We start from the raw sequence: 234,189 nt of genomic DNA, 5'->3' as shown, positions 1-234,189 counted from the left end.
TGGTTTCAAACTCCTGGCCTCAAGTGACCCACTTGCCTCAGCCTCCAAAAGTACCACAATTACAGGGGTGAGCCACCACATCTGGCTTTGGTCTACTCTTGAGAATGATCCACGTGCTGAGGAGAGTAATGTGTATTATGCAGCCATTGGATGAAATGTTTTGTGAATCTCTATCATGTCCACTTGGTCTATAATGCAGATTGAGTCCTATATTTCTTGGTTGATTTCTGGAAGATCTGTCCAATTATGAAATTGGGATGTTGATGTCTCCAGCTATTATTGTCTATCTCTGTCTTTGGCTCTAATAGTCTTTGCCTTATATATCTGGTGCTTCAGTGTTGGGTGCATATATATTTACAATTGTTATATCCTCTTGCTGAACTGACCTGTTTATCATTATGTAATAAGTTTCTTTGTCCCTTCTTATAGTTTTTGTCTTGAAATCTATTTTGTCTGATATCAGCATAGCTGCTCCCACTCTTTTTTTGTTTCCATTGGCATGGAATATCTTTTCCCATCCTTTTATTTTCAGCCTGTGTGTGTATTCATAGGTGAAGTGTGTTTCTTGCAGGCAACAGATTATTGGGTCTTGTTTTTTTTATCCATTGAGCCACTCTATGTCTTTTGATTGGAGAGTTTAGTCCATTTACATGCAATGTTATTCTTGATAAGTAAGGACTTACTTCTGCCATTTTGTTATTTGTTTTCTGGTTGTTTTGTGATCTTCTCATCCTCTTTCCTTTCTTCCTGTCTTTTTTTGTAGTGAAGGTGATTTTCTCTGGTGATATGATTTAATATCTTGCTTTTTTTATTTTTTGTGTATCTGTTGTGTTTCTCAATTTGAGGTTACCATGAGGCTTGCAAATACTATCTTATAACCCATTATTTTAAGCTGATAACAACTTAATTCTGCTTGCACAAACTAACAAGCAAAAAGAAAACTAGTAAAAATTCTGCATTTTAACTTTGTCTCCCCAGTTTTTCATAGAAACAACAAAGCTTCATGGAGCCACCACACCCAGCCCAATTGGCAGAGTTTTTAAATGACCAGTCTCAGTGCTGGCCGTGTTTCAGCCCACTGAGTCCTCTCACATGTTGCTGATGAGAATGGGAAACATGCTTGACCTTTCTGGCAAGCAGCTCAATCATGCGTAGGACTTGAGGAGGGTTCAGCTCTTCGATCTGCTAATCCCATTTCTAGGAATCTCTTCTCTGACATAATTTAAAAAGAGGTCAGAGGTTTATATGAAATTCATTCCACCATTATAGTAATAATAATAATAACAACAATAATAAAAGAAAAAATATAAATGCCCAACAAGAGACAATTGGTAAAACATATTGAGTGAAGGATAGGTCAGGCATGGTGGCTCACACCTCTGATCCCAGCACTTTGCGAGGCTGAGATGGGTGGATCACATGAGGCCAGGAGTTAGAGAGCAGTATGGGGCCAACATGACGAAATCTCCTCTCTACTAAAAATACAAAAACTAGCTGGGTGCCCTGGTGTGTGCCTGTAAACCCAGCTACTCAGGAGGCTGAGGCAGGAGGATTACCTGAACCCAGGAGGCAGAGGCTGCAGTAAGCTGAGACTGCACCACTGCATTCCAGCCTGGGCAACAGAGAGAAACTCTGTCAAGAAAGAAAGGGAGAGAGAGAGAGAAGGAGAAAATAAAGAAAGAAAGAAAAAGAAAGGAAGGAAGGAAGGAAGGAAGGAAGGAAGGAAGGAAGCAAGCAAGCAAGCAAGCAAGAAAGAAAGAAAGAAAGAGAAAGAAAGAAAGAAAGAAAGAAAGAAAGAAAGAAAGAAAGAAAGAAAGAAAGAAAGAAAGGGAAAGAAAGAGAAAGAAAAAGAAGAGAGAGAGGGAGGGAGAGGGGGAGGGAGGAAGGAAGGAAGAATGTTTACTGCCTATGTCTTGAAACGTTGTTGTAGTTGTTATTTTTGATTGGTTCATCTGTTAGTCTTTCTACTTGAGTGTTTACACATCACAGTTACAGTGTTATAATCTGTGTTTTTCAGTGTACTTACTATTGCCAGTGAGTTTTGTACTTTCAGATGATGTCTTATTGCTCATTAACGTTATTTTGTTTCAGATTGAGGAACTCTCTTTTGCATTTCTTTTGGACTTTGATGAAATCCCTTAGCTTTTGTTTGTCTGGGAGAGTATTTCTCCCTCATGTTTGAAGGGTATTTTCACCAGATATACTATTCTACGGTAACAGTTTCTTTCCTTCAGCACTTTAAATGTGTCCTGCCACTCTCTCCTGGCCTGTAAATTTCCCACTGAGAAATCTGCTGCCAGGTGTGCTGGAGCTCCATTGTATTTTGTTTGTTTCTTTTCTCTGGCTGCTTTTAGCATCCTTTCTTTATCTTTGACCTTTTGGAGTTTGATTATTAAATGTTTTGAGGTAGTCTTCTTTCGGTTAAATCTGCTTGCTGTTCTAGAACCTTCTTGTACTTGGGTATTGATATATTTCTCTAGGTTTGGGAAGCTCTCTGTTATTATCCCTTTGAATAAACTTTCTACCCCTGTCTCTTTCTCCACCTCTTCTTTAAGGCCAATAACTCTTAGATTTGTCCTTTTGAAGCTATTTTCTAAATCCTGTAGGTGTGCTTTATTATTTTTTATTCGTTTTCCTATTGTCTCCTCTGACTGTGTATTTTCAAATAGCCTGTCTTCAAGCTCACTAATTCTTGCTTCTGTTTGATCAATTATTTTTTTGTTTTGCTTTGTTTTTGAGGCCAAGTCTTGCTCTGTCGCCCGGGCTGGAGTACAGTGGCACGATCTCGGCTCACTGCAACCTCTGCCTCTCGGGTTCAAGAGATTCTCCTGCCTCAGCCTCCCAAGTAGCTGGGAATACAGGCACATGCCATCACACCTGGCTGAGTTTTGTATTTTTAGTAGAGATGAGTTTTCACCATGTTGGCCAGGCTGATCTTGAACTCCTGACCTCAGGTGATCCACCCACCTCGGCCTGCCAAAGTGTTGGGATTACAGGCATGAGCCGTCACGCCCAGCCGTGCTTGATCAGTTCTGCTATTAAGAGACTCTTGGCCGGGTGCGATGGCTCAGCCTGTAATCCAAGCACTTTGGGAGGCTGAGGCAGGCGGATCACCTGAGGTCAGGAGTTCCAGACTAGCCTGGCCAACATGGAGAAACCCCGTGTCTATTAACAATACAAAATTATCTGGGCGTGGTGGCACATGCCTGTAATCCCAGCTACCTGGGAGGTTGAGGCAGAAGAATCGCTTGAACCCAGGAGGCGGAGGTTGCAGTGAGCAGAGATCGTGCCATTGCACTCCAGCCTGGGCAACAAGAGTGAAACTCCGTCTCAAAAAAAAAAAAAGAGAGAGAGAGAGGAAGAGAGACTCATGCATTCTTCAGTATGTGAATTGCATTTTTTAACTTCAGAATTTCTGCTTGATTTTTTAAAGTTATTTTGATCCCTTTGTTAAATGCATCTGATAGAATTCTGAATTCCTTCTCTGGGTTCTCTTGAATTTCTTTGAGTTTCCTCAAAACAGCTATTTTGAATTTACTGTCTGAAAGGTCACGTATTTGTTTCTTCAGGGGTGGTCTCTGGTGCCTTGTTTAGTTCGGTTGTCAAGGTCATGTTTTCCTGGATGGTTTTGATGCTCACTGATGTTTGTTGGTGTCTGGACATTGAAGAGTTAGGTATTTATTGTAGTCTTTGCAGTCTGGGCTTGTTTGTACCCGTCCTTCTTAGAAAGGCTTTCCCAGTATTCAAAAGGATTTGGGTGTTGTGATCCAAGCTGTGTGTGTAATAAGGAGCAGCCCAAACCCAGTTATGCTGTAGTTCTCGCAGACTCATAGAGGTACTGCTTTGGTGGCTTGGGATAAGGTCAGAAGAATTCTCTGGATCGGCAGGCAAAGACCCTTATTCTCTTCCCTTACTTTCTCCCAAATAAATAGTGTCTCAGTGTCTCTCTCTCTCTCTCCCTCCCTCCCTCCCTATCTCTCCTGAGCTACCTGGTCCTGGTCCCGGTCATGGGGGAGGGGTGATACAAGCACTCCTGTGGCTGGGACTGGACTGGGTCAGACTTAAAGCCAGCACAGCTCTGGGCCTTGCCCAAGGCCTGCTGTAACTGCTGCCTGGCTACCACCTATGTTCACTCAAGTCCCTGCGGCTCTACGATTAGCAGGTGGTGAAGCCAGCCAGGCTGTGTCCTTCCCTTCGAGTTCTCCTGGGCCCCAAATGTGTCCAGAGGTGCCATCTGGGAGCTAGGGACAGGAGTCAAAAACCTTAGAAGTTTACCTGGTTTTCTCTGTGGCTGAGGCAGCCCTCAAACCACAAGACACAGTCCTTCCCACTCTTCCCTCCCCTTTCCGCAGGTAGAGGAGCCTCACCCCATGGCCACCACCACAGGTCCATGGGGAGCGCTGCCAGGCTACTGCTGATATTCACTGAATTTCCCATTTGCCCCAAGAATACTTGCTGGAGTGCTTGCAGCTGCAGTGTTTACTCTGAGATAACTTTGTCACAGAATATCTCCCTTTTATTATTATTTTCATATTGTTCTAGTATATTGACTTTGAAAACAAAAGACATTATTCTATTTAGAGCATTCTGGTTTTAGTAGTGATATTTCCATTTACAAAATATAGTAATTCTTGATCGCTGAAAATGTCAAATCCTAGAAAACATAGCATTCCTACGCTTGATGTTAACATCATTCTCGAACAGTTTGTGGCCAAAGATTCATTTAATGAATCCGATTTTCCTGAAATAGATGATTCTAATGATTCAGATGATTCTGATGATGTTAGTTCTGTTTAGAAATAACTCCAAGAACAGTTTTTATATTTTATTTTCACGTTGAAAATCAGTCAGATTTGCTTCAGCCTCAAAGAGCGTGTTTATGTAAAATTAAATGAGTGCTGGCAGTGAGCTGCACTTTTTTTTTTCCTAAACAAGAAAAGGGTTAAGGCCCAAGAGCTCTTCAGTCAGCTCGTGGTGGATGCTGTCAGGCCCAAGTCTCTCCTCCCAGGGCAGCAGGCTCCCCTCTGGCTCAGAGCAGGCCCAGAAATGCCATCCAAGAGCCAAGGTCTGGAATCGAGGACCCCAAGGGCCTGCTTGGTGTTCTATCCCACTGCGGATAGGCTAGTGCCTAACGTGCAAGAAAAAAATCCCCCTTACTTTTCCCTCTGCTTTTTTCAAGAAGGAGTCTCTCACCATAGCCATGACAGCTGGGATTATGTTGGGTCACACTGAAGCCACATCTCAGTGTCTCACCCAAGGCCCACAGTGTACTACCTGGGTATTGCCCCTGGTTATTCAGGGCCCAAGGGCTCTTACAGTCAGCAAGTGATGGATCCCGCCAGGCCTGGGTCCTTCCCTTCAAGGCAGCAGGTTCCCTTCTAGCCCAGAGTGCGCCTAGAAATGTCATCCGGAATCTACAGCCTGGAATGGGAGACTTAGACTCATGACTCTGCCTGATGCCCTATCCTACTGTGGCTAGGCTGGTATCCAAGATGCAAGACAAAGTCCTCTTTACTCTTCCCTCTCCTCTCCTCTCCTCTCCTCTCCTCAAGCAGAAGGAATGGATCTCTTTTGCAGCCACGAGCCGTGCAGCATGGGGCTGGGAGACAGGTGGTGCAAGCACTTCCTTAGCCACGCTCAATAGATTGTGTGCCCCCCAGGTCCACTGGCTCCAACCCCAGCTCAACACTAGGACTCACCTAGGAGTCGCAGTCCTTGCGGCCTAAACAGCATTTCAAGTTTATTTCAGACCCTGGAGCACTTTAGCCTGTGGTGGCAAGGCTTGCCAGAACTCAATTTCTGACCACTGGGAGGGGTGATTCTCCTCTGGCTAGAGCTGATCTGAATGCTCCCCTTATGGGTGGGCATCAGCTGAGCTCAGCCTGCTTTTGCTTTCCACTGTGGCAGGGCAGCACCGAGCTCAGTCTGAAGTCTCAGAATCACTGCACTGTCCCTTTCCCAATCACAGACTTCTCTGCACCATGCAGCTGCTGCAGGGGGATGGGAAGGGGTCATGTTGGCAATTCAAGACTGCCTTTCTTACCCTCTTCAGTGCCACTCTTAGTGATGTGAAGTTAAAACCAGGTACTGTGAATGCTCACCTCATTTTTGTTTCTTATTAAGGTGCTTTTTATGTAGATAGTTGTGGAATCTGGTGTTTCTGTGGGGGAGATGATCAATGGGGCCTTCTATTCTGCCATCTTGCTTCACCTCTTCCTTGTAACCTTTTCCTTCTTAATACAGGTACCAGGAAACATGGGAAGGTATGTGGGTATAGAAGGAGGAGGCAGAATAACAACCTGCCATTTACTGAGCACCTATTGTGTCCCAGGCACTGTGCCAGACCCTTTACACTATTTCACTTACCCCTCACGTCAGCCCTTTCAGGTAAATATTGCTCCTCCCCATTCATGTGTGAGGAAATTTGGGCTTAGAAGGGTTGTCTTTGGGGCTTGGCGCAGTGGCTCACGCCTGTAATCCCAGCACTTCGGGAGGCCAAGGTGGGTGGATCACCTAAGGTCAGGAGTTCAAGACCAGACTGACCAATATGGTGAAACCCCGTCTCTACTAAAAATACAAAAATTAGCCGGGCGTGGTGGTGGGCACCTGTAATCTCAGCTACTCAGGAGGCTGAAACAGGAGAATTGCTTGAACCAGGGAGGCGGAGGTTGCAGCGAGCCAAGATCACATCACTGCACTCCAGCCTGGGTGACAGAGCAGCAAGACTCTGTCTCAAAAAAAAAAAAAAAAGGTTTTCTTTGGAAACTTTTTCCATCAAGTGTACACAGCTCCTGGAAAAAGGTCTACGTTCATTCACTCAGCAAACAAGGTTTAAATTAAAAGGCCTTACAAAAGCAATGATAAGAAAAACACCAACAAAAGAGAGCCGTCGGAGGCAGCAAACAGCAGGCAGGCCAGGTAGTGTCCCCCGCAGGTCCCAGCCCAAAACAGATGCCTCGCTTTGGCGGGAACCCTTTGGGATCCTGGTTCCCTGCCTGGTTTCCTCAGCTGGTCTCTGGATGGGTTTGTCCTAGGCCCACCCATCTTGCCCTCTCTGGGACCCTGTGGCCTGAAGCAGCCCACACTGCTGCCCTCTGACCCTGTGCCCTCAGCCAGGCCTGGGCTCAGGCCACCAGGGGGAGCCACTATCTTGTTTCTCTGCCCTGGCAGAGCCCCCTGCTTCTGCTCTTAAGTCACAGGTGTTACTCCTCTGGGTCTCCAAGGACCTTTTGCTGTCACCTGACCCTGGTCTGAGCTTGATCCCTACAGAGGAAGGATGGGAGGGAGGGTTGCTATCAGGCCCCATGCCCCACTGATGCAGTTTTGGGGACTTACCCTCCTACTCGGCCTCCATTGCCCTAAACTGTGGGTTGGACAGGGGTGTCACACTAGGAGAGCTCCCTCCTCAACCCCAAGGCTGCCCACATCATGCCTGGCAAGGGCAGGGGGCTTAGCCTCACTTCAGGAGTCACTCACCCACAGTTCCTTGTGTTGAGCTGGACACCCGTGGCACAGCACCAGGGTGAGCAGAGGCCACCACCCTGCCTCAGGGACGCTGCACCAGTGACTGGTTCCAAGGACCTTCTCAGCTCAGCAGCACTTTAACACAAAACATTTGTCTCCCCTCACATCCAGCCTTTAACATCTTCCCATCCCTTAGCACCATCTCCAGCACACCCCATTGCTTTCTGGTGACTTTCAGATATAAAAAAAGCCCTGCCCCATCTGGTGCCAACTTGAACTCCACCTGAGGTCTGGTCAAGTGCTCCCTTCCTCCCTCCCTGGCCCACAGCCATGCTCAGGGGCCTGTGAACAGGAGGGACCTGGGCCTTCCCCTCTCTGGGAAGGAGGGAGGGGTGAAGTGAGGGACCCTGTGCTTCACGGCATCACCTCCCTGTGGGTGTCGGTGGCTCCCTGCTGTGTGGCAGCCACACAGCCAGCCTCTCGTAGAGTGATGGTGGGCTGGCAGGGTCCCGGCTGGGTCCCTGCCAATTCAGTGCCTTGACAGGGGACCCCTGTGCTGGCCCCAGCCCTTCCACCACCTCTCAGCTCCCACCTGGGGTCCAGCTCCCTCTCCTACTGCTGAGGGCCCCTTGCCCAGCAGCCAGCCCTCCCTGGGGAGACAAGCAAAATGCCTCTAACGCTCCCGGAGCCCACTTGGCCACAGCAGACTCACTCATCCTGGCCTCACCAAGCAGGGGCCATGTAAGAGACCCCTGCTGTCCTCATCCCACCTGTCACTGCTCAAGTGGGCCTAGGGGAAGATCAGCCTGACCACTGAGGAGGCAAACATCCAGCCAGAGAATGCAATGTGGGCTCCCCTTTCTACAGGCACTCCCCCCACCCCCCTACCGCCAGGAGAGGAAGCCCTAGTATCTCCCCCGCCCCCTACCCATAGCTGGCTAGAGGAGTGGGAGAGGAAAGCCACCACCCTCTCTCCTAAGATTTCTCTAGATTTCCTAAATTCTGGCTTATGTAGACCCAGATGGGAGTTGGGGGTAGATAAGGAATTGGGGTAATAATACTAATATCAGAGCCAGGCACTGTGGCTCACACCTATAAATCCCAGCACTTTGAAAGGCCGAGGCAGGTGAATCACTTGAGCTCAGGAGTTCAAAACCAGCCTAGCCAACATGGTGAAACCCAGTCTCTACTAGAAATATAAAAAATTAGCCAGGCATAGTGGTTCATGCCTGTAATCCCAGGAACTCAGGAAGCTAAGGTAGGAGAATCACTTGCAGTGAGCCGAGATTGTACCACTGCACTCTAGCTTGGGCAACAGAGTGAGACTCCATCTCGAAACAAAAACAAAAGCAATGCTAATAAAAGATACATTGCTTCTGAGGTCCTGGTCACTGTTCTTGCATTGATTTGTTACAGGATCCTCAGGGTATCACTTCACCAGCTGGAAACCTCTGCGGCTGGAGGCGCCTTTTCACAAGTTTTGCTCAGGCCCACTGGCTTGTTCTACCCACTTGGCCTGGCAGGCTGCATTCAGCTTTTGCTACCAGCCTGGATCCCATGCCTGCCAAGGGCAAGCCAGGTGCGGAGTGGCAAGGGGTGCGTGAGCGAGCAAGCACAGGGTCCGGCCACTGCGTACAGCCAGGCACACCAGCTGCAGCGAGGCAGTCCGCTCCAGGCGCCAGCACAGGCACTGGCTCCCTGCTGCAGCTGGTCTAGACGTACCACAAGCAGCTTCCACTGTGGGCACCAGGGAACATGGTGGCGCCCGGAAGCTTGGAGATGCCAGGAACTGCAGAGCCCCAAAAAGCATGTCACAGCCCTGGTTTGAGGAGCTCCCAAGCCTGGGTTCACCAAAGGGCTGAAGCTCTTCTTTCTTTCTCTCTTCAATCCGTCTTGTTGCTCGCAACATGGCAAGCAGGGGACGTGTTTCAGCCCTGTTTGTGCGAACAAGGTGAAGAGGTGCTTTATTGAGCGACAGTACAGTTCTCAGGAGACCTGGAGTGGGTAGCTCCTATATGCGGGCAGGTCATCCATTGTCTGCCTGAGTCTGACTGAGTCTGGGGTTTTTAATGGGCTTCAGAAGGGAGGAAGTGTGTGCTGATTGGTCCATGGGTGGCCATGGGAGGCCTGGTAAAAGCACTATAAGTTCTTACTCTGGTCAGCAGAACTGGCAGCCTGGCCCCCTGACTTCAGGCTGTCCCTGGCTTGAAGATGGGGTTGCACCAGGGATCCACCCCTTTCCACCCAGAAACCTGTCTGCCTCCTGCCACCATTCATGGTGCCCAGGCTGTTCATGTCGAGGGGCACCTGCAGGCCTGAGCCGAGGCACCCTCAGCCCCACTTTGGACACCCTCCCATGCTTGTCAGCACTCAAAGTCTGGAGGGGGCCAAAGTGGCAGGGGACTGGTGTGTCAGCACTGCACCAAGTGCACACACACCCAGCTGGGTCATGACAGCACCCAGGCTCTCGGTGTGACAGCACCTGGACTTGGCCACAACTTTGCTGTGATATCAGAGCAGGCAGTGGAAGTGGGGAGAGGGCAGGCAGTGGGAGCAGGCACTTCCGAACCTGCAGGGGTAGAGGGGTTTCCCAGGCCCCTGAGAGCACAGGGATGCTGGGGTCCACAGTTGTGGCTGGGCGGCTGCAGCTGTTCCAACCCCAGCAACACAGAAGGGGAAGCAGCTCCCGCCTGTTTCTGGTTCCTGCTGGCTCCGTGGAGCTAGCAGCCCCATTCATGCCTCCCCCACTGCAGCCGGAGTCTTTTCAGCGGCCACTCCAGACGGACTACTACCACCATCAGACCCACTTAATCCTCACAGCAACCCTAAAAGGTGGGTACTAGGCAGGGTACGGTCACTCACACCTGTAATCCCAGCACTTTGGGAGTCTGAGGCAGGCAGATCACCTGAGGTCAGGAGTTCAAGACCAGCCTGGCCAACACGGTGAAACCCCATCACTACTAAAAATACAAAAATTAGCCGGGCGCCGTGGCAGGCACCTGTAATCCCAGCTACTCAGGAGGCTGAGGCAGGAGAATCACTTGAACCTGGGAGGCAGAGATTGAGCGACAGAGCAAGACTCTGTCTCAGAAAAAAAGGTGGATACTATTATTATCCCCATTTTACAGGTGAGGTGCCTGAGGCACAGGGAAATTAGGCAACTTCACCAGTTACTTAGTTTAGGAACACGCCATCCTTGCTGGTAACTGGCAGAATGTTCAGGAGAAGCAGAACTGGTTCATCCACCTTTTAACAGGCCCTGGAGGAGTCTGCCACACGGTAATGTCCATGTTCTCTAGACTATCAGTCTTAATGCTTCTTTGTCCCAACTGTGATTCTAAGTGACAACAAGACAAGCCTCATTCAATATCCTTTTACACGATTTGGGACTGTCAACACCTACCACTTAATCTTTCCTTCTCCCCCGACATCATAGTTGGTTTATTGAGCCAATGCCTGCACTCTATACGTTGTGTCCAATCCTTACAACAACGCTGCAGAAGGTTATCTATTGTTACACCCACTTTACAGAAGAGGAAACTGAGACTCAGAGAAGCCAAGTATCTCAAAGCATCCTGTATCTTTTTTTTATTCATTCTGATTGCACTAAGCTGTGTGGAGACCTCAAAATCTGAGTCTGGGCTGGGTGTACTGGCTCACACCTGTAATCCTAGCACTTTGGGAGGCCAAGGCAGGATTGCTTGAGCCCAGGAGTTCAAGACTAGCCTAGGCATCTCAGCAAGACCTCGTTTCCATGAAAAATAAAATTAAAAAATTAAGGCCAGGTGCAGTGGCTCACACCTGCAATCCCAGCACTTTGGGAGGCCAAAGTGGGCAAATCACCTGACGTCAGGAGTTCAAGACCAGCCTGGCCACCATGGTGAAACCCTGTCTCTACTAAAAATACAAAAATTAGCCAGGTATGGTGATGCATATCTGTAGTCCCAGCTACTTGGGTGGCTGAGGCGTAAGAATTGCTTGAACCTGGGAGGTGAAGGTTATAGTGAACCGAGATAGTGCCACTGCACTCCAGCCTGAGTGACAGAGCAAGACTCTGTCTCAAAAAAAAAAAAAATAAATAAATAAATAAATAAAAAATAATAATAATAAATTAGCCCAGCAGCTGGGCGCAGTGGGTCATGCCCATAATCCCAGCACTTTGGGAGGCCGAGGCAGGCAGATCACCTGAAGTCAGGAGTTTGAGACCAGCCTGGCCAACATGGTGAAACCCCGTCTCTACTAAAAATACAAAAATTACCCAGGCATGGTGGCGCACACCTGTAATCCCAGCTACTCTGGAGGCTGAGGCAGGAGAATCACTTGAACCCGGGTGATGGAGGTTGTAGTGAGCCAAGATTGTGCCACTGCACTCCAGCCTGGGTGACAGAGCAAGACTCTATCTCAAAAATAAATAAATAAATAATTTAATTAATAATAATAATAATTTTTTAAAAATTAGCCCAGCTACTTGGGAGGCTGAGGTGGGAGGATCGCTTGGGCCCAGGAGCTCAAGGCTGCAATGAGCCTTGATTGTGCTGCTGCACTGCAGCTTGGGTGACAGAGTGAGACCCTGTCTCAAAAATAAAATAAAAATTTGAGGTCCGCCGGGCACGGTGGCTCACACCTGTAATCCCAGCACTTTGGGAGGCCGAGGAGGGCGGATCACGAGGTCAGGAGATCGAGACCATCCTATCCTGGCTAATATGGTGAAACCCTGTCTCTACTAAAAATACGAAAAATTAGCCAGGCATGGTGGCTGGCGCCTGTATTCCCAGCTACTCGGGAGGCTGAGTCAAAACAATGGCGTGAACCCAGGAGGCAGAGCTTGCAGTGAGCCAAGATCGCGCCACTGCACTCCAGCCTGGGCGACAGGGTGAGACTCCGTTTCAAAAAAAAAATTTGAGGTCCAGGCCAGGTGCAGTGGCTCACACCCATAATCCCAGCACTTTGGGAGGCCAGGGTGGACAGATCACCTGAGCCCAGGAGTCTGAGATCAGCCTGGCCAACAAGATGAAACCCCGTCTCTACTAAAAATACAAAGAGTAGCTAGGCATGGTGGTGAAAGCGTGTAATTCCACTCAGGAGGCTGAGGCACGAGAATCACTTGAACCTGGGAAGCAGAGATGGCAGTGAGCTGAGATCGCGCCACTGCACTCCAGCTTGAGCAACAGAGTGAGACTCTGTCTCAAAGAAAAAAAAATGAGGTCTAGCATAAGTCATCAAAAACATTTCTTGGCAGTTCGGTGCTGGGTGCCAGGGACACCAGGGTGATTGAGCAGCCCCTCAAACAGTACAGCCCTGTGAGGGGGAGTCAGAGGCAGAGGCTGGCACAGGGCAGGGAGCTCCAAAGCCACTGTTCCACCATCAGGGACAACACAGACACTTGGCACAACCAAGCCCAGGCTGTCTTTCATGCGGATGGCATGCTGCTCCCTCACCATCAACAGGAGGGACATACAACTCAGTCCTCAACCACTTCACAGGTGCCTGCTTTAGCCAAATCCAATGTGTGATCTCACTTTACAGAAATCAACTGGGGTTAGGATATTTTCTCCACCAAAGAAATGAAAGCAGGTTTTTAGATAACACTTTTTAAATTAATAATACTTTCTTATTTTTAAAAATATACAGATGGCCAGGCACACTGACTCACGCCTGTAATCCCAACACTTTAGGAGGCGAAGGCAGGAGGATTGCTTGAGGCCAGAAGTTCGAGACCAGCCTCTGTAACATGGTGAGACCCTGTCTCTACAAAAATTTAAAAATTAGCTGGATGTGGTGGCACACACCTGTAGTCCCATCTACTCGGGAGGCTGAGACATGAGAATCATTTGAGTCTGGGAGGTCAAGGCTATAGTGAGCCATGATTGCACCGCTGCACTCCAGCCTGGGCAACAGAGTGAGACCCTCTCTCAAAAAAATATAGATAGATAGATAGATAGATAGATAGATAGATAGATAGATCATTTTAAAATACAGAAAAGCAGAAAACAAAATAATAACCATCCATCATCTCACCATGTAAAAACCAAGACTGCAAAAGACAGAAAACCCAAGCAGCAAGGGCCGAATATTCTGGCTCACGTGATCAAACCACAGATAATACAGGAAATGCTGCAGCCTCCCCTCTCTCCCACCTTCTCTCATCTCTCAGCGTGCGGTTCCATTCTCGGCAGGCTTTCTCCCCATGTGTGGGAAGCATGACTGCCACCCTCACTGAGCTCACATCCTTAAGATGCTGCCCCAAAGAGGAAGAAGCTTCTCTTACCACTCTAATTCAGAAAATCCCAGGGAAGGACTCCAGTTGGCCATCTTGGGTCATGTGACCCATGGTCAGTCAGCAAAGTAGAAAAGGAAAGTATTAGAGGTTCTCAGCCATTGTGGCATCATGACTGAGAACTGTTAAACCCTGAACAGCATAATTTTTTAGATGTAGCTGATCTGACAAGAGATAGGGTATGTTTCCAAAAATACTACCTCCCAGACAAGGAAATGGGGCCTGGCTAGGGCTGAAGTGGCAGGCAGTTATGTAAATTGCTGTGTTGTGGAGAAACTGAGCTTTGAGCCAGCTCAAAATTGAGAAAGGGAGTCCGGGACTTGTTCTTTCAAGGGGATATGAAGTAATCTCAGATCACTTCCTGATACCAACAGAAATAGAAATGCAAATGCTGTCTGCAAAACTCTTCCCCAAACCCCAACTGAGACTTCTACAAATTTTAAACAATGAACTCACAAAGATCACCAGCACACAAGGAGGTGAGTACTCTGTCTGTGAGCTGGCAGAAACAATGAACTGCAGATCCCTAAGGACTAAAGATTTGAGGATTTTCAGATACAAAATGTCAAGTAGATATTTATGACATACTTAAAGAAATAAAAGATGCATTTAAAAAAAATACACTCAACAAAAGACCATTAGGAATGAACAGATAGATTTTTACATGGAACTTTGAGAAATAAAAAATATAAAGGTTGAAATATAAAATCTTATTAAAAGTATATTAGTTATAGCTGAAGAGACAATTAGTGAGCTGAAAATACTTCCAAAGAATTTGCCTAGAAAACAGCACAATGAGGCAAGAAAATGAGTTTGAAAAAGATTTTGAGAGCCATAGAGGATAGAAGAAGATTTAATATATACTTGATCAGCATCTGAAAAAGAGAGAATAGAGAAAAAGAAGGAGATGAAATATTTAAAGAGATAATGATGGCTGGGTGCAGTGGCTCACGCCTGTAATCTCAGCCCTTTGGGAGGCCAAGGCGGGTGGATCACCTGAAGTCAGGAGTTTGAGACCAGCCTGGCCAACATAGTGAAACCCTGTCTCTATTAAAAATAGAAAAAATTAGGCCAGGCGCGGTGGCTGATGCCTGTAATCCCAGCACTTTGGGAGGCCAAGGCAGGCGGATCACTTGAGGTGAGGAGTTCAAGACCAGCCTGGCCAACATGGTGAAACCCCATCTCTACTAAAAATACAAAAAATTAGCCAGGCATGGTGCCAGGTGCCTGTAATCGCAGCTACTCAGGAGGCTGAGGCAGGAGAATCGCTTGAACCCAGGAGGTGGAGGTTGCAGTGAGCCGAGATCGTGCCACTACACTCCAGCCTGGTGACAAAGCAAGACTCCATCTCTAAAAATAAAAATAAAATATAAAATAAAATAAAATAAATTAGCCAGGCGTGGTGGCAGGTGCCTGTAATCCCAGCTACTCAGGGGGCTGAGGCAGGAGAATCGCTTGAACCTAGGAGGCAGAGGTTTCAGTGAGCTGAGATCATGCCACTGCACTCCAACCTGGGTGATAGAGCAAGACTCCATCTCAAAAACAAACAAACAAACAAAAAAAAAAAACAACAGAGATAATGACTGTGAAACCTGGAGAAGTGATAAGCAACATAAATCCACAAAAAGAGCACATATGCCAAGCAGCTAAATAAAGAAAAGCCCATGCCTTGATACCTTGTAGTAAAAACACAGAGGGAGTTGTGTCCACCCTCCCCATCACCACTGCAAGACCCCATTGCTGTTGTCCCTTTACCTAAAAAACAAAAACAGGCCGGGCACGTTGGCTCATGCCTGTAATCCTAGCACTTTGGGAGGCTGAGGTGGGTGGATCAGAGGCCAGGAGTTCAAGACCAGCCTGACCAACATGGCAAAACCCTGCCTCTACTAAAAATACAAAAATCTGCTGGGCATGGTGGCGCACACCTGTAGTCCCAGCTACTTGGGAGGCCGACGTGGGAGAATCGCTTGAACCTGGGAGGCAGAGGTTGCAGTAAGCCGAGATAGTGCCACTACACTCGGGCCTGGCCGCCTGAGAGACACAGTGACACTCTGCCTCAAAAAGAAAAAAAATTTAATTTAATTTAATTTTTTTTTTTAAAGTGAGGCTAGATTCTGTGCCTGGCAAAACTACCTTTCAAGGACTAGGATGAAATAAAATTGTTTTCATATAAATAAAAACAGAGAGAAATTTATAATCTGACAAGAGCACGTGTTGTCAAGGATGTGGTAGGAGTGTAAATGGGTGCATAGGTGTAAATCTGGGCATTATCTGATGAAACTGAAAATATGCCTAACCTATAACCCAGCAAGTCCAGTCCTGAGTCTATACACTGGACTGGAGAAACACACCTGCCCACACACACACACATGCACAAGGGACATGCTGAAAGTGCTCACAGCAGCCTTGTTCATGACAGCCCCACTGTAAACAATCCATAGGCCCATCAGCAGAGGCCTAGATAAATTATGGCATAGTAATATGATAAGATACAATATGGTAATAAAAAAAGTGAATTTCAACTACATGAAACAGTCTCAATGAGCCTTACTAGCAATGCTGAGAGAAAGAGCCAGAGGCAAAAAGATACATGCAGAAAGATTCCACCTGTAGAAGGTTCAAAACAGCCAAAACTAATCTCTAGTATATCATCAGATGCATAAGTAGATGGAACTATGACCGGAGGTGGTGGCTCATGGCTGTAATCCCAACATTTTGCGAGGCTGAGGCGGGTGGATCACCTGAGGTCAGGAGTTCAAGGCCAGCCTGGCCAACATGGCAAAACCTTGTCTCTACTAAAAACACAGAAATTGAGGCCGGGTGTGGTGGCTCATGCCTGTAATCCCAGCACTTTGGGAGGCCGAGGCAGGCTGATCACAAGGTCAGGAGATCGAGACCATCCTGGCTAACATGGTGAAACCCCGTCTCTACTAAAAATACAAAAAATTAGCTGGACATGAACCCAGGAGGGGAGCTTTCAGTGAGCCAAAATTGCGCCACTGCACTCCAGCGTGGATGACAGAGCAAGACTCCATCTCAAAATATAAATACATACATACATACATACATACATACATACATACATACAAAAATTGGCCAGGTGTGGTGTGGTGCATAAGCCCAGCTACTCAGGAGGCTGAGGCAGGAGAATCGCTTGAACCTGGGAGGCGGAGGTTGCAGTGATCCCAGGTTGCACCACTGCACTCCAGCCTGGGCTACAGAGAAAGACTCCATCTCAAAAATAAATAAACAGACCGGGCGCGGTGGCTCACGCCTGTAATCCCAGCACTTTGGGAGGCCGAGGCGGGCAGATCACAAGGTCAGGAGATCGAGACCATCCTGGCTAACATGGTGAAACCCCGTCTCTACTAAAAATACAATAAATTAGCTGGGCGTGGTGGCGGGCGCTTGTAGTCCCAGCTACTCAGGAGGCTGAGGCAGGAGAATGGTGTGAACCCAGGAGGTGGAGCTTGCAGTGAGCCGAGATCGTGCCACTGCACTCCAGCCTGGGCAACAGCATGAGACTCCGTCTCAAAATAAATAAATAAATAAAAATAAGTAGATGGAACTATAAAGAAATGCAAGGATATGATTAACAAAAAAGGATAGAGACCGAGACATGATCCTAAAGGGACACGGGGCCAGGTGCAGTGGCTCATGCTTGTAATCTGAACACTTTGGGAAGCCGAGACAGGAGGATTGCTTAGCCCAGGAGTTTGAGACCAGCATGGGCAACATAGGAAGACTCCATCTCTACAAAAAATTCAAAAATTAGCCAGGCGTCGTGGCACATGCCTATAGTCCCAGCTACTCAGGAGGCTGGGATGGGAGGATCACTTGAGCGTGGGAAGTCAAGGCTGCAGTGAACCGTGATCAGACCACTGCACTCCAGCCTGGGTTGACAAAGCCAGACCTCGTCTCAAAAAAAAAAAAAAAAGTAGGGGAGCGGGACACCAGTGGTGCTTCTAGTGTTCATTTTATAATTATTCTGTCCATTTTTGTCTTATGCATTTTTCTTTTTTCTTTTTTTTTTTTTTGAGACAGAGTCTCCCTCTGTCACCCAGGCTGGAGTGCAGTGGCGCCATCTCAGCTCACTGCAAGCTCCGCCTCCCGGGTTCAAGCCATTCTCCTGCCTCAGCCTCCAGAGTAGCTGGGACTATAGGCGCCCGCCACCACGTCCAGCTAATTTATTGTATTCTTAGCAGAGACGGGGTTTCACCGTGTTAGCCAGGATGGTCTCGATCTCCTAACCTTGTGATCCGCCTGCCTCGGCCTCCCAAAGTGCTGGGATTACAGGCGTGAGCCACCGCGCCTGGCCTGTCTTATGCATTTTTCTATGTGTGTTATATTTTATAATTATTTAAAAGTCCCGGGGGCGGTGACTCACGCCTGTAATCCCAACACTTTGGGAGGCTGAGGCGGGTGGATCACAACGTCAGGAGATCGAGACCATCCTGGCTAACACAGTGAAACCCCGTCTCTACTAAAAATGAAAAAAATTAGCTGGGCATGGTGGTACGCTCCTGTAGTCCCAGCTACTCAGGAGGCTGAGGCGGGAGAATCGCTTGAACCCGGGAAGTGGAGGTTGCAGTGAGCCGAGATCGCGCCACTGCACTCCAGCCTGGGTGACAGAGCATGACTGCATCTCAAAAAAAATAAAAAACAAAGTAAGGATATATTCCTATTGGGTAAAAGTTTTAAAACATGTTTGAGAATAAAAAATACAGACTGGGCACAGTGGCTCACGCCTGTAATCCTAACACTTGGGGAGGCCAAGGGGGTGTGGATCACGAGGTCAGGAGATCGAGACCAGCCTGGCCAACATGGTGAAACCCTGTCTCTACTAAAAATATAAAAATTAGCCAGTCGTGGTGGTCCGTGCCTATAATCCCAGCTACTCAGGAGGCTGTGGCAGGAGAATCGCTTGAACCCGGGAGGCAGGGGTTGCAGAGAGCTGAGATCATGTAACTGCACTCCAGCCTAGGCGACAGAGCAAGACTCCATCTCAAAAAAAAAAAACAACACAACTTCAGGAAAGGGAGAGGGGAGAGGCCACAAGGGTGGGCTTTAGTTATTTCTGTGACATTTTATATTTTAAAAAAAAGAGGTCGAGTGTGGTGGCTCACACCTGTAATCCCAATACTTTGGGAGGCCTAGACGGGAAGATTGAACCCAGGAGTTCGAGACCAGTCTGAGCAACATGGAGAAATCCCGTCTCTACAAAAAATACAAAAATTAGGCCTGCCGCACGCCTATAATCCCAGCACTTTGGGAGGCTGAGGCGGGCGGATCACCTGAGGTCAGGAGTTCGAGAGCAGCCTGACCAACATGGAGAAACCCCGTCTCTACTAAAAAATAGAAAATTATCCGGGCATGGTGGTGCATGCCTGTAATCCAGCTACTTGGGAGGCTGAGGCAGGAGAATCGCTTAAACCCGGGAGGCGGAGGTTGCAGTGAGCCGAGATTGCGTCTGGGCAACAAAAACAAAACTCAGCCTCAAAAAAAAAAAAAAAAAAAATTAGTTAGGCATAGTGGCACACCCATGGTGCCACCTACTCTGGAGGCTGAGGTGGGAGGATCACCTGAGCTGGGGTGAGGTGGAGGCTGCAGTGAACTGTAATCACGCCATTGCAGTCCAGCCTGGGCAACAGAGTGAGACCCAATCTCGAAAACAAAGAAAAAAGAAGCCTGGGCGTCATGGCTCACTCCTGTAATCCCAACACTTTAGGAGGCTGAGGAAGCCAGATTGCTTGAGCCCAGGAGTTCGAGACCAGCCTGGGTAACAGAAGGAGACCTTGTCTCTATAAAAAATACAGAAGTTAGCAGGGTGTGGTGGCATGCACCTATAGTCTCAGCTACTCAGAAGGGTGAGATGGGAGGATTGCACTTGAGCCTGGGAGGTCAAGGTTACGGTGAACTGTGATTGCACTACTGTACTCAAACCTGGGCGACACAGTGAGATTCTGTCTCAAAAAAAAAAAAAAAAAAAAAGATCTGAAGCAAATAGCCAAAATATTAAAGTGTATGGGTGTTTTTATATCATTTTTTGTATTTTTTATGCATCATATTTTTAAATGAGTAGTTAAGAGCAAAACAAACAGAAAGAGTGCTGGGATACCCTAGTGATGCTGCCTGGTGCCGGCAAGGCAGGGGAGCAACAATGAGAGGGCACTGTTTTCCATCCCTGCCTGGAATCCCAGGGTCTCTGATCTCCTCCACCTCCTGCCCTGTGTCCCCAGGACTCAGTGCCCCTACCTGACAACAGAGCTGGCTAGCACCACCCCAGATTCCTAGAGGTCACCTGCCCTCCAGCCAGAGGACACTGAGAAGCAGAAATCCAGAGACACTTGCTCATACACAGATGCCCGCCAGGCCCCCAGACACAGACGTCGCTCTAGACCTGTAGGGAGCCCCCAGTTTTCAAGACTCATTATCGACCTCACCCACTGACTTTTCCAGAAGGGGCTTTTGTCCCCTCTCAGGGTAGCTGAAGGCTGACTGGGACCAGAGGCTCTGTCCAGCGGAGCCTTCATCTGACAGCACTAGCAGTACCCGTCTCATCCGCAGACAGACCTGTGCTTCTACCCAGTTTTTATATTGACCTCTTTTTCATTCATTTATGTGCAAAACCTTCCTGATTAAAATGTTTGGGTTTATATGTTGGCTGAAGAAGAAAAGAGTGGAGAAGAGAGCATGACCCACCGGCATAAGGGACACGGGTGTGCAGAGCAAGACAGGCAAGGGCTACGGAGATGGAAAGTTTGAGGTGGAAGCTGCAGGAGTTCAAGCCAGGGAGGTGGCCCTAGGGCTCACCCTCTACCGTGGGGACCTATGAGACAGATGACAGCTGTGACTTTAAACTGCAGACCAACAGATGCCCACAGCTTCTCCTGAGGGTCGCTCCTGGACTACCCCTTCTCTCCAACAGGGACCAGAGCAGCCCCTGGCACTGCGGTGAGGGTGCTGGAGCATCCTGGGGAATCTGGGGGACCCAGAGTCCCCCACAGTGCTGCCCAGCCACCCTTGGCTGCCTTAATCATGATGCCAGCTTGGAGGTGTCTCAAGGCAAGAGATAGACGCTGGCTGCTGGCACTAAGCCACCAAAGCCATGGGAGCCCCACTGCTGAGGAGGGCTGGCCCGGGAGCTCGTCTCAGTTCCACAGTCACACTCTGGGTCCCTGGTCCTGGACAGGAGTTAGGGCCAAGCCCCAGCTTCCGCCATCTGTCTGCAGTGGTCAGGAGACAGTAGACCATGCTTCAAGCCCATCTCCACGCCTGGGTATCCAGCCTGGGCCGCAGATTTACAACTGAAAGGCTGCGGGACTGAACGGTGGAACCTGAGCCATGGTGTGGACGCTGGGCAGCCTCCTGAGCTCCAGGAGGGTCCTTGGTCCCAACCTGCCTCACTCGGTGTTTCCTTCCCAGCCTTCCTGGCTCGCCGCAGGCCTCAGAGGACCCTCAAAGCCTTGGTTTTCCCTCTCTCGGAAGACAGGAAACGGGGTTGGGAGTTTGTGGCAGTATCGCAGCCCAAGAGCCCGAATTGTCCCAAGCCCAGTCCACCCGCATCCTCCAGCAGCTCCGCAGAGTAGGCGCGGCGACGCGGGCCACGACCGCGAGGGGGCGCCAGGCAGCCACGCGAGACTCCCAGAGTCAGGCCCACGCGGGCCACCAGCCTTACTACTCTTCCGCTTCCCAAGTCGGCACCCACGGCGCCCGTGCCTCCAAGCTGCTGACTGCTGCAAGTCGAATCCCTCTCAACTCCTGCCTGCACGGGGATCCCAGTTTACAGGGGAGCCGGCTGCCTGGCATCCCGGTGCGGCCACAGCGGCGTCCTTGTGGAAGGAGCCTGGGGACCGCTGCGGCCCATCAAGTGTGCCGCACGCCCTCCTTGCGCGGCCCGCGGGAGTGCACCTTGCTCCTCCTGCATTGTGAAAGGGAGGGGGGAGAACGGAACATGGACCCAAAGACACTGGCACTGGCAGAGCTCCGCCTGGGCCCGATGCCTTAGGCAGTACAGTATTGGTCATCCTGATTGGGGTGCACCTGTGGCCTGCCATTCTATATGGGGAGAAACCAAAACCTGGAGGGATTTTCTGCCCTGCCCAGGCTGCACAGCTCACCAGTGGTGGGGCTGGCATTGGAGCTCCCGGTCCACACCTGGGCTCCTCCACCCCATGGAAAGGCAGAGGTGCTGACCAGGAATCAGCCCAGGTACCTGGCACGTGCCTGACCGGAAGCCCAGGCTCCTCCTGCCTGAGCAAGCTGGGTCCCCAGGACAGGCCCGCCCCAGTACTGGAGTCCTCCCCATCAACCCCACCCCCCTACCCACCTCGGCCCCCCTCCCCTCAGCCCCCCCCCCCACCTCCCCGACACTCCCTGTCCTGGGAAGAGGAATCATAGAAAGAACAGCGGCTTTGGAGCCCCAGGGATCTGGAGATCTGGACTAAAGCGGGTTCTGCCACTACTGGCTGTGTGATCTTGGACACGTCATTTAACTTTCCTCATGCTCACCCTGGAGAAGTGGAACCATATGCATGACATAAAATACCTGTTGCGTGTGGACGCTCAATAAACTATGATTATTCCAGGAGTATTGATTTTTTTTTTTTCTTTTTCGAGACAGTTTTGATCTGTTGCCCAGGCTGGAGTGCAGTGAGGGGATCTCTGCTCACTGCAAGCTCCGCCTCCCGGGTTCACGCCATTCTCCTGCCTCAGCCTCCCGAGTAGCTGGGACTACAGGCGCCCACCACCACACCCGGCTAATTTTTTTTATTTTTAGTAGAGACGAGGTTTCACCATGTTAGCAAGGATGGTCTCAATCTCCTGACCTCGTGATCCGCCCGCCTCGGCCTCCCAAAGTGCTGGGATTACAGCCTTGAGCCACCGCGCCCAGCCTCCAGGAGTATTGATTAATTCCTATTTTGTGCCAGGCCCTCTGCTGGGGTTCAGGGAACCCCAGAGATGAAAGAGATGTGACTGCTGCCCTCCAGGAAGGACTGTTGGCCAAGATAAGGTTTTTTTCCAGAGATAAAGCGATCCAGGGGAGGAAGACATGGGTTTGCCTGAAGGGAACCAAGAAGGGGTGTTGACTTTGAATGTGCTGCAGGTGACGGTCACTGTCACTGGCTTTATGGAATGCATACTCTGTGCCAGGTTCTTCACCTACATTCATTCAACAAATAGGTATTGAGGCCCTTTTGAGTGCCAGGTACTCTGCTGGGAGCTGGGCATAGCCATACACAACAGTGACCACCCACTTGGAGTTGAGCAGACAGCCTAGTGGGGAACAGATCTCAAGGAAAAATGACATCCTCCCTAAAAATAAAGAACAGAGGGGAAAAAATGAAGAAAAAAAAAGAAGTTATGACACAATCACAGTCTGAACTCATAATTGAGGCAAGTGCCTCTAAGGGAAATGTCGGGAGTCAGAACCTCAGAGAACGCACCAGGGGTAAGTGGCTGCGCATCTGCACTGATGCCAGCAATAAGAGGAGGTGTCGGTAACACATTTTCAAACAATAAGAACCAGCTAAAAGCCAGTCTGCTTTTAGGATCACTATACACAAGCGACTCTAAACAGCGTTCTCCCCTGCAAATTATTTTGGTGGTTTAAAACCTCAACAATTGCTTCCCGTACTGTTGACTTCTAATAACCTATATGTAAGTCTCAAATTAACACAATTTTATTACTTATTCTTTAATAAGCATTGATTTTGCCTGGAAGTTAATTGAGAGAATTCCCTGTTATTTTAGCCAATCCCCAGCACAGGAGGACCCAGCTGCCCCTGTCCATATGGATTCAGATTTACACTCACTGCAGAGAAAAGTTGTGTCTAGAATCCCTGTTGTACTGTATTGTTCTGCGTTTAAACATTGGGTTTGAAATAAACATTGGTAGCATAATTTTATGTGGTCACTTGGGAGTTTTTATTTGTTTGAAGTTTTTCCACTGGGAAGATACTCGAAAGCTTTTACAATCAATCTCAAAGAAACACAGATATTGACAGTACTGTAATTTCTGGAATTTATTGTAAAATGAATTTTTTTTCTGAATTTCTGCTGAACTTATCCTTATGTTTAAGGCTTTCCCTAACTATTTGTGTATCCATTGCCTCACGTGAAAAGAAACATTTCCAAATAATTTTTTTTTTTGAGGTGGAGTCTCACTCTGGCACCCAGACTGGAGTGCAGTGGCGTGACCTCGGCTCACTGCAACCTCCACCTGCTGGGTTCAAGCAATTCTCCTGCCTCAGCCTCCCGAGTAGCTGGGACTACAGGCACGCGTCACTATGCCTGGGTAATTTTTTGTATTTTTAGCAGAGATGGGGTTTCACCATGCTGGCCAGGCACATCTCGAACTCCTGACCTCAGGTGATCCACCCGCCTCAATCTACCAAAGTGCTGGGATTATAGGCGTGAGCCACTGCGCCCGGCCCCAAATAAAAATTAGTAAGAAGCGTTTTTTGGTCAACTATGATAGAAGATAAACAAATCTATGACAAATTTGCCTACACTAGAACACAAATGTGCAAAGATCAGTTTTGACAAGGTCTTTGACAAATTTGCAGAAGGCTGGAAAACAAAATGTAATGTTATTCATTGCTGCAATAGATCTAGATATTCATTTTTCTCTTTTGTCAAAAAGCGCATTAATATAATTCAAAAATATTAACCTAATTTTTTTTTTTTTTTTGAGACGAAGTCTCACTCTGTCACCAGGTTGGGGTGCAGTGGTGCGATCTTGGCTCACTGCAACCTCCATCTCCCAGGTTCAATCGATTCTCCTGCCTCAGCCTCCCAAGTAGCTGGGACTACAGGCACACGCCACCACACCCAGTTAATTTTTGTATTTTTAGTAGCGATTCCTTCCTTCCTTCCTTCCTTCCTTCCTTCCTTCCTTCCTTCCTTCCTTCCTTCCTTCCTTCCTTCCTTCCTCCCTCCCTCCCTCCCTCCCTCCCTCCCTCCCTCCCTCCCTCCTTCTTCTTTCTTTCCTCTGTGGCCCAGGCTGGAGTTAACTCGGCTCGCTGCGGACTCCCTGCGTCCTGCTCCCGTGGTTCTCCTGCCCTGGCCTGCGGGCTGCTTGGGATTGCTGCCGCGCGCCACCGCCCCTCCCTGGTTTTTCTCCTTTGGCTGGAGGCGCGGTTTCGCCATGTCGGCCAGGCTGGTCTCCAGCTCCTGACCTCCAGTGCTCTGCCCGCCTCGGCCTCCGGAGGTGCTGGGACTGCAGACGGAGGCTCACTCATTCGGTGCTCGGTGTTGCCCGGGCTGGAGTGCGGTGGCGTGGTCTTGGCTGGCTGCGGCCTCCGCCTCCCAGCCGCCTGCCTTGGCCTCCCAGGGTGCTAGGATTGCAGCCTCTGCCCGGCCGCTGCCCCGTCTGGGAGGTGGGGAGCGTCTCTGCCTGGCCGCCCATTGTCTGGGTTATGAGGAGCTCCTCTGCCCGGCCGCCCCGTCTGGGAGGTGAGGGGCGTCTCTGCCCAGCCGCCACCCCGTCTAGGAAGCGAGGAACGTCTCTGCCCGGCCGCCCATCGTCTGGGATTTGAGGAGCGACTCTGCCCGGCCGCCCCTTCTGGGAAGTGAGGAGCGCCTCTGCGCGGCCGCCCCGTCTGGGAAGTGAGGAGCGCCTCTGTCCGGCCACCCATCGTCTAGGATGTGAGGAGTGCCTCTGCCCAGCCGCCCCGTCTGGGAAGTGAGGAGCGCCTCTGCCCGGCCGCCACCCCGTCTAGGAAGTGAGGAGCGTCTCTGCCCGGCCGCCCCGTCTGGGAAGTGAGGAGCACCTCTGCCTGGCCGCCCCGTCTGGGATGTGAGGAGCGCCTCTGCCCGGCCGCCCCGTCTGGGAGGTCTACCACAGAGGCTGGAAGCAATGTGGGGGCTGGATGTGGTGGCTCACGCCTGTAGTCCCAGTACTCTGGGAGGCTGAGGCAGGTTGATCACTTGAGGCTAGGAGCTCGAGACCAGCCTGGCCAACATGGCGAAACATATGAAAAATACAACTGTCAAACCAACCAACGAACCAAGCGACAGCAAAACAGGTCTACCCTGGAGTCATACTCTAATTTTTTCTATTTTCCTCCCTTTCTGATCCTTTATCCCATTTTCTTTTTCTTCCTCTTCCTTCTCCTTCTTCTTTGTCAAATAGAGGATTGAGTTATTATCATTGATCCATACAAAGTCCCTCTCTCATTTATTTTCTTTAATTCCCACCCCCCATTTCTATTCCCCGTCTTCCCATGTGCAACCTTCCTAATATGTTTGATATGCATCTTTTTGTTCGTATGTACTTTTAGAAAATGTTTATTGTTTTGTGTGCAAAAAATAAAAAAATAAAAAAACAAAAAAAAGTAGTACTAAGTTTCCTTGGAGATGTTAATATTCAATTAGATCCTTTTTTTTAGAAAAAAAAAAAAAAAAGTAGAGACGAGGTTTCACCACGTTGGCCAGGATGGTCTCTATCTCTTGACCTGGTGATCCGCCCACCTCAGCCTCCCAAAGCGCTGGGATTACAGGCGTGAGCCACCGTGCCCAGCCTCTTTCTTTTTTTTTGGTTCTATTATATTTGTTTTCTTTCTTTTTTAACTAGGATAATTGTATATGTATGAAATCCAATAAAAGAAAATTTTTGGCCAGGTGTGGTGGCTCACACCTGTAATCCCAACACTCCAGGAACCTAAGGCAAGAGGATGGCTTGAGCTCAGGAGTTCAAGACCAGCCCAGGCAACATAATGCAACCCAGTCTCTAGTAAAAAATACAAAAAAGTGCGTCTGTAGCTCCAGCTATTCAGGAGGCTCAGGTGGGAGGATCACTTGAGCCCCGGGTGGTTGAGGCTGCAGTGAGCTAGGATTGTGCCACTGCAGTCCAACCTGGGTGACAGAGTGAGACCCTGTCTCAAAAAAAAAAAAAAACAACAACGACAAAAAGGAAAGAAAGAACTTTTTTTTATTGCATTTTTATTGGTCGTTATTATTCAAGTCATGATTATATTGAAGGTAATGTTGAATAAAGGAGAGGTGTGAAAAAATATATACCTGCTCTATGCTGTCCAAAAAAACCTTAAGAAAATTACACTCTAGGTATGAAATACTGTAGGTATGACCTTGCAGTCAAGGAAGGCTTCCTGGAGTAAGCAACATCCCACCTGAAAGGGTGGGTTGGAGATTACCAGGAAAGTGTGATGAGGAGGGTGTTGCAGGCAGAGCGAAGAGTATGTGCAAAGGCCCTGAGTCAAGAAGGTAGGTATGCAGAAGAAACTCAACACTACCACTGTGGCTAGAGCAGAGTAAGCAAGGGGAAGGGCCCAGCAGGGCCATGTGACTCAGGCAGGATTTGTTTGGGCTGTGAGAAAATGCAAAATAGTGACTCAAACAAGCTCAGCGCTTAACTGTTTTCCATAACCAAAGCCCGAAGGTAGGTAGGCGATCTAAGGCTAGTGTGTGTTCTAAGGTAGCGCTCCACCAGCCTCAGCAATCGCTTCCTCCTGCTGGTCCAAGATGGCTGCTTCTCATGCTTATCAGCAGGCAAGAGGAAAGGTCAAAAGAAGTCCTGCCCCCTCCCTACCTAAGAACATTACATTTCTGTCTGCATCCAATTGGCCAGGATTTAGTCATGTGGTCCCACCCAGTCACAAGGGAGGCTGGGAAGTGGAATATTTATTTAAACGGCTTTGTGCCCCGCTACAAATTGAAAAGAATGGACAAGGGAGGGGCAACTGTTCTGCCACATCATTTAAAGAATGTTGGTCTTTATCCTAAAAGCAATGGCAAGCCACTGAAGATTTTTAAGATTAGTGTGATCACACTTGCACTTTAAGATAGTAAAGAGCCGGGTGCTGTGGCTCATGCCTGTAATCTCAGCATTTTGGGAGGCCAAGATGGGTGGATCACAAGGTCGGGAGTTCAAGACCAGCCTGGCCAACATGGTGAAACCCCATCTCCACTAAAAACACAAAAATTAGCCTAGCGAAGTGGTGCGCACCTGTAGTCCCAGCTACTTGGGAGGCTGAACGGGGAGGTGAAGGTTGCAGTGAGCCGAGATTGCACCACTGCACTCCAGCCTGGGCAACAGAGAGAGACTCCTTCTCGAAAAAAAGAAAAAAAAAAAGATAGTAAGGAATGGATGGGCAAGCCAGGGTAGCTTTAGGGAGGCAGAGTAGGAGGCTATGGCAATAATCTGGTATGCAGGGGGATGGATGTGGAGGGAGAGGTAAAGGAAGGCATCAAAGGTGCCAACATTGCTAGCTGGAGGGTGGAAGCAGTTACTGAGATTGCCAAGAGTGGAAAAGCAAGTTTGTGGGTGATGCCATGAGTTTTGTTTTGTTTTGTTTTTTACACAGGGTCTCACTCTGTGGTGAACTGGAGTGCACTGATGAGATCACGGCTTACTACAGTCTTGATGTCCTTGGCTCAAAGGATCCTCCTGCCCCAACCTCCTGAATACCTGGGACTACAGACGCATGCTACCATGCCTGGCAAATTTTTAATTTTTTTTGTAGAGACAGGGGTCTCACTATTTTACCCAGGCTGGTCTCAAACTCCTAGCTGGGCGCTAGGATCCTGCTGCCTCAGCTTCCCATAATGCTAGGATTACAGGTGCGAGTCACCATGCCCAGCTATGAGTTCACTTTTAAACATGACATCAGGGTGCCTGTATGACACCCAAATGGGGTGTGAGATGGGCAGCTGGATACACAAGCCCAGAGCACACAGAGAGGTCTAGGCAGATAGGAGTGTTACAGGGTCTTTGGGGTGTCAGTTTCAGGCTGGAAACCTCTGTGGCCCTGGCACCTTTGCCTGAGTTCTTGTCCTGTGTCCAGGTGCGTCCAGGAAGAATGAGGTATGCAGACAAGTGAAGCGTGAAGATGAAGATGAGCGTTATTGAGTGTTAGAACAGCTCAGACCAACAATGGGTAGCTCCTGTCTGTAGGCAGGTCATCCCTCGAGTTTTCAGCTCTCAGAGAGAGGCCCTGGAGAGGGTGGCTCTTCTCTGCTGGCAGGTTGTCTCTGCAGCTCTCAGCAGAGAGGGTAGCTCTTCTCTGCAATTGGTCATTCTGTCATCTCCAGCTATTAGCAGAGAGAGCAGCTCCTCTCTGCAGCTGGTCATCCTGCCATCACTCTGCCCTCTTCATCCTCTGGCCATCCTCTGCCCTGTTCTGGCTGAGCCCGGGGCTTTTATGGACCTCAGAGGAGAGGAAGTGCATGCTGATTGGTCCATGGGTGGCCATGGGCAGCCCAGAGAGGCACCACAAGTTCTCACTCCAGTCCTTGGGGCTGGCAGCCCCGCCCCCAGACTTCAGGCCCTCCTTGGCCTGAAGGTGGGGCCTTACTGGGGACCCCCCCACTTCCACTCAGGAATCAGCCTCCCACTGCCATTCATGGACCCTGGGGCTCTGCCCCAACCCCTGCTCCAAGATCTGAGCAGGCCCCGGGAGTGGAGAGCAGCTAGGCAGCAGGAGCAGACACCCCCAAGCCTGCAGGGACAGAGAGGGGGTGGATTCTTCCTGGGGCCCGAAGGGTGCAGGCTGCAGAGATGCCCGGGTCCTGTGCCAGGGAAGGTGGCTGCAGTTGCACCTGGGAGCTCCCACCCCACCAGCTCAGAAGGGGCTCAGTTCCTGCTTGTCCCCGGCTCCTGCCTGCTCCATATAGCAAGAGGTCCAGGTCTGCAGCCACCAGTCAGGTGGTTGCAGCTGCACCCAGGAGGGCAGCTCCTGCCTGCTCCTGGCCCCCTCCAAGAGCACAGGGAGGGTCCGATCCACAGCCACAGTTTGGGTGGCTGTAGCCCTGCCCAAGAGGGCGGGGCTTCTGTTGGCTCCATGGAGCCGGAGGCCCGGGTCTGCCTCCGGTTTGGGTGGCTGCAATGGCACCCCAGGGCGCTCCTGCCCCAACTCAGAAGGGGCGGGGCTCCCACTGGCTCCATGGAGTGTGCAGCCCCAGCTGTACCTCCCTGCTGCAGCTGGCGTGATGGCAGCAGCCACTGCCAGGAGTGTAGTGACATGGCAAGAGATGATATTTAATTTGAACCAGCAAACACAGGTGCAAGTGAGCACCTGAGGAACTCTGGAAGTGACAGGCTGGAAAGAAAAGAAAGCAGAGAAGGAGCCTGAGGAAGACAGGCCAAAGACCTGAAGAACAGCAGGAGAGAGAGGACTCAGGAAGCCAAGGGGACTGAGTGTCTTGAGAAGAGGATGTGGCCCCGCATGCCAAGGCCAGTGGGAGGCTTCCCCTGCCCACAGCCTAACCTGATCTGTGTTGATGCAGAAGCAGGAAAAGAATGGAAGAAAACTAAAGTCAGGAGTCACCGACCTGGGTTCCGGACCTGGCAGCAGTACTGCCCACTCTGGAACCCAGTCCCTATCTATAAAATGGGGACACAGCACCAACCCTACCATGGCAGATACTGCTGTTGCCTCTCCAATCCCATTCCTCCTGACTCCCTAGTAGAACCCTAGATTTATTGGGGTAACTGTGGCACAGACCACCAATAGCCCCAGTATACATTCTCCATTCTTGGTAGAAATGAAAATTTTAGGCCAGGTGCAGTGGCTCATGTCTATAATCCCAACAGTTTGAGAGGCTGAGGAGAGAGGACTGCTTGAGCCTAGGAGTTTAGACAAGCCTGGGCAACATAGTGAGACCTCATCTCTACAACAACAACAAAAAATAATTAATTTTAAAAATAAATTTAAGTAGCCGGGCACGGTAGCTCACGCCTGTAATCCCAGCACTTTGGGAGGCTGAGGCAGGCAGATCACCTGAGGTTGGGAGTTCGAGACCATCCTGACCAACATAGAGAAACCCCATCTCTACTAAAAATACAAAATTAGCCAGGTGTGGTGGTGCATGCCTGTAATCCCATCTACTCGGGAGGCTGAGGCAGGATAATTGCTTGAACCTGGGAGGCAGAGGTTGTGGTGAGCCGAGATCGCGCCATTGCACTCCAGTGCAACAACAGTGAAACTCCGACACACAAAAAATAAATAAAATAAGTAAATAAATAAATAAATTTTAAAAGACAGGCATGGTGGGCCAGGCACGGTGGTTCACACCTGTAATCCCAGCACTTTGGGAGGCCAAGGCTGGCAGAACACGAGGTCAGGAGATCGAGACCATCCTGGCTAACACGGTGAAACCCCATCTCTACTAAAAAATAGAAAAAATTAGCCGGGCGTGGTGGCGGGCGCCTGTAGTCCCAGCTACTCTGGAGGCTGAGGCAGGAGAATGGCGTGAACCCAGGAGGCGGAGCTTGAGTTTGCAGGAGCCGAGATCGCACCACTGCACTCTAGCATGGGCGACAGAGCGAGACTCCGTCTCAAAAAAAAAAAAGCCAGGCATGGTGGTGTGTACCTGTGTGGTCCCAGCTACTTTGGAGGCTGAGGTGGGAAGTTTGCTTGAGCCCAGGAGGTTGAGGCTGCAGTGAGATGTGATGGCACCATTGCACTCCAGCCTGGGCAATGGGGCAAGACTCTGTTGCAAAAATACATACATACATACACACATACATACAAGAAATGGAAATTTTAGCTAAGCACATGACTGTCTAGCTAAAGATTACATTTCCCAGCATCCCTTGTGGTGAGGTGTGGTCATGTGACTGAAGTGGGCTATTACAGGGGAGGAACTTTTTTTTGAGACAGAGTCTCGCTCTGTCACCCAGGCTGGAATGCAGTGGCACATCTCAGCACACTGCAATCTCTGCCTCCTGGGTTCAAATAATTCTCCTGCCTCAGCCTCCTGAGTAGCTGGGATACAGGAGTGCGCCACAACGCCCAGCTAACTTTTGTATTTTTAGTAGAGACGGGGTTTCACCACGTTGGCCAGGCTGGTCTTGAACTCCTGACCTCAAATGATCTGCCCACTTCGGCCTCCCAAAGTGCTGGGATTACAGGCATGAACCACTGCGCCCAGCCGTGAACCTGAATATTTTATAATGGGACCTAAGCAAACCTGCCCTTTGGTCGGAGGAAAACATTATCTTCCAAAGCTGTTCACTATATAAACCTCCTTGAAAAGATAGAAAAAAGACAATCAGAATATGTACAGCTATTACTTATCCAAAGAAAACACAAAAAAGACAGAAAAAGACACTCTCTGCTCACTTGATATGCAGAAACATGACAGAATCATGGAGAAGTAATTGTCTCCCAACATTGCACTAATATCAGATTATGAGAACAAAGGTATAATTGTGGCCACTGAAACAGGAGGACATATTGTTGGCAGCTCCTGGGAAGGCTGCTCTCTTTTCACTGCATGTTGTCATGTCTAGACATAGTGCCTGGTGACAGGCAGCCATCTTGTGACTATGAGAAAAAACATGGCCTACCCTTTGGCAATGGCAGAAATGAAAGCTAAAAACAACCTCAGTCCTTAATGATGCTGTTGAGTCACTCAGTTAACCAGCACAGGAAACACCCCACTCCGGCCACCTTGTTACCAGAGAGTATAAATGTCCTCATCATTGGAGCCATTTGAGTCAAGGTGTCCAGGGATAGGCAGCCTAAATCTTGCTCACCGGTACAGCACTCCTACCTCCCTCCTGGGCGTGTTGTGAGACCATCCAATGTAAACGCCCCAGGTGAGAAGCACTTCCCTGTGAGAGAGATTGCTGGTATTATCCAGGGAGGTGGATAATACCACCAATGAAATAGCTCATTCAAAACCATGGACAGTCAGCAGTCCCTTGCCTGCCTAACAGCAGGGGACTGGACCAACTGACTTCTTGGAGTCCCTTGCAACTCTGAGCCCTGTGGCTGTATGACCCCACCTTACTCCACCCCAGCACAGCTGCACCTGCATTCCATGGGCGAAGGCTCAGGACAGGGCCCTACATTCCTGCCGGGGTAGTGTGTGGGGAGAGAGTGGAGGTGGGGGCAATTTCCTCTTAACACTCTGAATAGGAGCTTATCCTGCCTCAGGTTGTTCCTCACCAGGAAGACCCAGGAGGGCCCTGAGGACAGCCCTTGGCCCTCAGAGGGGGAGACTCAGGAGGGGAGATGACCATGGGGATGGAGTCACTCAGGGGAGAATCTGGACCATGAGGGGGTGACTTGGGGGCCTGAGGGGAGGACCCTGATGAAGATAAAAAGCTGGTGCCACCCTAGGCAGTTTCACAGTGTGGCTTAGGGCTGTGGATGACAGATGGTTTGTCAGATCAGTTAATTGGGACTCATGGGCCCTTTGTTACCCTCCCACGGAACACACTGGGTGCAGGTTGGAACAGGAGCTTTCTGGAGATGCCAATTTTTAAGCTGAACACGATTCTAATAGGAGGATTTCAGGCACCTTGAGCAAGCTGGTATGGAGTTTATTTGGGGGAAAAGCAGGGATTTTATTACTCCTCAAATGCCTAAATTACATTTCTCCCAACTAAATTCAAATTTTAATTTAACTATTAAGCACCTAAAGTGTGCAGATGAAAAAGACTCAATTTCCACGCTTTGCTGGCTGGACATCCTGAAGGGGCAGGAGGGAGGGACACTACTCATCACCTCCGGGCAGCCTTCTTGGGGCAGTTCTCCCCTTCTTCCTCCTCTCGCTCCTCCCCATCTCAGTGGGTTACCCTCCTGCTCCCCAGTCAGCCCAATTAGCCCCCGGTGATCCTCATCTCAGCTGAGTCGTTGACACAGTCGCTGTGTGGATTTCCGCCACCCCAGTCTGTGCCCAGCATGTCTCCAGGCACAGGGAACAAGGCAGGGACACGCCTGAGAGACATAAAGTGCTCTGGGATAAAAAGCAGGTGAGGCCCTATCTGGGAGACCCTGGGGGAAAGGCTTGGGGAAGAGATGAATAGAAGGAAGAGGCTGGGCAGGGGGATGGCCTGTGGGGTGGCGGGAACAGGGTCGCACAGTCGTGGAGATGAAATTCAGTTGGCAAAGCTAGATCAGGGAAGGCTTTGAATGCCCTTAGTGATGCAGGCTAGGGGAAGCCACTGAGAATTCTGAGCAGAGAAATTAACCATCAGAAAGCTTTATTTGAGTAATTTTGATATGCCAGGCACTGTGTCGGCATTTTACATGCATTTCCTCTCTCAATCCTCACAACGCCCTGTAAGACGGATATTGGCATCCCCATTTGATGGCTAAGGCACTGCAACTACCAAGCGACAAAGTGGGGACTTGACCCTCAGTCTTTCTGACCCTGTCCTCACCAGGAGCTGACTTTGTTGTTGTTGTTTCAAACAGGGTGTCACTCTGTCACCAGGGCTGGAGCGCAGTGGCAGTGGCACGATCTCAGCTTACTACAGCCTCAACCTCCTCAGCTCAATCCTCCCACCTTAGCCTCCTGAGTAGCTTGGACTACAGGCACATACCCAGCTAATTTCTGTATGTTCTGTAGATACGAGGTTTCACCATGTTGCCCAGGCTGCTCTTGAACTTCCAGACCTGAGCGATCTGCCTGCCTCACTCTCCCAAAGTGTTGGGATTATAGGTGTGAGCCACTGCACCTGGCCTCAGGAGCTGACATTTACTGAGCACTTCCTGTGGGCCCTGTGCCTTTTACACATTATTTCTCTTAATCATCAAAACTGCCTTTGCTGGAACTTCTCAGAGGCCACATAGCCTTCAAAGGCCCCGCCTGCACGTCTAACCACCATGTGACACATGCCCAGGAAGTGGCATCAATCTTTGCTCCCATGAAATGTTCAGCACAGGGCAGGTCACCAGAACAGGTCAGCTCCTGCCTCCTCCAGCCCTTACTGATCCTCCCTATGTGATAGCCAGCCTCATGATGAGGCCCAAGGGTCCCCACCTCCTGGCACTGACAGCTTTGTGTGGTGCTTCTCACATTGTATAAGGTGACCTGCATAACCAACAAGATATGGCAGAACTGACAATGTGTGGCTTCCAAGGAAGTCATAAAAGGCATCATAGTAACTGCCTTGCTCGCACTCTGGATAACTCACTCTGGGGAGACCCAGCCACCAGATCATGAGGATGCCCACGCAGCCCTAGGGAGAGGCACATGTGGTGAGAAACTAGGGCCTCTGCCTACAGCCATGTGAATCGGCCACCATGTAAGTGGCTCCTCTAGCCCCCATCAAGCCTTCAGATGACTGCAGTCCTGGCCAAGATCTTAACTGCAATCTCAGGAGAGACCCCCCAAGCCAGAACCACCTAGCTAAGCAGATCCCAGATTTCTGACCCCCCACTCATTAAGGTTTTGTAGTAACGTGATACTCTTTAATAGATAACTAATACGCACTCCATTCAGAGTCCAGCTCTCCTGGCCATGTTACCAGGGGCATCTTTACCTCTCTGAACGTATCTTTTTTCTCCAGTTCAGACCTTTCTACTGAACTTCAGATCAACTCAATCAGCAGCCCTCGTGAAGGCCCTCAGGCCCTGGGAGCTTGGCATGTCCCAGACAAATGTCTCTTCAATCCATTCTCTGCCACTGTTCAGGCCCCTGGTCTCTTCCCTCAATTATTGAAACAGCCTCCTCACCAATTTTCCTGCCTTGTATACAGCTGCAAAGAACAAAATCCCCAAATATCTGTAGATTCTGCTAGACAGAGGTGTATTTCTCTCTCCTGTCTGAGAAGGCCCAAGGCAGGCAGTCCAGAGCTGGCATGATGTGCTGCAGTGCCAGGAACCCAGGCTAGTACCTTCCATCTGGTTGCTCTGCAGTGGGCAGCTTTCATCCCCAAGGCTACCTCATGATCTAAAATAGCTGCACGTACGCCAGCCATCATGTCCACATTCTAGCCATTAGAAAGGAGTAACTGAAGAAAAACAACACATCCCTTCCCTTTAAAAACATTTTGTTTGTTTTCCACTAACCATATCTAGCAAAGGAGGCAAGGAAAAGCAGTCTATTTTGAGGGTCAAAACGTGTCATGTGCTCAGCTAAAAATACACAGGTTTAGTACTCAGGAAGAAAAGGAGATCAGGCATGAGGGACAGTCTGTAGTGCTCTCCACACTGCTGCCCAGTAACAGGGTTTTATTATTACTTTCATTTGCTTATTCTTCATTATAAAATATTACAGTTTAGGAAGCTGAGGCCCAGAGAGGAGTCACAGAGTTGCTGGCTGTGCCACAGGTACACCCTGCCCCCTGCAGTCCCTCCCTACTCTGGCCTTAGTTTCCTCAGCTAGTATTACTTTATAATCAGGGAGCTGAAACACACAAACATACAACAAAAGAGGTCTGACCCATTTTACAAAAGAAATTGAAAACGAGTATTTATAGTTATATCTTTTAAAATAACAAAAAAGGGCCAGGTGCGGTGACTCACGCCTATAATCCCAGCACTTTGTGAGGCCAAGGCTGAGGCAAGTGGATCACCTGAGGTCAGGAGTTCGAGACCAGCCTGGCCAACATGACGAAACCCCGTCTCTACTAAAAATACAAAAAATTAGCCTGGCATGGTGGCAGACGCCTATAATCCCAGCTACTCGGGAAGCTGAGGAAGGAGAATCCCTTGAACCCGGGAGATTGAAGCTGCAGTGAACCGAGATCATGCCACTGCACTCCAGCCTGGGTGACAGAGCAAGACTCTGTCTCAAAAAATATATACATATAATTAAATTAAAATAAAATAAAATACAAAAAAGGGTGACTCCATGTTTCAAGGAGGCAAATTTTCCTGGTCCAATTCTCAGAACCAGAAGTTACTGCACTTTACATTCACTTCACTTCAGGATCTGTGCCTTGAACTTATAGAATAGAAGCCATTTTCTGGCTGGGCACAGTGGCTCACGCCTGTAATCCCAGCACTTTGGGAGGCCGAGGCAGGAAGATCACGAGGTCAGGAGATCGATACCATCTTGGCTAACACGGTGAAACCCCGTCTCTACTAAAAATACAAAAAATTAGCCGGGCGAGGTGGCGGGTGCCTGTAGTCCCAGCTACTCAGGAGGCTGAGGCAGGAGAATCACATGACCCAGGAGGGGGAGGTTGAAGTGAGCTGAGATCGCACCACTGCACTCCTGCCTGAGCAACAGAGCAAGACTCCGTCTAAAAAAAAATACCAAATACTGCCTGCCTGCCTGCCCGCCCGCCCGCCCGCCTGCCTTTCTTTCCCTCTCTGGCGCAGGCTACAATCTACTCGGCTTGCTGCTGCCCGCGCCGCCGACTGCCTGGGACTGCCGGCGCGCGCCACCGCTGCCTGCCTTTTCTCCTTTGGATGCACGCACGCGTTCGCCATCTTGGCCACGCTGGTCGCCAGCTCCTGACGCCGAGTGCTCTGCCCGCCTCAGCCTCCCGAGGTACTGGGACTACAGACGGAGTCTCGCTCACCCAGTGCTCGGTGTTGCCCGGGCTGGAGTGCGGTGGCGTGGTCTGGCCTCGCGGCAGCCTCTACCCACCGGCCGCCTGCCTTGGCCTGCCAGGGTGCTGGGATTGCAGCCCCTGCCCGGCCGCCGCCCCATCTGGAAGGTGGGGAGCGCCTCTGCCCGGCCGCCCCGTCTGGGAGGTGAGGAGCACCTCTGCCCGGCCGCCCCGTCTGGGAGGTGAGGAGCGCCTCTGCCCGGCCACCCACCGTCTGGGAAGTGAGGAGCGCCTCTGCCCGGCCGCCCCGTCTGGGAAGTGAGGAGCGCCTCTGCCCGGCCACCCACCGTCTGGGAAGTGAGGAGCGCCTCTGCCCGGCCACCCACCGTCTGGGAAGTGAGGAGCGCCTCTGCCCGGCCACCCACCGTCTGGGAAGTGAGGAGCGCCTCTGCCCGGCCACCCACCGTCTGGGAAGTGAGGAGCGCCTCTGCCCGGCCGCCCCGTCTGGGAAGTGAGGAGCGCCTCTGCCCGGCCGTCTGGGAAGTGAGGAGCGCCTCTGCCCGGCCACCCACCGTCTGGGAAGTGAGGAGCGCCTCTGCCCGGCCGCCCCGTCTGGGAAGTGAGGAGCGCCTCTGCCTGGCCGCCCCGTCTGGGAAGTGAGGAGCGCCTCTGCCCGGCCACCCATCGTCTGGGAAGTGAGGAGCACCTCTGCCCGGCCACCCATCGTCTGGGAAGTGAGCAGCGCCTCTGCCCGGCCACCCCGTCCGGGAAGAAGTGAGGAGCGCCTCTGCCCGGCCGCCCCGTCCGGGAAGAAGTGAGGAGCGCCTCTGCCCGGGCGCCCCGTCCGGGAAGAAGTGAGGAGCGCCTCTGCCCGGCCACCCCGTCCGGGAAGAAGTGAGGAGCGCCTCTGCCCGGCCGCCCCGTCTGGGAAGTGAGGAGCGCCTCTGCCCGGCCGCCCCGTCCGGGAAGAAATGAGGAGCGCCTCTGCCCGGGCGCCCCGTCCGGGAAGAAGTGAGGAGCGCCTCTGCCCGGCCGCCCCGTCTGGGAAGTGAGGAGCGCCTCTGCCTGGCCACCCCGTCCGGGAAGAAGTGAGGAGCGCCTCTGGCCGGCCGCCCCGTCCGGGAAGAAGTGAGGAGCGCCTCTGCCCGGCCGCCCCGTCCGGGAAGAAGTGAGGAGCGCCTCTGCCCGGGCGCCCCGTCCAGGAAGAAGTGAGGAGCGCCTCTGCCCGGCCGCCCCGTCTGGGAAGTGAGGAGCGCCTCTGCCTGGCCACCCCGTCCGGGAAGAAATGAGGAGCGCCTCTGCCCGGGCGCCCCATCCGGGAAGAAATGAGGAGCGCCTCTGCCCGGCCGCCCCGTCTGGGAAGTGAGGAGCGCCTCTGCCTGGCCGCCCCGTCCGGGAAGAAGTGAGGAGCGCCTCTGCCCGGGCGCCCCGTCCGGGAAGAAATGAGGAGCGCCTCTGCCCGGGCGCCCCATCCGGGAAGAAGTGAGGAGTGCCTCTGCCCGGCCGCCCCATCCGGGAAGAAGTGAGGAGCGCCTCTGCCCGGCCACCCATCGTCTGGGAAGTGAGGAGCGCCTCTGCCCGGCCACCCACCGTCTGGGAACTGAGGAGCGCCTCTGCCCGGCCGCCCCGTCTGGGAAGTGAGGAGCGCCTCTGCCCGGCCACCCACCGTCTGGGAAGTGAGGAGCGCCTCTGCCCGGCCACCCACCGTCTGGGAAGTGAGGAGCGCCTCTGCCCGGCCACCCACCGTCTGGGAAGTGAGGAGCGCCTCTGCCCGGCCACCCACCGTCTGGGAAGTGAGGAGCGCCTCTGCCCGGCCACCCACCGTCTGGGAAGTGAGGAGCGCCTCTGCCCGGCCACCCACCGTCTGGGAAGTGAGGAGCGCCTCTGCCCGGCCGCCCCGTCCGGGAAGAAGCGAGGAGCGCCTCTGCCCGGCCGCCCCGTCCGGGAAGAAGTGAGGAGCGCCTCTGCCCGGCCACCCACCGTCTGGGAGGTGAGGAGCGCCTCTGCCCGGCCACCCATCGTCTGGGAGGTGAGGAGAGCCTCTGCCCGGCCACCCATCGTCTGGGAGGTGAGGAGCGCCTCTGCCTGGCCACCCATCGTCTGGAAAGTGAGGAGCGCCTCTGCCCGGCTGCCCCATCTGGGAAGTGAGGAGTGCCTCTGCCCGGCCACCCATCGTCTGGGAGGTGAGGAGCGCCTCTGCCCGGCCACCTATCGTCTGGGAAGAAGTGAGGAGCGTCTCTGCCTGGCCGCCTCGTCTGGGAAGTGAGGAGCCCCTCTGCCCGGCCGCCCCGTGTCTGGGTAGAAGTGAGGAGCTCCTCTGCCTGGCCGCTCCGTCTGGGAGGTCTACCACGGAGGCCAGAAGCAATGTGGGGGCTGGACGTGGTGGCTCACGCCTGTGGTCCCGGCACTCTGGGGGGCGAGGCGGGTTGATCACTTCGGGCTAGGAGTTCGAGACCAGTCTGGCCAACTTGGCGAAACATGAAGAATACAACAGACAAACCAACCAACCAACTCAATGACAACAAAACAGGTCTACCCTGGAGGCATACTCTATTTTTTTCTATTTTCCTCCCTTTCTGATCCTTTATCCCACTTTCTTTTTCTTCCTCTTCCTTCTCCCTCTTCTTTGTCAAATAGAGGATTGAGTTATTATCACTGATCCATATAAAGTCCCTCTCTCATTTATTTTAACTCCCACCCCCATTTCTATTCCCCAACTTCCCATGTGCAACCTTCCTAATATGTTTGATACGCATCTTTTTGTTTGTATGTATTTTTAGAAAATGTTTATTGTTTTTGTATGCAAAAAAATTAATAAAAAAATAAATTAAAAAAAAAATACCAAATACAAAAATTAGCCAAGTTTGGTGCTGGGCACCTGTAATCCCAGCTACTCGGGAGGCTGAGGCAGGAGAATTGCTTGAACCCAGAAGGTGGAGTTTGCAGTGAGCTGAGATCACGCCACTGCACTCCAGCCTGGGTGACAGAGCAAGACTCTGTCTTGAAAAAAAAAAAAAAAATTAGCCAGGCTTGGTGGCTCACACCTACATACAGTCCTAGCTACTCAGGAGGCTGAAATGGGAGGATTACCTGAGCCTGGGAGGTCAAGGCTGCAGTGAGCAGTGATGGCACCACAGCACTCCAGTCCGGCAACAGAGCAAGACCCTGTCTCAAAAAAAAAAAAAAAAAAAAATATATATATATATATATATATATAATAGCCCTTAGAATGTACACAGATTATTAACAGTCTCGGGAGTGAGCACGAGGGATTTGCCCTTGGGAGATTACAGATTTCTGTATCATTTGAACTTTACAACAAGTATGCATTGCACATGTAAATTTTTTTAAAAAGCATTTAAAAAATATAGCTTATAATCTCCCTAAATAATATATGCCGGTTATAGAAAACACATGAATATAGGCCGGGCGCGGTGGCTCACGCCTGTAATCCCAACACTTTGGGAGGCTGAGGCAGGCGGCTCACCTGAGGTCAGGAGTTTGAGACCAGCCTGGCCAACATGGTGAAACCCTCTCTCTACTAAAAAAAAATACAAAAATTACCTGGGTATGGTGGCAGGTGCCTGTACTCCCAGCTACTCTGGAGGCTGAGGCAGGAGAATCGCTTGAACTCAGGAGGCAGAGGTTGCAGTGAGCCGAGATCACGCCATTGCACTCCAGCCTGGGTGACAAGAGTGAAACTCCGTCTCAAAAAAAAAAAAAAAAAAAAGGAAAACAAAATAAAACACATGAATATACAATATACAAAAAGAAATTTGTAATCACTCGCATTTTCACTCTTCAGCAAGATCACCACTGATAATATATTGGCATAATGCCTTCACTCTTTTCCCTACACATATAGGTGTAGATAAGTAGAGAGAGAAGAGAGATTTTTTTTTTTCTTTTTGAGACGAAATCTTGATCTCTGTCACCCAGGCTGAAGTGCAGTGGCGCAATCTCAACTCACTGCAACCTCCTCTTCCTGGGTTCAAGTGATTCTCCTGCCTCAGCCTCCCAAGGAGCTGGGACTACAGGCGCCCACCACTGCGCCCAGCTAATTTTTTTTGTATTTTTAGTAGAGACGAGGTTTCACCATATTGGCCAGGCTGGTCTCGAATTCCTGACCTTGCGAACTGCCCGCCTGAGCCTCCCAAAGTGCTGGGATTACAGACGTGAGCCACCACGCCAGGTCAAAAGAGAGATTTTTAAAACAAACTCAGCGCCATTGTGGATATAGATTTTTTTTCAACATTTTATTATGAATATTTTCAAACAGCAAAGCTAAAAGAAATGTTTGTTGAACACTCATCCCCACCACCTGGATTCTCCCATTAACACTGTACTAAACTTGCTTTATCACACAGTTATCCAACTGGATATGGTTTTTTTTTTGTTTTTTGTGTGTTTTTTTTGAGACAGAGTCACGCTCTGTCATCAGGCCAGAGTGCAGTGGCACCATCTTGACTCACTGCAACCTCCTCCTCCCAGGTTCAAGTGATTCTCCTGCCTCAGCCTCCCGAGTAGCTAGGACTATGGAAGCCCACCACCACACCCAGCTAATTGTTTTATTTTTAGTAGAGACAGGGTTTCACCATGTTGGCCAGGATGGTCTCGATCTATTGACCTCGTGATCCGCCCACCTTGGCCTCCCAAAGTGCTGGGATTACAGATGTGAGCCACCTCACCAGGCCGGGTTTCCTTTGAATTATCATACAGTCATGCTGACCTCTTTTGATGTATAGTTCTATGAATTTTACTTGTACAGATATTTGTAACCACCTTGACAATTAAGATTCTGAACAGTTCCATCACTCCCAAAAAACTCCCTAGTTGCTATTCCCTGTGGCCACACCTTCCTCCATCCCTAAACCCTGAGAAGCACTAATCTGCTCTCATCACCATTGTTTTGTCTTTTCTAGAATGTTATGAAAATGGAATCATGCAGCATGTAAACTTGTCAGTCTGACTTCTTCCATCTATAATGTTATGTGTATCAAAACAGTTCATTCCTTTTGATGACTGAGCAGTATTCCATGAATGGATGGACAGTTTATTTATCCATTTGCCCAATTTCTATTGCTTACAGTTTTTGGTGATTATGAATAAAGCCGCTTAAACATTCTCATATAAGGCCAGGCATGATGACTAACACCTGTAATCCTAGCACTTGGGGAGGCCGAGGTGGGAGGGTCACTTGAGGCCAGGAGTTTGAGACCAGCCTGGGCAACACAGCAAGACACCCCCTTCCCCCATCTCTACAAAAAATTTAAAAATTAGCTGAGTGTGTTGGTGTGGATCTGTAGTCCCAGCTACTCAGGAGGCTGAGGTGGGAGGATTGCTTGAGCTCAGGAGGTCAAGGTTGCAGTGAGCCGTGATCACACCACTGCACTCCAGCCTGGGTGACTGAGCAAGACCCTGACTCAAAAAAAAAACAAAAAAATTCTTGTACAGGTTTTTGTGTGAACATAAGTTTTTTTCTTTATTTCTCTAGGGTAAATAACTAGAAGGGTGAATGCTGGGTCATTGTGATTTGAATTTTTGAATTTGCACTCATCCAATGGCTAATGATGTTGAGCATCTTTCTTTCTTCTTTTTCTTTTTTTTTTTTTTTTTTGGAAACTGTGTCTCACTCTGTTGCCCAGGCTGAAGTGCAATGGTGTGATCTCGGCTCACTGCAACCTCCACCTCCCGGGCTCAAGCAATGCTCTTGCCTCAGCCTCCTGGGTGGCTGGGATTACAGGTGCCACCACATCTAGCTACTTTTTGTATTTTTTGTAGAGACTGAGTATAGCCATTTTGCCCAGACTGGTCTGGAACTCCTGGGTTCAAGCGATCAGCTCGCTCGCCTCGGCCTCCCAAAGTTCTGGGGTTACAGGCATGAGCCACCAAGCCTGTCCAATGTCTCTCACGTGCTTTATATTCTGCACACTTGTATATTCTTTTTGGTGAAGTGTCTGCTCAGGTTAAAATTAGTTGGTTGAAAGAGGGGTTGTGGAGGTTAATCCCCTCCCAAACAAAATTATTTGTTTGTTTTCTTACTGTTGAGTTTTTAGAGTTTTTTTCTTTTTCTTTTCATTTTTAGAGAAGATCTCACTCTGTCGCTCAGGCTGGAGTGAAGCGGTGTGACCACAGCTCACTGCAGCCTCACCCTCCTGAGTTCAAGGGATCCTCCCATTTCAGTGTCCTAAGTAGTTAGAAGAGGTCTTGTTTTTGTTTGTTTTTGTTTTTTGAGACAGAGGCTCTGTCATCCAGGCTGGAGAGCAGTGTCATGATCTTGGTTCACTGCAACCTCAGCCTCTGGAGTAGCTGGGATTACAGGTGTGCGCCACCACCCCTGGCTAATCTCTGTTTTGTTTTGTTTCAGTAGAGACGGGGTTTCATCATGTTGGCCAGGCTGGTCTTGAACCCCTGGCCTCCAGTAGTGATCCACGCATCTTGGACTCCCAAAGTGCTAGGATTACAGGCGTGAGCCACCGTGCCACGCCTGGGAGAGTTTTTAAAATATATTCTGGATACAAGTCTTTTGTCAAATATGTGATTTGTAAATATTGTCTCTCAGCCTGTAACTTGTCTTTTCATTCTCTTAATGGTGTCTTTTGCAGAGCAAAAGGCTTTAATATTGATGAAGTCCAATTGATCAATTTTTGTTCTTTTGTGGATCCTGCTTTTAGTGGTTTTTTTGTTTGTTTGTTTTGTTGTTGTTGTTGATGTTGTTTTTGAGACGGAGGCTCACTCTGTCACCCAGGCTGGAGTGCAGTGGTGCGATCTCAGTTCAACCTCCACCTCCCGGGGGTTCAAGCAATTCTCCTGCTTCAGCCTCCTGAGTAGCTGGGATTAGAGGCTCCCACCATCACTCCCAGCTAATTTTTGTATTTTTAGGAGATACAGGGTTTTACCATGTTGGCCAGGCTGGTCTTGAACTCCTGACCTCAGGTGAACCGCCCACCTCGGCCTCCCAAAGTACTGGGATTACAGGTGTGAGCCACTGTACCCTGAATTTTTTTTTTTTTTTCTTGAGACAGAGTCTCGCTCTGTTGCCCAGGCTGGAGTACAGTGGCGTGATCTCAGCTCACTGCAACCTCCGCCTCTCGGGTTCAAGTGATTCTCCTGCCTCAGCCTCCTGAGTAGCTAGGATTCCAGGCACCCGCCACCACACCTGGCTAATTTTTGTATTTTTAGTAGAGACAGGGTTTCACCATGTTGACCAGGCTGGTCTTGAACTCCTGACCTCAGGAGATCCACCTGCCCTGGCCTCCCAAAGTGCTAGGATTAGAGGCATGAGCCACAGCGCCCGGCCTAGTGTCATGTTTAAGGACTCTTTAACCCCAGATCATAAAGATTTTCTCCTATGTATTCCTCCAGATGTTGTATAGTTTTAGGCTTTACATTTAGATCTCCTTCCTTCCTTCCTTTCCTTCCTTTCCTCCCTTCCTTCCTTCCTTCTTTCCTTCCTTTTTTTTTTGGACAGGGTCTCACAGTTTTGCCCAGGCTGGTCTCAGACACTTGGTTCTAGCAGTCCTCCAGCCTTGGCCTCCCAAAATGCTGGGATTACAGATGTGAGTCACGCATATTTTGCATATGGATGTCTGCTTGTTGACGCATGATTTGTTGCAAAGACTATCCTTTCACCATTGAATTGCTTTTGCACCTTTGTCAAAAATCAATTGGCCGGCCAGGCACGGTGGCTCACGCCTGTAATCTGAGCACTTTGGGAGGCCAAGGCAGGTGGATCACAAGGTCAGGAGATCGATACCATCCTGGCTAACACGGTGAAACCTCGTCTCTACTAAAAATACAAAAAATTAGCCAGGCGTGGTGGCAGGCGCCTGTAGTCCCAGCAACTTGGGAGGCTGAGGCAGGAGAATGGCGTGAACCTGGGAGGCAGAGTTTGCAGTGAGCCGAGATTGTGCCACTGCACTCCAGCCTGGGCGACAGAGTGAGACTCCGTCTCAAAAAAAAAAAAAAATCAATTGTCCATACTTATGTGGGTCTATTTCTGGACTCACTATTCTGTTTCATCCATCTATGTGTCCATTCCTCTGACAATACCATACTGTTGCTATATAGCAAATCCTAAAACCAGGTAGCATAATTCCTCCAACTTTATTCTTTTTCAAAATTGTTGTAGCTATTCTTTGCCTTTCCATATAAGTTTTACAATTAATTTGTTTTTATATATACAAATTCCTGCTGGCATTTTTATTGGAATTGTGTTAAATCTACAGATCGGCGTTATGGTTTGAATTGTGTCTCCCAAAAAGATATGTTGGGCCTGGCACAGTGGCCCATCCCTATAATCCCAGCACTTTGGGAGGCCAAGGTGGGAGGATCACTTTGAGTCCAGAAGTTTGAGATCAGTCTAGGAAATATAGTGAGGCCCCATATCTACGAAAAACTTAGAAGATTAGTGGCCAGGCGTGGTGGCTCATGCCTGTAATCCCAGCACTTTGGAAGGCCGAGGCAGGTGGATCATCTGAGGTCAGGAGTTTGAAACCATCCTGGCCAACATGATGAAACCCCGTCTCTACTAAAAATACAAAAAATTAGCCAGGCGTGGTGGCACATGCCTGTAATCCCATGTGCCACCACATAGGCTGAGGCAGGAGAGTCACTTGAACCTGGGAGGCGGAGCTTCCAATGAGCTGAGATCATGCCACTGCACTCCAGCCTGGGTGACAACAGTGAAACTCCATTTAAAAAAAAAAAAAATTGGCCGGGCACGGTGGTTCACGCCTGTAATCCCAGCACTTTGGGAGGCCGAGGCAGGCGGATCACGAGGTCAAGAGATCGAGACCATCCTGGCCAACCAACATGGTGAAACCCTGTCTCTACTAAAAATATAAAAATTAGCTGGGTATGGTGGCGCACCCCTGTAGTCCCAGCTACTCAGGAGGCTGAGGAAGGAGAATTGCTTAAACCCGGGAGGTGGAGGTTGCAGTGAGCCCAGATCACGCCACTGCACTCTAGCCCGGGCGACAGAGCGAGACTCCATCTCAAAAAAATAAATAAAATAAATAAATAAATAAATAAATAAATAAATAAATAAATAAATTGGCCGGGCTTGGTGGCCCATGCCTGTAATCCCAGCACTTTGGGAGACCAAGGCAGATGGATCATGAGGTCAGGAGATTGATACCATCCTGGCTAATATGGCAAAACCCCGTCTCTACTAAAAATACAAAAAAAAAAGAAAAAAATTAGCTGGGTGTGGTGGCAGGAGCCTGTAGTCCCATCTACTCAGGAGGCTGAGGCAGGAGAATGGCATGAACCAGGGGGGCGGAGCTTGTAGTGAGCCCAGATCAAGCCACTGCACTCCAGCCTGGGGGACAGAGCAAGACTCCATCTCAAAAATAAATTAATTAACTAATTAATTAATTTAAAAAAAAAGATTAACCAGGCGTGGTGGCCCACACCTGTGGTCCCAGCTGCTCAGGAGGCTGAGACAGGGAATTGTTTAAGCCCGGGAGGTCAAGGCTGCAGTGAACGGAACTGTATTTTCGCCACTGTACTCCAGCCTGGGTGACAGATGGAGATCTTGTCTCAAAAAAAGAAAGAAAAAAAAAAGATATGTTGAAGCCCTAACCCTCAACACCTTGAAATATGACCTCAGTTGGAAATAGGCACATTGTAGATGTAGTTAAGATGAGGTCAGCCCTTAATCCAATATGTTTGATATTCTTATAGGAGGAGAAGAGACACAGAGACACAGAGAGAATGCCAGGTGACAGTTGAGGCAGAAGTTAGAGTGCTTCCATCACAAGCCAAGGAACACCAGTGACTGCAGGCAAGCCACCAGAAGCTGGGAAGATGCTGAAAAGAATCCTCTCCTGGAGGCTTAAGAGAAAGCATGGCCCTGCCCACGTCTTAATTTCAGACTTCTGGCCTCCAGAACTGTGAGACAATAAATTTCTGTTGTTTTCAGCCATCTAGTTTGTGGCACTTTGTTATGACAGCCCTAGGAAACTAAATTCAATTAGTCTGGGGAGAAATAACATCTTTACTATGTTGAGTCTTCCAGTCCATGAATACAGTATGTTTCTCCGTTTGTGTAGATCTTTGATTTCTTTCATCAGCATTTTTTGTAGTTTTCAGCATAGACATCCTGCGTATGTTATGTTAGAACATCCTGTGTATGTTGTGTAGGTTTAGTTATACCCAAATATTTCCTTTTTTGTTTCTTTCTTTTTAGAGCTATTATAAATAGTATTGTGTTCTCAATTTCAGCTTCCAATTACTCAATGCTAACATATAGGAACACAATTGAATTTCATGTGTTGATCTTGTATTCTGTGGCCACGAGAAACTCAGTTATTACTTCTAGGAGTTCTATAATAGGTGTCCAGCATAACTAATGGCATTTACTCTGAAAAAATTATATTCATTGTTATAAAATATTCCATCATCTGGCCGGGCACAGTAGCTCATGCCTATAATCGCAGCACTTTGGGAGGCCGAGGCAGGTAGATCACATGAGGTCAGGAGTTGGAGACCAGCATGGCCAACATGACGAAAACCTATCTTCACTAAAAATATAAAAACTAGAGAGAGTGGGGACGTCCGGCTTCAGAGTGGGAGTCTTCGTTGCGCCAGCGACTAAAAAGAGAATTAAATATGGGTGATGTTGAGAAAGGCAAGAAGATTTTTATTATGAAGTGTTCCCAGTGCCACACTGTTGAAAAGGGAGGCAAGCACAAGACTGGGCCAAACCTCCATGGTCTCTTCGGGTGGAAGACAGGTCAGGCCCCTGGATACTCTTACACAGCCGCCAATAAGAACAAAGGCATCATCTGGGGAGAGGATACACTGATGGAGTATTTGGAGAATCCCAAGAAGTACATCCCTGGAACAAAAATGATCTTTGTCGGCATTAAGAAGAAGGAAGAGGCTGGGCGTGGTGGCTCACGCCTGTAATCCCAGCACTTTGGGAGGCTGAGGCGGGTGGATCACGAGGTCAGGAGATCGAGACCATCCTGGCTAACACGGTGAAACCCTGTCTCTACTAAAAATATAAAAAATTAGCCAGGCGTGGTGGCAGGTGCCTGCAGTCCCAGCTACTCGGGAGGCTGAGGCAGAAGAATGGCATGAACCCGGGAGGTGGAGCTTGCAGTGAGCCGAGATCGCGCTACTGCACTCCAGCCTGGGCAACAGAGCGAGACTACATCTCAAAAAAAAAAAAAAAAAAAAAAAAAAAAAGAAGAAGGAAGAAAGGGCAGACTTGATACCTTATCTCAAAAAAGCTACTAATGAGTAATAATTGGCCACTGCTTTATTTATTACAAAACAGAAATGTCTCACGACTTTTTTATGTGTACCATCCTTTAATAGATCTCATACACCAGAATTCAGATCATGAGTGACTGACAGAATATTTTGTTGGGCAGTCCTGATTTAAAACTAAGACTGGCCGGGTGCGGTGGCTCACGCTTGTAATCCCAGCACTTTGGGAGGCCGAGGCGGGCGGATCACGAGGTCAGGAGATCAAGACCACGGTGAAACCCCGTCTCTACTAAAAATACAAAAAATTAGCCGGGCGTGGTGGCGGGCGCCTGTAGTCCCAGCTACTCAGAGAGGCTGAGGCAGGAGAATGGCGTGAACCCGGGAAGCAGAGCTTGCAGTGAGCCGAGATTGCGCCACTGCACTCCAGCCTGGGCGACAGAGCGAGACTCCGTCTCAAAAAAAAACAAAAAAACAAACAAACAAACAAACAAAAAAACTAAGACTGGCTTGTGGTTAAATGACTATGTTCAGTTTTTGAATTTTAATAGTAACTCCAATTCAGTAAATGCTATCACTGTTTACCCCTTTTAAAGATACGATTAGACTTCGTTAGTAATGTTCAACTTTTCACAAAGATAGTGAGTGCCATCTTAAAACTTACTGGAGATTGGTTTTATATTTAGATTTATATAACTGGTTATGTGAATATATTTAAATACTGGGGAAATTCCTACACTGTCTTAGAACCAAGCAAGATTCACCTGTGTTTTGTGTTCATTTGCCTCTTAAAGGAAAGGGTTGAAGATAAATAAGGTAGCAATGTCTATAGTTTTGGCCTTAACTATGCCAACCTAATTATAATTCCCTGTATTTAAAATGGTTTCTTTTACTTATTGAAAGGCATTTTCGTGTGGTTTATGTGTAATATTAAAGATTATTCAACACCTCTCACATCTTATAGATCTATAAGGTCACATGCTTTTAAAATAGTAGCAAGTTAAACTTCACTCTTGAATTCTTTACAATCTAAGTCAAACTAGGTTATAATTTAGGATTGTCTTTAAACAGCCATTCAGAAACATAAAACTGTAGAACTGTGTATTTGTGATTGGGAATGGTGCTTTTGCCAACTTAAAAGGATTAAAGTAATGGAGATGTACACAAATTTTAAAATTATGTGTGATCACAAGACTAAAGTTAATTAAAAAGAAAACCACACACACACACAAAAAACTAGCCAGGTGCAGTGGTGCGCACCTGTAATCCCAGTTACTCGGGAGGCTGAGACAGGAGAATGGCTTGAATGTGGGAGGCAGAGGTTGCAGTGAACTGAGATCGAACCACTGCACGCCAGTCAGGGCGACTGAGCAAGATTCTGTCTCAAAAAAAAAAAAAAAAAATCCATCATCTTTCACTCTTTTTCTTTTCTTTTCTTTTCTTTTTTTTTTTTTTCCTGAGACGGAGTCTCGCTCTGTCGCCCAGGCTGGAGTGCAGTGGTGCAATCTCAGCTCACTGCAACCTCTGCCTCCCGGGTTCAAGTGATTCTCCTGCCTCAGTCTCCCGAGGAGCTGGGATTACAGGTGCACACCACTGCACCTGGCTAATTTTTGTATTTTTAGTAGAGACAGGGTTTCACCATATTGGCCAGGCTGGTCTTGAACTCCTGACCTTGTGATCCACCTGCCTCAGTCTCCCAAAGTGCTGGGATTACATGCGTGAGCCACCGCACCCAATCTCTTTTTTTTTTTTTTTTTTTTTTTGAGACAGAGTCTGGCTCTGTCGTCCAGGCTGGAGGGCAGTAGTTCCATCTCAGCTCACTGCAACCTCCGCCTCCCGGGTTCAAGCGATTCTCCTGCCTCAGCCTCCCGAATAACTGGGACTACAGGCGCACACCACCATGCCCAGCTAATTCTTGTATTTTTAGTAGAGACGTGGTTTCACTATGTTGGCCAGGCTGGTCCCCAGCTCCTAACCTTGTGATCCGTCCGCTTTGGCCTCCCAAGGTGTTGGGATTACAGGCGTGAGCCACCATGCCTGGCTGTTCACTCTTAATATGTTTTACCAATTGCCTCCTGTTGGGCATTTATGTTGTTTTCTTTTATTGCTGTTATTATTATTACTATAATGACGGAATACATTTCAGATGCTGGGACATAAACCTCTGACCCCTTTTTAAATTATGTCAGAGGAGAGATTCCTAGAAATGGGATTAGGAGGCCAAAGAGCTGAACCCTTCTCAAGTCCTACACATGATCGAGCTGCTTGCCAGAAAGATCAAGCATGTTTCCCATTCTCATCAGCAACATGTGAGAGGACTCAGTGGGCTGAAACACGGCCAGCACTGAGACTGGTCATTTAAAAACTCTGCCAGTTGGGCCGGGTGTGGTGGCTTACACCTGTGACCCCAACACTTTGGGAGGCCCAGGCGATTGGATTACTTGAGGTCAGGAATTCGAGACCAGCCTGGTCAACATGGTGAAACACCGTCTCTACTTAAAAAATACAAAAATTAGACCGGTGTGGTGGCACTTGCCTGTAATTCCAGCTACTCAGGAGGCTGAGGCAGGAGAATCACTTGAACCTGGAAGGCAGAGGTTGTGCGTCTAAATGACTAATAACCCGTACCTGCTTCACAGACTCACTGTGATGATTTAAAGATTTATGGGGGCTACAAACAGTGGCTCACAGAAGTAATCCCAGTACTTTGGGAGGCTAAAGTGAGAGGATCACTTGAGGCCAGGAGTTTGGCAGGATACCCAGGTCAACCCATAATAGACAGCATTACAGGCCGGGCGCGGTGGCTCACGCTTGTAATCCCAGCACTTTGGGAGGCCGAGGCGGGCAGATCACGAGGTCAGGAGATCGAGACCGCGGTGAAACCTCGTCTCTACTAAAAAATACAAAAAAATTAGCCGGGCGTGGTGGTGGGCGCCTGTAGTCCCAGCTACTCGGAGAGGCTGAGGCAGGAGAATGGCGTGAACCCGGGAGGCGGAGCTTGCAGTGAGCCGAGATTGTGCCACTGCACTCCAGCCTGGGCGACAGAGTGAGACTCCGTCTCAAGAAAAAAAAAAAAATAGCATTACAAACAATGAAGGATGGCTTGAGGTCAGGAGTTCGAGACCAGCCTGAGCAGCATAGTGAGACCCGCGTCTCTACAAAAAATTTAAAAACAAGCGGGCGGATCACTTGAGGTCGGGAGTTCGAGACCAGCCTGACCAACATGGAGAAACCCCGTTTTCTACTAAAAAATATAAAATTAGCCAGGCGTGGTGGCACATGCTTCTAATCCCAGCTACTCAGGAGGCTGAGGCAGGAGAATCACTTGAACCTGGGAGGCGGAGGTTGCGGTGACCCGAGATCACGCCATTGCACTCCAGCCTGGGCAACAAGAGTGAAACTCCGTGTCAAAAAAAAAAAAAAAAAAAAATTTAAAAATTAGCTGGGCCTGGTGGTGTGCACCTGTAGTCCCATCTACCTGGGAGGCTGAGGTGGGAGGATGCTTTGAGCCTAGGAGTTCGAGGTTCCAGTGAGGTTCCATCATGCCACTGTGCTCCAGCCTGGGCAACAGAGCAAACCCTTGCCTCAAAAAAAAAAAAAAGAGCTTTTTTAGGCTGTGCATCATTCCCCTCATGATTATCATTTTTGCCCACACTCCTATTCTTGAAGAAGCAGGACGATGATGGTAAGAGCTGTGGTTTATTGAGCACTTGAAGGATGCTAAGTCCTATGCTACCTCACTTAGTGCTCACCCTGCTATATAGCAAACGGCCCAGGAAGGAAATGGAATCCAACCAAAGGGTACAAGAGGCTTTAATGGAAGGACGACAGGGGTGGGGGCAGGGTGAAGGGGATCAACCTGGGTATTGGGACCAGCAATGATGACAAGCCACTGCAACTTCTGGGCTGAAAGGGCAATGGGAAAATGCAGTGTTCCCGAGCTGACATCATGGGGGTATAGCCACAGTCAGACCAAGGACCAAAACAGGTCCAGGAGTACCCTGACTTCTCTCTCGCCTCCCCTCAGGTGGGCTGCATGGGTGCTGCTCAACAGAAAGCCAGCTGGTAAGGGAGCCCGGGCCAAGAAGTTGGCATGGGAGGGGAAGGGGCGGGGCGAAGGAAGAATAACTAGCATAGGGAAGCAGCATTATCCTGCTCCATGCCATTTCGTAGATGAGAAGGCTGAGGCCCAGAAACATGAAGTAACCTGCCGGCTGCCACAGAGCTGGGAAGGTGGAGCTAGAGGAGAGCCAGGCTCTGAGGCCCTCCGCCCAGCCTCCTAATACAATCCCAGCCCCAAGGCGCGAGCAGAGAGCGGAGCAGGCCAGCACCCCATGCTCCCGGTCTCCCTCCTTTCTCCTCCCTCCCCTCACTGTTCAGCTCTCCCACCCTCCCACCTTCTGTCTGCCTTAGCTGGGCCTCCCCTGGCCTCCTCTCAGGAAGGCTATGGCCCCTTTCCTCTGTGTGCTTCCCCACTTTGTCTCTCCCTTTTTTCTCAGTCTTCTTGTCTCCCTCATTCAGTCGCTGTCTTCATTTCCCTCAGTCTTTCCCTATAGCAGGCTCACAAGGGTGCATCCTCCTAACGCTCAGTTTCTTGGCCACTCCCGAGCTCCGCCCCCTCTGCCCGCCGTGGCTCCGCCCCTGCCGGGCCGCCCTCCCCAGCGCTGGGCGGCGGGCCGGGTGGCAGGCGGGGGCGGGGCCGGGGCTGGCGCGGCGCCGGCCTGAGTCACACGCATGAGGCAGCGTGAGTCAGGCGCGGAGGGAAGTCCCTGCGGAAGGGGCTTTCGGAGCCGCAGTCGAATCGCAGGGAAAGAGAAAGTGTTCGAAACGCTGCCTTGACACAGTGACCTTGTGTGAGCCCTAGCTGCACACACACCCCCGACCCACGCCCTCCCCGCAGACAGCAGCACTCACACCCCCGGCCGGCTCCCGGTACGCGGCCGCTGCCCGCACTCCCGGGCCGGGCCTGCGCGTCCCTGTGGGGATGGGCGAGGGGGGTATCGAGGGTCCAGCAGCCTGGACCCGGCCCCTCCACAGGGCAGTCCCTTTTCCAGCTTCCAAAAGCTAGCGTTGCTCACCTATGGCCAGACCCCAGACCCATTTCTCCCACGAGGTGTCAAGAAGGACCCCTGAGGGTCTTCCACGTCACCTTGTGGAGCCTCGTGGGGTATGGCAGAAGGAGGAGGGCAATTTGAGGTCCTGCAGCGCCCCGGGGAATCAGGGATGAACTCCCTCCTGCCCCCAGGCTCTCCTCCTCATCCTCTAAGGTTGCCCTAGAATCAATCGATGGGATTCAATTACAGAAATATTTATTAAACACCGACTATATGCCAAGTTATAAAAACCTGGGACAAGACAGTAAACAAAGCAGGACAGTAAACAAAATATATTAACCCCTGCCTTCCAGGAACTGGCATTCTGGTTAGGTGAGGGAGATGATAAACAAAAAATAAGCAAATGATCTAGGCTAGTGCTGCCCGATAGAAATAGAAGGGGAGCCACGAATGTAATGTTTAATTTTGTAGTAACCATGTTAAGATGGTAAAAGAAACACACGAAATTAACTTTAAATTTTTTTTTTTTTTGAGACCGAGTTTCGCTCTTGTTGCCCAGGTTGAATGAAGTGCAATGATGTCGACTCACCACAACCTCTGCCTCCCGAGTTCAAGCGATTCTCCTGCCTCAGCCTCCCAAGTAGCTGGGATTACAGGTATTCACCACCACTCCCGGCTAATTTTGTATTTTTAGTAGAGATGGGGTTTCTCCATGTTGATCAGGCTGGTCTCAAACTCCCGACCTCAGGTGATCCGCCCGCCTTGACCTCCCAAAGTGCTGGGATTACAGGCGTGAGCCACTGCGCCCGGCCAATTTTAATTTTTTTTTTAAGGAACCGGGTCTTCTTAAAGGGTTCCTTAAGGAACCGGGTCTCTACTTTGTGGTCCAGGCTGGAGTGCAGTGGTGCGATCATACCTCACTGCAGCCTCCAACTCCTGATGCTCCTGCCTCGGCCTTCCAAAGCCCTGAGATTACAGGTGTGAGCCACTGGGCTTGGCCAAAATTAACTTTAATAATATATTCTATTTAATCCAATATATCCAAATGTTACCATTTCAACATGTAATCAATATACAAAAAACTATTGAGTTTTTCTTTTTTTTTTTTTTTTGTACTAAGCCTTGTAAATCTTGTAAATCCAGTGAGTACTTATACTTCCAGCACATTTCAGCTCAGCCTGAACACATTCCCAGCACTCAGTGGCCACATGTGCCTAATGGCTATAGCAATGGGCAGCAGAGTCTTGATGTTAGATGTGGGCTGTGGAATATAAGGAAAGTAGAGGCGGGCAAAGGGGCTGGGATAGGAAGCACTAAGTAGGGGTGGTCTGCCCTGGGCAGCCCTGACCGGGGTGGTGAGGACAGGAGTCACGGGCCACAGGTAAGACCTGCAGATTACCTGCAATCTGAATCCAGGCTTGGCCACTGGCCTTTGCAAGTCACCTGACCTTGCTGAACAAGGGCATTTTTCTCCGGTGTGGATTGGAGTTATGCATCTGAGGCTATGAGGCACTCATTAAATGTTATCCTTATCTCACCTGTCTGCAGCAGCAGGCAGGGCACAGGCCTCCAATCTCAGAGTCACATCCTCTCCACCCCCAACTCTTATGGCCACCAAAGGCGGCCTATGCCCCACCCCACCCCCAGGCCCTCCGTCTTTCATCCATTTCTACTCCTTGCTACAGCAAGATACTTAACCTTCTCAGGCTTCTGTTTCACTACTTAGTAGGTGCTTTAAGCTCTTCAAAGAAAAGCATTGTAGACTTCCAGAAGACCAAGCCACCCTCTTAAGATGGACCCAGGCCAATGCTGAGGTGGGTGGGGCCACCAGGTTCCAGGTGCCGACCCCACCACACCTCTTTGGGAACTGGGAGAAAAACTGGCCCTCTTTTCCGGAGGCTGCACTGAGCCAAGATCACGCCATTGCACTCCAGCCTGGGCAACGAGAGCAAAAATCCACCTCAAAAAAAAAAAAACGACTGACCCTCTTTTCTGCCCACAACAGCCATCCTACCCTCAAAGCCCCTTCCAGCCAAGGCAAAAATGATATGAAAGGATGCATCTAAAATGCGGACAGATCCCAGGGACCAGGGGTAGAGGAGAGGGCCCCAAGTCAAGAAGCTGCTTCGAGAGGAGCTGTTGATCACTGTTATACACTCCACCTCCACCTGGGCTGGTAGGCAACAGGCCCACAAACACAAGAGAAGTATTGGGATCAACAACCAGCCCTTCCTGGGGGACCTGTGGGTCCAGGATTGAGACTGCAGCAAGGCTGGAGGTGGGAGATGAGAGCAGGCCCAGAAGTGCCCAGACAAGCGGCAGCAGGACTGGCCTTGGGATGCAGACCTGCCCTTGCCCCTCACCAAAAGCCGAGGAACTCAACAGGCCCCCTGTATGATGACACAGAAACCGGAATGTCAGCAGCTCCTGCCTGACACTGCCCATGGCGAGCTCCACTGCTCTTCCAGGGAGTCCCGGGCAGCTGCCAGCAGGGAAGGCCCTGGAGTTTCTCTGCTCCCTAGCTTACCAGTCTCCCTTATAGATCCCACCCCAGACTGCAAGGCATGCCCAGTTCCCAGTAGCTGTATTTCCCACCATCCAGCAGACCTCAGAGAGAAGGCAGGGGTTGGGAGGCGTCCCAGCCTGGGCTGGCCACCAGATTCACACTGCTCACCCCCTAGGCCACTCAGGTATTCTAGAGACCCCCTAGTGGCTGGGTTCCTAGAAAGTAAGAAAATAAAGAGGCTCCAACCCAATTTACAGCGAGGACTAACTAGGTCTTAGAGGGCATATCGACCCCCAGGATTTATGGGTGGGGGAAAGACCTGAGGACTGGATGAGCAGGGAGCAGGAGAGGAGGTTGGTGTGGAAGAGGGAGCCGGCTGGCCCGCTCCCCACCACCATCTCCTAGCCAGATTCCAGACCAGCAGGCTTGCCCAGCTTGGCCTGCCTCCCTCCTCCGCTCTCCCGCCAGTGGCTACCTCCCCTCCCCCAGCTACCCACTTCCTCTACCCCTCCCCTAGCCCCTTTCACTCTCATTCAACCATCCATTCACCAAACTTTTGCTGAGCGCCAAGGTCCCCTTAGGCCCTGGTGCGAAGCTTGTGGGTGTGGAGAACAACAAAACAAAGCCTTGGAGGCTTCCCACAAATCTCCAGCTTGGTGTTGGCCCCTTTCCCCTAGCCCACCTCCACCCCAGCCCAGACCCCCGCCCCTCGACTTCCACCCTGCTCTCAGTTCCATCTCCTGACTTTGGCCCACAGCTTGTGGGGCTGTATGTCCCACCCCAGGCACCCCTGTGCTTCTGGTTTCAGGCAGGCATTGTACCCTCCTGCACCTTCTAGGATGGAGACCCCAGTACCATACTCAGCCCTGAGAAAGGTTCGGGGTGAGGATGCAGGGTGGTCTGGAGTCCTGGTCTCACATGACTCCCTAATCAGGGCAGTGTCCCCTAGCCATGACACACCTTCAGTAAATGGTGCAGCCTGTAGAGGCAGAAGGAAATGACCCAAAACTCATGCAAACCCAGACTGCAGTGGGAGGGAGCCTGCCCACAGCTAATGATGGAGAACAGTCAGGCTTGGAGGCTCAGGGCAGCCAGACCTGGGGTCACTGTTCCCCCTCCACAGCCCACGACACATTCCCACCTGGCTTAGAAAGCAGGAAAGAGGCCAGGTGTGGTGACTCACGCCTGTAATCCTAGCACTTTGGGAGGCTGAGGTGGGTGGATCACTTGAGGTCAGGAGTTCATGACCAGTCTGGCCAACATGGTGAAACTGTCTCTGCTAAAAATACAGAAAAATTAGCCAGGCGTGGTGGCGCAAACTTGTAATCCCAGCTACTCAGGAGGCGGAGACATAAGAATTGCTTGAACCCCAGCCAGGCGCCGTGGCTCACGCCTGTAATCCCAGCACTTTGGGAGGCCGAGGTGGGTGGATCACGAGGTCGGGAGTTCCAGACCAGCCTGGCCAATATAGTGAAACCCTGTCTCTACTAAAAATACAAAATTAGCTGGGCGTGGTGGCACGTGCCTGTAATCCTAGCTGCTTGGGAGGCTAAGGCAGAAGAATCGGTCAAACCCAGGAGGTGGAGGTTTCAGTGAGCCGAGATCACACCACTGCACTCCAGCCTGGGTGACAGAGCAAGACTCAGTCTCAAAAAAAAAAAAAATTGCTTGAACCCAGGTGGCAGAGGTTGCCCTGAGCCAAGATCACGCCACTGCACTCCAGCCTGGAGCCTGGGTGACAGAGTGAGACTCTGTCTCAAAAAAAAAAAAAGAGGCTGGGCGCGGTGACTCACACCTGTAATCCTAGCACTTTGGGAGGCCAACGTGGGCAGATCACGAGGTCAGGAGTTCAAGATCAGCCTGACCAACATGGTGAAACCGCGTCTCTACTAAAAATACAAAAATTAGCCAGGTGTGGCGCCACAAGCCTGTAACACCAGCTACTCGGGAGGCTGAGGCAGGAGAATCGCTTGAACCTGGGAGGTGGAGGTTGCAGTGAGCCAGGATCGTGCCACTGCACTCCAGCCTGGGTGACAGAGTGAGACTCCATTTCAAAAAAAAAAAAAATGGCAGGCAAGAAATAGAAACAAGAGAAATAAGTTAAAGACCATATGAGAATCCCCTAAAACTTCAGTCAGTGCCTGTTCCCCAGTGGGTGTGACATGGGTAGCAGCAGTGGCTAAAGTTACAGGACTTGACCCCCCACATCCTAATGCTGGCTAGTGAGCTGACATGGACTTCCAATCCTGGTGTGTGGCCTGGGAGGCAAACCCAGCCCAGGCCTCAAGCTGGATTCCAGAAAACACATCCAGCACCTGGGTAATGGGGTCACATGTGTGTGCAGTACCCATCCTAACAGGCTTCCTTCTACCGGCTCACACGAATGGGGCTTTCACAGGCTACGCAGCTTAGCAGTGCATGTGTTTTCAGCCGGTCCTGGGTGGAAAGGGGCATCATGTTTGGGGGCATTTTACCTGCAGACCCTGTAACATTGGACTGTGGACTGCACGTTACTCAGACCAAAGGGAAACGATTTTGTTCCACAAAAAGCCAAAATCTTGCACTCATCCAGCCCAACTCACAGTCTGGTGAGCTGCCACCACTGCCTGGTCACCAACAAGCAAACCAGCCAGTCTGCCCCAACCAAAGGGACAAAGTGGTTGTTGTCAGATGGCTGCCAGCTCCTGTGACTAAACCTGAGATCAAGTGAAAAAAACAATTTCCTGGGCCGGGCACCGTGGCTCATGCCTGTAATCCCAGCACTTTGGGAGGCCAAGGCGGGCGGATCACCTGAGATTAGGAGTTCAAGACTGGCCTGACCAACATGGGGAAACCTTGTCTCTACTAAAAATATAAAATTAGCCAGGCGTGGTGGCACATGCCTGTAATCCCAGCTACTTGGGAGGCTGAGGCAGGAGAATCACTTGAACCTGGGAGGCGGAGGTTGGGGTGAGCCAAGATCGCGCCATTGCACTCCAGCCTGGGCAACAAGAGTGAAACTCCACCTCAAAAAAAAAAAAAAAAAAAAAAAAAAAGCGCCTATCTCTGGAAGGTGCAAAAGACCTCACACCTGTCTCAGGCTTGGCCACCCTGCCATTTCCATGATGATTGCTGGGTTCCCTGACCTCTTCTTTGCCTTGAGGTTTGGGCACAGATGCCCTGTGGCTTGGCCTTTGCGGATAACAGAAACCACTCTGGCTAATCATTCTTCATTCAACGCATTTTTTTTTTTTTTTTTAGTTTGAACACTACGCTAGTGGGGTTCCTAGGGATACCCCAAGGAACACAAAAGAAAAAATTCCGTAACCTAATGGAGCTGGCTTTCCAGTGGAGGGAACTGCACAGAAAATACCACACATACTTATACTTGATAGCAGTTAAATAGATGAGTTTATTTATGTTAGAAATTGATAAGTGTTACAAGAAAAAAATAAAGCATGGTCAAGTGGATGGGGGACTGTAAGGGGAGATGTACAGGTTGTTTGTTTGTTTGAGACAGAGTCTAGATCTGTCCCCCAGGCTAGAGTGCAGTGCCCTGATCTCGGCTCACTGCAACCTCCGCCTCTTGGGTTCAAATGATTCTCGTACCTCAGCCTCCTAAATAGCTGGGATTACATGCACGTGCCACAATTTTTTGGCTGGCTAATTTTTTTGTATTTTTAGTAGAGACAGGGTTTCATCACGTTGGCAAGGCTCGTCTCAAACTCCTGGTCTCAAGTGATCTGCCCACCTTGACCTCCCAAAGTGCTGGGCCTGGCTAGAGATGTACAGTTGTAAATAGTGTAGATGAGTAATACTGAACAGAGACCTGAAGGCAGTGAGAGGGCAAGCCCTGAGGACATCAGGGGAAAAGCATGCCAGGCAGAGGGCACAACAAGTGCAAAGGCCCTGTGGTGGGCTCATGCCTGGCAGGCCTGGGGAACATCAAGCAGCCCATGTGGCGGAAGCAGAGAGAGCAACAGGTAGGAGATGAGCTCAGAGGGCAGACTGCAGGGCCTTGGAGGCCTCTCTTTTTACTGTATGAGATGAGAGACCCTAGAGGAATCTGAGCGAAGGAGAAACATGCCTTAGGTTTCATGTAGAGAGATTGAATGCCAGGAATTAGGTGCTTACAAAACCATTGGAAGAACTGGAGGAGCCGGCTCCATGCTGGGCCCATTGGAACAACATGATTGAACTGCCGGTCTGACCTCTGCCCTGATGAGGAGGGTAGAGAATCAGGAGGCCCCACGGGCATGGTTGAGATCTGATCTAGGGTCAGGAGGCCTTGTGCCACTGCACCTGCCTCTTGAACACCACGAAGCTAGCGACTAGCTGCTGGATGTCTTGTAGAAAACCTGTATCTCCACAGCCCACACAGCAATATTTCCCTCTGTACTTCCTCCCACCAAATTTCACTTTATTATTTTTATTTTTTTTGAGACGGAGTTTTGCTCTTGTTGCCCAGGCTGGATAGCAATGGCACGATGTTGGCTCACCACAACCTTCGCCTCCCGGGTTCAAGCGATTCTCCTGCCTCTCAGCCTCCCGAGTAGCTGGGATTACAGGCATGCACCACCACGCCCAGCTAATTTTGTATTTTTAGTAGAGACGAGGTTTCTCCATGTTGGTCAGGCTGGTCTCGAACTCCCGACCTCAGGTGATCCACCCGTCTCGGCCTCCCAAAGTGCTGGGATTACAGGCGTGAGCCACTGTGCCCAGCCACTTTATTTATTATTTTATCTGTTTATGTTTTTCAGACGGAGTCTTACTCTGTCGCCCAGGCTGGAGTGCGGTAGCATGATCTCAGCTCACTGTAACCTCTGCCTCCGGGGTTTAGGCAGTCCTCCTGCCTCAGCCTCTCGAGTAGCTGAGATCACAGGCATGCGCCACCATGCCCGGCTAAGTATTTTATAATTTTAGTAGAAATGGGTTTCACCATGTGGTCAGGCTGGTCTCAAACTTCTGACTTCAAATGATCCTCCCGCCTCTGCCTCCCAAAATGCTGGGATTACAGCATGAGCCACTGCGCCTGGCCCCAAATTTCTTTCTTTGATGGAACCCAATTCATATCCAAAACTTGCTTCAAAGGAATGTAGGGCATGGTGCATACCAAATACCTGCCCACCACATCTCTCACAGGCCCAAGTCCAGCCCCATGCCAAACACCCTACTGCTCCCACCTGCCTGCTTCCTAGGCCTCCTGGGATGCTCCACCCATGCCCTGGACCCCTGCCCTGTGCTTCCTCAGGCTCGCATTACAGCAGGTACTACACTGGTGGAATTGCCTGTGTACTTGTCTATCCCCTTGTGCACCCCATTCAATGCAAGCCCCTTGAGGACACGAATGTAGCTACCCATTTCAAGGCCACACCCTTGGTGGTGGTACCTGGAGGGATCCATCTGGCCAGCCTGGGAGGAGGCAGCAAGCCCATCCAGCCTGGGAATAGAAGCAGTAGAGGGGAAAGAGGCAAAATCCTTAGCTATTTAACTGCCCCAAGACTTGTTTGGTTATTTTTTTGAGAGGGAGTCTCACTCTGTTGCCCAGGCTGGAGTGCAGTGGCACCATCTTGGCTCACGGCAACCTCTGCCTCCCAGGTTCAAATGATTTTCCTGCCTCAGCCTCCCAGGTAGCTGGGATTACACGCACGCTTCACCAAGCTCGGCTTATTTTTGAATTTTTAGTAGAGATGGGGTTTCCCCACGTTGGCCAGGCTGGTCTGGAACTCCTGACCTAAGGTGATCCACCCACCTCGGTCTCCCAAAGTGCTGGGATTACAGGCTTGAGCCACTGCACCCGGCCAAGACTTGTTTTAATACCTGTGAAATGGGGCAACAGTATCACTCACCCGTAGGTATGTGGAGGGATCTGAGAGAACATATGCATTCAGTATATGCTTATCAACTCCACTCTCTCTCCTTAGATTTCTTCAGGGGTTGGAGAGGAGCTGGGCTTCCTTGGGCATTCAGCCCTGAAGAAGTAAGCTGAAAAGTCCATGGCATCTTGGGGCCATGCAAGGTGGGTCATTAGCTCACAGTAGGAAGGCGGAGAGGGCCCTGATTCCTGGGCCCTCCTTTTCACTTCAGAGTTTTTCCCTCGAAAGTTGGAAGCAGCAGAGGCCCTCCTCCCCTTCTAGGCCTGCCAGCCTTGCTGGCAGCAGAACTTGTGGTCAGCAGAGCCTGGAAGCCTGATCCTGCCAGATGACCAGATGCACTAGTAGCTGGGTGACTCTTGAGGAGAGTGGTCAAACATTGTGTACCAGGGTAGCCCCACCTCCTACTGGCCTGGGTCAGTCCTGGTTGATAGGGGCCAGGTCAGGTTTATGCCTGTTGTCTGGTCATAAGTATTAATAGTGCCACTTTCACTCTGAAGTGCCCTGCTCGTCTGAAGCTGAGCATACACATCCTGTGATCCAATAATTCCTCTCCTAGGCACGTACCCAACAGAAATTTGCACATCTACTCACCAAGATATATTCTAGAACATTCATGACAGCACTATTCATAATAGCCCCCCGCCAGAAACCATCCAAATGTCCTTCAACAGAATGGATATAAAATTGCGGTACATTCATACCACATCACTAAGCAGCCCTGAGAATGAACATTCTGCAGCCACACACAATAGCATGTACGAACCTCACAGACATAAGGGTATGCAAAGGAAACTAACCCAGGAGAATACATAAAGTAAGACTCCATATCTCTACGTGTGCATGAACAAGTGAAACGAAACGCTGCTTAAGTTGGGATGGTGGTTACACGGGTACTGGAGATGTTATATTTCTTGGTCTGCATGCTGGTGACACAAAGGTGTTCACTTTGTGAAAATGCATCAAGCTGAATACTTAATAGAACTAAATGGAACCATCCACACTAGTTTTTTCACCTACTCATCTAGAAAATGAGTTTAAGAGTCAGAGTCCCAAAATATCAAGTTAACTCAAACTCCCCTTTCCCTGGACATTCCCGTTGGGTTCACTGAAGCTCACTGGGTCGTCCTTGAGGAAACTGTATAGGCTGACTCCAATAACAGAAAATGCTTCCTGTGGGGAAGACGTGTTCTGGTATCGACCAACTCAATCCCCCCGGGCCTTGACCATGTCCTTGGCCTGGAATAGCTCCCTCTTCCTGCTTGCCCTGTCCCCAGTTCTTCAGCCACCCACCTATCCAAGTCTCATGAAGGCCTGCTCAAGCCCGTCTCCTCCAGAACTTCCCTGACCACCCTGGGCTCCCATCCTCTCCTCCTGTAGTTCCTCCTGTCTTTAAAAGACGCGCCTGACCTGACCCCTTGGTCCAAGTTTCAAGAGTGCAGGGGACTTTGTTCATTAATTGTACCCCAAGAATTTGGCCCAGTTCCTGCTGCAGAGTAGGTTCTCAGTAACTACTGAATGAAATGTTTTCTAACATGGCATCTCCTGTACTGCTATTCAGTTTTCTCTAGTGCAGGCCTGATTCTGATTTCCCTAGACGTGAAATTCGCTGGGACAGGGACTAGATCCTACCCATCTTTTTATCCCTACCACTACCTCTTCTGCTTAATACTTAAAGGGGAAAGAAAAGAAAGGCAGTGAATTCAGGGCATTTACAATCCAGAAAGCGTGGAGGTGGGGGGTCAGTGAGTAGAGAGTTATTTGGATTTCAAGGGTGTGGGTAATCCTGGAGGGGAACAAGCTACTATATTTATTTGCCTACGAATTTATTTATACCTGCCTCCTACCAGAAAGGGTTTGAGGTGGCTTACAAAAATACACACAATACAAGGTAAAAAACAAGTCGCTGAGGAAATCAGGCCGAGGGGAAAATAAGAATAGGAAAAATAAGATCGAGTCGGCTTTGCTAGAAGTGGGCCAAAAAAGTTGGCCAAGTTTTCCCACAGCCCACTCGAGGCGGAAGTCCCTCTCCTCTCCTCAGGGGCGGCCGCGCGTCCCACACGGACGGGGAGAGATGTACCCGAGACAGGGGACCGACAGGACCCTCTCCGCACCTCCCCAGTCGCCAGGCCGCCAGCCCGGGGCCCAGGCCTAGCAGCCTCCGCGGCCTTGAAGAGCGCGAAGTGGAGGGGCGCGCGGCTCTGGGGGGCAACCCGAGCCCAGACCTAGGTCCCAGGGTGCTGGCGGGGAGCCTGTGACCTGGGACGGAGTGCTGGAGGCTGAGGGATCGCGCCTCCACGCCACGCCGCAGAGGTTCCCGCGCTCGAAACCGAACGCCCTCCAGCCACCACCACTCACGGCCTACTAAGCGCGCGCTCGGGGCCCAGCGCACAAAGATGGAGGGAGCGGCGCGATCCACCCGCCCCACCCCCACCCACCCGCCAGACAAAGGGGCAGGCCGCCCCTCCCCCAGCCGCCTTCGCGGGCCCCGCCGCCCTCTCCACCCCTCCCCTCGGGCCGCCCTTTGGTGACTTCCTCTCCCCTCCAGGGGCGGCCCCGGGACTTCTCGGGAACTCCGTTTCACCTGGACGCGGGGCGGGGAACCGGCGCGCAGAGGGCGGCCTCCGGGCCCACCCCTAGGCCGGGCCGGCCTCAGGCCCGCGCCCTCCCCTTTGAACCCGCGCTCCCGGCCCCTGGCGCCTTCCCGCCCAGGCGCCCCCGCCCCCACCCAGCCGAGCACGTGCTACCCGGGCCCCGAGCGCTTCCCGCCGCACGGGTGGGGGCTGGGCCCGCCCCCCCGCCCGCTCCCCACCCCCACCGGAAACATTCCTGCCACATTCCTGCAACTGCGAGGCCCAGCCCGCCGCTCCCCACCCCGCCTCCGCGCCGGGCCCAGGGCTTTCCTGCGTCCCCTCCACCGCCGGCTCGCCCCCTGAGGAGGGGGCTGGGCCAGGGCCTCGGCTGACCGGGGAGGAAGAAGGGGAGCAGAGAAAAACATGAGTCACAGCCGTGTGTCACTGGAGCGCATTTCAATTCCCTGCATCACAGGAGGTGTGGAAGGCCGCCTCGGGGACCATGCGCGGGAGGTGCGCCCGAGAAGGCCCCGGGCCGGCCTGCAGGGCGCGCCTCTCCGCCTGCGCCCTTTCCTCCCCCACCGCCCTCCCCGCCATCTTCCCCTTTGGCTTCCTTCTCGCTCGGTGCAACAAGTCTTTGTTAAGCCGGGCGCCGGGCGGGCCAGGCGTGGCGGAGATGGCCTGCATGCTCGGCCCCTGCCCTCAAAGCGCTTCCAGGCGACTTCTGGCCCACCTTTTATTTTTATTTACAGTCCCAGCGGAAGGGCCCAGGTCCCCAAGTGGGCCTGCGTATCTCCAGAACACCATCTAAGTCACCTCAAGGCATGAAGCCTCCCTTGGGTGTACCTGCCAACGAACCAATCGTTGGTTTCGCTGGAAGGCTCCACCTTGATCATGGCTCGCTGGTGGCCATTAATAAAACACTTTGGATTTCACAAGTTTCACGTTTGAATTTCACAAGACTTGTATCTCACCAATCAGCCACACGCGGGTTGACACCGAAAGGCACATGCTGACACCTGTCCGCCCAGGGTAAATCTACTAGCTCCCTATTTTAGTGAGGGGGTGGCGTGTAGGCCGCGGAATTCTCTAGCGAACGCGTTTCTCTTCACCCCCTGGGCCCGCGTGGACCCCCGTCCACCCCCACAAGCCCTGGGTGGGGGGCTGGGCCCACAAGCCCTGGAAGCCCCTAGAGGTGACTCTCCCTGGGACCGCGTACCAGGGAGGAAGGATACCGCCACCCGTCACCATCCCCCCCGCGAGAAGCTCCTTCGTGACTCCTCTGTGCGTGCCTTCCCACACCTCCTCCGTCCGGGACTGCGAGGAGTGGGCGCTTGACTCGAGTTCACAGCCCAGGCCTCCCACACACCCCTCCCTGCCGTCAGCACCCACCCGCGCCGCAGCGGCGGCTGGCGGGCGGCCGCCCTTTTAAATCCCCGGGCTCATTTGCATGGCCCCGCCCCTGAGTGACACGGCTGGCGCGGGCGGGCCCGTCCCCCCTGCCCCTGGGTCGCTCTTTTTAAGCTCCCCTGAGCCGGTGCTGCGCTCCTCTAATTGGGACTCCGAGCCGGGGCTATTTCTGGCGCTGGCGCGGCTCCAAGAAGGCGTGAGTTCGCGGCCGCTCCGGTGGCTTCTTTTTTTTATATCTATAATTTAATTAAATTATTTATTTATTGAGGCCGCGCACGGGCCGTGCCCAGCTTCCTGCCCCTCGCCATCCTCCGGGGGAGGGGGAATATTTTTGTCCCCCCGCCTGGCTGTGACACATAAATACCCCGCGGGGGCCTGGGCGGCGAGCACGCGGCGGCGGCGGTCTCTGAGCGCCTCTGCTCTCTCTCCCGGTTTCAGATCCGCATTTGCTACCAGCGGCGGCCGCGGCGGAGCCAGGCCGGTCCTCAGCGCCCAGCACCGCCGCTCCCGGCAACCCGGAGCGCGCACCGCAGGCCGGCGGCCGAGCTCGCGGTGAGTCGTCCCCGGGGCCCGCGGCGGCGGCGGCGGAGGGGGGCGCCCGCGCCCCCGCCCGCACGTCGCCCCTCCTGCGAGCCGCCCGGGGCTGCAGCGCGCGCCGCCGGCTTTATTCCCAGGCCGGGGCGGCGCGAGCCGGCGGCGGGGGAGGGCCGCGCGGGGCGGGGGCGGGCGGCGGGGCCCGGCGGCGCGGGGAGGACGCCCGCACCCCTTCCCCCGCGCCGCGGGCGCCCTGCGGGGGGCGGGGACCCGGGTAAGGCGCGCAGTGGGGGAGGGGGCGCGCAGCTGCGGCGAGCGCGAGTTGTGCACCCGGCGGAGCCCGGAGGAGCCCGGCGCACCTCGCGCTGCGGCCGCTCCTGCTGGAACCAGAGCCCGAGCCCGGGCCCGGGTGAGGGGCGGGGAGAGACACGGGCTGCGGCGCGGCAGGAGAGTGGGGGGTCGGGCGCCCCCCGCAGCTCAGGGAAGTTCTGGAAGTGAGGGGGATGGGGAGGAACCCCGAAATTCGGCCCTACGCCCTCTCGGCCTTTCTCTCGCGCCCCCTCCGCAGATGAGGCCGGAGCGCGGGCCTGGGTTTGGGGCTTCACCCCGACCCCACCTCTGGCCTGGCCCGCGCCTCTTCAGCCCCAGGGGCCGGGCCTGCCCTCCGCCCCCACAAACTGGTTTCGCTGCTTTGCTGGGCTGTGTTGGAACTAGTCCCTTTGACTCCCCGTTTCTATTTTATTTTCTTCTGGGGCTTTATTTTGTGGGGAGGGGACGGAGGGAGGGGGCTTTCTTCCTCTACCCCGCGCCCGCGCGCGCCAGGTTTCCTGCCCCAAAGCGGGCTTGGGTGCCCCCTCTGGCAGGAAGTGGGGCCGGGTGCACCCGCGTGGCGGTGCATGCGGTCGGGGTGCGCTGCTTTCCCGCGCCTGCAGGAGCGGCCTGCGCCCCTCCCCCCCGCGCGCCCTGGCCCCGGGTCCCGCCGGCCGGCCTGCAACGGCCGGGCGCAGACACTTGCAGAGTCACCCTCGGGCCAGGTCTGGAGCCTGATGCCTCGGGGGCTTAGCCCTAGCTGCTGGGCGGGTAGGCAAAGTGTCGGGTTGAAAGGGTCTTCGGGAACCTACTTTTTCCTGTTCGGCAACTTGCTGTGTGACCTTAGGCAACTCATAAAGCTTCTCTGGGCTATCTTTTTACAGGGGACGGGGAAGAAAATAAGGGAACCCGCAAGTAATTTCCTAGGGCTTTTCCTGCAGAGTCCTTAAGTATTTGAGGAGCACACTTTGCATGTAGTGTATGGAGGAGACAGGCTTGAGGCCCAAGCGGGCATATTACAAAGTGAGGGATTGGGGTTAGGCCCTAAATGTAGTTCCTCCAAGACAGACTTCTGATGTTCAGAAACAGGTGGAAAAGACGAGCGTTTCTTGGCCTCACTGGAAAGGGCCTCGGGCCTTCATTTAGTTCGTGGGGGGTTGGCTGAGGGGGATTAAAGGGTCCCCAGCAGCGAGAGGTGAGGGGAGGCACCAGATGGTATGAGAGCTTCCAGGGAGACCGGCCAAGATCTCCAGGCAGGCCGGGCCAGGCTCTCCGGGATTCCGGACTGGCTTCGCCCAACTGGAACCCCCTCGATGAGGGGGCCCCAGGCAGACCTTATATGAGGTCAGCACTCGTTTAGTTGATTAATTTTGATGTTTAGTTTGAAGGGGGACCTGTGGTGTAATATAAGATTCTAATCACTGCCTGTAATTGCAGAGCAGGCCAAGCCACTAATGACGGAGCAGGATAAATCACCAACCACCTTGTTTAAAAGGGTCTCCAAGTCTGAAACATTGTAAGATAGAATAATTACCAAAGTCCCGCTGTCTGGAGGGTCTCTTGATGCTTGAAAATGGAGGTCCTGGGCCCTCCAGAAATCACAAGTTTGCAAAAATGTTTTTTTCCTCTCATTGGGGTAAAAACTTTTTTTTTTGTCTTTTAAATTAGACATGGCGTTCCCACCGTATTGTCCAGGCTGGTCTCGAACTCCTGACCTCAAGCAGTCCTCCTGCCTTGGCATCCCAAAGTGCTGGGATTACAGGCATGAGTCAACTCACCTGGCCCATAAATCATTTTCAAATGGTCTAGTTCTTATTTTGGTTAGAGTGAAGATTTCTTTCCATTATTTTAAGTTTTTCTAAACTATTACCTAGTTTGATCCTTGAAGCAGTCAGGAGGTAATTCAGGCAGGTACCTTATAATTACCTTGATCTTACAGATTGAGAGGGTTTCAGAAGTGGAGCCGCTTGGGCCCACCCCTTACCATGGCAGGCAGGGATTGGTTACTGGAAAAATGTGTAGCCTAGGCCTCCGGCAGGCAGGAATTGGTTACTGGAAAAATGTGTAGCCTAGGCCTCCGGCATCTCATCCATCTGTAGCCTGGGGACGATAAGGACTAGGATGAAGATGTGGAGGACTGTCCTTTCTAAGCCTGTAGTACAGGGTATTCCCAAATACAGGTTGCAGGCCCACCTTCCAATGAGAAGTTTTAGGAAAACTCAAAATTGATGGGGTTAATTAAACCCCAACAGGCCTCTGAGAAGAAGGAAGATGCTAGAAAATGACCAAGAAGGTTTTTGGATGAGCCCTGCCAGGGGGCCAGCCAGGGTCTGTTAGGCGGTGCATTTCAGTTGAATTCCCTACCCATCTGACAAAGTCCCATCTGACTCCAGTTGGGCAGAGGAGGGTGGCCTTTGGCTTTGGGCTCACTTTCCTCCTCCACCTCACCCACTAGCTTCAACCATCTCCTCCGTCCCTCAATTATACCAATCTTTGAATCCTCCAGGGATTTACCCTAGGTGAGAACAGAGAAGAGAGCTAGTGGGTGGGCACCACCCCTGGCTATGTGATTGGCTTTTTTTGGTCCTGAGTCTTGCACCTTGCCAGATAGGCAATATTGTCAATGAGGTGGGCAGGGGATCAATGTCCATAGCTGCCAGATCGCAAGGTCTCATTCTTTCCCTTTTCCCACTGAACTGCGTAGGCTGGATTTTCTCTTAAAGAGAAAGGGCAGCAGTTGGCTACAGAAGGAGGGGCTGCTGGCAATATGTCAGACCCCACCTCCCCACACCTTTGCCCCAGGGCGGCCTCACCCGTGTAGCTAGGTCTGGGCTGGCTATACCTCCTGGGACCCCCCCACCACTCTCCGTTGGGGCGGTGTTAAGGCAGGACAACAAAGAGCCCTTCTAAACAGGAGATAGATAAGGAGCTGATTAGGGCCAACGGCCCTTCCCCGCCCTTGGCAGCATCTGGGGGTGGGCAGACCCCTCCATCCTGGGCAGAGTAGGAGGCCTGGGGCCCCCTGGGAGCACAATTTTCTGCAGTGTGCCTTGAAGGTGTGGATGATGAGGGGGTAGAAAGTGGCTGAAGTGAGATGTTTGTTTAAAAGCACTTTTCTGTCTCCCAGCATCCCAGCCATCACTCTTCCACCTGCTCCTTAGAGAAGGGAAGATGAGCGAGTCGAGCTCGAAGTCCAGCCAGCCCTTGGCCTCCAAGCAGGAAAAGGACGGCACTGAGAAGCGGGGCCGGGGCAGGCCGCGCAAGCAGCCTCCGGTGAGTCCCGGGACAGCACTGGTAGGGAGTCAGGTGGGTGTCCAAACCTTTGCTTCACTCGGTTTACCCTTTGGGGCTAGGGAGGTGCCTGGAGTTTCAGCAGGCGAGAGCATGCATGGAGGGTGCAGAATGATTCTGCGCAGTAAGCGTGTGGGTGTGTCCTCCCACCTGTGTGTACTCCTGCCCCCACTTGCAACTCTGGTCAGATCTCTAGAAACCCCAGGAGAGAACGGGGGGCCGAGGAATTCAAGATGAATTCTGAAGCCGATGGCAGAAAGTCCAAACGTAAAGCACCCCAGAGGTCACATAGCCAGTGCTTACTTAAAACACGCGCCTTTTTCTTAATTTCCAATCCACTGTGGACCAATGAGTTTAAAATGCAGTAAAGATGAATGAACAAAAATGAACACAGAAGCCCAGGGTTTTTAATCGTTAGATTCAGTGCGTGTAAAATGATTTTTGTCAATTTGCTGTAAAGTTTCTGAATACTTATGGTCGATTGTTGTACTTCCTCATCCCAGGTGAGAAACGGGTGCCTTCATGGGCCAGCACCTGTTTATGCACAGGCCATGTTATGAGTAGTTCTGGAATGGGCATTGCCCCTGGCTCTTTAGGTGGGAATTGAAGCCCAAGAAGTCAAAAATGTTGGGGGGTTGGTGGCAGTGACCCTCAGAACCCTGGTGCTGCTCTCCCCACAAGTTCCTCATAGAAGGATGAGGCTGTCAGCCTGGCGATGTGGGGCACCCTAGGGAGCATGGCCACTTGGGCTTGGGGGGACCCCATATTGGCCTCTTACAGAGGCAGCTGTCACCCAAGTGAGGGGTGGCTGTTGGTGAAGCCCAGTTACTTCCCTTCCGTGGGAAAGAGGTAAGAGGAGTTGAAGTTGACCTCTGCCCCTTAAACATGATACAGGTTTTTCACCTGCAGGATTTCCCTGTCCGTAAGGTGGAGAGTGGTCTGTGCTGACCTGGGCCTAGGGAGACACGAGCTGTGAGGAGTCTGCTGTGTTGGAATTTGGCAGCCACCTTCAGAGCCTGGGGTGGGGTCATTTGTCCTCTTAGCCTAGCTCCCTCAGCCCCTCCTACCCCACCTGTTAGCCATGGTCAGTGGGAGGTGTCAGGAGGGGTGCAGGGTTACTGGACCCTGGTTATAGACAGCCCATAGGCAGCCCCCCAGGAAACAGTAGCTGGCGCGCCTTCACCACACACCTTCTATGCATTATGCAGCAGCTTTTTATTCTATCTACGGCTTATTAAAATTTCAGTGGGAATGATGGCAGGGATCTCTGGAGTCCGGCTATAATTCCACTTCTCTGGGGGCAGCCAGGATGGGCTCTAGGTTTGCAAGTGCAGGCAGGGAGTGTGTGTCCAGCATAGATCATCTGAGAGGGTGGGCAGTGATCATGGCCCAGTGCTAGATAACCATACATTACCCATTTAATCTCCATGACACCCTGCGAGGGAAGTCTTCACCATTTATAGATGAGGAAACTGAGGCTCCAGCATTAAGTGTCCTGCCCAAGATCAGTGTCAGAACTGAGACTTGGGCAGAGCCACGTAACAGTGTCTTTCTGTCCCCAGAATGCCTTTCCTAGGGGTCTTCTGGGCTCTTGACATTTTGCGTCTTAGAAACCTGCAGGGAAGCAAGGGGAGAGGTGGGAGGCACTTTGCAAAGATGCTCAAACTGGAACTTTGGATCCTGAAGGGATTCCTAGGTCAGGGATGGTTTGTGGTTCTTGGTTCTTGCTGACTTAACCTTGTTGAGGAGGCAGAGGGCCGTGTCTTCCGAGGGGGTGGAAACAGGTGGTGACTGTCCCTGACTACCCCCTCTGTCTTTTAAAGAAGGAGCCCAGCGAAGTGCCAACACCTAAGAGACCTCGGGGCCGACCAAAGGGAAGCAAAAACAAGGGTGCTGCCAAGACCCGGGTGAGACTTGAGATGGGGCCACCCCCGGGTGGATGACTAGAGAGGATCCTCTTGTTGGTTCCATGGCCACAGCTCTGGGGAGGTCTGGGAAGGGGCTCGGTCATCCCAGTTGTGTACCCCCTTCCCTGGTACAGGGATGGCAATGAGTCTTTGGTAACTGGGGAGAGTGGGGCAATGACTAAGGTCTTACTTCTGGGGGGTTGGTCCTGCCCAGGACACTGCGGAGATCAGGTCAGAAGTCCCACAGCTTTCCTGATCTAGAGAAAGGCAGAGTGGGGAGAATGGAGGGTCCCTGCCAGCCCCTGGGCTGAGAATGTTACCTTCTCCTCTTGGGGTCCCCTGGAGCCTGAAGGGGTGGGGACAAGCAGCAAAGGCCAGATTCACAGTGGCATTAGCCTTTCAGAAAAGTTGTTTTGTTTTTTATTTTATTTTTTTAAAGACACGACTCATATCCTCTGAGTCATGGGCAGAGGTGGGAGTAGGGGGCGTGTGTGTATGTTGAGGGGGCAAATGTGGCTGGCCAGTCATCGCCAGCTAGACTTGGGTGGGCCTGTTGGGTGAGAGTGTTGGGTCGCCCTGAACAGGCAGGTAGGTCTGCCCCCCATCACCATCGGGCATCGGGTGAGCACTGTTGAGCATTTTGGACTTAGGAGATATTTTCTCTAACCCTCTAGAAAACCACCACAACTCCAGGAAGGAAACCAAGGGGCAGACCCAAAAAACTGGTAGGTGAAGAAGCAGACCGCTGCTTGCCTCCTGGGCTCTTTTGAGTGAGGGCGTTAAGAGTACACAGTACCCGATGCTATGCACCCCCTATGGAATGGCTCTCCCTGACCTGCTGGGACATCAGATTTTACAGAAGTTCAGAGAGGGGAAGGTACCTGGCCTGGGCTGTGCCCATGAGAAGTGAGGGGTCCTAGGTACAAATCAGACCACATCCCCCTGCCCTGCCCTAGATGTGTGTGGGGGTTCCTCCCTCTCCTACTCCTAGAATACTCAGAACTTCTAGGGGAGATCTTGGAAGTCATCTAGCCTGTGTCCCCCTCAATTAGAGATGAGGAAAGGAAGTCATAGGGGGAAGGTTTGTCCTTCCTATGATCCTCTGGAGAAGAGAAACAGCGAAGGAGCTGGGCCCTGGGAGGGGTTGGTGCTGGAGCTCTGATGTGACCCACCACACTGCACTGGAGGGCACCATCCAATTCTGGGTCCCCAAACAGCTGGTGGAAAGGCTGGTGGGCTGAGTCAAGAGGCTGCCTCTAGGGGCCACTGCAGTTAGGGTCACCCCAGCCTTCCAGCTCCTGGCACCCTCCTACCCCCAGCCTGCCCCCTCAGATCCCTGAAGCTGTCATTCCTCAAGCTGAGCCACTGCTGGGTTGGGGGGGTTAGGGGGTGCTGCTGGCCAGGCCCCAAGAGTGAGTAACAGGAAACAAGTTGTTTTGGAGTTTGTGCCTGGCACGGGGGCTGTAGCCCCGTGTGGTGTCCCGACATTCCCGCCCAGTGAGTGAGCCCCGGCGGCACACACTTCCCCTTCCTCCCCACCCCGGCCTAGGGTCAGCCCTCGGCCACCCCGGAGGGCCAGGGCACCACAGCCCAGCATCTGCCCCTGTGGGCCAAGGACCTGGTTCCCCTGCACCCACCAGAGGGCTCTTGCACCTTCCAGCCACCCCTTCCCATTTCCTCCTCCCCCACCTCCTCTTCTCCCCTAAGGAGTCAGTCACATCCTGAAGCTCAGTGCGGCCCTGAGCTCTGCCCTCCGTGGGCCTGGGGGCCAAGGGGGCTTGGCTCCTGGCTCTGGGTGAGAGCAGCATGTGTGTGGGGTTTTTTCCTCCTTTTAAATTCTTTTTATGAATGAAGCCCGGCCGTGGAGGTTGCTGAGTCACCCACACACTCAGCCCTGACTCATCCCTCTTCAGGAGAGCCAGGGAGTGCAGGGAGCGGGTGGGGGCCGGCCTCTGGGGGTGGAAGAGGGGGATTGGGCCAGAGCTCACACCAACAACTGCCCACCCCACAGGAGAAGGAGGAAGAGGAGGGCATCTCGCAGGAGTCCTCGGAGGAGGAGCAGTGACCCGTGCGTGCCGCCTGCTCCTCACTGGAGGAGCAGCTTCCTTCTGGGACTGGACAGCTTTGCTCCGCTCCCACCGCCCCCACCCCTTCCCCAGGCCCACCATCACCACCGCCTCTGGCCGCCACCCCCATCTTCCACCTGTGCCCTCACCACCACACTACACAGCACACCAGCCGCTGCAGGGCTCCCATGGGCTGAGTGGGGAGCAGTTTTCCCCTGGCCTCAGTTCCCAGCTCCCCCCGCCCACCCACGCACACACACACGCCCTCCTGGACAAGGCTAACATCCCACTTAGCCGCACCCTGCACCTGCTGCGTCCCCACTCCCTTGGTGGTGGGGACATTGCTCTCTGGGCTTTTGGTTTGGGGGTGCCCTCTCTGCTCCTTCATTGTTCCCTCTGGCTTCCCATAGTGGGGCCTGGGAGGGTTCCCCTGGCCTTAAAAGGGGCCCAAGCCCCATCTCATCCTGGCACGCCCTACTCCTCTGCCCCGGCAGCAGCAGGTGTGGCCAATGGAGGGGGGTGCTGGCCCCCAGGATTCCCCCAGCCAAACTGTCTTTGTCACCACGTGGGACTCACTTTTCATCCTTCTCCACCTTCCCTAGTCCCTGCACTAGGCTGGACAGCCCCCTTCGGCTACAGGAAGGCAGGAGGGGTGAGTCCCCTACTCCCTCTTCACTGTGGCCACAGCCCCCTTGCCCTACGCCTGGGATCTGAGTACATATTGTGATGGAGATGCAGTCACTTATTGTCCAGGTGAGGCCCAAGAGCCCTGTGGCCACCACCTGAGGTGGGCTGGGGCTGCTCCCCTAACCCCACTTTGCTTCCGCCACTCAGCCATTTCCTCCTCCTGAGATGGGGCACCAATAACAAGGAGCTCACCCTGCCCGCTCCCAACCCCCCTCCTGCTCCTCCCTGCCCCCCAAGGTTCTGGTTCCATTTTTCCTCTGTTCACAAACTACCTCTGGACAGTTGTGTTGTTTTTTGTTCAATGTTCCATTCTTCGACATCCGTCATTGCTGCTGCTACCAGCGCCAAATGTTCATCCTCATTGCCTCCTGTTCTGCCCACGATCCCCTCCCCCAAGATACTCTGTGGGGAAGAGGGGCTGGGGCATGGCAGGCTGGGTGACCGACTACCCCAGTCCCAGGGAAGGTGGGGCCCTGCCCCTAGGATGCTGCAGCAGAGTGAGCAAGGGGGCCCGAATCGACCATAAAGGGTGTAGGGGCCACCTCCTCCCCCTGTTCTGTTGGGGAGAGGTAGCCATGATTTGTCCCAGCCTGGGGCTCCCTCTCTGGTTTCCTATTTGCAGTTACTTGAATAAAAAAAATATCCTTTTCTGGACTGGAGTCTCCTGTGGTGTGTAAAGCCTGGGGCAGGTAGGGTGGGTGACACTTGTGTTCTGGCCCCTATCCTTCAGGCTGCAGGAAGGGAGGGGAAATAATAGCACTGGAATCACCTCCAGGGAAGGTGATTTTAAGCCTCTTGATGAAATCAAAACCCCTAGCCACAAAACGTTTTATTTACAAAATATATACTGAATAATATACATCTGGCCCCATCACCATGGAAACAACTTCAAAGCCCGCCTGGGGATTTAAGCCCAAGCCAAGCCCAGGAGGGCTAGAGAAAGCAAAGGTGTCTACCAGCCGCCCCCATCCCAGGAGGAAAACCTTCCCATGAGTGCCTGGTGGGTGGGCGGTGAACTCAACACCCACAAAGGGCAGAAGGCCTGGGGGCAGTGAGGTGATGGTGAGGGCATGGGAAGCAGATGCTGCTGAGGGTGGGTGGAGGGAGAAATGGAGACCCAGCACCCAGCAGGGGGAGCCAGGTGACGGCAGGGGAAGCAGGCCCATGGCAGGGCCCCAGGCAGTCCAGGACCCCAGGCTCTGAAGGGTGGGGCAAGGCGGTCAGGTCACGTCTTGACATCCAGCAGCGGCATCCGCTTGTGCTGGTAGCCACTCTGCCAGCCATGTACCACCTGTCGAGGAGACCACACCACAAGGCTGGGCTGTGTTCCCTGGGAGTCTGCAGCACCCAGTTACAGCCCAAGTAAGCAGAACCAGGTTCCGGTTTCAATGTGGACGAGTATGGCTGGGAAGAGGGCTGACCCCCACCTTGCCTCATTCTCCCCCTGGCCCCCAAGTGCTCACCTTGGGGTCTCCCATGTCAGAGAGCAGCTCCTGCTCAGCCTCATGCAGTTCCTCAGCTGGGTCATAGCTGTACATGGGGAGTAGGTGATGGCGCAGCCGGTCCACCCTGGGGAGCAGGGAAGGGGACTCAGCTAGGAGGCCCCCCAACCCTCATCAAACACCTGGCTGCCCCGTCTCTCCTCCCTCTCCCAGGCAGGGGCAATTCCAGTGGGTGCCTTTTGGGACACACTATACCTCCAAGAATACAACCCTGATTCTACAAAGGGGCTGTCCCCAGTGAGTAACCTGAGGCTGGGGCAGGGAAAACAAATTTCAGGCTTGTATCAGGATGGCTGAGGGACATCTTACAGAAAACTCAGCCTATGAGCAGGAATTTCAAAACGGGTGTGGGGTTAGGGTGGGCAGGGGACAGGGACACTCACCGCTTTTTCTTCTGTACATACATTACCTGCAACAGAGATACAGCACTGTGGGGGCTGCTGAGCCCAGGAAGGCCCACAAGCAGAGAGAGGCCCCCCCTCCCCACCCTTCACTCCCTTAACAGGACAGTGGGGACTCTGTGCAGACTGGACCAGGCCCACCCAGCCCCTGCCTTAGCAAAGCTGTGGGTGTCTGTGTGTGTATATGAGGGCTCCTTACCACAGCCACCACCACCCCGACCAGGGTGATGAGGAAGAAGGGCCCCAACACATAGCCCACCATGGAGTCGCTGTTGGCCTGGGGGGCATTGGGCACAGTGGTGTTACTCATGACATCAGCAGCCAGAGGGCTGGGTGGTCAGCATGGGCAGTGGCGCTTCGGGAGGGCGCCTCCACTGGGCTCCCTGGGGAGGAGGAAGGGAGGTTATCAGTTGCACCCAGGTGACATCCAGACTCTGGATCCCTCCCCCAGAACTGGAGATCTATGAAAACTGGTCCCAGGTCAAATCCTGGGAGGAGGGATCCTCCAGGTAGATGTACTGGGTGTAACCCTCCAGTGAGTCTTGGCAAATCCTGGCAGGAAAGGGGATCAAGGGAAGGCCTGGATCCAGGGCTGAGTCCTGCCCAACTCCTATCCCTAAATCAGGGTGGGGCCCAGCTTAGATGCTGGCCAAATATTTCCAAGTCTCAACTTCTGGGGAAAGATTAAGTGCAGGTTTCAGGTGCCTGCCCCAGCCCTTTTGGGGCATTGGGCTGCCAGCACCTGTCCAGTGGAGCAAAATGGATAAATGAGGTCTAAAAGAGGGACCTGCACTGCAGCCAGGGGTGAGATGGGAGCATCTGAAGGAGTCCGCTTCCATCCTGGTCCAATCCCACTTCAAGCGATGGGCTCCATGCCTGGGTTCTATGCCCTTGTCCCTGGTGTCACCTCAGACATACAGCCCAAACACCCTCTCCCCCATCGGTCTCGTGTGCCAGGGTGGACACGAGTGGGTAAAGCTGGATTGTATCTTCAAGATGATGTCACCTTCCTCTTGTCTCCACCCGGGGCTCCGCCCAGGTCCCTCCCCTCTTGGCCTGAGCTAACAGGCAGAGGTGGAGAGGGTCAGTCCCCATCGACAGAAGCAAAGAGATCGTCCTGGGGCGGTTTGCTTGCTGATGGCCCAAGGTCCGCGACCCAGGTTCATTTGAGTCTCTATCAGAGGGCAAGGTATGAGCGACCTACCCCCGTGTCCGTAGGGCACGGGGCATCGAGCTTGCCCTTACCCAGTCGTATGCTCATCGTCCCAGGTCAAGGGGGCATGCCAGGGTAGGGAGGGCGTCAGGCCGCTGCTAGGATGCGGGCCAGCAACAGCGGACCGGAGGTGGTTCCCACGGCGCTGGGAGGCTCAGGCCGGAGGTGGGGGTGTTAGGGGATGCGGATGGGCCGCCCCGCGCCCCAACATCCTGGAAGCCCGGCACCCCGAGGCGTGGACCGGTGCCAGCGCTCTGCAGCCCAGCCGGCCTGGCCATGCCTTACCTCCCGCCGCTGCAGCCCCGACAGGAACGCCCTCGGTTGGCTCCCGGGCCCCGGAAAAGCCGTCAGGCGCGTGATCAAAGGACCCGGGGAAATGGGCCGGGCCTCAGCACTCGGGTGCAGCCAATCCGGTAGCTGAAAGCCGGTGGCCTGGAGATTTCTGGAGCCGCCAATCCGGAGGCGGGCGTGGGCGGTGCGAAGGCGGGGACAGCGGGGCTTGCAGGGTCCGCCCGGCGGCGGCAGGGGGCAGCCGAGGGCTGCGTAGTGGGGGAGGAGAGCGCGGCGCGGGGCCGGACGGGGCAGGGCAGGGCGCGCGCAGTTTTCCGGCGGCCTTTGGCCCGCCGGCGTCTGGAGCTCCGATTCTGGGAGGTCTCCGGCGCCCACCTTATTCACCTCTCTCTTTGCAGCCAGAGTAGGGTCGCGCCGTGCTCTAACGTTGAGCCCAGGCCCTTCGCGGTAGGACCCTGCCCCGGGCCCACTCGGCCTCCGTCTGTTTGTTCCCTGGCCTTCGGGCTGTGCTCGGCCGGTAGAGTACGCCAGGTCTGGGCTACCGGGGGCCCTGGCACGCCCACCCTCTCTGCGCCTGTCTTAACGTCTGTAAAACAAGCTGTGTGAGGATTATTATTATTACTTTTTTTTTTGAGAGGGAGTCTGTCTCTGTCGCCCAGGCTGGAGTGCAGTGGCGCGATCTTGGTGCACTGCACCCTCCGCTTCCTGGGCTCAAGCGATTTTCCTGCCTCAGCTCCCCAGTGGCTGGGATTGCAGGCGCGCACCACCACGCCCGGCTAATTTTTTTGTATTTTTAGTACAGACAGGGTTTTACCGTGTTGGCCAGGCTCCTCTCGAACTTGTGACCTCAAGTGATCTGCCTGCCTCAACCTCCCCAAGTGCTGGGATTAGAGACGTGAGCCTCCGCGCCTGGCCCATTGTGAGGATTAAATGATGACATGAGCAGGGAGCTTACCACATAATATTCCCTGAAATATTAAGTTCCTCCTGTTCATCTGTTTTCGGTTTTACGGAACACACGAAGCAGCGGGGTGAGGTCCACCTGGCTCACAGGCAACTTGCTAAGTCGGTAAACTTGGGTCAAAGCTTTTCTGGTCTTATCATTAAAATGGCACACATTTACTAGGAAAATCTGACTAAGGCCAGTGGAATTTACAGTGTCAATATTCTGGTTGCGATTATTACAGTTTTGTAAAACGTTATCATTGGGGGATTTTTTTTTTTTTTTTTTTTTTTTTTGAGACAGAGTCTCCCTCTGTTGCCCAGGCTGGAGTGCAGTGGCCCGATCTCTGCTCACTGCAAGCTCCACCTTCCGGGTTCACGCCATTCTCCCGCCTCAGTCTCCCTAGTAGCTGGGACTACAGGCGCCTGCCACTATACCTGGCTAATTTTTTTGTATTTTTAGTAGAGACGGTGTTTCACCGTGTTAGCCAGGATGGTCTCTTTCTCCTGACCTCGTGATCAGCCCGCCTTGGCCTCCCAAAGTGCTGGGATTACAGGCATTGGGGGAATTTAAGCAAAGCGTACACAATCTCTCTGTGTTGTTGTTATTATTATTTGAGACAGAGTCTCCCTCTGTCGCCTAGGTTGGAGTGCAGTGGCACAATCTTGGCTCACTTCAAGCTCCGCCTCCCAGGTTCACGCCATTCTCCTGCCTCAGCCTCCTGAGTAGCTGGGAGTACAGGCACCCGCCACCATGCCTGATTAATTTTTTTGTATTTTTTTTAGTAGAGACGGGTTTCACCGTGTTAGCCAGGATGATCTCGATCTCCTCACTTCATGATCTGTCCGCCTCGGCCTCCCAAAGTGCTGGGATTACAGGCGTGAGCCACCACGCTCGGCCCTCTCTCTGATTATTATTATTTTATTATTATGTTTTGAGACAGTTGCTCTGTCGCCCAGGCTGGAGTTCAGTGGCACGATCCTGGCTCACTGCAACCTCTGCCTCCTGGGTTCAAGTGATACTCCTGCGTCAGCCCGAGTAGCTGGGACTACAGGCGCCTGCCACCACACCCAGCTCATTTTTGTATTTTTAGTAGAGACGGGGTTTTACCATGTTGGCCAGGCTAGTCTCGAACTCCTGACCTCAGGTGATCCACCCACCTCGGTCCCCCAAAGTGCTGCAATTACAGGTGTGAGCCACCGCACCTGGCCTCTCTGTATGATTTTTTTTTTTTTTCTTTTTTGAGATGCAGTCTGGCACTGTCACCCAGGCTGGAGTGCAGTGGCGCGACCTCAGCTCACCAAGCAAGCTCCACCTCCCACGTTCACTGCATTCTGCCTCAGCCTCCCAAGTAGCTGGGACTACAGGCACCTGCCGCCACTCCCAGCTAATTTTTTGTATTTTTAGTAGAGATGGGATTTCACTGTGTTAGCCGGGATGATCTCAATCGCCTGACCTCGTCATCTGCCTGCCTTGGCCCCCCAAAGTGCTGGGATTACAGGTGTGAGCCACCACGTCCAGACCTCTCTGTATGATTTCTTATAACTATATATGAATCTACAGTTACCTCAAACGTGTATGTGTGTATATACATATGCATATATTTATCTATAACTTTGTAGCAGACCCTCCTCTACCCCCCAAAAATCACACACGATTGGGAAAACTGACTGGCAGATTATGGAAACCACCCAAGAACATGAGGGTATGGCAGCTGAACCAGGCTACAGCCCTCCTGTATCACCAGGTGGTAATGGGCAAAAGATATGACCTAGGTCACCCTGTTCTTGCCAGAGAAACCCTTAGGGGCAGATGTATGGTTCTGGTGTGTCCAGAATCAGTGGGTTCTTGGTCTTGCTGACTTAAAGAATGAAACCATGGACCTTCACGGTGAGTGTTACAGTTCTTAAAGATGGTGTGTCCAGAATGTTCCTTCAGATGTGTCTGGACTTTCTTCCTTCTGGTGGGTTTGTGGTCTTGCTGACCTCAACAGTGAAGCTGCAGACCTTCACGGTGAGTGTTATAGCTCATAAAAGCAGCACTTTCAGAGTCGTTTGTTCCTCCTGGTGGGTTCGTGGTCTCGCTGGTTTCAGGAGTGAAGCTGCAGACCTTCGCGATGAATGTTACAGCTCTTAAAGGCAATACACACCCAAAGAGCAAAAGAACAAAGCTTCCACAGTGTGCAAGGGAACCTGAGCCGGTTGCGACAGCTGCTTCAGGCAGCCTGCTTTTATTCCTTTATCTAGCTCCACCCACATCCTGCTGATTGGTCCATTTTACAGAGAGCTGATTGGTCTGTTTTAGAGAGCTGATTGGTGCATTTACAATCCCTGAGCTAGACACAGAGTGCTGATTGGTGCATTTACAATCTTCCAGCTAAACATAAAAGTTCTCCAAGTCCCCACCAGATTAGCTAGACACAGAGTGGTAATTAGTGCATATACAATCCTCCAGCTAGGCATAAAAGTTCTCCAAGTCTCCACCAGATTAGCTAGATATAGAGTGCTGATTGGTGCACATACAATCCTCCAGCTAGACATAAAAGTTCTCCAAGTCCCCACCCACTCAGGAGCCCAGCTGGCTTCCCTTAGTGGATCCTGCGTCAGGCCGTGGCTGGAGCTGCCCGCCAGTTCCATGTCGCATTCCCGCACTCCTCAGCCCTTGGGCGGTCAATGGGACCAGGCACTGCGAGCAGGGGGCTGCGTCCGTCGGGGAGGCTTGGGCCATCTGGGAGCCCACGGGATTCCCGGGCGGGTGCTCTGGCATGGCGGGCTGCAGGTTCCAAGCCCTGTCCCAGGGAGGGGTTGAGGCCGGCAAGAATTCGAGCTTGGCACGGGCGGGCCGGCAGTGTTGGGGGACCCGGCGCACCCTCCGCAGCTGCTGGCCCAGGTGCTAAGACCCTCACTGCCCGGGGCCGGTGGTGCCGGCTGGCCCCTCCAAGCACGGGGTCCACCAAGCCCTCGCCCACCCGGAACTCGCGCTGGCGCGCGAGCGCCACGCACAGCCCCGGTTCCTGCCCACGCCTCTCCTTCCACATCTCCCGGCAAGCAGAAGGAGCCGGCTCCGGCCCCGGCCAGCCCAGAGAGGGGCTCCCACACAGTGCAGCGGCAGGCTGAAGGGCTCCTCAAGCCTGGCCAGAGCAGATGCCAAGGTCAAGGAGTCACCCAGAGTGAGCCAGGGCTGTTAGCACGTTGTCACCTCTCACTAGGATCCCAGGCCCTGTCAGCTAGAGGCAGCCAGTGGTGCGAATATGGGTGAGTTGCTTGGTCTGGTCCAGCCACAGGTTTCCTCAGGCCCTTCCAGGGAAGGCTGGATGAGGGCAGGTCTGGTGCAGAGGTCAGAGGGCAGATGGGAACTTTGATCCCTTGTCTCCAGACATCACCATCTGACTGTAGTGGGGAATCAAGGATGGAGGGAAAGGAATGAAAGAAATGCATGAGTCTGGAGGCTCCAGCTGGATCTAGTGCTCTCAGGCTTTTGAGTCTGGAGAGTAGGGAGACCCCTCACCATAGGCTTCTGTCAGAGCTGGGCCTGCCATGCCTTGCAAGGAAGTGGGGGGTAAGTGATGGGGTTTGAGAACTTAAGGCCCTTGTGGCTGCCCACATAGTCAACTTTTGTCCAGTTCCTCAGGCCTTCTAACCACAAATCTTGAGGGCCCTCTATAAGCAGGTCTAGTGGTCACATTGGTTAGAGAGGTATGTGGAGAAAGCCAGTCTCAGGGCCAGAGACCCAGTAAAAATTTTACTTTTTTTTTTTTTCTCCTGAGACGGAGTCTCACTCTGTCGTCCAGGCTGGAGTGCAGTGGCACGATCTCAGTTCACTGCAATCTCTGCCTCCCTGGTTCAAGCTATTCTCTTGCCTCAGCCTCCTGAGTAGCTGGGACTACAGGTGTGCACCACCATGCCTGGCTAATTTTTGTATTTTTAGTAGAGAGGGGGTTTCAACATGTTGGCCAGGTTGGTCTCTTAACCCCTGACCTCAGGTGATCCACCTGCCTCAGCCTCCCAAAGTGCTGGGATTACAGGCATGAGCCACTGTGCCTGGCCGGATTTTACTTTCTTTTCTCCTAAGAGAGAACACCCTTGTGAGCTAGGCAGGGCAGGTGGAGCAGTCGCAATTTGCAGATGAGTTAATTGATGCTCAAGCAATGAGATGACTTATCAGGGCCCTTGGCCTGATCATTAAGGGCAGGGTGGGATGAGATGACAGGTGGGCCTCTCTTCTTGGACAGCTCTCTGCTGACAGCTGCCCCAGAGCTACATTTGAGGCCTGGTGTCTTCCTGTGTTCAGGCTTCATATCTGATGAGAGTACCTCCAAGTATAGCCGAGAAAACTGCAGCTCTGCCTTCCCTCTTCATGTAGCTGCCGTTTCAGGAAGCGGGAGGCTAGGGTGGGGTTGAGGCTACATTGTGCTACCCTGCTCGAGTTTTGACTGCCTCCTTATATCCATGCTGCTTTGGTTAGTGCCTGGACTTGTCTGCCCACTTCAGCTAATGCCTCACTCATCCTTGTGTCCTCCAGCTCTGGATCCACTGAACAAACCATAAAAGCAAGACCTGAAAGGATTGAACTATTTTCAGTTAATTTTTAGAATGAAGCTCAAGAAAATTTATAGGAAGGCAAAAATATCCACCTGGTGGCCAGGTGTGGTGGCTCATGCCTGTAATCCTAGCACTTTGGGAGGCCGAGGTAGTGGATCACCTGATGTCAGGAGTTCGAGACCAGCCTGGCCAAGGAGGTGAAACCCCGTCTCTACTAAAAATACAAAAATTAGCTGGGCATGGTGGCGGGAGCCTGTAATTCCAGCTACTCAGGAGACTGAGGCAGGAGAATCACTTGAATCCAGGAGGCAGAGGTTGCAGTGAACCGAGATCACACCATTGCACTCCAGCCTGGTGACAAGAGTGAAACTCTGTCTCAAAAATAAAAAAAAAAAAAGGACCCTGGCTGGGTGCTGTGGCTCACACTTGTAATCCTGGCACTTAAGACAAGGAATGTATGAAAAATATCCCAGTGATCTTCTAGAGATGAAAACTACAATATCAGATTAAAAAATCATACTGGACAGGATTAATCACACTGGACAGGATTAATGGCAAGTTAGATATTACAGAAGAAAAGACAAGTGAACTTGAGGGCATAGCAATAGAAACTACCCAAAATGAAACCCAAAGATAAAAAAATCCAAAATAAAAAAAAAAAAACAAAGAAAAATGAAAAAAGGATCAGTGAGTTGTGGGATAACCGTTAAGTGGCCTAATATATGGATAATTAGAGGTCCAAAAGGAGAAGAAAGAAAGGACAGAAAAATATTTGAAGAAACCACGACCAAAAGCTTTCCAAACTTGGGCCAGGCGCAGTGGCTCACTCCTGTAATCCCAGCACTTTGGGAGGCCAAGGCAGGTGGATCACCTGAGGTCAGGAGTTGGAGACCAGCCTGGCCAACATGAAGAAACCCCATCTCTACTAAAAATACAAAAATTTGCCAGGTGTGGTGGCACCTGCCTGTAATCCCAGCTACTTGGGAGGCTGAGGTAGGAGGATCGCTTGAACCCGGGAGGCAGAGGTTGCAGTGAGCTGAGACCGTGCCATTGTACTCCAGCCTGGGCAGCAAGAGCAAAACTCCATCTCAAAAAAACAAAACAACAACAACAAAAAACTTTCCAAACTTAAAGATGACCATAAACCTACAGACCCAGGAAGCACAATAAGCCCAAGCACAAGCAACATGAAGAAACTGTGCCAAAGCACATCGTAATCAAATTGCTCAAAGCCAGTGGTAAAGATGTTATACACAGAGGAACAAAGTTAAGAATGGCATAAGATTTCACTTGAAACAATCCAGTTGAAAAGATGGTGGAGCAACATCTTTTATTTATTTATTTATTTTTTTATTTTATTTTTTTGAGACGGAGTCTCGCTCTGTTGCCCAGGCTGGAGTGCAGTGGCACAATCTCAGCTCACTGAAAGCTCCACCTCCAGGGTTCCCGCCATTCTCCTGCCTCAGACTCCTGAGTAGCTGGGACTACAGGCACCCGCTACCACGCCCTGCTAATTTTTTGTATTTTTAGTACAGACGGGGTTTCACCGTGTTAGCCAGGATGGTCTTGATCCCCTGACCTCGTGATCCGCCCGCCTCGGCCTCGAAAAGTGCTGGGATTACAGGCGTGAGCCACTGCGCCTGGCTAACATCTGTTAACTACTTAAAGAAAAAACTCTCGATCTAGAATATTGGAGAAAAAAATCTGTCAAAAACAAGAAATAAAGATGTTTTCAGGCCAGGCATGGTGACTCACGCCTGTAATTCCAGCACTTTGGGAGGCCGGGGCGGGTGGATCACTTGAGCCCAAGAGTTTGAGACCAGCCTGGGCAGCATGGTCAAAGCCTGTCTCTACCAAAAATACAAACATTAGCCAGTCTCATAACCCGGTCTCAAAATAAATAAATAGATAAAAATTAAAACATAAAATTAAAAAGTTTTTGAAAATGATGTTTTCAGACATACAAAACTGAAAGGAATCATCACCAGTAGACCTGCACTACAAGAACTGTTAAAGGAAATTCTTCAGGCAGAAAGGTAATTGTACCAAATAAAAATATGATCCGTCCAAGAGAAAGACAGAGCATCCAAATCGGTAAAGAGGAAGTCATACTGTCACTGTTTGCCGATGATACGATCTTTGAGAAAGCAAACAAAAACATAAAGTGGGGAAAGGACACCCTGTTCAACAAATGGTGCTGGGATAATTGGCAAGCCACGTGTAGGAGAATGAAACTGGATCCTCATCTTTCACCTTATACAAAAATCAATTCAAGATGGATCAAAGATGTAAATCTAAGACCTAAAGCCATAAAAATTCTAGAACATCAGAAAACCCCTTCTAGACATTGGCTTAGGCAAAGACTTCATGACCAAGAACCCAAAAGCAGATGCAACAAAAGCAAAGATAAATAGATGGGATTAATTAAACTAAATAGCTTCTGCATAGCAAAAGAAATAATCAGCAAACAGACAACCCACAGAATGGGATAAAAGCTTCACAATCTATACATCTAACAAAAGGCTAATATCCAGATTCTACAAGGAACTGAAACAAATCAGCGAAAAAAAAACTCATCAAAAAGTGGGCTAAGGACATGAATAGACAATTCTCAAGAAAAAGATATGCAAGTGGCCAACAAACATGAAAAAATGCTCAACATCACTAATGATCAGGGAAATGCAAATCAAAACCACAATGTGATACCACCTTACTCCTGCAAGATGGCCATAATTTTAAAAATCAAAAAGCAGGCTGGGCATGGTGGCTCATGTCTGTAATCCCAGCACTTTGGGAGGCCAAGGTGGGTGAATCATGAGGTCAGGAGATTGAGACCACCCTGGCTAACACAATGAAACCCTGTCTCTACTAAAAATACAAAAAATTAGCCGGGTGTGGTGGCATGCCCCTGTAATCCCAGCTACTTGGGAGGCTGGGGCAGGAGAATCACTTGAACCTGGGAGGTAGAGGTTGCAGTGAACTGAGATCACGCCACTGCACTCCAGCCTGGGTGACAGAGCAAGAATGATTCTGCCTCAAAAACAAAAAACAAAAAACAAAAAACAATAGATATTGGCATGGATGTGGTGAAAAGGGAACACTTTTACACTGCTGGTGGGAATGTAAACTAGTACAACCACTGTGGAAAACAGTGTGGATATTCCTTAAATAACTAAAAGTAGATCTACCATTTGATCCAGCAATCCCACTACTGGGTAGCTACCCAGAGTAAAAGAAGACATTATATGAAAAAAGACACTTGCAGCTGGGCTCAGTGGCTCAGCACTTTGTAGTGCCAGCACTTTGGGAGGCCGAGGTGGACGGATCACCTAAGGTCGGGAGTTTGAGACCAGCCTGGCCAACATGGTGAAACCCTGTCTCTACTAAAACTACAAAAATTAGCTGGGCATGGTGGCACACACCTGTAGTCCCAGCTACTTTGGAGGCTGAGGCACGAGAATCGCTTGAACCCAAGAGGTGGAGGGTTGCAATGAGCTGAGATCACGCCACTGCACTCCACTCCAGCCTGGGCAAAAGAACAAGACAGAGCGAGACCTTGTCTCAAAAAAAAAAAAAAAAAGAGAAAGAAGGAGACACTTGCACACACATGTTTATAGCAGCACAATTCAGAATTGCCAAAATATGGAACCAGCCCAAATGCCCATCAATGAATGAGTGAATAAAGAAAAGGTGAGATATATATATATATATCATGGAATACTACTCAGCCATAAAAAAGGAATGAAATAATAGGATTTGCAGCAACCTGGATGGAGTTGGAGACCATTATTCTAAGTGAAGTAACTCAGAAATGGAAAACCAAACACCATATGTTCTCACTTGTAAGTAGGAGCTAAGCCATGAGGATGCAAAGGCATAAGAATGATACAGTGGAGTTTGAGGAAAGGGTGGGAGGGGGGTGAGGGATAAAAGACTACACATCGGGTACAGTGTATATGACTCAGGTGATGGGTGCACAAAATCTCAGAAATCACCACTAAAGAACTTACCAGGGCCGGGCGCGGTGGCTCACGCCTGTAATCCCAGCACTTTGGGAGGCCGAGGCGGGTGGATCACAAGGTCAGGAGATTGAGACCATCCTGGCTAACACCGTGAAACCCTGTCTCTACTAAAAATACAAAAAATTAGCAGGGCATGGTGGCGGGCACCTGTAGTCCCAGCTACTCGGGAGGCTGAGGCAGAAGAATGTCATGAACCTGGGAGGTGGAGCTTGCAGTGAGCCGAGATCGCGCTACTGCACTCCAGCCTGGGTGACAGAGCGAGACTCCACCTCAAAAAAAAAAAAAAAAAAGAACTTACCAAACACCACCTGTTCCCCAAAAACCTACTGAAAAAAAAAAAAACTCAAAAAAAATGGACCTGCCCAAAGGAATGAAGAGTACTGAAAATGGTAGTTATGTGAGTATGTATATATGTAAATATATATATATGTGTCAGTGTGTATATATGTACAAACATATATGCACATATATTCCACACACATATACACATATATTCCCCCCACCACCACCATTTTTGTTTGTTTGCTTTTATTTATTTTTTTGAGATAGAGTTTCACTCTTGTTGCCCAGGCTGGAGTGCAATGGTGCGATCTCGGCTCACTGCAACCTCCGCCTCCCAGGTTCAAGCGATTCTTCTGCCTCAGCCTCCTGAGTAACTAGGATTACAGGCACCCACCACCATGCCCAGCTAATTTTTGTATTTTTCGTGGAGACGGGGTTTCACCTTGGCCAGGCTAGTCTCAAACTCCTGACCTCAGGTGACCCGCCCGCCTCAGCCATGCAAAGTGCTGGGATTACAGGCATGAGCCACCACGCCCAGCCTGTTTGTTTTTAGAGACCAGTTCTCCCTATGTTGCCTAGGCTGGTCTAGAACTCCTTGGTTCAAGCAATCCTCATGCCTCAGCCTCCCAAGTAGCTGGGATTACAGATGCATGTCACCATGCCTGGCTTGCTCCATCTTGTTAGTTAAATCTTTTTAAAGAGGTAATTGAGGCCAGGCACGGTGGCTCACACCTGTAATCTCAACACTTTGGGAGGCCAAGGCAGGCCAATCACCTGAGGTAAGGAGTTTGAGACCAGCCTGGCTAACATGGCGAAACCCCATCTTTACTAAAAATAGCCGGGTGTGGTGGCATGCACCTGTAGTCCCAGCTACTTGGGGAGACTGAGGCAGAAGAATCGCTTGAACCCAGGAGGAGAAGGTTAAAGTGAGCTGAGATCGTACCACTGCATTCCACCCTGGGAGACAGAGCAAGACTCCATCTCAAAAAAAGAAGAAAAAAAGTAATCGATTGTAAAAAACAAAACAAAAAGCCCAATATTATATTGTGGGACTTTTGCACATGGAACATTTATCCAGACAGACCATATTCTGAGCCATAAAACAAGTCTCAGCTGGGCGTGGTGGCTCACGCCTGTAATCCCAGCACTTTGGGAGGCCAGGGTGGGTGGATCACCTGAGGTCAAGAGTTTGAGACCAGCCTGGCCAACAGGGAGGTGCATTTATCTTTTAAATCATACAGGAAACAAAAAGAGGAATTATATACCAAATATACAATAATACTAGCTTTTATATTTACCTATGTAGTTACCTTTACCAATGATCTTTATTTCTTTGTATGGATTTGAGTTATTGTCTAGTGCCCTTTTGTTTCAGTCTGAAGGACTTCCTTTAGCATTTCTTTACCAGAAGCAAATTCCCCTAGTTTTTGGCTTTCCAGGAATGTCTTAATTTCTACTTCATGTTAAAGGATGGTGTTTCTGGATATAGAATTCTATTTTTTTAGAGACAAGGTCTCACTCTGTCACCCAGGTTGGAGCTCAGTGGTGCAATCATAGCTCACTATAACCTTGAACTCCTGGGGTCATGCAATATTCTCACCGCGGCCTCCAGAGTAGCTGGGACTACAGGCGCACACCTCCACACTTAGCTAATTTTATTTTTTTGTAGAGATAGGCCTTCCCACCGCAGCCTCCAGAGTAGCTGGGACTACAGGCGCACATGAGCACACTTAGCTAATTTTATTTTTTTGTAGAGATGTGGTCTGACTGTGTTGCCTAGGCTGGTTTTGAACTCCTGGGCTCAAGCATTCCTCCTGCCTCAGCCTCCCAAAGTGCTAGGATTATAGGCATGAGCTACCATGCCTGGCCTAGAATTCCTGGTTGAAGTTTTTTTTTTTCTGTTAGTACTTTAAAATATCAGCCCATTGGTTTCTGGCCTTCATAGTTGTTTATGATAAATAGGCTATTTATATTGGGAAGTTAGCTTTAATCCCCATAGTAACCAGTAAGAAAACAACTAAGAAATAGGCCCAGGCCAGGCACGGTGGCTCATGCCTGTAATCCCAGCACTTTGGGAGGCCGAGGAGGGTGGATCACGAGGTCAGGAGATCGAGACCATCCTGGCTAGCACGGTGAAATCCCATCTCTACTAAAAATACAAAAAGTTAGCCAGGCGCGGTGGCGGGCGCCTGTAGTCCCAGCTACTCGGGAGGCTGAGGCAGGAGAATGGCGTGAACCCGGGAGGCGGAGCTTGCAGTGAGCCGAGATGGTGCCACTGCACTCCAGCCTGGGTGACAGAGCGAGATTCCGTCTCAAAAAAAAAAAAAAGAAAAAGAAATAGGCCCAGGCGTGGTGGCTCATGCCTGTAATCCCAGTACTTTGGGAGGCTGAGGCGGGTGGATCACTTGAGCCCAGGAGTTCAAGACTAGCCTGGGCAACATGGTGAAACCCTATCTCTACAAAAATAAATTTAAAAGAAAAAAAAGAAAACAACTAAGAAATATATAGAAAAGGAAATATAAATGGTATAGTAGAAAAAGACACCGAACAAACACAAAAGAAGGCAGTATTGAAGAAATTGAGGAACAAAAAAGATAGGACAGGATGGGTGCAGTGACTCATGCCTATAATTCCAATGCTTTGGAAGGCCAAGGTGGGAGATGATTGAGGCTAGGAGTTCAAGACTAGCCTGGCTAATACAGTGAGACCCTGTCTCTAAAAAAAAAAAAAAAAAAAAAAATTAGCCAGGTGTGGTGGTATGAATCTGTAGTCCCAGCTACCCAAGAGGCTAAGGCAGGAGGATCACTTGAGCCCAGGAGTTCAAGGCTGCAGTGAGCCATGATCTCACCACTGCACTCCAGCCTGGGTGACACAGTGAGACCCTGTCTGTTTTCTTGAGGCAGGGTCTTGCTTTATGCCCAGGCTGGTCTTGAACTCCTGGCCTCAAGTGATCTTCTCACCTTGGCCTCTCAAAGTGCTGGGATTACAGGTGTGCTCCACCATGTCTGGCCAAGACCATGCCTCTCAAAAAAAAAAAAAAAAAGCGAGGGAGGTAAGACAATAGAAAACAACACTATGGCAGAAGTAAGTCCTTCAAGATCAGTGATCACTTTAAATGTAAATGGATTAAATTCACCAATTAAAAGACAGTGTTTGGCGATGGCTGTACAACATTGTGAATGTACTTAATGACACTGAATTCTACACTTAAAAATGGTTAAAATGAGCCGGGTGCAGTGGCTGATGCCTGTAATCCCAGCACTTTGGAAGGCTGAGGCGGGTGGATCACCTGAGGTCAGGAGTTTGAGACCAGCCTAGCCAACATGGTGAAACCCTGTCTCTACTAAAAACACAAAAAATTAGCCAGGTGTGGTGGCAGGTGCCTGTAGTCCCAGCTACTTGGGAGGCTGAGGCAGGAGAATCGCTGGAACCCAGTGGGTGGAGGTTGCAGTGAGCTGGATCACGCTACTTCACTCCAGCCTGAGCAAAAGAGCAAAACTCCATCTCAAAAAAAAAAAAAAAAAAGGTAAAAATGGTAAATTTTATATTACATATATATCTATACATATATATACACACAGACATATATACATGTATACGTACATTATATATGTGTGTGTATGTGTGTGTGTGTGTATATATATATATATATATTTTTTTTTTTTTTTTTTTTTGAAACAGAGTCTTATTCTGTCACCCAGGCTGGAGAGCAGTGGCATGATCTCAGCTCACTGCAACCTCTGCCTCCTGGGTTCAAGCAATTCTCGTGCCTCAGCCTCTTGAGTAGCTGGGATTACAGGCACGCACCACCACGCCTGGCTAATTTTTGTATTTTTAGTAGAGATGGGGTTTCTCCATGTTGGCCAGCCTGGTCTCAAACTCCTGACCTTGAGTGATCCACCCACCTCGGCCTTCCAAAGTGCTGTGATTACAGGCATAAGCCACCATGTTCGGCCTATTATTTATATTTTACCACTCAGAATACAAGAGAGAGATTGGCAGAATGGATTTTAAAATGATCCAACTACTCTTGCACAGACATTTATCCAAAGAAGAAAGACAAATGGCAAATAAGCAAATAAAAACATGTTCAACATCACTAATAATTAGGGAAATGCATATCAGAACCACAATGGGTCAGGCATGTTAGCTCATGCCTGTAATTCCAGTATTTTGGGAAGCTGAGATGGGAGGATTGCTTGAGCCCAGGAGTTCAAGATCAGCCTGGGCAAGGTTGTGAGACCTCCATCTCTACCAGAAAAAAAAAAAATCAGAACCACAATGAGATACCACTTCATACCCGTTAGGATGGATATTTTCTAAATAATACATTTTAAAAATAATATATTTTTAAAAAAAACAGAAAAAGTGTTCATGAGCATGTGAAGAAATTAGAACCCTTGTACCCTGCTGGTGGGAATGTAAAGAGATGCAGCCACTAAGGAAAACAGTATGGAAGTTCCTCAAAAAATTAAAAATAAGCCAGGCATTATGGTGTGTGCCTGCAGTCCCAGCTACTTGGGAGGCTGAGGTAGGAGAATTGCTTGAGCTCAGGAGTTTGAAACCAGCCTGGACAACATGGGAAGACCCCGTCTTAAAAAAAAAAAAAAAAAATAGAATTACCATATGACTCAGCAATTCTACTTTTTTGGATATTGCATTAGTTCATTTTCATGCTGCTGATAAAGCCATACCCGAGACTGGGAAGAAAAAGAGGTTTAATTGGACTTAGCAGTTCCACATGCCTGGGGAGGCCTCAGCATCATGGCAGGAAGCAAAAGGCACTTCTTACATGGTGGCGGCAAGAGAAAAATGAGGAAGAAGCAAAAGGGGAAACCCCTGATAAACCCATCAGATCATGTGAGACTTATTCACTATCACGAGAATAGCACGGCAGAGACCAGCCCCCATGATTCAATTATCTCCCCTGGGATCCTCCCACAACACATGGGAATTCTGGGAGGTACAATTTAAGTTGAGATTTGGGTGGGGACACAGCCACACCATATCATTCTGCCCCAGCCCCTCCAAATCTCATGTCCTCACATTTCAAAACCAATCATGGCTTCCCAACAGTCCCTGAACCCTGAAAGTCTTTTTTTGTTTTTTTGGTGTTTTTTTTGAGACGGAGTCTCGCTCTGTTGCATAGGCTGGAGTGCAGTGGCACGAACTCAGCTCACTGCAAGCTCCGCCTCCCAGGTTCACACCATTCTCCTGCCTCAGCCTCCAGGGTAGCTGGGACTACGGGCGTCCGCCACCACGCCCGGCTAATTTTTTGTATTTTTTGTTTTTATTAGAGACGGGGTTTTACCGTGTAAGCCAGGATGGTCTTGATCTCCTGACCTCGTGATCTGCCTGCCTCGGCCTCCCAAAGTGCTGGGATTACAGGTGTGAGCCACCATGTCAGGCCTCAAAGTCTTAACTCTTTTCAGCATTAACCCAAAAGTCCACAGTTCAAAGTCTCATCTGAGACAAGGCAAGTCCCTTCCACCTATGAGCCTGTAAAATCAAAAGCAAGCCAGCTACTTCCTAGATACAATGGGGTGTACAGGTATTGGGTAAATACAGCCGTTCCAAATAGGAGAAATTGGCCAAAACAAAGGGGTTACAGGGCCCATGCAAGTCTGAAACCCAGCGGGAAAGTCAATTTTTTTTTTTTTTTTGAGATGGAGTCTCGCTCTGTCGCCCAGGCTGGAGTGCAGTGGCGCAATCTCGGCTCACTGCAACCTCCGCCTCCCGGGTTCACGCCATTCTCCTGCCTCAGCCTCTCCGAGTAGCTGGGACTACAGGCGCCCGCCACCACACCCGGCTAATTTTTTTGTATTTTTAGTAGAGACGGGGTTTCACCATGGTCTCCATCTCCTGACCTCGTGATCCGCCCGCCTCGGCCTCCCGAAAGTCAATTTTTAAAACTCCAAAATGATGTCCTTTGACTTCAGGTCTCATATCCAGGTCACGCTGATGCAAGATGGGGGTGCCCACGGTCTTAGGCAGCTCTGCCTCTGTGGCTTTGCAGGGTACAGCCTCCTTCCGCTGCTTTCACAGGCTGTCGTTGAGTGTGTCTTCTCCAGGTCCACGGTGCAAGCTGTAGGTGGATCTACCATTCTGGGGTCTGAAGGATGGTGGCCTTCTTCTCACAGCTCCACTAGGCAGTGCCCCAGGAAGGACTCTGTGTGGGGGTTCTGACCCCACATTTCCCTTCCACACTGCCTTAGCAGAAGTTCTCCATGAGGGCCCCGCCCCTGCAGCAAACGAATCAGATCTTGTGAGACTTATTCACTATCGCGAGAATAGCATGGGAAAGACCGGCCCCCATGATTCAATTTCCTCTCTCTGGGTCCCTCCCACATCACGTGGGAATTCTGGGAGATACAATTCAAGTTGAGATTTGGGTGGGAACACAGCCAAACCATATCTGATATATATCCAAAAGAACTGAAAGCAGGGATTTGAACAGATATTTGTACACCCATGTTCACAGCATTCACAACAGCCAAAAGGTGGAAGCAACCCAAGTGCTCATCAACAATTGAATGAATAAACAAACTATGGTATATTCATATAGTGGAATATTTTATTCAGTCTTCAAAAAGAATGAAATTCTCACATGTGCTACAACAGAGATGAAGTTGGAAGACAGTATGCTAAGTGAAATAAGCCAATCAAAAAAAGAACAAAAACTGTATGATTCCACTCATATGAGGTACCTAGAATAACCAAATTCATAGAAAGAATAGGACTTTCCAGGGACTAGGAGGAGAGGAGAATGAGAGTTATTGTTAAATGTGTACAGAGTTTCAGTTTGGGAAGAGGAAAAAAGTTCCGGAAATGGATGATGGCAATAGTTGTATAATGTGAATGTACTTAATGCCACTGAACTGTAGATTGAAAAATGGTTGAAATGTTTATTTTATTTATCTATTTATAGATGGAGTCTCGCTCTGTTACCCAGGCTGGAGTGCAGTGGCGTGATCTTGGCTCACTGCAACCTCTGCCTCCTGGGTTCAAGTGATTCTCCTGCCTCAGCCTCCTGAGTAGCTGGGATTACAGGCATGCGCCACCATGCCCGCATAATTTTTGTATTTTTTTAGTAGAGACAGGCTTTCACCATGTTGGTCAGGCTGGTCTCGAACTCCTGACCTCATGATCTGTCTACCTCGGCCTCCCAAAGTGCTGGGATTACAGGCGTGAGCAGTGGCTGTAACATCTGCGCCCAGCCAGAAATGTTTTTTTTTTTAATTTTTATTTTTTTATTTAGTTTAGTTTAGTTTTTGAGATGGAGTCTCGCTCTGTTTAAAAAAGACAGAAAAAGTGTTTTTTCTGAGCCACCATGCCCAGTGTTGAAACGGTTTTTAAAATCCAAGTGGCTGGGCGTGGTGGCTCAGGCCTGTAATCCCAGCACTTTGGGAGGCCGAGGTGGGTGGATCACCTGATGTCAGGAGTTCAAGACCAGCCTTATCAACATGGTGAAACCCTGTCTCTACTAAAAATACAAAAATGAGCCAGGCATGGTGGCACGTGCCTGTAATCCCAGCTACTCAGGAGGCTGAGGCAGGAGACTCGCTTGAACCAGGGTGTCGGAGGTTGCAGTGAGCCGAGATCATGCCACTGCACTCCAGCCTGGCGACAGAGCAAGACTCTGTCTCAAAAAAAAAAAAAATTTCCAAGTACATTAAGTATATGCTGTTTATAAGAAACTTTAGGCCGGGTGCGGTGGCTCACGCCTGTAATCCCAGCACTTTGGGAGGCTGAGGCAGGCGGATCACGAGGTCAGGAGACTGAGATCATCCTGGCTAACACAGTGAAACCCCGTCTCTACCAAAAATACAAAAATGAGCCAGGCATGGTGGCACGTGCCTGTAATCCCAGCTACTCGGGAGGCTGAGGCAGGAGAACGGCGTGAACCCAGGAGGCGGAGCTTGCAGTGAGCCGAGATTGCGCCGCTGCACTCCCGCCTGGGTGACAGAGCGAGACTCCGTCTCAAAAAAAAGAAAAAAGAAAAGAAAAGAAAAGAAATTTACTTTAGACCCAAAGACACAAATAAATTGAAAGTGAAAGCATGGAAAAGGTATCCCATGAAGAGCGTAAAGAGAGCAAAAATGGCTATACTAATATTAGACAAAATCGATTTTAAGTAAAAAAGTGTCACACACGATAAAGGAAGACATTTTATAATGATAAAGGAGTCAATTCATCAAGAAGATACAGCAAGTATAATAATATACATGTTGAACAACAGAGTCCCATAATATATGAAGCAAATATTGGCAGAGTTGAGGGGAGAAATAGTTTTCAAAAAAGAATTAAAGATATTTAATTTTTAAGAGAATATGGCACAACTGAAATTCTCATGCATCACTGGTAGTAGTGTGGCACGGTACAACCACTTTGGAAAACTGTTTCGAATTTTCTTATAGATTTTTTTTTTTTCTCAGCCAGCTGTGCTTTATTGACAATGCGCCCCTCAGGCCTTGACGGCCTACTTCCGCAGCGGGTACAGCCGCTCCTTCCGCTGCTGCTTCTTGGTCTTCAGGTTCTCCTCGTGCTTGTTGAGCCGGCGGCGCATGGCGCGTGTCTTCTTAGGCCACAGGTCCAGGGGCTTGTACTTCTTGCCCTTGTAGAATTTCCTGAGGTTTTCTTTCTGAGTCTGGTTAATAACTGTGAGAACATGCGCAATGGATTTGCGGACGACTCGGATCTTAGAGAGCTTGGAGGCCTCACCGCCTGTCACTTTGGCGACGCGCAGCTGGGACAGCTCCACCTTCAGGTCGTCCAGCTGTTTCAGCAGCTCCTCCTTCTTCCCGCGAAGATCTCGAGCCTTGATCTTGGCCATTGCTGCACAGGCCACCGACGCTGCCACGCCGCTCGCTCCGAAGGAAAGAGCATAGATTTAGATATAAACTTACCTAATGATACAGCAAGTGCACTCCCAGAAAAAAATGAAAATATATGTCTTCAACAAATGTGTACAAAAATATTTATAGCAGATTATTATTTTTTGAGACAGGGTCTCTGTCACTCAGGCTGGAATGCAGTGGCGCTATCTTGGCTCACTGCAGCCTTCGCAACCTGGGCTCATGTGATCCTCCCATCTTCGCTTCCTTGAGTAGCTGGCATTACAGGTGTGTGCCACCATGCTTGGCTAATTAAAAAAAAAAAAATTGTAGAGGTGAAGTCTCACTATATTGCCTAAGCCAGTCTAGAACTCTTGGATTCAAGTGATCCTCCCACCTCGGACTCCCAAAGTGCTGGGATTACAGGCGTGCACCACGGCGCCTGGCCTGTAGCAGCATTATTTTATTTAGTTACTATTTAAAATTTTTAATTTTTTGACAAATTATAATTTTACATCTTTAAGGGGTACAAAGTGATATTATTACATATGTTTATAGTTTGGAATTATTGAATCAAGCTAATTACATATCCATCTCCTTAAATACTTATCATTTATTCCTCCTGTCTAACTGCAACTTTATAAACTTTATACCATTTGACAAACATCTCTCCATTCCCCCTACCTGTGGCCTCTGGTAACCACCAATATACTCTTTGCTTCTTTGTTTTTTGAGACGGAGTCTCGCTCTGTCGCCGAGGCTGGAGTGCAGTGGCGCGATCTTGTCTCAGCCTGCCGAGTAGCTGGGATTACAGGCGCCCACCACCGCACCCGGCTAATTTTTTGTATTTTTTAGTAGAGACGGGGTTTCACCATGCTAACCAGGATGGTCTCGATCTCCTGACCTCGTGATCCACCCGCCTCGGCCTCCCAAAGTGCTGGGATTACAGGCGTGAGCCACCGCGCCTGGCCAATATACTCTTCACTTCTATGAGTTTGATTGTTTTATTTTCCACATACATAGGAACATGAGGTATTTGTTTAGAAATAGTTCAATAGTAGTTGGAGACTTCAATCCTCTACTCTCAATAATGGTGGAATACATTCCTACAGAGATGATCAATAAGGAAACATAGGACTTGAAAACCAGTATAAACCAGGCCGGGCATGGTGGCTCATGCCTCTAATCCCAGCACTTTGGGAGGCAGAGGCAGGTGATCACCTGAGGTCAGGAGTTCGAGACCAGCTGGACCAACATGGAGAAACGTCGTCTCTAAATATAAAATTAGCCGGGCGTGGTGGTGCATGCCTGTAATCCCAGCTACTCGGGAGGCTGAGGCAGGAGAATCGCTTGAACCTGGGAGGCGGAGGTTGCAGTGAGCTGAGATCGCTCCAGCCTGGGCAACAAGAGCGAAACTGTCTCAAAAAAAAAAAAAAAGAAAGAAAGAAAAGAAAACCAGTATAAACCAACTAGACCTAACAGACATATACAGAACCCTCCACTCAGCAAGAGCAGACTATACAGTATCCTCAAGTGCACATGGAACACGCTCCCAGATAGACAATATGTTAGGCCACAAAACAGATCTTAATAAACTTAAAAACCTTCCAACAAAGAAAAGCCCAGAATTAGATGGCTTCACTGGTCAATCTTTTTTTTTTTTTGTAGCCAAACATCTAAAGGAGAATTAATACCAATCTTTCCTAAACTCTTCCAAAAAATTGAGAGGAGAGAATATTTTCTAACTCATTCTGACTCAGTTTTTCCCTGATATCAAAAGCAGACAAAGGTGCAAAAGAAAACTACAGGCCAATATCCCTTACTAACATAGGTGTTAGCCCATGGAAGAATTCTCAATTAATTTCAAAGGACTAAACTCACACAAAGTACTTTCTCTGACCACAGTGGAATGAAGCTAGAAATCAAATATGGAAAGAAAACTGGAAAATTTGCAAATATGTGGAAAGTAAACCACACACTCTTAAACCAGCAAGTCAAAGAAGAAACCACTAGGGAAATATAAGATACTTTTAGACCAATGAAAACATACCAAAACTGATGAGATGTAGTAAAGGCAGTACTCAGAGGAAAATTTATAGCTGTAAATGCCTAAAGATCTCAAATCAACAACCTAGCTTTACACCTTAAGGAACTAGAAAAAGAAGAGCAAACAAAACCTAAACCCAGCAGAAGGATGGAAACAATAAAGATTAGATAACAGATAAATGATGTAGAGAATTTTAAAAAGTAGAACTGGCCGAGCTCAGTGGCTCACGACTGTAATCCCAGCACTTTGGGAGGCTGAGGCGGGTAGATCACCTGAGGTCAGCAGTTCAAGACCAGCCTGACCAATATGGTGAAACCCTGTCTCTACTAAAAATACAAAGAAGTTAGCTGGGCATGGTGGTATGCGCCTGTAGTCCCAGCTACTCTGGAGGCTGAGACAGGAGAATTGCTTGAACCTGGGAGGCGGAGGCTGCAGTGAGCCGAGATCGTACCACTGCACTCCACCCTGGGCGACAGAGTGAGACTCCATCAAAAAAAAAAAAGAGTAGAATCAGTAAAACCAAAGTTGGTTCTTTGAAAAGACCAAAGAAAAAACTTTAGACTAAGAAAAAGAGAGAGAAGATGCAAATACCTAAAATCAGAAATAAACGCAGAAATATTGCTACTGACCTTACGGAAATTAAGAGGATTATAAGCAAATACTGTGAACAATTGTATGCCAACAAATAAGATAATCTGGATGAAATGAAAAAATTCCTAGAAACACACAAATTATCTAAACTGACTCAAGAAGAAATAAAAAATCTCAACAGACCTATAATAAAAGATAGAATCAGTACTCAAAATTACCTCCCAACAGCTGGGCACGATGGCTTATGCCTGTAATCCCAGCACTTTGGAAGACCAAGGCAGCTGGATGACCTGAGGTCAGGAGTTCAAGACCAGCCTGGCCAACATGGTGAAACCTCATCTTTACTAAAAATACAAAATTAGCCGGGTGTGGTGGTGCATGCCTGTAATCCCAGCTACTCAGGAGGCTGAGGCAGAAGAATCGCTTGAACCCCAGAGGTGGAGGTTGCAGTGAGCTAAGATGGCGCCACTGCACTCACTCCAGCCTGGGCAACAAGAACTAAACTCTGTCTCAAAAAAAAAAATCTCCCAACAAAGAAAAGTCCAGGATCAGGTTGGCTTCATTGGTCAGTTCTATCAAACATTTAAAGAAAAATTAAGGGCTGGGCGCAGTGGCTCACGCCTGTAATCCTAGCACTTTGGGAGGCTGAGGTGGGTGGATCACGAGGTCAAGAGATCAAGACTATCCTGACCAACATGGTGAAACCCCATCTCTACTAAAAATACCAAAAAAATTCAGCTGGGTGTGGTGGCGCATGCCTGTAGTTTCAGCCACTTGGGAGGCTGAGGCAGGAGAATCACTTGAACCTGGGAGGCAGAGGTTGCAGTGAGCCGAGATTGTGCCACTGCACTCCAGCCTGGCGACAGAGTGAGACTCCATCTCAAAAAAAAAAAAAGAGAAAAAGAAAAATTAAGGCTAGGTGCAGTAGCATATGCTTGTAATATTGACACTTTGGGAAGCCAAGGTAGGAGGATTGCTTGAACCTAGGAATTTAAGGTTACAGTGAGCTATGATCACACCACTGTACTCAAGTCTAGTTGACAGAGACAGACTTTGTCTCCAAAAAAAAAAAAAAAAAAAAGTAGGGGTCCAGTGGCTCATGCCTGTAATCCCAGCACTTTGGGAGGCCAAGGCGGGTGGATCACCTGTGGTCAGGAGTTCGAGACCAGCCTGGCTAACCAACATGGTGAAACCCTGACTCTACTAAAAGTACAAAAATTAGCTGGGCGTGGTGGCTCACGCCTGTAATCCCAGCTACTTGAGAGGCTGAGGTGGGAGAATTGCTTGAACCTGGGAGGCAGAGATTGTGCCACTGCACTCCAGTCTGGGCGACAGAGCAAGACTCAAGAAAAAAAAAAAAAAAAAAGAAAAGAAAAGAAAAGAAAAAGAATGAATACCAACCCTACACAACCTCTTGCAAAAATTGAAGAGGATCCACTTCCTAACACATTCTATTAGGCCAGCGTTACCTTGATACCAAAGCCAGAGAAAGAGTCCACAAGAAAATGATAGACCAATATTCCTTATGAATATAGATACAAAAATCCTCAACAAGCACCTATAGTCCTAGCTACTCATGAGGCCGAGGCAGCAGAATCCCTTGAGCCCAGAAGTTCGAGCCTGCAGTGAGTTATGATTGTGCCACTGTACTCCAGCCTGGGCGACAGAGTGAGACACTGTCTGCAATCAATCAATCAATCAATAACATAAAAAGTTTTTTAGCCAGGTGTGGTGGCCCATGCCTGTAGTCGTAGCCACTTGGGACACTGAGCCAAGACAGTTGTTCGAGGCTAGGATTACAGCCTCATGCTTGTAATCCCAGTACTTTGCCAGGCCGAGAGGGGAGAATCACTTGAGCTCAGGAGTTTAAGACCAGCCTAGGCAACATGATGAGATCCCGTCTCTACAGAAAATACAAAAAATTAGCTGGGCATGGTGGCATGCGCCTGTAGTCCCAGCTACTCCGGAGACTGAGGTGGAAGGATCACCTGAGCCCGGGGAGGTTGAGGCTGCAGTGAGCTGTGATAGCACCACTGCGCTCCAGCTTGGACAAAAGAGTGAGAACCTGTCTCAAAAAAACAAAAACAAACAAACAAAAAAAAACCCTCAACCAACTACTAGCAAACTAGTATAAAAAATCCAGTAGCACATCAGAAAGGATTATATACCATGACCAAAGATTTATTCTAAGAATGTAAGGGAGGCCGGGCGCTGTGGCTCACGCTTGTAATCCCAGCACTTTGGGAGGCCGAGGCGGGCGGATCACGAAGTCAGGAGATCGAGACCATGGTGAAACCCCGTCTCTACTAAAAATACAAAAAAGTAGCCGGGCGTGGTGGCGGGCGCCTGTAGTCCCAGCTACTCGGAGAGGCTGAGGCAGGAGAATGGCGTGAACCCGGGAGGCGGAGCTTGCAGTGAGCCGAGATCGCGCCACTGCACTCCAGCCTGGGCGACAGAGCGAGACTCTGTCTCAAAAAAAAAAAAAAAAAAAGAATGTAAGGGTCATTCAAAAGAAACTCAATGTCATACACCACATTAATAGGACAGTGAGACAATAACATACCTGGTGTATGTTGTTTCTGTCAATCTAATAATAATCTTTATGAGGTAGATGTCATTAGATCCATTTTGAAGCTAGGGACTCTGAGATTAAGGTACTAAATGAGCCGGGCGCGGTGGCTCAAGCCTGTAATCCCAGCACTTTGGGAGGCCGAGGCGGGCGGATCACGAGGTCAGGAGATCGAGACCATCCTGGCTAACACGGTGAAACCCCGTCTCTACTAAAAATACAAAAAAAAATTAGCTGGGCGTGTTGGCGGGCGCCTGTAGTCCCAGCTACTCGGGAGGCTGAGGCAGGAGAATGGCGTGAACCCGGGAGGTGGAGCTTGCAGTGAGCCGAGATCGCGCCACCGCACTCCAGCCTGGGCGACAGAGCAAGACTCCGTCTCAGAAAAAAAAAAAAAAAAAAGGTACTAAATGACTGGAGGCTCCAAGGGTAGTGAGTAGTGGGGTCAGGGTACTCCATGCCAACCTGGCAAGGGTGAGCACAGGCAGTGTGACGGTGGGAAACAAGACTGCCCACATGATCATCTCTCTCTTTTTTAATAAAAATATTTTATTATATATGTTTGAGACAAAATCTTGCTCTGTCGCCCAGGCTGGAGTGCAGTGGGATTATGTAGTATGATCATAGCTCACTGCAGCGTGAACTTCCTGGGCTCCAGTGATCCTCCCGCCTCAGCCTCCTAAGCAGTAGCTGAGACTACAAGTGCACGCCACCATGCCCAGCTAACCTTTTTTAAAAATGTTTTGTAGAGATGGGGGAGGGTCTCACTATGTCCTTGAACTCGGGCTCAAGCAATCCTACAGCCTTGGCCTCCCGAAGTGCTGGGATTACATGCGTGGGTCACTGTGCCAGCCATGATCATCTCAATGGATGCAAAAAAATGCATTTGACAATTCAACACCCTTTTATGACTGAAAAATCAGCGAACTAGGAATAAGGATTTCAGCAAATGGTGTTGGAATAATTGGATATCTACATGGAAAAAAATCAATTTGGCTCTATACCTCACAACATATACAACATCTGTGATGTATGACTTCATTTATAGAAAACTCTAGAACATGCAAACTCATGCAATGTGACAGAAAGCAGATTAGTGTCTGCCTGAGGATAGGGTGCCAAGGGCCAGGAGAGAGGACACAAAGGGGCACAAAAAACTTTTGGCAGTGATGGATATGTATATTATCTTGGTTGTAGTGATAGTTTCATAGGCAAACATGTCATGACTTTTCAAGTTATGCATTTTAAATATGTGCAGCTTATTGTATGTTAATTATAGCTCAATACTGTTGTTTTTTGTTTTTGTTTTTTTTGAGACGGAGTCTCACTCTGTCGCCCAGGCTGGAGTGCAGTGGTGCAATCTTGGCTCAATGCAACCTCCGCTTCCTGGGTTCAAGCGATTCTCCTGCCTCAGCCTCCTGAGTAGCTGGGATTACAGGCTTTAGCCACCATGCCTGGCTAATTTTTGTGTTTTTTAGTAGAGACAGGGTTTCACCATGTTGGCCAGGCTGGTCTCAAACTCCTGACCTTGTGATCCACCCGCCTTGGCCTCCCAAAGTGCTGGGATTACAGGCGTGAGCCACCACGCCCGCCGGGAGGGTGTTTTATAAGTTGAAAAACACTAGAAAAATAATATTAGCTATTATAATTGGTCCACTCAACTTCCTCAGATGGAGTTTGCCCCAAGCAAAACAAATTTCCCTCAACTCCACCCCATAAACTGCAAGCCCCCACAACTGCCCCTCCTCTTCTCCTCCTTTCCAGGCTCACCCAAACTTGGCTTCCTCTGCCTGTCCCGGGCACAGGCCTGGCAGGAAGTGACCAGCCTCCCGTTAGCTCTTGCCCCAGGTTTGGGAGAGTTCACAGGCTGCTGAGCTAAGAGGACCGGCAGGAACTGAAGGTTTCCTCACCCTAGAAAAGCACCTACTCCTACTACTCCCTTGCCCTCCAGACTCAAGGCAGGAAGAGAAACCTGGGGAAGGGGCCTCAGAGGAGAGGCCTCCATCACGTGTTCGTTCTGACTGGTCAGTGGGTGCCACACTGTTTGAATGTCACCCTTGCCCCAAAGAGCCTCTTTACATGGCTTTCCCCACCTCCTCCACCTGCTCCAAACGTCTCCCACACCAGGTACCAGGGGACCTTGCATTTGCTTCCAGGGTTTGGGGGAAGTGAAGGGGTATTTGGAGGGAGGGGTTTGAGGGGACCAGGTGACACTGGCACACATTTCTTGTGTGGTGGACATCCCCAAAATGTCATTTGGCTCTTTGCTTGTTCCAACCCATATTTCATTTCCGGGTACCTGCTCTGTACCACTTAGCTGGATACCACAATGGAGAAATATCTTCCCTTCGTTCAGAAGGCACCTTCAGAACAGGGACATGTCCAAGCGGACACACAGTCCAGTGCAGGGAGAAGTATCTCAGAGATCTTTCCCAAAGGAAGGCACAGAATGTGTGAATTGTGAAACAGTGTGATGGTGTAGGATGCATTTGGAGAACTGCAAGAAATTTTTTTTTTTTTTTTTTTTTTTTGAGACGGAGTCTCGCTCTGTCGCCCAGGCTGGAGTGCAGTGGCGCAATCTCGGCTCACTGCAAGCTCCGCCTCTGGGGTTCACGCCATTCTCCTGCCTCAGCCTCTCCGAGTAGCTGGGACTACAGGTGCCCACCACCACGCCCGGCTAATTTTTTGTATTTTTAGTAGAGACGGGGTTTCACTGTGGTCTCGATCTCCTGACCTCGTGATCCGCTCGCCTCGGCCTCCCAAAGTGCTGGGATTACAAGCGTGAGCCACCGCGCCCGGCTGGTATTGGGTACTAATCTAAGGAGGTGGAACCTTACCCTGAAAGCTATGGGTAGGAGGAGAACAAGAAATGTTGCCAAGGACACCACAGGATTTGGGGGCCAGTGGTCAGTGGTCAGATGAGAACTGACAAATGACCTTTTGGACTTGTCAATGTGGTAGTCACTGGCCATTGACAGGAAGCATTGGAGGCTGAGTGGAGGGGAGGCATGAACCCATAGTGACCCCATGGTATATATGGTTTTCTCTGGGCAGGTTCAGCTCTCACATAGGAGGGGATAAAAATGGATGGATTATCCCAGCACTTTGGAAGGCCGAGGTGGGTGGATCACAAGGTCAAGAGATCGAGACCATCCTGGCCAACATGGTGAAAGCCCATCTCTACTAAAAATATGAAAATTAGCTGGGTGTGGTGGCATGTGCCTGTAATCCCAGCTACTTGGGAGGCTGAGGTAGGAGAACTGCTTGAAGCCAGGAGGCGGAGGTTGCAGTGAGCCAAAATCATGCCACTGCCCTCCAGCCTGGTGACAGAGTGCAGAGTGAGACTTTGTCTCAAAAAAAAAAAAAAAAAAAAAAAGGATGGATTAATTCAGGTCTGGGATTCTAAGGGAGACGACACTGGAAGGACATGGGGACAAGAAAGATGAAGTAATTAATGGTGAATGAGTGATGAAGTCATGGGCACGAGTCTTGATGTGGCACTGGCTGATAGAGTTTGGCAGCCAGAGTGGGATAACCCTTTTTTTTGGAGACAGAGTCTCACTCTGGCTTCCAGGCTGGAGTGCAGTGGTGCAATCTTCGCTCACTGGCTCACTGCAACCTCCGCCTTCTGGGTTCAAGCAATTCTCGTGTCTCAGCCTCCCGAGTAGCTGAGATTATAGGCATGCACCACCACGCCCTGCTAATTTTTTTGTATTTTTAGTAGAGATGGGATTTTGCCATGTTGGCCAAGCTGGTCTCAAACTCCTAAGCTCAAGTGATCCACCTGCCTTGGCCTCCCAAAGTGCTGGGATTACAGGTGTGAGCCACCACACCCAGCCAGGATAACCATTTTTAAAAAGATTTTCATGTCAATAGAAACAGAGCAGCTAGCTATTTACAGCATGGCCAGTGATCTGTATTTTCCACTTAGAGTTCCAAATTAGAATACTGGTGCAATCCCTTCTCATTGTGTCTATTTCTAAATCTGTGAAACAGAGGATTGGACTAGATCCCTAAAATCCTTCCTGCTCTATCATGCAAGGATTCACTGCTATTGTTTTATCTGCATCCTCTTCACACCTACCTAAGCATAATGACCACCCATCTGCCCTCAATAGATGTTTGTGTGGAGTACCTGATGGTCTCACTCACAAAAGACACCTGTCAGCATCTAGGCCCATCACCACTGCCTGTTTATTGAGTGATGGTGATGTCACGAGGAAGTCCCTCCCTCTGCCTCCATTGCAACCCTTCCTGTGAGGTGTGTAGGGACCAGGTGCAAATCCAGCCCTCATTCGCCCCTCCCCACCTTCAGTTTCTCCTTGCCCTGGTCCAGCTTACAGTCTGAAGGGACCAAGAGAGAACTGCCAAGTGGGCAGGTTCTGGCGCACCAGACCCCCATGCTGAACTGCAGTTCTTCTATTACCTTGGATATGTTACTTCCACATTTTCTTCTAAACGTTATGACTTTTTTTTTTTTTTTTTGAAAAACCTTCCTTTTATTTGAGAACAAAATGTAAGTGAAAGAAGAATCAGGCTTAAAAAGTCCACATTTATAGTTCCTTTAGCTTAGATATTTCACAAATGACTTTTTTCATATTTGTGAATTTATTTTCATAAATGGTGTGTGAGGTAGGGATTTTTATTTTTAGACGGAGTCTTTCTCTGTTGCCCAGGCTGGATGGAGTGCAGTGGCATGATCTCGGCTCACTGCAACCTCTGCCTTCCAGGTTCAAGTGATTCTCCTGCCTCAGTCTCCCGAGTAGCTGAAATTACAGGCACCCGCCACCACGCCGGGCTAATGTTTGTATTTTTCGTAGAGATGGAGTTTAACCATGTTGGCTGGGCTGGTCTTGAACTCCTGACCTCAGGTGATCTGGCCTCCCAAAGTGCTAGGATTACAGGCATGAGCCACTGTGACTTTTTTTGAGCCAGGTCTCCCTCTGTGTCCTAGGCTGGAGTGCACTAGCGCAATCATAGCTCACTGTTGCCTCCTGCTTCTGGGCTCAAGCAATTCTCCTGCCTCTGCCTCCCAAAGCACTGGGATTACAGGTGTGAGCCACTATGCCTGGCCGCTATATCATTTTTTCCTGTTTGGTTACTTGATTGTCCCAACCCCACTTGCTAAAGATCCCTTCCTTTCCCTACTCAGGTGCATGGTTCCTCTGGCTCCTACCATATTCCCATGTATGCACAGGTCTGTTTTTTGGTCCCCTGGTCACTTTTATTGTCTAATTGATTTCTATTTCTATCCAGCTATTCCATTTATCACATTTAGTTACTGTACCTTTATATTAAGTCTTGATACTGATTGAACATAGGACTTCCATTGTAGTCCTGTGTTTTCCCTGGCAGTTTCTCCAAATTGTCTTGGACATCCTTGGTGCTTTACCCTGTAGTTTTTAGACGAGTTTGTCTAGGTCCTTTAGAAAACAGTTGGCTTCCCTAAGCCTCCATTTCCTTTACCATGACCTATGCCTCACAGGACTGCAAAGACTTAAGTGTCAAACAGTGAACACCTGGCCAGGAACACAAGAAACACTCAGTAGATAGTATCATCTTCCCCAAATGCCCAACCTGATGCAGTCACTGTTCTGTTAAAAACATTGTTGGCTTCCCAGGCATGCAAAGTTCAAACACAGCTTGCTAAGCCACCTGACCCCAGCTAACCTTTCCCATGGCATCTCCTGCCTCTCCCTCCTCCTTGCCCACTATCCCTGTCATTTTCCCTGAACACAGTGCTCTGCCCTCAAACATGCTGTCCCTTCACGCTGGGATCCCACGCATCCCTCATGGATCCTCTCAGACGATGCCTCCTTTGAGGAGTTAGGCACTCCCTCGGGCTTCTTGTATTGCATGTATCGCTTTGCACTGTGATTACTTGTGTCTGTTGTGACTTTGTGTCTTATTTAGTGAACTCAGTACAGGCCTTGGCATTTCCAAAGAGGTGCCACCATTTGATAATCACACCCTGACTTTGGTGTCACACACACTCCTTCACTTATTTAACACAATAATCCTGCAAAGTAGACTTCTGCCCCACTGAACAAGAGGGAGCAGGGATGTTAATTTGTTCAAGATCAGAGCTTGTCAGCAGCGGAGCAGAGACCTGGGCTAATTCCCAACATTCATATCTTCTGTTACACCAGGCAGCCTTCGGATGAATGACTGTCCTTCTTCCCTTTTCTGAATTTCTTATCTCTGTCTCATCGTTCCATGGTCCTCCCACCCGAGCTCTCTCTGATGTTGCTCCTTCCTACTTCACCCCGCCACATGGCTTACTTTTCCCAGGCTGTCACCTCTCCCATTTCATGCCATCTGTCACCCAAGCAAGTGCCTCTGTGAGGACTGTGTGTCCTAGGTTTAGCACATTGCTGGTATTCAGAACATAGAACATGGAACCTCATGGCTACATCCTCAGATGCTGAGATGTTAGCTGGGTGTCACAAGATCACGGACATAAATAAACCCTTCACAGCCTAAATCTGTTGGAAACCAGAAAGCAAGCAAGGCCATGGCTTGTAACACCAGGCTTTCTTGGAACAGTTATCAGGTGTTCAGAGATGGAAGCCACCCTGACTGGGGATGAGCAGTTATTCTACCAACTCAAATTGGCATGTCAACAAAGGATGGAGGAAGTGCAATGCTGGTCCCCATGATATGAGCTGCAATGGTGTCCTTTGGGCTGATTTCCTCTCTCCACCCACGTCCGAAGTTTTGAGGCGTCTCTTTAGAGTTCTTTTCTCTCTAGCCACAAGTCCTGCAGGCCACTGGGAGACTAGGCTGCAGAAAGGTGATCTGAACTTTGCCATTTACCCTCTGCAAATGAAACAGAATCATGTAGTAAATGTGATGATGGATCAGCTTTAGAATGGTCCATAATGATCTGACATGGGCGAGTGGGAAGTTTCCAGAACACTCAAATCCCAATTAGAGGTTGCCAGTTGGTGGTTTCCTGAGTACATCACCTGTATCAGCATGTATGAGCTCATAGCCTCATCATATACACTATATCTGGCAAAAGGAAGAATCCTTTGATGGAGGAATTAAGGGTGATCATCATGGAATGGACAAGCCTGCAGAATCAGAATTTTAGGGGGGAGCGTTCTCTGACCAACTGATAGGGAATTTGTCCTGTGGTGGAATGAAGTCAATAGGCCATTATTATTGCTCAGTAACCAACTTTCTGCCTATTTTTGGCTTCCCATACAGCCAGCCAGTACACAAACCAGGTAACTTTGATGTTTACCATCATATAAATAAACCGATTAGCATGTGGGCACATACATTAGTCTCCTATGAATTAGATTTGTGTGAGTCTTGTTCCTGGAAGTGACTCTCTCCCACTGATCCCATCAGGTTTCTTGGCTTAAAATACTTGACCAGTGGTGATGCCAACAGTCCCATCCTAGAGAAGCCAGCTTGTCTTGGAGGATGGGTGTTTCTCTGTGATATGCTGTTCATTCTTGTTTCTATATCCCCCTCTGTGTTTCCACTGCATTCCTTGAGTCTGCAGAGCCTCCAGCATGGTATCACAACAGCTTCCAGACTGCTCCACTCCAAACTCTCCTGCTGGCTCCTGCTCAGACGTGGTTGATACCACATGATTGCTCTGTTCAGGACCATGCCCATGCATAAACCAAACTCTCTGGACTGGTTTTTGTTGCTTTCCATAATTTGATCTCATCAGTCTTTATTTTCCATTACAGCTCAAGCTGTTCCATTTTGGGACCAGGGCACAGAGCTCACTTAATGCTGCGCTCCCACTGATGACGCCCACCCATTCTCTGCCTGCAAGCCCTACCACTCACAACTTCAAAAATGGCTCCGCCCTTCCTGATTCCACCCCACACAGAGGAAAGCAACTTCTTGCAATGCTTCCTTATTCTGGATGTGGCTCACCTCTTACCCCTTCCAGCTCCTTTGGGTCCCCTAGAAAGCCTCCCTGGCTAAGGGGGACAGGCCCTCTCAGCACTGGGCACTGACCGTCTAACCAGGGCTCTCTCTCGGCACCTGGTAGCAAGGATGGCAAGATACAACAACATGCTGATTTTAATAGCCTCTGGCTTCTCCACTTCGTTTCTCACCTGAATGCCCCGCACAACAAATCTTCCATGGGGTCACCTTTGACCTCTAGGGCAATTCCCAAGAATCTAGCAGAGGAGTGGGGTAAATCAAAAGACTGACATGAAGGACTCAAGGGAAACCTCTGGAAAGAAGAGACCAGACACTAAAAGGGATGTGTGTGAAATACTGGTTTTTATTGGTTGGCACAAGATTACAGCCTACAATTTCAATGCCCTTCCCTCCCACACAGCTCAAATGGAAGGAAACTGATTAACACACAGAAAGGAACGGCAGGCTCACAGGTTTAAGCATTTGTTTTTACAAAAAGGAGTGGGATATGGGAGTGGTCAAGTTTTATGGGTAGTAACAACATTCTCTCTAGATGGCAGGGGGTAAGTCTGCCTGTCCTCCATTGCTGGTACCACATAAGGGACACATTAGTAAAGTAGGGAAAGGGTTGTATGTGTGGCTGGCCTGTTCTTAAGAAAGGAAGGTGGGATGGTATCTGCGGTGTACCTGTCTCAGACCAAACCTGGGGCTGGACCAGTGCCCCTTTCCTCTCAGCCCTCCTCCACAACCTGACTGTACTGCCAGCCGCATCCATGGGAAGGAGGTGTGAAGGAAGCCTGAGGACATCCGCCTCAAGAAAAGGAAACAGGAAAACTATTTCCTCCCGCCTTCTCTGGACCAAATTTCACTCCCCTCAGCTCCAGAAAGCGCTGCAAAAATCTTCCTTAGGGACGCTGTGAAGACACGGGGAAGAGGCCAGCCCAGAAAGGTAGTCCTGAGCAGGCAAGAAGAAATGCTTGAACTTTCCATGCAGTACCAAGCAAGGCTGTTTTGGAAACAAGCAAACAAACAAAAAATGGAAACCAACACCATATACCCACAGGTTGGGTAGCTCCTAAATCCTGGACAGCATTTGGATTGGGGGTAAGGGCAATTTTACTCCAGCTCCTTGTTTTATAACCCACGCAAGGTGCCAAGAGGTTTAAGGACCACAACTGACCTCTCTTTCCCTACAAGCACCATTCCTTGGATTCCCAGTTTTGTTGAGCTCATTTGAGGTCGTCCTTGCCATCCTCTTAAAAAATGACACAGCCTCTTGGTTGTTCCATTTTCTATCCCTTTTATGAACACACTCTCTAAACAGGAGATCTATATATGCTCTCATCTTGCAGCCCAAGAGATTAGGTGACCTAATGATGAGACAGCTAACTTATTTGCTTTCCTGGGTGGTCCTGATGGAAATGAACAGCAGCAGAGTTCTGGTGGGATACAGCAGTCTAGTCTGAGCCACTGTGTGATTCCCCAGGGGACTGGTCCCTGGGTACATGGGTCCCTGGCTCTCTGTCTCAGTTCCAGAAACATTACTCAACTTGGCCATTTAAGCCTCAGCTAAAACATATGAGCATGAGGGAAAAGGGACAAGAAATACTTTTGTCCTCTAGAAAAACCTAACTCAATACATCTTGGCTACTTTGCCTCAACCCACAGGGTTCCCTGGAAACATTTGTTGAACTTGGCCAAGAGGAGATTGTATATGGATGGCACACCTGGAAAAGGGGAGAAAGCACACTAGTTCATCTCTTTTATAAGTAGAATGGTCCCAGGGATGTTAACCTTTCTGATGCTGATGGTAGATGAGTGGAGTGGAGGTAATCATGTGAGAAAACTCCTTAAAAATCCTTAAGCTGTTTGGAGACTACACACCACAGTGGAGCAAACCAAGGTGGGGCCTCGCTGCCTCCTCAGAGCCCATCCCTGACCATGTCATTGGATAGGATGGAAGACAAAGTCTTCAAAATGGAGGCTGGGCTGGCAAACATAAGTATGAAGACGCTACTACTGGCCTTCCACTTCCTCTCTCTGATACACCTAAGAAGGCGAGAGACACTTGCTTCAATTCCATTTTACAACAGTTCTCAACATCCTGAAATACTCTTGACTTCCTTAAGCACATAGAAGACTGGTAAGCTATATCTTTCTAACTGAAATTTTACTTATTCTAACCACCAACCTTTTCTTTATCAACCAGTTTGACAGTCTTCAGATCACAAAACAATAGAACAGACCTGACATTTACAAAACTGTACTACATACTTATTTCTTTTACAGTAGAGTTGACCAATTACTTTTCTAACTACTAATGCAACACCATACCACTTGTCCCTGGACTCTGATGTTTCTGATCCCTGAGCAACACATCTACGTCCATTCACAGATGGAAGTTAAAGAGTGAGATTCTCAGAGGCTAAACAACATTCTGGTAGCAAATTGGATTTTTGAAGGGAGAGTCTCCTTAGAAAACTCTGAGCAAAAATGTTCTCAGTCACGAGGGACGGGGTGGGCGGGCAGGTTTCTGTCTGTGAGCTATAGCTCCCTTCTGAACTCCTTCATGTTCTTGGGAGGACACAAGCCTCTTGCTCATTAAGCAAAGGCCCTCCAAGTCTCCTTTTTACTTCAGCACTTTGGAAACTCTCCAAGACTTAACTTCAGATCTGGGGAGGTTCTACGTGGAGCAGACCTATCCCTTCTTATTCCTGTTCCTGGGTGTCCCCATAATCAGCCTCTACCTTCCCTGGCATAAGTCGTATCTGTTATGCTGCAGGAACGGAGTAGCCAAAGCTAGGTATCCCTTGGACCACTGATTAGTGACACATTTTCTCCACAACAAAGGGAGGTTAAAGACCAAGGTTTAACCTGAGAAACTTTTTTTTTGGCAAGACAAGAGGTTAAAGGGGCTACGTGGATCTGTCACTGCTTTAGCTTACCATTTTCAATTCAGCACCAAAGTGCTCAGGAAGACAGGCTCAGATCAGAACGACTTCTTAAAGGGATTCACAGGCAATCTCACCGGCAAAATGGTTTTCCAAAGCTGAGCCACTTGCCCCACCCTACAGGGAGGGGAGTAGAATCTTAAGGCCCAGCATTGGCACTGAGGCATCTTGCTTTTTTTCCTCAGAATTCCACAAAGGCTTAAGAGTGATCTAAATGCCTGGCTGGAAGCTCAAGTCTAGGAGAGCTATTTTACTGCACTGTTGAGATGTTCTCTGCAAGGTAGTCACAGATAATAAGCAATTTAGTAGATAATTATTCTATACAAGAATTAATGTTCTCTGAAACAGTGATTAATAGAATCTTCACATCTGGCCTGGCTGGGAGGCTTGGGGGCAGGAAAGGGAGGGTGGAAGGATGGGTAGCACATCAAAATGGTGATGAACCTGGCAAAACGACAATGCTGCTGTTTTTGTATCCTTTAAAGCCTATATCTAGGGTTTTAAATGGCGTTTTTTTTGTGTGCTTCCTGATAGGAAATCAAATAAGTTTTAGTATTAAGAACTGGGGATATAAACCAAAGGAAACCTAGAGTCAACTGACTGCTGGAGGAACAGAAGCAATGACTTCTTTCCACCTTCTAGATAGTAATCTTACTTTTGTTGGCTAAAAGCACTTTCTTCAGCATTCAGAGTTAACACGGGTTCCCTATAAGCTCCCCTCCCCAGGTGGACAGTTTTATTTTCTAAGACAAGCTCAAAGCTCAAACTCACCAAATTACCACTGTAAACAAAGCTTCAGGGAAGAGACATAACTCTTACTTCAAAAGCTTCAGGTCAGAGACAGCCAAAATCATGTGACTGCTAGCCTCAGCTCAAGTAGTGTGCCCAAATCATCACAAAATGGGATTCTCTTCCTTTTTTTTTTTTTTTTGAGACGGAGTCTTGCTCTGTCACCTAGGCTGGAGTGCAGTGGCGGGATCTTGGCCCACTGCAACATCCACCTCCTGGGTTCAAGCAATTCTCCTGCCTCAGCCTCCTGAGTAACTGGGACTACAGGAGTGTGCCACCACACCTGGCTAATTTTTGTATTTTTAGTAGAGACGGAGTTTCACCATATTGGTCAGGCTGGTCTTGAACTCCTGACCTTGTGATCCACCCGCCTCGGCCTCCCAAAGTGCTGGGATTACAGGCGTGAGCCACCGTGCCTGGCCCTCCATTTATTAATTTATAAGGGGACTAGAAGGACAAACTATTTGATTAATTTGAACGTGAGAGGTATCATCTTCTCAGATGCTCCAACTAGGCTTCTCACATCCCTCAAAGATTATCAGCTAAAGACAAGAATTCCTGAGGCTAATGCAAAAACATGGTCAAATGTGAAACCGCCCTTTTAGAGGCAGGGTTTGTGAAAGGCTGCTGGCCTCCAAAGGAGAGTATGCCTAAACTCTCTGGGCTCCCAGGACCTGTGGTGACCTCAAGCCAACCTGATGGACGGACAACAGTATCTTTTAGGGATTGCAGCCAATGTTCCCCAATTTACTTTTTTTTTTATATATACCTTAAAATATCAAATGTTTCATTTTTAGGTGATATCCCAAGTGACACAGAAACACAGCTCCCCTGGATGGTGAAGTCTCCGCTGCAAAACTCACCAAAGAGCACAGAGGATGACTCTGGGGTGCTCTCCCACTTGCTCCAAGTTAGGTAGGTGCCCTGATGGAGGCAAGGCTGAGCCATTAACACGGACAGCTCCATATCCTGGAAGCCTCTGTAGCCTCGAGGAGATAGGCTCTATCCAACAAGACTCAGAATAAATGACTGCCACCTCAACTGGGCAGTTATGAACTGCCCACCTCAACTGGGCAGTCTGACCTCTTCCATAGTCTCTAAGAAACAGAAGGGCCATTTGCATTATTTAATCACCATTCAATAATCTCCTCCCTCCCCATAGCTGCTTGAGTTAACGGTCCCACAAGTGTCCTGTGTTTTATAGAGATGAGGGTTATTTTCTGAAATACAGATGGGACTAGGATGAAGCTATATTATCAATTAGAGCCAACTCTCATTTCTCTTAAAGCAAAAATTCATTCCACTGTGATTTCTCCAGGTATTTCCTGCAATTCTAAATCCACCCTCGATATCAGAGAATATTAAAATCACACAGTTGTGGCAAAAATCACATTGTGGCTATTAAATCCTTTTTGTGAACTAAAAAAAGTGAATGTGGCTTAGGCTAAGCTGTTTTTTTTGTTTTTTGTTTTTTTTTTAAAGATGAGGATGAGGACTCCAACAAAGGCATTAAGAAAGTACTAGATGAAAATGAGGAATATGTGAAGGATAACATGTGAAATGTACACTCAGGTCTAACAAATACCTATTACTTCTCTGGTTAAGAAGGTTTAGCAGGAGCCTCCAATGAGCACTGTATGTAGAGAAAAGGGAAGGAGCAGGAGGAGGAACAGATCTGCACAGAATTTTTTTCTTAAAAACCACAAAGGGTGACTTTTTTCTTCTAAGCAAGCAAGCCTAAGAGGCATTACATGGGCTGGCTCCTAATATCAAAACAAAATATTTCTTTGCCACAAAGGAACTTGACTATGTAGCAACACATTTACAAAACTACTGCAAAACACTCCCAGAGGGCAGTGACCTACTCTGCTCCCCAGAGGCTGCAAGAAGCAAGGCCTCAAGTGCCTCACGTTCCATGGGGCTGTGCAGTGCAATGCAGAAGGCGGAAATCCTGCTGTGACGCCACCCTCGAGACCTTCTGCAGCCTGAGAGGGGGTGATACTCCCACACCCTTTGATCCTTCCAGATGGCTCAGCCTAGACCTAGCAGTGAGAGAGCTCTCTCCATGCAGGGCAGATGGCGGGGTGGACACTTGTAAAAACAAAACACTAACTGTTCCATCCTGTTATATATGCTATGAGGAAAATTAAGATTCCTGTTTTATGGGCTGCACTGTTTCTGGAAGGCTACAGAAAATCTAACATGGTTGACACCTCCTGGTAGCCCTTCTGTCTACACACACACACACACACACACACACACACACACACACACACACAGAGAGAGAGAGAGAGAGAGAGAGAGAGAGAGAGGACAGAGAAAATCCTGGTCCAAAAGATCACACGACCTTACTAGTGTTTCCCCAATGACTGTAATTTATAAACTAAAAAATTTTTAAAATCCACTGCTATCTTCTACTGTCCTGAGTTTGGCAGACTTTAATGGATGCTCTAGCAATAACCAGAATCTAGGACATGCAAATTCACTGTGAGCAAGAGGCTAGGGATCTGCCCTAAACATAGGAACCTCTTTCTATCAAGCCTGAATGAGGTCAGCATTGGTAGAATTAATGACAAATCAATGTCAGTGAAATATTCTGCAAACAGGGTAGTTTTTGTGCTTTCTTTTGATTCTCTTCTTTGGGGAGATAAAGGTATTGCAACCATGGGTCTAACTAATCTATCACTAAAGGACTGTGACGACATTCTCAGTAAAGACAGCCATGGTGTTTACTGTGCCAAGGAGGGAAAATCCCAGATCATCAGAATCCCAGTGCAACAGAAAACGGCACCAGTTTCAACAATTCTGATGTTGGACAAAGCCTCTTTTTGTCAGTTAAGAAAGCATAAGCACAATCTCTCAGTCAATTGCATTAACAGGAATCCATTCATGTCACTGAAAAATACTTCTTGGCACAGTTCACTTTCCTGACCCAAAGACACCAACAACAATCAAAACTGCACTTTCAGGGTAGTATACTGTTACACTAGCCCAGTCAAAACATACTCAGAACATTTAAAAATGTATAAATTACTGTTAGCACTGCAGTTGCATTTTATTTTCTTATGTATTTACTGAGACAGAGTCTTACTCTGTTGCCCAGGCTGGAGTGCAGTGGCATGATCTTGGCTTACTGCAACCTCCGCCTCCCAGGTTTAAGCGATTCTCATGCCTCAGCCTACCAAGTAGCTGGGATTACAGGCGTGCACCATCACACCCAGCTAATTTTTGTATTTTAGTAGAGATGGGGTTTTGCCATGTTGGCTAGGCTGGTCTCAAACTCCTGGCCTCAAGTGACCCACCTGCCTTGGCCTCCCAAAGTGCTGGGATTACAGGTGTGAGCCACTACGCCCGGCCCTGCAGTCCCTTTTTAAAGAGTACTGTTTTCCTGCAAAGTACTTTCAAATCCATACCATAAAGGTAGAATTCATCTGGAAGAATGTGTTTCTTGAATTCCACTTAGCACTTGGTTAAATCTACTTTATTTTGCCCTTTATTTATTTGAACAGAACTTTAGAATGCTCTAGGTCAGGATAAGAAACAGTGTGTTCATTTTTAAGAAGGATGTGTGAACAGTAAGTTGGCATTCAGCCTCAAGTCCCATGGTATTGTTCTTATCCAATGGGACCTCTCCTTGGGGATATAATTCCTTTCCCAGAGGTATCATGGTATCCCAAGAATACAACTGCTCTTTGGCTCTGTGTTTCAAGATTGGGAGAGAGGACGTAAACTAAGAGTATATGTCAAAAAAAAAAATTTTTTTTTTTTTTTTTTTTTTTTTGAGATGGAGTTTCACTCGTCACCCAGGCTGGACGACAGTGGTGCAATCTCGGCTCACTGCAGCCTCTGCCTCCCGGGTTCAAGTGATTATCTCGCCTCAGCCTCCCAAGTAGCTGGGATTAGAGGCGCCTGCCACCACCTACTTTTTGCATTTTTAGTAGAGACGGGGTTTCACCATGTTGGCCAGGCTGGTCTCAAACTCCTGACCTCAGGTGATCCACCTGCCTCGGCCTCCCAAAGTGCTGGGATTACAGGCGTGAGCCACCGTGCCCGGTGAGTAGACAGCAAAATTTAAAGTTCACCAACTGATGTTACCAAAAGTGCTGAACACTAAATAATACAGGGCTATGAGGTACATACATTTCTTTTAGTAGGAGGGAAAACTAAAAGCTTTTCAAAGTTTGAGTGCTTTATTAGAATTTTTACATAAGGCAAACTACGATTTTAATTTCACATCTTGGCTAAGGAGATGCCACTGGAGTACAGAGATAATCTCCTGTCCTAAGCCAGGGATCAGTCAGTGTATCCCTCCCTACCCCTCAATCTCAAGACCCTCTTGCTTCCGAACTAAACAACACAATTGGCAAATGAAGCCAGCATGAAACCTGTATCAAAAAACAACAACAGAGTCTGCAGTGAGCCAGTGTATTATGTAACCACTGCAATAAGTGATTACGTGGCTTCCCATATGGACCTTTCATATCCTGGTGGGAGATGGGAGACCAATTTAATAGCTCTGAGCATGCTCACAAGTGCCATGCCATTACAAAGACAAGCAAGCAGGTGAATTTCCCCAGTGTACTTTTCAGGAACACGGTTACCCAGTTCGGGGACAGGACTACATTGATGCATCTGCAAAGTAAAGTTGGATGCTTCAGAGCACATGGATGATACCCAGGTCAGCACGCTGTAAGGCATATATGAACACAAAGAGAGGCCATTGTTGGCAATAAATAGCATTACGGAAAAGATTCCAAACCAGCGGGACAGAAACGGTACCTGATGCTCCAGTTTTTTAGGTAAGTAATCCCAAGAATCCAGTTCAAACTCTACTGTCAACATGTAGGGCAGAATTCAATTTCTATCATTGTTTTTACAGATCTGGGCTGAGGCCATTTGCTCCTTGCTTGGTTAAAAAAAAAATAAAAAAATTAAAAAAGGTTTCTTCCTGTTTCTTTCTTGGCAGGGAAATACAGCTTAAAGAAGGAAAGGCCATGAGTCCTGGGAGCACTATGAAGGCAGCTAAACTCTTCCCATATCTACAGCCAATGACTGGGAAATAGCGAGAGGCCAGGGCAACCTGCCCAGCCACTAGCATCAAAAGCAAAAAGGTATATTAATTGTGAGGCTCTCAATTCTAAAAATCCAGATTAAAAGAGAAAAAAACCTTGGAAAATTAAACAAATTCCTCTTTCTAGAAGTCATTTATTTACATATTATATGTCCGATATATAATGTGTAGATAAATGTATCCTGCAGTGAAAGTGACCACTCTAGTCAACTGTACAGCACATTATAGGACAAATTCTTGAAAGGTTTCATCTCATACTGGTATCTTTTAATAAAAAAAAAAGTTAAAAATCAAAGAAAACGTCTGGCCAGGGCCAGGATAAGACAAACAGGAACACTTCAGAATCCAAGGCAGGGGAAGGCTGTTGGCCTCTCTTCAGAGGACTGCAGGGGTGGGAAGAGGGAGGGACAGATCATGCACAAAAGTACTTACAAATTACACACCCAACCCCCACCCCTCAATAAAAAGAGAAGAAAAAGCCCCATCACTTAACACCAAACAGCAACATTATCAGTACACCCTTTCTTTGCTGCCCACCATGCCTTATTTGAAAGAGGAGGCCTGTGAGGAGAAGTGGAAAGAGCCAGGGTGAGAGGGAAGATTTGCACTTCAGTCTAGTTTCCAATTTCCATTTCTCTTACAGGAAGTCTTCAGTCATCTGATGCCTGACATCGAGCTCTGAGCAGAAACCGAGTATGTGGTGGCCACAACTGGGGTGCCATTGTTGGCTGAGTAGCCTTGCCTCAATGTTTCAAAATATGACGCCTGCACGGGTTTGTGATACTGCAGCACTTTTATGGCGTCTTCTATTTTAAACCATTCCCTCTTCCTTCCTGTGGAGGCAGAGAGAAAAGAAACTAGTACAAGAGCAATAAGGTTTCTGAGCCCAGAACTTTTGAGAAAATGTAGAAAACATTAAAGCAATGTTTCTTAACACTTTTCTTCCTTACAAAAGTAACTCAAGCACACTTCATATGCTTCAAATATTATATCAATGTCTAATGTAGAAAGGTGAGAAACCTGAAAACTGAAGAGCTAAGAGTAATTGTGTAAAACCTGCCCTCCAGAGAGAACTATGGCTAGTGTTTTCCTCCTGCCCTCCTGGGTCTCTGAGCTTTCCTTGCTTGCACATACATAGGGATCAAAGCCCAGCAGCATCCCCATCTCCTATAAAAATTGACATGAGGGCCGGATGAGGTGGCTCACACCTATAATCCCAGCACTTTGGGAGGCTAAGGTGGGCAGATCACTTGAGCCCAGGAGTTTCAGACCGGCCTGAGCAACATGGCAAAACTCTGTCTCTACAAAAAATACAAAAATTAGCTGGGCATGGTGGCACGTGCCTGTAGTCCCAGCTACCCAGGAGGCTGAGGTGGGAGGATCACCTGAGCCCAGAAGGTTGAGGCTGCAGTGAGCTGTGATAGCGCCACTGTACTCCAGCAGGATGACAGAGTGAGATCCTGTCCAAAGGGGGGAAAAAAACCAACATGAGCATCAGCTTCCAGAATTACTAGGATGGCTGGTTTGTAATCACTAATTCATTTAAAAGTTTTCTTATAAGAGTGAATTTATCTACATAATAGAAAATATTTTTTAAAAGAAGTAAAAATAATCTCAATACAATCACACTTTTATTTTTCAGTCTATTTTCTTACTCTTTTCTAGTCCATGCTTTAAAATCCTTATATTTTTTCTCTTATAAAAGTAATAACTACCTTATAAACCAGAAAAGACCACTCTCAATACCCTAGCACAACTGCCCTTTTTTCATATACTTGAAAAAGAAACAATCTTGAGACAACCAAAATTGGATCATGCTTTCAGGTGCTCTGAATCCTGATCAGCTCTGCTAGAGTGTTATGGTCAGGAACAAGGACTCTGAAGCCAAAGTGCTGGGCTCCAATCACATAAATGGCTCCAATGAGCTGTGCAGCCTCGGGTAGCTGTGCTCCTGCTCCATTTTCCTCATCTATAAAACAGACAATAAATAGGGCCTATCTCACAAGTCTGTTGTGACTATTAGTATGCAAAGCACCTGAAGAGTACCTGGCTGCTAAAAGAATGTGCTGCTGAATTTGCTTTTTAATTTTTGTTACTGGTTCTTTTTTACTTCACATTACTTTTTCTTTTCTTTTTCTTTTTTTTTTTTCCCAGAGATAGGATCTCACAGGCTGGATTGCAGTGGTATGATCATAGTTCACTGCAAACTCAAGCTCCCGGACACGAGGGATCTTCCTGCCCCAGCCTTCCAAGTAGCTAGGACTACAGGCACGTACCATACCTGCTTCTTCTTTTTCTTGGTATAAATGAGGTCTCAAATTCCTGGCCTCAAGTGATCCTCCTGCCTTAGCCTCCCAAAGTACTTGAATTACAGGCATAAGCCACCACACCTGTCCTACGTCACACTATTTCTTAAGCAATCTATGTTATGAAAAAAATATGACATTGCCATTGCTAGGAAGGCTAAGGCAGGAGGACTGCTTGAGCCCAGGAGGTTGAGGCTGCAGTGAGCTGTGATCATGCCACTGTACTCCAGTATGGACAACAGAGTGAGACCGTCTTTTTTTAAAGACATTTATGGCTGCATTATGTCATAATATCTAGTATGGATGTACTATCATTCACTTAACCATTTCCATATCACTGGACATCAATTGTCTGTGATTTTTATTATTATTATTATTTTTGAGACTGAGTCTTAGTCTGTCACCCAGGCTGGAGTGCAGCAATGTGATCTTGGCTCACTGCAACCTCTGCCTCCCAGGCTCAAGCGACTCTCGTGGCTCAGCCTCCCAAGTAGCTGGGATTACAGGCACTCACAACCACGCCCAGCTAATTTTTGTTTATTTATTGAGACGGAGTCTCACTCCGTCATGCAGGCTGGAGTGCAGTGGCATTATCTTAGCTCACTGCAATCTCTGCCTCCCGGGCTCAAGCAATTCTCCTGCCTCAGCCCCCAAGTAGCTGGGACTACAGGTGTGCACCACCACGCCCAGCTAATTTTTGTATTTTTAGTAGAGATGGGGTTTCAGCATGTTGGCCAGGCTGGTCTCGAACTCCTGACCTCAAGTGATTCGCCCACCTTGGCCTCCCAAAGTGGTGGGATTACAGGCGTGATCCACCATGCCCAGTGATTTTAATTATTATAAATAATGCTATTTTTTTGAAATGTTCGTTTTTTCTTTCTTTTTAACCTTCTAGGGAAAGATATCTAGCACAAGAACTACAAAAATAGAGCTTTTGAACTTTCAAGGGCTTCTGATTTATACTGCAAAAGTGCTTTACAGAAGGGCGACACTGATCCCCAGTCCTGCTTGTATGTGTCAGGATGTCAGTCTCACCACATCCCTGCCAATATTAGCTTTTCTTTAACATTGACAAAATTTTTTTTTTTTTTTTTGAAACAGAGTCTTATCTGTTGCCCAGGCTGGAGTGCATTGGTGTATTCTCGGCTCACTGCAACCTCCACCTCCTAGGTTCAAGTTATTCTCCTGCCTCAGCTTCCTGAGTAGCTGAAATTACAGGTGTGCACCACCATGCCTGGCTAATTTTTGTATTTTTAGTAGAGACGGGGTTTCACCATGTTGGCCACGCTGGTCTCGAACTCCTGACCTCAAGTGATTCGCCTGCCTCAGCCTCCCAAAGCGCTGGGATTACAGGCGTGAGCCACTGCACTGGGTGGTGTTAAACTATGCTGTTTAACAGCTGTATAACATTCCATCAGACACATGTCATTCATTGATTTGTCATTGAGTTATACATTTAAGATGCAAATTTTAATCAGTAAGAATAATGATAGTAAGATCATCTGAAGGAAGCCTCCATAGCTTGTCATATTTTAGATTATTTCATTAGGGTCAATTCTCAGAAGTGGGAGTACAAGGTGAAAGGCTTGTTTGAATATTAACAGAGCAATGGTACCTAAAAAAATTAATATCACAAGTGTATGACTCCTGCCTAACAGAGAGTGCTCTGAGGATAGGGCCACACCACACATCCACTGTGGTCTCCTTTTCAAGCGCTAGCACAGCTGTCAGGGAGTCTGTTTTCAGTATATCCACACTGAATTTACTTCCTTGAGCACCCTGCATTATTAGCAGACACAAAGCCATCAAGAGCCAAAGGGCTATGAACTGCCCAGAGTAACAATGTGAGGGGCATGGCGGCAAGGCAAACACTAACATTAAAGGCAGAATGTTGTCAAGTAAATTTTATCTGTCTGCCAATTTGTAACGGAAATTAGTGTTCTCCTTTCTAGAATATACTTTCCTTCAGAGGTAAATAATCAAACTGTGAACCAACCTTTGTACCACCACAGTTTATAGTTCCAAAGATGTAAACGTAATAGCCATCTGAGATCAAAGAAAATGGCTCCTTTGGGAGAAAGCTGGGTGTGCCTAAAGGGTGCACCCAGCACCCTTTTATAAAAGTTCATAAATTTTATCATTTTTATATTCATATAACATATGAAAAAATATAAAAATATATATTATAGATACATTCATATTTTATAAGAATAAAACTAGAAACCACTTGCACTATTCTGCATCTACTAAATGATTTCTGGAAGGACTCACACCACCAAACCAACACAGTTTTCTCAACAATATGAATGTCATGAGGAACAAGACCAGGGTCCTGCTCTCACTTACGGTCCCCATGGCCAGCAGTGAGCCTGGCATGGCGGAGGCCCTCAATCAGTATCTGCTCAGGAGGTGCAGAAGTATATAGCCTTTTTGGGAAGGACTCAGTTTGATTTTAGAAGCAACATTTCTTATTTTTAGGGGTCATGCTTCTATTCGTGGACTATGTACTCACTTCAGATTCCATTTAAACCTTTCAAAATCCTATCAGGTTCAAAATGTACATGCTTGTTTTATTATACACATCCTTCAATTATTTCTATTCTTTATCCAGTTCTTGTTGTTCTGTTTGTTTGTTTTTGAGACACAGTCTCACTCTGCTGCCTAGGCTGGAGTGCAGTGGCATGATTATGGCTCAACGTGACCTCAAACTCCCAAGCACAAATGATCTTCCTGCCTCAGCCTCCTGAGAAGCTGGGACCACAGGCATGTGCCACCACGCCAAGCTAATTCTTCTGATTTTTGTAGAGATGAGGTCTTACTAGGTTGCCCAGACTGGTCTCGAACTCTGGGCTCAGGTGATCCTCCTGTGTTGGCCTTCCAAAGTACTGGGGTTATAGGTGTGAGCCACTGAGCCTGGCATGCTCTTGTTTCTGGTTCTGGTAATGACCTGTGGCATGGCAAGGGCTGGTTGTGAGGAGCCCTTTCCAGGCTGTCTGGAGATGGCTTACCAATGTTAACTGAATCTTCCCAGTCTTCCAGCACTTCAGTGACAATGAGCACATAGACATACGTCCTGTGCTTCCTCTCCTGGTTCTGAAGGGCAAAGAGAGAAGGATAGAGAGAGGTTTTCCTTAGAAAGCTGGAATTACTTAAATGAAACACACTCTTATGCATATGTCCAGAGAGCTTGGACACAAAGATTCTAAACTTTTACTTTTTATGGTCCTACAGTTATAGCTACATGATTTAAAACAGGCCACACTTGAATTTGAGGGTGTGCTCTTTGGCTGGACTTCTAAAACCAAGTATTTATATTGGTTTTTCCTCCCCTTCCCCTAAATACAACTTCACAGGAATACTGTGACTCAAGAAAAAGGCATCATGTAAATTTAACTAGCTAGACCACCAGGGAGAGGACTGGGGATGGGTGGGCTACCACAGAGGTCTCAAACTTCAGTGACCCCAGCAAGGCAAACAAGCTGAGTGTGATACACACACACACACACACCCCTTTTCCCACTAACCCCACTCACCTTTTTTTTTTTTTTGAGAGAGGGCCTTACTTTGTCACCCAGGGTGGAGTGCAGTGGCATGATCATGGCTCACCACAGCCTCGACCTTCCTGAGCTTAGGTGATCTTCTCACCTCAGCTTCTTGAGTAGCTGGTACAGGTGCACATCATCATGCCCTGCTAATTTTTGTATTTTTAATAGAGACAGGGTTTCACCATGTTGGCCAGGCTGGTCTCAAACTCCTGACCTCAAGTGATCCACATGCCTAGGCCTGGGAAAGTGCTGGGATTACATATGTGAGCCACCACTCCCAGCCAATTTTTGTATTTTTTTGTAGAGACAGGATTTCACCATGTTGCCCAGGCTGGTCTTAAACTCCTAGGCTCAAGTGATCCTCCGACTTTGGCCTCCCAAAATGCTGGGATTACAGGCATGAGCCACAGTGCCCAGCCACTTTTTAAAAAAATTTATTTATTGCTAGGGGCAGTGGCTCATGCTTGTAATTCCAGCACTATGGGAGGCCAAGGTGGGTGGATCACCTGAGGTCAGGAGTTCCAGACCAGCCTGGCCAACATGGTGAAACCCTGTCTCTACTAAAAATACAAAAACTGGCCAGATGTGGTAGCGGGCACTTGTAATCTCAGCTACTTGGGAGACTGAGGCAGGAGAATCGCTTGAACCTGGGAGGCGGAGGTTGTGGTGAGCCGACACTGCGCCATTGCACTCTAGCCTGGGTGACAGAGCAAGACTCTGTCTCAAAAAAAAAAAAAAAAAGATTTATTTACATATCTATTTTTTCATCAGAGACCTTTCTTCTGATATTTTTATTTTTTAAACTTTTTGTAGAGATAGAGTTTCACTCTGTTGCTCAGGTTGGTCTGTTTTTTTTGTTTTGTTTTTTTTTTGAGACAGAGTCTCGCTGTCGCCCAGGCTGGAGTGCAGTGGCGTGATCTCGGCTCACTGCAGGCTCCGCCCCCCGGGATTCACGCCATTCTCCTGCCTCAGCCTCCCGAGTAGCTGGGACTACAGGCACCTGCCAACTCGCCCGGCTAATTTTTTTGTATTTTTAGAAGAGATGGGGTTTCACTGTGTTAGCCAGGATGGTCTCGATCTCTTGACCTCATGATCCACCCGCCTCGGCCTCCCAAAGTGCTGGGATTACAGGCGTGAGCCACCGCGCCCGGCCCTCAGGTTGGTCTTGAACTTCTACCCTCAAGAGATCTTCCTGCGTCAGCTTCCCAAAACGCTGGGATTATAGGTGTGAGCCACCATGCCCAGCATCTCCTCATCTTTATTTCTCCTGATTTCTCACTTTTCCCTGCCTTCTTTCGAATTTGTATCACAGCTTACTTCCTTGTTTTTCCTCTCTTTGTTATAGTTACTTATCTTCTATTTTTCTTCTGTCTCTCTACACTTAGCTACCCTTCCTCCTACCTTGGTAGGAGACAAAGAAAGGTAGGAATGGGGTAAAACAATACTTACAAATAATTCTAGTAGTTTAGGGGACGAGACTATGGGATCTCCTTCTTTTTTTTTTTTTTTAGAAACTGATGTTTATTTATTTTCCATCGACCATTTTTCCATGTTGCTTAAGAGCCTGTGCAAGAACAGCTTAAGACCAGTCAGTGGTTGCTTCTACCCATTCAGTGGCCTGAGCAGTGGGAGCTGCAGACCAGTCTTCCGTGGCAGGCTGAGCACTCCAGTCTTCAGTAGGGAACTGCTGAATAGGCACAGAGGGCACCTGTACACCTTCAGACCAGTCTGCAACCTCAGGCTGAGTAGCAGTGAACTCAGGAGCTGGAGCAGTCCATTCACCCTGAAATTCCTCCTTGGTCACTGCCTTTTCAGCAGCAGCCTGCTCTTCTTTTTCAATCTCTTCAGGATCTCTGTAGAAGTAGAGATCAGGCATGACCTTCCATGGGTGTTCACGGGAAATGGTGCCATGCATGCACAGAACTTCCCGAGCCAGCATCCACCACATCAAACCCACTGAGTGAGCTCCCTTGTTGTTGCATGGGATGGCAATGTCCACATAGCGCAGAGGAGAATCTGTGTTACACAGCGCGATGGTAGGTAGGTTAACATAAGATGCCTCCGTGAGAGGCTGGTGGTCAGCCCTGGGGTCAGTAACCACAAGAAGCCGTGGCTCCCGGAAGGCTGCCTGGATCTGGTTAGTGAAGGTTCCAGGAGTGAAGTGGCCAGCAATTGGAGTGGCTCCAGTGGCAGCAGCAAACTTCAGCACAGCCCTCTGGCCAGATTTCCTGGAGGATATAACACTGACATCAGCAGGGTTTTCAATGGCAACAATAGCATGATCTGCCAGCAGAAGCTTCTCCCAGGTCCTCTTCAGATTTATGATATAGATGCCATCACTTTTCCTTTTCTAGATGTACTGTTCCATCTGGAAGTCAAGATTGGTGCCATCTAAGTGGGTTCCTGCTGCAAGGAACTTAAGGACATCCTCCTCCTTCAGGACATCAAGGGCTCCGGACATTGTGAAAGTTTCCCTTCAAGTTACGACAGGAATCCAAAACAACGCCATATGGACCCCTCTATAGGTAGCGCGGAAAGGCTGGTGTTGCTTTCTTTAAAAAACTCACCAAGGTTGGGCATAGTGGCTCACGCCTGTAATCTCGGCATTTTGGGAGGCTGAGGCAGGAGGACCGCTTAAACGCAGGAGTTTGAGACCAGCCTGGGCAACATGGCAAGACCTTGTCTCTACAAAAAATTTTAAAATTTAGAAGGATGGTGGTGTATCCATGTAGTCTCACCTACCCGGGAGGCTGATGCAGGAGACTGCTTGAGCCCAGGAGTTCAAGGCTGCAGTGAGCTATGATTGTGCCACTGCACTCCAGCCTGGGCGACAGAGTGAGACCTGGCCTCAAAAAGTTAAAAATAACTAAAAAAAAAAAAAAACCCGCTGAAACAGAAATGGCATTTTTCCTATGTTAATATCTGTGTGGTTATTAATACATATCATTTGTACCAAAGATTTTAACAGACTTACCTCAAAAATTCCAACTAATCTTCCCAATGTCCCTTTTACTCCAGCCTAGAAAGTGAAAAGAACAATTAATGCCCTGATAGTATTATATTGCTGGTCTCATTCTGAGTCTTCTTAAGCAGTTTATAAAATAGAAACAAAAAACAAGAGGACACAGCTTGGGCAGACTCCATATCTGTGAGGTGATACCAGTGTTTCCTGTGTGTCACCGACTGCTAACAGCAGTGTATGCTCTGGGAAGTTAGAATGCCTTTCATTTCTTCTGGTCTCTCTCCCTACTGCAAAGCTAGCCAAGCAGAGCAAGATCATCAGACCATGAAGCCACCACACCAAAAATATTCTGAGGTATTGACTACTTCAGGCCAGGCATTGCCACTCTGGGAAGCTGAACTGGGAGGATCGCTTGAGGATAAGAGTTCAAGATCAGCTTGGGGAACATAGCGAGACCCTGCCTCTAAAAATTTGTTTTTAAATTAGCCAGTCATGGCAGCATGTGGCTATAGTCCCAGCTACTGGGGAGGCTGAGGTGAGAGGATCACCTGAGCCCAGGAGTTCAAGGTTGCAATGAGCTATGATTACACCACTGCACTCCAGCCTGGGTGACAAAGTGAGACCATGTCTCAAAAATTAATTAATTAATTGGTCGGGTACTATGGCTCATGCCTGCAATCCCAGCACTTTGGGAAGCTGAGGCAGGTGGATCACTTGAGCTCAGGAGTTCGAGACCAGGCTGGGCAACATGGTGAAACCCTGTCTCTACAAAAAATACAAAAATTAGTTGGGTGTGATGGTGCACGCCTGTAGTCCCAGCTACTCGGGAGGCTGAGGTGGGAGGGTTGTTTGGGTCCAGGAGGTGGAGGCTGTAGTGAGCCAAGATCACACCACTGCACTCCAGCCTGGGTGACAGAGCCAGACCGTCTGTAAATACATACATACATACATACATACATACATACATACATACATACATTACTTCATTAACTTATTCATTCAACAAATATATACTAAATGCCTAATTTGAACCAGAAAACAGTATATGTGCCAGAGGTGTAACAATGAATAGGCTAGAACGCAAGACCCCATGGGATTAAGACCCTTGTCTGACTTGACTGTCTGTATACAATATGCTGGAAGAGAGTGCGGCACCCTGCAAGAACTCAAGAAAGCCTAGATCAACAAGAACATAAACATGGTAATTCTGCTACGGGTAAGTATCATGACAGAAATACACAGAGTGATGTGATGACAAGGAGTGGCAGGAAGAGGGACAACTTCAGTGGTTAGACCTTTTTTTTTTTTTTTTTTTTTTTTTTTGAGACGGAGTCTCGCTCTGTCACCCAGGCTGGAGTGCAGGGGTGCGATCTTGGCTCACTGCAACCTCCACCTCCCAGGTTCAAGCGATTCTCCTGCCTCGGCCTCCCAAGTAGCTGGGACTAGAGGCACCCACCACCATGGCCGGCTAATTTTTTGTATTTTTTAGTAGAGACGGGGTTTCACCATGTTAGCCATGATGGTCTCGATCTCCTGACCTCGTGATCCACCCGTCTCAGCCTCCCAAAGTGCTGGGATTACAGGCATGAGTCACCGCGCCTGGCCTGCCTTTTCTTAAATAAGAAAATAGTAAGTTGCTTCTCTACATTTTTATAAATAACTGCCCTCCACAGCCAGCTAAAACTAGCTAGCTTATACTTCATGAATTAACCAGTGAAGCTGCCTGACAAGTGGGACAAGCTGCCAGGCCAGCCTGGGTTGGAAAGCCAGTTCTGTACTCTGATCCCAGGCAGCCTGAACACACTCCGCTCATCTCTTGAGACATGTCACCTGTGCTCCTGCCACAAGCCTCCACTGAGGGTCTGGAAGGAGAGCTGTTGGGGCAGATGAAGGCCTTGGGGGACAGAGGTAAGAAAAGTCTTTGTTTTTTTTTTTTTTTTTTTAAACTCTTGTCGCCTAGGCTGGAGTGCAGTGGCGTGATCTCGGCTCACTACAACCTCCGTCTCCCAGGTTCAAGCGATTCTCTTGCCTCAGCCTCCCGAGTAGCTAGGACCACAGGCGCATTACAGGTGCGTATCACCACACCCGGCTAATGTAAAAACATACATTTTTTTTTAGTAGAGACGGGGTTTCATCATATTGGCCAGGCTGGTCTTGAATTCCTGACCTCATGATCTGCCTGCCTCAGCCTCCCAAAGTGCTGGGATTACAGGTGTGAGCCACTGCACCCGGCCCAAGAAAAGATTTAAGAGGCCATCATTCACCTTTCTCCTCCACAAAGGAGAGAGAAAGAATTCTCTTTAGCAGCTACTATCCAATTATTTTTTTCTTAAAGAAACTAGAAGTTTATAAAACAATCTCCAAACTTTTAGGGCACAAATCAACTTAACATTATGACAACTCAATATAATTAATTTAAAACTTTTGTTTGGCTGGGCACGGTGGCTCAAGCCTGTAATCCCAGCACTTTGGGAGGCCGAGGTAGGTGAACTGCTTGAGCCCAAGAGTTCGAGACCAGCCTGGGCAATAAGGTGAAACCCCGTCTCTATAAAATACAAAAAATTAGCTGGGGATGGTGGCACATGCCTATAGTCCCAGCTACTCAGGAGGCTGAAGTAGGAGGATCACCCCAGCCCAGGAAGTCAAGGCTGCAATGAGCCATGACTGCACCACTGCACTCCAGCCTGGGCAACAGAGACACCTTGTCTCAAAAAAACAAAACAAAATAACTTCAAAACACAAAATTTCGTTTAATAATAGTAACCTCTGCTTTCGACATCAACATATATCTATGATTCACTCTGTGTCAGATGCAGTTAAGAAAAATGTAAAAGTACCTATTTGAGATAGACACAAATGTGTAAAATCTAGTGTAAATCAAATTATGCTGCCATTTGTACACCCACATTTCAACGGTATTTTTCACTTCTAATTAGTCTTTCACCTTGTAGAATGTAGAAACTAATGATGTTTGTTTGTTTAAAGAGATGGTGTCTATGTTGCCCAGGCTGGCCTCAAACTCCTGGGATCAAACAATTCTCCTGCCTCAGCCTCCCGAGTAGCTGGGATTACAGGTGCATGCCACCACACACGGCTAATGATACTTTTTATTTGTTCCTTAGCCTTTCTTTCATAATATTTATGGGATCTAATTAGCAGAATTCTATTTAATGTGATCTTACCAATAATTCTATAGTATAAAGCAAATAAATATTTCCCTATTTACCAATTTTAAAAATTGGAATTCAGCACTTTTCTCAGGAAGAGGTCCCCCCTTTAGTAAAAGGATTTCAGTTCTTTAAAGTCATAGTGCTGACAAAAAAGAAAAATTTCTCACAGGCAAAGGTTCTCCCAGACAGCCTACCTTAACTATCTTACTTTTTCACAATTTTCCCAGACTCAGAGTCCAACTTTCATCTCCTAGTTTTTTCTCAAATGCTGCCACAAGCAATCTGAGAGTGGGTTATTTTTATCTGTCACATGATTCCTGCATGCAGGTCGGGATATGTGTCAGGGCCACATCTGACAGATATTTGGCTCACACATTTGGGGATAAGATTGAATTCAAGGGTATATTAAATTTGGTCCCATCAGGATGCTGGTATGGATCTGTCTTTTGCAAAATCATATGAAAGCAGTTACAATTTCAATCTATATGTCAAAAGCCACTAATCTAGAGAGGGAGTCTTTATTTAAAAATCCATCTTAGTAGAGATAGTTCTTTCACCCTTTTCTAGTACTTTAGGCCTGGTTAACAAAAATAATCTGAACAATTGCTTACCCTTTTTCTTTTTTTTAAGAGACAGGGTCTCACTCTGTCGCCTAGGCTAGGGCGCATGGTCATAGCTCACTGCAGCCTTAACTCCTGGGCTCAAGTGATCCTCCTGTCTTAGCCTCCCACGTAGCTGGGGCTACAGGCATGTGCCACCAAGACCAGGTACTTTCTTAAAAAAATTTTTTTTTTTTTTAAGTCCAGGTGTGGTGACTCACGCCTATAATCCTAGCACTTTGGGAGACTGAGGCGGGTGGATCACCTGAGGTCAGGAGTTCAAGACCAGCCTGGCCAACATGGCAAAACCCCATCTCTACTAAAAACACACAAATTTTTTTTTTTTTTTTTTTTTTTTGAGAGACAGGGTTTCACTCTGTCACCCAGGCTGGTCTTGAAATTCTGGTCTTAAGCAATCCTCCCACCTTGGTCTCCCAAACTGCTGGGATTACAGGTGTGAGCCACCTGCCCGGCCCTGCTTTAATAAGAGAAAAAAACACAAGTGTCTCTTTTTCCTATGAGGTGTTCTACTGGGATTGAGGTATTTCTCTGGAAAGGGCTGGATCCCATCTTTCTCTGTGGCAGTCTCCCTGTGTATGTACAAAAGCTTAGGCAGAGGCACTAATGTGGGTGACAGCCCTTCGAATCTGTGCCTAAAATGATCTACCACAAGGAATCCTGACTTTGTTGGCACAAAGTGGACCGTCATCTTCTGAAACCAGCTTTTCACTCTACAGTGGACATTTTGACCGACAATGATTTCTGCTCAGCCCACAGGCATTTCCCTTCCCTTGCTGCTGCTACCAGGGAGACCCAGATTCTGTCCAGGTGGGGGCTGTGGCATACTTTGAGACGGCATGCCTAAGCAAGGCATAGGAAATTCTGCTCCCCTCTGCAGGGACTGGTTCAGAGGTGCTGTATGTTCAACAGCTCCTTAAAGGCTGTCTCTCAGGGACTTCTGGAAAAGATTTCCAACCACGATAAAAAGACTGCACAAAAAGAAACCCTGTACTTCCTTGTCAAGTGGGGATGTGAAAGCTGGAGCTGCTACCATCATCTGATCATAACGGGAAGGCCAAAGAAATCTAGTGAGAAGCTGACCCAGCGCCCTGATGCTGTGGAGCTGTGAAGCAATGAGGTAATAATGGCCAGCGTCTGGGCCTTTCATATTTCTCACATAACTGATGATGCTGAAGCCACTTTTAGTCAGGTGTTCTGTTATTATTCGTAGCTGAAAGGTTCCTGCTACTTCTTCCTTTGATTTAAAAGGCAGCTCTCTGAGAAGACCAAGAACTGTATTCCCCACTCCCTGCAAGAGACAACTACTCACCTGAAAATGGTGTTTATCATTCTCTTGCATGTTTTTATACTTTCACTACTTGGGTATGTATCCACTATTAACAGTATTTGCTGCAAGTTTCTCTACTGAATTAAAAAAAGGTATTTTACCTTCTATAACTTTTTCCCTCAGTATTATGTTTCAGAGTTTTAGCTATATTGATACATGTAGTTCTAGGTAATTCATCTTAATTGTTGAACAGTTATCTATTTTAGGAATTTACCATAATTTATTGATCTACTCATCAGTCTACTTCTGCTATTAAAAATGCTGCAAAAAACTCTCTTGTAGATCTAATCTATCTCCTTGGTACCAAGTAAAAGAGTTTCTCTAAGATTTATACTAAAAGTCAAATTTCTCAGTCACAGAGGATAAGTACCTCCAGATATTTTCAAGTTGGTCTCTTTTGGTAGATCAACTGCAGATATAGTAACCATTCTCCACCTCTCCCTACATCCATATCCTTTGACATTACTTCTGCAGCTCTTCCATCAAGGGATAGAATCTACTTACCCATCCCTATATCTAGACTTGCCTTGTGTCTTCCTTCGGCCAACAGAATGTAGAAGAATGGTTTACCAGGTCCAAGCCTAGGCCTCAAGAGGCCTTGTAGTTTCCACTTTTCCTCCTGGAACTCTGCCATCGGCATATGAATAAGCCTGAGCTTAGGCTCCTAAAGGATGAAAGACCACAGCTGTCTAGGCTGAGTGGCCTACAGCCAGCTAACCTCCAAACTGTGTGAGAGCATAGCCAAGATCAGCAGAGTTGCCTACTCAACTCAGAGCTGGCTGCAGACATCTGAAGAGTCCAGCTGACACCAGAAGTTGACCTTGGCTTATAAGTAGCAATAAGTACTATTTTAAGCCACTGCATTTTGGAATAGTTTGTTATACAGCAAACTGATATACTCTCCAAAGTACACAGGCAGTGCATGAGTTGCCATCACTCTTGTTCCTCTTCAATACTTAGTATTTGTTGTTAGCCATTTTCCCTCCCCACTTTTGGGTCAATATGAGTGTGAAACTGTATTATATTATTTTTAAACTGAAATTGTGCACTTTTTCCTACTTCAGTGAACATTCAGATTTCCTCTTTGGGGAATTATATATTCATATTCTTATTTGACAAGTGACCATCATAATGAATCTGCAGTTCTTTGTATGTTTGTTTGTTTGTTTTTTATTTATTTATTTATTTAGAGACCAGTCTCTGTAGCCCAGGCTGGAGTGCAGTGGTACAATCATGGCTCACTGCAGCCTCGACCTCCCAGGCTCAAGCAATCCTACTGCCTCAGCCTCCTGAGTAGCTGGGACTACAGGCACGTGCCATCACAACTGGCTTTTTTTTTTTTTTTGGTAGAGATGAGGTTTTGCCATGTTGCCCAGGCTGGTCTCAAACTCCTGGGCTCAGGCAATTCTCCCATTTCAGCTTCCTTCTTGATACTTATGCTCTGTGGTAAATATTTTCTCCCAATCTGGCACTTGTCTTTTACTCTTGTTTTCAATGTTCTTTGCTGAGCATGTTTTATTAGACACAGTTTATTTTACTTATCTTTACCTTTTGTGTAAACACATCCCAGGGAAGAAACACATCCCTGGCCGGGCGCGGTGGCTCATGCCTGTAATCCCAGCACTTTGGGAGGCCGAGGTGGGCGCACTGCCTCAGCTCAGGGGTTTCAGACCAGCCTGGGCAATATGGTGAAACCCGTCTCTACTAAAATACAAAAAATTAGCCAGGTGTGGTGGCGTGTTACTGTAGTCCCAGCTACTCGGGAGGCTGAGGCAGGAGAATTGCTTGAACCTGGGAGGCGGAGATTGCAGTTAGCCGAGACTGTGCCACTGCACTCCAGCCTGGGTGACAGGGCAAGACTCCGTCTAAAAAAAAAAAAAAAAAAAAAAAAAAAAAAAAAAAAAAAAAAAAAAAAAAAAAAACAAAAAAACAAAAAAACACATCCCTATTCCTATGGCATAAAATTACAGTCACATATCTTTTCTAATTATCTGAGAGTTTTATCATATGATCCATCTGTAATTTATTTCCAAATAGCCAATGGTCTAGAGACTCCAGAATAGAGCCATAGATATTACTGTTTTACTAATCTAGTTGTTAATTTATGTACTAATAGCATATGCATATGACTTTAACTAATACAACTTTATCTTAATACTTGGAATACCCTTCTCTGCTCTTCTTTAACAAAAACTTCTAAGCCATTTTGTACCTTTATCCATCCATATAAATGCCAAAAATCAGTTTTTTCAGATATTTTGGCAGTGGTGCAAACAGCTTACTGCAGCCTTGACCTGCTGGGCTCAAGTGATCCTCCCTCCTTAGCCTCCTGATTAGCAGGGATCACAGATGCGTGTCACCATACCTGGCATTTTTTTTTTTTTTGGTAGAATTGGGGTTCTCATTATGTTGCCCAGGCTAGTCAGAACCAGAAATATTCAGCTGGTTTTCTTAGATATCAATCTTATCTCTTGCAATCCTTCTAAATGTGTTCACTAATTCTATTACTAATAGTTCCTGTTGTTTTTCTTTCGTTTTTCTAAGTTAATAATCACATCTTCTGTAAATAACGACAATTTTGTCTCTGGAATCTTTACAATTTGTATTTATTTTTCATGTCTTAATTGCAGTGGCTAGGATCGCAGTTCAATATTAAATGTTAGCATAATAGCACGCATAACTATCTTATTCTTATCTGTCATGGGAATGCTTTGAACATTTCAAAAATACGATGTTTGCTATTGGTTTTATTAGATACTCTATCAAGTTAAGGAAGTTCCTTTTATTTTTAGCTTGCTAATAGTTTTTATAATGAATAGGTGTTGAATTTTAATAAATTTTTACTTAGAATTTGTGCAAATTCTCATTCATAAATGACAATTTACTGTTCTTTTCTAGTTTAATTATTGAGATCGGGGTCAGCAAACTACAGCTTATAGGCCAAATCCATCCTGCCATCAGTTTTTGTAAATAAAGTTTTACTGGAACATAGCTATGTCATTTGTTTAAGTATTGTCTATGGCTGCTTTCACATCACAACAGGAGAGCTGAGTGGCTAAAACAGATACCATATGAATTCTAAAGCCTAAAACATTTACTATCTGGCCCTTTATAGAAAGCCTGCTAAGAGGCCAGGCACGGTGGCTCATGCCTGTGATCCCAGCACTTTGGGAAGCCAAGGCAGGTGGATCACCAGAGGTCAGGAGTTCGAGACTAGCCTGGCCAACATGGTGAAAAGTACAAAATCAGCTGGGTGTGGTGGCGCATGTCTGTAATCCCAGCTACTCGGGAGGCTGAGGGAGGAGAACCACTTGAACCTGGGAGGCGGGGGTTGCAGTGAGTTGAGATTACGCCACTATACCCCAGCCTGGGTGATGACAGCAAAAACTCTGTCTCAAAAAAAAAAAAAAAAAAAAAAAAGAAAGTTTGCTATCGGTGGGCATGGTGGCTCAGACCTGTAATCCTAGCATTTTGGGAGGCTAAGGTGGAAAGACTGTGAGCCCAGGAGTTCAAGACCAGCCTGGGCAACATAGTTGAGACCCCATATCGAAAGAAGGACAGGACAGGACAGGAAGAAAGAGTTTGCTAATCATTAATCAAGATCTTATCAGTCTTACAAAAGGTACGTAACTATCCTCCTCTAAATAGTCTTCAAGAATATACATATTTAAAAATTTTTAGTAAAATTAATCTAGTCTGATCTTGGTATTTTTTGGCAGGAAGGAAGGTGATTACTACTTAATTTAAGGACTAATGATCTATGTGTAGGTTTTCAAATTTTTCTTTTTCCTTTTTTTTTGTTTTTTGAGAAAGGCTCTTACTCTATCTCCCAGTCTGAAGTGCAGTGGCGCAGATCATGGCTCACTGCAGCCTTGACCACCCAGGCTGAAGCAATCCTCCCACCTCAGCCTCCTGAGTAGGTGGGACAACAGGGTGCGCCATCATGCCCAGCTAATTAAAAACTTTTTTTTTTTTTTTTTTGGTAGAGATGAGGTCTCACTATATTGCCCAAGCTGGTCTTGAACTCCTGGGCTCAAGTGATCCTCCTGCCTTCGCCTCCCAAAGTGCTGGGATTACAGGCATGAGCCACTGTGCCCGGTCTGGATTTTTTTTTTTTTTTTTTTTTTGAGATAGAGTCTTGCTCTGTCGCCCAGGCAGGAGTGCAATGGTGTGATATTGGCTCACTGCAACCTCCATCTTCCGGGTTCAATCAGTTCTCCTGCCTCAGCCTCCCTAGTAGCTGGGACTACAGGCACGTGCCACCATGCCCGGTTAATTTTTAAATTTTTGGTAGAGATGGGGTTTTACCATGTTGGCAGGCTAGTCTGGAACTCCTGACTTCAAGTGATCCACTCGCCCTGGCCTCCCAAAGTGCTGGGATTATAGGCGTGTGAGCCACCATGCCCAGCCTGAATTATTTTAAAAGAAAATTTGGGTAGGATTTTCTGGAAATTTTCTATGAAAGTTTTCAAATCTGTTTGTAGCTCTTTGTAACATTCTTATAATTTAAAAACCTCTATTATAAATCTGTTATTTCCCTTTTTTGTTCTTCATTTATTTCTGTCGTCTTATTTATCAGTCTTGCCAGAAATTTATCTATTTTATTAGACAAATAAAAATAACCCACTTTTGGTTTTGTCGGTAATTTCTATTTTTCTATTAATTTCTACCCCTTTCCTTGTTATTTCTGTCCCTTTACTTCCTCTGGGCTTGCTCTTGTTTTTTCCAGCTTCTCGAGTTGATTGCTCAATTTATTTAATGTCCATTTAACTTTCTAATATAAGCATCTAAGCATCAAAGAACTGACTGAGCTGTATCCCATAAGTCATGATGTGAAGTGCTTTCACAGCTCTTCAGCTCTATTTGCTTATTTCTATGATGATTTGTGCTTTAACTCATGGATTATTTAGAACATTTTTTTGTTTCCAAACCTATGTTTCTCTCTCTTTCAAGCTGGCTCTGTTGTTGATTTCTAATTTTACTGCATTCTATCAGAGTATATACAGTCTATAATACTGATGCTCTGGAATTTTTAACCATTCCTGTACAACTTAACATGTGGTTATGTTCTTTTTTTTTTTTTTTTTTTTTTGAGACGGAGTCTTGCTCTTTCGCCCAGGCTGGAGTGCAGTGGCGCAATCTCGGCTCACTGCAAGCTCCGCCTCCCGGGTTCACGCCATTTTCCTGCCTCAGCCTCTCCGAGTAGCTGGGACTACAGGCGCCCGCCACCACGGCCGGCTAATTTTTTGTATTTTTTTAGTAGAGACGGGGTTTCACCGTGGTCTCGATCTCCTGACCTCGTGATCCGCCCGCCTCGGCCTCCCAAAGTGCTGGGATTACAAGCGTGAGCCACCGCGCCCGGCCCGTGGTTATGTTCTTATCCTTCCATGCACGCTTGAAAAAATTACGTATTCTTTGTTGGGTGGAAGCTTATCTCTCAACACAGCTATGTGCTCAATCTTGTTAATGGTGTTATTTAACATCTATTTTTCTGTTTGCCACTTTTTCAATCACTTTCTAAATGAGATTTTATTGTTCTTCATAGGGACCATCAAGCACAAAATGAGATGTTTTGAAGTCTTCAATATGGCTATTGAGTTGTCGACTTTCCCCATAACTCTGATAATTTTTACTTTATATTGATGGAGGTTTACTAGGTGTACATAAGTTCATGACTACCATACTGTCTTGGCAGTCCTTAAATTTACTTCCTGTGTAGCAAGCTTTGTGATAAGCAGCTTGTATTCTTAAGTCCATGGAATTAAGAGAAAGCTGTTAAGTGGCAACAAGGCCAGATAAGTTAGATTTTTCTAAATCCAGCAGCTGTTGGTAGTTTAACGATTGTGGAATCTCCAGAGGCAAGGGTTGCATTTAGTGTTTGCTGAAACCACTGTTAATTATATTGAAGTCAATGGAAAGTAAGCTGTGGATATATTTCCTAATGACTAAAAATCCTTTCCTGGAATGTGGAGCTGGATGGGAAAGCAAACACAACTGTTTTGGAAGACTCTTCTGGACTCAGTTCATTTCACAGAAGGCGACTGGCTCCTGTCCCAGTAATTCCACCTCTATTCAGGGTTCCAACACAAACCAGCTCAAATACAGTACTATATTCTCTCTAACAGGGCACATTCTAATCTGTACACTTAGCCACTAAACTTACTATTTGTCAATGGGTACCATTCAGTGTATTATAACACAGACCACTAAACTGAGTAAAAAGATATCTTTAATTCCAGTTGTTAAAAAGTGGTTAAAAAATAATTTAGGGTAGTTATTTGTACTAAAAGTGTGCTAACAGCAAAATATCTTTAAATTAGTCAATTTAAAATATCAGTTCCTTGACTAAGGAGCAATTCTTTTTTAAACGCTACTAGCTTTTGAGATAAATTATACACAGAAATGAGTGAATTTACAACAATGTGGCCTATGCGCAATTTGTGAAGAGGGGTCTATTAAAAGCAAGATAGTCCTGTGTAGTATCTTAGAGAAGCAAAAACATTTATATCATTATTTTCAAGTCAAAGGAGAAAAAAGAGATATAATTCTGAAACACTGGGTGTGATGGTACACAACTGTAATCCCAGCTACTTGGGAGGCTGGGTAGCAGGACTGCATGAGCCCAGGAGTTCAAGACCAGCATGGGCAACATATCAAAACCCTGTCTCTAAAAATAATAACAATAATAAAAGATTCTAAAACTTAAAAGTTGAGGCCAGGTATGGTGGCTCATGCCTGCAATGCCAGCACTTTTGGAGGTCGAGGCAAGAGGATGGCTTGAGGCCAGGAGTTCAAGACCAGCCTGGGAAACAAAGCGAGACCCCATCTCTACAAAAATAAAAAAAATTAGCCAGGCATGGTGGCACGCCTGTAGTCTTAGCTACTCAGGAGGGCGAGGTGGGAGGACTGCTTGAGCCCAGGAGGTTGAGCCTGCAGTGAGCTATGACTGCACCACTGCTCTCCAGTCTGGGCAACAGTGGGAGAACCTGTCTCTAAAAATTTTAACAAAAAATGTAGTGGTAGACTACGTATATTATCTCTTCTTCCAAGGAACCCATTAAAATGAAGGATAAGAACAAAAGAGAAAAATGAAATAACATAAGATGCTCAATTAAAACAATAAAAGGCAGAGAAAGAATGGAAGAACAGGAACAGAGAACAAGCGGCAATGGACAAAAAGCTATCAAACGTGGAGATATTAATCCAACTACATCAATAATCACTTTAAACATCAATGGTCTAAATACATCAATTAAAAGACAGGGTTGGGTGCAGGGGCTCACACCTGTAATCTCAGCACTTTGGGAGGCTGAGGCAGATGGATCACTTGAGGTCAGGAGTTTGAGACCAGCCTAGCCAATATGATGAAACCCCATCTCTCCTAAAAATACAAAAAAAAATTAGCTGGGCATGATGGCACATGCCTGTAATCCCAGCTACTCAGAAGGCTGAGGCAGGAGTATGGCTTGAACCTAGGAGGCAGAGGTTGTGGTGAACCGAGATCGTGCCACTGCACTCCAGCCTGGGAGACACAGAGAAACTCTGTCTCAAAAAAAAAAAAAAAAAAAAAAAAAGATAGGTCAGGTGCCAGGTGGCTCACACCAGTAATCCCAGCACTTAGGGAGGCAGAGGTGGGAGGATCACTTGAGCCTAGAAATTCAAGATCAGCCTGGTCAACATAGGAACACCCTCTCTCTACAAGAAATAAATAATTAGCTAGGCATAGTGGTGTGTGCCTACATGTAATCACAGCTACTCAAGAAACTGAGATGGGTGGACAGCTTGAGCCTGGGAGGTCGAGACTGCAGTGAGCACTGATTGCACCACTGTACTCCAGCCTGGGAGACAGCGTGAGATCTTCTTTCAAAAAAAAAAAAAAAAAAAAACAGACTGTCAGAGTGCATCACAAAACAAGAGTCATCCAATATGTTTAATATGTTGTCTACAAGAAACCCACTTTAAGTATAAAAACACATACCTTCAAAGTAAAGGGATGGAGGGTGATACACACCATGCTAACACTAATCAAATGCAAGCAGGAGTAACTAACTACACTAATCTCAGAAAAAGCAGACTTCAGAGCATAGAAGTTATCAGGAATAGAAAAACATTACACAATGATAAAGGGGTCAGTTCTACAAGATGACATAATAATCCTTAATGTGTATATGCCTAACAACAGAACATCAAAATACATGAAGCAAAGACTGACAGAACTGCAAGGAGAAGTAGATGAATCCATTATTACCGTTGGAGACTTCAATACCCCTCTATCAGAAACAGGCAGATCTAGGTGGCAGAAAATCAAATTGACATAAGTGACCTCTATAGACCACTTCATCCAACAACAGCAGAATACACATTACTCTCAAGCTCACATGGAACATTCAACAAGACAGACCACATTCTGAACTACAAGACACACCTTAACAAATCTGAAAGAACAGTAATCATAAAAATGTATGCTCTCAGACCAGAATGGAGTTAAGAAATCAATTAACTTGGCTGGGGACAGTGGCTCACACCTGTAATCCCAGCATTTTGGGAGGCCAAGATGGGAGGATCGCTTGAGCTCAGGAGTTCGGGACCAGCCTGGGCAACATAATGAAACCCTATCTCAAAAAAAAAAAGAAAAAAAAGAAAGAAATCAATAACTGAAAGATTGCTGGAAAATCCCCTAATATTTGGAGGTGAAACAACACACTTCTAAATAACATATGAATCAAAGCAGAATCTCAAGAAAATTTTTGAATAAAAATAAAAATATAACATCAAAATTTGTGGGATGCAGTGAGAATGGTGCTTAGAGGAAAACTTTAGCACTAAATGCATATATTAGAAAAGAAAGATCTAAAATTAATAATCTAAGCTTTTACCTTAGGAAACTAGAAAAAGAGCAAATTAAATCCAAGTAAGCATAAGAAAATAGTTAAAAATTAGAACAGAAGTCAATGAAATTGAGACAGAAAATCAATTGAGAGGATGAACATAATCCAAAACTGGTTATTTAAAAGGTCAGTAAAATTAAAAAGCCTAAAAGTATACATTTAAAATATATAATAAAATATATATATAATAATATAAAATATATATATATAATAAAAATAAAATCATATAAAATTGGTAAGTCTTCAGCCAGGCTAAGAAAAAAAGAAGACACAAATTACTAATATTAGTCATGAAAGAGGGGACATCATTAAAGATGTCATGAACAAAAAAGAGGAAAATAAAAGAAAACTATGAACAACCCTGTGCCCATGGATTTCACAACCTACATGAAATGACCAATTCCTAGAAAGGTAGAATCTGTCAAAACTCACATAAGAAAAAACAATCTCAATAAGCCTATACCTATTAGAGAAATTAAATCAATAATTAATAACTGGCTGGGTGCGGTGGTGCATGCCTGTAATCCTAGCACTTTGGGAGGCTGAGGTGGGAAGATTGCTTGAGGCCAGAAGTTTGAGACAAGGAGGAGCAAAACCAGTGAGACCCATCTCTGCAAAAAATAAAAAAATTAGCTGAGCATAGTGGCCTGTTCATGTAGGCTGAGGCTGGAAGACTGCTTGGGCCCAGGAGTTTGAGGCTTCAGTGAGCTATGTTTGTGCCACTGCACGCCAGCCTGGGTGACAGAGCAAGACCCTGTCTCAAAAGTAATAACAAAAGCAGGGTATGGTAGCTCATGCCTGTAATCCCAGCACTTTGGGAGGCCGAGGCAGGAGGCTCACTTGAGGTTATGAGTTCAAGACCAGGCTGGCCAACATAGTGAAACCCTGTGTCTATTAAAAATACAAAAATTAGCCGGGCGCAGTGGGACATGCCTGTAATCCCAGTTACTCTGGAGGCTGAGGCGGAAGAATCACTTGAACTGGGAAGCGGAGGTTGCAGTGAGCTGAGATCATGCCACTGCACTCCAGCCTGGGCGACAGAGTGAGACTCTGTCTCAAATAATAATAACAACAACAACAACAACAACCATAATAATAACCTTCCAAAACAGAAAGCACCAGGCCCAGATGGGCCACTGGTGAATTCTACAAATTAAAGAAAAAATTATACCAATTCTCTACAATTTCTTTTAGAAGAAAGAATACTTCCTAACTTAGTCTGTGAGGCCAGCATTACCCTAATAACAAAACAGGACAAATACATCACAAGAAAACTACAGACCAATATCTTGTAGTAAATCAAATCCAACAATGTGTAAAAATAATTACACTTACAACCAAGTGGGATTTATCTCTCCCAAGGCTGGTTCAATGTTCAATAATCAATTAATGTATTCCATCACATCAACAAGCTAAAAGTCACATGATCAGGTACAGATGCAGAAAAAGCATGTAACAAAATCATACCTACTCATGATAAAAAAAACTCTCAACCTCCAATCACAGTTGGACATAGAAAAAAAAATCTCTCAGCAAACTAGGAACAGAGGGAGACTTCTTCAATTTGATACAGAATTAAGTACAAAAAACTAGCGCTAACATCATGCTTAATGGTGAGAAACCAGAAGCTTAATGGTGAGAAACCAGAAGCTTAATGGTGAGAAACTAGAATAAAACAAAACTGTATTCATTTGCAGATGACATGATCTTAATTTTTTAAAAATCCAAAAGGATTGACAAAAAAAATGTGAAATTAAAACAATTAGCTTATTTTTAGGCTGCAAGATACAAGGATAATATACAAAAGTCAATTGCTTTTCTACATCCCAAGAATAAACAAGTAGAATCTGAAATTAAAAACATATCATTTACATTAGCACCTCCTAAAGTGAAATAATTAGGTATAAATTTAAAACATACATGTACAAGATCTATATAAGAAAAAACACAAAACTTTCAGATATCAAAGAAAAACTAAATAAATGGCAACAATCCATGTTAATGAATAGGGCGACTCAACATTATTAATTTGTCAGTTCTTCCCAACTTGATTTACAGATTCAACACAATCCCAATTAAAATCCCAGAAAGTTATTTTGTGAATATTGAAAAAGGGATCCTAAAGTTTATAAGGAGATGCAAAAGCCCAGACAGCCAACTCAGTAAGAAAGGAGAACAAAGTTGGAGAACGGATATTCAACTTCAAGACTTACTATAATGCTACAGTAATCAAGATAGTATGGTTTTAGCAAGAGACAAATAAATAGATGGAACAATAGCGAGCCCAGAAATAGACCCACATCAATACAATATACAAATCTTTGACAAAGGAATAAGAACAATACAATGGAGAAAAAAATTGTCTTTTCTACATATGATGCTGGCGTTTTTGCCTGGCCATCCACAGCAGAAAAATCAATCTGGACACAAACTTTATACCCTTCAAAAAATTAACTCAAGATGGATCACAGACCTAAATGTAAAACACAAAACTATAATACTCCCAGAAGATAACACAGGGGAAAATACAGATGACCGTTGGTTTGGCAATGAATTTTTAGATGCAAAACCAAGGGCAGAATACCTGAAAGAAAAAATTGACAAGATGAACTTCATTAAAATAGAAAACACCTATTAGGATAGCTAAAATTGGCAGGGTGTGGGTGGCTCATGCCTGTAATCCCAGCACTTTGGGAGGCTGAGGCGGGTGGATCACTTGAGGTGATCAAGACCAGCCTGGCCAACATGGCAAAACCCCATCTCTACTAAAAATACAAAAATTTAGCTGAGTGTGGTGGTGCGCGCCTATAATTCCAGCTACTTGAGAGACTGAGGCAGGAAAATCGCTTGAACCTGGGGGGTGGAGGTTGCAGTGAGCTGTGATCTTGCCACTGCACTCCAGCCTGGGCAACAGAGTGAGACTCGTTACCAAAATAAAATAAAATAAAATAAAATAAAATAAAATAAAATAAAATAAAATAAAATTTAAAAAAGGATAGCTAAAATCTAAAACACTGACAACACCAGATGCTGGTGAGGATGTGGAACAACAGGAACTCTTACTTGCTCTCTGGAAAGAATGCAAAATGATACAGCCACATTGGCAGTTTCTTACCAAACTATACATACTATTACCATATAAAGCAATTGCACTCCTTGGTGTTTACCTAAATTAGGAGGTGAAAGCTTATGTCCATGTAAAAACTTGCATATCAATGTGGGTCTATTTCTGGGCTCACTATTGTTCCATTTATTTATGTGTCTCTTACTAAAACCACATTGTCTTGATTACTATATAGCAGCTTTATTAATAACTGCCAAAACTCGGAAGCAATGTCCGAGTCCACGATGTCCTTCAGTAGGTGAATGGATAAATAAGGTGTGGTACATCTACACAAAGGATTATTATTCAGTGCTCAAAGAAATGAACTATCAAGTTATGTATGTAAGGACATGGAGGGGGCCGGGCATGGTGGCTCACGTCTATAATCCCACCACTTTGGGAGGCTGAGGTGGGTGGATCACCCTGAGGTCAGGAGTTCGAGACCAGCCTGGCCAACATGGTGAAACCTCTTCTCTACTAAAACTACAAAAATTAGCTGGGCATGGTGGCGCACGACTACAGGCCTGTAGTCCCAGATACTAGGGAGGCTGAGGTAAGAGAACTGCTTGAGCCTGGGAGGCGGAGCTTGCAGTGAGCTGAGATTGCACCACTGCACTCCAGCCTGGGTGACAGAGCGAGAGCTTGTCTCAGAAAAAAACAGAAAAATAAAATAAAGACATGGAGGAATCTTAAATGCGTATTACTAAGCGGAAGAAGTCAATCTGAAAAGGCTACATACTGTATATTCCAACTATAAGACATTCTAGGAGAAGCAAAAGTATGAAAACAGTAAAAGATCAGTGGTTGTCAAGGGTTTAGGGGAGGGAGGAATGAATACACAGAGCACAGAGGATTTTTATAGGGCAGTGAAACTATTCTGTATGATACTATAATTCTGGATACATGTCATTATGCCTTTCCACAAATATAAAGAAAGTACAACACCAAGAGGGAACCTTATGAAAACTAGGGATTCGGGGTGATTATGATGTGTCAGTGTTGGTACATTGACCGTAGCAAATGTACTGCTGTGGTGTGAGATGTTGATAATAGGGGCTATGCACATGTAGGGTCGGTGGGTATATGGGAACTCTGTGTGGTTTGCACTCAATTTTGCTGTGAACCTAAAACGGCTTAAAAAAAAAAAAAGTTAAGGCCGGGCGCAGTGGCTCACGCCTGTAATTCCAATACTTTGGGAGGCCAAGGTGGGCAGATCACAAGGTCAGGAGATCGAGACCATCCTGGCTAACACGGTGAAACCCCATCTCTACTAAAAATACAAAAAATTATGCCAAGCGCAGTGGCTCACGCTTGTAATCCCAGCACTTTGGGAGGCCCAGGCAGGTGGATCGTCTGAGGTCGGGAGTTCGAGACCAGCCTGACTAACATGGAGAAACCCTGTCTCTACTAAAAATACAAAATTAGCCAAGCATGGTGGCACACACCTGTAATCCCAGCTACTCGGGAGGCTGAGGCAAGAGAATCACCTGAACCCAGGAGGCGGAGGATGTGGTGAGCCGAGATTGCACCATTGCACTCCAGCCTGGGCAACAAGGGTGAAACTCTGTCTCAAAAAAAAAAAAAAAAAAAAAGTGTGAGCATAAAAAAATTAAACCCTGGCTGGGGGCGGTGGCTCATGACTATAATCTCAGCACTTTGGGAGGCCAAGGCAGGTGGATCACTTGAGGCCAGGAGTTTGAGACCAACCTGGCCAATATGGTGAAACCCCATCTCTACTGAAAATATAAGGCCGGGCACAGTGGCTCACACCTGTAATCCCAGCACTTTGGAAGGCTGAGGTGGGTGGACGACCTGAGGTCAGGAGTTTGAAACTAGCCTCGTCAACATGGAGTAACCCTGTCTCTACTAAAAAAAAAAAAAAACAACAAAAATTACCCAGGCATGGTGGTGCGCGCCTGCAGTCCCAGCTACTCGGGAGGCTGAGGCAGAAGAATCACTTGAACCTGGAAGGTGGGTGCTGCAGTGAACCAAGATCCCACCACTGCATTCCAGCCTGGGCAACAGAGTGAGACTCTGTCAAAAAAAAAAAAAAATTAAACCCTAATGCCAAAAGTAGTTTCTTTCCTAACTACATAAAGGAACCTAAAATTATTTATATAGTTCATTATACAGTTCATTATATAGTTCATTAACTATATACCTTATATGTAACTATATAACTTAACTATGTAACTTAACATCAGTACCATGGCATTTCTTCACCAATAAAAGGCACTTAAAAAGCAACAGGATGAAGTCTCTCTCCTGACAACGGTAATAGGGTGATGGGAGGAGAAAAGAGAAGATGAAAGCCCAGGGCTTTGGGAGACACCCCTGAGGGTTCAGGTCACAAGTCACTGTGTGATTCAGGGCAAATTAGTCTGTTTTTCTAGTAATAATAATACCTAGCATTTGAGTTCTTACTAAATGTCTACCTGTGAAGCAGGTATTATATCATGATATCTATGCTCCAGACAAGAAAATTGATATCTAGAGATGATAAATAATTTGCCAATACTATGCAGTTAAACATCAGCACCAGGATTAGAACCTAGGTGTCTTTGATTTTAAAGCATATACAGGTACCAACCTCCTGATCTCCGCTGCTGGGAAAATAAATCAGGACACCTTCTGCAGGGGAGATAAGTTTATTTAAATGGAACATTAAATTATTTTTTGAATTTGCAGTTACTACACGGGTATTACATAAATCTTTTCCTTCTAGACTACCTGAAAAATCCGTATTAAGGACCAGCTTTAAAAAGGGAGTGGGGGGAACAAACACTTAAGAAAAACTGGTTTTGCAAGTCTTAAGTGATTCTGGTTCTCTTATTACCTGAAAGCCTCCTCAATTTTCTAGCTTTCATTTTAAAGGCAGAACTGGCAGTTTCAGTTTGAAATGACAAAAAAATTCAACTTTGCCAAATACCACTACAAAGGTGGTCTTGTTCTTTCTGAAACATTTAATATCACATCTATTCTATTCACTCACCAGAGATGAACGGTTTATTTGAAAGCAGCAACAAGCTGCATCTACCTTTCTTATTCTCAATCTGCTAAATGACATCATTTTTTATTTTAGACATTCTAATAGGTATGTAGTGGCATCTCACTATTCAATGGCATTAAAGGTAATTTATTTCATTAAAAATTTTTTTAAGACAGAGCACAACCCTGTCTCAAAAAAAGTTTACTCATTTAGATCATGTACAGACATATCTGTTATAAGTATGTATTCAAAAGAAAAACTGAAGGCATGCAGTTATAGGTTTCTGCTTGACCAAAAGTATAGATTTAAACTAGATAACCTCTTGACATCCTTTCAACAATGTGATTCTATGACCCCATAAATATAAATTCCACTTAATATCACAGTCTCTATATACAACAGGCATACTACCTTAGGCTTCTCAAGTTTAAGGATTTTCTCAGTGATGTCCTCATTCAGTTTTACGCCCAGAGCTTTGCTAGTTACACGGCCATAAATAGCTGATTGTCTTTCTTCCTGATTTCATAAATCTCCGATAAAGCATGTCATGAAGGAGCTCTCATCATCCTGGTTAAAAACAATCTCTTCTCCTCTTTGACTGCCTTACTATCCACTCTAGAAACCCACTTCAAAAGCCTGGCTCTTTTCACTTTGTTTCGTAGAGACAGGTCTATCTGTTGCCCCGGCTGGTCTTGAACTCCTGATCTCAAGCAATCCTCCCACCTCAGTCTCCCAAAGCACTGGGATTACAGGTGTGAGTCACCACACCTGGCCCAAAAACTTGGCTCTTTTGAGAGTGTTTTTATGGCTGATTTTGAAACCAAAACCTTATCTATTTTAGGGCCTGATGTGGACCCCTACCAAGTCTCTTAACTGACAGAATCAGTTATTCAGATGGCATCCCAGACTGCCCTCTAATTCCCCCTCAATCACAAAAGGTAGTAAAGAGGAACAAAAATGGAGCCAAATGAAATGAACACTTTAGTGGCATTAGAGAGTCTCCTAGAAATTTCCACCTCGTCTAAAGGACAGGACTGCTTCATATGGAAGAGATATAAATGAGCAAGAATGGCAGGTAGATGGATGAAAAACAGTATTTCATCTGGCATAGGTGTGAATGCTTGGACTTGCTACTTCTAGTATATAAACACATTCTGTTATTTGAAACTTAATTTCCCATCCTCAGTACCACGGCATTTCTTCACCAATAAAAGGCACTTAAAAAGCAACAAGATGAAGCCTCTATCCTCCAGGTTTAATGTAAGACTGTATTTCCAACCATGGTAATTTAGGCAGAGGGAACAGCAATCACAAGGGCACTAAGAGGGAAAAGGCCTGGTATTACAGAAGCAGCAAGGAGGCTACCAGTATTGCTGGAGCACAGTGAGAAAGAGAGGGGAGTGAGAGCTGAGGTCCCAGAGGGAGACAGATCATAGGCCAATCTGAGGGCTTCAGCTTAGAAAACCTTTGAGTGACATGATCTGACCTGGTTTCTTTTTACAGGATCATTTTGCCTACTGTGTTGAAAGTAGTAGACTGAAGAAGGCAAGGGTGCAGTGGGTGTATGTAGCTAAGGAATCGAGGTGAGTGGTGATGGTGGCTTGGACCAGGGGGATAGTGAAAAAGATGGTGAGAAGTGGCTGAAATCTAGACACACGTACTCTGAAGGTAGAGCCAACAAGATTTGCTGATGAACTAGATATTAGGTGTAAGAAAATAACAAAAATCAAGGATGACTTCTAGGTTTTTGGGTTAAGTAACTTAAAGGATGGATTGCCACTACGGAGATGGGGAAGACTGCTGGCGAAGCAGGTTTGGGGGAAGGCAGTAGAATCAAGGCTTATACATAGTGAGAGTTTCAGATGGCTATTGAACATTCAAATAGAAATACCAAGTAGGCAAGTTAAGAACAGCAGTGGTTAGGGATAGATTACTCAACCATCCACTCAACTACCTACCTACCCACTAATCCAACCACCTACCTACTGTATTTAAAGCCTCCAGATTGGGAGAGATCACCAAGGAATAAACGAGAAGCAGACAAAGAAAAAAAAAGACCAAGGACTGAATCCCAAGGCATCTAATGTTAAGAGGTGGAGAGAGAGGGAAAAATGAGCAAAGACAACGCAGATGTAGGAGAAAAACCTACTGGAAGCCTGCTGGAAAAAGGTATTCAAGCTTTTCTCCCCCCACAGTATTTTGCTCTCAGCCTTTGATTCTTTTAGCTGACGCCCTAGACAACATGGTACATGGCTGTACCTTGTCTGAATTCATGTCTGACAGAAAGTATGAGATAACAAATGATTATCCTTATTTTAAGTTTTATTAGGTAGCAACAGATAACTCATCATGTCTCAATACATAAAAATCAGCATCACCAACAGAAGTCACATAAATATATACAAGAGCAATATTCTCTAGTTCTCAGGCTGATTAACATATCTGATAGTTCTTCATGGGTTACTTCTAGTCAAAGTGTCTTTTACCCCTTTAAAGATTAACCCAGTCCTTTGGAAACATAGTCAGCTATCTCAATGATCTCCATGTGAACCATCTCTTTCCCAACTCATCTTATCCTCACAAACAAAACATTTTAATTTAAATTAAAACTCTAAGAATAGCAAGGTCAGGTTTAAAAGCTGAAAATAAACTTGCATCAAAAGCAAAAACCTAACTGAAGCTCTGCCATCTGCCCCCAGAGACATCTTTGCTTTCATTTCCTTGTACCCAAGGAGAAGACAATATAGAACGGAATTTCAGCAATTCTAATTTTAACTTTTCTAAGCTCAAATATATCCCTTTAGAATTCTTGGGGGAAAGGGTGGCTGTATCCTTAAGCACTTTAAATACTAACTTTTACAACTGCTCGATTGCTTCACATTTCTGCCCAGACTCTGGAAAAGATGATGGGGTTGTAAAAAAATTTTTTAAACTTTAGATAAGTAAAAGTTTCCATGGCTTCCTTCCAGTCCCAATTCCTTCCCCAGAGGTAATCGCTCTAATCAGTTTAATATTTTCCCTGCCAGATTCCACTCTATATATTTACATATATATGAACACACACAAATATGTTTTCGTACATTTTATTTTACCCAGATGGGATCACGCTTGCCAACTAACCTTATTTTCAACAAACATTTAACTATATGTCTTACAGGACGCTCTATGTTGGGATATAAAGATTTCCTATATTATTTTTAAACTGCTGGATGGTAATAAAAAACATGAATGTGTCATATTTGACACAACCATTCTCCTATCGGTGGACACTTACACTGTTTCTAATTTTTTGCTATTACAAATAAAGTTGTGATGAACCTCTTGTACATGCTTCTTTAAAAAAAAAAATTTTTTTTTAAATGGAGATGAAGTCTCACTATGTTGCCTACGCTGGTCTCAAACTCCTGGACTCAAATGATCCTCCCACCGTGGCCTCCCAAAGTGGTAGGATTATAGGTGTGAGCCACCATGCCCAGCCTGTACATGCTTCTTTGTGCTCATAAATAAGCACTTCTCAGCATATACTTAGAAGTGAAAATGCTGGGGTGAGATATAACCAAAACACAAGATATAACCAAAAGACACAGAAAGTCAGAAGATTTGGTCAATGTGTCCAAGCCTGTGGCAAGAGAGGAGAGATAGGGCTCTTCTAGGAAAACAGAGCTGGGACAGTAAAAAAAAAAAAAAGGTGCTGGGATGGTAGAAAATGACAGCTGTGAGGCAAGGAAAACTCAAACCATGTTTTTTCTGTGCTCTCACACCAAACAATCAACACCGAAGGCTTCTGTAACAAAATGTGTGGGGGTTTTCCTCTCCCACACCAAGCAGGGATCAGTTCTGCAGTGGATGCCAGCAGGGTGTCATCCAACTCAATTCTGAAGCTATCTACCGGAAGATAGCCCCAGAAACCAAGGTTGAGGGCTCAGTCCCACAACTCCCGCCTTCCTACCAGTCACAAGTCCGGGCCTCTGGAACTTCTGACCGACTAGTTTCAAGTTGGAATTTCCATGACCCCCTATTTGGGCTCAATTGCTAAAGCAGCCCATATAACTCAGGGAAACTCACATTTACCAGTATATTACAATGAATATAAGCCATACAGATTAAGAGATGCACAGGACGAGGTTGGGGGAAGCTGCACAGAGCTTCCATGCCCTCCCTGGGTGTGCTGCTCTCTAGGAACCTCCACGTGTTCAGTTACCCAGAAGCTCCCTGAACTCTGTCCTCTTAGGCCTTTTATGGAGACTTCATTGGATAGGCATGATTGGACAACCATGTTGAAATGTGATTGAACACAAAGGGTATGAGTTAATACTAATCGACTGAGTAGGAAAACCTAGCCAAGGCCTGTTTGTTCAGATTCTTCTCGGCCTTTCTGTGCAGGATTTTTTCCTCTAACATATGGGGCATGACCTTCTCTGGAATGAGGATCTTGTGACTCACAATCAGAAAGGCGGGGAAAGATCAGAGTCCTGCCTTGGGCAGGTAAAAGGAGGGCAGGAGAAAGTCAGAGACAGAGATTCTGTTTTCTGAGGCCTGCTCCTGAGGCCTAAAGTGCTCCAACATTATAACAAAAGACTGTTAACTCCAAAAGGCTATGACAGTTAGGAGCCGGGAACCTGAGACAAAAACATATATATATATGTGTCAACATCACAACAGTAAAGAGAAACTTCTGTCTCCTTTTTAATAATTTACATGAACCTCCTAGTTCACTTCTGTATCCAATATTTGAAAATACTCTTGAAAAGCCCACAGTCAACAAGGAAGGGCTGTTCATAGGCGAAAACTCACACAGAAGGAAATACATCAAAATGTTACCAGTGGCGAGCATGAAAATTTTAAATTTTGTTCTTTTTACTTTTCTGCTCTTTTTTTTTTGGAGATGGTGTCTTGTATGGTTGCCTGGGCTGGAGTGCAGTGGTGTGATCTCGGCTCACTGCAACCTCCACCTCTCAGGTTTAAAGCGATTCTCCTGCTTCAGCCTCCCAAGTAGCTGGGATTACAGGCGCCTGTCACCACGCCCAGCTGATTTTTGTATTTTTAGAGCTAGGGTTTCACCATGTTGGTCAGGATAGTCTCTAACTCCTAACCTCGTGATCTGCCCACCTTGACCTCCCAAAGTGCTGGGATTACAGGAATGAGCCACTGCACCCAGCCTACTTTTCTGCTTTTAAAATGTCCACACTAGGCTGGGCACAGTGACTTATGCCTGTAATCTCAGCACTCTGGGAGGCCAAAGTGGGTGGATTTCTTGAGCCCAGGAGTTCGAGACCAGCCTGGCCAACATGGTGAAACCCCATTTCTACAAAAAATACAAGAAAATTAGCCAGGCGTGGTGGCATGCACTTGTGGTCCCAGCTACTCAGGAGGCTGAGGTGGGAGGATCACCTGAGAGGATCACCTGAGCTCAGGAGGTCGAGGCTGCAGTGAGATATGATCACACCACTCTATTCCAGCCTGGACAAAGTGAGACCCTGTCTCAAAATAAATAAATAAATAGTCCACATTAAATATACAGGAAAAACACACTTGAAATTTACATTACAATGAGATGGTGAAAAAAGCACTTCTATATCAGCATGGAAAGTCATAAAAGCTTTGATAGAATGTAGTGACTAAGCTGAAAACCCAAAGAGGTGTCTCTAGGTGGCAAAAGGATAGGGCATGGTTTCTAGCAGGAGGGATAGGAGGGAACCGCATGCATTATGTCAGATGTTTGGGGTCCTGGAAAGCAGTTAGAATGACTGGCACATAGGGTCTGAGATAGCACAGACATCCTTAAGGTTATAATACGTGCTGTCTCAGGCCAGGCACGGTGGCTCATGCATGTAAACCTAGTACTTTGGGAGGCCGAGGCAGGTGGATTGCCTGAGCTCAGGAGTTCGAGACCAGCCTGGGCAACATGGTGAAACCCCATCTCTACTAAAATACAAAACACTAGCTGGGCGTGGTGGTGCGCACCTGTAATCCCAGCTACTCAAGAGGCTGAGACAGGAGAATCGCTTGAACCTGGGAGGCAGAGATTGCACTGAGCCGAGATCGTACCACTGCACTCCAGCCTGGGCAACAGAGCGAGACTCCATCTCAAAAAATAATAATAATAATAAAATAATAATAATGTGTTGTCTCCTTCATCATTAATAGAATTAGTTTTAAAATCTTGGCTAATCTAGTAAGAGCAAGATACCAGCTTGCGGCCGGACGCGGTGGCTCATGCCTGTAATCCCAGCACTTTGGGAGGCCGAGGCGGGTAGATCACGAGGTCAGATCGAGACCATCCTGGCCAACACCATGAAACCCCGTCTCTACTAAAAATACAAAAATTAGCCGGGCGTGGTGGCGGGCTCCTGTAGTCCCCGCTACTTGGGAGGCTGAGGCAGGAGAATGACCTGAACCGGGTAGGCGGAGCGTGCAGTGAGCCGAGATCGCGCCACTGCACTCCAGCCTGGGTGACAGAGTGAGACTCCGCCTCAAAAAAAAAAAAAAAAAAGATACCAGCTTGCTTTAATTTGCATTCATCTGATAATCAGTGAGGTATAATATATATATTTTTCACTTATTATTTCTTCTCTGCTTAGAAGTGGCAAATCTCAGGGAAGATCAACCACCACTATCTTTCCCAATCCATTCCATGGGTAAGTACTACACTCTCACCAAGGCGCCCAGGTACTAGAACCTCCTCAAGTGACATGAGCATCAGGAAGCACACAGCATACCTATGTGTAACTCACCAAAAATATTTATCCTAAATCTAATCAAGCCTCCAAACCTGGGCTGTTCAAAATGGTGACCATGATATACATGTAGCTACTGAGCACTTGAAATGTGGCTAGTGTAACTAAGAAACTGAATTTTGTATTTATTTAATTTTAATTAGTTTGTTTTTGTTGTTGTTTTACTGCTTCTTGTGAAGCAGAACTATCCCATAGGCAGTGTGCCCAGAAAGCCTTAATTAGTTTAACTAGCCACATAAGGCAGCTAGTGGCTGCCATACGGAACAACGAAGATACAGAACTTTTCCTTCACTTCAGAAAGTTCTATTGGATGGCACTGTTTTAGACTAAGTTGCTGGAAATACAGAGGATGGGGAAACAAGTTAAAGGAAACCAGGAAGAAACAATCAAACAAAACCAGGATGTGAGGCATTTTATAAGACAACTACCCTGGACTTTTTTTTTTTTTTTTTTTTTTGAGACGGAGTCTCGCTCTCTCGCCCAGGCTGGAGTGCAGTGGCGCAATCTCAGCTCACTGCAAGCTCCACCTCCCGGGTTCACGCCATTCTCCTGCCTCAGCCTCTCCAAGTAGCGGGGACTACAGGCACCCGCCACCACGCACAGCTAATTCTTTGTATTTTTAGTAGAGGTGGGGTTTCACTGTGTTAGCCAGGATGGTCTTGATCTCCTGACCTTGTGATCCGCCCGCCTTGGCCTCCCAAAGTACTGGGACTACAGGCATGAGCCACTGCGCCCGGCCCCTGGACTCTTATAAAATAGTCAGTATCTTTGGGGATAGGCATATGGAAAGAATGGAAATATAGTTCTATGATAAAACAGCTTAAAAAGACATACAAGCAACAGTAATGTGTGAACCTAGGTTAAGGCCTAGTGAGGAAACAAACATAACAAACATTTCATGATAACTGGGGACATTTGAATATAGAGTCAATACTGGATAATATAATGGAATTATTACAAATTTCCTTAGATGTGATAATGGTATCTGGTTATGTAGGAGACTGGCCTTATTCCAAAGAGATGCATGCTACTATTCACAATAGCAAAGAGGTGGAATCAACCCAGGTGCCCATCAATAGTGGACTGGATAAAGAAAGTGTACAAGTACAAAATGGAATACTATGCAGCCATAACAAAGAACAAAATAATGTCTTTTGCAGTAACGTGGTTACAGCTGGAGCCCATTATCCTAAGCAAATTAACACAGAAACAGAAAACCAAATACTGCATGTTCTCACTTATAAGTGGGAGTTAAACACTGGGTACACATGTACACAAAGATGGGAACAATAAACACTGGGGATTCTAAAAGTGGGGTGGGGGGAGGTTGAAAAACAACCCATCAGGTATTATGTTTGCTATTTGGGTGACAGGGTCATTAGAAGCCAAAACCTCAGCAACATGCAATATACCCATGTGCACATATATCCCTCAAATCTAAATTTTAAAATGGAAAGAAGGAAAGAGAGGGAGGAAGGGTGGGCGGGCACAAAGAAAGACAGGCTGGGCACAGTGGCCCATAATCCCAGCACTTTGGGAGGCCAAGGCATGTGGATCTCTTGAACCCAGAATTTCAAGACCAGCCTGGGCAACATGGTGAAACTCCGTCTCTACAAAAAATACAAAAATTAGCTGGGTGTGGTGGCTTGTGCCTGTAGTCCCAGCTACTCAGGAGGCTAACGTGGGAGTACTGCTTGAGCCTGGGAGGTAGAGGTGACAGTAAGCAGAGATTGTGCCACTGTACTCCAGCCTGGGTAACACAGGGAGATCCTGTCTCAAAAAAAAAAAAAAAAAAAAAAAAAAAAGAACAAGAAACAGAGAAGAGAAGAGAGGAGAAAAAAGTGAAAAGGAAAAGAAATACATGCTAAAGAACAGAATTTAAGAGTGATGTGTCACACTATCTACAACTCTACATTCAAATGGAATAGCCAAAAAAGTAACAATATAGAAAAGCGAGTATGCAAAACGTCAAAAGATATTATATTTAGAAGAAGGTATAGTGTTTATTGTATTATTTTTGAATCTTTCTTGTATGCTTGAAAATTTTCATGATTGAAAAGTTCGGAAAAAATAATTAGCCATGGAATTAGGGTAATATATAATCTTCTTTGCACTTTCTGTCTTTTCATTCTACTAGGAACACGTATTATTTTTATGAACAGAAAAAAATGGTAAGCTATAGTGGGCACTAGCTTACTCAAGTGATCAAACTTGGCTACACTAATACACTAATAGCATCACTAAGTGCTTACAAGGAGCACTTAAAAGCCTTCAGAGTGGGCTGGGCGTGGTGGTTCACACCTGTAATCCCAGTATTTTGGGAGGTCGAGGTGCACAGATCACCTGAGGTCAGGAGTTTGAGACCAGCCTGGCCAACATGGGAAACCCCGTCTCTACTAAAAATACAAAATTAGCCTGGCATGGTGGCACACACCTTTAATCCCAGCTACTCAGGAGACTGTGAGGCAGAAGAATGGCTTCAACTCAGGAGGCAGAGGTTGCAGTGAGCTGAGATTACACCACTGCACTCCAGCATGGGCGACAGAGCGACACTACGCTTCCAAAAAAAAAAAAAAAGCCTTCAGAATAAGAGCCTTGTTTATATAGTTTGTTATTGTTGTTGTTTCTGAGATAGGGTCTCACTTGGTTGCCCAGGACAGAGTGCAGTGGCATGATCACAGCTCACTGTAATCTTGACTTCCTGGCCTCAAGTGATCCTCCTGCCTTGGCCTCCCAAAGTATTGGGATTACAGGCATAAGCCACTGCACCCAGCATGTCTCCATTTTTAGGGTTAAAACGTTACAAATCACTCTAATGGTCTTGTCAAAAGCACCTATATATTTAAAACTAAAATGGTCACTAACACAAATATGTAATAACATTATGAATACCACTTTTCATATAGTCAATAGTATCTACTATGAATTTTTGCAAACACCAGAATGACAGTCACTAAAAAGTCAATCATATTAAGGATGACTCTAGAAGTAATCATAGTGGGCAGCCATTTACCATTTAGTAACAGCCTCAGAGCAGAGACGTTTCTCTGAAAAGAGAGAGAGGCAGTTCTACTAGGAATATGGCTCTGGGGCCAGTGTTGAATTACACTCGGCCACGTGAGCACAGAGCAAAAGCTGAGCACAGGAATCATCACAATTGCATCTCAGCCAGGCCCTTCACTGGAAGCTATGTCTATGTCAAGGTTTGCCTTCATCCCCGAACTGTAACTGAGAGGGAAGGCCCTTTCTGAGTTTTCAGCTGCTAGAAACAGGAGATTCAATACCGATTTACTTAAGGGCTTGAAAGGTAATGCCAGAGATCTATGGGATTCATTCTGTCTTCTAATGTAAAACTGCCTCATACCACCTTCTACATTAAAACATGATATGCTTTCTCTGATCACTTTATATAATCAATTTTTTTTCTTTTTTCTTTTTCTAAAGAGACAGGGTCTTGATCTGTTGCCCATAGCTTGCTGCAGCCTCAAACTGCTTAAGTAATCCTCCCTCCTCAGCCTCCTGAGATGGAACTATAGGTGCAAGCCACCATGTCCGGTTCATTTTTAAAAACTTCTTGTAGAGACAAGGTCTCCCTTTGTTGCCTAGGCTGGTCTCAAACTCCTGGGCTCAAGTGACCCTCCCACCTGGGCTTCTCAAAGTGCTGGGATTATAGGCGTGAGCCACTGCACCCAGACAAAATTATTTTTCTAAGGATAAGCTTTTAACTTCTTTTGCTGTATTTTTGTGTATGAGTTTTCCTAGAAGGGCGGAATAAAGATGCTTCCTCACACAAAAATATATGTTCATGTTAGGTGAACAAAGGCTTTCCTGAAATTTTTACTACGGAGCCACATTTCCCACTAAATCCTTTAAAAAGAATAAATTATCAGAATAAGATCCTCACATATAATGTACTAGGACACAATGATTCTTATATATTGTAGTGCTGTGACCAAAGGAGCTAAAAATATCTGTCTTCTTACCAAGTAAAAATAAAGACACGGTAGTGCTGACAGACATGGCAATGTTGACAAACACATAATCTGTCTTAGGGAAAGTGGCATCTATCACATCACCGTCCCTTGTAGCTTCCAACTCAGGAACTTGAATATAGCTGGTATATAATAAGTATTTATGCTTATTTTCTCCCCAACTCTATAATGTCAAACATACAGAAAAATTATTTGCCTATTTTAGTTCTGATTTTAAAGATAAAGCCATAGGCCATAGGCCATACATGTACATTGTTATTAGGAATTCATATTCATGTGATTTAAAATCCTTTAAAAATTAAATAATGGAAGTTCGAGAATGCCATCTAAATAAAGCCTGCTTTTAAACAAACGGGAGCAACTCAGGTCTCTCCTGACTTACAGCAATTTACATCTAGATACACTTTCTAATTTTAACATTTTTATTTAACAGTAAAATATTCCCAAGGTTAAAAACCTTTATTTGCTTTCAGAGACAAAAAAACAAAAACTATCTTCTAAGAGGTTGGAGTTTATCAATTTACAGTTTAAAATAAAGTTAAAATTCGGAACACAGCTCATTCATTTAATTAACACATACTTTGGTTGTTTTTCACTATGAGCCTTTCAGTCCTACTACTGTTGTTGTCTTTTTAATCCATATGTAGATATTACTGTAACATTTTTAAAAACCGATTTTTTAAACTGGTTGCCCACATTGAAAAATCAGAAGATCTTACATGATAATCCAGCTTTTTTTTTTTTGGACACAAAGTCTTGCTCTGCCGCCCAGGCTGGAGTGCAGCGGCGTGATCTCAGCTCACTGCAACCTCTGCCTCCTAGGTTCAAGCAATTCTCCTGCCTCAGCCTCCTGACTAACTGGGATTATAGGCACCCGCCACCACGCCCAGCTAATTTTCATATTTTTAGTAGAGACAGGGTTTCACCATGTTGGTCAGGCTGGTTTTGAACTCCTAACCTCAGGTGATCCACCTGCCGTGGCCTCCCAAAGTGCTGGGATTACAGGCGTGAAATGTAGGGTCCAGCCCTACAGGGCTTGACGGGTGTTCTCCCTGTGTGTGGAGACGAGAGAGCGTAAGAAATAAAGACACACGACAAAGAGATAAAGAGAAAACAGCTGGGCCCAGGGGACTACTACCACCAAGACGCGGAGACCGGTAGTGGCCCTGAATGGCTGGGTGCACTGATATTTATTGTATACAAGACAAGGGGGCAGGGTAAGGAGAGTGAGTCATCCAAGTGATTGATAAGGTCAAGCAAGTCACATGATCATAGGACAGGGGGCCCTTCCCTTACAGGTAGCCGAAGCAGAGAGGGAAGACAGCATACGTCAGCGTTTTCTTCTATGCACTTATCAGAAAAATCAAAGACAGGCCGGCACGGTGGCTCACCTGTAATCTCAGCACTTTGGGAGGCCGAGGCAGGTGGATCACGAGGTCAAGAGATCAAGACCATCCTGGCCAACATGGTGAAACCTTGTCTCTACTAAAAATACAAAAAATTATTTGTTTTTTGTATGGTGGCCCACGCCTGTATTCCCAGCTACTTGGGAGGCTGAGGCAGGAAAATCGCTCGAACCTGGGAGGTGGAGGTTGCAGTAAGCCGAAATCGCGCCACTGCACTCCAGCCTAGCAATAAGGTCGAGACTCCGTCTCAAAAAAAAAAGAGAGAAAGATCAAAGACTTTAAGACTTTAACTATTTCTTTTACCGCTATCTTCTAAGAACTTCAAAGAGGAACCAGGAGTATGGGAGGAACATGAAAGTAGACGAGGAGCATGACCACTGAAGCACAGCACCACAGGGAGGGGTTTAAGCCTCCAGATGACTGCAGGCAGGCCTGGATAATATCCAACCTCCCACAAGAAGCTGGTGAAGCAGAGTGTTCCCTGACTCCTCCAAGGAAAGGGAGACTCCCTTTTGCGGTCTGCTAAGTAACGGGTGTCTTCCCAGGCACTGGCGTTACTGCTTGACCAAGGAGCCCTCAAGCAGTCCTTATGCGGGCGTGACAGAGGGCCCACCTCTTGCCTTCTTGGTCACTTCTCACAATGTCCCTTCAGCGCCTGACCCTATATCCGCCAGTTATTCCTTGGTTACATTAGTAATACAACAAACAGTAATATTAAAAGCTAATGATTAATAATGCTTATGCTGATTGATAATGTCCACGATCATCTCTATATCTAATTTGTATGATAACAATTCTTATTCTAACTATTTTCTTTATTATACTGAAACAGTTTGTGCCTTCAGTCTCTTGCCTCGGCACCTGGGTAATCTTCCGCCCACAGTGAGCCACCAAGCCCGGCCAAGAATCCAGCTTTCAAGTTTCTCTTGAAACATCAGAGGATCTAATCACACTGGGTCTTCCCCTCATCCCCATCTTTATTTAGGTCTAACTGACAAATAAAAATTGTATACATTTATGGCGTACAGCATGATGTTTTGATGTATGGATACACATTGGGACTTAACTACCATTAGTGTATTAGTGTAGCCAAGTTAGTTTGATCACTTGATTAAGCTAGTGCCCACTATAGCTTACCATTTTTATCCGATTATAAAAATAATACATGTTCCTAGTAGAATGAAAAAACGGAAAGTACAAAAAAGATTGTATATTATCCTAATTCAAGCATCTGTGTATACTTTTTTTTGTTAACAGACAGGGTCTTGATCTGTAACCCAGGCTGGAATGCACTGGTGCAATCATGGCTCACTGCAGCCTTGATGCTGGGCTCAAGCAATCCTCCCTCCTCAGCCTCCCAAGTAGCTGGGACTACAGCTGTACCCAACTTGTCAGAGGTGTACTTACTGTCAACCGCCCGTCCCCTTCCTGACAAGTTTATGAGCTGCAGACCCCTGACCATATTACTTCCTCATAATTCCCCAAACTGCTTTACTTATGTTGAAATGATCAAAAGTATCCTTAATATATTATTCATAAAGTTTTGCTACTAAATGATATATATTTTGTGATTAAAGTTCTGGGTTTTAAAAATGCATGTTATTTCTCTGATAAATCCTAGGATAGCCTACACTCCACTTTCTATTCACAACTGCTCAGGCTGAGTAAAAGGTAAAGATGAAAATACAAAACAGTCATACTGTGCCTTCACTTTTTTTCCCCACTCCAGAGCCAAACATTTACGAACTAAAAAACGGGTAACAATGATTATCTTAAATTACTCCCAAGTAGTCACAGATTTTTTAAGTGTTCTACTCTTGTATAACATGAAACATGAAATTTTGCTTTCCTGTTAGATACTGTTCTGAGATACCATATGGAGCCTTCTGGTTGCTATATGTGTGTGTATATATATAGAGAGATATATATAAAAATACATATATACATAGATATACACACATATATACAAATATATATATATATAAAAAAAGAGAACCTTTTTTTTTTTTTTTTTTTTTTTGAGATGAAGTCTCGCTCTTATCCCCCAGGCTGGGGTACAATGGCGCGATCTCAGCTCACTCCAACTTCCACCTCCTGGGTTCAAGCGATTTTCCTGCCTCAGCCTCCCAAGTAGCTGGGATTACAGGCGCCTGCCACCACGCCTGGCTAATTTTTGTATTTTTAGTAGAGACAGGGTTTCACCATGTTGGCCAGGATGGTCTCGAACTCCTGACCTCAGGTGATCCGCCTGCCTTGGCCTCCCAAAGTGCTGAGATTACAGGCGTGAACCACCGTGCCCAGCCAAGAACAACCACTCTTTTGCAGGGACAGGGAATACATGGTACAGGAATTAGGATAAGAAGATACATTTAAAAAAAAATTTTTTTTATTATACTTTAAGTTCTAGAGTACATGTGCACAACTTGCAGGTTTGTTACATATGCATACATGTGCCATGTTGGTGTGCTGCACCCATTAACTCGTCATTTACATTACGTGTATCTCCTAATGCTATCCCTCCCCCTACCCCATCCCATGACAGGCCCTGGTGTGTGATGTTCCCCACCCTGTGTCCAAGTGTTCTCATTGTTCAATTCCCATCTATGAGTGAGAACATGCGGTGTTTGGTTTTCTGTCCTTGTGACAGTTTGCTCAGAATGATGGTTTCCAGCTTCATCCATGTCCCTACAAAGGACATGAACTCATCCTTTTTTATGGCTGTATAGTATTCCATGGTGTATATGTGCCACATTTTCTTAATCCAGTCTATCATTGATGGACATTTGGGTTGGTTCCAAGTCTTTGCTATTGTGAATAGTGCTGCAATAAACATACATGTGCGTGTGTCTTTATAGCAGCATGATTTATAATCCTTTGGGTACATACCCAGTAATGGGATGGCTGGATCAAATGGTATTTCTAGTTCTAGATCCTTGAGGAATTGCCATGCTGTCTTCCACAATGGTTGAACTAGTTTACAGTCCCACCAACAGCATAAAAGTGTTCCTATTTCTCCACATCCTCTCCAGCACCTGTTGTTTCCTGACTTTTTAATGATCACCATTCTAACTGGTGTGAGATGGTATCTCATTGTGGTTTTGATTTGCATTTCTCTGATGGCCAGTGATGATGAGCATTTTTTCATGTGTCTGTTGGCTGCATAAATGTAGAAGATACATATTTTTAAAATAAAGTTCACTATGGCATTTTCCACATTCTTATTAGAAAATACAAATGGTGCTGGGCATGGTGGCTCATGCCTATAATCCTAGCACTTTTGGAGGCCAAGGTGGGCAGATCGCTTGAATTCAGGAGTTCGAGACCAGCCTGGGCAACATGGTGGAACCCCGGCTCTACAAAAAATACAAAAATTAGCTGGGTGTGGTGGTGCATGCTTACCTGTAGTCCCAGCTACTCAGGAGGCCAAGGTGGGAGGATCACTTGAGCCAGGGAGGTGGAGGTGGCAGTGAGCTGAGATCACACCACTGCACTCCAGCCTAAGCAACAGAGCAAGACCCTGTCTCCAAAAAGAAAAAAAAAAAAAAAAAAAAGAAAAAGAAAAGAAAATACAAATGGAATCAAGAAGAGTTAAAATAACTTTTTTTGGTTGTTTTTTTTTTTTTTTTTTTTTTTTTTTTTTTTTTTTTTTTTTTGAGATGGAGTCTCGCTGTGACGCCCAGGCTGGGGTACAATGACACGATCTTGGCTCACTGCAACCTCTGCTTCCCAGGTTCAAGCAATTCTCCTGCCTCAGCCTCCTGAGTAGCTGGGACTACAGGCACATGCCACCACACCCAGCTAACTTTTGTATTTTTGGTAGAGACGGGGTTTCACCATATTGGCCAGGCTAGTCTCAAACTCCCGACTTCAAGTGATCCACCCACCTTGGGCTCCCAAAGTGCTGGGATAATAAGGGTGAGCCACCGCGGCTGGCCTAAAATAACTTCTTGATAGACTGCAGATAGATTAACAAGGCTAGAGATAATTGAGCAGCTCTGAACTCTTGCGGTGCCATTAGGAAGGCAATCTCAATTATTCTACATTAAGGTATTTAGACTTTCAAACTTCCTTTTTTTTTTTTTCCACTTTCTTTTTAAGTTGTCCATGACCTGCTGGATTTTTCTTTTTTTCTTTTACAACTTTCTTTAATGAAGGTTAATTAAGTAAAACATGCTGTGGAATTTTTATTTTATGTATAACACTGTACATACGTAACTTGTACAAAAACTTGAGGGAGGGCAGCAAAGATACAGGGAAATCTACGCAGACATCACCAACCTGAAGATGGGCTGTTTCTATGGCAAAGCAACAGGTGGCATGAGCCAGAGGAGTAGCACAGAAGTACTATCAGGATAGAAGTGAGGAAGTCACAGAGAATAACCACACTTTTTAAAAATGCAATGGCTGTGTCACAAACTATCAGGCTGACTACAAATACAGTCGGCCCTCCGTATTTGTGCACTACACATCTGTGGATTCAACCAACTGCAGATCGAGAATTTTTTAAAAAAATTTTATCTGTACTGAACACGTACCGACTTTGTTCCCTTGTATTTCCTAAACAATATAGTATAACTACAGTTGATCCTTGAATAATGTTGATCCTTGAACAAGTTGGTAGGGTGCCAACTCCCACGCAGTCAAACATCTGTGTATACTTTTTTTTTGTTAACAGAAAGGGTCTTGATCTGTCACCCAGGCTGGAATGCACTGGCACAATCATGGCTCACTGCAGCCTTGATGCTGGGTTCAAGCAATCCTCCCTCCTCAGCCTCCCAAGTAGCTGGGACTACAGGTATGTGTCAACACGCCCAACTAATTTTTTTTTTTAATTTTTTGTGTTTTGTAGTGATAGGGTCTCACTATGTTGCCCAGGCTGTTCTCAAACTCCTAGCCTCTAGCCACCATGTCCGGTGGGTATGTAATTTTTGACTCCCCCAAAACTTAACTACTAATAATCTACTACTGACCAGAAGCCTTACCAATAGTAGTTGATTAACATATATTCTGTATGTTGTGTGTATTATTTACTATATTCTTATATTAAAGCTAGAAAAAGAAAATGTTATTAAGAAAACCATAAGGAAGAAAATATATATTTACTATTCATTAGGTGGAAGTGGAGCCTGGTAAAGGTTTTTTCCTGTCATCTTCACATTGAGTAGGCTAAGGAAGAGGAGGAGGAAGAGGAGGGGCTGGTCTTGCTGTCTCAGGGGCTACCTCAGAGGCAGAAGTGAAGGAGGTAAAAGAGGAAGCAGGAAAGGCAGGTACACTCAGTATAATGGTGTAACTTTTACTGGAAAAAAATCCACATATAAATGAACCCATGCAGTTCAATCCCCTGTTGTTTAAGGGTCAACTGTATTTACATAGTGTTTACATTGCATGAGGTAGCATAAGTAATCCACAAATGATCTAAAGTATATGTGAGGATATGTGTAGGTCATATGCAAATACTCTGCCACTTTATATAAGGGGCTTGAGCATGTGCAGATTTTTATATCCACCAAGGGTCCTGAAACCAATACCAAGGAATGGATACCAAGGAATGGCTATACTTTACGCACATAATTTTCTCCTCCTGTTTCTGTTTTTGGATGTTCTCTATTCTTGTGATAATACTCTTGGGATGGCTGAGGTGAGAAAAGGTAAAGGAAATGGGAATGTAAGACGAAGAGAAGACAGAACAGTTTCAGACACAGCTTCCCTTTTTTCCCCTGTCACACAAGAGTTTTACCTTTCCCACTGAATTAGCAAGAAAGAATAGCTCTGAGATCATACAAAGAGGTGCTTTTCTTTTTTATTACAGAAAGACTATCACATGGCTGGCTCACACAGCTTCTGCTGCCCTAGTCTAAAGAGGCACTGTTACTAAAGCCCATGGCAGGCCATGGGAGCAAGCCTGTTCCCCTAACCCTGTAAGGGGTCACTCTAATAGGATTTTGACCACAAGCAGCTAAAAAAGGAAGCTAATTTGCAAAAGGGAATATTTTAACCCTCTCCTTAAATGTGATTGCTAATGTGTCAAATGCTTCAGATTTATCTGTTTCTGAAATTCAGCCAATATGCTAAAATTTTTAAGCTGGGCTGAACAAAGCTTTAGAACAGGTGGAATTTAATGAGACCTAGGACTGACAATGCCATGATAAACTACTGAATAATCTCAATCCTTTCATGTTTATATAAAAACTTTTTCTAGTAACAAAAGAAACATATGCTCAATGCAGAGAACTTGATAACCTATGAACTAACATAAAGATAACCACTGAAAACATTTTGGTGGACATCTTTCAAGGAGCCATAACATTAGGAGTGTCAGGGACGAAAGATGTCCTGGATTCAAATCTTATCTTGAGCATATTAGGCTGGACACAACTTGTTGGGGCAAATCACTCAACCTCAGCCTTTTCTCTCCTGTAAAATGTAGATAGTAACAGTTCCTACTACATACACAGGACCTTTGGAAAAGGTGCTGCAGATGGTACTTAACCATGGATTGCCATGCTTTTATAGCACGTGACTTCACTACTCTGAGCACAGCTAAGAGAATTAAAAATCAGCAACTGATGCAAAGGTAAGGTAGACATTTTCAAAATAGCCAGAAGCTAATGATGTGACCTGGCAGCTCTGCTCAAAGGGGTATACTACATGAAGTTGTCACTAGGCAAAACCAATCAGGTCCTCTCTTAGGAAGGCTGAATACAGAGTCAACAGACAGGTAAGTTTTGCATAAGACACGAAAAACACAAAATAAAAGCAGTAAGCTAGGAGGCTGAGAAGAGATGAGATACGCAGGTCCTCCGCAGTGGAAGAGGGTGGGGGGCTGAGCCATTGGCGTGTGACCAGGCTCCTTGAGCCACTCTGCTTTCCACTGTTGTTCCACCTGCCACGAGTGATGCCTGCCTGTGCACTGTGACCCAAGTTTCCAGCTTTGTACAGCCTTGGCTGGGCAATTGCTGTGACAATGTCATGTTTTCCTCACTTAACTGAGGCATTTGGAGAGTATGTCTATTTCTGACAACCTAAAAGGGCACATTGCGGTTGCATTTCTGTAGCTGTTCTAATAGTTAGGTCAATAATTGTAGCACTCTACTAAGCACTTGAGATATATGTTGAACACTGGAGATTCGACAATGAGCAAGAAAAAACGGGACCAGGGGCGGTGGCTCGCACCTGTAATCTCAGCACTTTGCGAGGCCAAGGCAGGTGGATCACCTGAGGTGAGGAGTTAGAGACCAGCCTGGCCAACATGGCGAAACCCCGTCTCTACTAAAAATACAAAATCAGCCGGGCGTGGTGGTGCATGACTATAATCCCAGCTACCCGGGAGGCTGAGGCAGGAGAATCATTTGAACCCGGGAGGCAGAGGTTGCAGTGAGCCAAGATCGTGCACTCCAGCATGGGCGACAACAGTGAAACTCCATCTCAAAAAAAGAAAAAAGAAAAAATGGGGAACAGGTACAACGGCCTGCACCTGTAATCCTAGCACTTTGGGAAGCTGAGGCAGGAGGGGCTGGAAGCTAGGAGACCCTTGGCAACATAGCAAGACCCTGTCTCTAACAAATAATAATAAATTAGCCAGGCATGTTGGCATGCACCGGTAGTTCCAGCTACTCAGGGTGCTGACGAAGGAAGATTGCTTGAGCCCAGGAGTTTGAGGTTACAGTGAGCTATGACCACACCACTGCACTCTAGCCTGGGAAGAAAAGAAAGAAAAAGAAAAAGGAAAAAAGGAGAGAGAAAGAGAGAAAAAAGAAAGAGAGAGAGAGAGAAAGAAAAAGAAACGAGAGAGAGGAAGGAAGGAAGGAAGGAAGGAAGGAAGGAAGGAAGGAAGGCAGGCAGGCAGGCAGGCAGGCAGGCAGGCAGGCTACACCGAGTATGAAGTCTAGCACAAAAGACAGATAATTAAACAAGCAACATCAATAAAGCATGAACAATACTACAGTGCTAGAAATACAGACTGCAATGGAAACATACAGCATGAGTGAACCTACTAGAAGGAATCACAAAGATTTCATGAATGAAGTAACCTTCATGTTGATGCACTAAATTTGCTATGTTGATTCATGCTGTGTGAACTCCATGACCCCCAGCCTTGTGATGTTAAGGAGTTTTGATGAAGCAAAGGTGAACAGGGTCAGCGTGCCCTATCAGGTCACCTAAGAGTCGTGGCCTCATTTAATAGGAAGGCTCAGTTTCTTCAGCAGGTAAGCATCTTTCAATCCTAGAAACATTTAGAATTAAATATAAAAATGTTTAAGGGAATCAATAAGTATTTTATAATTTATAATATTTTAGTCTTAAATATTATAATGTTTATTACCACATAAGTATTTTTGTGTTAAGGAGACCAGACATAATCTAAGATTTTGTAATGCTTACAAGAATGTTACCTATTATGGCTGGCAGTCCTGTGGCCTCAAATTTTAAAAATATAGTTGAATAATTTATTTCCGACTCTTAAGTTAAAAATCTTAAGAAGCTTATAGATAGCATGGGAATATTTAAAGACTCTAAAACATCTTATATCTAAGTGTAATATATGAGATTTACAGGAGTTTGTTAAAAAAGAGTGTTTTTTTCTTTGAAAATGCCATGTTTTGTTTTTTTGTTTTTTTTGTTTTTTTTTTGAGACGGAGTCTCGCTCTGTCGCCCAGGCTGGAGTGCAGTGGCGCCATCTCGGCTCACTGCAAGCTCTGCCTCTCGGGTTCACGCCATTCTCCTGCCTGAGCCTCTCTGAGTAGCTGGGACTACAGGCGCCCGCCACCACGCCCGGCTAATTTTTTTTTTGTATTTTTAGTAGAGACGGGGTTTCACCATGGTCTCGATCTCCTGACCTCGTGATCCGCCCTCCTCGGCCTCCCAAAGTGCTGGGATTACAAGCGTGAGCCACCGTGCCCGGCCTGTTTTTTTGTTTTTTAAGATGAGGTCTTGCTATGTTGCCCTGGCTGGTCTTAAACTCCTGGGCTCACGTGATCCTCCTGCCTCAGCCTCCCCAGTAGCTGGGACTACAGGCCCATACCACCAGGCCTGGCTATAAATGTTATTATTATTAATTTTAATTGACACATAATAATTTTAAGTATTTATGAAGTACAGTGACATTTTGCTACATGTATACAATATATGATAAATCTGGTTGGGCATAATATGGCTGTAATCCCAGCACTTTGGGAGGCCAAGGCAGGTGGACTGCCTAAGGTCAGGAGTTTTAGACCAGCCTGGCCAACATGGTGAAACCCCATCTCTACTAAAAATACAAAAATTAGCTGGGCATGGTGGCGGGCATCTGTAATCCCAGCTACTTGGGAGGCTGAGGCAGGAGAATCGCTTGAAACCCAGAGGCGGAGGTTGCAGTGAGCACTCCAGTCTGGATGACAGAGCGAGACTCTGCCTCAAAACAAACAAACAAAAGGTTATATATACATGTGAGTGGGGTGGGGGAGTTTGGGAGGGGTGTTGCTGCTCCTAATCCCTGCCTTGTTCAATGTATTTTTTGGCCATCTGTCTTCTTTTGAGAAACATTTATTCACAACATTTGCACATTTTAATACTGGATTCTTTTTGCTGTTGAGTTCTTTGTATATACTGAATAGTAATCCCTTGTTGAATGAATATTTTGCATATATTTTCTCTCATTCTGTAGACTGTCTCTTCACTGTTGTTTCCTTTGCTGTGCGTAAGGTTTTTAGTTTGATACAATCCAATCTGTCTGTATTTGCTTTTGTTACCTGTGCTTTTGAGGTTTTACCTATAAAATCTCTGTCCAGACCAATGTCCTAAAGTGCTTCCCCCTGTGTTTACTTGTAGTAGTTTTTCACAAGACTTTTTTTCATCGAAGAGCTTTATAAAGTTTTTTTTTTAAGTAGGACAACTGAAGTTCTTAAAAAAATCAAATATATTAAATGTATAAATGCAATCTGAAACATCTGAAGGTTTTCAACCAATTGGTATAGAGGTATTATCCACAAAGCCCCTCAAAAAGTGGCTATTAAAATCTCCTACATTTGGCCGGGCGAGGTGGCTCACGCCTGTAATCCCAGCACTATGGGAGGCCGACGCGGGTGGATCACGGGGTCAGGAGATCGAGACCACGGTGAAACCCCGTCTCTACTAAAAATACAAAAAAAATTAGCTGGGCGCGGTGGTGGGCGCCTGTAGTCCCAGCTAATGGGGAGGCTGAGGCAGGAGAATGGCGTGAACCCGGGAGGCGGAGCTTGCGGTGAGCCGAGATCGCGCCACTGCACTCCAGCCTGGGCAACAGAGCAAGACTCTGTCTTAAAAAAAAAAAAAAAAAGCTCCTACATTTACAAATAAAAAATCAGATCTGAAAGCATAAACATCTTGAAAACTAAGCAAATCTCTAAATAGTGCTTTGTTTACAAAAGCTTCCCTTCAAGGACAATAAAAGACATCTATCAACATTTCAAGTCTCTGATTTCAAGTCTAATTCTCTGTTGATAAAACTGGAAAATCCACTTCTTTCATTCTGTTTTGATGGAAGCCACTGAACTGTTTGTTTTTGTAATGACATGTTCCCTTATTTTTATTGTTTGTACATTTTATTTGGATACTTATTCTAAAGTTCAAAGCAGTTCACAGACATTTCTTTATCCTCTCAATAATGCTGGAATAAAATATGGGATATGATGATATGATTCTTCTCTGACTGCAGAAAAAAAATTAGCTCAAAGTCAGGAAGGATTCTTTAAGGCTGAGAATGGCAGGCAGAGCTTGCCTGCAGTCAGAGAAGAATCACATCATCGTATCCCATACTTTATTCCAGTATTATTGAGAGAATAAAGTTTCAAGATCAGGATTCCTTCAAGAGAGGAGCTAGGTAAGATACTAAACATGAGGAGTGTAGTTTAATTATCTGTGCTGCATCTTTCTTTCCTTGCTTCACGATCATTTTATTCCCATTTCACACTATTCTCCCCCTTTGACCTACAGGATAGTATGCAATTTCCAGGAAACAAAAGTACAGTACCCTATATCCTTCCTACTCCCTCAATACATTTCCTGTTGCAAACATCTGGTTTTCTATATCTTAGCTGCACTTGTATAACCCAGGGACAACTCTCAACAGTAACACCCAAAAACAGAACAGCAACAGTGACAACAAATAAGGTCAGCTTTCCTGAAGCAGACACAAATTCCAAATGTGCTCTACAAAAGTAGAACTGCCAGAGATATTCCAACCACAACTCCCAAAACCAAGTATCAAGTCTCTGCACAAGGTCTTTGAACTTTTTCCTTTTTCCTCTCTCTCTACTGCAGAACCATCACTCCATTTCAGGTCTTGTAACAATCTGTCTGAATACACAACTGCATGGTCACTCTCAAACACCATTTTTGCCTTAAGCACCTTAGCACCTACAGAAGCCAACTGGATTTAAATCAAAATTATTCAGTTTCGGCCCACCAACTGGCCCTACCACACTTATTTGAACAGTCAAACTCTGAGTTCCTACAGAAAGAGTCAGGCAAAGGTTCTGGTGCCCTCAGGTCTAGGGATGCAAAGTACAGAATCATACCTGCTCTTCAGGGCGTGTCTACACCCTTCTAATTCCACATTATCCCAGGTCTGACAGGAAAGTGGGAACCCAATTCTGCTTCAGAGTAAAGAAAAGCTCACCAGCTACTTCACCCCTCCTCTATCTAATCTCCCTTATGTGGGGATATCATATATAAGACCATCATCACACTACCTACTGCATCCCCAAAGTCCCTCCAAAATGGGAAAATCTTAAATGAGCAGGTCTATAACCATCCAGACATTCTCCTAGGAGCCAGTCTTTTGTGCCAGAGTTGGCTACTCTGCCAACAAGTACCCCGGCATGCTGTACAAACTGTTCCCTCAAAGTTTAATTTTCAAATTATAGTTTCCTATTAACTCTGTATTCTTGGTGAGATGTTAAGTCTATGTGATGATGGCAAAACCCAAATTTCTATATCCCCAATTTGTGGCCCAGTGTTTTGTGCAAGATGGATGGGCACTCAATATTTGTTGAACAGACAAATAACATTTAATCAGTAAACAGCTATGAGGAAGGCAGATTCTGAACTGGATTCTGTCACAGCTTCACTTTCCCACAGAAACAGGTCTGCCTGATTAAACTACTGACACACTGTAGGTCAGACAGCTCTCTCACAGGCCACTGGATACTCTTCTATAGAGGGGGATGCTTTGCAAAGACATCTCAATTCCTTGATGGGTTAGCAAGGCCAAGCAGAGGAGAATGTCTGATATAACTAAAGCAGCTGTTATCATTCACAGGGAATCTGGTTGGGTCAAGATTCTTAATTGCAGACAACAGAATCCAACTTGATTAGTTTAAGATAATGATTTATTAAGGGATAAAAATAGTTTACAGAATCACTGGGAGAGCTCAAGAAACACAGGCCAAGGTTCCAAGAACAATTCTTAAAACCACATTGCAGAACTGGACTGCCAAGGGAGTTGCTATCTATGGGGTGGATCAGGAAGCTGCCAAATAAAAGCCACCAGCCAAATTAGGAAGTTAACACTATAGCTGCCAATTCCAAAACCATTATCTCCTTTGTCTAAATGCGTGCCACTAAAACAGATGGGCCTGCTGCTCTCAGAACATGCCCTCCTTGTGACTAAAGCAATCTTGTACAAGTGCTTTGTATTGGGGATATCTAAATATCATCAAGGAGACTTAGTTGCATTCCTTACCTGAGTTTAGGAAAAGTGCTTTTTAGCTTTCTAGTCTCTCCATGTCAGAAGAGTATTGGAATGGGTGTGGAGACCACCAAACCACAGTTCGTCCCTCAAAGAGCATTTCTCTCCACAGATCCATCAGGAGGAATTCTCAGAACACTCGTTGGTAAGAATTCAATACTCTACTGCAGCAGAATCTCAAAATCACCAGAGGTCCTATTAAAATCAGATTCTGATACCGTAGATCTGTGTTGGGGTCTGAGATTTTCCATTTCTAACAAGCTCCTGGCTGATGCTGATGTTGCTGGTCCATCAATCACACTCTGAGTAGCAAGAGCTTAAACCAGGGATTATCTATGGTTCACCACAGTTTTTATAAATAAGGCTTCACTGGAACATAGCCAGGCCCATTTGTTTATGTATTGTACTGTCTATGGCTACTTCTGCCCTATAATGGCAGAGTTAAATAGCTGTGACAGAGATTGTATGGCCTGTATAATAAATTTTTTCTCACTCTAAAATTATATATTATCTATCCATTCTTTTTTAGAGTAAACATATATTAGCACATTCCAATATAAGTTAAATATCTAACAAAATAAACATTTTATCTTCTCTTATTGGCCATGCTTTTAAATTGCTTTAAAGTCTAAGAGGTTTCTCAAAGTCAAATCCTAGACAGTGAGGGCTCTAGTAGTTTAAACATGGAACTGACTTTCCCTTTGCCAGGAAGTTTAAGCACAAGCATGTGAAGCAACTCTGGGGGACGCTGGGGGACCTTCTGGGGAAAATTTCTTTTCTCTCAAATAAAGAGACCCATGAGGTGAAACTCTGTGTCCTGCATTTGAAAAGAATGTGTAAGGATAGAGCTGTGATAGCCATCTTGTCACTACAAGGAGACAAGCCCACGAACAAAAGCCAAAGTACCAAGGATGGCAGAACAGAAAGACAGGAAGCACTTGGGCTCTTAATACTGCTGAGTCAGCCAACCTGGGACTTATTATGTGATATAATACGCCTGTTACAGAACAGTAAGGGGTATAGTATTATTTTCAGCTGCATACATCCTAAGTGGTAGAGTGATACATAATTCACAAAGGACATTCATACTCATGTTCTCGTTTGAACCTCACATTCCCCGCCCCTCCCTCCATGATGGAGTAAAAACGAAGATATTCAAATGAAGGACAAAAGTCCAGGGTGTTTAAAGTTATTTTCTCATAGGTCACACAGCTATTAACTGACAGTAACAGAAACCAGGATTCCCATGTCAATGTTCTTTTCATTACACCCTCTCTTGATTCCATTTGGTTCTACCCAGCTTAGCCTCCTTATCATCCACTGTAAGAATGCCTTCTCACATCCTCTCTGTCAATGTTTATCACTTTCTATACTCTGACAATTTCCATTTAGGGTATTTTTCAGCATCTGCATTGTTTCAACCATTGTTCCATCTATCAAAGAAGCATGTATTAATTACTTTCTGTTCACCTAGCTGTGTACTAGGCACGGAAAGTAAGGATTTTTGATGGGAAATGTGATTTTTGCCCTCAGAAAGAACAATCTAGTTACGGGTGTAAAACAGATGCTACGATGAGAGTGACATAAGCAAATGTAAGTGTAGGAATTCAGAGTGAGGAAAGAATTCCTTGGATATTCCAAGTGTAAGATTATTCTAAGAGCACTTCACCAAAGGCTGGAGCCAAAAGAAACATAAGAATTAGACTTGTTGTAAGTGCTTTTTTATATGTTCTTAGAATCAATCTTATATTCCCTCTGGAACAAGGAAATGGATTTCAAAAGCACTACCTATGTGGCCAGGGCGAATAAACTGGGGCAATAAAGCTTACACAACTGAGTTATAAGTCCTAAATGAGATAACAAGAAGAGCAAAGCATGGTGTCACCACAAAAGGCTACGGAAAAACAATAGTCTGTTTCTCTGGGTTTTGAATTGCAATCTGTTTCTCAGTTTCTCCCAGACTGTAAATTCTTGAAATAAGAGAACTAAGGGTCCATGACTTTACTTCTTCTATTTATTCTGGAGTATCTGGTAGGATATCATGGCCCAGGAACTCAACACATGTATGTGGAACATCATGTGACTAAATAAAAAAGAAGATACTATTCTCTCTCAAGTTGTAGCATTAACAGTATCTGGCTAACAGAATCACTGCTTTAGCCACAGTTCCATGGCTAGGATGCAGTAAGCACAGGAAAACAAGGGCCTCCTCCAAAGCTTAATGACAATGAGTCATTTATACTAATGCTGCCTGTTCCTCTTACTCCTTAGAGGTCAGGAACTATTTGCTTCTTGATTTTGTGCCACAGGAAACAGGCAGTGTTGGAAGAAATCCATGGGAAGTAACAAAAGTCTGGCATAAAAAGTCATGGGAAGTCTGGCATAGAGTGCCGGTTAACATTACCATGTCACAACACCATCACCCGGTAATAAAGGAGGGACCGGATAACCATTCATTGCCCTTTTTCTGTGACTGTATATTTCTTCAGTGAGTGCTGATATATTAAAGAACTACACAGATGGGACAAGTTCATGATGACGAGGCACAGCTGTGCCCTCTCTTCTCCATGCATACCTCCTCACAGACTTCACGAACTGCTGCCACACTTGGCTCCTCCTCAGGCTCCATGCCTCCTCCAGGGACAATCCATCTGTCTGGATGGCGACTACTGCTCACGAGTAGCACCTGTTAAGTCACAAAGGTTGCATGGGGGGATTAAAAATTCAAAAAGACACATCCACACAAATTCAGAGTTTAAACATCACAAACATCAAAGTAACCAAGACCCATTCTTTGTTTATGCCTTCCCAAATCACTTCTTGCAAAGTAGCTTTCGTTTCTATTTGAAAAAGTAGGCAATCAGCCAGTAAAAGCAGAAGGGCATCTGAAGACCATTATCTCTACACTCCCCTCAGACACTCAATCACCTGCTCTATTTCTCTATTTATCCCCTCCTTGTTCCTTTTGCTAGAGCCCTTTGAACACAGACATGACAAGGTGAATAAAACACTTTAAAAAAAAAAAAAAAAAAAAGATTGTCACTGATGAGCCTGTCAGCACTGAAAAAGCTGGCTAGAAGACAAAAGGCCCTTGGCCATGATTGCCATCGTGGTCCAACACTTTCCCTCCAAGTTTCTCACCCATGAACTGGGAGCTGTATCCCAGTTCCTGCTCCATCAGATGGCCACAGGCCAATACAGTACAGCACCCTAGACTCTAAGGGACCCTAATTCTCTTGGCCACATGAGAAGTAGAAAAATTCCTTTCATCACATTTTCAGCTAAAATAAAACTGGACTTTTTTAAAAGACTTAGCCAGCATTCTGGTCAGAGTCGAAATAAAAATCTAGAATTTGCCTAGTTCCTTTTCCTTACTTACCCCTCTCTGTAGGAAAGATGCTAAACAAAGTCAGTTGGACTCCCTGTTTGGAGGCTGAGTTGAGTTGGCATTATTTCCAAAACTAAAGGAATCTTCAACTGCTCCCTAAAAACCATTACTTTCTGATGATGACCTGTGAGCCCTACAAACCAAACTCTGCAACCATCCTTGTTGCCTCAAATGAAATGCTACTTCCTCTCTGGCCCTTATAGATTCCACCACTGCCTTCTAGTTACTGACATTCCAGTCATCGCCAGCCTCTTCCTTGAGGTCTCTGCAGCTATGGACCCTTGGAAACTCTACCTTCATCCTCAGTCCCTCTTGTTCCTGTCATAAGAGATTCTTCTGATGCTCATCTACAAAATATGTCATCTGTAGATTCAGAGACGATCATGGTGTTATGGGAAGGAAATCCATGAATCCATACTCAGTCACTAATATATACACCATGGACTGAAAAATTGTCTTAAACTTACAGGTACTATTTTGCAAACATATTTATAAGCTCTGCTTTGATTAATACAATGCAAAATAATTTAAAATACTATGAAATCCACAGTAGTTTTTGGTTTATATGTATATATACTCAGCTAAAAGATACTACAAGAGCTAGGTGTGATGGCTCACGACTGTAATCCCAGCACTTCGGGAGGCCAAGGCAGGAGGACTGCCTGAGCCCAGGAGGTCAAGACCAGCCTGGGCAACATGATACTTTGTCTCTACAAAAAAAAAAAAAAAAAAAATTAGCCAGGCTTAGTGGTGCACCCTGTGGTCTCAGTACTTGGGAGGACTGCTTGAGCCCAGGAGCTTGAGACTGCAGTGAGCTATGATCAAGCCACTGCATTCTAGCCTAGGCCACAGAGTGAGACCCCCGTCTCAAAAAACAAAAAAAAAATCCTCTCATTGGACTATCTCAGACCTTATACAAAATCAAAATGGACCAACAACCTAAATGTAAGAGCTAAAACTATAACACATTTAGAAGAAAACACAGGGGTAAAATGTCATGATCTTGAATTTGGCAAGATACGCTAAATTCTTAGATATGAAGTATGAGCAACAAAAGGGCAAACAAGATAAATTGGACTTTTTTGAAATTAAAAACTTCTGTGTAACAAAGGACACAATCAGGAATGTGAAAAGACAACCTACACAATGGGAGGAAATATCTGCAAATTATATATTTAATACAGGTCCAGTATCTAAAACAATAAAAAGGTAAACAGTATTTCTACAGAGAAGATATACAAATGGCTAATAAGCACATGAAAAGATGCTAAACATAATTAGTCATTAGGAAAATGCAAAGCAAAACCAAAATGAGATACTACTTCATACCCACTAGGATAGCTATAATTCAGTCAACCAAACAGAGCATAAGAAGTGCTGGCAAGGATAGAGAGAAACTGGAACCCTCATACATTGCTCACAGGAATGTACAATGGTTCATTCAGCCACTGTGGAAAACAATTTGGTTGTTCCTCAGTAAGTTAAACATAAAATTACCATTAGATCTAGTAACTCCACTGCTAGGTATATAACCAAAAGAACTAAAAACAGGTACTCAAACAGATACTTCCATACAAATGTTTGTAGCAGCATTATTTACGATAGCCAAAAGGTAAAAACAACTCAAATATCCAATAAGAGTGAATGAATAAACAAAATGTGGCCATTAAAAAATTACTGATAGATGCTTCAACATGGATGAATCTTGAAAACATGCTAAGTGAAGGAAGCCAGGCACAGAAGGCCACATATTGTATGATTCCATGTATATGAAATATGCAGAATAAGCAAATCCAGAGAAACAGAAACCAGATTGGTGGTTACCAGGAACCGGGGGAAGCGGAAAATGAGCAGCAACTGCATAACAGGTACAGGGTTTTATTTGGGGAAAATGAAAGTATTCAGAAAGCAGATATGAAATGGTGATTGCCAAATGCCAATGAATTGCTCCTTTTTTTTTTTTTTTTTTTAGATGGAGTCTCGCTCTGTTGCCCAGGCTGAAGTGCAGTGGTGCAATCTCGGCTCACTGCAAGCTATGCCTCCTGGGTTCACGCCATTCTCCTGCCTCAGACTCCCGAGTAGCTGGGACCACAGGCACCTGTCACCATGCCTGGTTCATTTTTTGTATTTTTAGTAGAGATGAGGTTTCATCGTGTTAGCCAGGATGGTCTCGATCTCCTCATGATCCGCCCGCCTCGGCCTGCCAAAGTGCTGGGATTACAGGTGTGAGCCACTGTGCCCAGCTGAATTGTTCATTTTAAAATGGCTAATGTTATGTTAATTTCATTTCAATTAAAAAAAAGAAAATTAGTTTTGCAATCACAGTATTTTTTTTTTTTTTTTTTTTTTTGAGATGGAGTTTTGCTCTTGTTGCCCAGGCTGGAGTACAGTGGCGCAACTTTGGCTCACTGCAACCTCTGCCTCCTGGGTTCAAGTGATTCTCCTGCCTCAGCCTCCCGAGTAGCTGGGATTACAGGTGCCCACCACCACGTCCGGCTAATTTTTTGTATTTTTAGTAGAGACGGGGTTTCACCATGTTGGCCAGGCTGGTCTTGAACTCCTGACCTCAGGTGATCCACCCGCCTCGGCCTCTCAAAGTGATGGGATTATAGGTGTGCGACCACGCCCAGCTGATCACAGTCATTTTTTAAAAGCTCAAGGGAGTTGGCTAGGCGTGGTGGCTCACGCCTGTAATCCCAGCACTTTGGGAGGCTGGGGGGGTGGGCAGATCACGAGGTCAGGAGATCGAGACCGTCCTGGCTAACACGGTGAAACCCTGTCTCTACTAAAAATACAAAAAATGAACCGGGCGTGGTGGCAGGTGCCTGTAGTCCCAGCTACTCGGGAGGCTGAGGCAGGAGAATGGCGTGAACCTGGGAGGTGGAGCTGGCAGTGAGCCGAGATTGTGCCACTGCACTCTAGCATGGGTGACAGAGCGAGACTCTGTCTCAAAAAAAAAAAAAAAAGCTGAAGGGAGTCAGTGCTACTACTTTTTTCCCCCAGAGTCTACACCTCAATGGAGTAATCTTCCAGAAGGTTATCCTTACTTTTGTTTTGTTTTGAGACGGAGTTTTGTTCTTGTTGCTCAGGCTGGAGTGCAATGGCGTGATCTTGGCTCACCACAACCGCCACCTCCCAGGTTCAAGCAATTCTCCTGCCTCAGCCTCCCGAGTAGCTGGGATTACAGGAATGCACCACCATGCCCGGCCAATTTTTGTATTTTTAGTAGAGATAGGGTTTCTCCATGTTGGTCAGGCTGGTCTCAAACTCCCAAACTCAGGTCATCCACCCGCCTTGGCCTCCCAAAGTGTTGGGATTACAGGTGTGAGCCACCGCGCCTGGCCAAGTTTTATATTACTAAATCATAAAACTACTGCCACACTCATTCTCTTCAGTAACTGTGACCAATTTTACATTTTAAAACATTCCTTATCAAAAGAAAATAAACCCAAATATAAGCATGTAAGTTAATTCGAATTACAAGGTTAAAAAAAAAAAGCCCTCCAAAGACTCTAGACAAAGGCATTTAAGTCATATTTGTCCAACTACAAAAAGATTCAAGAAGAAAAGTTAGTAAAATGGGTTAATCCTCCAGTGACTTGTTGTATAAGTAACAACACATAGTCTTTCTTCCCTTACTTCCCGGTAAAGTGTTTGCCAGCCATTATAAACCTAAGCATTGCTTCAAAGGCTGACTAAGGCCATCCAATGAAGTTACAGTCCAAAAGAAAAACCTTTGCACGAATATTTCAAAGATAAAGCAAAGAAAAGGAAACCTCTGACAAAGTATAAGCATTCAATTTCTAAATTTCAATCAATGTGAAATACTAATTAGTAAATCTAGCAAGTGTTACTGCTTTGCACATTCAACCATGACTATATAAACTAAGACTACAATAATGAGGCTGAAGGAAGCAAGCCTCATTAGTTTGTAGCCACACTTCAAAGCAAACACTGTTACTGGTAAATAGCTCTCCTCCGTAAGTTTCCTTGACAACCTTTTGAAAATTTACTACAAAAAAAAAAAAAAGTTTCTGTTTCCGGTTTTTTTGTAGAGACAGGGTCTCATTCTGTTGCCCAGGCTGAAGCGCAGTGGCAGGATCAAAGTTCACTGCAGCCTCAAACTCCTGGGCTGTAGAGATCCTCCAGCTTCAGCCTCCCGAGTAGCTGGGACTATAGGCACACACCACCATGCTCGGCTAATTTTTAAATTTTTTAAACTTCATTTTTTAGAGATGAGGGTCTCACTATGTGGGTCAGGTTGGTCTTGAACTCCTGGCCTCAAGCAATCCTCCTGTCTCGGCCTCCCAATGTGCTAGGATCATAGGCATGAGCCACTGTGCCCACCCACAAAAATTTTTTACTTTAGCCAATGGGGTTTTACTCCTTCCTATCATATAAAGTACTAAATGGTGTTCTGATCAGTAAATTCTTATTCTGAAATTTGATTTTGACATATACAATTATCTGAAAAAGAAATGAAGTGCAAAAGCTCCAAAAAGATTTCAAAAATAACACACTAAGGGGAAAAATTACCTACTCAACAAATGTTCATTAAGTATCATCATGAGCCAGGAACTGGAGATGAAGAGATTAAATACACTGCAGTTGGCAGGCAGATCAAAATGGGAAACCAGCTGACCAGGTATCAGACCTTTTTGAAGCTTTAGTCATTGAGACAGGTTATATCTATGCAGAGGTGGATAAACAGACCCATAGAACACACCCACCCATAGATAGACTCTTGGATTCATGATATAGATGGCTCTGTAGAGCAGGCAGAAATCAACAGGTGGTGCAGTGACAACTTGTTTTCCACATGGGCACAGAAGAAAAAACATTGTATCGATTAGCAACATGTGTGCAGTGAAATGATAAAGAAATCTGTGGGAATGATAAACCTAATGAAGGGAGGGAGAAATACAGCAGGAACACCATTGTTTTATTTCTTAGAAATTGTTGTGGGGTTTTTTGCTAAATAGTGCTTAATACAAATTTTTTAAATATAAAAGAAACCCATAGTCCCTGCCCTACAGGAACTGAGTATCTAGTGAAAGACCAAAAAAGAGTAATTACACAGAGTGAGAAATACTTAGCTTGAGGATACCACAATGATAATGAAAAGAGATACCTGCCCGGACGTACTGGCTCATACCTGTAAACCCAGTAGTCCCAGTTACTTGGGAGGCTTGAGGTAGGAGGTGCACTTGAGCCCAGGAGTTCAAGACCAGCCTGGGCAACATAGTAAAACCCCCATGTCTACCAAAAATAAATAAATAAATAAAAATAAAAAATTAGGCCAGGTGCAGTGGCTCATGCCTCTAATCCTAGCACTTTGGGAGGCTGAGGTGAGCAGATCACTTGAACTCAGGAGTTCAAGACCCCGTCTCTACAAACAACAGCAAAAAAAAAAAAAAAAAAAAAATAGCCGGGCACGATGGTGTGAGCCTGTAGTCCCAGCTATTCAGGAGGGTGAGGCAGGAGAATTGCTAGAGCCCAGGAGGAGGTTACAGTGAGCCAAGATTACATCACTGCACTCCAGCCTGGGCAATGGGAATGAAACCCTGTCTCAAAAAACAAGAGCAACAACAACAGAAACCCTAAAAAAAAAAACAAAAAACAAAAAACCCAGGCGTGGTGGTGCACGTTTACAGTTCCAGCTACTGGGGAGGCTGAGTTGGGAGGATTGCTTGAGCCCAGGAGGTCGAGGCTGCAGTGAGCTATGATCCCACTACTGCACTCCAGCTTGAGTGACAGAGCAAGACCCTGTCTCAAAAAAAATAGAAACAGGCCAGGAGTGGTGGCTCACGCCTGTAATCCCAGCACTTTGGGAGGCCGAGGTGGGTGGATCATGAGGTCAGGAGATTGAGACCATCCTGGCTAACACAGTGAAACCCCGTCTCTACTAAAAATACAAAAATTAGCCAGGCGTGGTGGCGGGCGCCTGTAGTCCCAGCTACTCGGGAGGCTGAGGCAGGAGAATGCCGTGAACCCAGGAGGCGGAGCTTGCAGTGAGCCGAGATCACGCCACTGCACTCTAGCCTGGGCGACAGCGCAAGACTCCGTCTCAAAAAAAAAAAAAAAAAAAAAAAAAAAAAAAAAAAGAAACAAAAGAACAAGTCAGACTTGGGGAGTAGGGGATGGATCATAACGGAGAAATGATATGGGAAAGTTTCTTTTTTTTCTTTAGACAAGATCTCGCTCTTTTGCCCAGGCTGGAGTGCAGTGGTGCAATCGTAGCTTACTGCAGCCTTGGACTCCTGAGCTCAAGTGATCCTCCTGCCTCAGCCTCCCAAGTAACCGGGACAACAGGCATGTGCCACCAAGCCTGGCTAATATTTTTTATTTTTACTTTGTAGAGATGGTGTTTTGCCATGTTGTCTAGGCTGGTCTTGAACTCCTGGGCTCAAGGGATCCTCCTGAGTTGGCCTCTAAAACCCAATTTGAGTTTTAGAAAGGTTACTTTGACATATGTTGGAGATGGGAAAGCATGCTAATGGAGCAGGTTCCTGCAGTAATTCAGGTTGAGAAATGATTAAGATAGTAGGAGGTGGAAGCGGAAGAAGTGATAGGTTTCCAGATACATAGAAAGAAGAGTCTATAAGACCAAGTGACTGACAGGACGTGGGAATATGACTCTTTGGATATGGGCTGGGTCAATGGTGTAGCAGCCTTCCAAGGAGAATATGGAGGTGTCAGTGGAGGAGGGAACCACAAGGAGGAGTTGTGAAATCATCCTCTGAACATATGAATTTGAGGGTTCAATGAGACATCTAATGAGTATTTCTAGTGAGAAATTATATGAATGTGGGACTGGAGTTAAGAGGGAAACCGACGGTGATTTTGGAAACAATGGTATCAGAATCTTCCAGCCAGAATGAGACGAACACAAGGTGAACATGGGCATTTGCAAAGCTCTGGCCAGAGGATCTGAGCCCTTTCTCCCTATCCACCCACCATCCACCTTGGTATCAGACAAGTCTCCATTCCTACTGCCAAGGGTATAGTGGGCACAGATATACTCCAGAGATCCTAGGTTAAAGTTCTGGAAATACTCTCCTTAAATAAATAAGATTATCTAGGCTGGGCACGGTGGCTCACGCCTGTAATCCCAGCACTTTGGGAGGCTGAGGCGGGTGGATAACGAGGTCAGGAGATCGAGACCATCCTGGCTAACACTGTGAAACCCCGTCTCTACTAAAAATACAAAAAATGAGCCGGGCATGGTAGCGGGTGCCTGTAGTCCCAGCTACTCGGGAGGCTGAGGCAGGAGAATGGCGTGAACTCTGGTGGTGGAGCTTGCAGTGAGCCGAGATCACGCCACTGCACTCCAGCCTGGGTGACAGAGCGAGACTCCGTCTCAAAAAAAAGAAAAAAAAAAGAAATTAGATTATCTACGGTGATAATCTATGCCACAGGAAATTTTGATTAACAAACTACATGACTGGACATATTACTGATTTCTGGAGAATCAATTGCATGCAATAAAGCACTCAACATGATCTTGTTTCCAACAATGCAATTCCCTTGACATCTGACAAGCCCTTCAGCACTGCCAATACTACCAGAGTGCTCTGCTGGTACCCCAGATGGCACCAGGACCAGATCCTATCAAATCTGTGATATGCTCTGCAAATTGCATCTTCAGATGAGCTCTTTAAATAATTTATGTGTCCCTTCGTAAAAATAAGGCCAAGATGAAAGTGAGTAATTATCTGTACTTGTTTGGATTCCAGATAAATGGATGTTTACTATATTTTACACAATGTTTTAAAGAACAGCTGTCACAAGTTCTTGTGCATGATGATCCCATAAAATGTTTAAAAGATGAGTAAAGCTGAGTATGAGGTTAAATAACTTGCTGAAAGTAAAGCAATAAATTATCACAGGGCCAAGCACAGAAGTTTCAGTTTCTAGAGCTTTAAAGCCATTTTATTATTTTTAATAGTTATTTTAAAAATTTAAAACTATTTTTTTTTTAGCTACAGAGGAACTAAAAAAAAAAAATTCTAAAAGAAAGAACCCCTAGACATAAGCAGTCAATTTACAAAATGCCTTATAAACATTGCTTCACCTTAGTTAGCTTATTAGGCTGCTTATTTAACCAAAGAGGAAATTCCCTGCCTAGTACAAAGAAACACCATACTGTGCTATGAACAGATATTCTGACAGTTTTTATCTTGGGAGCAACAAGATTATTTTAAGAACAATATGAAAAGGTTTCCACAGATACAAACTATTACACAGATATCGGGGCCAGGCGCAGTGGCTCACATCTGCAGTCTCAACACTTTGGGATGCACACTGACAGAAATTTTAAAAAGAAAAAAAAACACTTTCGTGGCCAGGCACAGTGGCTCACCCCTGTAATCCCAGCACTCTAGGAGGCTGAGGTGGGGGTATCACTTGAGACTCGGAGTTTGAGACCAGCCTGGGCAACACATTGAGACCCCGTCTCTACACCCCCCTGCCTCAAAAAACAAAAAAAAAAAAACACACTTTGAGAGGCCAAGATGGGAGGATCTTTTGAGGCCAGGAGTTCAAGACCAGTCTGGGCAATATGGAGAGACCCTGTCTCTACAAAAAAAATTAGCCAGACCTAGTGGCGTATGCCTGTAGTTCCAGCTATTTGGGAGGCTGAGGCAGGAGGATCATCTGAGCTCAGGAGATTGACGTTACAGTGAGCTATGACTGTGCACTGCACTCTATTCTAGGCAATAAGGCAAGACTCTTTAAAAAAAAAAAATTAGAGGGCCGGGCGCGGTGGCTCATGCCTGTAATCCTAGCACTTTGGGAGGCCGAGGCGGGCATGTCACCTGAGGTCAGGAGTTCGAGACCAGCCTGGCCAATATGGTGAAACCCTGACTCTACTAAAAATACAAAAATTAGCTGGGCGTGGTGGTGGGCGCTTATAATCCCATAATCCCAGCTATCAGGAGACTGAAGGAGGAGAATTGCTTGGACCCAGGAGGTGGAGGTTGCAGTGAGCCGAGATCGCGCCATTGCATTCTAGCCTGGGTGACAAGAGTCAAACCCTGTCTCAAAAAAAAAAAAAAAAAAAAAAAATATATATATATATATATATATATACACACACAGATGTATCATTCTTAAGTGAGTCCCCAGGGTGTACAGAGATTGCCTCTGTACAGTACAATTGGCAATGTTAAGGATGAGGTGTTTTACTTTAAAATCTTGAGTATGGCTTGAATATTTTAGAACAAACACTTAAGATGTATAAATGGAGGTGGGCATGGTGGCTCACACCTGTAATCCCAGCACTGTGGGAGCCCAGGAGTTCAAGACCCACGTGGGCAACATGGCAAGGTCCCGTCTCTACAAAAAAAAAAAAAAAAAAAAAAAGACTTATAATTGGCCAAGAAGAATGCCAAACATTATTTCCTAGGAAAATTCTGAAAGCCAAATAAAGTGAATGAAACATTTAAAATGCTCCAGTTTCTTGAGGTTATTTTATTATATCATTATTTTTTGAGACAGGGTCTCACTCTGTCGCCCACGCTGGACTGCACTGGTGCCATCTTGGCTCACTGCAGCCTCAACTGCCTGGGCTCAGGCAATCCTCTCAACACCCCCCACTCACTCCAGCAACTGGGACTACAGGTGTGCATCACCACACCTGGGTAATTTTTGCATTATTTGTAGAGACAGGGTTTCACCGCATTGCACAGGCTGGTCTCAAACTCCTGGGCTCAAGCAATCCATCTGTTTCAGCCTCTCAAAGTGCTGGAATTACAGGCATGAGCCACCATCCCTGGCCTTGAGCTTATTTTAATAAACAAAGCCACAGCAACAACATTTCCTGACATCCATGAATTGCATAATTTTCCCACAGTCTTAGAACTATAGGAATACACTGTAAAATCCCTGCTCATCAATATGCTGATTTTGCCAAGCCATGTACCAAATGATAGCCTCCATAATACATGCTCAAACAGAAGACATTCACTGTAAACTCAAGGGCAGGTATTGTGTTCCCAAGGTAGCATCAACTTATTAACCACAATTCAGTCTAATTTAAGATGCCAAAGTTTAAACCACAAATGTACACTGTCATCTTTGTAGAGGAGGACAGTCAGGAGACTTTGGGTTACAGGTCAGGAGACTTTGTAACTCAGGGTTACAGGTCTGCCTCTGACACCAATCAGTCACATAAATGCAATGAAAAAATTACATCTCTCTAGACTTCAGCTTTTTTAGTTTTAAAATGAGATGGTTCAAATCTCTAAAATTCTTTCAGTGTTAATATTCTATCATTCTAAATTTATACAGGTACATGTGTCTAGAATTCGTCTTCCTAATTCTACTATTTTCAAACATCTATTTTTTTAATAGTACATAATGTGTATATTCAAAGGGTATAAAAAAAAAACATAGTGAAAAGCAAGCCTTTTCTCTTAACTCTGTCCCAAGAGGTACTTCTTTTGAAGACTTCTAGAGATTTTCTAACATATGAGTATAAATAAATACATATTTATTCTTTTCCTTCCCCTTTGTCAACCCCAATAGTAACCCATTATACACATTGTTCTACTTTGCCTTTTCACTTAAATCCTGGAGATCATTTTATCAGTACATTCTGAGAGCCCCTTCCTTTTTTTAAATAACCACAGGGTATGTTTTTAAAACTTATTATTTGTTATACACAAATTTCAAACATGCATAAAAGCAGACAGAAAATATAATGAATTCCTAAGTAGTCACTGTCCTGCTTCAGTAACTATCAATGTTTGCCAATCTTGTTTTACTTAACTATACACAACTCCAGTGTTTTGTTTTGTTTTGTTTTTGAGACAAGAGTCTTGTTCACTACAACCTCCAACTCCGGGGCTCAAACGATTCTCTTACCTCAGCCTCCTGAGTAGCTGGGATTAAAGGTGCGTGACACCACATCCAGCTAATTTTTGTATTTTTTTGGTAGAGACAGGGTTTCACCATGTTGGCCAGGCTGGTCTCAAACTCCTGACCTCAAGTGATCCGCCTGCCTTGGCCTCCCAAAGCGCTAGGATTACAGGCATGAGCCACACCCGGCCTTGCTTTTTTAAGACAGGATCTCGTTCTGTCACCCAGGCTGGAGTGCAGTGGCGCATCATAGCTCACTGCAGCCTTGACCTCCCGGGTTCAAGCAATCCTCCCACCTCAGCCTCCTGAGTAGCCGAGACTACAGGCGCCTGCCACCATACCTGGCTAATACTTGTTTGAAGAGACAAGTTTCGCTATGTTGCCCAGGCTAGTCTTTTTCTTTTTTCTTTTTTTTTTGAGACGGAGTTGCCCAAGCTGGAGTGCAATGGCGTGGTCTCGGCTCACTGCAACCTCTGCCTCCCAGGTTCAAGCGATTCTCCTGCCTCAGATTCTCCTGCCTCAGTCTCCCAAGTAGCTGCGAATACAGGCACCTGCCACCAAGCCCAGCTAATTTTTCTATTTTTAGTAGAGACAGGGTTTCACCATGTTGGCCAGGCTGGTCTCAAACTCCCCACCTCAGGTGACCCGCCCGCCTTGGCCTCCCAAAGTGCTGAGATTACAGGCGTGAGCCACTGCACCTGGTCCCAGGCTAGTCTTGAACTCCTGGACTCACGGGATCCACCCACCTTAACCTGCCAAAGTGCTGGGATTACAGGCATGAGCCACTGGGCCTGGCCAGGAGTTTGAGGCTGCAGTGCTCTATGATCATGCCTATGAACAGCCATTGCACTCCAGCTGGGCAGTATAGTGAGATTTCATTTCAAATACACACACACACACACACACACACACGGCTGGGCGCAGTGGCTCACGCTTGTAATCTCAACACTTTGGGAGGCCAAGGCAGATGGGTTTCTTGAGGTCAGGAGCCCGAGACCAGCCTGGCCAACATGGTGAAACCCCATCTCTACTAAAAACACAAAAATTAGCCAGGCATGGTGGCAGGCACCTGTAGTTCCAGCTACTTGGGAGGTTGAGGCAGGAGAATTGCTTGAACCCAGGAGGCAGAGGTTGCAGTGAGCTCAGATGGCGCCACTGCACTCCAGCCTGGGCAACAGAGCAAGACTCTATCTCGGGGGGACAAAGTATATATATATATACATATATATTTTATATTTTATATTGACTTTATATTCTATGCCATACTAAATTCACTTATTTGTTCATTTGTTCTAGTAGCTTTTTGGTGGATTCCTTAGGATTTTCTATATAGATGATCATGTTATCAGCAAATATAGTTTTGCTTCTTCCCCTCTAATTTATGTCTTTTATTTCTCATTCATGCCTTACTGTACTGGCTAGGGCTTCCAGAATAAAGCTGAATAGAAGTGGTAAGAGCAGACGACCTTATCTATTCCCAGTATTAGAGGGAATGTATTCATTATTTCAATATTAAGTATAATGAGGCCGGGCGCGGTGGCTCAAGCCTGTAATCCCAGCACTTTGGGAGGCCGAGGTGGGTGGATCACGAGGTCAGGAGATCGAGACCATCCTGGCTAACACGGTGAAACCCCGTCTCTACTAAAAAAAAAAATACAAAAAAAAAATTAGCCGGGCGTGTTGGCGGGCGCCTGTGGTCCCAGCTACTCGGGAGGCTGAGGCAGGAGAATGGCGTGAACCCAGGAGGTGGAGGTTGCGGTGAGCCGAGATCGCGCCACCGCACTCCAGCCTGGGGGACAGAGAAAGACTCCGTCTCAAAAAAAAAAAAAAAAAAAATTAAGTATAATGTTAGCTGTTTGGGGTAGATGCCCTTTATTAGGTTAAGGAAGTTCCATTCCTAGTGCTGAGATTTTTTAAAAATTATTATTATAAATGGACATTGGATTTTGTCAAATGCTTTTTCCGAATCTATTGATACAATGATATGGTGGTTCTTTTTTTTAGTCTGTCAGTGTGGTAAATTACACTGACCAGTTTTTAAATGTTAAACCAGCCTTGTATTTCTGGAATAAATCACAGTCAGTCACGATGTATTATTCTGTTTGTATATTGCTGGATGCAAGTTGCTAATGTCTACTTTAGGGTTGGGGTCTCTGTTCACGAAGGATATGGTATCTGATGTTCTCTTTTCTTGTAATGTACCATCTTGGTATCAAGGTAATACTGGCTTTATAAAATAGGCAAATGTTCCCTCTTCTTTTCTAAAAAATAAAGAAATTATACTTCTTTTATTTTCTAAAAAGTAAAGAAATTGTGTAGAATGATACTATTTCTTTCTTAAATATCTGTTAGAATTCACCAGCGAAGCCACCTGGCCCTACAGCTTTTTTTTTTGGGCGGGGGGGCGGTTAACTACAAATTCAATTTCTTTAGTAGACATAGGCTTATTTATTTCTTCTTAAGGACGCTTTAGTAGTTTGTACCTTTCAAGAAATTTGGATTAAAAACTCAAGAGGAAAGGGTTTGGGGAACTTCCAGACAGCTGAACATGTGAAGGTCCCTACAGGGTGGTGTGCCCAGGGAAGGCATGGAAGCTCGGTCCCCTTCCCCCATACCTCCCCTATGCATCTCTTCATCTGTATCCTTTGCAATATCCTTTATAATAAACCAGCAAACATAAAACCCTGTTTAGGAGTAGAATGGGACAATCTCAAGAGAGAAAAGCATGATAGGAGCCAATGAAGGGACTGTGTATTTTAAATGCAGGACACACTGTTCCTGGCTGTGTCTGTGATACTGGACATCTTAGGAACCAGATACTTAACAATGTAAGAAAGCCCTGCAAAGAAAGGATAAATGCCTGAGGTAATAGATACCCCATTTACCCTGATGTTATTGTTACTCATAGTATGCCTGTATCAAAATATCTTACGTACCCACAAAAATTAAAATTACATTTAAAAAAGAAATTTGACCATTTCATTGAAAATACTGATTTGACTGCCTTATAGTTGTTCACAATATTCCCTTACTATCCTTTCGATATCTGTAAAACCAATACTGATTCTTTCTACAGAATACTTTCATTCCTGATATGGCTGATTCCATGACCAACAGGAAATATACAATATAAGTCTAAAACATCTTGTCAAATCAGATACTGAAGAAGCTATCAAAACCCACCAGGACTGTATCAAAAGGATTCAGGAGTTAATGTGAAAAGGCTCATGCTGGTCAAAACTGGGCCAGTAAAAATAACTGCAACTGACTAGAATATCAAATATATTTAAATCCATGAGTTTATACTGATAATTTTTAAGAAATAAAAACAGAACTGGTAACCACTGAAGGATGCCAACGAATCAACTCACTAATTTGGGGAATAATGACAAATTGAGGGGGAAAAAAAAAATCAATCATTTACTTTGTATTCTCTATATAATTATTTGTAGGTATAATTATGGAATTGTGGGGTTTTCTTTTCTTTTTTTTTTTTTTTTTTTTGACAGAGTCTCGCTCTGTCGCCCAGGCTGGAGGGCAGTGGCGTGATCTTGGCTCACTGCAAGCTCCGCCTCCCAGGTTCATGCCATTCTCCTACCTCAGCCTCCCAAGTAGCTGGTACTACAGGCGCCCACCACCATGCCCAGCTAATTTTTTGTATTTTTAGTAGAAACAGGGTTTCACTGTGTTAGCCAGGATGGTCTCGATCTCCTGACCTCGTGATCCGCCTGCCTCGGCCTCCCAAAGTGCTGGGATTACAGGCATGAGCCACCACGCCCGGCCAAATTGTGGTTATTTTTTAAAGACAGTATTCTGTTTTAGAAGCACTTACTGAAAAATTACAGATAAAATCATATGGTGTTTACGATTTGACCCAAAATAATAGTGGAGGGGGAGGAGTGATTACAAATATACATCCTACAAAATTGGCCATGAGCTGGTAACAGTTGAAGCTGACTGAGGAGTACATGGGGGTTCACTATACTACTGAGTCCACTTCGGAAGAAGTTTTAAGTTTTCCATAATAAAAGGTTTTTTTTAGGCCAGGCATGGTGCCTCATGCCTGTAATCCTAGCACTTTGGGAGGCCAGGTGGACTGCTTGAGCCCAGGAGTTCCAGACCAGCCTGGACAACATGGCAAAACCTTATCTTTATAAAAACTAAAAAATTAGCGGGGCATGGTAGTGAGCACCTGTAGTCTCAGCAATACTAGGGAGGCTGAGGTGGGAGGGGCGCCTAAGCCTGGGAGGTTAAGGCTGCAATGAGCTGTGATCATCCCACTATACTGCATCCTGGGCGACAGGGCAAGACCCTATATCCCCTGCACCCTGCAAAAAAAAAAAAAATTTAATGCATTGGTTATTCTTAGCCATTTATACTTTCATATATTTTAGAATGAATTTATTATTTTTTAAAAGAAGAAACCTGCTGAGATTTTGATTAGTATTATAAAACCAAATAGATTTCAGAAAAAACTGAAGTCTTCTAATCCATAAGCAAGGTATAGCTTTTCATTCATGAAGGTCCTTCAAATCTTTTCTTCTATAACTTGAATTAGCATAATTAGAAGGTCCTGCCTCAGTCCAAGATTACAATGAAATTATCCCAGGTTTTCTTCTAGTAATTTATGGCCGTAGTTTTTAATGTTTGTACTTCCCATCTATGTAAAAATTATTCTGATTATAAATATGAGGAAAGAATCCAACTATACTTTTTTCCAGGTATTTGCTAGTTGTTCCTATATGCATTGAAGTCTACTTCTGGACTATCTATTCGGTTCTATTGATTCATTTGCCAATTCATGATCCAGCTTAGTAACATTCTATTTTAAGTACCACAGTCTGCAATATTGTTTCATGGGGCTAACATCACCATACTTGCCCTTCACTCTTCTTTTTCAGAGTTTTACTGGCTTTTCCTCCAAGGTTTCTTATCCATTTGAAATCAGAAACTGCATGAGTGGTTTACATACGCACACACACACACACACCCCTTATAATTTCTACAAGAATCAAGTTGAATTTATAGATTAATTTACAAGAATCGACAGGATGTTGAAACTTCCCACCTATGAGCAAGATACTTTTTCAAGTTTTTTCAGTAACATTTAAAAAGTTTTCTCTGCACAGACCTTATCTACGTCTTAAGTTTATTCTTTTTTGTTACTGTTATAATGGGTTCCTAACTCCATCCTATGGCTTATTATTTCAAAGGAGACACAGAAAATTTTCACAGGTTAGTAATACTAATTCCACACATAAGCACAATCAAGTGATTATGTGGAAATTATTTTTTAAACTAAAAAAGAAATTTTTACTTTATACCAATAGATTGTAAACCATGATGGCCTGGCCAGATGCCCAGCTAGAGCCATGAGATATGAAACCCATGCCTCACAGGGGGGCCAGAGCTAGGGCTGGGCAGAGGAGCAATAACCAGAGAGTAGACAGGGCACAAACAGCTCTTCACAGATGTATGAATTCAAGTTTATCGTTCTTACAAACATGAGAACGAAAAAAACAGCCAATCATATGGTGGGCCAGGAATAATACATTAACTATACAGGAGAAAATTAAGATAGAAAGATAGTTATTGCAGGGAAAATATTTTTATGTAATTTCAAGTACCATTTCACAAATTTTTGTGTTCTGAAATGAATTAAATTTAACCATCAGACTGTTTTATTCTACTAGAAATAACATTTACTCAATTTAGGAAGATAAGGAGTTATCACAATGAAACATAGAAAAAGCCAGGTAACAACTACATTTAAGATTGAGAATTCGGCCAGGCGCGGTGGCTCATGCCTGTAATCCCAGCACTTTGGGAGGCCGAGGCGGGCGGATCACGAGGTCAAGAAATCAAAACCATCCTGGCTAACACAGTGAAACCCCGTTTCTACTAAAAATACAAAAAATTAGCCAGGTGTGGTGGCGGGTGTCTGTAGTCCCAGCTACTTGGGAGGTTGAGGCAAGAGAATTGCTTGAACCTGGGAGGTGGAGGCTGCAGTAAGCCGAGATCGTGCCACTGCACTCCAGCCTGGGGGACAAGAGCAAGACTGTCTAAAACAAACAAACAAGCCAAAAAAAAACCTGATACCCATTTAGCAGTTAGTCCCTGTCCCCACCCTCCCACTTCCTGTCAACCATCAATTTGTTTTTTGTACCTATGGATTGCTTATTCTGCATACTTCATATAAATGGAATCATACAATAAATATGTGACCTTTAGTGTCTGTCTTCTTTCACTTAGCATATTTGAAAGGTTCATCCACATTGTAGCATGTATCACTACCTCATTCCTTATAGCTGAATAACATTCCAATTTATGTATACACCATATACCACAATGTGTTTATGCATTCATCTACTGGTTAACATTTGGTTGTTTCTACCTTTTAGCTATTGTAAACAGTGCTGAACATTCCTCTACAAATGTTTGAGTACAAGCTTTTCAATCCCTTTAAGTACATACCTAAAAGTGAAACTGCTGGATCAAACATAATTCTACATTTAAGTTTCTGAGGACCCACTAAACTTCCACAGCAGCTGAGCCATTCTGCATTCCCACCAGCAATGTATAAGGTATCCAATTTCTCTACATCCTCACTAACACTTGTTATTTTCCACTCTAGTGGGTGTGACATGCTAAAACTAGTTTAAAGAATGTCTATACTTTGGGAGGCTGAAGCGAGCAGATTGCTTGAGTCCAGGAGCTGGAGAACAGCCCAACAAAATGGAAAAACCCCATCTCTACAAAAAATACAAAAATTTAGCCAGGCATGGTGGCACGTGCCTGTAGTCCCACCCACTCAGGAGGCTGAGGAAGGAAGATCACCTGAGCCTGGGGAGGTCGAGGCTGCAAGGCTGCAGTAAGTGGTGATTGTGCCACTGCACTCCAGCCTGCGCAACAGAGTGAGACCCTGTCTCAAAAAAAAACCAAAAACCAAAAACCAAAAAACAAAACAAAACAAATGCCGGGCACAGTGACTCACGCCTGCAATCCCAGCAGTTTGGGAGGCCAAGGTGGGTGGATCACCTGAGGTCAGGAATTCGAGACCAGCCTGGCCAACATGGTGAAACCCTGTCTCTACTAAAAATACAAAAATTAGCCTGGTGTGGTGGTGGGCACTTGTAATCCCAGCTACTCAGGGGGCTGAGGCAGGAGAATCACTTGAACCCAGGAGGCAGAGGTTGCCGTGAGCCGAGATCATCAAGATTGTGCCACTAGGTGACAGAGCAAGACACCATCTCAAAAACAAACAAAAAAAAGATTGTCTATAATAACTACTTAACTTTTGAAGGAAAGCAGAATGACCATTTAGTAAGACTGGAAAATGTTACTCCTATTCTCTCTCCCTCTCCCATAGACACACATGCAGAAAAAGCTCAAATAACTAGTTTTTTTCCCCCTGGAAAATAAGTTAAAATGTAACAAATACCAAGTGAATGAGAAGACACAAGCCACAGGATGGAAAAAAAATATTTGCACAAGGCTTATCTGATAAAGGATTCATCCAAAATATACAAAAGACATTTAAAATTCAACAATTAAAAAACCCAACTAAAAAATGAGCAAAAGATGTGAACAGACACCTCATGAAGAAATATATATATATGGGGCCAGGAGCAATAGCTCATACTTATAATCCTAGCACTTTGAAAGGCTGAGGCAGGACGACTGCGTGAGGTCAGGAGTTTGACATCACTCTGGGCAACATAGCAAGACCCCATTTCTATAAAAAATTTTAAAAATTAGCCAGTGTGGTGGTGTGCACTTGCAGTCCCAGCTACTTGGGAGGCTGGGGTGGGAGGATCACTTGAGCCCAGGAGTTCAGTTACGGTGAGCTATGATCACACCACTGGCACTCTAGCCTGGGTGACAGAGTGAGACCCTGTCTCTAAAAAATAATTTGTAAAAGAACATATGCAGATGGTAAATAAATATAAAAAGATGTTTCACATCATATGTCAACAGGGAAATGCAAATGAAACAAGAAGAAGGCACTACTTAACACCTATTAGAATAGCCAAAATCCAGAACACTGAACACCACCAGATGCTGGTGAGGATGTGGAGCAACAGAAACTCATTTGCTCACTGGGGTGAATACAAAATGGTACAGCCACTTTGGAAAACAGTTTGGCAGTTTCTTACAAAACTGCATATACTCTTACTCTATGATAACACAATCATACTTCTTGGTATTTAACCCAAAAAGTTAGAAACAAGTCACACAAAAACCTGCACATGTATGTCTATAGCAGCTTTATTCATAATTGCCAAAATCTTGGAAGCAACCATGATGTCCTTCAGTAGGTGAATGGATAAATAAGGTGTGGTACAACCACATAAAGGAATATTATTCAGTACTCAATCAAGCTATGAAAAGACATAGAGGAAACTTTAATGCATATTACTAAATGAAAGAGGCCAACATGAAAAGGCCACATACTATATGATTCCAACTAAATAACATTCTGGAAAAGGCAAAACTATGAAGACAGTAGATCAGTGGTTGTTAGGGGTGAGCAGAGAGGGAGGGATGAATAGGTGGAGAAAGAACAGAGAATTTTTAGGGCAGTGAAACTACTCTGTCTGGTGCATACATTTGTCCAATCCATAGGAAGTACACCAGCAAGAGAGAACTCTAATGTAAAGTATGGGCTTTGGGTGATAATCATGTGTCGTGGTAGGCTCACTGACTGTAACAAATGTACCACTGTGTTCAGGATGCTGATAGTGAGGGAGATTGCCTGTGGAGGCAGGGGACCTATGGGAACTCTGTACTTTATACTCAATTTTGCTATGAACCAAAAATTGCTCTAAAAAGTAAAGTCTATTTTTAACAGTATTAAACATACATTCATTATACATACACACACACACATACAGAGAGAAGGAGAGACAAGGTCTTGCTCTGTACCCCAGGCTAGAGTGCAGTGGTATGATCATAGCTCACTGCCACCTCAGCCTCCAGAGTAGCTGGGACTACAGGAGCATGCCACCACACCTGGCTAATTTTATTTTTTGTAGAGATGGGGTCTTGCTACGTTGCCCAGGCTGGTGGCAAACTTCTGGCCTTAAGAGATCCTCCTGCCTTGGCCTCCCAATGTGCTGGGATTACAGGTATGAGCTAGTGGGCTAGCTCATGGATTAAAAATATTTTTAAATTATATGCTAGATTACCTCAACAAATCACTAAAGGTTCAATGTAAACTCAAAAAATTATTAGTAACAAGTGATTCTCCTGCCTCAGCCTCCTGAGTAGCTGGGGCCTGCCACCATGCCCAGCTAATTTTTGCATTTTTAGTAGAGACAAGGTTTCACAATATTGGCCAGGCTGGTCTCAAACTCCTGACCTCAAGTGATCCCCCCACCTCAACCTCCCAAAGTGCTGGGATTACAGGTGTGAGTCTCTGCGCCCAGCCCCAAGTTCTATTCATGTAAATATAACCTAATTAAATTCTCACAATAACCCTAGGAATCAGATGGTATTAGTGGATATATTTCTATTTTACACTTGAGGAAACTGGCTTAAAGAGGATAATTCAGACCTGAACTTCAGATGTGACTCTAAAGCCATTATTTCCATACACCACCTGTCTCCATTTGACTGCTGCAGCACTAGCTACCATGAGCTAACACTCATGATAGTCCTGAGAATTTGCATCCGAATAAAGAGCTTTCGGTAGCTTCAGTTCTATACGGCACATGGATTCTAACAGCTTAGACTAGTAAAATGTGCTCAGAATATACAGTTAACGATTGAGCACAACACTCAAACCTGCCAGGACGTGGTTTTCCCCTCTACTTTGCTGGGTAATCAAAAGCTAACAGACATTCATAGCTGGTTTATGAACTGAGAGGTTGCATAATATGCTAACAGCCACACCAAAGTTTATTGTGTTCTAGGGCAGCAGAGTCTGGGGGTCCTCCAGATCCATATCTCAACTCATGAAGGATAAAAGATTACTTGAGTTCCTTTGCAAGTTAACAAGTACTGGCATTTAGTCACTTTCACTAAAGGCAGGCAACTATGCAAAAGAGATTAGCAGAAATGGCAAATAACCAAAGGTAAATAAAGGGCAGACTTAACTGCTCATCTACCTCATTACTGAAAAATGACTGAATTTTTATCCTAACTCATGAAGGGGAGTAAGGGAAGCAGGCTTGTCACTTAAGGGTAAGAAGCAAACTCAGCAGTTGTGAGAGATTAGAGAGTCTTGGCAGTGGGAAACAGGGCCCAAAATAGATGTATTAAGCATGGGTTAGGTGAGAGTTCTGATCAGCATGTATTTTTAGTAATTGCACATTTGTAACTTTCCCATGTCCAGTTCAACACTAAGGAGCCAGCCTTCTGAAATGTCAGAAAAGTTCCTCCTACCCCCACAATCACCCTCACAATAGAAATAATCATAATCAGTTCCCAGCAGTAATTTTTTTCTTCTTTTTTTGAGATAGAGTCTTGCTCCATCACCCAGGCTGGAGTGCAGTGGTGCGACCTGAGCTCACTGCAACCTCCTCCTCCCAGGTTTAAGCGATTCTCCTGCCTTGGCATCCCAAGTAGCTGGGATTACAGGCACCCACCACCATGCCCAGCTAATTTTTGTATTTTTAGTAGAGACGGGGTTTCACCATGGTTGTCGTCCAACGTCTGTTTCTCCTCTATTCCAGAGACGCTAACAAGGAAGCTAGTTGCTAACTAACCAGACTGTGTCAAGCTCTCAAGTAAGACTAAACTTGACCATGCTCTGTTTTAAGTAACAAATTTTTCTGCTGCTGTTTTCTATTGCTGTCAAATTATTATATTACAAAGGCTGTTTTTACCTACCTCTGTTGGGCATCAAGAATGAAGAAACATGTAATATGATTGTAAAAAGTCAGAAAACATGACTGGTGGAGGAAACAGTTAACAGCTGACAAGTTGTCTTACTGTAAATTATTGTAAATATAACTGAATATAAATAAACTTACTAAGGTTTTGTCCTCATCTACAAACCAAGCCCTTTGTACTCTAGCATTATAAAACTCCCTTATCATTTCCAATATATCCGACAGCAGCTCAACCTGTTGTTTGCCTTCTGTAGAATTTTTTTTTAATAAATTGATTTTAAAAATACAAGTGCTACTGACAGTTTCTAAATCTAAACAATGGTCTGCCATGGCCTAGGATATTAAAACAACAACAACAACAACAGAACAAGTCTAAACAATGGGAAGTCATACACAAATCCTCTCTATTCTTCACAAATACGGTACTTTTGCCCAACCTTTACCTTAGTAAGTGAAGCTTTACCTCACATCATAAATCACAAACTCAGGCAGGGTTTGTGATTAGCATCCAATAGCATCCAGTAGAGTGCATATGAAGTGCAACAAATAATTATTAGAAGAACCAATCAGCCGGGTGCGGTGGCTCACACCTGTAATCCCAGCACTTTGGGAGGCTGAGGTGGGCGGATCACGAGGTCAAGAGATCAAGACCACGGTGAAACCCCGTCTCTACTAAAAATACAAAAAATTAGCTGGGCATGGTGGCGGGCGCCTGTAGTCCCAGCTACTTGGGAGGCTGAGGCAGGAGAACAGCATGAACCCGGGAGGCGGAGCTTGCAGTGAGCTGAGATCACGCCACTGCCCTCCAGCCTGAGTGACAGAGCGAGACTTCGTCTCAAAAAAAAAATGAAAAAATAAAAAAATAAAAGAACCAATCAGTAAAATATTAGTCCATCCAGGACACGATGTTGACAAGTAATTTCCAGATTTTTAAAATTTCACAGACAAGTTTTTAAAATAAATCGGCCAGGCAAGGTGGCTCACACCTGTAATCCCAGCACTTTGGGAGGCCAAGGTGGGTGGATCACCTGAAGCCAGGAGTTTGAGACCAGCCTGGCCAACATGATGAAACCCCATCTCTACTAAAAATACAAAAATTAGCCAGGCATGGTGGCAGGCACCTGTAGTCCTAGCTACTCAGGAGACTGAGGCAGGAGAATCACTTGAACCTGGGAGGCAGAGGTTGCAGTGAACCAAGATTGCGCCACTGCACTCCAGCCTGGCAACAGAGCAAGACTCTGTCTCAAAAATAAATAAATAAATAAATAAATAAATAAATAAATAAATAAAGTGCTGGGATATTATTTAGCCTTAAAAAGGAATAAGATTCTGACACATGTTGCAAGACGAATAAACTCTGAAGACATCATGCTAAGTGAAATAAACCAGTCACAAAAAGACAAAAATTATATGATTCCACTTATGAGATACCTGGAGTAGTCAAATTCATTGAGATAGAAAGTAGAATGGGGGCATAGTGGCTCATGTCTGTATTCCCAGCTATACAAGAGGCTGAGGCAAGAGGATCCCTTGAGGCCAGGAGTTCGAGACGAGTCTGGGTCACACAGCAAGACTTCATCTCTGAAAATAAATACAGGCCGGGTACGGGGCTCACGCCTGTATTCCCAGAACTTTGGGAGGCCGAGGCAGGTGGATCACATGAGGTCAGGAGTTCAAGACTGGCCTGGCCAACATGGTGATAGCCCGTCTCTACTAATATACAAAAATTAGCCAGGGGTGGTGGTGCAAGCCTGTAATCCCAGCTACTCAGGAGACTGAAGCAGGAGAATTGCTTGAGCCCCGGAGGTAGAGGTTGCAGTGAGCCAAGATTGCGCCACTGCACTCCAGCCTGAGAGCCAGAGCGAGACTCTGTCTCAAAAAATATATATAAATAAATAAATAATATTTTTTTAAAAATAAGTAAAATGGGTCAGGCTCACATCTGTAATCTCAGCACTTTGGGAGACCAAGGCCAGCAGATCACTTGAGCCCAGGAGTTCAAAACCAGCCTGGGCAACATGGGAAGACCAAAAATAAAAATAAAAAAGTAGCTGGGCATGGTGATGCATGCCTATAATCCTAGCTACTGGGGAGGGCTGGGGTGGGAGAATCACTTGAGCTGAGGAGGTTGGGACTGTAGTGAGTCATGATTTTGCCACTGAACTCTAGCCTGGGTGACTGAGCAAGACCCTGTTGAAAAAAGAAAAGAGAGAAAGAAAGGAAAGAGAGAGAAAGAGTGAGAGAGAGAAAGAGAGAGAGGAGAGAGAGAGAGGAGAGAGAGAGAGAGAAAGAGCGAGAGGGAAAGAAGGGAGGGAGCGAGGGAGGGAGGGAAGGTAGTTGCCAGGGGCAGAGAGGAGGCCAGAATGGGAACTTACTGTTTTGTTTTTTAGAGACAGGGTCTCACTCTGTTGCCCGGGCTGGAGTACAGTGGCATGATCATAGCTTACTGCAGCCTCGAACTCCTGTGCTAAAGCAATCCTTGCCCTTCAGCCTCCCAAGCAGCTAGGACTGCAAGGTGTGCCACCATATCTGGCTGGGGCTTATTGCTTAATAGGTACAGAGTATCAGTTTGTGAAGATGAAAACGTTCTTGAGATGGACAGAAGTGATAGTTGCACAACAATGTGAATGTACTTAATGCCACTGAACTGTACACTTATAAATAGCTAAAGTTGTGCAAATTTTACATTACATATATTTTACCACAATTAAAAAAAATTTTTTTTGAGACAGAGTCTCGCTCTGTCACGTAGGCTGGAGTCCAGTGGCACAATCTCAGCTCACTGCAACCTCTGCCTCCTGAGTTCAGGCGATTCTCCTGTCTCAGCCTCCCAAGTAGCTAGGATTACAGGCGAGCACATACCTGGCTAATTTTTGTATTTTTAGTAGAGCCAGGATTTTTTTATGCTGGCAAGGCTGGTCTCGAACTCCTCAAGTAATCTGCCCGCCTCAGCCTCCCAAAATGCTGGGATTACAGGTGTGAGCCACAATGCCTGACCTAAAAACATTTTAATAAATTGGCCGGGCGCAGTGGCTCACACCTGTAATACTAGCACTTTGGGAGGCTGAGGTGAGTGGATCACCTGAGGTCAGGAGTTCGAGACCAGCCTGGCCAACATGGTAAAACCCCGTCTCTACTAATAACACAAAAATCAGCCGGGAGTGGTGGCGTGCGCCTGCAATCCCAGCTACTCAGGAGGCTGAAGCAAGAGAATTGCTTGAACCTGCGAGGCAGAGGTTGCAGCGAGCCGATATCGCACCATTGAACTACAGCCTGGACGACAAGAGTGAGACTCCATCTCATTAAAAATAAAAAAGAAAAAAAAATTTAATAAGGTACTAATAGTTGCCAATATCATATTTTGTCATGTAAGTAAATAAAAGATTAAACATAAGTACCATCCAGCATGACCATCCAGTTCATAAAGAACATTTTAGTACCAAAAACACTAGGACAAACCTAATTTCAGAACAAAAGACAAGTGGCAACTTTCCAATGCACTTATACATACATTGGCTTTCTTTTTCTCACTTTACCATAAAATAAAAACTTGCTTCTAGCCTTGCATTTGGACACTGCTGCTCTAAGGAAGCTCAGAGCATTGCTTCATACCCTAGAAAGAAGAAAAGATGGAGAAGGAAGAGCTGTGCCATGGGCAAAACTGGCTACCATTCTGGGGAGTGGGGAAAGCTCAGGACTGCCAAAAGAATGGAGAGGTTAAAAGCTGTATCCTGGCCGGGCGCAGTGGCTCACACCTGTAATCCCAGCACTTTGAGAGGCTGAGGCAGGCGGATCACGAGGTCAGGAGTTCGAGACCAGACTGGCCAATATGCTGAAACCCCGCCTCTACTAAAAATACAAAAATTAGCCAGGCGTGGCGGCATGCGCCTGTAGGCCCAGCTACTTGGGAGGCTGAGGCAGAAGAATCACTTGAACCCAGGAGGCAGAGGTTGCAGTGAGCTGAGATCATGCCACTGCACTCCAGCCTGGGCGACAGAGGGAGACTCCATCTCAGAAAAAAGAAAGCTGCATCTTCCATAAAGAATATTGTTTTCGGGTGTTTCTTTCTTGGGATGTTTTCATATTAGGACTACTTCAAGCTGCTTTTTTTCCTCTCCTTCTTCCCTACCAAGTAGCTGGAGCCCGAGAAGGCCTACCTCTTTACAAGCTTGAGAAGGGACCTGAACTCTTGGAGGAATAACTGATCTGGAAAGGCACAGGCCAGAAGACCTCATAAAGCAAAGAAGTGCAGCAGCATACAATCCCCTGGGGTCCAGGGCATGGAGGAGAGAAAGTCTGGTTTATATGGCTGTCATTAAATCATATCATTAAAACATAGTACAGGGGAAAAACAAACACAGTATAGATGAATCTCAGACAGCAATTTTCAACTGGTGGCTCACAAACTCCCAGGTTTAAGCATCAACGTATGAAACAGTAGCTCTGCTTTTGTTTTTTGTTTTTCAGACAGAGTCTTGCTCTGTCGCCCAGGCTGGAGTGCAGTGGCATGCTCTCAGCCCACTGCAAGCTCCGCCTCCTGGGTTCACGCCATTCTCCTGCCTCAGCCTCCTGAGTAGCTGAGACTACAGGCGCCTGCCACCACACCTGGCTCATTTTTTGTATTTTTAGCAGAGACCAGCTTTCACCATGTTAGCCAGGATGGTCTTGATCTCCTGACCTCGTGATCCGCCCGCCTCGGCCTCCCTAAGTGCTGGGATTACAGGAGTGAGCCACCGCGCCCGGCTCAACAGTAGCTCTGTTTAATAAGTAATTCATTGTCTGTTTTCTGGAGTGGATCTTGAGAAGCTTCCTCACAGTTCAACTCCCTTAGCAGCCTAGCTGATTTTGAATTAGTTCTATACTGTTTATTGGGTACCTGTAATAGACCACTGGTTGAACACAAGATATAGAAGGAAAACTTGTATAGAAATGTATGTTAACAAGGAACATAAATACAATTCTGCAAATTTCTTTCAAAATGATTTCTACCAGATCTGTACGTTAAATTCAACTCACCAAAATGACTACACAAGAGAAAAATATATAATGAAGACTATCTCCATCTTGACTTTTTATTTACTGGGGGTTAAGTTACTCATAGCTACAACAGTATTTACAAAAGGATATTTGAAAAAAGCATCCTGAAATCTCTCTTCTTTCATCATTCAGAAACAAAATTAATCTAAAAATATGAAATAAGCCAGTAGTTTTCTTAAAGTTCAAAGGCAAAAATTCCAAACATTAAGATGTGTGTCAGACTTTTGTCTAGGCGATGGGGTTACGATGGTAAGCAAGACAGAGGAGACGGCTGCTCTGATGAAGTCACAGTTAAGGAGAGGGGTCTTGTAAACAGGTAAGTAAGATAATGTCAAACAGTGATAGGTACTAGGAAGGAAATTAAAGACCATGATGTGACAGTGTGTGACTTAAGAGGGCAACATCAAAGACAAGGAAGCCTTTATCTAAGAAAAATCAACATACTGTGATCTAAAGTCATTTACCATGTTACTTCAGTACAATGAAAAGATTTTTTTAAATTCTACTGAATATTATAACTTATTATAACTGAATAAACCACAAACAGAGCAGGTGCCTGGAGAGTCTTCTCAGGAAACTTGGCAGTATTAGGCAGCTGGCTGGTAGAAACTCCAAGGACCCAGAGACCCTAATCCTGACTCTTCCTAGTATGACTAACACATGCCACTGGTGAAAGGTACATAATATTCATAATCTTAGGGACAAATCTGAGGTTTCCTAGAGGCAGTTTATAATGTCTATTACCTGAAAACAAATTTTTTAAAGTTATATTTGAATAAAGCCCTGAAACATAACATTTAGAAAACACTACATTTTTCTTGATTTATTTTTAAGAATTGGTGACTCCTCAAAGAATATAGCAAGTTATTACTCAAAATCCAAACAGATTATCCATAGAACATTTATGACCATTTGCACCTGCCCTAATGGATAGTTTCTGCTGCCTTCTTGGCACCATTCTACAAGTCATCTCCACTATGCTCTATGAATCTAAACCTGAATAATGCTGGCTAAAATAAATAGGAACTTACTTTTCTCACTAACAGAAATCTGAGGAAGACAGCTACTGGAGCTGGTCTGACCACTTGATGCCATCAAGGCCCTGACTCTGTATCTTTGCACTCTCTCATTCCTCCTCATGGCCTCAAAGTGGCGGCTACAACTCCAGATACAATGTCAACGTCCAAGGCAGATGACGGAAGTAATAGTGCCAGTCACATCTGTTCTTCAGCAAACTTCTGCTTCTGGGTCAGACAGCCACTCCTAATTGCATAGAAAACTGGGAAATGAGTATTTAGCGAAAAGAGGGTTCAGGATGTGGGGTCAGCCAAACAACAGTGTCTGTCACACACTGGTTGAGCCAAATATGGGAAACCAATGTCCAACTTCCTTCCCTGGACAGGACTTGACAAGCTGAACAATGGTGTTATTTTAGACTAAGCTGACCATCAAGCCAGTGAAGTCCAGCACCTCTGGGTGAATTCTCACATATTTTCTTTGGCTAAAACATAAACACGATTTTTGTTATAGTTGTTGTACTGTTGATGACAATCACCAACAAAGAAAAAATGCATTAAAAATGTCTAATACTGGCCGGGCGCAGTGGCTCACACCTGTAATCCCAGCACTTTGAGATGCCGAGGCAGGTGGATCACCTGAGGTCAGGAGTTCAAGACCAGCCTAACCAACATGGTGAAACTAAATTTTTAGTCTCTACTAAAAATTCAAAAATTAGCTGGGCGTGGTGGCACATGCCTGTAATCCCAGCTACTCGGGAGGCTAAGGCAGGAGAATCGCTTGAACCTGGGAGGCAGAGGTTGCAGTGAACCGAGATCGCACCACTGCACTCCAGCCTGGGCAACAGAGCAAGACTCCATCTCAAAAAAAGAAAAAAAAAGTCTAATACCGCTTTGCCGTGTCTTTAAAGAGCAACTTTATGGCTACTGAAAATGCTTTGGGCCAGGCGTGGTAGCTCATGCCTGTAATCCCAGCACTTTGGGAGGCCGAGGCAGGCGGATCACGAGGTCAAGAGATCGAGACCATTCTGGCCAACATGGTGAAATTCGTCTCCACTAAAAATAAAAAAATTAGCTGGGCGTGGTGGCGTGCCAGTAGTCCAAGCTACTTGGGAGGCTGAGGCAGGAGAATTGCTTGAACCCAGGACATGGAGGTTGCAGTGAGCTGAGATTGCACCACTGCACGCCACTGACAAAGCAAGACTATGTCTCAAAAAAAAAAAGAAAAAATGCTTTGAAGATAGCAAGTCTCACACTCAGCAGATGAAGATTCAATGTGAGAAACAGGAAAGTACAATCACTACTAAATTGTTATTGATTCCTTATGAGATCCTTTCTGAAACCATTAGAGATATCAGTCAGTTTATGTGGTTCACTGATTAGAATAGAGAATCACACTAATTCTTATTAATGAGCACTGGGGAAATAGACTGGCAAGATGAGAATTATAATTCTTTAAGATGGTTGGCTAAGTGTCACTTTTTTAATATTTTTTGTATTATACTTTAAGTTCTAGAGTACATGTGCACAACGTACAGATTTGTTACATATGTATACACGTGCCATGTTGGTGTGCTGCACCCATTAACTCATCATTTACATTAGGTATATCTCCTAATGCTATCCCTCCCCCCACCCCACCCCACGACAGGCCCTGGTGTGTGATGTTCCCCACCCTGTGTCCAAGTGTTCTTATTGTTCAATTCCCACCTATAAGTGAGAACACGCGGTGTTTGGTTTTCTGTCCTTGTGATAGTTTGCTCAGAATGATGGTTTCCAGCTTCATCCACGTCCCTACAAAGGACATGAACTCATCCTTTTTTATGGCTGCATAGTATTCCATGTTGTATATGTGCCGCATTTTCTTAATCCAGTCTATCATTGATGGACATTTGGGTTGGTTCCAAGTCTTTGGTATTGTGAATAGTGCTGCAATAAACATACATGTGCATGTGTCTTTAGAGCAGCATGATTTATAATCCTTTGGGTATATACCCAGTAATGGGATCGCTGGGTCAAATGGTATTTCTAGTTCTAGATCCTTGAGGAATTGCCACACTGTCTTCCACAATGGTTGAACTAGTTTACAGTCCCACCAACAGCATAAAAGTGTTCCTATTTCTCCACATCCTCTCCAGCACCTGTTGTTTCCTGACTTTTTAATGATCACCATTCTAACTGGTGTGAGATGGTATCTCATTGTGGTTTTGATCTGCATTTCTCTGATGGCCAAGTGTCACTTTTTTTTTAAGTGTATTTTGTGCCAGGTGTAGTTGCTCATGCCTGTAATCCCAGCACTTTGAGAGGCCGAGGTGGGGAGATCACCTGAGGTCAGGAGTTCAAGACTAGCCTAACCAACCTGGAGAAACCCCATCTGTACAAAAAATACAAAATTAGCCAGGTGTGGTGGTACATGCCTATAATCCCAGCTATTCGGGAGGCTGAGGCAGGAGAATCGCTTGAACCCAGGAGGCAGAGGTTGCGGTGAGCCCACATCATGCCATTGCACTCCAGCCTGGGCAACAAGAGCGAAACTCCATCTTTAAAAAAAAAAGTAAACCTTGTGTGGTTGGAGAAAAATAAACCAATAATCTATCAATTACAGGTCAATAATACTACCTTCTTTTCTGGCTTAACACTGTCATCTACCCCCCATCCCCGCCCCCACTAAATTTGACAGGCTTTAAAATATATATAGCCGGGCGCAGTGGCTCACACCTGTAATCCCAGCACTTTGGGAGGCTGAGGCGGGCAAATCACAAGGTCAGGAGATCGAGACCATCCTGGCTAACATGGGGAAACCCCGTCTCTACTAAGAATACAAAAAATTAGCCGGGTGTGGTGGCAGGCACCTGTAGTCCCAGCTACTCGAGAGGCTGAGGCAGGAGAATGGCGTGAACCCAGGAGACGGAGTTTGCAGTGAGCTGAGATCGCGCCACTGCACTCTAGCCTGGCGACTGAGCAAGACTCCGTCTCAAAAAAAAAAAAGTGTATGCAGAATTCAAATTAGGATAAATTGCATATTATATGTGAAAAAACAGATTATCAAATTGTATATAATCTAATCCTGTAGCCCAAGCTACTCAGGAGGCTGAGGTGGGAGGATCACTTGAACTCAGGAGTTCGAGGCCAACCTGGGCAACAAAGAGAGGTCCCATGGGGGGCAGGGGGGAAGGAATTGTATATAAATCAAACACAATGTTATAAAATTTAAAGCCAGAATGATTAAAGAGAATAATTTCCTTCATACATTTTGGGGGAAACTAGAGGCTGAATGGTATTTATCCTCATAAATAATTGTAGGCCTACTGTGTATGGAGCACCATGTAGGCACCACAGAGGATAAACTATGAGCAGGAGAGAACTCTGGTAACTTATAACGTAATGGGCTCAAAAGAGGATATTTTCCAAATTTGCTATGGTGAATGTAGAACATCTTCATAACGGAAGGAAGACTACTAAAACTGCCTTAAAAAGTATTTTATGGCATTCAAAATGTGTCAAAAATATCCACGTTTCTGACAAATTCAGCTTCTTCCCACAACACACATGCACTGGTGCTGGGATTCGTGAGCAGCTTCAGCTAACAGTGACAACAGCAATAGATGCTGCTGAAGTTGGTATAGATTACACTTCTATAATTGTGTTACAGCCTTTCATTCCACCTGTTTTTGTTCTTTTAAATACTGGTACTGGGAGTCTGCTTTAGAAATATATTTTTATTCGGCTGGGCGCAGTGGCTCACGCCTGTAATCCCAGCACTTTGGGAGGCCAAGGTGGGCGGATCACCTGAGGTCAGGAGTTTGAGACTAGCCTGGCCAACATGGTGAAACCCTGTCTCTACTTAAAAAATACCAAAAATTAGCCGGGTATGGTGGCATGCACCTGTAGTCCCAGCTACTTGGGAGGCTGAGGCAGGAGAATCACTTGAACCCAGGAGGCAGAGGTTGCAGCAAGCTGGGATCATGCCACTGTACTCCAGCCTGGGCGACAGAACAAGGCTCCCTCTCAAAAAAAAAAAAAAAAAAAAAAAAAAAAAAAAAAAAAATTGCATTCTACTTGTTTAACTCCTTTTGTGGATCTGTCAGAAGAAAAAACTGTGTTATCTTTGTACATATTATTTTACCAGAATTATCACAGTAGACAGATTTCAACACTTTTTTGGTTCCAGTTCCCTTATTTCACCGACGTGGCTGGATAGATCATGTCTATGTTTACTTCCAGGTTCACAAATGTAAAGATTCTATAACTTCAGGTGTTCTTCTCTTTCCATAAAAGCCCTTTCACAGTAAATTCACAGAGCACTATCTACTGGACTGAATCTTTCCTTTCTTTCCCAGTTCTTATGTTTTTTAGATCACATGCCAGTCTGTCTTTGTGACGCTGTTATGATCAGCATCTGATTTTTTTTTAATGCCTGCACAATCTGTATTGGAGTAGCAGCAAATTTATACTCATCTTTCAACACTCAGATCTAGTCCTTCTGCACTGTGTCTGACTTCTCAATCCAGCATTTGTCTACTCTTCCATTTCTAAAGCATTTGGAGAGGGTTCTTTTACAGCACTCATTTCACTGTATTATCATCATTTCTTGGCTAGTGTGATTCCTTCTGTGGTTCCTGCCTTCGTTACAGCACCAACTACGTTATCTGGGAGGCATTTTACTTTCTTCATTCAAGTCTCATAACAACTTCATGAATTAGGTATTATTTATTCCCATTTTACAAATAAAAAAACTGACTCTCAGTCAACTTTCTGATTTTTCTGACCTTATAACATGCTCTTGAATCAGTCCCCAATCTTGGGACATCTCTACCGTTCTCTTTCCCCTCTCCAGCGTCTATATGCAAAGGGATAAGGAAATATACAAAACTTAAACAATATAAATTCCATCTCCTTTTGATACCACTAGGTTATAAGTACCAGAATTCGGCCGGGCGCAGTGGCTCATGCCTGTAATCCCAGCACTTTGGCCGAGGCAGGAGGATAACCCGAGTTCAGGAGTTCGAGACCAGCCTGACCAACATGGTGAAACCCCATCTCTACTAAAAAATACAAAAATTAGCCAGGTGTGACGGTGCTCGCCTATAATCCGAGCTACTCGGGAGACTGAGGCAGGGGAATTGCTTGAAACCGGGAGGCGGACGTTGCAGTGAGCTGAGATCGTGCCATTGCAACTCCAGCCTGGGCGACAGAGTAAGACTCCGTGTCAAAAATAAATAAATAAATAAAAATTAAAAAGTTACCAGAGTTCTAAAACAGTCTCTCCTGCTCATAGTTTATCCTCCGTGGAGTCTATATGCTGCTTTGTACACAGAAGGCCCACAATTGTTTGTGAGGATAAATACCATTCAGCCTCCAAATGTACCCCCTTATAAAACTATCACTTCAATCCTGACCACACCACTTCAATCCTGACCACACCACAGTAACTCTGCCAGACTTTTTCTTGCCTCTCAAATCACCATATCAGTATATCGATTGGAAGAGTAAATACGGTGAACAACTCTCCTTCTCAGAATAGATCCATCTGGAAGGGGTTTTCTCGAATTCATGTCAATATAATTCAGACTCTTGGGTTTTTTCATTTATCCACCTTCCAATCTCCGAAGAAAATGTGCTTCTTTCCTAAAGCCTGATTTAATCAACCCAAATCCACACAACCATCTTAGCATCCTTCTAACAGTTTTATAAAGTCATCGTTAAATCTGTTGCTACATCTCGTCTTCATTATACTTGATGGCTCTAGGTGTGACCTATCACCCATCACATCTTTGTGAAATGTTCTTCCACCTCCGCTTTTATGACAGTGCCTCTTTGAGTGCTATGATGCCCCAAGCTCAGGCCCTACCCTCAGCTTTGCTTTCTTTGTGCTTCCTCTCGTGCTTTCTATTCTCCCTCTCCAAGGTCCCTGACACTCCACACTGTATCTATAGTCCTAACTTCTTACTCCCCTTCTAGTCCCACATCTCCAACTATCAACAGCTGAATTCAGTTCATCACTTCAAATTCGACATGACAAAACCAAAGTTCCATCTTCTCTCCGAAACCAACCTCTCTTCTAAATTTCCATTTTTCCTGTCACCCAGGATCAAAATTTAAAAGTCATCTTCAGCCATGAGCTCCTTCATCTTTTTTCTTTTTTTTTGAGACAGCGTCTCACTCTGTCACTGAGGCTGGAGTGCAGTGGCACTATCATGCCACTCGACCTCCCAGGCTCATGTGCAATGGCATCTACTGCAGCCTCAATCTCCCAGGCTCAAGTGATCCTCCCACCTCAGCCTCCTGAGTAACTGGGACTATAGGCATGCACCACCATGCCCAGCTAATTTTTTTTTTTTTTAATTTTTGTAGAGATGGGGTCTCCCTATGTTACTCAGGCTGGTCTTGAACTCCTGGACTCAAGTGATTCTCCTGCTTTTGCCTCCCAAAGTGCTGGGATTACAGGCGTGAGCCACCATGCATGGCCTCCTTTATCTTTAACATATCATCTGTTACCAAACCTGTCCATCCTTTGATTACAGTGTCACTTAACTCAATACTTCATTCCATTCTGCTGCTACCATGGCTCTCACTTCCAGAATGGAACATCATTCTCCCAATCATTCCCTCTGGTAGCCCCCATTGAGTTCACCCTGCATTCTACTCTCACACAAACCTTTCCACAACCCTTTGAAGGACAACTGTGGTTCCCCACTGTAGGATCAAACCCAAACTCCTCATTATCTCAAATCAAGGCTCTATACCCTTAGCTCCCAGCCAGCTGACACCCCCTATCACTCCCCATCGATACCCTGCCACACCACTACGCCAGACCCAGGTTCATAAGTTCAGAGTCTCTGGAATGCAATAAACATTCCCACCCTCAGTTATGCTGGGTCCCCTTCTCCTAACATACTCTTTCCCCTCCTTTCTACCTAAATCCTATCAACTTCTTAGAGCCCAAGATTGACTACTTCTGTATTTTGCATCCAAAATGAAGCACTCCGGAAGCACAGCCTTTCCTACATTTTTTCTAACTGCTCCATGTACTTTATGTCCCACTTCTTTAATTTTTCTGTCTGATCCCACCCAAGGCACATAATGCAGCCACTTGTTCAACTGTACTGAAATGCCTAATGGTAATTCAATTAATTCATCAATTTAGAAAAGCATTCTTCCTGGAGAGCAGTGGACATGTCCACAGTTTTAAAATCATCAATGCACCGAGAATAGTGTTTTGCAAAAAGTGAAGCCTCAATAAATTCTTGCTAATAAAGACAGAACTTGGAGACTACAATATGTGTATTTTAAGAAGCATCGTACTGTTTTCACAAACTTGGATTTTAAAAATTCATTTAAAAAAATCTTGTCCTTGATACCCCCAACATTTAAAACACTAAAAATTCACACATTCTCAAATATTATTTAAGATAATTCTAAAAAGAGAATTTAAAAAGTGTGGAGAGGGCAGGGCACGGTGGCTCATGCCTGTAATCCCAGCACTTTGGGAAGCTGAGACGGACAGATCATTTGATCCCAGGAGTTTGAGACTAGCCTGGGCAACATAGCGAGATCTTGTCTCTCCCACCCAAAAAAAAAAAAAAAAAATAGCCAGATGAGGTGGCACATGCCTGTAGTCTCAGCTACTTGGGAAGCTGAGGTGGGAGAACTGCTTGCGCCCAGGAGGATGAGGCTGCAGGGAGCCATGATCACATCACTGTACTCTAGCCTGGGAGACAGAGCAAGATCCTGACTTGGAGGAAAAAAAAGGAAAAATGTTAAAGCTTGCTTCATAAACAAAATGAAAAGCTCTCCCACACACAAAAAAACTTCTGACTCAACATGTATACGTTTCTTCTGGTGCACTGGATTAGTTGAGGAGGCTATCTTAAAAACTACCGAAGTGATATATTAGGCAAAGTTCTTGGTTGCAAGCAAAAGAAACAAAGCCAGCTGTCTGAAGCCAAAAAGGAACTTACTGGAAAAAATATCAAATGCTCAGAATATTGGAGTGGCAAGGACTATAGGACCAGGCTTGGAAGACAGGCCCACACCATGAGCACTCCAGAGGTGGCAGCAAAAGCCACAGCCTGGGTCTACAGCACAAACATCTGGTCAGCACACAGTCACCGCCTTGCCCCACCCATCCCTTTGGCCTCCTCAGGCCTCCAACTGGTGGAGCCTTAGTCCTGCATCCACATGGCCACACTAGAGAAGAGAGCTAGGTGGAGGATGGGTCCCTCCTTCTCTCCAAGAAGGGCTTTTTCCAAAAAGAATGGTACTCTTCTAATTTTATGCCAGAAAAATAAATCATTTAATACACTCCACATCCCTGCACCACAGCCACCCAAACTCTTCTCTACTGTGTATGCTTATTGCCTCTACCATCCCTGGCCTCTTCTGCCCAGTCTGGCCATAGCACACCCTCCTCCAAGTCCGTGATCAAGTCCTATGCCAAGACCTTCCCAGTCATACACCTTTATCAAACCCAAGAAGAATTCATCTCCCCTCTTCTTTCACCCACAGCAACGTAGTTCTAGTTTTCTTTTCATTAGCACAACAGCTCCATGATCTGTATAGATTCATGGAAAACAGAAAAGTCCACCTATATCAATATTTGTTTAGTTTTCAATGTTTCAAAATAAAATTTAGATTTGCTAAATGTGTGACATAGTATAAAAGTATGGACTTTTTATACTTTTTATGACTCATTATAAAAGTAATCCATGGTGGGGTACAGTGGCTCACACCTGTAATCCCAGCACTTTGGGAGGCCAAGGTGGGCAGATTGCCTCAGGCCAGGAATTTGAAACCAGCCTGGCCAACATGGCGAAACCCCATCTTTACTAAAAATACAAAAATTAGCTGGGTGTGGTGGCAGGTGCCTGTAATCCCAGCTACTTGGGAGGCTGAAGCAGGAGAATCGCTTGAACCTGGGAGGCAGAGGTTGCAGTGAGCCAAGACCACACCACTGCACTCCAGCCTAGGCGACAGAGAGAGACTCCATCTCAAAAAAAAAAAGTAATCCACAGAAGTTTTTTTGTAGATACAGGGTCTTGCTATGTTACCCAGGCTGGTCTCGAACTCCTGGCCTCAACTGATCATCCCACCTTGTCCTCCCAGAGTGCTGGGATTACAGGCTTGAGACACTGCACCAGCCCAAAGATTATATTTTAAAATCTAGGCCAGGCGCGGTGGTTCATGCCTGTAATCCCAGCACTTTGGGAGGCCAAGGGGGGCAGATCCCTTGAGGTTAGGAGTTCGAGATCAGCCTGGCCAACATGGTGAAACCCCATCTCTACTAAAAATACAAAAATTAGCCGGATGTGGTGGCACATGCCTGTGATCCCAGCTACGTGGGAGGTGGAGGCAGGAAAATCCCTTGAACCTGGGAGGCGGAGGTTGCAAAAGGCCGAGATCAAGCCATCATACTTCAGCATGGACAACAAGAGTGAAACTCCATCTCAAAAAAAAAAAAAAAAAAAAAAGTAAATACATATTAAATCAGTTTTCTTTTATGCAGTAAAGTACTAATTTTTATCTATTTATTTATTATTATTATTATTTTTTTTTGAGACAAAGTTTCGCTCATGTTGCCCAGGCTGGAGTGCAGTGGCGCGATCTCGGCTCACTGCAACTTCCGCCTCCCGAGTAGCTGGGATTACAGGCGCCCGCCACCACGCCCGGCTAATTCTTGTATATTTAGTAGAGACAGGGTTTCACCATGTTGACCAAGCTGGTCTTGAACTTCTGACCTCAGGTGATCCACCCGCCTCGGCCTCCCAAAGTGCTGGGATTACAGGCGAGAGCCACAGCGCCCAGCCCTATTTATTTATTTATTTATTTATTATTTATTTATTTATTTTTTTTTTTGAGACGGAGTCTTGCTCTGTCACCCAGGCTGGAGTGCAGTGGCGCAATCTCGGCTCTCTGCAAGCTCCGCCTCCCGGGTTCACGCCATTCTCCTGCCTCAGCCTCTCCGAGTAGCTGGGACTACAGGCGCCCGCCATCACGCCCGGCTAATTTTTTTTGTATTTTTGGTAGAGACGGGGTTTCACCGTGGTCTCGATCTCCTGACCTCGTGATCCGCCCACCTCGGCCTCCCAAAGTGCTGGGATTACAAGCGTGAGCCACCGCGCCCGGCCCCTATTTATTTTTTTAAGACAAAGGATCTCGCTCTGTCATCCAGGTTGGAATATAGTGGCACGACCATGACTCACTGCAGCCTCAAACTCCTAGACTCAAGTAATCCTCCTGCCTCAGCCTCCCGAGTAGGTGAGATTATAGGCAAGAACCACTGCAGCCAGCTAAAGTACTAATTTTTAGTGGTATATAGTATTCATACCATGAAATGAAAAGTAGGTGAAATCATGAAGGATTTTCCTGGTTGATTTCACTGTTAGTTACAGGGTTCAAAATGGATAGAATTCTCTGTTGAGATCTTTGTTTTCATGTCCTTGGGGATGAGAAAAAGGGTCATCACTCTCTCAGACACTGGATTGGACCTCTTACTCTTTCTCTCAGCACAGATTAGGGGGAGAGGCAGGGAATAACAGCTTTCTTTATCCACAATACGTTGATACAAACAGGCTTCCAAAGGCTGCATATCTGGGCCTCTGACTTAGCTGGCCCAGTGTCCTTCACCTAGGATATTCTTCAACTACCCATACTCGACCAAGCTGTTCAGGTCTAGCCTGCTCCATAAAGTCATCCCTGACACTCTAGCTCATCTTTCTTCACAGGCTTCTCCAATTCCTATAAACACCTCTCTCCATACTTCTCTATTTTACACTCCAAACTGCATCTTATTTTGCTTTTTAGACAGGGTCTTACTCTGTCACCCAGGCTGAAGTGCAGTGGCACAACCATGACTTACTGCAGCCTTGACTTCCCAGGCTCCAGTGATCCTCCCATTACAGCCTCCCAAGTAGCTAGCACCACAGGCGCACACCACCACACCAGGCTAATTTTTAAATTTTTTTATAGAGACGGGGTCCCACTGCGTTGCTCAGCCTTGTCTCAAACTCTTGAGCTCAAGCGATCCTCCCCCTCGGCTTCCCAAAGTGCTAAGATTGCAGGTGTGAGCCACTGCACACAGCCTAAATCGCATCTTGCCAGTAGACTGAAGCTCAGATTCTGTATTCTACACATTTTAAAACTCTTCGGTTTGAAGTATTCTTTATAGATACCACAATACAATTACTTTTGTAACCAAAAATAATAATTCCCTTTTGAAAAAAAAAATGACCCATACACCCTGGCAGAAGGATGATTGTGCCCCGCTAAAATAGTTACTGAACCTACCCAAAAAACCCCACAGAAATACAATTATTATATACAGAAACTCTCTGGATTGTTTTCCTAACTCATATTGGCAATAAAATCTAAAAGTTTTGTCTTACTATTATTAAAGGCAGACGACCCAAACTGCAAAGCCTCCTAGAAAGAAATCAATACCACAGTGATAGATGTAAAGGCCCTGAGTCAGGGTTCAGCACATTTGGTTAATGATGGCTGAATATAAGTCTAGCAATCAAATCATTTCTGCAAAGAGGAAGCAAATAAAAATATTAAATAATCGGCTGGGCACGGTGGCTCACGCCTGTAATCCCAGCATTTTGGGAGGCCGAGGCAGGCGGATCACAAGGTCAGGAGTTCGAGACCAGCCTGGCCAACATGGTGAAACCCCAGCTGTACTAAAAATACAAAAATTACCTGGGGTTGGTGGTGGGCACCTATAACCCTAGTTACTGAGGAGGCTGAGACAGGAAAATCACTTGAACCCGGGAGACAGGGGTTGCAGTGAGCCGAGATCACACCACTGAACTCCAGCCTGGGTGACAGAGCAAGACTCCATCTCAAAAAAAAAAATTAAATAATCAAACAGGCCAGATGTGGTGGCTTGTGCATGTAATCCCAACACTTCGGTAGGGCAAGGAAGGAGGATCACTTGAGCCAAGAGTTCCAGACCAGTCTGGGCAACATAATGAAACCTCATTTCTACAAAAAATAAAAAATATATATTAGGAGGGTGTGGTGGCACATGCCTGTAGTCCCAGCTACTCAGGAGGCTGAGGTGAGAGGATCACTTGCGCCTGGAAGGTTGGGGCTGCAGTGAGCTATGATCATGCCACTACACTCCAGCCTGGGTGGCAGACCCAGATCCTGTCTCAAAACACAAACAAACAAATTTCGAAGTATAAGCACAATGTAACTTCTCTTTTTGTGTTTGTTTTGTAACTTTTCTTAATGTACATTTTATTAGGATTCCTAAATATTCAAAGAAAAATCATGGTTAGGTATAGTGGCTCACACCTGTAATCCCAGCACTTTGGAAGGTCAAGGCAGGAGGACTGCTGCTTGAGCCCAGGAGTTTGAGACCAGCCTGAGCAACATAGCAAGACCCTGTCTCTACTAAAAATAAATTAGCCAGGCATGGTGGTGCATGCCTGTAATCTTAGCTACACGGGAGACTGAGGAAGGAGGATCGCTTGAGCTCAGGAGGTCAAGGCTGCAGTGAGCCATGACTGCATCACAGCACTCCAGCCTGGATGACAGAGCAAGACCCTGTCTCAAAAAAAAAAGGAAAGGCTGGGCGCGGTCGTTCTCACCTGTAATCCTAGCACTTTGGGAGGCTGAGGAGGGTGGATCACAAGGTCAGGAGTTCAAGACCAGCCTGACCAAGATGGTGAAACCCCTATCTCTACTAAAACTGCAAAAATTAACCAGGTGAGGTGGCAGGCACCTCTAATCCCAGCTACGTGGGAGGCTGAGGCAGGAGAATCATTTGAACCTGGGAGGCGGAGGTTGCAGTGGGCCAAGATGGCGCCGCTGCACTCCAGCCTGGGCGACAGGGCAAGACTCCATCTCAAAAACAAAAAAAAAGGAAAAAAGAAAAATCACAGTCCTTCCTCCTTTTAAGAAAAGCATAAGCACTATGTCTGAGCTCACACTCATTTTTATTCATCATTGCTAAGCTGCTCTTACAAAACACATTAGAAATATGTTAAATAACTAAGCCAAAGAAAAGATCTTCTAAGCAGTTCTTTAAAAGGACTTTACTGTTTTATGAACAAAGAGATCAACTAATTGTATACAAAGAAAGTCTATTTAAGGGATCATTTCGTTTTATGGTGTTTTTTTTCTTTTTTTTGGAGCCAGGGTCTCTCTCATTCTGTTGCCCAGGCTGGAGTGCAGTGATGCAAACACAGCTCATTGCATCCTAGACATCCCCAGCTCAAGCGATCCTCCCACGTAGGCCTCCCAAATGCTGAACAGTCTTATTTGTCCATGTATTCCCAAGGTCTTACACAGACACTCCAAAAATGTATGCTGAGGCCGGGCGCGGTGACTCACGCTTGTAATCCCAGCACTTTGGGAGGCCGAGGTGGGCGGATCACAAGGTCAGGAGATCGAGACCACAGTGAAACCCCATCTCTACTAAAAATACAAAAAATTGGCGGGGCACGGTGGCTCACGCTTGTAATCCCTGCACTTTGGGAGGCCGAGGCGGGCGGATCACGAGGTCAGGAGATCGAGACCACGGTGAAACCCCATCTCTACTAAAAATACAAAAAAATTAGCCGGGCGTGGTGGCGGGCGCCTGTAGTCCCAGCTACTCGGAGAGACTGAGGCAGGAGAATGGCGTGAACCCGGGAGGCGGAGCTTGCAGTGAGCCGAGATCGCGCCACTGCACACGCCAGCCTGGGTGACAGAGTGAGACTCCGTCTCAAAAAAAAAAAATGTATGCTGAAGAAATGAATAAACAATCGTATTCCTTAACAAGGGCCCTTCCTTTCCGTACTAGGCTATGAAGATATAGATTGCTCCACACACAGCACACAGTAGATGTGCAGCACTATTTTTATTGAGAAATGAGAACTAAAGCAGAAGCAAAGAAGTAGGATTAGGGCAAGGACATAAAGAATGGAGACTGCAGTATGAATTCAGACCAGAATTCACACCTTGGGAAGGAGGCAAAAAATAACGTAATGGAAGAAATGACTAACTGGTATTAGGCAAACAGAAGGGGAAGCAGGGGAAAAAAGCTACTAGGAAAGATTCTGAGAAATGAGGAGCAGAAATGTCCAGCCATGAAGGGATCAGTGAACCCATCATGATCTTAGAGCAATGTAATATTGAACAGTGACCAAGATGTGTTACAAAAGGACTCCCTAACCACCTTGGGATCTACTGTAAGATAGATCTTCCAGTCATGACTATTGCCTCTGGGATTGCTACCTGTGTCTTACTCCCTTCTCTAGAGCCTTCTGGAAGGTGAAGTCTGCAGAGACATCAGTCCACCTGCTCCTCTGGGGCATTTTACAAACAGGCCACCAGTCTCTGCCCACTGAAGAGCTCCAATGTCAATCATCTCTCCGTTCCAACCTGGTGAGCTGAAGGATCTGAGAAAATGTGAAGCAGCTCCCCTTTGCCAAGAGATATAGGGCTTCTAGTGGAAAAGTACAACAAACGAACCTAACAACTTAGGAACAGCTTCATCCTTTATTAAAACAGCTTTAAGGCACAGGGAAATCTAACTCACACAACGCTATTGTAGTCATTTTTCTCCCTGGGTAAAAACAGACCCGTTAGGAGCAGCTTTAACTTTCCTAGGCACTGTGATGTCATTTGTTGTATGTTCTGTATCGTTTGGCCTTTCTAAGAGTACAAACAAGCCCATCCCTGTCTCTCACTTCTCCTCACAGAGGCTCTAAAAAAGGAAAGGCTGGGGGAAGAGGGATAATCTCACTGGAAGTACTTCAGCAGGGCCAAAGTTGAATAATACGACAGATGAATATCGTATTACCCAATTTTGGATAATAAAATCTTACTCAAGAAGTTACAGTCTTCTACACAGTTTATGATAAAGTATCAAGTGAAGGATACGGTTGATTAAAAAATATAAATGTAGGCTGGACACGGTGTCTCACGCATGTAATCCTAGCACTTTGGGAGACTGAGGTGGGAGGATCGCCTGAGCTCAGGAGTTCAAAACCAGCCTGAGTAACATAGTGAGACCCTGTCTCCACACACACACAAATTAGCTGGGCAAGGTGGCGTGCACTTGTACTTCCATCTACTTGGGAGGTTGAGGTGGGAGAATCACTTGAGCCTGGGAGGTGGAAGCTGCAGCGACCTGAGATCGCATTACTGCACTCCAGCCTGGTCAACAGAGCAAGACCCTGCCTCCAAAAAAAAAACTCAAAACAAGATCTTGGCCCTAAGAACAAAGATTAGCAGATAAATATACATTTATATATACATACTTTATATATTACTAATTATATATTGTTTGCAAAGACGAAGCAAATGAAAATATTAAATAATCAAACAGGCCAGATGTGATGGCTCATGCCTATAATCTCAACACTTTGGGAGGCCAAGTAGGGAGGATCACTTGAGCCAGGAGTTCCGGACCAGTCTGGGCAACATGAGACCTCATCTCTACAAAAAATAAGAAATATGGCCAGGCGCAGTGGCTCACGCCTGTAATCCCAGCACTATGGGAGGCCGAGGCAGTCGGATCACCTGAGGTAGGGAGTTCAAGACCATATTACATATTTTACATATTAGCAAATAAATCTTTTATATGTATATAAACATGTATTTATTTGCTTATCTTAGTAGGGCCAAGATCTTGTTTTGAGTATGAGTCTACTGAATTGTAAGTTGTCTTTCTTTCATATGCCACACCCATAATGAATGACATATGTTTTCCAGTCCTAGTTTTTATAAAGAACAAAAACCTAAAAACATTCATGAAGTAATCGATGTGCAGAGTCCTTCTAGACTTTTAAGATCCCCTCTCCAATCTTCTCAGTTTGTCCATATAAGTGAGCAGTAATTTCATTTTTTTTTTTTTTTTTTTTTGAGACAGACTCTTACTCTGTCACCTAGGCTGGAGTGCAGTGGCGTGCTGTTGGCTCACTGCCACCTCCGTCTCCTGGGTTCAAGCAATTCTTGTGCCTCAGCCTCCCATGTAGCTGGGACTACAGGCTGCACACCGCCATGCCTGGCTAGTTTTGTATTTTTAGTAAAGAGAGGGTTTCACCATGTTGCCTAGGTTGGTCTCAAATTCCTGGGCTCACGTGATCTGCCCACCTTGGTCTCCCAAAGTGCTGGGATTATAGGCATGAGCCATCATGCTGAGCCTTGTTCTTTTCTGAATTCAAATTTCACTGGTTAAGGTGAACAATTACCATAACAAGTACAATGAACATAAACAGATAAAGGAATAAAGGTAACTAATTGTAATCACACAATTTGGCAGCTGGGAGGCCACCTGGTTGGGGTACACCAGACCCAGCAGCCTGCTGTGTAACAGCCAAGCATTCAGTGTACCAAGCTGGTTAAAGTGGTGGTTGGTTAAGAAACTGTGTATCAGGTTCAAACTACTGTAATAAATGTTAGTTACCACAAATACCCAATTTAAAGATGTTATCAACATATCAATAACAATCAGTACAACTTGTTAAGTGGGAGATTTTTTTCTGTTAATTTTTGTTTATCAACAAGAAGAGAAGCCAGAAAGAGAAAAGGCAATCATTTTCATCACGCTGTTTGGTCTGTTTGTTCTTCCATCTCTCCCATTAGACTCTAAGCTCCCTGCATGTCTGTCTCCTTCATAACGGTATCACAGAACTTGGCACTCAATGAGTGTTCAATAAATTTGCTATGTTGACACATCCTAACCTGGATCAGAATTTCAGCCTCTCATTGCTGGTCTATAAATAAAGTTTTCTGGGGCTGGGGAAAAAAAAACCTAGAATGATAGGTTTGGCTACCCATGATCTATTACCTTCTAATATAGTCATGTACTACATAACATTTCAGTCAACTACAGACCACATATACAAGAGTAGTCCCAAGAGATTATAATGGAGTTGAGAAACTCCTATCCCATCATAGCTGTGGTGTCACAGCACAATGCACTACTCATGTTTTATGGTGAGTACACAATCAAACCTACTGTGCTGCCGGCCATATAAAAGTCTAGCACAGCTTAGCACGGTGGCTCATGCCTGTAATCCCAGCACTTAGGAAGGCTGAGGAGGCAGACTGCCTTAGTCCAGGAGTTCAAGACCAGCCTGGGCAACATGCCGAAACCCTATCTCTACAAAAAAATACAAAAATTAGCCAGGCATGGTGGCGTGTGCCTGGAGTCCCAGATACTTGTTGAGGTGGGAGGATCGCTTAAGCCCAGAAGGTCAAGGCTGCAGTGAGCCGTGATCACACCATTATACCCCAGCCTGGGCAACACAGTAAGACCCTGTCTCAAAAAAACAACAACAAAATGTAGCACATACAATTATGTGCAGTACATAATACTTGATAGTAAATGACTATTACTGGTTTCTGTATTTACCACACTGTAGTTTTTATTGTTATGTTAGAGTGTATTCTCTCTACTTACTTTTTTAAAAAGTTAATTGTAAAACAGTCTAAGAAGGGATTGTTATCATAGGAGATGACAGCTCCACAACTGTTACTCTCCTGAAGACCTCCCAGTGGGATAAGATATGGAGGTGGAAGACAGTGATACTGATGATCCTGACCCTGTGTAGGCCTAGGTTAATGTGTGTTTGTGTCTTTGTTTTCAACCAAAGAAAAAGCTTAGGCGGGGCGCGGTGGCTCACGCTTGTAATCCCAGCACTTTGGGAGGCCGAGGCGGGCGGATCACGAGGTCAGCAGATGGAGACCACGGTGAAACCCCATCTCTACTAAAAATACAAAAAATTAGCCAGGCATGGTGGCGGGCGCCTGTAGTCCCAGCTACTCGGAGAGGCTGAGGCAGGAGAATGGCATGAATCCGGGAGGCGGAGCTTGCAGTGAGCCAAGATTGCGCCACTGCACTCCAGCCTGGGTGACAGAGCGAGACTCCGTCTCAAAAAAAAAAAAAAAAAGAAAAAGCTTAAAAAGTAAAACATGGATAGGCAGAGGAACAAAAATTAAAACAAATAAATAATAAATAATATTTTAAAATAAAGTTTCTAGAATAAAGATATAACGAAGAAAACATTAGCCAGGCATGGTGGCATACACCAGTTGTCCTAGCTGCTTGGGAAGCTGAGGTGGAAGGATCATTGAGCCCAGGAGTTCAAGACCAGCCTGGGAAACAGAGCAAGATCTCGTCTCTTTTTAAAAAAAAAAAAAAAAAGTGATTTTAGTATGACAGGAAAAAAAGATAAAATATTTTTATATAGCTGTACAATGTGTTTTAAGCTAAGTATTACAAAAGAGTCAGAATGTTAAAAAATGTAAAAGTTTATAAAGTAAAAAAATTACAGTAAGCTAAGGTTAATTTATTATCGAAGAAAAATAATTTATTGATTTAGTGCAACCTAAGCTGTACAGTGTTTCTAAAGTCTACAGTAGTGTACAGTAATGCCCTAGGCCTTCGCATTTACTCACCGCTCACTCACTGATGCACCCAGAGCAACTTCCAGTCACGCAAGCACCATTCATAATAAGTGTCCTGGTCAGGTGAACCATTTTTTATTTTTTGTACCGTATTTTTCCTGTACTTTGCTTGTTTAGATATGTTTAGATACACAAATACTACTGCGTTACAATTGCCTATTTATTCAGTACAGTCACATGCTGTACAGTTTTGCAGCTTAGGGGCAATAGGCTATACCATATAGCCTACATGTGCAGTAGGCTATACCAGCCAGGTATGTGTAAGTACATTCTATGATGTTCACACAACAACAAAATCACCTAACGATGCATTTCTCAGTATGTATCCCCAATGTTAAGCAACACATGGCTATATTTTCATCTCTTCACATTCCATGTATGCCTCTTGACATTGCTTAAATTTATAAATCAAGGTCCTGTTTATACTTACATTACTATTGTATTAATGCTAATAATATTCTGTAAACTATTCTATCTTGATTAAGGCCATTAGTGCCCATTAGAATTTTTTTTTAATTGGGTTGAATGCCTTATTCGGTTTGAATTTTACATTCCCACAATGTGTGGCAGCTAATGCTTCTGGCACATCTACTGAGAACATAAAAGTTCTCCTGGAACTAACAAATTACTTCCCTTCCAACACAATTATATAATCTGAGAGTTGAAAAGCACCCTAGAGATTATTCTGTGGTCCAAAATCCCTCCCAATTAAGGAATCTCATCTAAAACTACTCAACTCTGTCCGCAAGAAGGGATGCTAATCTTTAGATTCTCCATGACACAGCGCTGCAGCCATAGTAGGCTCTTTAATATATGCTTTTTGTTGTTTTTAATACGTTTGTTGAACTGAACAAATCTTTTTTTTTTTTTTTTTTTGAGACGGAGTCTCGCTTTGTCACCGAGGCTGGAGTGCAGTGGCACAATCTCAGCTCACTGCAAGCTCCGCCTCCCAGGTTCATGCCATTCTCCTGTCTCAGCCTCTCGAGTAGCTGGGACTACAGGCACCCGCCACCGCTCCCAGCTAATTTTTTGTATTTTTAGTAGAGACGGGGTTTCACCGTGTTAGCCAGGATGGTCTCGATCTCCTGACCTCGTGATCCCCCTCGGCCTCCCAAAGTGCTGGGATTACAGGCGTGAGCCACCGCGCCGGCCTGAACTGAACCAATCTAAAATGGACATATTTCACTCATTTTATTTTTCTTCCCAGGCTTTAGCTGTAACACCCACTGAATCTGTAATTTAAAGCTTTGCATGATTCCTCTGCTCATTAACCAACGTTCAAAAAGAAATTCAATAAAGGAAACTCAATGCATTAAAAAAACTCATTTTAACAGTTTAAAATTTTAAGCTCCTGGCCGGGCGCGGTGGCTCACGCTTGTAATCCCAGCACTTTGGGAGGTCGAGGCGGGCGGATCACGAGGTCAGGAGATGGAGACCACGCTGAAACCCCGTCCCTACTAAAAATACAAAAAATTAGCTGGGCATGGTGGCGGGCGCCTGTAGTCCCAGCTACTCGGAGAGGCTGAGGCAGGAGAATGGCGTGAACCTGGGAGGCGCAGCTTGCAGTGAGCCGAGATTGCGCCACTGCACTCCAGCCTGGGCGACAGGGCGAGACTCCGTCTCCAAAAAAAAAAAAAAAAAAAAAATTTTTTTTAAGCTCCTAGCCTGGCAAAGTGGCTCTTGCCTATAATCCCGGCATTTTGGGAGGCTGAGATGGGAGGATCTCTTGAGCCCACGAGTTTGACAATAGCCTGGGCAACAAAGGGAGACCCTGTGATATGCTATGGCTCTGTGTCCCGACCCAAATCTCATCTCGATTTGTAATCACTACCTGTGGAGGGATGGACCCGTAATCCCTCCCATGTGTTGAGTGAGGGAGGTAACTGGATCATGGGGAGTTTCCCCCATGCGGTTCTCATGCTAGTGAGTGCTCACGAAATCCAATGGTTTTATAAGTGTTTGGGAGTTCCTCCTTCGCTTCTCTCTCTCCTGCTGCCTTGTGAAGAAGGTTCTTACTTCCCCTTTGGCTTCTGCCATGATTGTAAGTTTCCTGAGGCTTCCCCAGCGATGTATAACTGTGAGTCAATTAAACCTCTTTTTTATAAATTACTCAGTCTCAGGTATTTCTTTATAACAGTGTGAAAATGGACTAATACACCGTCTCTACATAAAATTTAAAAATCAACCAGGTGTGGTGGCTTGTGCATGTAGTCCCAGCTACTTGGGAGGCTGAGACGGGAGGACTGCTTGAGCACAGGAGGTTGAGGCTGCAGTGAGCCATGATCACACCACTACACTCCAACCTGGGTGACACAGTAAGACCCTGCCTCAAAAAAAATAAATAAATAAAAGTCGGGCACGGTGGCTCACGCCTGCAATCCCAGCACTTTGGGAGGCCAACGCGGTGGATCACGAGGTCAGGAGATTGAGACCATCCCGGCTAACACGGTGAAAATCCGTTTCTACTAAAAATACAAAAAATTAGCCAGGCGTGGTCGCCGGCACCTATAATCCCAGCTGCTCAGGAGGCTGAGGCAGGAGAATGGCGTGAATCTGGGAGGCGGAGCTTGCAGTGAGCCGAGATGGTGCCACTGCACTCCACCATGGGCGACAGAGCAAGCCTCTATCTCAAAAAAAAAAAAAAAAAAAAAAAAATACAAAAACTAGCCAAGCATTATGGCAGGTGCCTGTAATCCCAGCTACTCGGGAGGCTGAGGCAGGGAGAACAGCTTGAACCCGGGAGGTGGAGGTTGCAATGAGCCAAGATCACGCCACCGCACTCCAGCCTGGGCGAAAGAGCGAGACTCCATCTCAAAATAAATAAAAATAAATAAATAAATAAATAAATAAATAAATAAAATTTTAAAAATAAAAATGTAAGCTCCTAGAATCGCCTGAACCTGGGAGGCAGAGGTTGCAGTGAGCGAAGATCGGGCCACTGCATTCCAGCCTGGGCGACATAGCAAGACTCTGTCTCAAAACAAAAGAAAAAAAGTAAGCTCCTAGAAGGCAAGTCCTACGCCTGGTCTGACTTGTAAGATGCCATGAGGTAGCCTAAACAGACAAGTAAGCTTTCAACATTAATGTTGCTAATGTCAGTGCATAATAAAACATTTAACAGAAAATGGAAAATTAAGCCTTTGCTAGTTTGCTTATGATCTATAGTTTTCAATTTATCAAAAATACATTTTCTATTTCTAGTATGATTTTTTTTTTTTAATTTAGAGATGGAGGTCTATGTTGGTGGCCAGGTTGGTCTCGAACTCTTGGCCTCACCACCTTGGTCTCCCAAAGTGCTAGGATTAGAGGCGTGAGCCACTGCGCCCGGCCTGGTGTGATTTTTTTAAAATAAACAGTCTTGCATCATTCGTACAACTAAATTATACTTATAATTGGGGTGCTCACAAATTTATGCATACTAGTGTAGTAAGACATGCTATTATACTAATTAGTTTTCCCTTCAGTTAAGAGCCTGTGATCCCATCTGATTTCCCATAACATGATATGATAATGAAGAGAATAAAGCCTCTGGAGCAGTAAGCACCACCAATAATTTTACTTTACTCAAATATGCATTCCAAAACAGTATATAATTAACAGCACGGCCCTGGTTAGCTATTACAATGCATCTGTTTTGGGGACTTTTACAACATATGGTAGGATACAAAGCATACGTTTCCAAATCTCCTTTCGTTGTGTTTTGCTGAAAGGGAGCACACATGGGATCCCTTAACAGCACAATTCACTAACTAATTTTCTTCAGGCAGTAATTCAAATTCCCACTTCCTCCTAAATACCTCTGGACAGCAACTCCTGGCAATCCATCTGTCTCTTTCGCCACAGCTTCTTTTCATAACTAACGGGTCAAGTTCCTTTCCCCATTTCGACACTATGCACTGTACTGCGGCCCTGCCACCATAGCCCACTGCTGAATGCAATATAACATATTGGATTTCACTGTCCTTCATTGTTTCCAGTTTAACTGCCATTTTACCACCATGCACACAAGAGAAATGCATTCCCACAGGCATCTTATGAATTTCCAAAGCAGCTATTCTTTGTGGATTTACAAAACATGTGTTTCTCTGAATTCCCTTCATCACCACAGAAACGGCTTTGGGAAGCCGAGATTTTTTTTTAAAGTACCCTACCTATTATAAAAAGAAACTGATTCTAAAACATTATTTTCCTAGCTAATTTAATCCTAAGGGTCTTCCCACAAGGCACTGGAGGAACGTCAGGGCAAAAATGTTAAATACCGCTTTTGGTCTTCCCAATTAATATGAAACATTTTCAGCACACAAAGATTATTATATCAAATGTCCTTTCTTCTCAGACTACACCATAAAGGCTACCCAACACACTGTAAAATAAACAGCTGGCTGTGCCTTATGCACAACGCCCTAAACCTTCCGAAGACACCCCCACCCCCACCCCTCGGCTTTGGGCTCACAGACATATAATTCCTCGGCAAACCCCAAACCTGCCAATGAAGTGCACTATTTCTCTGCCACAAAGGCCGGCTCGCGCCTCGTGCACGCCGGCCTCCGCACACATGTGCCTGGCTGACAACTGCGGAGAGGCCCTTCCAGGATCAAAGCCGTTGGCCTGGACCGAAAGCCGCACTCTTCCCAGGCCACTGCCTTCTCCCGCGGCCGCTCTCCCCGATAACAGGCGGCCGAACCGAAGCGCTCCGGCCGCAAGCCGGCTACCCCCTCCGCCCAGCGCGTCCTGTGCGGCCGCACTCAAACCCGCTTCCCCTCAGCCCCAGCGTCCTTTCTTCTTCCCCGCTTTTTCGCCTCAGGAAATTCCGTCGGAACTTCATTCTGCCCGAGCGGGGCGGCCCTGGCACACCCTCCTCCAGCGGCCGCGCCCCGCGCGCCTCCACCCAAAGGGGCTGGAGACCCGGCGACCCCGGCCCGCCCAGCCTGCCGCCTCACCTCTTCCTCGCTCTCGCTGCGGAAACACAGGCATGCGGCCCGCTTCTTGTAGCCGTCGCCGTCGTAGGTGCGGGTCTGGTTCGACTTGAGCTTCATCATCCTCCGGGCACGGGTGGGGGTGCGGTGCGGGTCGCGGGAGTCGAGGGGTGGGGAGCCCGCTCTGGACGGCCGCGTGCGCGCGCGCCCCCGGCTCGGCCAAGGGAAGCAGGGAGGGGGAGCTTCTCCGCTACACGGCTCCGCCGCTGGCCCGCCACGGCCGCCTCATTCCCCCCGGCCCAGGTCCCGCGCCGCCGCTGCCACCGTCACGGCTGCCGTCTCCGCTGCCGCCAGGGCCGCCGCCCCCTCTGCCGCCGCCACCCCCGACGACGACCTCGCCGCCATCTTGGGCGCGCTGCGTCAGCGGCGTAAGGCCGCACCGGCCTGCGGGACGGCCGCGCGCTCGCGGCGCAGGCCGCGTTCGCGAATCGCGCCCTCCCAGTTCGCGCGGCGGAAACCAGCGTCTGAAAAGAGAGGGCTGCGCGACTCCAGGCGGCCGCTACGCCGGCAGCGTAGGCGTAGAACTGGTGAGGCGCGCGGAGGAAGCCGGGGGAGATAGGGAGAGCGGCGCAGGACGCCTAGCGGCAGGAGCGGAGACCGAGCGGTCCAGCAGCGCAAGTCAGCGGATGGGGAAGCGGGGACTTGGCCAAGGTCACGCCGCGTCTCCGCGGCCGAGGATGAACCAAGGTCATGCAACCCGCCCCTGGGCCCTGCCGGTCGGTCTCGAAGGGGTTGAGGGGGAAGGTTTGGAGGAAAAAGTAGGATGTAGTTAAAGGCAACGGAAGCTGCAGCCTGAGACACCTGGGATTTGGAACTGCAAGGAAACGGGGCATGGGAGGAGCGTGCACTTTGCGTTGATAGCCTGAACCTCAGGATGTCTTAGGGGCTGGTGCATGTCGCCCATTACAAAGAACAAATATTTGTTCTGCAATCTTTTATTGATGCTAAAGGCAATTGCTTCCTCTTATGGTAAACAAGAGGGCCAGAAAGGAAGACGCGCGCGTGTGTGTGTCTGTGTGTGTGTATGTACACACATAATGTAAATCATAAAACATCATCGTTTCTGGCAATAAATGAGGAGTGTGTGTTGTGGATGTCAAACAGATTCTCCAGGAAAAGATATAAAGACAGAAGCTCTGCAGAAAGGAAAACTGGTGTATGACCTGTGAATGTTCTCAGCAACCGAGAACAAACCAAGTACCATGCAGATGCCCTAAACGTACCAAAAATCCTGTGCAGTATCTGTGAATTGTTTAATACTCTTTTTGGTTTTTTAAATTTTTTTTACTTAATTTTTAAAAATTTTTTTATTTTGTTGCCCAGGCTGGTCTGGAATTCCTGGCCTCGAAGCTATCTACCCTCGGCCTCCCAAAGCACTGGGATTACTGGTGTGAGCCACCATGGCCGGCTAATTCCCCTTTTTGAATTTGCTTGTATTTAGCATAGTCAAAAAGATCTGGATTTGAAACCAAATACACCTTGGTTGTAACCTCAATTAAATTTTTTTAATGTTCATACCACCCGATTACATCATATTTTAACTTCTGCAAAATAGAGATGATAAATCTACTTGGCCCTGGCACATAGCAGGCACTCAGGGCACCCCAGATGCTATTAATAGTTTGTTTGCCTATTAAATTTTCCTCTCTTCAAGAAAAGAAAATTAGAGTTCAGTAAATGTTGAATGAATAGATAGATGGAGGTTTTCTTTTGGTTTCTAATTCCTTACCCTGACTTTTTATGGGCATGTTTTTGTTTGGGGTTTTTTGTTTGATTGATTGTTTTTTTGGAGACAGAGTCTTGCTGTGTCAGTTAAGGTGGAGTACAGTGGCATAATCTCAGCCAGCTCAACTGCCACCTAGACCTCCTGGGCTCAAGCTATCCTCCCACCTCCGCCTCCCAAGTAACTGGAACCACAGGCGCCTGTTATGCAGCCTGGAGCACTACCACATCCAGCCAACTTTTGTATTTTTTTGTAGAGACAGGGTTTCACCATGTTGCCCAGGCTGGCCTCGAACTCCTGGGCTCAAGCAGTCCTTCTGCCTCAGCCTCCCAAAGTACTGGGGTTACAGGCATGAGTCACTGCTCCCAGCCCATGGGCATGTTTAGTTTCAAGAGCCCACAAGATTACTCCCAGATCCCTTGACTGTGTAATAATTACTTTGTCTTTGTTCAGGGAGCATTAACCAAGGGATTCTGTCCTTTCCTTGAAGATAATGGGTAAGTAGTACATTTAAATTTGTTTAAAAAAATTATACTTGGCCGCGTGCAGTGGCTCAAGCCTGTAATCCTAGCACTCTGGGAGGCCAAGGCGGGCAGATCATGTGAGGCCAGGAGTTCGAGAGCAGCCTGACCAACATGATGAAACCCCGTGTCTACTAAAAATACAAAAATTAGCTGGGCGTGGTGGCACGTGCCTGTAATCCCAGCTACTCATAAGGCTGAGGCAGGAGAATCGCTTGAACCTGGGAGGCAGAGGTTGCAGTGAGCCAAGAACACATCATTGCACTCCAGCCTGGGCAACAGAGCGAAACTCCATCTCAAAAAAAAAAAAAAAAAATTATACTTAACATTATTCCACTTAAATATGTCTCCAGAAGTCCTACAAGAAGCCTGGTGGTAGATGCCTGTAAGTCCCAGCTACTCAGGAGGCTGAGACAGGGTGATCACTTGAGTCCAGGAGTTCAAAGCTACAGTGAGCTATGATCATGCCACTACTGTACTCCAGCCTGGGTGACAGAGTAAGACTCTGTCTCTTAAAAAAATAAAATAAAAAAGTCCCGTAAGAAAACACTAATAGCTTATTTATTCATTTTGCTAAGCCAGAAACCTGGAGGCATTTTTTGTTTGTTTTGAGACAGAGTCTCACTCTGTCGCCCAGGCTAGAGTGCAGTGCAGTGGCACAACTTTGGCTCACTGCAACCTCCACCTCCCAGGTTCAAGCAATTCTCCTGCCTCAGCCTGTCCAGTAACTGGGATTACAGGTGTGTGCCACAATGCCTGGCTAATTTTTGTATTTTTTTTAGTAGTCACGGGTTTTTACCATGTTGGCCAGGCTGGTCTCAAACTCCTGAGCTCAGATGATCCACCCGCCTCAGCCTCTCAAAGTGCTCAGTGTGAGCCACCATGCCCAGCCAACTGGGAGGCATTGTTGACACGTTCTTACCCACTATCCAGTTGATAATAAACTTCACTGCTTCTGCCCTCTCAACATCCTTGGGCCCAGCCCTTTCCTGCCTTGCCCTCTGTCATTACTTCACTGGGACTCTTCCCTCTGAACTGTGGCCTTACATCTGGTCATCTTGGCTCCTGTCCAGCCTGCCTCAGTGCCATCTACCCACTGCAGCAAGATAAATTCTTCCCAAATGCAAATCTGATTAGGTCAAGCCCCGATTAAAACACTACAGTTGTTCCTCAGTGCTTTGAAGACAAAAATTAAAACCCTACCAGAAAATATAAGACTGTAGGAATTAGGTCCCTGCTGACCTCACCCCTCCCTTCATTTCCTATATTCTAGGCATTCAGAACTACCTACAGTTTCTTGAACCTCTAGAGAACCTTCCATGTATGCTTTTTCTAGTGTCAAGAAGGCTTTTCTTCCAAGACCATCCCACAATCCATTGTCCTATCCCTTCCTTTCACCCAGAGAGAGGCCAAATCATATTTATCCTTCAAAACTCAAAAGTCACCTCTTCCGGAAAGCTCTCCCTGACTACCTCTGTTCACCCTAGTGGTCTGGGTTTGTCCTGATTAATCATATGGTTTTTGTCTTTTTCCTTGAGACAAGGTCTCTCTGTTAACCAGGCTGAAGTACAGTGGTGCAATTACAGTTCACTGCAGCTTCAACCCCCCATCCCCTGCCAGGCTCAAATGATCCTCCCACCTCAGCTTCTCCGGTAGCTGGAACTACAGGTGCACATTACCATACCCACCTAATTCTTAAATTTTTTCGGATTACAGGCATGAGCCACCGTGACTGGCCTTATACTATTCGTAACATAGTATTGTCGTTTTCTTAATAATCTCCCCTACACCTGTCAAACTTACTGAAGGCAGAGTCTGTGACTCACTTATCCTTGCTTAGTTCACCCAGCAGTTATCCCAGGGCCTAGCATAAAACAAATGAAAAAATGTTTTGTTAAAGAACAGATATTGGGCCGGGCGCGGTGGCTCATGCTTGTAATCCCAGCACTTTGGGAGGCCGAGGCGGGCGGATCACGAGGTCAGGAGATCGAGACCACGGTGAAACCCCGTCTCTACTAAAAATACAAAAAATTAGCCGGGCGCGGTGGCGGGCGCCTGTAGTCCCAGCTACTCGGAGAGGCTGAGGCAGGAGAATGGCGTGAACCCGGGAGGCGGAGCTTGCAGTGAGCCGAGATCGCGCCACTGCACTCTAGCCTGGGCGACAGAGCGAGACTCCGTCTCAAAAAAAAAAAAAAAAAAAAAGAACAGATATTGGCTTGGTGCAGTGCAGTGACTCACGCCTGTAATCCCAACTCTTTGGGAGTCCAAGGCAGGAAGACTGCTTGAGGCTAGGAGTTCAAGACCACCCTGGCCAACATAGTGAGACCCCCATCTCAATTAAAAAAAAAAAAAAAAAAAGTCCGGGTGCAGTGGCTCACGCCTGTAATCCCAGCACTTTGGGAGGCCAAGGCGGGCAGATCATGAGGTCAGGAGATCAAGACCATCCTGGCTAACATGGTGAAACCCTGTCTCTACTAAAAGTACAAAAAATTAGCTGGGCATGGTGGCACACGCCTGTAGTCCCAGCTACTCGGGAGGCTGAAGCAAGAGAATCGCTTGAACCTGGGAGGCGGAGGTTGCAGTAAGCCGAGATCGTGCCACTGCATTCCAGCCTGGGTGACAGAGTGAGACTCAGTCTCAAAAAAAAAAAAAAAAAAAGCTATTGCCCTTCCAGAACCTGATCTTTATTGTAAAGCCCAATCACTTATTCAGGATGGAATAAGACTAACTTGTCTATAGGAACACCCCCACCTGGCACAACCTAAAATCTGTCTTCCAAATAAAGATCATACAACATTGTCCTGATCCTACATTTCAGGGACCATCTGTAATAACTTCTTAGAGCCAATCCTGGATGAAATGGTGAGTAAAATACAGATTGATTTTCACAGGTTCCTTACTCCACTTTGCTCCCTTACCATGCCTGTCATTGCTCCCGCCTCCCTCAGCCTACCTTGCTATATCCCATCAAGTCCCCCAGGAGCACCTTCTATTTCTTTTTTTTTTTTTTTTTTTTTGAGACGGAGTCTTGCTCTGTCACCCAGGCTGGAGTGCAGTGGCGCAATCTCGGCTCACTTCAAGCTCCGCCTCCCGGGTTCACGCCATTCTCCTGCCTCAGCCTCTCCGAGTAGCTGGGACTACAGGCGCCCGCCACCACGCCCGGCTAATTTTTTGTATTTTTAGTAGAGACGGGGTTTCACCGTGGTCTCGATCTCCTGACCTCGTGATCCGCCCGCCTCGACCTCCCAAAGTGCTGGGATTACAAGCGTGAGCCACCGCACCCGGCCGGAGCACCTTCTATTTCTGATCTTTGCTTTTGTATTAGTTACCTACTGCTGGGTAATAAGTCTCCCCCAAAATTTTATGGCTTAAAACATGAATTGTTATTTCTTATGGTTTCTGTAGGTTAAGAATCCTGGGGTGAGCTAGGCACAGTGGTGCATACCTGTAGCCTTAACTATGTGGGAGGCTGAGTCACGAGGCTCATTTGGGCCCAGGAGTTCAAGTCCAGCCTGGGCAATAAAGTGACACCCTATCTCTAAAGACCACTCATGGTGGTGTACGCCTGTAACCCCAGCACTTTGGGAGGCCAAGAGGAGTAGATCACGTGAGCCCAGTAGTTTGAGACCAGCCTCTACCAAAACAAAAAATTAGCTGGGTGTCGTGGCACATTCCTGTACTCCCAGCTACTCAGGAGGCTGAGGTGGAAGTATCACTTGAGCCTGGGAGGCTGAGGCTACAGTGAGCCAAGATCACGCCACTGCACTCCAGGCTGGGCAACAGAGTGAGACTCTGTCTCAGAAAAAAAAAAATTTTGAAGAATCATGGAGCAGCTTAGCTGGTTTGTTCTGGCTTAGAGTATTTCGTGAGGTTGTAGTCAGGTATTGGCTGAGGCTGTGGTCATCTGAAGCTGTTACTGCAGCTGGAGGATCCATTTCCAAGGTGGCTTCTCCCATGGCTGTCAGTTGGCAAGAGGCCGCAGTACCTTTGCATGTGGGCTTCTCCATGGAGCTACTTGAGCATCCTTACAGTATGGTGCCTGGATTCTCCTCAGAGTGAATGATACAAGATTCCAAGACTGAACTACATTGCCCTTTATGACCTAGCCTTGAAAGTCACACTTTATCAATTCCATAGCTTTCTCTTGCTCACATAAGTCAGCCTTGATTCAGTGTGGAAGGAGATTACTCACAGGCATGAATACCAGGAGGTAAGGAGCATTGGAGGCCATGTTAGAACCTTCTTACCACACCTCCCATAGAAGTTACTTGGTCTGTGGTTCAGTCATCCATTTTCCCTATACCCAGACAATGTGCTCAACAGAGGTGAAAGATAGTTCTTGGGGGGAAGAGGGTATCCTTCAATAGGTGATAGTGGATCATAATAGATTAAGTCAAAAAATGAATCCAAATTTCATTCTACTAAAAATGCTCAATTTTTCAAAAGCCGTCTAGGCTAAAGCTCTAATAAGTATATTTTAAGTCCCAGGGTATGCCTAAGAAGAGATTTTTAAATAGAGTTGGGAAATTGGACATGCTTACTCATTTCTTCCAGGGTTCAGTCACAAATTTTGGCCCATGCCTCCTGTCTACTTTCGTGCCACTGTATTTGCCACTATATAGTTTCTTCTGCTTCAAAAATAGAGCTTCAAAATACATAAAGTAAAAACCAGAACTGAAAGAATATAGAAATCCATAGACTTAGATGGAGATTATATTACCCCTTCTTTAGTAATTGATACAACAGCTCAACAAAAAGGAAGAATATCAAAGATCTGAACATTATCAACCATTTTGGCCCAATGGACATTTATTGAGCACTATAACCAACAAGTATAGAATACACATTTGAAGTACACATAGAACATTTACCAACATAGGCCAGGTGCGGTGGCTCACGCCTGTAATCCCAGCACTTTGGGAGGCCAAGGCAGGCAGATTGCCTGAGCTCAGGAGTCCGAGACCAGCCTGGGCAACATGGCGAAACCCCATCTCTGCTAAAAATACAAAATATTAGCTGGGCATGATGGCGCCTGTAATCCCAGTTACTCAGGAGGCTAAGGCACGAGAATTGCTTGAACATGGGAGGGGGAGGTTGCAGTGAGCCGAGATCGCACCATTGCTTTCTAGCCTGGGTAACAGTGCAAGACTGTCTCAAAAAAAAAAAAAGCCGGGTGCAGTGGCTCACTCCTGTAATCCCAGCACTTTGGGAGGCCGAGGCAGGTGGATCACGAGGTCAGGAGTTCTAGACCAGCCTGACCAACATGGTGAAACTTCATCTCTACTAAAAATACAAAAATTAGCCAGGCATGGTGGTGCGTGCCTGTAATCCCAGCCACTCAGGAGGCTGAGACAGGAGAATCGCTTGAACTCGGGAGGCAGAGGTTG

The 234,189-nt window shown here is 46.3% G+C and overlaps 5 protein-coding genes, 3 long non-coding RNA genes and 1 pseudogene across 32 annotated transcripts in view; 4 read left to right on the top strand and 5 right to left on the bottom strand.

The window, feature by feature from the left end:
• The first annotated feature begins 47,505 nt into the window (after positions 1-47,505).
• LOC129473235 (cytochrome c-like) lies at positions 47,506-48,210 on the top strand. Its single transcript, XM_055263537.2, has 2 exons — positions 47,506-47,835; positions 48,149-48,210. Exons 1-2 carry the CDS (start codon positions 47,556-47,558, stop codon positions 48,193-48,195), a joined length of 327 nt encoding a protein of 108 aa, XP_055119512.2. The 5' UTR covers positions 47,506-47,555; the 3' UTR covers positions 48,196-48,210.
• Positions 48,211-65,601: 17,391 nt separating this feature from the next.
• HMGA1 (high mobility group AT-hook 1) lies at positions 65,602-75,001 on the top strand. 23 transcript variants are annotated; one of them, XM_063632258.1, is made up of 6 exons: positions 65,602-65,749; positions 65,992-66,105; positions 69,524-69,669; positions 71,514-71,594; positions 72,269-72,323; positions 73,609-75,001. In XM_063632258.1, exons 3-6 carry the CDS (start codon positions 69,568-69,570, stop codon positions 74,385-74,387), a joined length of 1,017 nt encoding a protein of 338 aa, XP_063488328.1. In that variant the 5' UTR covers positions 65,602-65,749; positions 65,992-66,105; positions 69,524-69,567; the 3' UTR covers positions 74,388-75,001. The 23 variants fall into 23 exon arrangements, with proteins under 23 accessions (XP_063488328.1, XP_055119502.1, XP_063488326.1 ...); XM_055263527.2 differs by having other exon boundaries at positions 71,511-71,594; positions 72,269-72,319; positions 73,606-75,001; XM_063632256.1 differs by having other exon boundaries at positions 71,511-71,594.
• Positions 75,002-75,161: 160 nt separating this feature from the next.
• SMIM29 (small integral membrane protein 29) lies at positions 75,162-77,838 on the bottom strand. Of its 3 annotated transcripts, none has more exons than XM_055263534.2 (5): positions 77,749-77,838; positions 76,450-76,633; positions 76,233-76,258; positions 75,811-75,916; positions 75,162-75,638 (listed from the first exon to the last, which is right to left on the bottom strand). In XM_055263534.2, exons 2-5 carry the CDS (start codon positions 76,558-76,560, stop codon positions 75,573-75,575), a joined length of 309 nt encoding a protein of 102 aa, XP_055119509.1. In that variant the 5' UTR covers positions 76,561-76,633; positions 77,749-77,838; the 3' UTR covers positions 75,162-75,572. The 3 variants fall into 3 exon arrangements, with proteins under 3 accessions (XP_055119509.1, XP_055119510.1, XP_055119511.1); XM_055263535.2 differs by having other exon boundaries at positions 77,496-77,803; XM_055263536.1 differs by having other exon boundaries at positions 76,510-76,633; positions 77,496-77,776.
• LOC134735685 (uncharacterized) lies at positions 77,204-112,493 on the top strand. The gene is made up of 2 exons (XR_010119053.1): positions 77,204-77,439; positions 109,290-112,493. It is a non-coding gene; the product is annotated as an uncharacterized lncRNA (long non-coding RNA).
• LOC129473233 (large ribosomal subunit protein uL29-like) lies at positions 95,961-96,431 on the bottom strand. The gene has a single exon (XM_055263533.2). It carries the CDS (start codon positions 96,373-96,375, stop codon positions 96,022-96,024), a length of 354 nt encoding a protein of 117 aa, XP_055119508.1. The 5' UTR covers positions 96,376-96,431; the 3' UTR covers positions 95,961-96,021.
• Positions 109,821-227,019, bottom strand: NUDT3 (nudix hydrolase 3). The gene is made up of 5 exons (XM_055263528.2): positions 226,523-227,019; positions 174,617-174,727; positions 127,113-127,157; positions 123,602-123,686; positions 109,821-119,120 (listed from the first exon to the last, which is right to left on the bottom strand). The coding sequence occupies exons 1-5, from the start codon at positions 226,619-226,621 to the stop codon at positions 118,942-118,944; spliced, it is 519 nt and encodes a 172-aa protein (XP_055119503.1). The 5' UTR covers positions 226,622-227,019; the 3' UTR covers positions 109,821-118,941.
• Positions 125,653-126,614, bottom strand: LOC129473230 (small ribosomal subunit protein uS2-like; annotated as a pseudogene).
• On the top strand, positions 148,736-160,312 carry LOC134735684 (uncharacterized). The gene is made up of 3 exons (XR_010119052.1): positions 148,736-148,780; positions 149,195-149,366; positions 160,165-160,312. It is a non-coding gene; the product is annotated as an uncharacterized lncRNA (long non-coding RNA).
• A 6,574-nt stretch (positions 227,020-233,593) lies between the features above and the next one.
• The window catches only part of LOC134735683 (uncharacterized), a 7,464-nt gene continuing 6,868 nt past the window's right edge, over positions 233,594-234,189 (bottom strand). Inside the window, exon 2 of the long non-coding RNA XR_010119051.1 lies at positions 233,594-234,189. This exon is cut by the window's right edge and continues 423 nt beyond it. This is a non-coding gene — a long non-coding RNA (uncharacterized lncRNA).

This window comes from Symphalangus syndactylus, chromosome 23 (assembly GCF_028878055.3).
Source record: "Symphalangus syndactylus isolate Jambi chromosome 23, NHGRI_mSymSyn1-v2.1_pri, whole genome shotgun sequence".
Classification (NCBI taxonomy): domain Eukaryota; kingdom Metazoa; phylum Chordata; class Mammalia; order Primates; family Hylobatidae; genus Symphalangus; species Symphalangus syndactylus.
This window is presented reverse-complemented; position numbering and strand designations above follow the sequence as displayed.

Excerpts from the sequence above, each read along its gene's own strand:
- NUDT3 (XM_055263528.2), bottom strand. The coding sequence starts at position 226,621 with ATGATGAAGCTCAAGTCGAACCAGACCCGCACCTACGACGGCGACGGC. Across the intron at positions 127,158-174,616 it reads TTCGTGAAGTCTGTGAGGAG|GCTGGAGTAAAAGGGACATT; the intron begins GTATGCATGGAG and ends TTCACTTTCTAG. Across the intron at positions 119,121-123,601 it reads GGAAGATTCAGTTAACATTG|GAAGGAAGAGGGAATGGTTT; the intron begins GTAAGCCATCTC and ends CTGCCTCCACAG.
- SMIM29 (XM_055263534.2), bottom strand. The coding sequence starts at position 76,560 with ATGAGTAACACCACTGTGCCCAATGCCCCCCAGGCCAACAGCGACTCC. Across the intron at positions 75,917-76,232 it reads TATGTACAGAAGAAAAAGCG|GGTGGACCGGCTGCGCCATC; the intron begins GTGAGTGTCCCT and ends CCTGCTCCCCAG. Across the intron at positions 75,639-75,810 it reads CTGACATGGGAGACCCCAAG|GTGGTACATGGCTGGCAGAG; the intron begins GTGAGCACTTGG and ends TCTCCTCGACAG.
- LOC129473235 (XM_055263537.2), top strand. The coding sequence starts at position 47,556 with ATGGGTGATGTTGAGAAAGGCAAGAAGATTTTTATTATGAAGTGTTCC. Across the intron at positions 47,836-48,148 it reads GAAGAAGGAAGAGGCTGGGC|AAAGGGCAGACTTGATACCT; the intron begins GTGGTGGCTCAC and ends AGAAGAAGGAAG.
- LOC129473233 (XM_055263533.2), bottom strand. The coding sequence starts at position 96,375 with ATGGCCAAGATCAAGGCTCGAGATCTTCGCGGGAAGAAGGAGGAGCTG.
- HMGA1 (XM_055263518.2), top strand. The coding sequence starts at position 69,568 with ATGAGCGAGTCGAGCTCGAAGTCCAGCCAGCCCTTGGCCTCCAAGCAG. Across the intron at positions 69,703-71,510 it reads CAGCACTGGTAGGGAGTCAG|AAGGAGCCCAGCGAAGTGCC; the intron begins GTGGGTGTCCAA and ends TGTCTTTTAAAG. Across the intron at positions 71,595-72,268 it reads AGGGTGCTGCCAAGACCCGG|AAAACCACCACAACTCCAGG; the intron begins GTGAGACTTGAG and ends CTAACCCTCTAG.